At 42.8% G+C, this 269047-nt stretch overlaps 6 protein-coding genes and 1 non-coding gene across 22 annotated transcripts; 4 read left to right on the top strand and 3 right to left on the bottom strand.

Moving 5' to 3' along the window:
* The first annotated feature begins 33373 nt into the window (after positions 1 to 33373).
* On the top strand, positions 33374 to 43798 carry MSMB (microseminoprotein beta). 2 transcript variants are annotated; one of them, NM_001434814.1, is made up of 4 exons: positions 33374 to 33411; positions 37351 to 37447; positions 38867 to 38972; positions 43541 to 43798. In NM_001434814.1, the coding sequence occupies exons 1-4, from the start codon at positions 33409 to 33411 to the stop codon at positions 43668 to 43670; spliced, it is 336 nt and encodes a 111-aa protein (NP_001421743.1). In that variant the 5' UTR covers positions 33374 to 33408; the 3' UTR covers positions 43671 to 43798.
* LOC132344155 (uncharacterized) lies at positions 39885 to 57778 on the bottom strand. The gene is made up of 5 exons (XM_059882732.1): positions 57773 to 57778; positions 53544 to 54004; positions 49918 to 49953; positions 45757 to 46576; positions 39885 to 40412 (listed from the first exon to the last, which is right to left on the bottom strand). Exons 1-4 carry the CDS (start codon positions 57776 to 57778, stop codon positions 45838 to 45840), a joined length of 1242 nt encoding a protein of 413 aa, XP_059738715.1. The 3' UTR covers positions 39885 to 40412; positions 45757 to 45837.
* On the top strand, positions 46022 to 68377 carry NCOA4 (nuclear receptor coactivator 4). 11 transcript variants are annotated; one of them, XM_059882531.1, is made up of 11 exons: positions 53964 to 54303; positions 54850 to 54960; positions 60476 to 60630; positions 61846 to 61986; positions 62166 to 62254; positions 62536 to 62644; positions 63199 to 63288; positions 63816 to 63962; positions 64932 to 65951; positions 66351 to 66491; positions 66834 to 68377. In XM_059882531.1, the coding sequence occupies exons 3-11, from the start codon at positions 60490 to 60492 to the stop codon at positions 66837 to 66839; spliced, it is 1884 nt and encodes a 627-aa protein (XP_059738514.1). In that variant the 5' UTR covers positions 53964 to 54303; positions 54850 to 54960; positions 60476 to 60489; the 3' UTR covers positions 66840 to 68377.
* A 751-nt stretch (positions 68378 to 69128) lies between these two features.
* TIMM23 (translocase of inner mitochondrial membrane 23 homolog (yeast)) lies at positions 69129 to 89875 on the bottom strand. The gene is made up of 7 exons (NM_001083658.1): positions 89670 to 89875; positions 86959 to 87017; positions 79455 to 79548; positions 79150 to 79234; positions 76652 to 76710; positions 74850 to 74960; positions 69129 to 69643 (listed from the first exon to the last, which is right to left on the bottom strand). The coding sequence occupies exons 1-7, from the start codon at positions 89773 to 89775 to the stop codon at positions 69528 to 69530; spliced, it is 630 nt and encodes a 209-aa protein (NP_001077127.1). The 5' UTR covers positions 89776 to 89875; the 3' UTR covers positions 69129 to 69527.
* On the bottom strand, positions 77241 to 77440 carry LOC112444797 (small nucleolar RNA SNORA74). The gene has a single exon (XR_003033165.1). It is a non-coding gene; the product is annotated as a small nucleolar RNA SNORA74 (small nucleolar RNA).
* A 102-nt stretch (positions 89876 to 89977) lies between the features above and the next one.
* Positions 89978 to 204701, top strand: PARG (poly(ADP-ribose) glycohydrolase). Of its 3 annotated transcripts, none has more exons than XM_010820699.4 (18): positions 89978 to 90040; positions 94667 to 94733; positions 95316 to 96302; positions 97159 to 97342; positions 102674 to 102796; positions 102932 to 103015; positions 107900 to 107974; positions 136847 to 136939; positions 140574 to 140731; positions 151971 to 152050; positions 155739 to 155799; positions 161289 to 161364; positions 169068 to 169215; positions 179172 to 179250; positions 180644 to 180752; positions 190507 to 190612; positions 202858 to 202986; positions 203668 to 204701. In XM_010820699.4, exons 2-18 carry the CDS (start codon positions 94696 to 94698, stop codon positions 203820 to 203822), a joined length of 2685 nt encoding a protein of 894 aa, XP_010819001.2. In that variant the 5' UTR covers positions 89978 to 90040; positions 94667 to 94695; the 3' UTR covers positions 203823 to 204701.
* Positions 204702 to 236134: 31433 nt separating this feature from the next.
* OGDHL (oxoglutarate dehydrogenase L) lies at positions 236135 to 263176 on the top strand. 3 transcript variants are annotated; one of them, XM_005226582.5, is made up of 23 exons: positions 236135 to 236226; positions 239452 to 239656; positions 241421 to 241591; positions 245200 to 245302; positions 245730 to 245845; positions 245993 to 246147; positions 246845 to 246991; positions 248706 to 248796; positions 251284 to 251463; positions 251612 to 251740; positions 252617 to 252796; positions 253067 to 253219; positions 253938 to 254040; positions 254168 to 254296; positions 255321 to 255471; positions 257037 to 257164; positions 258041 to 258219; positions 259575 to 259646; positions 259766 to 259891; positions 259999 to 260071; positions 261298 to 261461; positions 261646 to 261800; positions 262439 to 263176. In XM_005226582.5, exons 2-23 carry the CDS (start codon positions 239453 to 239455, stop codon positions 262560 to 262562), a joined length of 3033 nt encoding a protein of 1010 aa, XP_005226639.2. In that variant the 5' UTR covers positions 236135 to 236226; position 239452; the 3' UTR covers positions 262563 to 263176. The 3 variants fall into 3 exon arrangements, with proteins under 3 accessions (XP_005226639.2, XP_010819017.2, NP_001179635.2); XM_010820715.2 differs by lacking the exon at positions 236135 to 236226 and adding an exon at positions 236233 to 236318 and having other exon boundaries at positions 253139 to 253219; NM_001192706.2 differs by lacking the exon at positions 236135 to 236226 and adding an exon at positions 236272 to 236318 and having other exon boundaries at positions 262439 to 263175.
* The last annotated feature ends 5871 nt before the right edge of the window (positions 263177 to 269047 follow it).

The following is a 269047-nucleotide window of genomic DNA, read 5'->3' as shown; positions in this document are numbered from 1 at the left end:
GAGAGTATCAGACGTCGGCTCAAAGTAGGTACGTGGCTTTGTGAGTGTGTGTGTGTTCACATGCCCATGCTGTGACATTTTAACGTGAAATGATGTTTTAGGGTCAGTACACTAAATAATTCAATTTAGTTTATGTAAGTCAATCTGAATCTCCTGTTTTTAAAAAAAGGAGGGTTAATATCTATGAGGAATACTTTAAAGGAGTAACGGATAAATAATTCCAAATCTCATGGTAATATAATCTACTTGTTTTTCTTGTGAATACTGTTGCTCAATACAATAAAATAAAATTTGTAGAGCCGGTTCAGGTAGCTGTGTCCTTGCCTCTCATTACAATCTGCAACAACGGTGAGGACTCTCCTTTGAGGTTTGGACTTAATGCTTCACCTCCGGGCACATGCGGTGGAAGATAGCCTCTGGGCCTTGCCTGTAAATCTTGAGTCCTCTGGCAAAAAGCCACAGGGTGGTAACATGATGCTTTGAAACGAGATGTACTTCCTTATAAACTGGGACTCACTGACTGCAGTTTCTCTTCAAATAAATTTTTCTTTATTGAATATAGGAAAAGATTTTAGGGATTTTTCTCTGTTGAATATAAGAAATAAAGGTGATCTTATGAATGTCTGTGCGTCTAAGCTTTGGAGAAGAGTGTTTTTTAAAGAATTTTTGAGATATAATCAACGTATATTTAGTTTTGGGTGTACGGCATAATGATTTGATGTTTGTGTATTTTGCAAAATGATCACCACAGTAGGTCTACTTAATCGGCATCACCATACATAGTTACAGAGTTTTTTCCTTGTGATGAGTACTTTTATGATAAGATTTACTCTTGGAAACTTTCAAATATAAAATAAGTATTATTAATTATAGTCACCATGCTGTAAATTACATTTCCATGACTTATTTATTTTATAACTGGAAGTTTGTACCTTTTGACGTCCTTCACCCACTTCTCACACCCCTCCACCCTCCACCCTGGAACCACCAATGTGTTCTTTATAGGTACGAGTTCATTTTGAGGAGGAAGTTAGTCTGCTTGTTTGGATTTGTTTTTGTTTTCCTATTCCACATTTAAGAGACATTATATTTTATTTGTCTTCCTGGAGAGGAATCTTTATGACCTATTTGGACCCTAGGGAGATTAAAAACATCTGTTTAAATAACTTTTATTGTTATTTCTTGCTTCCTTGATCTGTGAATACTATGCCATCTTCATCTTCTTTTTCTCATCTTCTCTTTTGCCATCTGGGCCCAAGTTCCCATCTTTCTGGTCTTTGTTTCTTCTTCTTTTTTGACCATATGTGAACCAGAAAAAATATATATATATAAATGATTGGTTGTTTTAGCTAATATAAACATATTATCCGTGTTTTCACTGCCAAGCCAGTAAATAAGATTTTTTTTTATCATTTCTTTACTGTAAAAACAAAAAACACTGTGCCAAAACTAACAGAATTATTTGGATTATAATATACCTATAGAAAAGCACACCTATTGTAGCTATAGAGCTCAACTAATTTTCACAGATGGAACAAAGCCATAGAACCGGTACTTAGATCAAGAAACAGACCATTGCAAACACCCCAGGAGCCCCTCTTCTGTCCCCATCCAGCTCCCCTCAGACCTCTACTGTCATTGATTAATTCCAGCTATCATTGTGCTTTGTATCGATGGAAAGAAATATCCTGGCTTCAGTCCCCTTAGAAGCTGACCTTGAGAGAAGGACTTTGGAGCAGATAGTTTATTGCAAAGTAGAGTGAACTCTAGGCAGGGAGTGAGCAAACAGAGGTTGGAAGGCAGCTGCCAACGAAGGGAAGGTTAAAAGTCAAGCTATCATGGTGAGTGGCTGGAGCCTGCTCCTGCAGGGAATCTTTAAAAGACCCTTCAAACACATGAGCGCCGAAGAATCGATGCTTTTGAACTGTGGTGTTGGAGAAGACTCTTGAGAGTCCCTTGGACTGCAAGGAGATCCAACCAGTCCATTCTGAAGGAGATCAGCCCTGGGATTTCTTTGGAAGGAATGATGCTGAAGCTGAAACTCCAGTACTTTGGCCACCTCATGCGAAGAGTTGACTCATTGGAAAAGACTCTGATGCTGGGAGGGATTGGGGGCAGGAGGAGAAGGGGACGACAGAGGATGAGATGGCTGGATGGCATCACTGACTGATGGATGTGAGTCTGAGTGAACTCTGGGAGTTGGTGATGGACAGGGAGGCCTGGCGTGCTGCAATTCATGGGGTCGCAAAAAGTTGGACACGACTGAGTGACTGAACTGATCTGATCAAACACATGCCTCAGAATTCTCTCCAGGGGGAGGAGGAAGTTGTTATATTCATATAGCCAATTATTATTTGTCCCTGCGATGCCTTTTCCTGCCCCAGCATCCCACCCAGAACCTCACGTTGCGTTCAGTTGTATGTCTCTTAGGCTCCCTCAATCTGGAATGGTGCCTCAGTCTGGCTTTCTTTGGTTTCCTTTCGTGGCCTTGGCTTTTCTGGAGAGTGCTGGCCAGCCCTTTGTAGAGTGTCCCCGGTCTGTGGAGTGTAGGCTTGTCTGCATCACTCCTCATTTTAGGGTGAAGAAACAGAGACACAGAAAAGAGAAATAATTGTTTCAAGGTCACACAGCTCACGAGTAATAGAGTCTGTACTTGAATCCAGACCATATGGCTCCAAGTAACTGGTTCTTAACAGCTAAGCAATGATGAATTCTTGGACTATTTAACTGAACTATTGTATGTTACAAAGTGGTAATGCTGTTCTTACCTGGAAAAAAATTTTTTATCATTTTTACACATATTAGGAATTAATAATTGGAAAAGACTCTGATGCTGGGAGGGATTAGGGGCAGGAGGAGAAGGGGATGACAGAGGATGAGATGGCTGGATGGCATCACCGACTCGATGGACATGAGTTGAGTGAACTCTGGGAGTTGGTGATGGACAGGGAGGCCTGGTGTGCTGCGATTCATGGGGTTGCAAAGAGTTGGACACGACTGAGCGACTAAACTGAACTGAACTGAGGAATTAATAAATATTGATAAATCAATAAGTATTTAAGGATCCAAGCAGTTTACAATTGGGTACTAAGTACTCAGAGTACAGAGTAATCATGAGCCTACTCCTGGACTGCAGTAAGTCACCATCTAATAAATGAATGAGTGATCTAAATTCACAATACAGTGTGATTCATTATGCCACAAAGTTTGTTTTAGAATTAATGCTTAATATATCCTAATAATTCACCGTTTTCCTAAAAATACAATGTAGTATGTGTGAAGCAAAAACTACATGCAAAAACTTCACTTATGGAGAGAATAAATTTGGGGGGTCTGTTTTCTTATTTGAAGGCAAGGGCACCCCACTCCAGTACTTTTGCCTAGAAAATCCCATGGACAGAGGAGCCTGGTAGACTGCAGTCCATGGGATCGCTAAGAGTCGGACACGACTGAGCGACTTCACTTTCACTTTTCACTGTCATGCATTGGAGAAGGCAATGGCAACCCACTCCAGTGTTCTTGCCTGGAGAATCCCAGGGACGGGGGAGCCTGGTGGGCTGCCGTCTCTGGGGTCGCACAGAGTCGGACACGACTGAAGCGACGCAGCAGCAATCCCTATTTCACAGGGTTATACGCAATTAAGCAGATAGTACATGAAGAGCACTTAGAAATGCTTGGTGCGTAGAAAACATTCGAGAGAAGTGTGTGTCCTTAACATAATAAAAGTCATACAGGAAAAAACCCACAGCTAAAATCACGCTCAATGAAAGACTGAGAGCTTTCCCTCAAGATCAGGAACAAGACAAGGATGTCCGCTCTTGCCATTTCTGTTCATCACAGTAACAGAAGTTCTAGACAGAGTAATTAGACAATAAAAGAAATAAAACGCCTCTGAAATGTAAAGGAAGGTGCAAAACTATCCCTGCAGATGACATGATATTATATATAGTGATGAGGCTCAGGATATGCTACCCTAAAATATGGCACCGTGGGAAATGGAAGCTACAGAATTTTGAGAAAACAGCAGAAGCAACATCACACTGATCTTTCCCCACTTCTCCCCTGAAACAGATAATAAAACTCTCATATGTGCCCTCTCTATACCCGGCAAAAAGGAACATCCTAATCTCTGATGACCAAAGGATGCCAAGAGGAGTACTGATGACAAGGTCCGGCTAAGTCTCCTCCAGCGTACTACAACCACCTCCTATTACGTAAGCCTCCAGTGTACTACAACCACCTCCTACTACGTAAGCTATCGTTTCCCTCCATGACTACCAACTTCATTAAACCGAGTACCAGTCAATTCAGTCGCTCAGTCATGTCCCACTCTTTGTGACCCCGTGGACTGCAGCACGCCAGGCCTCCCTGTCCTTCACCAACTCCTGGAGTTTACTCAAACTCATGTCCATCGCGTCGGTGATGCCATCCAGCCATCTCATCCTCTGTCGTCTCCTTATCCTCCTGCCTTCAGTCTTTCCCACCATCAGTGTCTTTTTCAATGAGGCGGTTCTTCACATCAGGTGGCCAAAGTATCGGAGTTTCAGCTTCAGCATCAGTCCTTCCAATGAATATTGAGGACTGATTTCCTTTAGGATGGACTGGTTGGATCTCCTTGCAGTCCAAGGGACTCTCAAGAGTCTTCTCCAACACTACAGTTCAAAGCATCAATTCTTTGGTGCTCAGCTTTCTTTATAGTCCAAACTCTCACATCCATACATTACCACTGGAAAAACCACAGCCTTGACTAGACGGATCTTTGTTGGCAAAGTAATGTCTCTGCTTTTTAATATGCTGTCTAGGTTGGTCATAACTTTTCTTCCAAGGAGCGAACGTCTTTTAATTTCATGGCAGCAGTCACCATCTACAGTGATTTTGGATCCCCAAAAAATAAAGTCTGTCACTGTTTCCACTCTTTCCTAGTACAAATATACTTAATTCTATTTCTTTGATTGTTTGTTTCCTTATAAAGTCTCTTGTATCATAAAACTTACACTAAATGAATTTTTATACACCTTTCTCTGGTTAATCTGTTTTTGTTAGTTTATTTCAAACCCAGCAAGGAACTTTAAGAGAGTTAAGGGAAAATTTTTTCCTTCTCTAAAGTAGAAATCCCTAAGTATTGCACAAAATATCTGTTAGAGATAATAAAAAAATTCAGCAAAGTGTCAGGATAGAAGATGAACTCATGTAAACTAATTGCATTTTTATATACCAACAATGGGCAATACCAAAGAAATTAATAAAACAATTCCATTTATAATAATATCAAATAGAATAAAATACTTCAAAATAAATTTAAAGTCTTGTATGCAAAAAAATGGCAAAAGACTTCTACACTAAAAACTACACAAAACTGTTGAAAGAAATTACAGAAGACACAAATAAATGGAAACATATCCTATGTTATCGATTGAAGGACTAATATTATCTTAATATTTAAGATAACAATGCTGCCCAAAGCAATCTACAGACTCAATGCAACACCTATGAAAACTGCAAAGACTTTTTTGCAATTTGCAATTTAGAAATAGAAAAACCCATCCTAAGATTCGTATGGACTCTCAAGGGACCCCACAAAGGCAAAGCAATCTTGAAAAAGAACGAAGTTGAAGGATTCACACCTGTTTATTTCATAACTTCCTACAAGTCTATGAGGTAATGAAGGTAGTGTGATGTTAGCACAGGACAAACGTATAGACCAACAGAACAGAGAGCCTGGGAATGGATCCTCATATACACGGCCAGGTGATCTTTAACAAGACTGTTCACGCAATTCAATGAGGAAAGAGCAGTCTTTTGGCATTGGGAAAACTACCATTTGGTATTGGGAAAACCGAACATCCATATGCAAAGAATGAAGTGGAACTTTATACTATATACAAAAATCAACCCATCTGGCTGTACAATGATTAAGACTCTGTGCCTCCACCGCAAGGGACAAGGGTCCAATCCCTGGTCAGGGAGCTAAGATCCTGCATGCCTCATGGAACAGCCAAAAAAAAACAAAAAACAAAAAAACTAACTCAAAACAGACCAGAGACTTTAAATTATAACCTTGGCTCCTTCCCTGCCTTAGCTGTATTCCTTTAGAAAAGGCTTCTTTTGGGGTCCGTCTCCCATGGATACGGCTTCTGGTAATGGTTCCCACCCCTAGGGGTTAGAAAGCCGCCCTGTTACTGGCAGCCTCTGGGAGCACCACCTCCTGTACCCACCTATATGTGCAGTCCTTTTCCCAGCAGAAGTCTAACTGATACATCAGCGGGGGGAAGAAGGAACGAGGAAGAGGACATGCTGACGCAAGGAAAGTAAACAGCCTCTCATATGCCAGATACTGTTCATTTTGCATTGTATTTTATGTTATCCTCACAACAAAATTGTAATAAAGATTCCATCATCTCTGTTTTCTGAGAGATTAAACAATTTCTCTGGATCCCCCAAATAGTGAACAGAGTTGGGGGGATTTAAAAGCACGTCTTCCTAAAACTAAAACCCATATTCTTTCCCCTATAAGATCTGCAGGTATTATACAAGATTCACTTCTGTGCTGCAAAAACTGTTATACAAATGAAATCAATTAGAATCTGCCATGTAAAGCCTTCCCAGGTGGCGTGAGTGGTAAAGAGTCCACCTGCTAAGGCAGGAGATGCGAGAGAGGAGGGTTCCCTGGGTTGGACACATCCCTGGAGGAGGGTGTGGTAGCCCACTGCAGCATTCTTGCCTGGAAAATTCCACGGGCAGAGGTGCCTGGCAGGCTATAGTCCATGAGGCTGTAGAGTTGGATATGACGGACCACCATAAAGTTCCACATGAGATATTTATTTTATAAATTTTTTAAGGGATTTCAAGGAGTTTTTAAAAAAAACACTTTTTATTTACTTTTCTATTATTTGGGGTTGTACTGGGTCTTTGCTGATGTACTGCCTTTTCTCTAGTTGCGGCAAGCGGGGCTGCTCTCTCGTGTGCAGTCTCCTTGTCGCAGTGGCCTCTCGAGCAGCACAAGCTTAGGCCGCGCAGGCTTCGGTAGCTGTGGCCTCTCGAGCAGCACAAGCTTAGGCCGCGCAGGCTTCGGTAGCTGTGGCCTCTCGTGCAGCACAAGCTTAGGCCGCCCAGGCCTCGGTAGCTGTGGCCTCTCGTGCAGCACAAGCTTAGGCCGCGCAGGCTTCGGTAGCTGTGGCCTCTCGTGCAGCACAAGCTTAGGCCGCCCAGGCCTCGGTAGCTGTGGCCTCTCGTGCAGCACAAGCTTAGGCCGCGCAGGCTTCGGTAGCTGTGGCCTCTCGTGCAGCACAAGCTTAGGCTGCAAAGGCTTCGGTAGCTGTGACGCACGAGCTTAGTTGCTCCACAGCACGTGTGATCTTCCCAGACCAGAGACAAACCCTTGTCTCCTGTATTCACAGACGGGCTCTTTACCACTGAGCCACCAGGGAAGCCCCTATTTTATAAAATTAAAACCTTCAAAAAATTTTTTGTTATTTAAAAATTTTAGAAATCCAGGATGGAAACTGTTAAGAATCTGGAATGCTTCTCCCTTTCTGAGAAGAATTATGTAACTTCTTTTTTTTTTTTTTTTTTGCCTCCCTGGAAACCAGGAACCTCCTCCTGCCCAAGTTCTAATTGTTGCTACAATGGCCCTTTTACACCCATGAATTCTTCTGCCTTATTTCCTTATCTTGATTTGCTAATTCTATTCAATCAGCTTAATTGTATGACTCTCCTTTAAGCTTTGTTTAGAATCCCTTTTGGGATAAGCATGAAACTGATCATGTATTTCACTTAGCTTTGTCCGGTTTTTAGTTGAAGACCCTGGCCTAACATCTTAAGGATGACACTGAAAGGGTCAGAGTTGGGTGTAGGTCTCTGTGGGGCCTTAACCAGTAGCAGGGTAACTTGCCCTATAGCAGGAAACCAGCAGAGCTGTTTTTCTTTACAAAGCAACTCTTTGCATTGTTAATCTGAACTTTGACAACAGTGAGCTGATGATTAAGGAAGAATCAATATGTACATGCCATAATTTAAAGCTAAAATATAAACATCCAATACATCTAAAGAAGTTCCTTCTTCTTTCATCAAATACTGTTTGCCCATGTATTTCATGGGTAATTCAATAAGAAGTAACTTTCTCAGATTTCTATCCTAAGAAGCCCCAAAGCTAACACTGCGACTGAAAAACTGGGAACATGCCAGCCCCTATGTGTCACCATCCAGATAGGTTATAACTATAAGATAATGGAATTTTCACAAGAAACTTTCACAAGAAATTCACAAGAAACGCAGGTACAAATTCTTCTCTCGAATGAGTCAGTTTCTTTCAACAATGCCAGTCCATTCCTTGAATTCAAAGCTCTGTGGCAAATTCTGGCCTCCAAATTTCTCAGAATCTGACATCTGAAAACACACTTTTCTTTCATGTGGTGTGTGTGTGTGTGTGTGTGTGTGTGTGTTGTCTGTAGCTGAGAGTGAACTGACCCTAACAGCCAAGAGTAGAAGCTATGAGCCTGCACAGGAAGAATCCCCCAGGGCTACAGATGAACTCAAGCGTGGGCTGAAGGGATGTGGAACAAGCATTGATAGCATCTGCAGCAATGACATTTAAGAAAAAGTCACTGACCACAGACTCCCCACCCCCATAAAGGAAGAACCTGCTGCCCAGCTTCAGGGAGTGTGGTCGATGGCCTCCAGCTGTCAGCTGCTTCGAGGTCCCTGGTCTTTCAGAGTGACCTGGGATCACCCCGGGCTGCTGCCTTCCTGGGGCAGCCTCATCCAGCAGTGAGGTGAAGTAGAGTCCAAAGCCCTGAGCATTCTGGTTTGAAGTGGACGCTGATGGCGCAGTTGCTCTGTGGCACCCCCAGGTAGGTGGAGGCTTTGCAGTCTCTGCCCGTCTGCTTTAGTCTCCTTCTCTTCACAGGTGCTGAACTCTACTAAATATCACACACCTCAAACTCCATCTATGCGGCTGCTCTTGGAGAGCTGAACTCTCAGCAAAGCCCACCAGATACCTCTCCCTGTCTTTATTCAGAGTACAAGGAAGGGCAGCTTTTCCCCAGAAAGACCTGCCCGCCCACAATCACTTGTCTCCTCCAAGATCAGGCAGTTGGCGAAATCACATTCTAAGTTAGCCGGTACCCCTGGTCATTGTTTATTCCAATAATAGACTCAGTCGTCGACTGCTCCTCACTGGTCATGGGCCAGTCCCTCAGTGTATTAACCACACAACCATTGAAAGGTTGTTGTTGAATCACGCGAATACACCGGGATTCTTGGCCCCTGGAGGAGAAGAATTCAATCCGGGGCCAGAGACGAGGCTTGATTGCTCGGAGCTTTTGTGTAATAAAGTTTTATTAAAGATTAAAGGAGATAGAGAAAGCTTCTGACATAGGCATCAGAAGGGGGTAGAAAGAGTACCCACTTGCTAGTGTTGACAATGAAGTTATATACTCTCCAATGAATCCAAAGAATGTCTGGAGGTTGTAAAGACCTCATCAGACCTACTCCCATAATTTACATTTTAAGGTAACACTGTCCTCAGGCAAGATACATCCTTGTAAAGACCAGGTCTACTCCCATAATTTACATTTTAAGATAACAGAAGGTTTAATCCAAAGACTGTCCTTAGGCAGGATACATTATTGTTATATAATCCTAAGGAATGTGGAGAAAGAAAAAAAGTTTGTCCTTTCTTCCTCCTTGAGAATTCCAGACCCCTCTCTCCTTGGGGACCCCTAGACTCCCTATCAACCTGCCTAGGAACTGACTCTCTCACCATCAAGAGCTATTCTGCCTAGAAATACCCCAGAAATACTCTCTCCTGGAAACCTGGTGCTCGATGGGTAGGTATCCCAGGAACCTCTGTGATAATTAGACTATTCTCCAGTTATTGATGGAAACCTAGCTCCAGTTCAAGAATGTTTCTGGTATGCATTGCTGACAGAGATCCCATGAGGTACCAGCATGGAATATAAACACAGTCAAGCTTTCCTGGTCTGACTCTGAACTAATTGCACAAAATAAAACCAAGATCTAAAGCGTTTGCCAGGTGTCTCTTACGCTCTAAAACCACACATTCAAACGAATTGCAACACGATTCTGATTAGGTAAGCACCAGGGCCGTCACATGTTTTTGTTTCTGGATGGTAGAGCTCAGCGGTTAAGTCTGCCGCCTCACTAGCTGCATCACCGTGAACCAGCTACCTGATCTTTTTGAGAATTTGTTTCTTCACCTGTAACATAAGGATCATGATATCTGGTTTATAGATCTGTTGTGAGGTTGACACGATGTATTGGAATGACTCCAATACGCTGTGGGCACTTTGCTCAGGCTAGTTGTCCTGACCCTGATAGTTACCTTACTAGGACACCTTCTTAGCAGTCACCATCTTTTAAGGTCTTCAGTAACTAAGGCAATATCAGAATATTAGGCTCACAAAGGCTTGGAAAGTATCACTGGCCTCGTAAAGACCACTAACTTCACGGTGAAGCAGAAGCAGGTCATAGGAATAAACACTTGTGACATTAGAATATCTCCCTATCTTAACGTCTTTCTTGCTCTGACTTAGGAGGCTTTCAGCATCCTGACTGCCCACATCCCATATAAGTAGTTGGGACTCTTATTAAGAGAGACAGAGAAAAGGAGCGTGATGCTTTCTTCTTGGCTCTTCTCTGCATCTCGCAGATGCTTGTCATTCCATGGTTTTCAGAACTTGCCAGTTAGTTTTCTAAAAGTTTCAAGAGGTTCCAAGTGTTTAAGACTCCGAGTTTTTTTAAATCCCATTTAAATCTATTCTTATTCTTTTTCAGAATTATTTGAACTACTGTTGCTTGTTTCTTTTCCTAAATGAACATTACAATCATCCAGTACCAAAAATATCCTGTGAATATTTTAAAAATAGATTTATAAGTCAACAGGAAGAATTGACATCTTCTCTGTTTCTAGTCAAGAACACAGCATGCATTTCCATTTAATCATGTTGTCTTATTATTCCTTGGTAGAATTAATTCTTAGTAAAAACTTTATTGAGATATAGTTCAAAAATGACAAAATTCACCATTTTAAACTGTACAATTTACTGGGTTTTAGTATATGCACAGAGTTGTCCAACTATTACCAAAATCAATTTCAGAACTATGTAGAATTTTAGAATACTCCAAGACAAACCCCATACCCCTTAGCTATCATTCCACTGTCCTCTGATCTCCCACCCCCTAGAAACCATTAATCTGCTTTCTGTCCCTGTGATTTTGCTTGCTTTAGATATCTCATGTAAATGGAATTATGTAATACACGGCCTTTTGCAACTGGCTCCTTCTAAGGAGCAGTGTTCTGAGAGGCGGCCTTGTTACATGAATCCGCACTGTTCCTCGTCATTGCCTGTTTATATTTTACTGGATGGACAAGCCACGTCTTTTTCACCCATTCAACAGCTGATGCACATTGTTTCTGCTTTCTGACTATCGAGAACAACACTGCTATGAGCATGTGTGTAGAAGCATTTGCTTGAGTATCTATTTTCAATTGTGATGGGGGTATACCTAGGAGCAGTATTTCTGCCTCATATAATGGCTCTATACTGAAGACTTGGAGGAACTGTTTTCCAAAAAAGCTATACCATTTTACTTTCCCACAGGCTACGTGTGAGGGTGTCAGTCTTTCCACATTCTTAACAATACGTGTTAACTTCCATCTTTTTGATTTACCCATCCTACTAGATAAGAAATGATATCTCATTGTGGTTTTGATTAGTTATTATTCCCTAATGACTAACGATGGTGAACATCTTTTCATGTGCTTATTGATGATGAAGACGACATCTTTAAAAACTTTTCGTTTTGACATAGTTTCACACTTACAGAAAAGTTATAGCAGAGCTTTCCTGAAAAGTCCTGACTACCCTTCACCTGTACTCACCCTAACTGTAAGCGCTTCATCCCATTTGTGTTATCATTTCTTCTCTCTGTCTCTGTCTGTTTCTACACACACACACACAGTTTTTTAGTAATCTGAGAGGAATTTGCATATCGTGACCCTTTATCTATGAATGCTTGTGTGAATTTCCTGAGAACAAGGGCAATTTTATTAAGTATAACTTCAGTACATTTATCAAAATCAGGAAATTAACATTGGCAAATTAATGTTATCTAATCCACAGTCCATATTTGAACTTTAGTACTTATCTCAATAGTCCCGATTCAAGCCCAGGATCAAATATTGTACTCTGTTTCTTATTTCTTTAGTTGCCTTTAATCTGAAACAACTCCTCGGCCTTTCTTCATCTTTCATGGCCTTGATACTTGAAGAGGGGCCAGTTATTTTGTAGAATAGATTTGTCTCATATTTCCTTGTGATTAAATTACATTATGCATTTTTCACAGGGATTCCACAAAAGAATGTCCTAGGGCATTGCGGCAGGAAGCTTACTTACCCCATCACCGGCAATTAACTTTGAATATTTGGTTAAAAAGGTATCACTTAGTATGCATTGAAAAATTACTATTTTCCCTTTGGTAATTAATAAGCCATGTTGAGATGGTGTAGCACTCTGTCCTTCACTGGCTCTCGTTCACTGGCCTCAGCATATTGTGTCTTTTTCTTGGACACAAAAGCACAAAGTCCTAACCACGGGAAGCGGGAAAATGTCCAACATCCTGTGTCTTTTTTAAAATAAGTTTTGGGGTATAATTTACATACAACGAAAATTTTCTATTTTGCATTTCTAATGGGGTTAGTTTTGACAACTGTGCAGAGTCATGCAGCCATCACCATCATAAAAACATACATTTCCCTTCCTCTACAAAGACTGAAAGGAGAAGGCGATGGCACCCCACTCCAGCACTTCTGCCGGGAAAATCCCATGGACGGAGGAGCCTGGTGGGCTGCATTCCATGGGGTCGCTAAGAGTCGGACACGACTGAGCGACTTCACTTTCACTTTTCACTTTCTTGCATTGGAGAAGGAAATGGCAACCCACTCCAGTGTTCTTGCCTGGAGAATCCCAGGGACGGGGGAGCCTGGTGGGCTGCCGTCTATGGGGTCGCACAGAGTCGGACACAACTGAAGCGACTCAGCAGCAGCAGCAGCAGCAGCAGCAGCAGCAGCACAAAGACTGAAAAGGAGACCTTCTTAACTATGTGAGGCAACAGACACAAGCTAGACACATTCTACTCTAATCTTAAGAAACTCAGTCTCTCTGACGCAGGCCTGGTCTTCAAGATCATTGTCTTGGTAGGAACCCAAAGCAGAAGCCAGCGTTGAGGCCCAAAGCAGAACAACAACCCCTTTGTCCCAGGTGGTACCCACCTCTTCCCTGACTCAGTGAGTGAAAGGACTCCAGGCAACAGGACTCACGGAACAGGAAAACCTATCTGGAAATGTTCCCACAAGTATTTCTGTGCACACTCAGAGTTCTGCTTGTCCTCAGCACAAGGCTCACGCCTGCCCAGTGGCCTCTCAGCGGGGGACGGGGCACTCTGCCTGCCCGGTGGCCTCTAGGGGGTAGACGGGACGCTCTGAGACGTGCGCCTCCCCCGCTCTGGAGCCCAGCAGGCAGCACACTCGAGCTGGGCCTCGGTGCTGTCACCATGTGCCACCCCATGGGGATGCTCCGAGACCTCCTCTGTTCTCCCTGGACCCCTGGAGCAGTGAGCAAAGCTCTCCTTTCCCCACTCCAGGACCCTTCCAGGAGGGTCTCTGTTTTGGGGTCTCCGTTGGTTTCCCAAGTGGCTCAGTGGTGAAGACTCCACCTGCCAATTCCAGGAGATGCAAGAAATCTTCCTTGGGTTGGGAGGATCCCCCTGGAGGAGGGCATGGCAACCCACTCCTGTATTCTTGCCTGGGAAATCCCATGGACAGAGGAGCCTGGGGGATGTAGCCCACAGGGTCACAAAGAGTTGGATACAACTGAGTGGCTAAGCACACACGCACGCCATTGCCTGTGCCATTTCCTCTGCTGCCCACCCTAGGTAGTGTAACGAGTAGAATACAGAGGTCCCATTCAAGGACTCATATGGATCCGTATCCACATATTCTTATCAGGGAGCCATGACTCACTGTATTGTTCCCCTGTCCAACTCTCTCTTTTCCCCAGGCCTGTGGGGTCTTCATCAGTCTGTGTGGCTGTTAGGTATTTTCTATGCTTAGTGTTCAGGCTCGGAGAAGGCGATGGCGCCCACTCCAGTACTCTTGCCTGGAAAACCCCATGGATGGAGGAGCCTGGTGGGCTGCAGTCCATGGGGTCACTCAGAGTCACACACAACTGAGCGACTTCACTTTCAGTTTTCACTTTCATGCATTGAAGAAGGAGATGGTAACCCACTCCAGTGTTCTTGCCTGGAGAATCCCAGGGATGGGGGAGCCTGGTGGGCTGCCGTCTATGGGGTTACACAGAGTCGGACTCGACTGAAGCGACTTAGCAGCAGCAACAGCAGTGTTCAGGCTAATAATTGAATGTGTTGATGCCCCCAAAGCCTTTTTCTCCTAAAGCTGTTGGCTCTGCCATGGGTTATGAAAATCTGTTTTGAAACTAAAAGTTGAACGCTAAAGTTGAGTCACTTTTTTCTGAATTACCACAAGAAACATCCCCCTCTCAATGGAGGGATACCAGAAAGTAGAGTAGGGTGGGAAGAAAGGGCAAGTCATTGCCTAATATTTGTCAATACCATCCCATCATTGTTCAGCTGATTTGGGAGAAATAAACACATGACTTCATGTTTACCTACCTTAAATACTATCATTATTTATCTACATCAGTCTCTACTTTTGACCTCTGAGTAAACTAAATAAGAAAATATCTTTATTTACTTTTTATTTTTCTTTTCCAGTAGTGTAGCAAGTGGGAAGGGACATAAAGGCAAACAAAGATGACTGCCACTGCTGAGTCGCTCAGTCGTGTCCGACTCTGTGTGACCCCCTAGACGGCAGCCCACCAGGCTCCCCATCCCCGGGATTCTCCAGGCAAGAGCACTGGAGTGGGTTGCCATTTCCTTCTCCAATGCGTGAAAGTGAAAAGTGAAAGTGAAGTCGCTCAGTCGTGTCCGACTCTTAGCGACCCCATGGACTGCAGCCTACCAGGCTCCTCCATCCATGGGATTTTCCAGGCAAGAGTCCTGGAGTGGGGTGCCACTGCCTTCTCCCCCAAAGATGACTAGGAAAGCAATAAAGGATTAGATCTTGTGATGGGGTGTGAGTTCGGGCTTGGTAGAACAGTGCCTGGGCCTGAGGGAAAGAAAGGGAGCTTACCAAGCAGTGAGGAGGATGGTGTGTGAGCTGATCAAACAGAGTAAGGGTAACTGGAGGGAAAAGAAGACCCTGTCCTCAAGTTCATCTCAACCTAGGTATGTTCATTGTACAATAAATACATTTATAAAGACGTAATGAATCTAATACCGCTTTCGCTTCTCCTGGGATGTTACGAATGGTTTCTCAGTGTCCGTCCCAGACCTCAGGAGTGGGGGCTCAATTCTAGTGATTCCAGTGACTGCGACATCTTCCGTCCTGTATGGGATCTGTGTGGGATCTGGGGCATTGCTTTAATCAGTATGAGGGAATCAAAACCACAGGAAGCTGTCACCTCCCACCTGTCAGAATGGCCGTTATATAAAGCATACAAATAACCGACTGTGGACCTGGATGTGGAGAAAAGGGATCCCTCCTGTATTGCTGGTAGAGATGTACACTGGTGCTTTCACAGTGCAGACAGTGCAGAGGTTCCTCAGAAAGCTAAAAACGGGGTTATCATATGAAACAGAGTTATCACGTGCTATGGCAATTCCACTCCTAGGAACATATTTAAAAAATGAAAACACTAATTTGAAAAAAAATACGTGCACCCCAATGTTCGAGCAACACCATTTACAATAGCCAACATATGGAAGCAACCCAAATGCCCTTCAGCAGATGAATGGATAAAGAACATGTGGTGTATACATACATAATGAAGTAATACTCAGCCAGAAACAGAATGAAATTCTTCCATTTGCAGTAACATGAATGGATCTAGAGAATACTATGCTTAGTGAAGCAAATCAAAGACAAATACTTCATGATATCATTTATGTGAATCTCAAAAATAATACAAAGAAAGGTGTATGCAAACAGAAACAGACTCACTTCAGTTCAGTTCAGTCTCTCAGTCGTGTCCCACTTTTTGTGACCCCATGAATCACAGCACGCCAGGCCTCCCTGTCCATCACCAACTCCCAGAGTTCACTCAGACTCACTCCATCAAGTCAGTGATGCCATCCAGCCACCTCATACTCTTTCGTCCCCTTCTCCTTCTGCCCCCAATCCCTCCCAGCATCAGAGTTTTTTCCAGTGAGTCAACTCTTCGCATGAGGTGGCCAAAGTACTGGAGTTTCAGCTTCAGCATCATTCCTTCCAAAGAAATCCCAGGGCTGATCTTCAGAATGGACTGGTTGGATCTCCTTGCAGTCCAAGGGACTCTCAAGAGTCTTCTCCAACACCACAGTTCAAAAGCATCAATTCTTCAGCTCTCAGACTTCTTCACAGTCCAACTCTCACATCCATACATGACCACTGGAAAAACCATAGCCTTGACTACAAGGACTTTGTTGGCAAAGTAATGTCTCTGCTTTTGAATATGTTATCTAGGTTGGTCATAATTTTGCTTCCAAGGAGTAAGCGTCTTTTAATTTCATGGCTGCAGTCACCATCTGCAGTGATTTTGGAGCCCAAAAAAATAAAGTCTGACACTGTTTCCACCGTTTCCCCGTCTATTTGCCATGAAGTGATGGGACCGGATGCCATGATCTTAGTTTTCTAAATGTTGAGCTTTAAGCCAACTTAAACTTTCGTCAAGAGGCTTTTTAGTTCCTCTTCACTTTCTGCCATAAGGGTGGTGTCATCTGCATATCTGAGATTATTGATATTTCTCCTGGTAATCTTGATTCCAGCTTGTGTTTCTTCCAGTCCAGCGTTTCTCATGATGTACTCTGTATATAAGTTAAATAAGCAGGGTGACAATATACAGCCTTGACATACTCCTTTTCCTATTTGGAACCAGTCTGTTGTTCCATGTCCAATTCGAACTATTGCTTCCTGACCTGCATACAAATTTCTCAAGAGGCAGGTCAGGTGGTCTGGTATTCCCATCTCTCAAAGAATTTTCCACAGTTTATTGTGACCCACACATTCAAAGGCTTTGGCATAGTCAATAAAGCAGAAATAGAGGTTTTTCTGGAATTCTCTTGCTTTTTCGATGATCCAGCGGATGTTGGCAATTTGATCTCTGGTTCCCCTGCCTTTTCTAAAACCAGCTTGAACATCAGGAAGTTCACAGTTCACATATTGCAGAAGCCTGGCTTGGAGAATTTTGACCATTACTTTACTAGCATGTGAGATGAGTGCAATTGTGCGGTAGTTTGAGCATTCTTTGGCATTGCCTTTCTTTGGGATTGGAATGAAAACTGACCTTTTCCAGTCCTGTGGCCACTGCTGAGTTTTCCAAATTTGCTGGCATATTGAATGCAGCACTTGCACAGCATCATTTTTCAGGATTTGACATAGCTCAACTGGAATTCCATCACCTCCACTAGCTTTGTTCGTAGTGATGCTTTCTAAGGCCCACTTGACTTCACATTCCAGGATGTCTGGCTCTAGGTCAGTGATCACACCATCGTGATTATCTGGGTCGTGAAGATCTTTTTTGTACAGTTCTTCTGTGTATTCTTGCCACCTCTTCTTAATATCTTCTGCTTCTGTTAGGTCCATACCATTTCTGTCTTTTATCGAGCCCATCTTTGCATGAAATGTTCCCTTGGTATCTCTAATTTTCTTGAAGAGATCTCGAGTCTTTCCCATTCTGTTGTTTTCCTCTATTTCTTTGCACTGATTGCTGAGGAAGGCTTTCTTATCTCTCCTTGCTATTCTTCGGAACTCTGCATTCAGATGCTTATATCTTTCCTTTTCTCCTTTGCTTTTCGCTTCTCTTCTTTTCACAGCTATTTGTAAGGCCTCCCCAGACAGCCATTTTGCTTTTTTGCATTTCTTTTCCATGGGGATGGTCTTGATCCCTGTCTCCTGTACAATGTCATGAACCTCATTCCATAGTTCATCAGGCACTCTATCTATCAGATCTAGGCCCTTAAATCTATTTCTCACTTCCACTGTATAATCATAAGGAATTTGATTTAGGTCATACCTGAACAGTCTAGTGGTTTGAGAGGAGATCTACTTTTGGAAAAATTTAGAATTGGATTTGAGACCCTAATAGCCTAGGCACATTTTTTTTCCTTTTTTGTGGGGCCCATGTTGCTGGCCATACAGGATCTTAGTTTGCTGCCCAGAGAACTCTCTCTGTGTTGGAAGCATGGAGTCTTAACCACTAGACCCCCAGGGAAGTCCTAGGTACCTTTAAAGGTCACTCAGCATGACCACCTGCAGATTAAGTATAATTGGACTACAGAGCTAAAACAAAAAGGCAATGTAAAGGAAACCATAAGCACTGTATAAATTTAACTACTATTGCTATTTAAGCCAGCCAATCGCTTCACAAGCTTGAAAATTGTCTCCCAAGTTCCCTTGCTACTGTCAAAATTCCGCCTTAGGTTGCTTAAGACTTAGGAGCCTCCACCTGAATCTCCGTGTGTGCTCTTGCCTAAACAAAGATGCACATCCTTGATTTTATGTGTGTGTCCATTTGCTTTTATGCCATCGTTAAAGGCACTTGGTGTTAAAAATTTCCCAGCCATTGGCATACACAAGCTTGCAGTTAGTGGAACCCGCCAGGTATATCCTTAAGAGAGGATCACAGTGGTGGGGTAGGGCGTCAACATACGCTGGGGGGAGGCACAGACGTTCAGTCTGTAATACCTGTCTAGAATTAGTCCTGTTTGTTTTCTGATAATGTATTTGACCAATATTTCCAAAGAGTAAATATATGCACTTTAAGTTTGTACGGTTATGGCCTATGTCTTCATTTATAAATAATAATAGGCGCTTCCCAGGTGGCTCAGTGCTAAAGAATCTGCCTGCCAAGGCAGGAGATCCTGGTTCGATCCTGATCCGGAAGATCCCACGTGCCTTGGAGCAACAGACTGCGTGCCACAAACACTGAGCCTGTGCTCTGGAGCCCAAGAGCCGCAACTGCTGCGGCTGCGCGCTCCAGCACTTGCTGCACAGCAGAGAGGCCGCCACAGGGAGAAGCCCACGCGCCACAGCTAGAGAGCAGACCCTGCGCCCTGCAGCTAGAGAAAAGTCCATGCAGGACAAAGACCCAGCACAGCCGTAGATGAATAAATAAAACTATTAAAAAACTAACTAATAGTAGTTTCAGAAAATATCAGAAATCAAAGCTAAACCTGAGGCCTTAAAACAGCTGGCTGATGCATAGTTGTGCGGGCCCTTTGGTCACGGGTTTCTGACACTCCCTGGGCAGCGCGAAGGCTGCCACTCCTATGGTCTTCTCAAGCTGGGTGTCAGCAGCCCCTTATCACACTGGCCCAGTTCCCTGCTACCTTTTACACACATGTCTGCATCAAAACTGAGATAAAGCAAGACAAACTGGAAGTGATAACACATTTCACGAGAAACAGAATGCAAATTGACTCAGAGAAGTGAAGGCTCTTCCTAACCTGTGTTTAACATCTAAACACCACACCCACTTCAGTCATGTTTCCTAACTTGCCACTGAAGCATCTGAGCTTGTCACCTCCAGAGTCCTCTTGAGGACTCTCCTTCAGTCGCCAAAGAGGAACCTGAGACCTGGGAGAGTGATCCATTTGCTCAAGGTCACATAGTGAATTAGCTTTTCAGTCAGTTAACCATGGTTAGTTAACAAAGTCTCAGAGGCACGCATTCCCCTAGGAATGCCTATAAGGAAGGGTGGATTTGAAAAATAAAAGCATGTGGGTTGTTAACCTTGGCCAAAATTGTTAGGCTGATTAGCATCTATTGGAATTTCCTGATGCCAAAAGCCATGGGAGGCTCAGACCCATTGTCAAGGGAGCGGGAAGGGAAAGGAAGAGGGCAGTGAATTTCCCTGGCCTGAAAACCCCATCCAGGTAGCAGCTGCCATCCTGGTGCTCTGGCTCCATGATGCTTATTTCTTTTTGCTTGAATCCAGCGGCTTCAGGGCCCTTCAGGCAGGTGTGGGAAGAAGACCATAAAAGGAGGACAGTTATATCAATATATGAATCTTTAAAAATTATACAAATGAACTTATTTACAAAACAGAAAGAAACTCACAGACATAGAAAACAAGCTTATGGTTACCAAAGGGGAATGAAGAGAGGAATAAGTTAGGCGTTTGGGACTAAAATGTACATGCTGCTATGTATAAAATAGTACACGACAAGGGCCCTACTGTATAGCACAAGGACTTGCTCTTGTAATAATATACAATGGAAAAGAATCTGAAAAATAAATATATACACATACATGTCTATATATGAATCGCTTTGCTCTACACCAGAAATTAACACATTGTAAATTAACTATATTTCAATGTAAAAATAAAAGGTTTATAAAAAAAAGACCACAGGCTTTGAGTCAGCAGACCTGAGTTCAGATCTTGCCTCCTTCTCACCACCTGAAAACCCCAGATAGATTTCTCCATCCCTCTAAACCTCAATTGTCCTATTAGTAAAATGGGAGTGAGCACTCAATGAGGTGACACATATCAGCAGTTATGAGGGGCCTGCTGCGTTGGCTCCTGTTCTATTCCTACCTCTTAGCCCTCAATTCTTACGTGGTTCTGGGAGGTTCTGCTCATAGCAAGACTGGGAAGGTTGCTGACTGTCTTCTCTGGTTCTGGGGGGTGCTTTACTTTGCAGGTGCTCTGTAGGAGAACGTCAAGGCTGGTGATGCTGGCCGGCACCAGTTCAGGTGTCCTGGCAAATCAGTGATTATGGCCTCGAAACCCCGGAGTGCCTCCATTCAGCTAAGAACCTGACCCCTCCACCCCACCAGGCACAGAAATCGAAGCTGTAACACCTGCTACAGTAGGGTGCCCCAGACACACTGCCAGCTGTACTGGCGGGTCAGTGCTTGAGTCCTATTGGTGGCTCAGTGTTTTGAATACTATTCCAGAAAGAAGGAACAAGCTATCTGTCCACAGAGCCTCACTGTCACCGCCTTATCTGCAAAAGAAGGCAAGCATCAGCTTCACAAAGGGTGCAGTCTTTGGACAGCCCTGGTCAAGGTCAGGGAGGCGGTGGTTCCCGGGTTCTTTTTTGCACAGTCACTCTAAGCTGTAAACACATGATCCTTGACCAAATAGCCCTTAATCCACTTGACAGAAGAGACTCCTGAGCTCCTTGGGGATGCCTGGGTCTCTGGTTTCCCCGGAACAGAACTTGTTTTTGTTTCTCAGGTTCTGGGAGTTAATCCCAGGTACGTTTGCTTTGGCTCCATTTCTTTCTCTCAGTGTTTCATTTGTGTCTGTTATTTTTCACTCCTCCAGATAAGGGTTCCAATTGCCTTACAGGAAAAAAACCAACAACTAATTCACCAGAAATCTTCCTGGTCCGTGGCTTGTCAGCTTCGAGCACATTCAACACCTATTCAAGGCGGACATAGCTCATGGCATTTACATTGCCCTTGGATGGTTCAGGAAACACACACCTGTGACATTCCTGCTGTTCTATTGGTTTTTAAGGCTCCTCTGCTGCATCTTTTGGCAAATGGCAGTGAATTCATCTTATTGTATTAAAATAGATGGAAATACTCATTTGGCATAAATTAATATATGGACTATCATCGGCCTCCATCTTTTTGATTTCTGGAGAGTAAAACTTTTTCTTTCCTTTGTTTGCTTTGACCAGGCCATGCAGCATGTGGGATCTTAGTTCCCTGCCCAGGGATTAAACCCGTGCCCCCTGCAGTGGAGGCAGGGAGTCTTAACCCCTGGACAGCCAGTGAAGTCCCTGGAGAGTGACAGTTCATGTCACAAGGCCTGACAAGGTCTGATCCCCTAAACCCAGAAGCTAGTTTACCCCTGGTCTGAACGGGCGAACCCAAAATATGGCCTACGTTCATTTGAGTTCGTTTTTCTAATGGACGGCATCCTGGCTAACGCAGAAACTGGTCCTCCCAAGGGTGGTGGCGGTGGGGGTGTTCAGCCGCCCTGTGGTGTCCGACTCTGCGATCCCATGGACTGCAGCATGCTAGGCCTCCCGGTTCCCAGCTGTGGGGTATCAGGCTCTAAAGGGGAAAACTGACAGGGGGCTGGGTGGGCCCTTAGGGAGGATGGTTCTTTGGTGAGGATCACACTTTCCCTGGCTGGCAGCTCGGCAACTCCCGGGTGCTGGGTGCTTTCCATCTGCACCTTCACGACCACCTGTCACCAGGGAGGCTGGAGGAAGTCCCTGGGAAGGGGTGTGTGTGTGGGGTGGGGGTGGGGTGGGATACCGACGACAGTAATACAGAAAAGTGATACAGAAAAGGGGCCTGGAGGGAAAGGAAAGGACTAGAAGGTGCAGGTCTCGGTGTAGGGGCAGGCGGGCAGTTCTCATTTCTGTTACCTGTGCGATTATCTTCTGGATGTGAAGGAAGCTTCACAGCTGGGTGGGAGGTTTAAGAGAAGTGAAAACAATCTGGACAGGCTCTGGAAGGAATGCAGAGTGACAGATGGGAGATAAGTGATCACCTTGAAAACTAGCGAATGGGGGCCGCCCTGATCCTGGGTGCCCACCTTGTAGCAGCCTCCACTGTGGGCTGTGTGATTCTATGGACCCTGAGCAGCTCATGGGGCAGAGCTGAGGCTTGGGACTTGTAAAGCTGCTCCCCAGGTTTGGCTCCGGTGGGTGCAGCGGAAGGTGAGGTGCTGAGGACCTCACTCTGGCTGACGTCTCCCTGGAATCCACCCTCGCTTGTGTGACAAACGGCAAGTCAGAGGAAGTCACACCTCTAACCACAGTAGCCCATATTCCCGGAAACAGCAACTTAGAAGACACAAGAATGTGGCTGAGACTGAGTGGGAAATGTGCCTTGATCACTCTTGTCTGGCTCCAGAGGCTCTGTGAAAAACTACCTACAAGAACAATGTCTATTATGGAGACTGCATTTCAAAGTCTGGTTTCCCAAGGCCATCTTAGAGAATGGCATATTCTCTCCCATCATCATCTGCTTAATCCCAAGTGTCAGCAGGACTGAATTCCTGCTGGCAATACAGTATTTTCCATTTCAAAGATGGCTCACCCCAAAACTAAAAATTAGACCAATAGCTGTTCACCAGGAACTCCTGAACACTCTTTGCTGTGATTGTAGCAAGAAAAGCTTAGTTTGTCTTAAAGTGTTGTATGTTTATTCTTTGCCGTCTATCAGTTTCCTCGGATGGGAGATCACCGTGGGAGAGAAGCAGGTTGGTCCTATTATTTCTACACTTCGGATGGACCTGACGTGACCCACTTTCGTTCTTTATCGCCTTTGCTCCCCTTCCTGAGACTACAGTCATTTCCCTCGACAGTGCGTGAAACTCTGCAATTTACCAGCTATTCACTGGGTTCTCCCAATCTCAGTCCTTGTCCATAAAGTCAGAGCACACAGTGCTTGGAGGGTCCCTCTAGTTCTGAGATGCTGCTGATTACAACAGTTTCTGTTTAACCAATATAATACAGTTTGTTACAGTAAAACATTTTAAAGGCTCACTTGTAAAATCAACTTGGCAAAAACAATACATAAACATAAAGAGCCAGCAGTGTTTTTTGGCAACATCTTTCTCCCATTGGAAGCAGGAATCTATGTTAATTTTATTAAAAGACAGGCCATCTATCAGTTTAGCAAACACGACTCCCCTGGGGTTAAGTGAAGGAAAGTTGTATCTCTGAAAATAAGATGATACTGGATTGAGACTTAGAAGGTTTCTGTAAGATCAGAAAACTGTAAACAGTCACTCGGCCAATATTTATCACATAAATGCATCAGAACTCTTCTTACACGTGCCAGTATTTCACCCACCTTTTCTTAAAGGCCTATCTGTGAAGTTACAGAAAAGAACCAAACTGTAGGGAAGTAAGGTTTTGAGATCATCAGAAAAAGTGTTTACCTAGCAAATATAATGGGATTTCACAAGTCTCATAAAATGTGACATTGAGGCTACCTCTGAGAGGAAATTAGCAAATAAAAGCCTACTTGTACAGAGATCACCCACCTGTAGAAGGAAGCTGCTTCTATTTTCTCTCTTCTCTAGAACCACGAGCTATAGACCACAAGTTGGGGAGGGCGCATTCCCAGTAAGGTGTGTTTTCATGCTTGTGGCTTATGGAACCGTCCCCAGTGTGAAAGCAGATGGGATATTATAGAGACAGAACTCAACAGGGCATCACCGGCACTTCCCAGAGAAGAGGAGGCCTTGGCCACCAGATTCCCAGGGGAGGAGAAGGCAACAAACTGCTGTTACTTGGTGGCAACAGTCATTATCAAAAAGCATAAGATGTGCCTGTTGGCCACCTGTATGTCTTCTTTGGAAAAATGCCTACTCAGGTCCTCTGCCCATTTGGTATGATTATTTGGGATTTGGGAACTGAGTTGCTTGAGATATGTACACGTTTTGAAAATCAACCCTTGCAGGATATATAGTTTGCAAATATCTTCTCCCATTCAGTAGGCTGCCTTTTGGTTTTGTTGATGGTTTCCTTCGCTGTGCAAAAGCTTCCAGAGAATTCATACAGATGGCCAACAGTCATATGGAAAGAGGCTAATCTTTAGGGAAAAGCAAATCAAAACAGTAATGAGACACCACCTCACACCTGTCAGAGTGGTCGTCATCATAAAGAAAGCAAATCAGCGGCACTGGTGAGGAGGAGCGGAAGAGGAAGGCTTCGTGCACTGTGGGTGGGAGCGTGAGCTGGTGCAGCACCATGGAAAACAGCACAGAGGTTCTTCAAAAAGTTAAAATAGAGCTATAATGCAGGCAGCATAATGCAGTCCAGCAATTCCATTCCTGAGTATTTACCTGAAGAAAATGAAGCACTAACTCAAAAAGATACGTGCATCCCTGTGTTCATTGCAGCATTATTGACAATAGTCAAGACATGGAACCAACCTAAGTGTCTATCGAGAGAAGAATGGATAAAGAAGATGTGGTATACAATGGGTTACTACTCACCCATAAAAAAGAATGAAATCTTGCCATTTGCAACAAAATGGATGGATCTAGAGGGTATTATGTGAAATGAAATAAGTCAGAGAAAGACCAATACTGTATTATTTCACTTACAAGTGAAACGTATGGAAAAGCAAAACAAATGAACAAAGGAAAAGTCAACAGACTCACGGATACAGATGAAAGACCAGTGGTCACCAGAGGGCAGGGCGTGGGGGCTCGAGTGAGGCAGGTGAAAGCGAGTAAGTATAAACGTTCAGTTATGAAATAAATAAATCAGAGGGGGATAACACACAACACAAAGAATATGGTCAATAAAACTGCCAAGAACTGTATGAAGACAGATGGCTACTAGACTATCGCGGTGATCATTTTGTAATGTATTTAAATGTTGAAATACTATATTGTACACCTGAGACCAACATAATATTATACATTAAATATACGTCTATACAGCAAAAGACACACTGATGTATAGATCAGTCTTATGGACTCTGCGGGAGAGGGAGAGGGTCGGGAGATTCGGGAGAATGGCATTGAAACATGTATAATATCAGGTATGAAACGAGTCGCCAGTCCAGGTTCGATGCACGATACTGGATGCTTGGGGCTGGGGCACTGGGACGACCCAGAGGGAGGGCATGGGGAGGGAGAGGGAGGAGGGTTCAGGATGGGGAACACAGGTATACCTGTGGCGGATTCATTTCGATATTTGGCAAAACTAATACAATATTGTTAAGTTTAAAAATAAAATAAAATTAATTAAAATAATAACAATAATAATAATAAATATACGTCTATAGTTAAAAAAAGATGACATCACCCTTTACTTGGCACTGGGTGGAACACTTTAGACACATTTCTCATTATTTTTTCAGGCCCATTCTTTGGGATGGAGATCATCATCTCTACTTAATAAATGATAAAAATAAGGATCAGAAATGTTAAGAAATTTGTCCCAGGTTTGAGGAGGGGCAGAACTTGAGGAGATTAGAACTTACTTCTGTTTTAGCCTCTAGTCTAAATCTCCCTCTAATTCTGCACTCACCCAGCTGCTCAGGTGGCATTTTCTAAAAGAAGAGACTGGCCCACAGATGCAGTGAGACACAGGAGACAGTGGAGTTTGCAGACGGCATGTCTGAGTTCCAATCAGGTGCTCTTTTTCATGGGCTTTTGGATAGTGAGAGGGTCTTCTGTCCGCGTCTGCAGAGTGGGAGGACTCAGAGATCTTGCCAGGAATCCCCTCACTGGACCACTGGAGCGCTGCCACAGGGCAGCCTCCTGACACACGCAGCTCCTTTTCCATTCCGTGTTACCCAGTATGATAACGGGGCCTCGTTAGGTCGACATTCATATATGGGCTTCTGGGGAGTTTGGTGCAACCCTATGGGTTCACAGACCAGAACATGCGAGGCTTTCATCCGTAGACCCAGCTTTCTCTGCAGAGCATTACAGCCTAGAACACAGCAACCCCACCAGGACACTGTTCCCCTTAAAGACCTGGCTGCCACACAAGCCAGCTTCCCCCAGAGAGTGTCTTCACATTGTCCTTTTTAATTACAGCAAGATTAAATACTGGCACAACACTCATTGCCTAGAAAGTCAATTTCAAAGGAGAGTGATGGAAAATTTTATCTCCAGATAGTTGGAGCCTGGGATGGCATGGCAAATGCCCCCCAGATTTCAGTAGTGACTTGGGTGGAGCAAGAGACTGGCACACATTTCTGGAACAAGGTGGAGAGCATGTGTGCCCCCTCGCCAAGCATTTATCCTGGCAGGTTGTGCCGACAGAACATGGAGCAGTAAGCTTTGCACCCTGGTGGGGACAAATGAACCTGCCTGTCATGATTATTCTGTGACAGGCTGTGATCTGTTGAGACCCAAGGATCAGCCCAAACAATCAATGAAGGTTCTAATGAGTAGAAAGCTTACCAATAAACAACCTTGTAATAAGAACTGCTGCTGCTGCTGAGTCACTTTAGTCATGTCCGACTCTGTGCGACCCCATAGATGGCAGCCCACCAGGCTCCCCGAGTCCCTGGGATTCTCCAGGCAAGAACACTGGAGTGGGTTGCCATTTCCTTCTCCAATGCAAGAAAGTGAAAAGTGAAAGTGAAGTCGCTCAGTCGTGTCCGACCCTCAGCGACCCCATGGACTGCAGCCCACCAGGCTCCTCCGTCCATGGGATTTTCCAGGCAAGAGTACTGGAGTGGGGTGCCACTGCCTTCTCCGTGTAATAAGAACACTCCTCCCCTGTTTGCATAGCACTTCACAGAGTCTACAACCCTTCCAACGTACATGGTTCAGTTTAAATCTCACGGCAGGCCTGCTGGGGGTTACCATTATCCTCAGTTCATGCAGCAGCAGCAGCGCAGCTGTGGCTCCATGTACAGAGCAGGATCTGGGTGTTAGGAACTGGGCAAGCACTTTTTTGTTTTTGAATCCTTCAGCACATGTTGTTGAGCCCCTACTCTGTGCCAGGCACTTTCCTGAGGGTTGGGAATAAAGACAGACAACAGAGTAAGAGCGCCAGCCCTGAAGGAGCTGATGCTCTAGCTGGGGGAGGAGCAACAATGAGAATCAGGGTTGAGATGGTCAGTGCCTGGCAGAGAAATGAGGTGGGAAGGGGACGAGATGGTCAGTGCCCGGCAGAGAAATGAGGTGGGAAGGGGACGAGATGGTCAGTGCCCCGCAGAGAAATGAAGTGGGGAGGGGACGAGATGGTCAGTGCCCGGCAGAGAAACGAAGTGGGGAGGGGCAGGAGGCAGGGATGAGGGCGGGCCTGTGGGCAGATGGTCTGTAGCTGCTCAGGAGAGGACCTCCAGAGAAGGTGACATTTGGGTAAAGATCTAGAGGCGTCTGCGGGTCTGCAAGGAGGGCGAGGCCAGTAGGCATGGATCCTGTGACTGCCCTGCAGGGAAGACGAGGTCGGAGGGGCCAGGGGGCCAGGGGTCAGGGAGGAGCTGACGGCCCTGAAGGACTCCAGCCCGACTCTGAGCAGGATGAGAAACCGCTGAACGTGATCTGGCTTTACTTTTAGTACTTTTCCCCCCTTTAATTTTCAGAACAGCTCGCCAGACTAGGTGCTATTATAGTCCCCCTTTAGGTGAATAGTTAAACACAGAGGTTAAGCGACTCGCTGGAGAACACACAGTAAACATGGGAATCAGGAGTCCAGCTCGGGTCCGTCTGCCTGCGGAGCGCATGATCCTACGCCTTCCTTAGCCATGTTGACTTTTCAGCCCTAGGAAACTTGGGCCGCCCCTTCAAGCGTGTTGCCCAGGATCACACACCCGGGCAGCTGTGGAGTCACTGGACTAGTTGAAATCATTTTTCCCTTGCACCAATATGTTATATTTGTTTATAATTTATCATGTCCATCTTTATGGAAAAAAGTAGGGTACAAATTTGTGAAATATCTTTAAAGTGGTATGAATCCTAGACTTTCCCCGCTATACCAGGCTCTCTCTTTCTCTCTCTCACACACGCACACCCAGAGATAAATAGAAAATGAATCAAGGACCTTTATAAAAACCATCTGGTAGAGATTATCGATCGTGAAAAGGTTAGGCAATGTCCAGTGTTACTCGGGCAAGGACAAAGCTGTTGTAAGATGTCACATGTGTTGGGGCACCTGCACTTGTCCCCGCCCTGCTTTGAAAATAACACGAGTAGAAAAGGCCCAGAAAGGCAGGTGGGAAGTGCTGTTAAGTGGCAGTTGGACACACGAAATTGCCATAAAGTGCATATGAAAACTGATAAAATCAGAATAAAGTTATAGTTTAGTTTTACTATGTTACCAGTGTACCAAGGTCGATCTCTGGTTGGTTTGAAAATGTTCCATGGTTATTTAAGATGTTATCATTGGCAAAAGCTGGCTGATGATACACAGGAACTCTCTGTACTGTTTTCTCAAATTCTTGTGAATCTTAAATTATTTAAAGATAGAAAGCTTTTTATTTTTTAAGGGGAATGGGGTTCAAAGGCATGTTTGTAGCAGCATGGTAAGTAAGAGTAAAACCTGGAAGCAACGTAAATAGCGATTTCATCAATAAGAGACTTGTTACCCTACAGCCAGATGGTTTAGGATATTATTATTATTTAGTTGCAGATTTGTGTCCAACTCCTTTGTGACCCCGTGGGCTCATTTGTAGCCCACCAGCATCCTCTGTCCATGGGATTTCCCAGGCAAGAATATTGTAGTGGGTTGCCATTTTCTTCTCCAGGGGATCTTCCTGACTCAGGGATCAAACTCGAATCTCTATTGCTGCTGCTGCTGCTGCTAAGTCGTTTCAGTCGTGTCCAACTCTGTGTGACCCCATAGCAGCCTACCAGGCTTCTCTGTCCATTGGATTCTCCAGGCAAGAACACTGGAGTGGGTTGCCATTTCCTTCTCCAAGGCATGAAAGTGGAAAGTGAAAGTGAAGTCGCTCAGTCGTGTCTGACTCTTAGCGACCCCATGGACTGCAGCCTACCAGGCTCCTCCATCCATGGGATTTTCCGGGCAAGAGTACTGGAGTGGGGTGCCATTGCCTTCTCCCCAAATCTCTATTAGGCAAGTATTAAAGAGAACAGAGCACTAAGAGGAAAAGAGGAAAAAGCAAAATGCAGAACGTGTGCAACATGCTATGAATGGTGTTTCAAAAGGCGAGTGCACACAAATATGTCTGTGTAAACCGTCTCCAGGAAGGAATTTAATATCTAGGATATTTAAGGAATCAGTACTAGCCAGCAGTTCTAACTAGAGAAACTGAGAGTCTGGGAGACAAGTGGAAGAGAGGCTTTTTCTTAAAAGAAAGAGCTTTTTTTTTTTTTTTTAATCAGATATGTGCGATTACCTATTTGAAAGCAAAATGTTCTGAAATGCGGTGCACCACCAAAAGGGAACCTCATGACCTTTCCGGTTGTTAATCATGCGTAAATAAAAGCAGGGACTGCATAGTAAATACCTGATGGATCTAAGAAAAAGCTTAAAATCTCTGTATGTCAAAATACCACATTAAAGGTAAAAATAGAGATGAGGAAAAGTACTCATTCCTCAGTTCAGTCTCCAGAGCCAGTGTCCTAACTGAAAAAAAGTGAGGAACAAATTTTAACATTTGTGACAGCTGAATATTAATATCTTTAATATATTAAAAGCCTGTTTACTTATCCAAAAGAAAAATATAAATACCATCAAAATAGAAAAGTAGGTAAAAGAACAAGGCAATGGGCTACCCACAAAAGGAGAAATGCAGTTGGCAAATAAACATACCAAAAATATCCAATCTTGCCAATTATCAGAAAAAAGTAAATTAAAACCAAGTAACATTTCCCACCTTTCATGTTAGCAAATAATGAAATAATACTACTTCCAACCCAGAATTTCTACCTCTATGAATATATCCTAAGGAAAGTGGTCTAAGTGTGGGGAAATGTTTATCTAAAAAACAAAATTCCTAAGTTGGTGTTCCTAATTCTTAAAAAAAAAGTCAGAAACAGCCTCAGTGTTCAACAAGAGGAGGCTGATTACATAAATGAGAGCCCAGCCATTCTATGGAGTAAAATGTAGGCATTAAAACAGTTACTATGAAAGATGGTCCGAGTATTGCTACATGAGAAAAGCAGATTCTGTAATGACATTCGATAGCCTATGTATAGTATTATGTACATGTTCTATCTTGGGGAAAAGTGCTTATGATTTTTGCCTTTCCTTAAGGAAAATATACCTGGGGCTTCCCCGGTGGCTCAAACAGTAAAGAATCTGTCTGCAATGCAGGAGACCCAGGCTCGATCCTTGGGTCAGAAAGATCCCTTGGAGAAGGGAATGGCTACCCATTCCAGTATTCTTGCCTGGAGAATTCCATGGACAGAGGAGACTGGCGGGTTACAATCCATGGTATATAGATAGATAGATAGATATACCTAGAGAGTTCTTAAAGGAAATCTTCCAAAATGCTGACAATAGTTCTCTTCAGACAGGACAACCACAGAATTTTTTTTTTTTTAATTTCACAGAATTTATTTTGCTTATCTCCATGTTCTCTTTGTTTCTACCACTGTATTGCATGTATGTGTAAAAAAAACCTAAATTAAATAAGTAAATAAAGTCCCTTTAGTCTATGAAATTGAAATACAATCAAACAGTGAACATTTGTCAGGCAGGTTTGGACAGAGCCGGCTGCAGTGCCGTCTGAGGACTGCTGTTTTCGTGCTCCCTCCTCCCGGCTCCCTGTGGACAGCCCCCATACTTGCTCACAAAGCCCCTTCCACATCGGAAGCCCCAGCTCAGCTCCTCTGGACACAGACAGGCACCGCCTTCCTCGTAGCACCCAGCGAATAGCCGGTGAGCGCTTTCCAGCTGCGGCACTGGTTAACAGCGTCAGGGGCTTTTTCCTTCGATGGAACACCCGGAGTCACCTAGTGCGATTCTATCCTGCGTGACTGCTCTGTGCCAGGCATCGGGTCAGTCACTGGGAGGAACATGGACAGGAGTAAGTTATGGTCACTAATCAGTCACAGAGCTCTTAGTGGCAAGCAGCACACGTGCTGCAGTCTGTGTGTAGGAAAGAAATCTATCAAAGAGGTCAGGCAGCTCACAGGCTTTGTGGGAGGCCAGAGGCACAGGCTTGGTTGCCACGAGGCCACGTGGACTCCTAAATCTCGCTGCTCCAGCAAGACGCCTCTGCCTTTCTTCACAGTCGCTGCCGCTCGTGCCATGGACGCTGCCCTCGGGACACCTCGCCCTAGGAGCGGCATCCGCCACTGCCGTCTTTCCCGGGGGACTCTGTGAAGTGGCAGTTACCCTGTGTCCTTTAAAGGGGGTCCTGCTCAGCGTGTCTGATTGTGGAACTGAAGTCACACACCTGTGATAAGGATTCTAGGATGCCAAGTCCTAGAGGCTACTTAGGTGTGATGGGACTCACATTGTGTGAGATTCTTCAAACTTGTTTAAAAAGAAACCAAAGGGCCACGAACCATGACAAATGTGCCCCTGGCTTTCAGGAACTCCGAGGCAGCAGCGGGCAGTTTAAACACATGAGGAGAAAGCAGAAATGTGCAGGGGCCTGTGGGGTCCCTGGTGAGAAGGGAGGTCGCCCCTCAAGGGAAAAGGAGAGCTCCCCCAAGTCAAGACTTATTTTAGGGGAGGTAGAGGCAGGCACTGGAAAAGATCACCATGGCCAGCTCTGAAGAGCTCTAAGAGCCAATCAAGTAAGAGGTGAACCTCTGTGGGCAGAGGAAAAGCCAGGGTGAAATTTTAGGCACTGAGGCAGACTGCAGGGGGACATTTGGGGATACAGTGGTGCTTTGGGTTGAATCGTGTTACCCCCAAATTCATATGTTGAAATCCTAAGCCCTAGTACCTCAGGAAATGACTATATTCAAGATGGGGCCTTTAAAGAGGTAAAGTAAGGTCGTTATTAGACTGTACCATAATCCAATATGACTGGTATCCTTGTAAGAAAAGGAGGTTAGGACACAGAAGGAAGACCACAGTGAGGAGACGGCCATCTACAAGCCCAGGAGAGAGACTTCAGTAGAAATCAACCCTGCTAACAGCCTTGATCTTGGACTTCTAGCCTCCAGAATTGTGGGAAAATAAATGTCTGTTGTTTAAGCCACCCAGTCTAAAGTATTTTGTTATGGCAGCCTGAGCAAACTAGTAAAATGCTAAGTTCCTCAAATATACCAGAAGGTTCTGTTTGATGCCGCTCCCCAAAGGCCATCCTGGGCATGCAGGGCTTTTCAGAAGATCATGGTTGAACACAGAGAAGGAAAGCTTGCCTGATGTAGTCAGGACTGACGGCTTCAGATTGAAGAGGGGTTTTAGAAAGTCTGGGTTGTCCAGGGAACCCTGGCTGCAAGGGTGCTGTATTCTCAAGCTGTGGAGAATGGCTTGGGGCATTTCTGTTGTCTCACAATATACCCTCAGGAAGCCTGCTGGGCTGACCACTAAACTATTCTTATGTTCCTTCTTGAAGCCCATCTTCTACACCTGACTTTGTAAATCTTCATTTCTTTGTGTGTGAAATCAAAAAAGACACATGCCCTGTGCCTAGCCACCCACTCAGCACAAGGGAAGGCTCAGGAAAGGAGAGTTCTCTTCCTCTGCTCTTTCACAGCAGAGGCAAGTGCATATTGGGGTGGGAACAGTAAGTGCAAACACATGATTGGGGTGGAGACCTGATCTATGAACAGCTCATAAATCATCTGAAACCATACTTTCCTGTTGATAGTCAAGCCTCTGTAAACACTGAATGTGACCTTGGCGTGTTATCTTTTCTAATGATGCCAAACATGCGGTCTCCGTCTCCGATATAAGTCCAGTGTGACTTTCCCGGGACGCACATGCCTGCAAGGACTCCTGCTCATCACAATGGTGGGTAACTGGGTTTCATACAGAAAAGAAAGATATGTATAGCCTTTATTTTCATAAACTGTGATGGATGTTTCTACTGGGTGCTATTCAGGGTAAATGTGACCTGGTCATGAATCTTCTATACTTGAAATGCAGTGTGTAGGAGGATGAGCATCTGGGAGCTTGGGAACATCTTTGTGAATTTAGCATTATTTCTGTTCTCTGTTATTTCTTCCAGCAATTTTGGGATTAAATTGGGTTTCATATATGTCTCTAATTCTTTAATTCCTTGGCTTTGAGTGAGTGATTTGTGAAATTAAATATAACTTCAGAGCTACAGCACTGTGTCATTTTACAGGAAACCGAACCTGGGGAAGGCCAGAAGCTGCCTCAGGGATCTCACCAGGAGCCTGTGGGGCAGCTGAGCCCTCTCTCTAGGCCAGTGGTCCCTAAACCTGCCTGTGCAGTGGAATCACCTGGGGGTCAGTGAAAACTACTGATACCTGACTCTCATCCCAGATATTCTGGTTTAATTGGTCTGCAGCGAGGCCTGCCGGAGTTCCAGGGTTTTTAAGCTGCCCAGGTGATTTTTATGCTCTGCGAAATTTGGGGACAACACCCTAGGCCCTTTTCATTGTTTCATGTTGTATTAAGAAGGAAATGTGCATCAAAATCTGTAAAGACTCATCCAGACCCTTCTCTGTCTTTAATTTAAACTTGAATTAAACTAATTCTTCTTTTTCGAAGTATCCTTTTGTAGAATGAGTAAAAGGGAAAGGAGTGGGCTGCTCTTAGGGTGCAAGGGAAGTAGAAGGAAGTGCCCCCCGCCCCGGCAGGAGTAGAAAGTGAGGCTGGAGAGGATCGTCCGTCCTTCAGAAACAGTCTTGAGACAGAGCTGGAAATAGTATAAAAATGGTGGGATCCTCCCAATTCCACTCAGACCCCCCCCTCCTCCAGCTTCAGAGTGAACTTAACCCTACACTACAGCCCTGGCAGGGCCCCTGCCCAGCCTAAGACTCCCTCTGAAGTCACCTGACTCTTGCTCGTACAGGACAAGGCTCTTCAAGGCGCAGCGACTTAGCTCAAAGGACACAATTTCTAGGAGCACCACCAGCCTGCTTCATCTCAAGGCTGGGCACCAAGCCCCACCATCTAGAAACTATAACAGATGCCAACTTTATCGCTGCCCCGTCTCCTGTGCCTGCAGGTGCCAGGGGCCGTGTTCACTGAGGACAAGAGAGGAAGCGGAGAAAGGAGGGAGCGGCTATGGAGACTAGAGTATGGGAGCAGGAAGGGAGTTTACTGTTTCTCTGCTTAGAAGTGGTCCTTGGACCAGCTGTATTGGCATTGTCAGGGAGCTTGCTAGAATGAGGACTCTTTAAATTCCACTGAATCAGAATCTGCTTTTTATTTAGTAAGATCTCCCAGGGATTCATATGCACACTGAAGCAGCATTGGTTTTGATCATTTCTCTTGTGCTTCTCACCTGGGGCGTTTGGTAAATATTCAAAAGCCCAGACCCTACCCTTCAGTGAGCTTGAGACTGGGGGTTCCTTATTAGTAACCCAGGTGATGGCCACCCAAGTAGGGGAACCTCTCTTTTCACGAAGGGAGAGAGAGGGAGAGGAAGAGAGAGAGAGAGAGAGAGAAAATGCATGCCAGTGGCAAGCTATTTTTGAGACGGTGTCAGTTGGTTAACTGAACAATTGGTTCTCCCCATGTCACCACGTTCGGATTCCATCTTCCAGTCCCTGAATCACAGGCCTCTGCTCAGAGCCGCAGGAGTCATGGGAATCCTGCTCTCCTCACTCACCCTGGTCCACAGCCCTGGCTCCTGTCCATCGACACCTGTGTTCTGAGAGTTGGTGAAACAAGACCTTCAGGATTTCTGTGGTCATTTCCCCCCTTCCAGTAGCCCCCTTTTTGGGTGAAGAGAGCAGAAATTTTGCTAATGAGTCTGGCTTTTTTTTTTTTTTTTTTTGAGAAAACATTCAGGTTTCCACAGTGATCTTAAGCTGAAGATTATTCAAAAGAAGAAAACAGGGAGAGCAGGTGCAGCCTCAAGTCCTGGTGTGAGCTAAACGTACAGAGGGTTTGTTGTGGGAATTCATTTATTTCTTTGGTTATAAAATCAAGGCATTTCATTGTGGACAATTTAGCAAATAAGAGTCCAAAGAAGAAGTAGTCATAATCCCTCAGCTCAAAAATGACTTGCTAAAATGTGCCACAAACCGTCAGTCTCTCTCGGTATCTTTTTACACTGTAGGAATCACACCAAGCAAACTGCTTTGTAAACTGTATTTCACTTAACGATATACAGTGATCATTTACTCACGTCACTTCATTTTCTCTTACTTCCTCAGTTGACTGGTGTCTTTTCTGAATCTCCATCTTGTAAACCAGTCCTGTTCTTGAGCATCAGTGATTTCTGTTTTCCCACAGCAGTGAACATCCCGGAGGAGCAGCTGATAGCCTCTGTGCTGCTCTCTTTAGGACCAAGGCTTAGAAGTGAAAAGACTAGAAGTGATGAAGGCAAAGGCTGTAAATAGTCTGAAGACTTTGAATGCGTATACACCCCTTAAAAATTGTTCTAATACAAACCGCCCTCGTGCATTTTACTTCCCATCTATGTCTCTATTTCCCTCTGGTGTTAGAAATTGACTCATTATTTTTGTCATCCCATTATGACTCTACTGTCTCTACGGTCGCATTTCTTGTGTTATATGTCAGTGGAATTTCTCATGTGTTTATTCATCATTTCTATCAGCATCTGTGCCTGTCTGTGTGAAACGTCACCTTGTCTTCTCTATCATTTTTCAGCTATGTTTCCCTTTTTTCCATGGATATATAGAAACTCTTAATATATTGATGTTCTCCAAATTTGGTAACTGTTTTTTTAATTTTATGAGTTACAACTTTTACATATTTAAACCTATTTATTTTCTTTTCCTTTTCTGCTTAGAATATTTGCCTGTATTTCTGTGATTAGTTTATGGTCTTATTGTAAACATGTAACCTTTGAATCCTTTTAGAAAGTATTTTATTGTGAGAACTAAAGTAGAAAATGAACTTTTTTCTTCCTCAAATAGTTCACCATTTGTTCTAATACCACTTATTGAATAATCATTCTCTACAGATTTCAAAGACTAAATTTATTTTAATAATACATATTTATATTTACTCATAAATAAGTATATTTTTTCTGGGTTTTTTTATTTTGTTCCATTTATTTGTCTCTATATCAGCAACACACTACTTCAAGTAGCATCAGCTCATAATTAATTTTAGACACTTACAGAATAAGTACCCTCATCCCATCTTCCTTTTTAAAAGGTTTCTGGAAATTCCCACCTTAAAGTTTGTTTAGTTTGCTCACCTCAAAATGATGACAAGAGCAACCTGATGCCTTCCTTTGTTCTACAGATCAAATACCAGCCTAGATGAGCTGATATGTTCATCAGCCATCAGCAATGCCTTTATCATCTGGAAAATGAAGTTCTTAACCTTGTGGTCTAAGAACTCTAACTATCCCAATTAGCTCCGGCAAGTCTCCAATTGTGGTTTATTTGTCTTCATATCTTTGTCGTGTTTTATTATCTTTGTCATTGTTCTATTATCTTCTTGAAACTCTCTTCAATCCCTTATTTCTGTCGTTTAAATTATACATGCCCTGCAAAGCAGCTAAAAATCTCCTATCCACAAGGGTTTCCTGAACTCCTCTGTAGTAATATAGCACACTAACATTATTGCTCTATGACTTTTCACTCACATTTTGCTTCTTCCCCAGTTAATTTTAGTAACTTTATAGATCTTGTTTCTTTGTTACATTATCTGAAGATAGAAGCTCTACCTTCAAACCACCTGTCAGAGCCCAGTAGGGCCCTCCCTACAGGACACTCAGTCAATAATTACCAACTGAATTCATTCATTTTTCTTCCCTGGCCCTTCTTTACTTTACAGAATGCTCTTCTGTTCAGCTTTGTGGTTTTAGCCACCTTTGTGACTTTATGCAATGCCCAGTGTTATTTCATACCTAATGAGAGCTCCGCATCTAATGGTAAGTCTTGACTTTTCAATGTTTTGTTATTTGATTGCATCTCAGTAAATATAAACTATTGGCAGATGAATAACCTTAAATCTGCATGAGATAGAGGGTTAGGGCAGATGTATAAATGGAGTAAAATGAGGTATTTCAACATTCCATTTATATGAGAAAGTGGTTCTCAATCCTAGCTGTATGAGAATTGCCTGGAGAATTTTTGAAGCTTACTCAGCCTACCAGGCTCCTCCGTCCACGGGATTTTCCAGGCAAGAGTACTGGAGTGGGGTGCCACTGCTTTCTCCGAATGTTCAGGCCCATTCAAAACCAGGTAAATCAGAATCTCAAGGATAGGATCTACAATTTAGAAGCTTCTTGATTGACTCTTACATGCAGTTAGGGTTGAGAGTCCTTGATTATTCCAGCACTTCTCAAACGCTAAATGTGTGTGCAAACTCTCTGGGACTCTTACTAAAGTACAGATTCTGATTCTGTGGGCCTGGAGTCGAGTGAGAGTCTTCACGTCTCATGACCTCAGGTGGTCCTAATGTTGCTGGTCCCTCAAGCATACCCGAGATCCACGGACCACCGCGTATCTACAGCAGTGGTTCTCATTCATGATTGAACATTTGAACCAACTAAAGGAGATGTCCAAAAATACGGCAGCCTGGGCCTCATGCCCAGAGATTCTGATTTCTTTGTTCTGCGTTGGTACCCAGGCACAGGTTTTTTGTTTTTTTGTTTTTTTTTTGTAAAGTGTCCAAGATGTTTCATATGTGCTTTTAGGGTTGAAAACCAAATAAAAGAGGAGAAAAGAGGCATTTATCCAGAGATAATATAGCAGGAAAAAGTCGCCCTAAGTACTCGTAGGCTCATAATTTGTTGTTGCTTGGTTGCTGAGTCAAGTCCAGCTCTTTTGTGACCCCATGGACTGCAGCCCGCCAGGGTCCTCTGTCCATGGGATTTCCCAGGCGAGCGTATTGGAGTGGGCTGCCATTTCCTTCTCCAGGGGATCTTCCTGACCCAGGGATTGAAGCCAGGTCTCCTGCATTGGCAGGTGGGCTCTTTTCTTCTTTTTTCTCTACCTCAGGTTTGGCAGGTGTGTTCTTCCCCGCTGAGCTATCAGGGAATTTTGGCTCATAGTAGCCATCTAATTAAAGAGGGAGGAGCTCACATTGTCTTGAAATGTCTGTTCTGAAATGAACTCTGGATAGACTTAATCTTGTTGTAAGGAAAATATGATAAGTAGTATGAGTTAGAAAGTGCTGAATTTAGCCATGAATGAATATATGAGTACTTTTCTGAGATGCTTGTAAAATCACCAAGAGTCTCTCTATGAGTAGGGTGAAGTACAGACGGTACCATCTAGCCCCAGTGTCCTTCTCCTGGTTGTGTGACCTTAGGACTCTGCTGATGATGCCACATGCATTATTTTAGGATGCAAGGATCTCAGTGGAGTCACACACGAGCTGAAATCAGACTGGAAGACTGAGAACTGTGAAAGCTGTCATTGTTCCAATGATGGAATTGAATGTTGCAACACGTAAGTCTCAAGCCAGCTGGGCTGAGAGGGGCAGGCGGCCACTGTTGGGGTGCTGTCTGAGGAACAGCTGCTCCCTCTTTCAAAACCCCATCCTGGGGCTTCCCTGGTGGTCCAGTGGTTGAGACTTGTTGCTTCCAATGCAAGGGGCTCAGACTTGATTCCTGGTTGGGGGACTAAGATCCCACATGCTGAACAGCCACGCCAAAAAATTTAAAAAACAAACAAAAAGCCCCAAATCCCCAAATCCCATCTTGAAGGAAGTTTAGTTTTCAATCCTATTTCTTTCTTTTCTTTTTTTAAATCGTGGTAAAATATACATAACATAAAATTTACCATTTTAGCCATTTTACAAAGTAACTTTTAGTGGCATTAAGTATATTTGCGATTTTGTGCAACCATCTCCACCATCCATCTCCAGAAATCTTTCTTCTTCCCAAACTAAAATCCCAGACCTATTGAACAACAACTCCCCACCTCCTACTCTCCCTAGTTCCTGGCAACCACCGTTCTACGCTGTATCTATGAATTTGACAACCCTAGGTGGAGGTGTCCCCACTCCAGTGCTCTTGTCTGGAGAATCGCATGGACGGAGGAGCCTGGTGGGCTGCAGTCCATGGGGTCGCAAAGAGTCGGGCACGACTGAACGACTTCAGTTTCACTTTTCACTTTCACGCATTGGAGAAGGAAATGGCAACCCACTCCAGTGTTCTTGCCTGGAGAATCCCAGGGACGGGGGAGCCTGGTGGGCTGCAGTCCATGGGGTCGCACAGAGTCGGACACGACTGAAGCGACTCAGCAGCAGCAGCAGGTGGAGGCGTCCAGTATTTGTTCTTTTACGACTGGTATTGGGAAGGAAGAAAACTCCTCCCACCTAGGTTCTTCTGGCTAAGAACTAAATTTACATGAGACTGATTAACAGGAAAAAATCAAATTTATTTTCATATGTATGGCAATCCCACAAACATGAGAGGTTTAGAGACAGAAGCACAAGGGCAGGTAGAATGAGGTACATATGCCGTCCTGTGCTAAGGAAAGAGATAGGAGCTGGGGCTTTGCACGGACAGAGCGTCATTCACAGGATGAAAAGAGTAAGAGTATCCGTTTCATAACTAGATGTTCCCATCAGTTCAGTCCCCCAGATGTTTACCCTGACATATAACCGGGGTCACTTAAATACAATTGTCTCTGGCAATAGCTCTTCTGTGGGCAGACTCCTCCATTTAAATGCTTCCTAGGGACTTGGGGGTGGCGACAGTAGTTTCTTTGAGGCTGCAATTTGACTATTGCTTTCAGCTCAAAAGAAGCTTCATGAAAAAGCGGCACATATTGGGGTGGCTCATCCTGAACACCCACACTGGCTTACGGCAGTGTAAGGTCCTCAAGAATCATTCCTGTTGGAGCATGTCTCAGAACTGCATATATACAGTAAACATGTTTCAGCTTTAAAAAGGAAAAAATTGCATTCAATATATTATATCACATATATATTAGACAGATCAGTATATTAAATTTAAATATATAATAATACATATTATCTATAAATTTAAATGTATTGAATTATGTCTATATTATATATAGATATATAGATATCTATAGAAAATCTGTATGATACATAGATATCTATAGATAATATTATATATGTATATACACACATATATAATCACATTTTGTTTATCCATGTATCTGTTAATGGGTTCCTTCTACCTCAGACTTATTTCCTTTAGGTCATTTTTGAATTTTGATAATAACTTTTATTATTAAATATCTATATCCATATGGGTTGCTAAAAACAGGAAAGGGTACCCAATAGTCTGAAGCTGTTCTAGAAGGGATCTGGCTTTCCTGCAGCCTTGCCTGGCCTGTGGCAATTTGCAGGAACAGGAATGGCTCTGAACACAGGCAGAGGATGTGGATGTGAGGAGCAAAGGATGCTCTGTAGTGATCCTTGTACTCTAAACCCGAAGTTGCTTCACTGCTCAAGTTTAACTCAAGTCACTCGAAAGCTTGTGCAGATGTTTTCTTCTGGATGCCAAAGTCCTAGTACTCGGGCCAATAAAGCAGAGAGTACCTGCAAACTGGTCCTAATTCTCCTCTTTCCTCAGCAGTTGCGTCCAAATCAGCCGTCCCACCTCCTCTCCTCCCCATCCCCACCCATCTGTTGCCTTGACATCAGTCTTGGCCCTACAGTGTTTCGCAAGGACAAGATGGCTTTGATGACAGAAGCGTTAGTGTGAAGAAGTGCTCCCCAGACTTGCCCGATCACAGACTCATCTGAGAAGCTTAATGAAATACAGATTCCTGGGGCCCACGTCTGAAACCTACTAAGTCAGGATCTACTGGAGGCCATGCAATTTGGATTTTAATAGGTGCCTCAGAGAGTCTTGTGATACCTATCACCAAGGAGTAGAAGCACAAACACTCGACTTAACTCCAAACACCCGAGTGCTACTGAAGTTTAAGTACCTGGGAAGTTCTGAATCCATTTGTTGAGCATGCCCCGTGCCAAGTGCTAAGTGGGACAAGAGGAGTATTGGATCCAGAGACTGTATGTCTGGCTACCCGAAGCAGGTTTGCAGGTACTGCCTTGAGTGAGTCACATATTACAACTGAACCTTGATTCTGTGCTCCTGAAACCTGATTTTTGTCTTTTTATCAAGTGTCAATGTGACTCGGGAGTGTGATAGCATCAGCAAGATTAAGCCCAGTGAGCCTTTCCTCTCTGACATCACAGTACCCCTCCACGGTGGCCAAAGCATCCTCGTCCACTAGATTTGACCCTCCCCACCCCACTCTGGGATGCCTCATCACAGCCATGTCAATGTGATCCTTTTCTAGGGGTCTCATGGACCTAGTGTGGAAAACAGTGAAGTGAAAAGAGCCTTGATGCTGGGGCCGGAGTAACTGAGTCTGAATCTCCATTCCCTTGTATAGCAGCTGTGTGACTCTGTATAAGTTTCTTAACCTCTCTGAGACTCAGTTTCCTCACCATAAAATAGGGATAATCAAGTGAATATGAGAATTAAATGAGGGAGTTCCCTGGTGGTTCAATGTTTAGGACTTGGCATTTTTGCTGCTATGGGCCTGGGTTCAATTTCTGGTTGGCGAACAAAGATCCTGCAAGACAAGAAGTAAGGCCCCCAAAATTAATTAATTAAATGAGATTCTTCATATAAATTCAGGCTACTCTCATGGCTCAGTCAGTAAAGAACCCTCCTGCCATGCAGGAAACATAAGAGAAATGGGTTGGATCCCTGGGTCGGGAAGACCCCCGGGAGAAAGGAACGGCAAACCACTCCAGGATTCTTGCCAGGAGAATCCCATGGACAGAGGAGCCTCGGGCAACAGTCCACGGGTCACAAAGAGCTGAACACTACTGAGTGACTAACACACACAGAGATTCATTTAAACTCATTAACTTAAAACACATTTAATGTCTTCTCTAGACCAGTTATGTCCCTCGATCCTGGGATAGAAACTGGTTTCAGGTCAGAGCCCACAGAGCCCCTTCCCTGCTTCCTGACCCCTTGCCTGTCTCACTCAGCACAGAGCTTCACATGGAGGAGACTGGCACATTTTCTCTTCTGCTCAGAGTCTTCAGCCCCTTTCTCCTACAATCATATCACCGCCTACGAAGTTTCTCTTGTGAATTTTTTTTTTTTTTTTGGTGATAAATGTTTTGATAAGATTTTCTCTAGGGGAATTTCTTCACTCACTACACTCTTTAAGGGACATTGTCTGGATTTGAAGCTGCCCAGAAGCAATTGAGCTTGAGGTTGGTGGCCCAGGCCCAGGCTGCTCTGGACTCCCCACTTCCTGGGTCATCCACCCTTGGGAAAAGCTTCTTCCAGTGTTCCCTTTGGTTTCCATATTACCCTTTGGGCATAGGATTGAAATGTCCTCTTTTGTTAAAATAAGTCAAAGGTCACTTTGTGGAAGGAAGCGTTGTCACAAAGGCCATGTAGATGGCTATTTTGTATGCACTTTGAAGATGGGCAATTTAAATCTGGAGTTTACAGGTGGATTTCAAGAGGGCAATGAGCCCTAAAATTGTTTGCACCCTTGAATGTGTGGGTGGATTCTCCCCAGGGAGGTCTTTTCCAGTTTTCATCAGCTTCTCCGTGGGCTCCACGGTCCCTGACTGAAGTGATCCATTGTTCGCGTTGGCTGAGATAGCTCCTGACATAACAGGCCCCCTTGCCAGCGCTGGGACGACTAACCCTAACCCTCCCCACATTCAGGCAGCAGCACTGCTGACTGCTTCCTGAGCAGCAAGGACAAGAAGAGTCAGGCTGGAGCAGGCTGCCTGGCCTCAGGGGAGTCCAGACCTCTGGGCCTGTTGGAACTCGCTGCTGTCCAGTATGTGCAGGATGGAATTTAGCCATGACGTCAGGGGTGGTCTGTGCTCATAGTTCAGGCCCTGTGTATTGGGGTGCAGATTTCTGAGAGTGACATGTTAAGATTCCCTTATGTAGGTGAGGGGCACTCCAGACGCTTCCAGCTCAGTTAGCCCCCAGGGAGGCTGGGCATCCTGTTCCTTCTAACACGTGTTGTTCTTCTGTCAATGCCAGTGCAGCTATACCTATGGGTTATGACAGAGACAAGTGCCAGGCGGTCTTCAACAAGGAGACCTGCACCTACACAGTGCTGGAGAAGAAGGACCCACTGAAGAACTGCACGGTCACGGCGTGGGTCTTATAACGTGCTTTCATGGGCCCAGAGCTCCCCACCTGGGGGCCCAGCTTCTCCCAGGTCAGGCTTCATTCTCCTATGGCCTCTAACAGTCTGATTGTATAACCCTACCTATTAGTAAAAAATGTTTTAAGCAAGCACTTTAGTATGTGTGTACTTTTAATTGATAAATTATGTATGCATTGATATAACACACATTATGAAGCATGCAAACAGATAAAGGAGGAAACAAAAATAAATGCTGATAAAAGTTATAATATTTTCCCTCCACTGCAACAGATCATTGTGTGTCCCTCACTCAGAGGAGCGCTGCTGCTTTTCTTGCTTTTGGTAATCTGTGCCCTGCTGTCCCAGTGCCCCACTGTCTGGTGGATGAAATCCTCTTTTCTCTGAGGTTTCCATGCTCATTGTTCCTTCCTGTTCTTCAGAGAGCATCTGCTGAGTCCTTCATACGCGTCCGTGTTTGCCTGAGGTTAACCTGGGAGAAGTGCCTCCAAGGCCACACGCAGCCCAGTGGGTGTGAAAAAGCCAGGAGTCCTGACTTGCCATCGGGGAATGGCCTGGGTACAGGGCTCCAGTATCAGTTGTCAAAACCGAGGAACTTAAAACGGTGACAGTGTTGATCGTCTCTTGCTGTTTCTGTGAACAGAACATTTGTTCAGTCAACAGGTCCTTACTGGGTGCCCGGCAGTACTCTGGGCCTGGGGATACAGTAGTGAGCCAGGCCCCTGCTCTCTTGGGGCTTAGAGTTGGGCGTGTGTGTATGTGACAAATCACAAGCAAGCAAACAGTCCTCTGTTGACAATCCATGGACAGTTGGTAAAGAGCTTTATTTCACCTCTGGCCCCTCACCCCATCTGTACAAACACACTCTTGGTAGGTCCTGGATCTTGTCACCAGAAGATAATTTTTAAAAAAGTCCCTTGGTAGCTTTTAGTTGCAAAAAAAAAAAAAAAAAGCCTTAATCCAGAATCTTCCTCTGAATCGAAAAAGAATGAGGGACTGGAACATTAAGAGTATGATGCCATTTTGGCTTCATCTGCCTGACAGTGTTCAAGACGATTTACTTCTTCATGGGGTTTTCATGGGCTTCTTAGACATTCCCTCCTGCTCCTCTTTCTCCGTAGCTCCCTTTCCAGTCTGGTTTCTCTGGTAACTCAGATGATAAAGAATCTGTCTGCAACGCAGGAGACCTGGGTTCAAGCCCTGGGCTGGGAAGATCCCCTGGGAAAAAAATGGCAACCCAGTCCAGTATTCTTGCCTGGGAAATCCAATGGACAAAGAGGCCTGGCCGCCTACAGTCCGTGGGGTCACAAAGAGTTGGACACAATTTAGTGACAGCAACAGCATCCCCTTCTGATCCCCTCCCATGACAGCCCTTTTAGCTTCTGCCTTTGTTTCCTGTTGCCTTCTGCTGAGGTAGCCTCGCCCCTTGTCATTCTTGGGTGAGTTGCATAAGGCTCTATCAAAATCATTTCCCTTGCAAATCCTACTCAGATGGTCTTCCATCTTCCTGGGAAATCTGAGGAGCAGGTTAGCAGCTATTAATAGTACTGGGGACTTCTTCAAAAGGAAGACAAAGATCCTTATTTTAACATCTGGTAATAAACAAAATTCCAATGTGGATAATGTCAAATTGTGAGGGGAGGTGTGTGGTGGTGGTGCAAACAGAGTGGTGGAATGCGGAGTGTAGAAAATTGTGTGGTGTGTGATATGGTACAAACAAATGCTTTGCAGTCGGATAGTGTAGTTTGGAATAGGGCCTCTGACATTTATTTTTTGAATTTTTAAAAATTGTGGCAAAATACACGTAACTTAAAATGTATCATTTTAGCCATTTTTGGGTACAGTTGTGTGGTATTAAGCACATTCACATGGCCGTGCAATCATCATCACACCGCATATCCAGAATTTCCCATTGTCCCAAACAGAAACTCTGTATCCACGAACACTAATTCCCGTTCCCCAAGTCTGGCAAACCATTATTCTATTTTTCTGTAGGTATCTCATGTAAATGGAACCATATTCCATTCGTCCTTTTGTGTCTTCTGACATTTATTTTTGCATCTGTGCGTTAAAGCTAAATAATATGTACCTTGTGAGGACATCCGGTATGAGAAAATCACTTAGGATAGTCGTCCTTTCAGAGCTTGCCTTCGACAAACGTTTCTTTCATTTAACCGTATCTGTTAAACTGGCAAAGACTCTGACCTGGGGCGCAGGAAAACTTGTGCACCTGCACTCTGATCCCTCTGGGGGGCAGGCGAGAACCTTGGGCTGACCCCGACTTGAGATCTCGCGAGACTGTCAAACGTGTGGTGTGAGGCGTGGGAGGAAGGTTGTGTTCTCGCGAGAACTCTACCTTTGGGCCCTTGGCGTGTGTCTGGCCGGCGGCGGCTCGGGGAAGGTCTCTTCTGAACGTCCAGGGCGACACACGGAGGTGGTAAGAATCGGAGTGGCCAGCGGGGCGGGCGTGCCTCCTTCCGCTCTCACGCCGCGGGAGGGCCTGGGGCGTCGTGGCCGTTTCTCGGCCCGACGCGGGCTTGTCTGGGCCTGCTTTTGGAGGCCAGCCTCTCCCTCGACTTGCCTGCTCAGAGGGCGACCTTCCACCTGCCCGCCGGCGTGGGCTTGCCCTCCCTTCTCTGGCCCTCGACTCTCGGCCTGAGGGGTCACCTCTTCCTTCCTGCCCAGCCTGTCCTCCTTTCTCCGTCCTTGGACGCACTTGGCCCGGAACCACCAACGCCAGCCTGCCCTTCCGCCTTGCCCCCGGCCCCGGGAGTGACAGCTCCGAGTTTTTGCTCGCTCTCGCCGAAGTCTCTTGGCGCGAGGAGGGGCCTGTTTTCCCGAACGGTCCCAGAGTATATACATTCCTAGCCTGTTGGGTGGAAACAGACAGATTGTGGTTTTTTTCCGCCCTTTATCCGCCAACCCACCGTGATTTACGGTACAGTGCTTGTAATTCTCTCCAAAATCCTGAGAGGTAGCTCCCTTATCTCCTTTTTACATATGAGAAAAGCGAGGCTTGCTAGTCCGTTGCTTCACTCCACCAACAGTTGTTTAATTCAGCACCTGTATGTTCAGGGTGTTGAGGATATGACCCTGAAAAAAAATACGGGCATAGTCCTTATTTTCATGGAACTAAATAATTGGGGCAGGAACAACAATCGTGTGAAGAGGCTTACGTGCCACGTGGTGTAACATGGGGTGGTGAGATCAAGAATGGCAGAAGGCACAGAGTAATACTCGACCCCAGAGGCAGAGCTTTTTTCACCATACTGTTCTGTGTTCTCTAATCAGGGTGAGGTGCGCTGCACCGTAACTGTTTCCACTACCCACTTGGTGATGTTTATGGTTGTAGGGACTGTTGAGTTACTTCTGGATGGGGGTGGGGCAGGCACTCATCGGCGCCGCATTTCGGCGCTGGGGTACTAGCGTGACAGCCCTGAACTTCAGAGAACCTCGAGTCTTTGAGGAAGACTCACTCAAATGCTGCAGTGGAGTTGGGCGTGTGGTGCATGTACCTTGAGGCAAGTCCCTTGGTTTGCTCTTTGAAGGTTTGCTAGTTTGCAGATTTGTTAAGTGAGATGATATATGTAAAGTCTAGCAGGGTAACATATCTTACATTTTATTTCTTCCTCCTTTTCTATTGTTCTTGGGTCCCTAGGGAAAATCCTCAAGTTTTATGATAATGTGTTTGTATTAAAATTAACTTCTCCAATTACTTTATTTTGGGCAAATAGGTATTTTAAAAGTAGAGAAGCATGGTGAGCCATGTAGGGAAAGGAAGATGTGATTCTCAAAGAGTGAGGAGATATCTTAAGAATTAGATCGGACTCCCTACCCCACCGCCATTTTATTTAAAGTCAGTTTAGCTGTGCCAGAACCTCAGGAGCCTCTGTAGGGGTTTCATAAAACTGCACAGGTGATTCTGATACAGATTCCTCTCCCACTAGCTTCTTGGCTAGAATTTTATGATAATTTCCCTCTCAGAGTAAGTGTTAGCATACTTGAAGGCATTCAGAGCAGTCATTGCTGTGACTGCTGAACTTCTAAATCTCAATCTCTGATTTCAAAGTTTTCTTATTTTCTTAGTTTTTGGTGACTCAGTGTCACAAATTTTCCTCTAGATGCCAAGTTTGCCATTGTGTCCCTAGGGAATATCACAGTATGTGTCAGTGTAGACAGTAAATATTTGTAGAATGAGTAAGAAAAATAACTTAAATGATCCGTTCAGCATCCATTGTGTGGTTAGAGAACACAGGCTCAGATCTTGGATTAAATCTTGGTTCTTTTACTTGGAAGCCTGTGACTGTAGGTAATACATCTAAACTTGTCAAGCCTTAGTTTCCCTGTTTTAAAAATTGTATTTGTAATATGTAGGTACCTTAAAGTTTTCTGAGGACTAAATGAGACGATGTGTTAAAAAAAAAAGTCTTGCTTCATAGATATATTAAATACTTCCTGAATCCATTCCTCCAGCAACTGTTTACTGAGCACCTCTGTGTAACAGTGAACAGAAAGACAGCCTCTGTCTGTGGGGAATGTACCTTCTAGTGTGTTTTCTGAAGTGGGATCAGAAAATACATGGTTTCTCCATGTCAGATTGTGATAAATACTATGGCGATAATGTTAAAATATATGAAGGGGAAGCGTGTGGAAGGAAGACTTATTTTATATAGGATAATAAGGAAGATGACACCAGGAAGAGGAGCAGGCACAGATATCTGGAGGAAAATGCAAGTGCCCTGAGGCATTCCTGGTATGCTGGAGGAGCAGCAAAGAGGCCATTGTGGCAGGGCTGAGTGGGCTACGAGCAGGGGAGTAGTGGGCAGCAGTAATGAGGTTTCTGCAGGAATGCTGGAGACTGAGGAGGGTAACTTATTTAACTGATGAACTACCAAAAATGTCTTCCTTTATTAGCATAGCCATTCTCTTATCAGAAGTAATCAGAAACTATTCTAAATTCTGTATCATATATTAATTACATGTATTAATGTGTTACTTTATAATAATGTATTACATGTATACCATACACATATTAATGATTACATGTATTAATCTCTGACTCTTTCCAAAAAATTATCCCCAGTCTCAGAGAATCAAGACGTGTTTCTGTGAAGGATACACAGTGGCATGTGCTGCCAGATCAGAGCGCATGTTCTGAGTGTTACTGAAATCAGTGAATTCAGTGTCTCTGTGTATGTACCAGTTAGCTTGCCAGTCTTAAGCGATTGTTAAAAGGGACCAACCAGTATGTAAGTACGGGATTAAGTTCAGTTTCCTGAAGGAACTGTAGATTGCTGTGGCAGTCTCATTACTCTTTTTGCTGCACTTTGGCCCTCTTAAGATTTTGCTATCAGGTTTTAGTTTGGCTTTGTTTTCAATATAGGTGTGTCTAAGCACATTGTTGCACGTAGAAGACGCGAGCAGTGCAGACGGCCCGAGCTGGTGAGGCGCCAGGCTGGCCACTTCTGCTGAACTGTTTTAGTAGTGTTTCTGCGCTTATCAGGTAGAGGAGCAGCCATATGGTCCTTCTCAGCTTGTCTTCTCTGCTTGCTAAATCCTACATTACAGTCATAATTTGTGAACTTCCCACCTAGTCTACCATTACCTGAAATCCTGGCATGTCGTCCTTACTCTTTGAATTAGATAGATTCACTGGCAAGTCAACAAAAGGTTATCTTGAGGGTCCCTTTAAAACAACAACAACAACAGACTTGTGGCGTGAATGCTTCATCTGACTCTCTGAGCCATCCCTGATTCTCTTGTCATCCCTGATTTTACTTGGCTTGATGATGCAATGAAATCAAGATTCTCTGTTTTGAGGCTGAGGGTATGTTTGGGGCTAAATATTCCTTTTAGCTAGCGTTGTCTTGAGTCCTCTAGAAACATGACAGCTTGGTTCAGTGAAGGAATGGATAACTGGCAAAGTAGGTTACAAAGTTTTTGCTTGTCAGTTGGTCATAGACAGGAAGTTAAGTCTTTTAATACTTGAACAATTATAGATTTGATAAAATGATCTTGGGTATCTTTTGAGTTTTAATTTGGCATTATTTCTAGACCTCTAGGCTTCAGAGGAGGGAAAATATTTTATCATTTGCTTGTCTCTGTCAGGAAAACCACAAGATACTTACCATATAAAATTAGGGATAAATTATATTATTACTGTGATGATAGATAAATAACATCTTTTCCTATATTATGGCAAGAAGTTTCAAGTTGAAGATAGGGGACAGCCCTAGTTCTGAAAGCTTACCAAACTTCTGTGACGTAGGCTGGAATTTCTGTGGTACTGTAAAATCAGAGAGAAAAAAAAAACCCAGAGATGGCTGTAAACACAGTTACTGCTTCCCCTTTAACTCACACATCAGCTCGTGCTTGTGAATCTGTATAGTTGGGCTTTGATGGTTCTGGCATTAGGAAAGGCACTTTATATCAGAGCCTAGCATAAAATCATAGTTTCAGTAGCAATATCCTTGCCAGTTTTGTCTTGTTTGAAAGAAAACAGAAAGTAACAGTTATGGTAGAAACATTTCCACTTCTGAAAAACCTTTCTGAATGGGACATCAAGTTGACTACTTACGTTTAAAGCAGAACTGTACCATACTTCCTGTGGCTGGTCTGAAATTGAGCATTCATTTCTCATGTAGTCATCCATCCATTTATCAAATATGTATTAAGCCTCTGTCGAGTTGAGGGTTAAAGCACTGCACAGCTCCAGGGACACCATTCTCTGTAGGTCAGTTCAGTAGAGCACGTGGAATATGAAGGGGGTTGGTAACGCTATGGTACTGATACCAGGCCAACAGTACATGGCCCCTGCTCTCAGGACCTCTCAGACCAAGGAGGCAGACATGCGACAGTAAGGACAACATGTGTTATAGGTGTCATACTGGAAAGTTACACGTTACACCGGGCTGACTCTATGTGTATGTCAGTGCTTCACTCGTGTCTGACTCTTTGCGACCCCATGGACTCCTCTGTCCATGGAATTCTCCAGGCAGGAATACTGGACTGGGTTGCCATTCCCTTCTCCAAGGGATCTTCCCAACCCAGAGATTGAACCTGGGTCTGCTGCATTGCAGGCGGTTCTTTACCGTCTGAGCCACCAGGGAAGCCTCTATAGGTTAAAACTATTGAGAAATGGGATGCTTGGTCAGAAAAGGCTTAATAGTGGTGACTATGCTTTTCTGACTTAAGTATAGTCAGAAAAGCAGACAGGTAGGGAGAAGGGAGGGGTCTGGCATTGCTGGCAGAGAGAGCTGGGAGAGCCAGACTGGACAAGATGAACCAGCCAGGTCTACGCATGAGAAACCGCTGTCCAGAAGATCACCGTGTGGGGGCTGCTCTGGGGAGACAGCAGGAGAGTCAGGCTGAAGTCAGAAGACTCAGAACTTTATTAGAGAAATTTGGACTTTATCCTGTAGGCAGGAGGGGAGCCATTGGACAGTTGTAGTTTATGCTCTTTAAATGAGACGATCTACTAATCTACTAGGAAATAGATGGTTCTCTTGTTGGGAGACAGTGAAGAAGTCTTGAAACAGAAGAGAGGTAAAATGTCTATGACTTTTTCCCCTTTAGAACCTAAACATTTCATAAATATGAAAGGGCAAATAACAAAGTTTAAGGGAGTAAAAAAGCTACCTGCAGTGTCTGAATGTGGAATTTGTTTAGATTTTTATGATTTTTTTCTCCCTCCAGTTTTTATATTTGTATACTCTTTAGTCACTTCATTATAGTAACAAGTAAAGCTGTCATAAACAGAATAATACTGACTCTCAGTAACTGTGCAGCTCAGTTCAAGTGAAGGAGAGCAGGCATTGGTCAGGATCTGGTAGAGAGGGCATAGAGACCACTGGTTATGTAGGTGGTGGTCAACAAATTTCCTGTTGTATTCACATTGTAACTATTTTAGGGGCATATAAGAGAGATGAAAGTTCTTGACATTAGTCGTATTTTTACAGAGAATTGCTTCTTTCTAGCCATTGACTTAAAGTACACAGGGCTGTCAAATTTTAACTTTCATCATTCAGAGGTATGTCTGGCTTTATTTGTATCTTCACAAAATATGCTATGCAATGAAGATATTTTGAATTAAGAGAGAAATTGTTTTCTCACTAATTTTGGTAGTGAATGACATGGGACTCCAGAAACTGTGCATCACAGATGAAGCAGGCACATCCATAGGTTCTGTTCATCTGAAATCTGAGGGATGCTTAATTGAGGTTCCTAGTCTTCAGTGTCCACTGGCCTTTGCTTTTTGTCAAGTGGTTTCACTTTACTCTTAACTGTTAAGAAAGTAGCTTCATATGCATAGATGAGTCAGTCAGTTCAGTTGCTCACTCCTGTCTGACTCTTTGCGACCCCATGGACTGCAGCATGCCAGGCTCCCCTGTCCATCACCAACTCCCGGAGCTTGCTCAGACTCATGTCCGTCGAGTTGGTGATGCCATTCAACCATCTCATCCTCTGTCGTCCCCTTCTCCTCCAGCCTTCAATCTTTCGCAGCATCAGGGTCTTTTCCAGTGAGTTAGTTCTTCACATCAGGTGACCAAAGTATTGGAGTTTCAGCTTCAGCATCAGTCCTTCCAATGAATATTCAGCACTGATTTCCTTTAGGATGGACTGGTTGGATCTCTTCTCCAACCCCACAGTTCAAAAGCATCAGTTATTCAGCGCTCAGCTTTCTTTATAGTCCAACTCTCACATCCATACATGACTGTTGGAAAAACCATAGCTTTGACTATAGACGGACCTTTGTTGGCAAAGTAATGTCTCTGCTTTTTAATATGCTGTCTAGGTTGGTCATAGCTGTTCTTCCAAGGAGCAAGCGTCTTTTAATTTCATGGCTGCAGTCACCATCTGCAGTGATTTTGGAGCCCAAGAAAATAAAGTCTGTCACTGTTTCCATTGTTTCCCCATCTATTTGCCATGAAATGATGGGACCGGATGCCATGATGTTAGTTTTTTGAATATTGAGTTTTAAGGCAACTTCTTCACTCCTCTTTCACTTTCATCAAAAGGCTCTTCAGTTCCTCTACACTTTCTGCCATAAGGGTGGTGTCATCTGAATATCTGAGGTTATTGATATTTCTCCCCGCAGTCTTGATTCCAGCTTGTGCTTCATCCAGCCTGGCATTTTGCATGATATACCCTGGATATAAGTTATACAGCCTGATGAGAATTAGTATTTTACAGTAAAAAAAAAGTTGATTTAAAAGAATCTGTATAGAATTTTGTCTTTGGCCTGATTATGCAGGCTATAAGGATTATTTTCAGAGAAAAGGGCATCAAAGTAGAGTACCATGAGCATGATAGTCATCAGGCAAGTACTCATTGTGTGCCAGGTACTGTCCTAAGCATTTTTTATATACCAATTCATATAATTCTCATTGAGTTGACCCATTATTATTGTCCTCATTTTACAGATGGGGAAACTGAGGCATAGATTGGTTAAGTGACTTGCCTAAGGTTACACAACATCTAATGACAGGGCCAGGTTTTGTACCCAAATGGTGTAGCTCCAGAGTTCATTCTCTTAACTACTCCATGTCACTGTCTCTCCAGGTAGGGCTTTTATTTCACTACTGGATTCCCAGCACCTAGAATAGAGCTTGGCATCTGGTTGGTGCTCAGTCAGTTTGTTGAATGAAAAGCATCCATGAGCATTACATGCATAACTGGACTGAGGCCATGTGGGAGTGTGTTTGAGAGTCAGAGGGACACCGGGGTACAGGTAGAGAGGTGTGTCACAGATGTGAGGAAATGTCAGAGCCTGAAACAAAAGCCGAGACCTGAACCTCAGCTAGGCTGCCGGTGGTGATCTCAGAGGGAGTCACGAACCTCTGCCAGGAATTCTAGTAACAACTTCGGAAACCTTACTGACCCACTTTTGTTATTTCTTTGTAGTGATTAGCAGCAAAATCCTTAAAGACGTCTTGACGATTTGGGGGGTGGATCAGGGGGGACACAGAGGCTAAACGCAGGAGCAGGTGGGCCGCGGAAAGGCTGGAGAGGAGCCCCTGGTGTCCTCGAGGCTCTGCGGGCCGGCTTCGCCCGGAGTGGCCAGTGGCGGTGGCGCCCAAGCGACTCGGAACCAAGAGTCTTGAGGCAGACGGGGTGGGGGTGGGGCGTCCTCGGGCAGCGGGGGGACCTCGGGGGCCTCCCGAGTGGGCGGAGCCTCGGGTCCCGCCCCGCCAGCGCGTCTGGCAGCGCCCTGCGGGCGGGCGGGAGCGCGCACGTCGGTCGCGGGGCGGGGCGCTCTCCGCGGGCCCAGGGACCTTTCTCACCCCGGTCCCGGATAAAGCAGCGTCCTGCTTGCTGGGCAGCTCGCGCGCCGGGGCCTAGATTGAGAGGAGGTATGTCCAGCAGCCCAGGGCCGCGGCGGGAGCCCCCCGGATGGGCTCCCCTGGGTGGGCTGGGAATGGGCCCTGCTGTGCGCATGCGTACTGAGCGGTACCGGTACCTGCTCTGAAACAGAGTGAACGCGCGGCTGCGGCTTCCCGGGAGGACCAGACGCAGGCTGCTTCGGACAACTGTGCTCCTAGAAAGTGTTGGGGAGCCTGGAAAGTCGCATGTGTCACTGTTGCTTTTGAACTAGAAGTGCCGTACTTGGCATTAGATGGTGATGACTAATATTGTGGTTCGTTTTCAGTTATTGCTTCTGAAAGTTGATGTGCTGGGGTTGGTTGCTTATAGTTACATGTATAAAGGTAGATCTGAGTGCAGTAAGGTCTGAAGTGTTAAACGATCTTAAAATATGCTGTGAATTTAGTATTCCCTTATTTTGTGCGTTTCTTTAGGCGTTAACCTTTGCTTACATGCTTTAAAAAATTAACAGAATCATCCTGAATTTCAGAAACTGTGGGCTAGGATGAGATACGTATATATAACCTTTGAGTTAATGATTTGTGATTAAAAAAAAAAAAACTCTAGTTTTAAAAACTGACGGAAGAGAGAACCCATTAAGAAATGTGTCAGGGTAAAATTGTATGTGGACTGTTAGTGTAATGTTTTTCTTGAAAATTTGTACAAATATTCTGATATATGCTGTCTCATCAGAGGTAACCAAATGGACCATTAGTATTCTAATTTAGCAATTCACAGAAGATAATAAGTACGTTATGGGTCTTTTAGCAATGATTTAGATGCTAGGAATATAAATGAAAAATGGACATTTTTTTTGGAGAGGAGAGCGATTTGGGAAGGAGTCAAACAGTGAGACCTGGAAGGCGCAGTTAGAAATGATACAAGCGTTCGTGGAGACAGAGGATGCAGAGTGATTGTGATAAGATGTGAGGTAAGATCCCAGGGCTCTTGCTCCTGTCTTTCATGCTTGGAAGTGTTTTGGTTATTCTGAGCCTGTCATGACATGCTGTTTATTTTTGTTAGCATTATCTAAGGAAGAAGATTAAGAAAAATTGGTTTTTTTGAGGATTATGAATGGACTGAGATTCTTAATGGAAGGTGTTCCAGTAGTAACCCGTTGGAATGTTGATTTTAACCTCCTGTTGGCAAATAAGAAGAATATATGGGTGATGCCCTAAAGGAAGAACAAACTGGTCAGGAGAGACTTCAGGACTTGACCCTAGGAACCCTAGTTCTAAACCCAAATCTTCATGTTACGGCTGTGGTGGCCCTTTAGATGGGTCATTTAAACTCTCTGGGTCTTTGTGGCATCATCAGTGTAATGAGACTAGTCCATCACAGAGACGCCTAAGGTTTTTCTAACTTTAAATTGTGGTTAGTGTTGGTCACAAGAGGGTTATAGCTCTTTGGAAATTTTATGGTTAAACCATATGACTAGGACTTAGCTCATTTGCGGTTTAGTTGCTCAATTATTGTTCCCTGACCTTTGGATTTCATAACTAGATTTGTGCAGAGTATTGTGCAAATATGGCATATATAGTTTGTGGAACTCTTCTTTGAGGAAAGAAAATGAAAGTTGCTCAGTCGTGTCTGACCCTTTGCGACCCCACAGACTATACAGTCCATGGAATTCTCCAGGCCGAATACTGGAGTGGGTGGCCTTTCCCTTCTCCAGGGGATCTTCCCAACCCAGGGATGGAACCCAGGTCTCCCGCATTGCGCAGATTCTTTACCAGCTGAGCCACACGGGAAGCCCTTGAGGGAGTCTTCAGGGAGAAGGGGTGGGGTGGGGGCGGTTCTCTGGCAGTGGGAGGACCTAGTGGGCTGCCCGAGTGGGCGGAGCCTACTTTGAGGAAAGTCTGTTTTTCCTGGAGCTTTATTTATGTGAGGAACGTATGTATTTCTCCCTTGATGTCTCTCCTTCCCCAAAACCTTGAACAGAAATCCTAGAGGCAGGGACGTTTTAGAAAGCATTTAAACTTTTAACTTGTCTCAAACAAAAACACCCCACACATTTAAGGCAATACTTTTTTTTAAAAAGTCAATCCTCTTTTGAAGGTAGTAGGGCAGAAACGTGTGTGTAGACTTAGTATATTAATATATTAGAGGGTTTAGACCACTGAGTTTTTGCCATAAAAACAACTTACGTTTTGCTCTGTTATATAGTGAGAGAGTAGATGAGAGCTATATTTATTAAACAAGTACCACACCCTGACCACTAAGTCTCTGAGGTAGATATTGTTATCTTCACTTGTTAATTAGAACATTAGGTTCAAAAAGGGCAAACAGTTCAAGGTCATAACATTAATTGATGGCTAATTGATTCTGAGTCTGAGCTTTGTCACTTCAGAGCCTTTTCTAGTTTCGGTGCTTCTTTGTATAGTCCAAAGGTGGAGATTCTGTTGGAGAAGGCAATGGCACCCCACTCCAGTACTCTTGCTTGGAAAATCCCATGGACGGAGGAGCCTGATGGGCGACAGTCCCTGGGGTCGCTAAGAGTCGGACACGACTGAACGACTTCACTTTCACTTTTCAATTTTCATGTATTGGAGAAGGAAATGGCAACCCACTCCAGTGTTCTTGCCCGGAGAATCCCAGGGACAAGGGAGCCTGGTGGGCTGCCGTCTATGGGGTCACACAGAGTCGGACACGACTGAAGTGACTTAGCAGCAGCAGCAGCGATTCCGAAGGTCCCTATAACTCAGCTAAACCTAATTACAGAAGCAACCAAACGTTAAAAAGTGCAGTGTGCAGGGCTTGGGTTAAGTGCTTATAGGCAGGTATTATCTGTTTATCTTTATTGCAGCACTTTGTATTAATAGCTACTGTTGTCTCCGTTTTTCTAGAGGAAATTGTGGCCCAGAGAAGTTAAGTAACTAGCTCATGGGTCTCAAGGTTGCAGATGTAACTGGAATTCCGGTTTCTCAGGCCTCAGAGTAATCTCTTCAACATCACACTTGCTACACTGGCTCTCCAACCTGAAACAAATAAGTTGTTGAAATTGACCGTATGGACTTAGAGAACTCATACAAGTGTCTTTGAATGAGACAGTTCAGGACTGGCTTCACCTTCTGTGGTTTGAATTCACCTGTGTGGTAGAGTTCCTGATTTCAGCTCTGAGGGTTTCCGCCTCACTGCAGTACAAGAGGACAAACTTGCACAGCTTCTTTCTTGGGATCTAGGCTATGGCAGCTGACCACCCCATGACTGTGCCACAGGAAGGAAGGAGGGTCAGAGCCAAGGGCAGCAGAGGGACAGACATCCCTGGACTGGGTGTAAGGGAATGAAACAGGCTTGTAAAGACTCTTACTCTAACCAGGTGACTGTCTTAAAGGATAACTCTCGTTTTATTTTGGAAACAAGGTGGGTTAATATGTGGCGGAGAATCAGTTTTGTAACTTTGAAATCTCATCCTAATTTGTATCCATAGCTTATAAGGGGAAAATCCAATTTGTGTGTTTTTACTATATTCTATTCTTATTAGGCAGAGTGTAGTATTGTGATTGCTTTGAGAAGACCTACTTTTCTACACTGTATGCATTTGAATTTGTTTCCCACATGATGTAGAGCTGTGGGGTTTTTTAACATTGTGAAGCAACTAAGAGTGGGAAATTAGGCACAGGTGAAAGTTGTTTAATATATTTGAAAGCTGAACATGCTTTGCATGTAACTTATGTGCAAAGTGAAGCAACTTGTGGTAATGAGGTGACATTCTGCTCTCCGAATATGAGCCAGCATTTTACCCGCATTTTGCAGGTTCCTACTGTGTGCTCTGAGCGTACACTAATGGGTGTGTTTAAAACAGGGCAGCTTACAGTGAGAATGAAGGTAGCAAAGTAGCTACAGCTGGTGTTTTAAGGGGTAAAAAAATCTCCAAGGGGATTCCTGTTGAATCCAGTTAATGAAGCCCTTCTGTTTTCAGAGATGATTATAGGGAACCAGACTGTGGCAACAAAATAGCAGGGGGAAGTTAGAAAATTTCCTGAATCTTTGTTATTTTTAGTAAATCTAGTTCCTGAAACGTGAATCTCTTTTGCTGAGGTGGTCAGAAGTCAGCCTACTGAATTTCTTCCTCCCGTTGCCTTGTTTCTGAGGATGGGGAATCTCACTGCATTTGGCTCTTCTTAGGTTCCAGCTAGCTAGCCACCTGGCCCTAAACTTCAGCCTGAAGATGCAGCGTAGGCCAAGGTCCTTGTGTCTCACATGAATCGTCAGCCATTTGCAGGACTCTGCACTGGGTAGACTGCTGTTCCCCTGAAAGCTGGCCTGCTTCTCTGCAAAGGCCATTTCCTTCAGGATTGTTAGGAAATTTCTTTATATGTTGCCTCAAATATCTGCTATTAATCCTTCTCTACTCCTTTTGGGTCATTCTGAACAAGTCTAATTCTATTTGACAGTCTCCAAATATTCCAGATAGTAATCATGTTGTCCCAGAGACTTCTCTTATCTAAACAGCCTCTCTTCCTGGAGAAATTTTTCATGGTTTTGAGGCCCCTTTCTTTTTTTTTTTTTCCCTAAATGCTTGTTTCTGAAGTTTGTTATTCAGAGAGAAATTTCAAAATTAGTCTAATAAACGTGGAACAGATTAGTCCTGTGGCGAATGTTATGCTTTCGGTTAAATGTAGTCATACAGTAAGTAATTTTTTCCTTGAGATCCAGTGTACTGCTAACTCATATAAAGCTTGCTTTCAATTAAAATATCCATTCTTTTATAAATACTGTATCCTAATGCATATATGAAATTAAAAGACGCTTACTCCTTGGAAGGAAAGTTATGACCAACCTAGATAGCATATTGAAAAGCAGAGACATTACTTTGCCAAAAAAGGTTCGTCTAGTCAAGGCTATGGTTTTTCCTGTGGTCATGTATGGATGTGAGAGTTGGACTGTGAAGAAGGCTGAGCGCTGAAGAATTGATGCTTTTGAACTGTGGTGTTGAGAGACTGCAAGGAGATCCAACCAGTCCATTCTGAAGGAGATCAGCCCTGGGATTTCTTTGGAAGGAATGATGCTAAAGCTGAAACTCCAGTACTCTGGCCACCTCATGCGAAGAGTTGACTCGTTGGAAAAGACTCTGATGCTGGGAGGGATTGGGGGCAAGAGGAGAAGGGGACGACAGAGGATGAGATGGCTGGATGGCATCACTGACTCGATGGACATGAGTCTGAGTGAACTCCGGGAGTTGGTGATAGACAGGGAGGCCTGGCATGCTACGATTCATGGGGTCGCAAAGAGTGGGACACAACTGAGCGACTGATCTGATCTGATCTGATCTGAATGCATATATATGGAAATCTAGAAAAATGGTCCTGAAGAATTTATTTACAGGGCAACAGGGGAGAAACAGACGTAGAGAATAGACTTACGGACATGGGGAGAGGGGAGGAGAGGGGAGATGTATGGAAAGAGTAACATGGAAACTTACATTACTATATGTAAAATAGATAGCCAACGGAAATTTGCTGTATGGCTCAGGAAATTCAAACAGGGTCTCTGTATCAACCTAGAGGAGTGGGATGGGGAAGGAAATGAGAGGGAGTTTCAGAAGGGAGGGGATATATGTATACCTGTGGCTGATTAATGTTGAGGTTTGACAGAAAAAATTCTGTAAAGCAATTGTCCTTCAAAAAAAATTTTTTTTAAATCTCCATTTTTTGAAAAACATTGTTTTCCATTTTGTCCTCCCCCATTCAAGTAAAAACAAAAGCTGCATTTTGTTTTACAAGATTTAACAGCTCTGTAGGGATTGTCTTGAAATCTGTTTTTGTCACAGCCCCATGTTATCTCCAGCTTTAATGTCTTCTGTGTTTTCATCCAGGCAATTAGAGAAAACTGTTGAGTAATTGGGGAAAACAGGGGCATACCTCTAAAAACTTAACAGACTGGTTTTAATCCATAATCCTTGAGTACTTTGTAAAACATAATTTTATGATTCAGTTGAGTTGTCCTGTTTCGCCCATGCTTACTTTGTCCACAAAGGTAGTATACAGCCTTGTCACAGGTCTTACTGTTGTCCAGATACATCATGTTTACAGCATTGCCTTGACGGGCCAGTTTAATAAAACTACCCAGGAAGGAAATAACTTTGGATTCTAAGTAAAAAAATTACTTGGAATCCATCTAAGCCCATGGATTCCCCGGGCTTAGTGAATCCATACTGGGCTACTGTGATCACTTCTTTTTCTCAATATTTAGAAACCATCTCTGATTTTAGATTTATCCAGGATAGATAGGGCAGGATGACAGTAGTGGTGGGGGGGGGGGTGTTGCGGCGGATAGACAAGTTATATTTATTAAGGGTATACTGAGTGCCAGGTCCTATGCTGGAAGTAATGTTAAGTAGTCATGAATAGTAACTGGGAGTTGGTTGGATAATCATTTGGGGGAATGATTGCAAGGTGTTTGGTTGTAATTATAGTGCAATTTGGATTTTTTTTCTTTTAAAGGAACAAGGTGCAGAATGAGTACCTCACAGGACCAGAGTGGCTGCTCCACTAGCAGAGAACCCCTTTTGAGGTGTTGCGATGCACGGAGGGACTTGGAGCTTGCTATTGGTGGAGTTCTCCGGGCTGAGCAGCAAATTAAAGACAACTTGCGAGAGGTGTGATGTATGCTTTTCTTTTCCCTTGTCTGAACTCTTAGCACAGGTCTAGTTAGAGCATAGCCAAGGGACTGGCTTCTCCAAACCAGAAAGTTTTTATCCCATGCCTTGCATCATCTGCCTGAAATGTTGGTGCCTTTGATTCCAAAGGGAAAATGGAGCAGATGTTAGAAGAATCTAGAAATTCTTATGCCACCTCACAGAATTCAGTTTAGCTTGCATTTTTGCTTGCTTCTCTGTGTGGTGGCTGTGCCGAGCACTGCCATCAACTTAAAGTAGCAAATGGATGAGCTCAGCTCACTGAACTGGTCAGTTGTGCTCCTGATGCACAAAGGATGGCATTCCCACATCCCCTGCTGTCTCTTAATTTGGTATTGGCGTGGCATGGTTCTGTAAGTGAGGTGTTGTTAAGAGCAAGCCAAGACAAAATCTGTTCTTTCTGTTGGCCTAATAGCATTCTGTTGGTGAGTTGGTAGACCAAGTATTACATGACTGAAATACTATTTTACTATACAGAAAATGGCGTTTTGAAATGTAGTTCCTTATATGGATTCTCGTGGATAATTTATAGCCATTAAGATTTTCTTCTGTAGGATTTTTATATTTATCCCCTTTTGCATCACTGTTTATACTTCCAGAAACATTTAGCTAATAATTTTACGTAAACTGTCTACCTTCATAGTCCTCTGGCTGCTGACACGTAGTGGTTCATCTCTTCATTAAATTGGCCTGCTGTAAATGTGTTGCTTATTCGTAGGGTGAGAAAAGGGATAAGGGCTAGTTAGTTACATTCTTGTCTTATTCCACTGATGAATTTGTAAAACTATAGGTTTTCAAATTATGTGGAAAACATAGGGGAATCAGTATTACATGACATATCCTTGGATTTTCTTTTGACTTCTTTAGGACACCCAAAATAAACCTTATCCTCTTAGAAGGAGGGGTTTTGAGGGTTTTAGAGCTTAAAGATGCTTTTATGACTGAAAATCTTAAACTGGATCCATGGGGCTTTGATTGTTCCATGGGTGGGCTTTGGGACACTCAACCCTGAAATTATAGGCAAAATTTCAAGTGCATGCATTTTTCTGGGGAGATACTCCATACATGTCATCAGTGGATAATCAGAAGGATTTGTGACCCCCAGAAATTTAAGAACTGTACCATTCTGTGGGAAACACTGTTCTTTGGTGAAGCTAACATATTTATGTTTCCTAGGTCAAAGCCCAGATTCACAGCTGCATAAGTCGCCACCTGGAATGCCTTCGAAGCCGTGAGGTGTGGCTGTATGAACAGGTAGATCTCATCTATCAGCTTAAAGAGGAGACGCTTCAGCAGCAGGTCCAACAGCTCTACTGGGTAAGACGACTGCAAGGCCATAATATGCTTTCTGGTTTCCAGAGACTGTCTTTTCGGTAATGAAGCATTAATATAGACCAAATCAAGATCTAATCTCAAGTGTTATTTGCTGTTTGTTAACTTGGATGCACTTGGTGCTTTCGTATCATCGTGGCTCTGTGATTTCGTTTTTCTTCTAGTTACTGGGCCAGTTCAATTGTCTTATTCATCAGCTGGAGTGCACCCAAAACAAAGACCTAGCCAATCAAGTCTCAGCTTGCCTGGAGAGGTAAAGACTCTTTTTGTGTGTTTTGATTTTAGCTCTTTGACTTTGGTGTATTAAAAAGTCACTTTGTAACTCTTTGCATGACTTGGATTTAACTTAGTGTTAAACTTAATGTTCGTTTGATAATATCATCTTGCTTTAAATATTTACCTGGTTAAGTCATCTATCTTTGGTTGAGTTACTCAACCAAACTTCAAATAACTCACAATTTGGTTTTTATTTTGGATGAATTTGAAATAGGTATTTCTTTAAAATAGCCAGGTTTTGTTTACTTTTTTCTCCAGATTGGGCAGTCTGACCCTCAAACCTGAAGATTCAACTGCGTTACTCTTTGAAGCCGACATAACTGCCCTGCGGCAGGCAATCACCACATTTGGGTCTCTCAAGACCATTGTGAGTAATGTTCATCTCAGAGGGTTCATAGTGAGCTTCTCAGGTCTGTGGCCTGACACATGGTCTTAAAAATAGCACATTTTCACTATGAAAAGGGACTTTCTTGAGACTTTGGTAAGCTTTAGAAACTTAATGTTCTGATTGAATTTATAGAGCATTAGGCTGGTAGTGCTTGGAATGTATTAATTGACTGATTGATTGTCTCTGAATTCATCTTTGTACCTCTTTAAATACCTTTGACTTATTTCTTAAGAAACTTATGGCTTGAGTGGTCTATATAGAGTCAAGTATCGTCTCATTTGGGTCTTGTTAATAGTTGTAATACTACCAGTTCTGGTGAAGGTTTCTTCTGTGAAGATAGTTATGTAGTAGATAGAGAATTCTCAGATTTTATAACTACTTCATAGGTCACTGAATTTAGTGTGAAGAATATTTATTCTAGTGAACTGTAACACTTTGCTTAGTACTTTTGAAATTTAGAGATTACAAGTTCACTTTTTTGGTATGAAAGCATAACATTAGTAAACACAACTAATTTGCTTTTTATCTTATAGCAAATTCCTGAGCACTTGATGGCTCATGCTAGTTCATCAAATATTGGGTCCTTCTTAGAGAAGAGAGGCTATATCCCATTGCCAGAGCAGGTAAAATGTCATTTTGTTTCTGGTAACTGAGTTTTTATTTGGCTTGTATTTCTTTGGGGTTTTGATTATATCACTTTTTTTTTTTTTTTGGCTATCATTTATATGTAAAAAGGCACAATGGTAATAAATGAGTTTATACAATTAAATGCTTCCCTTGAGACAATGTCAGAAATTCAGAGGTTTTAGAGGTGTTCAATTAGAAAGTAATTGTTATCAGTTAGTTCGTAAGAAATTATCATTAGCTCCATGATGGGGTTGGTTCTCTTAGGGATCCTTCTCTTTATCATTTACTTCTGAAGGCAGTGCGGGAAGTGTGAATACAGGACCCTAAAAGTTTTGAGTTGAGAAGCTGATTTCCAGCTGTACTCTTTGTTTTGTAATTGTGGAAATGGAGGCTTAGGGAAATCATTTGACTTGTGCAGGGTCAGCACCGAGCCAAGATTAAAGAGCTTGGGTCTCCTGTTTTTCTGGCACTTTCTGCTGCATTTGACATTGCCTTGTTAAGCAGCAAAGTATTATGTGATTAGCAGAAGTCAGCGTCCAGCACCACAGCTGCCCCTCTCAGTGAGTGGCTCCTTGGAAGTAAACCTGCCGTTGGTCACCAGGCTCCTTACCTACCCAGCACCAATCTCCAGGACTGGCTCAACCACAAGCAGACCTTGGAGAACAGTCAGGTGTGTTGCTGCCTCTACTGTTTCTGAGATAGATGACGTAATAGATGGGTTAGTTATTAACTGGTAGCATGTCTTTGGTTTGTAGCTCTAGTCTGGGAAACATGTATTTTAAGAATAACATTCTATTACAGTAGTGACACCTTTTCACTAGATGAAAAGCTTAGGAAACCACATAGAGAGACACAAGCTCACAGTCCCACACGCAGAAACTACCACTGTAACACTTTGTGCGCACATATACTGGCACGAATGTACTTCTGTCATTTAATTTCTTCCATAAAATCCCTCATAATATATACTATTTCATTGATTGGCTATAAACTTCACAGTTTTTCTGAATATAAATAAATTTCCTTTGCATGTCCAGGAGATAATTATTTATATGCATTCTTGATTAGTTCTTTAGGAACAAATTGTTAGAAATTGCGTTCCTAGATTATAGATCTGGAGACCCTTTAAGGCTTTCAATACATATTGTCAATTTGGGTTTCCAGAAAGTCCATACCAGTTTATATACCTTCTTCCCTAAACATCTCTAACAGTGGTAATCATTTACAAGTTTCTTTCTCTGAATTTAACACAAAAGAACAATTTTACTTTTTGAGTTTCTTAGGTTACTAAGGAGATTGAGTATTTTTCATGTTTATTAGCCAACTTTGATGACTTCTCTAATCATATCTATGACTCATTTTTGTCTTAATTCATAAATGCACATGTAGAAACTACTTGTCTCTTTTCTACAAGATATGGTATAAATGCTTTCTCCTAGTTTGCCTTTTTTTAACTGCAAAAAATTGTTTTAATATAATTATGTATTTTAATATCTCAGAGAAATCCCATGTCTTTTGGCCATGTATACTTAAACTTAGGAACATTTTGTAGTGTGGTAAATATAAGTAGAACTCTTATCATTGAATTTCAAGGAAGTCATAATATTCTAGCAAGTAATAATGTGTATTTCTTGTGTAGACCTCTGCTAGAGCCTGCAGTTTCTTGAATAAAGTCTGGGGCAACCTAAAGGGTTTGGAAAACTGGCTCCACAAGAGTCAGCAACAAGAAGTTTCTGAAAAACCAAGTTTCCAAAAGTCTAACAGCTATTCTACTACCAGTTCTTACTCCATGGAAATTGAAAAGGTTGGAGATCTAGAGCCTCTTGATCAAGATGAGATGGATCTTTCTGACTGGCTGGTAACTCCCCAGGAATCCCATAAGCTTGAGAAGCCTGAGAATGGCGGCTGTGAAACCACCAGTGAGAAGTTTAAGCTCTTATTCCAGGTGTTCCACGAGTCCTACAATGTGAATGATTGGCTTGTCAAGTCTGATTCTTGTACCTATTGTCAGGGTAACCAGCCCAAAGGTGTGGAGATTGAGAACCTGGGCAATCTGAAATGCCTGAACGACCACTTGGAGGCCAAGAAACCCTTGTCCACTCCCAGCCTGACTACTGAGGATTGGCTTGTCCAGAACCATCAAGACCCATATAAAGTAGAGGAGGTCTGCAAAGCCAATGAGCCCTGTACAAGTTTTGCAGAGTGTGTATGTGATGAAAATTGTGAGAAGGAAGCTCTGTGTAAATGGCTTCTGAAGAAAGAAGGAAAGGATAAAAATGGTATGCCTGTGGATCCAAAACCTGAACCTGGGAAACACAAGGATTCCCTGAACACGTGGCTCTCTCCGTCCGGAAGAGAGGCAGCAGAGCAAGCTCGGGCACCACAGGCGACGGCTGCTGGAGTTGCTGATTCCTTCCAAGTCATAAGGAGCAGTCCCTTGTCAGAGTGGCTCATGACCCCCTCACACAAAGAAGGATGTCCCAACAAGGAAGCGCCTCTTACAGAGGACAGGGCCGGCAAACAAAAGCTCACAAGCCCCTTGGCCACTGCCTGGTGTCCCTTTAACACAGCTGACTGGGTCTTGCCAGCAAAGAAGACAGGAAATCTTAGCCAGTTATCCTCAGGAGAGGACAAGTGGCTACTTCGAAAGAAGGCCAAGGTGAGCCAAGACATTAAAAAAGCACCATTTGAAGTATATTCAATAGATTTCTTAATCCCAAACCTTGCAAATAAATAGATCAGATCCTTAACTATCTTAACTGTTAAGTACAGCCTAAGTATTAATTTTGGTGCCATGTTAGCAACGGAATGGAACAGTTATGATTATTCATACTGAAGTTTGTGTGCATATTCTATACCCCAAATCCCCATCTGGCCTATTTTATTGCGATTTATGGGAATGATTAGCGGTAGAGAAAATAGTTGTCGCATTTGCTCTGTTACCAGAGTGCCCAACGTGCGCATCACTCTTTACAGACACTAGACTGTTTGGAAGATGAACTGTTGGTATCCGGCCTCCCAGCTGCCATGTAGCGACCCACGCTTTGTCTTGTTGCAGGGAGTATTGCTTGATTCGCCCCTACAGGAGGAACACAGCTTTCCCCCAGACCGTTATGGCCTCCCAGCAGTTTGTGATCTCTTTGCCTGTATGCAGCTTAAAGTTGATAAAGAAAAGTGGTTGTATCGAACTCCTCTACAGGTTGGTATACGTCACTAGTGCAAATATTACAATTTTAGCTGCTTATGATTTGTCTTATGTATGAATTCAGTTTGCTCACCGAACTGTATTTCTGTTAATGGTTTGTGTATTAGGTGAGGTGGGAAAAGAGAGATCATAGAAACTTCATGTTTCACATGAACTTGCTCCATGAAATAACTAGGACATACTTGAAAGTAACCTTTGCAGATGATGCAGCTGTCAGAATTTTTGGAGCCCGTATGGTCTCTAATAGCTTATTGAGAAATGAGACCTTTAAAGTGGGAAGACATTTGCTTTTAATTGTACAGTGAAGTGACTTTTTATGTGGACTTTTCTTTACAGATGTGAAGGAATCAAGTACTAGTCAAGCAAATTTTCTGCAGATTATCACAAATCCATGAGCTGAGTGACTGTGGCTTGCAAAATCATTGTCTCTGGGTCTGATGTAGTTCCTTTCCTCCCCAATTTCGAACTAGTGAAGAGAAATTAGTCATCAAACTATGAATTACGGTGTAAAAGAAAAAGGTGATTTGTTGATGCTGAGGTGATTCAGGTTCTTGCTTACAGAAGTATTAATTCACCCCTGTGCTAGAAATGCATCTTAGTGGGTAGGTCTTTCTCATAAGCCTCCATGGCTCCTTAGATTGGGTGGTTATTAGAAGTACATTAAAACAATGTAGTTTTAAAAGTGAAATAGTTCTATAATCAAAGTGTGTTGATGTATTCTAAAGCTAGTAAAATTACCTTTTGACTGGCAGTCTTTGGATGCTTCCCTTATTGTGGGTTTTCTTCGATTAATGGTGAATTCTTCTATTTAATTAATATACTATTGTATTTTACATTATACCCTTGCCAAGATAGTGGTTTTTCTTACCAAAACACATATTGAAAGTCTTGGCAGTTTTTGACATTTATCACAAAACATTTTAGCTTAGGTGCCAGATTCTACATTATTTTTCTTCTTTTGAAAGACATTCAGATTTTGCAAGATCTGTCTTTATTTCCTTCTCTAAATATTATGAAAGAACATCTCTTTCAGAAGGGCTCCATATTGCTTGAAGACTATATTCAGAGTAGTTCTAGCCTCTTCCAAAATATTCTGAAGAACTGCAGGCAGCGGAGCCCCAGTGCCGACTAATCAAAAAGCAAAGTATGTTGGAAATGTAGTACTTGAACTGTTCACTATCCTAAGTGTTACTGGTGCATCCTGTGTAAATGGAAGCTGACCTTGACACCTGGTGCTTTTAACTAGGCATAAATTAAACGTCCGCTCACTGCAAGACAGCATACCTATACCTCTAATAAGTGTAATGCAGTGACATTTTAGTGAATAGGAAGTTTTGAACACTTGTGCCTTGGGGTGTTTATTGAAGCTTTATGAAAACTATCGATGTTTCCTTAGTATCCTTAAAGTTATGTCCGTGCTTTAAAGTTTCTCTGTAGGAGAGAGGTGGTATTTATACCACATTTTAAAATTCTCTAAAATGAGACATCTTAGCTGCTTTCCACTTTTAAACTATGAAGCCACTCAACTTGCCTGTTACTGGAAATACCTTTACAGTTTGTGATGTGGTAATCTAGACAGCCCCTTTGGGGAAACTTCAGTCCCAGTGTCGTTGCCATACAGCTTCACTAGAGTTCTTAACCACAGCTGAAAGGAGCCTATTTTTAGTTCTTCCAGATAGCATTTAGAACTTTAAAAGGTGGTGAGTAAAAACTTAAGCAGCTTTTCTATTATCCTAGGTTGCAGGAAACTTTGTAGTTGAGGTTTAACACGTTGTGTATCCCTAAATTAACATTAATCACTATGCTAATGAGTATGTAAACCATTCTTTTTCATTGATGCATTTTGTATCTCCCTCCATTCATTAAAAGCATAACAGCCATATAGTTGTCCTGTGTATTTGTAAAATACCTTGTCACAAAATTATATGAATGTGGTATCCTTGGGTTACAAGTACAGCTGAGAAACACTTGAACATAAAAAGTTCTTATATTCACTTAAAATAAAATGCTGTTTTATTACTCCTGAATTAGCAAATAGGTATGTTATTACTATCCGCTGTTGTCCACTGCTTTTCTGCCAAATTCCTAACCAGATGCGTTCAAAAAGGCCCTACTTTACTTTCTCTGTAATCATAATAACCACCAGTTATTTATTATGTATATATGTAACCTAGAGTGCATTATTTGATTAATTTCATTTCATAATGAGAAAACAAACTCAGAAATCAAGTAACTTGTCCTTCCTTTAGCTTTCCCAGGGCTTCCTCAGAAACTCTCAGCTTGTGTCTGTGCCGTCTCTCCTGGCGTCCCCGCGAGGCTGAGTTAATCCTTCCTTCCCTTAGCTTTCCCAGGGCTTCCGCAGAAACTCTCAGCTTGAGTCTGTGCCGTCTCTCCCGGCGTCCCCGCGAGGCTGAGTCAATGCTGCTCTGGCACAGGACACTAGTGGTGTAATAGCCCGAAACACCTGGAGGTGGTTTAGTGTGAACTCTGTTGGAGAAAAATTTTAACCTAGTTGCTAATGCTGCCAGTAGCCCTTCACTTCATCACAAACATGAAACATCCTTTGCCCTGTGGGAGCAGAGATAAGTCAAGAGCGACTTTGGAGAAACACCCATTATGTTAATGTTGGAGTAAGGACTTCAGTTCTATTTTCACCCTTTATTGGGAATACAGAGCAATATTACAGTCTTGGATCATTAAATGAACAAATGTGGCCGATACACTATTGACAAGCAGACCTGAATTCTGGGATTAGGTGGTTTTCCAGAAGTGGGTAGGAGCAAAAACAGGTGCGAGATCTTCTTAAGAGAACCACATTACTCAGCCGCCAAAGGGTGTTTTGTCTTCAACTCAGTAATGGCTGGAAGGAGTGCCAGTCCTGGTCAACCATCCATGATCTTCATCACAGCAAGCTGGAATCTCTAGTTTTTCAAATGAGTTGTAGATAAAAGAGTAAATGCCTTCAGACTGACTTATAAATTGATCAGGGTGACTACTAAAGTGTCCTCCGTTTGTAAACTAGCAGAATCTTCAGAGTGACTGTTGGAGCACAGAGCCTTTCATGTGCTCCCAGTTATTATATAGAGCATAGAGGCCTGTAAGCGTCAGTCCTGCTAGACCACCTCGTGCTGCCCCTCGAAGACCACCTGGGAGAGGAAAGAGAAAATACCGTTACAGACTTGTGCTGCACACTGTCCCATCAGAGGGCGACAGAGGTTCGTAAAGCTGAGACGCACTCTTCGTATTTATGAAGATTTCGTCCCAAGCAGGAGAATAAGGTCTGAAAATAATAAACCAAGACTGAAATTCAGTAGAAACAGATTCCCCCTAAATCACCTGCTTATATGTAAACTATGTATCCATAGTAACAACCTTTTTTCACTTTTAATTTCACAGTTATCAGCAAGGTTTTTTGACTTTTCTCAATCTGACTTGATCCCAGGACATTTTTGGACAAGACCTTATGCTTCTTATTGAAATCCCAAGCAGATCAGTAATTCCCTGCTAGTCCTAATTTTTAGAACTTCACCGGCACGGTCACCTGACTCAGGGCGGTATGTAAACAAGGCGATACCCTCTTTGGAAACAGTATTAACAGGCTTCAGACTCTGCACAGGTCCTCTACATATTAACTTGGAAGACTCAGGACAGTGGTGGGAGATAAGATGGCTGTGATCAAGTTCTGAGTTGGGTGCTGATGAAGCACCAACTCTCCCATTACCTGTCCCTATTCTGATGCTTCAGAAAATCTCCCACTAACGAGCAAAGACGTAACTTAGCACGAGCATGTTATCGTTCAGTCACTCAGTCGTGTCTGACTCTGCTGCGACCACAAGGACTGCAGCCCGCCAGGCTCCTCTGTCCATGGGATTCTCCAGGCAAGAATACTGGAGTGGGTTGTCGTTTCCTTCTCCAGGGGCTCTTCCTGACCCACGGATAAACCCGTGCCTCCTGCTTGGCAGGCAGATTCTTTACCACTGAGCCACCTGGGAAGCTCCAGGCATCGTCGTACTAGTTGAAAAACATTCCAGGATTAGGATTAGACTGAACTATTTTTGCTTAACAAAAGAATTTTTTCACGTGGAAAAAGATTATGGAATAGGTATTTCATTTGAAATGCAAAAACAATGTTTCAACCAGTTACCTAAAAATAGTCACCAAATCTAGTAAAAGAAGCTTTTAAGAAATACTTGATGTTCTCTTAACAGTTTCACAAATAAGTAGGGATAACAAACTTCAGGTAGTCTGTATTTATCTATGGAGTATTTGCTGCAAGTCATGTGTTAGGAAAGCAGAGGTCCAATGGTTAAGATATACCTTATTAGAAGCCCTTTAGCTACACTCCAATGCATTCCATGAAATTCAATGATGCTGCTGAGTTAGAACACTTCAGACCAACCATTTCTGCAATGCACGTCCTGCCAGATGGCTTCAGGTGATAGACTAAAGGGTTCCTCCCTCTAGGAGACTCTCTAGCCTGAAGACTTTAGATAGCTGACTGGCTTAGGCTTCAACTCTGAAGTACCCTAATTATCTCTCTCAAACAGAAACTGCAGGCATCACCTATAAACAGCCATCAAATATGTAGGAAGGGGGATGAAAAATGTAAAAATTAATCACAGAAAATGGGAGATATCTCCTTCAAGTCTATCTTCTCTCTCTGTATTTTGCCACACTTAAGATTAGGCATGATAGTTGAATTTGCAACTGTATTCAATGTGGCTGAAAAATGGGCTGACAATGAACTTTAGACCAAATTTCTAGAAATGGAAAAAATAAGCTGTGAAACCCAGGAAAAATAAATGCCATCTGGAACAGCATCACTATGGTTCAGTTATTAGAGCTAAACTTTTTGAGTGTAATGAATGTTCTTTAAGCAGGTTACAAAAACAGAAGACTCTCCAGTGTAAACTGTAAACGATAAAGATTTAAGAACTTTGGGACATCAGTGGCATGTTAAGTGTCTCAACAATTTATCCCCTAGAATGCCTTCTACTTTCATACCAAAATGAAACAACTTTAGTACAAAATATCATCGTTTTGCACTAGCCTTTTGTACTAGCCTTCTCTGAAGGCTAAGAAAAAATTGTTTCTAGCACAACTGAGCAACCGTTTCTAGCAAGAAGATACCAAACAGGCAGTGTATGATTTACTAATAATCACAGTAATCCTGACTCAGGGAAAGTGAAAGTTGCTCAGTCATGTCCAACTCTTTGCGACCCGGTGGACTATAAGTCCATGGAATTCTCCAGGCCAGAATACTGGAGTGGATAGCCTTTCCCTTCTCCAGGGGATCTTCCCAACCCAGGGATTGAACCTAGGTCTCCTGCGCTGCAGGAGAATTCTTTACCAGCTGAGCCACCAGGGAAGCCTGACTCAAGGGTAGCCTTTTATTACGTTTTAGTTTTAACTCTTTCCAATAATGTCAGGGTTTTCCAGCTGGTTGATCTGTTAAAGAGTTTAAAAGCCTTGGCTTTAGGCTTTCTGTAACAAAACCACCTTTGGCCAACTAAGTACAGGAAGTTGATTAGCAAATACACTTGCTCTGAGCACAGTGAACCAAACGAGGCCAATGGGTAATCTCTATTAAGCAAAACAAACACGAGGCTTATGTGTCACAATTTTATCTTCTATCTTTTGGATCCGTATACAATTCTTCCAAAAAGGGCAAATGTCATCTCTTCTAAACCTGGGAAATGAGGCCCAGGATATTTAAGTGCCTAGTTTATTTGGTATAGAGCTGATTACTGGCAGAGCTAACACACTGAACTGACAATTACTTTAGCACAGGGGTCGGCACATTTTTCTTGAAATGGCTAGAAAATAACTCCACTTTTTACCTGCATGTTTCTAAAGAATGTTTATCTTGCTGTTTCGATCCTACATATTGTAGATACTTATATAACCATGTAAAATGTTAACTATTTTAAAATGTAAAATACATTCTTAGTCTGCAAACTGTGAAGAGACAGGCATCTGGCCAGCAGGAGTCTGTTGCCCTTGTTTTAGAGGAACGGCCTTACCTACACACTGAGACAGCTTACAAATTCAACAGATTTCTGCACTATTTAACTTGTTTTTAAAAAATTCTCTTTAAAAATGTGATAAAATACACATACCATAAAATTTACCATTATTAAGTGTACACTTCAGTAGCATTAAGTATACTGACACATCATCCATCTTCTTTCCTTAATGGTTTAGGCTGACTCTAGACTAAAGAAGTACCTAAACTGTTTTCCAAATCCTTGAATCTGGGAGTTTTTAAATAAATTCCTGCCACACAAAATTCTGTGCTTTGTCTTAAGTGGAGTCTAAACCAGAAATCAATGCAAGACACTGCTTTGCCTCTGTCAGCAATTTTGATGTGCTGAGTTAAACTAGGCAGCCAGGAACTAGGAACCAATGTTGGGATTCTGGGTCAGCAGATTACTTACCTCTCCTGTGTTCCACATTGCAATGGAAACTGAAATCTGAAAAAACGAAACCTACTTGTCACCTGACAAAGAATTAATATTTTTGCTTTTTCTCTTCTGAGCCATGAGCATTCTTTTCCATAATTTATGTTGGAGATGTCCCAGGCTGGGTTAAAGATGCTATTCCTGCAAGGAAGTCCTGGACACAGAAAACTAGGTTCTCATTTTTTTTCCTGTGATAATCCCAAGTATTCAGCCTTCCCCTTTGTATCTTTAAAATATGTGTAATGTGTCTTAAACGAGGTGGTAATTCAGTCCATTCTTATACTTAAGGCTGCCCCCAACACAGGAAATGCTGTAATGGCTGACGCTGAGTAAGAAAACAGGGACTGGTGAGCACTGAGCTGGAGCTTCAGTGTCCACCCACTGGGGTAGCAGCTCCCCAACTCAGCTCCTGCCGTTTGCGACCATATACAACGTGAGGCCTGTGTCTTCCATTTTTGCAAAAGAAGCTAAAATTTCCAGATTTTTGTGCGAAATCTCCTGTTCCTTAAATTTTACTTTGATCTTTCATAAACACAGTTTGGGCTGATTAAACACTTGCTGGCTGAGTGCCACCCCTGTGGTGCCAATTAAGGTTTTAAACTCCTTTGTCTGACCCCAAAGATTTTCAGTGTGAAAGTATTTTCAGGTTTTTAACAAGGTTTTTCTATGCCCATGTTTTCATGTATATAAAAGATGTTTCCTGTCTTACTGTACCCAGGAGCTCTGTTGATGTGTGTAAGAACACGCACGTGTTGCAAGTCTTATGAGTTCTTAGGGATGTAATTCCAAATGTTATCCATTTTCAATATTAAAAAAGCCTCTTGCTCTCAGATATACCATGAAATTTTAGATTTTATAATCCTGTAAGAGAGACTTCTCTCTCATTTCTAGTAAAAATGAGGCAAAAAAATGCTACTTGATGTTTGTGATGGAGGAATTACGTAAGAACAAAAATTACTTAGTGTCTGAAGCATAATAAAGCAATCAAACAAAAGGACTTTCCAGAGGCTTGAGTACAGAACGCAAACAGGCAGGTATGGCGTACAGTTATGGTGTAAATGCAGGCGAAAGCAGGAATGTGAGAGAGACCCGGGGCTGTCACTAGCTTTATGATCTTCCGAAAAAGAACATCTCAACAATGTGCTCATCTGTGAACTGGGGTGTGTGATTATCACTTCACAGTTTAACAAGTTATATATTAAGTGGTTACTACTGAGAATAGAACCATAACTCAGCACATGTTCATCTCTTTTCCATCTTAAGGGACAATCTGATATTTGATCTTCATCCAAGTAATTTTGATTCAACTCTTAGGATTTACTCCTCCCCTGTTCATAACAGCATCATGCACCGTAGCCAAAGGCAGAAGCAGCCCAAGTGTCCACTGACAGATGAATGACAATGTGGTGTACATGTAGGATGGAGTTATTCAGCCTTAAAAAGGAAGGACATTCTGATACATGCTGTACTGTTGAGAACGTTATGCTAAATGAAATAAGCCAGTCACTAAAAGAAAAACACTCCACTTCTATGAGGGACCTCAAGGAATCAAATTCACAGACAGAAGTAGACTGGTGGTTGCCAGGGGCTGCAGAAGGGGGAAAGACAGAGTTGTTGTTTAGTGGGCAGAGTTTCAGTTTTATAAGACGAAGAGAAGTTCTGGAGTTGCATAATAATGCTAACAGACTTAACATAATTGAACTGTACATTTAAATAGTTTGGATGGTCAATTTTATGTGTATTTTACGAAAATTAAAAAATAAAATCACAAACCGTGAGATATCAAAGAACACTATACTACCAAAAAAAAATTCTTTTAAAAACTACAGTATGGCCAAAAAGCATACTTCAACTATATTGAGAGACGATTTCACCATTTAGTGGTACCTACCTGTACATTTATACAACATGCCTGTCATGGTTCCAGCTGCTACTGTGTTAAGGTCATCTTCTGCGCCTCTTGTTTTCTCAATGATGACACCAAATGCACTATAAAGCAAAGCTACAAGGGAAATGGAGCTGATCAGGAATAAAAAGTGAACTGAAAGTCAGTATGGCAATCGTATTCAGATAAACGCATTCTCCAGACATCATGAGACATGTAAACAGTGATCACTGGAGCGCTGTTTGTAATAACGAACGCCTAGCAACAAATCAAATGACTTTCAAAAGGAGACTGATTCAGAGAGACTGTCCACATAACAGAATACTATGCACTCAAAATGCAGGAAGAGCTCGTTCACTAACATGTAGAGCAGGCACATGATAGGCAAAGAAAATGTTTGGGAAGAAAAGAAATTTATTAGCTATTTATGCCAAGTAACACTGCGGAGACCCAGGAAGAATATCTTTTTCACTTCCATTTATTTGTTAACAGCTGTACTTAGAATTTAGAAACAAAAGCAAAACACATGCATTTCTAAGAAAAATACGACTTCAAGACAATTGAGATTTAGTTTCTGCACATGTGAAAACTCTAACAATAGCACTATTTAGTTTAACAAGCGTTTCCCCTAAATCGCCATTCTGTTACGCCTCTAAAGACCAAATAGCCATGAATGCATTACCTCTTCTCCTGCCCTTTCTCAATATTACAGCAAACTTGTTGGCCTCACAACTCCTCTGCTGTAAGTTTTTATACTTCTACAAAAGCTCTTTTTCCAGTTTCAATTTATTTAACTGAAACTAAACTTGAGCAAAACATCATAACTGATCACATTATAAGGAAAGCATCCGGGGTAACTGACCATTCCAGCTTGCTCAGAATCGATTTCTGCAGCGTTACCTAAACTGAGCACGTCCAGGGGCTCACTCAAGGTATGCAAGCAGTCTCCCAAGCACCGGCACAAAGGAGGGTGGCTGCGAGGCGGGGGCTTTGGGGGCACAAGCAGCACATGGAAGTAGCCATTTACTAGGATCCCAAATGCAAACTGCTTCCAAAGCCTGTGACAAGGCTAGGACCTCTGTCACACAAGAGGCTTTTCTTATCGTTTGATAAGCTACCTACATTCTCTTACTTAATCTGCCACCAGTTAAAAGACTTTCAGATACAGAAAACTTTGGTTGAGGGCATAAGTGCCATAAGTGAGCTTCTTATATGAGTCACGAATAATCAAAAGAGTCAATCATTCATAAACACTACAGTATGAAAGCATTTGTTCCTAAGTGCTACTAAATTACAGCTTCCTTAGAACTGCAAGTATTTCCAATATCTACAAAGGCCCTGTTGCAACTCAGGCAATTAGTCTGAGAAATCTCATTAGGTAAACAGGATGATGAATGGGCTATTAGGAAAACATATCAGGAGGGCTGGATTCCTCCTCATATCTACGATAGAACCTTGAACTTTTCCTAACACACAAAAATATTTGCCTTGGCGCTAAACTATCTGGATTTCACTGAGTTAAAATATGATTTTATTTGGTGTCTTGATGGGATAGGAGAGTATGTAGTGTTTAAAATATTTAGCAAAGAGTATATTCAGAATGGTATTAGTACATGGCAGTATTTTGCTATATATCAATAGTTTATGATCTTTTCCTAAGTAGTATTTACACTACTCACCAGAGTGGATTTAAACATAATTATGAACATCCCAGCACCAGAATTTTAGTTCATCAAATTGTTCATGATACATGTACATTCTTTCTTTGTAATGATGATGATTTATTATAAAGTGAGCTATCTACTTACCCAGAGAACCTAGGGTATTAGCCCAAAGTGCCCCTTGCCTAGTCACCATGTTCAAGATCCTACCAGGGCAGAAAGAGAAAGAATCTGTGTTTAGAACCAGTTATTTCTTTAGTATTTAGAAAAACCATATAGCATCAATTTTAAATATATGAACACAATATCCAAAGTTTTCTTAATTTTACTTTTTTAATTTTAAAACTTAACACCTCCTTAGAATTCAATAAGGATTGCTTTTACTTTACATAAATGAAGGTTAGGTTAAAAACTCCCAATGTTTTAGGGCAATGTGTAAAGAAAATTCTAATTACTAAATACATAAAATTATTAAATATATAAAAGGTCTGAATGATATCCCGGAATGTATTTTACAAAAAAGTTTACAGAAACCGATCTATGTTAAAAAGAAAAAGACATTATAACAGACGAGCTAGCTTATAATTAGTTTCTTAGGGTTTGTGTGGCGGGTAGTACATTCTTAGAATATTAAGAAGAATCAAAGTGTGGAATACTATGGAATACAAAGCAAAATAAAAGACAGATACTCAGAGAAGGAAAAAGCCACCTCATTAGAAACCTGAAGAAAGCGCTCTGTGTCTGCTCCCACACCAGCACTAAGCAGCCAGGGTGCGCGCTTAGCACACTCTCAGGGGAGCACAGCCCTGCCCTCACCAGCACCGGACGCCACCAGAACAGCGGCGAAGGCAACTGGAGGAGAGGGCAGAGCGTTCCTCTCCCAGCAGTGTAACGCTGTCACAGGAATGGCTGTCCCGGCAGCTGACTACTGCTGGGAACCACGGAATTACAGTAACAAGCAGTAAAGAACCCATTTACATTAATGCTCAATAATAACAAAACTTTGTATTACTTCTAAAGGATTATTTAAAAAATTAGTAATGATTACAAATATTGTTAGTTAATTGCTACATATTTACTAATATGTTAAGTTTAGCACTTAATTTTCATTTGTGATAAGCTTCTAAACTATGAATTTTCATTACTGTATTGCTGGTGGCACTGCAAAGTGGCCAAGTTCTTTGGAACATGATTGGGCAACATACTTTCATTTACTGGGTCCTTACTTACTTCTCATTGTAATCATCTCTCAATAGGTTAAAGGCAGAAAGAGGGAAACTTACCCAAGATCCCAATAAGTAATGAATCTGGGCTTTGAAACTATATAGATCTTTTCTGGCCTGAAACCTGATTATCTTTCCATGTTTTAAATGCTATCTCTGTCTAAAAAAATCAGAATGAGTATATAAAAGAAAATGATGTATAAGATTTTAAAAATCTGACTTTAAAAAAGCAAACTAATTCAACTCTCTCAAAAATTTAATAACTATGATGGTTTTAAGAAACAAAGGTTATCTTTTCTAAGAGACCTTCCAATTGTTATTTAATAATATGATGCTGGGGATTTGTTTCAAAATAATATGGGAGGGAAGAAAGAGATGGGACACAATTGGTCCTGCTGGTTAATGGCTGTTGAACTTGGGTTATGGTTCATAGCTGTTCACTGTACTATTTTGCCTTACTTTTGTATATATTCAAAACTATCCATAATACAAAAAGTAAAAACAAAACAAAACTGGAGTAAAGACTGAATATTACGAATATAAATACAAAAATATTCAAGGATCTGAGCTTGTAAAGCAAGGGCAGTGATCCACACAGTAACAGGAAGGTGAAAAGTTTGACAGGCCTTCAGGTTCCCAAGACCTAATTCTAACACACATGCTGCCATCTGCTGGCTAAGGAACATGGAGCTTAAAGAAAGACACAGAAAAACACATACTGTGTCCTTCCGCTCATATGAAGCATAAAATACGCTTTTTTAAAAAAGCTAAATAACATATTATTTAAGGAACAGCAAAAGGAACTGGTCATGTTTATTTCTTAAGCAGGGTGAAGATACACATTATGTACACTTTCTGACTTTTTTATTTGCACTTTCCCTTCTCTACAAACTTCAGTTTCCTAAGATAAGACTATCTTACTCCTTTCAGAACCATCTGTAAGTTCTAGGAATTTCATGGAAATTTTCTGCACCTTTGCATTTCAGAAATGGAGGATGAAGTCAATGAGAAATTCAATCAAATGACAGTAGATTTAGTAATTACTCTTATGTGCTTCTTATTTCTTCACTTACCACGTCCTATGGTTTTGCACAGCCCTGAACAATCCAAATAATGTACTAGTAATTCAACAATTTGAAAAGCATGTAATATAGGCCTGCGAAATAGAACAGGTGTAGCTGAGAAGTTAGGTTGGAATAGCCCCAGCTGATGGACACGGATTCAAAAATCACTCCTAAAAGCTTAGACACAGCAACTTGATTCCTAAATTCCTTTTATAATGAATAAAGGGAAAACACCAGCAAAAAAATTGACCAAAAATTATACAGTACTCTAAATATTGTAATCTCAAGGTTGTGCTCATCAAGCCAACAAAGTAGAGATTAATACTCAAGCATCAGTGTGTCGTTACATGAGACTTACTGTACGTTTCTTGGTTTGGACCAGGCCATGTTCTGGGTTTCCTTCAATCCTAGCCGTAGACCATTCATTGCCCCAAATGCAGCCCCTGGCAAATCACAGTAATAATTCATTCAAATAATCAGCTTTATATTAAAGAGCAATTATACTTGGTTCTTTTTCATTTTTATTTAATAAGAAAAAATGTAAATAATGATTTTTTTTAAAAAACCACCCTGAAGCTATTATTTTAATTGCCTTGGATTTTAAGCACTTTTGACTACCTGGATTTAGGACACTTCACTTAAAAACCACATATAAATACCAACCTGTCATACAACATCCTCCAATGGTAAAGAAGGCCAGTTCAAATCTGCCCCGGGTTTTATTAGCTCCAGTTGGTAAAATAAACTCATCTGTATCCTACAGGGATAATAATGAAAATCAAGTTCAGCTCCCCTCAACACACGTATTATACTTGCAAAGTGTTTAATTTTTCAAAGGAGTTTTTCACAGAACGTAAAACGTAAATTAAGTAAAACTCCACTATACTTCGTCAAACAAAGATAAAACTTTCTGCAACAAAAGCAACATATAAACCAAAGTGAAATGAAATACATAACATATACAGTTATGCTCATTAGTTCTTAGGAGAAATTCTTGCTCAGAATTTAGCTTCTCAATGTAAGTTTGATAGATTATACGTAATTTGCCTTCATGATAAATTTGACAATTTAAGAGTGCCATCTCTATAGAAAGGCAAACTGAAAGCTATGAGAGGTAACAAAAAACCAGTCTGGAAGGAGAAAATAACTCATTCTGCAGCTATGAATACTATTTATCAACCACCATTTTACTATATGTAAGACCAAATGATCATAAAAAATGAGCAGAAACTAGAGAAGTACAATAGACTGGATCACTTACACAAGGGAAAAACACCACTTTAACAGTTCTTAACTGTTTGGAGCGCATATATTCCTTTATAATCTCGGAAAGCTACTAGAAGGAAAGCTACCCTACTTCAGGTAAATGCATACACAAAACTTGGTATGAGCTCCCTGCCCTGAAGATCACGCAAGAATCCTAGGTTGAGAAGCATCACTGTAAGAGCACAACAGGATTGATTCTGCAATTAATACTTTTATGAAGAACAAATACATTTACATTTCTGCCAAGCTTTTCATATAAAAATAGCTAAAATAAGCTTCTGAACCATAGCACACACCCTTAACAAAAAATGCTAACAAATAAACATCGCTTTGGCAAACACTGGCCTTTGCTAAATGCGTTCACGGTGAGGAAAACTGCCTCTGCACTAGCTCTGATGGCTTGTGCATAAATTCTTACCAGAAATTGTACAAATAAATAAGTGCATATCCTCTCATCACACAGAAATGGTCTGCTGAGAAAGGATAAGCAAACCTGAATAGATTCTATGTCTAAATATATTAAACATATATTTGTAAATTCTGAGTGCTTCCTGACTTTTCAAGTAATGACTTAGTTTTAAATTGTGCTTCTTGTTTAAGGTTTTTAGGAATGCTATATTTAACATGATGAGGTAAACAATATGATAATTATTTATGATCCAGAAATGGATCCTAATACAAATGGGGGAAAAAAAAGATGGTCATAAACGACATCAGCAGGTGCAAGTGCACGGCGTGACTGACTCACTCTTCAGGTAATGCGTCAACCCTGCATTCCTGACACACCTAACAATCACTCTTTGATGCTGTGTGTGTGCGCGTTAAGTAGCTCAGTCATGTCTGACTCTCTGCGACCCATGGACTGTAGCCAGCCAGGCTCCTCTGTCTGTGGCATTCTCCAGGCAAGAATACTGGAGTCGGTTGCCATGCCCTCCTCCAGGGGATCTTCCTAACCCTCTGGCGTGTCCTGAATTGGCAGGTGGGTTCTTTACCCTTAGTGCCACCTGGGAAGCCCTTTTAATGTTGTAAACTGAGTTTTTCTTTTTTTGCAACTTTATTTGTATTGAATCAGCAACTTCTCCAAAAGAAAAAAAAAAAAAACCCAAACAAAAAATCAAAACCCCACAAAAACAAACAACAAAAAACTGAGGCTAATGTAAACCTTAAAATATATAATCCCTAATTTCAAATGTTTGTATTCATCGGACCACTCTTATTTCCATAGGCTTTTGAATAACAATAACCTGATCTAATAAAATAAACTCAGGTAGTAAAGAATTTTTTTTCAGATGTACTGATTTGATTTAAGATTAAAAAGATTCCCACGTTAATGATCTCTTATAATTTTGTAACTTCTCACACAATATTTTATGGGGTTCAAAAGCTAATTACTTGCTGCTTTACATGTAAATCTTAATCGGTGCTCTGGTCTCTGGTCCTGGTCGCGAAGTACATACACGAAGCAAGCAGTCACTGCTGATGTACCCTCCCGACCCCTCTTACTCCCAGGGTTTTGAGGAAAAGCTGGGAGCTGCTCCTCTTACTGTTTCCTCCTTCATGAACTAGACGTTAAAGACTAGAACATTCAAAAGCAATTTTATCCAAAGGAAAAATCAGAAAGAGACAACACACGTCCAGGAAAAAAGTGAAGGCTCTGAAAAGGACTGAGAAGAGCTTAAGCTTATACTCCAGGCTGGCCCTCAACACAAAGGCAGCCTGTATGATTAAAACCCAAACAATAACCAAATAAAGGCAACCCTCAGGGAAGGCAGGAGAGTCTGATCTCCAGACTTAACCACATTATTAGAAATGTCTGGTTTTCAACAACAACAAAAAATCACAAGGCATACAAAGCAATAGGAAAGTACGGGCCATTCAATGGAAAAAAAAAAAAAAAAATCAACAGAAATGTCCCTAAAAAACACCTGAGAGTAGACTGAGCAGGCTTTAAAAGGAAAGCCAGATCTAAGTGACTCTAAAATGATCGTCATAAAGATGCTCCAAGACCTAAGGCAGATGTGGAGAAAGTCAAGACAATGTATGAACAAAAGGGAAACAGAAAGAAAACCTAGAAAGAAACCCAAAGTAAGTTCTGAAACTGAAAAGTACAGCAGCTGGTAAATTCACTAAATGGATTCAAAGATTTGAGCAGGTAGAATAGACAATCCCCAACTATAAAACAATAGAAATTATTGAGTCTTAGGATCAGGAGGAAATATAACTGGATAGAAGTGAAGAGAGCCTAAAGGATCTGTGTGATATCACAAAGCAGACGAAAATACAGACTGTGAGAGTCACAGAAGGAGAATGTTTGAAGAAACAATGGCCAAAAACTTCCAAATTTGATAAAAGAGATGCAAGTGAACATTCAAGAAACTCAATAAACACCAAGTAAGATACATCCAAAGAGACCCGTACTGGGATGTATTAAAATCAAAAGTTTTGAAAGCTACAGAGAGAGATTCTTGAATGTAGCAGGAGAGAAGCAACTTACATATAAGGATCCTCAATAAGATGATCAGTCAGTTTCTCAAGAGAAACTTTGGAGGCCACTAGCAAGTGGGCTGATATATAAACCTGTCCTTCAAAAATAAAGGAGATATTAAAAATTCCCAGAAAAATAAAAGCTGAGCGAGTTTGTGACCACTGGACCTGCCCTGCAAGACACGATGAAGGGAGTCCAGCCAAGTACGACGAGAGGACGCAGGCAGGAGCTCAGGGCCCGATGAAGGGCAGAGTGTGATACAGCAAAGAGACGGACAGTTAGAAAGCACTACTGTAGGCGTGCTCTGGACTCCACCTTTGTATTTCTGCATAACTTAAAACTGTAAAGGATTTAAAAGAGTTATTAGACCATGTTTTTAAGCACATGATGTATAAAGATACGATTCTGTGACATCAACGATTGAGGGGCAGGGACAGTTGGTAAAGGAGCAGTGTTTCTGTGTGTTAGTGAAGTTAAACTGGTATAAGTTCTAATTAGTGCTATAACTTTAGAAAACTGCTATAGAGTATACTAAAAAAAAGGTTATGAGACAGGAATTTAAACAATTCCCTACAAAAAAATCAAACACAAAAGAAGTTATTAATGTAAGAAAGGAGAGACAAAAAAGTTAGGTTACAGAAAATGAAGAGCAAAACACCAAAAATCTCTCCTTAGCAGTAACCACTTTAAAGTGTATTCAACTCTCTAGACAAAAGACAGAGATTAGCGCAATGCACTCAGAAATGTGATCCATTTATACATATGGCGCCTACAACAGATTCACTTTACTTCCAAAGACACAAAAAGATTGAAAGTGAAAGGATGGAAAAAGATATTCCTTGCAAATAACAACCAAAAGAGCAGGGTGGCTGTATTACAATTAGAAAATAAAAAGTTTGTAAGAAACAAAGAATGATATTACATCAATAAAGTTTCAACACAGCAAGAAAGTACAATTATAAACATTTACTTATCTAGTAACAGACCATCAAAATACATTAAGCAAAGTGTCAGTCACTCAGTCACGTCCGAACCTTTGTGATCCTATGGACTTTGGCCCACCAGGCTCCTCTGTCCTTGGATTTCCCAGGCAAGAATACTGGAGTGGATTGCCATTTCCTTCTCCAGGGGATCTTCCTAACCCAGGGATTGGACTCGCATCTCTTGCACTGCCAGGCAGATTCTCTACTGCTGAGCCATCAGGGAAGACCCCATAATAAAAGATTAGAGCAGAGATAAATGAAATAAATTACTGAAATCAGAAATGAATGTGAGGATATCACTACTGATTCTAAAGAATTTAAAAGGATTATAAGAAACTGTCATTAACAACTGTATGCCAACAAACTGAATGTCCTTGATGAAATGTACAAATTCCTAGAAATACAAAACTCACCAAGAAACAGAAAAAAACGAGACGAGTAAGAAGACTGAATCACTAATTTAAAAAAAAAATCTCACAACAAAGAAAAACCCTGGACCTGATGGCTTCACTGGTTATGTTTTATCAAACATTTAAAGAACTAACCCCCAATCCAGGGGTTCCCTGGTGGCCTAGTGGTTAGGATTCCAGACTTTCACTGCCACGGGCTGGGTTCAATCTCTGGACGGGGAAGCCGTGGAGTGCAGATGGAAAAAAACAAAAAACTCCAAAACCCTAACACCAATCCTCAAACTTTTCCAAAAACCTGAAGTGCAGGAAATACTTGGAACATTTCATGACTCTGTGTGTGAGGCAAGTATGATCATACCAAAGCCAGACAAAGACACTACAAAAAACTACAGACCAAAATCGCCTATGAACACTGATGCAAAATCTTAAAACTAAATTCTAGGAAACCAAAGCTAGCAGCATATTCAAAGGGCTACACATCATGACCACGTGGCACTTATTCCTGGGATGCAGGATGTCCTAACAAATGAAAACTCATCAGTGTAATAAACCACATTAACAGAATGAAGGGGGAAAGCCCACGACCATCTCAACTGATGCAGAAATAATACTCCACAAAATCCAACATACTTTCAGGACAAAACCTCAACAAACTAGGAATAAAAGGAAACTACCCCAACATAATAAAAGGCATACATGAAAAACTCACAGCAAATGCCACACCCAACGGTGACAGACTGAAAGGTCTTCCTCTAATGCACGGGAACAAGGCAAAGATGCTCTTTTTTTTTTTGGTCACTTCTATTCAACACAGTATTAGGATTTCTAGCCAGAGCAATTAGGAAAGAAGAATGAAAAGGCACCCAAATTAGAAAGAAAGAAGTAAAAGTTTTTTTCATAGATGATCTTATATGTTAGAAAATTCTAAAGACTGCACAAAACCCTGTTATAACTAATAAATAAATTCAGCAAAGTAACAGGATACAAAGTCAACAAAAGAGCAGATGCGTGTCTACAAACAATAAACCACCCGAGAAGGAGATCATGAAAACACTTCCACTTACAACAGAATCAAAAACAATAAAAACACTTAGGAATTAATTTAACCAAGGAGGTAAAAGTCTTGTACAAGGAAAGCTGTAAAACTTGCTGGAAGTAATTTAAAAAGACAGAAAGAAATGAAAACATATCCCATATTTATGAATCAGCCTTAATATTGCTAAGATGTCAATATTACCCAAAACAATCTACAAATTCAATAATTCCTATCAAAACAGGAACTGACATTTTTGCAGAAACAGAGGAACCCATTTCAAAGGTCATACGGAATTTGAACCAAACTCCAAAGAATCAAAACAATCTTGAAAAATGAATAACAATCCTGAAGGAACTCACACCTGCTGATTTCAAAACTTACCAAAGCTGCAATCATCAATAAGCTTGAATGTATGCTGGTGCGGTACTAGCATACATACGGACATGCAGATCAAAGAACAGAATAGAGAGTCCAGAAATCAACCTTTGCACATATGGTCAAATGATTTTTGGCTAGAATGTTAAGGCCATTACATGGGGAAAAGACAGTCTTTTGAGCAAACGGTACTGTAAAAACTGGATAGCCATATGAAAAAGAGTGAAGTTGGATCTTTACCTAACACCACATACAAAAATTAACTCAAAATGGATCAAAGACTTAAATGGAAGACCCAAAACTGTAAAACTCTTAGAAGAAAACACTGGGGAAAAAGCTTTGTAATAACACATTTAGCCATGATTTCTTGGATATGACACCAAAGGCAACAAGTGATAAAACACAAATATTGGCCTTCGTAATTTTTACGCACCAAAAGACAACATCAAGAGGAAAAAGGCAACCCACAGAATGGGAGAAAATATTTGCAAGTTATATATCTATAAGGGGTTAATACTCAGAATATACAGAGAACGCCTAAATACAACCTAAATCAAATGAACTGATTCAAAGTTGGTCAAAGAAGTTGAACAGAGATTCTTCCAAAGACACACAATCGGCCAGTAAGTGCATGAAAAGTTGCTCAACATCCCTAATCATCAGGGAGACGCAAAAATCAAACTACAGGAAGTCACCACTCCACAGTCATTTAGTAATGATTCTCAAAAAATTCCAGATACTAAAACTGTTGGTGAGATGTGGAGAAACTGGAGCCCTTGTGCACTGTTGGTAGGAATGTAAACGATACAGCTGCAGTGGAGAACAGTGTAGCCGTTTCTCAAAAGATTTAAAATATGACTGCCATGTGACAGGACAGTTCTACTTCTGGATACATAATCAAAAGAACTGAAATGAGGATCTAGAAAAGGTATTTATACACCGAAATTCACAGTGGCACGATTCCCCACAACTAAAACATGGAAGCAATGCAAGTGTCCATAGGACACGTGAATGGATAAGCAAAGTGGGTATTATGCAGCCTTGAAAAGGAAGGAGATTCTGACACATGCTACAATACATATGAGCCTTGAGGGCATTATGCTAAATGAACTAAATCAGTCACACAAAAATAAATACTGTATGATTCCACTTATTTGAGGTACTCAGAGTATTCAAAAATCATAAGACAGAAAGCAGAAGGGTGGTTGTCAGGAACTGGGAGGAGGATGGAAAAAGGAGTTACTGTTTAATGGGTACAGAGTTTCAGCTTTACAACATGAAAAGCATGGAACTGGTAGGTGGTACTAGCTATACAGTATCAGGAATGCAACCACTCAACAGTACAGTGAGAGACGGTAAATTCTGTTAATTTTATCACAACCTTAAAAAAAAAAAGAAAAACCAAAACAAAAACCCAAGCAAACCCCCAATCCTTTAATCAGCTAATGTCAGGAAGAGATGCAAGGCAAATCCGGAGTTTGTGGGGGTAAAAAGGGTGAATGAGAGCTAGAGACTTGACGCCTCTAGAAGCACAGATCACAGATTAAGTCAAGGTATCTGCGGTTGTTTTTTTAAATGCTAACGTAGAGCACCAGACTAAGAAAATTCTTACCTGTACGAGATACCGTGGATCCACATTTAAATAAGGAGACAGAGGGTTCATACCAGTTACTAGAGAGAAAACAAAGCAATATATTGCAATAAAAATTTAGTTATTTCATTTAGCATTAATTTTGCTCTTGACTCTTCAATGTGTTCTGCAATTCTGATCTACAATGCACGCAAATTTTTCTCCCACTTTCCTTGTCTTCTCCTTCCGTCTGGCAGTTTAGGGGCTGACTCCTCCTGGCGCCCTCAATCCTGCACTGGTGTTTCAGGCTCTCACATCAGGACAGGCAGTAACAGGGACCAAATAACTGAAGTAGCAGGAAGCACAGCCCAGTTCATCTAGAGAGCTGATTTCCTTCTGCTGCTGCTTAGTCGCTTCAGTCGTGTGCGACTCTGCAACCCCATAGATGGCAGCCCATCAGGCTCCACCGTCCCTGGGACTTCCTTCGACTTTACTACAAAAATACCTGATAATTGTGTGTGTGTGTGTGTTAGTTGCTCAGTCGTGTCCGTCTATTTGTTATACAATGGACTGTAGCCCGCCAGGCTCCTCTGTCCATGAATTCTCCAGGCAAGAATACTGGAGGGAGGTGCCATTCCCTTCTCCAGGGGATCTTCCTGACCCAGGGATCAAACCTGGGTCTCCTGCATTGCACGCAGATTCTTCACTGTCTGAGCCACCAGGGACTATACACATTGCAAAGAATGACAAGAGACAAATCAATTCATGAAGGGAAAAAAAAAATCACTGGGGTTATGTGTTGTGTATAAATATTTTAAGGCAATTCCTTCAGATCTAAGTGTTAACAGTTGCTGACAAAGTTGATTTACATAATAGAGAATTCTGTCATCACCAGAAGGATGGGGGTCAGGGCAAAGGAAAATGGGGGCTCTCCGAGGGCCAGACTTGAATTCCACTACCTTTGAAGACAGAAAAATCTATCAAGGAAAAATCAACTTCCTCACATTTTAAATTTAATCTTTGGATCCTCTGTATCTCAGATGATTGTTCTCAAATCTATCCATTACCCAGGACTCTGGTCTTTTCATCAATTCAAAGTCCTATTAGTTCTATATCCAGTATCTATCTTGAATTGTTACTCACCATCTTTATTGCTACCATCCTAGTTCAATCACTACCTAATTGGACTCCTTACTTGCTCCAGTCTTTCCAATTCATTTTCTAAAGGGTAATTAAAGTGATTTTTTTTCAGAAAAGGAAATCAATCTAAATGGCTTCCATTTACACTTGTAACTAAGTCCAAACTCATTATAAAACACTTCATTAGCTGCCATTCCTTCCCCTCTAATCTCAGTATCTCCAGCCTCACCACCTCCCCTGTAGATTGTAGACACAATGGCCTAACAGCTGTTCCTTAAACACTTACCTCCCCTCAGACATCTGAATGGTATTCAAGTCACAGCTCAAATGTCAACAACCCTGAGTAGTTTTTCCTAGGCCATTTTTAAAGGGCTTCAGCTCCCATCTGGGGAAGGAAATGGCAACCCACTCCAGTGTTTTTGCCTGGAGAATCCCAGTGACAGGGGAGCTTGGTGGGCTGCCATCTATGGGGTCGCACAGAATCGGACACGACTGAAGCAACTTAGCAGCAGCTCCCATCACCAATCTTAAAATCCTATTTGTCTTTACACACTTAACACTAACTGAAACACTTTCTTACTTGGCCCACAATTTACTTGGCTCACTTCAATGGAATGGAAGCTCTGTGAAAACATCAGTCATTTAAAAAAATATAACTGCTGCAGTCCTGCACCCAGAAAACTCCATCTCAAGTACTCAATGAATAGTGTTTAGTCCTTGGTCTCTTAATTCGCCTTCAAGTCCTAACGTAAGAATGCCTTTCACATCAAGGCAGGGCCCTTTGCGCTCTGAAGCGCGTGAACTAGCCATGTCCTATACCTTATTACATGCAGACTATGTTCTAGATTCAGTTTTAACACAGGTGACACTAGGAACTTTAAAAGCCGTTTTGTTTTTGAGCATAAAAGACCTAAAGAAAAGTAGAAAGAGTCTCAAGATAAAAGTTTTATAAAGCTCTTAGCCTTCACCAACTTCCCACTATCTTTAAGTCCACGTTTTACTCATCCAGGTGAATACCCACAGTTAGAAAGTTCCAAAGATCTGGAATACACATTCGTGGTATTTAGGAGAGGGCGCAGGCAGGGTGTTCGTGCCTCGGCACCCTGTAACTCCAATGTTTCCCTTCCCCAGATTCCTTCTTGGCTTCTTTTTCATATCTATAAAAAAGTTCAGTTCTCCTCCAAGTTTCTCCACTTGTCTCGACGCATATTTCTTTCTGCCCTGTATGCATTATTATAGAGTGTTTTGCTCTGAAGGCTACTACTTCGTGGTTTAGAATATGTGACTTTGTGTTAAAAAGTTACCTATGGCCTCGATATGTGGGAGGAAAGGTAAGGCAAGAAGCCTGAATATAAAAGGAAAAAACATGCAGTATCTCCTGGATCCAAGTCAGCCACAGAGAGCTTCTCCGGATCCACGGCTCCAAACACTCGTTCAGTGTTGGAAAATGCGGCCGTGCAGACACACTAGCCCCACTACTGGTACTGAAGCTTGCGGCCGCAGCAATAGTAATAATAATAAGAGAGAGAGAGAGAGAGAACAGGACACACCGCACATGTGGGGTGGTGGCAAGAACCAGTGAGAAATGCTCGCAGACCAGGCCTGATACTTACGCGGGACTCCAGCCAAATCCGCGTGCGAGTAGCCTGCTCCGCCGGCTCCGAAAAAGCCGGCCAACCCCCCAGTGGTTTTGTTGCCACTACCCCCGCCGCCCTCCATGGTGTCGCAGCAAACTGCCCGTCTGCTTCTCCCCGCCGCCTCAGGCCGAGATAGTCTGCTCGGCCGTCGCCCCTCGGTAACAGCGGGGAGACCCGCGTAGCACCGGCTCCTTCACACACTGACCTTCCGGGCGCCGGTGCTCGCTAAACCTCACACTTCCGGTTTGCGACAGCGTACGTCCCGGAAGCCGGAAGCACCTGACGGCAGCTTTCCGGTGGTGGGAAAGTGAACGAAGCCCGAATCAGAACGGCTCATCCTGAGGCTGGTAGGGTGCCGGTGGAAGAGGGAAGGCAGGCGTCTGGATAGGGCCTGGTTCGGGAGGCTGTCAGAGCAGGAGCTGCAGAAGCAGTCAGCGGCAGAGGGGGCATGGTGCCGGGAGGCACCGAGGAGGGGGCGCAGTCCGTCCCTCCCAGGGTTAGTGAATGAGGCTCTACGCCCGGGCTGGCCCGGAGACTCAGTGCTGCGGGTCCCAGCATGAGTGCGGGCCCCGGCTGTGAGCCCTGCACCAAGCGACCCCGCTGGGACGCCGCTGCAACTTCTCCGCCGGCCGCCTCGGACGCCCGGAGCTTCCCCGGCAGGCAGAGGCGCGTCCTCGATTCCAAGGACGCTCCGGTGCAGTTCAGGGTCCCGCCGTCCTCGTCAGGCTGCGCCCTGGGCCGGGCGGGACAGCACCGAGGCAGCGCCACCTCTCTTGGTACGTGGGGAAATAAAGCTCTTTGTACTCCTCGGCCCAAACCTCTTTTTGGTCCATCTCAAGAGCCGGGGACGCCAGCACCTTCCTCCCCCTTTTCTAGTCTTGTGTACACCACTCTGAATTCTGAGGTCCCCTTGCTGAGCCCCCAAGGCCACTACTGGGAGAATAGGGTCGCATTTTTCCCACGGCGATTGGTGGTGTGAGAAACCTTGATGAACAGTCACTTACCGGGCGGGAAGTGGTAAGATACTCCACCTGTTTTCTTTTTTCGGGTTTGAGTAATTGCCTTAGTCGTGGCTGCTGCTGTTAAGGAAGTTTAATTGTGGATGTGAAGCTTCAGCCTCTAGATGAAAAGAAAGCTACAAAAAAATATTGTAGCTTATCTCAGTTTAGATTCTTAGTCCCTGGATGCAGAGCCGTTAGTCTTAGCTGGCATTAAACTTGGCTCTGGCATACAATGTTGAATAAAAGTTACTTGGTCTCTGTGTTCAGACCCTAAAGTCTACCAGGAGAAATGGACGATTACGGAAGTCAACATAATAAAGCGTAATGGATGTTCCAGTTCATAAGGGAACGGAACTAATGGTAGAGTCAGGTGTACCTAATCCAGTTTCTGGGCTCAAGGATCATCTCCCAGCCAGAAGATAAGAATTTTATTCTTATAAAGAAGAGTAGACTGAAGAGTAATGAGGGGTTAGCTAGATGAAGAGAAGTTAATGAAGTGATCCCAGAGTGCAGCTGATGAATATTGTGGACAGGGGAGAGTAGTGAGAGATGGGGTTGCAGAGAGAGAGGCAAAGATCAGGTCATATTGGGTATGCTGAGGATTTTGAGCTTTATTTCTAAGGGCAGTAAGAAACTATGCGACCCCATGGACTGCAGCCTTCCAGGCTCCTCCGTCCATGGGGTTTTCCAGGCAAGAGTACTGGAGTGGGGTGCCAACGCCTTCTCCGAAGAAACTATTAAAAGGCTTCAATAGGGGAGTGACTTGATTGGATATATATTTTTTAAATATATATTTACTAAAATATACATATTTTAAAGATCTTTGTTGCTAGTGTGTGGAAAATGAAAAATGGATTGAAAGGGAGCAGAAGTGCAGGCCCAAGACTAGTTAAGGAGTTAGTCTAGATGGGAAATAATGATTTATACTTGGTTGCAGGCAGTAGTTGGAGAAGGAAATGGCAACCCACTCCAGTACTCTTGCTTAAAGAGTTCCGTGGACAGAGGAGCCTGGTGGGCTGCTGTCTATGGGGCTGCATAGAGTCAGACACGACTGAAGCGACTTAGCATGCATACGTGGATTGGAGAAGGAAATGGCAGCCCGCTCCAGTGTTCTTGCCTGGAGAATCCCAGGGACAGAGGAGCCTGGTGGGCTGCCATCTATGGGGTCACACAGAGTCGGACACGACTGAAGTGACTTAGCAGCAGCAGCAGCAGCAGCAGCCTCTTGCTTCTCCTCCTTCACCCTGTTCTCAGGCTTCAGGAATTATAGCAGGAAGCCTGGAGCCAGAGAGAGAACACATTCTCAGCGTCAGAACAGCAGGAGACGCCCTCCCCTCCAGCTGCACTGTCACACTCTTCATAGTTTTTTACGAAATGTTGCCTGCACTCTTTAGGCTCAGTTGCCTTGTCATCAGAGTGCCGTGCTCTGTGTGTGCTATAGGAACCTAGTCATATCATACCATCAAATCTTTACAGTTATGGAGAAAGGTATTTTAAATTCTGACTCAAAAAGTGGATGTTTTTGCCCATTGCTGGTTTGTACTTTGAGGGTTTTCTATATTTGCTGTGTTTGATATAATGAAATTAAATAGAGAAGATGGAACTGTAGAAAAAGTTTCAGAATCAACTGGTTCATTCTCTCTTTTGTGACTGGAATTAATTTTTTCTCTGAAGTCTAATTTGCTGTAGAAGTATTAACTTCATAAAATCACTAAAGTCGTGGTGTTTAATAAGAAATATCAAATATATATGTACAGTTTTTGTGACAGAAACGATTTTCAAAGTGCTGATAAAAGATTTTGACTAGTTAGAATGTTAGTATTTAGTATAAAATGTGAATTATATGGCACTCAAATACAGTGATAAATAAATGATTGATTTTCCTGTATCTGGGATGGCGTCTCATGTTACGGTGTTTGAAGGGACTTGGGTAGATAAGAAGGGCTTGTGACCTAAGTTGCCTACATTCTTACATTGCAATTTAGACAGTAGTTGAGAATGTTCAAGATTTTATGTTTTCTTATATGAAAGAGCTTCTCTGGTGGCTCAGATGGAAAAAAATCTGCCTGCAGTGCAGGAGACCTGGGTTCGATTGCTAGGTCAGGAAGATCCCCTGGAGAAGGGAATGGCAACCCACTCTAGTACTCTTGCCTGGAGAATTCCTTGGACAGAAGAGCTTGGTGGCTATAGACCATGGGGTCACAAAGAGTCAGATACAACTGAGCAACTCACACTTGCACTGTCATACTAAAATGTTATATACATGTAATCCATATGCAATACATTAAATTTTAAAAGCATGCTTAAATGTCTAATGTTTATATAAATTTGGCTTGCATTTATTTATGGTATATGTACCTTGCTGAACCATTAATTCTTTTGCTACTATCTGCTGGTCATCTGTCTAGTTATCTCTTTGGCATTTCAAATTTAGTGTGTTCATATTGACCCAACCATATTTCCCCCCTACATCCAGTTCTCTTATCGTCTGCATTTCCATTTAATGTTCTGACCATCCTTCAAGTCTCAAGCTTAAAGTTTAGTGTCACTTTTAATCTCTGTCATTTTGAAATCTGTCATAACTCTCACTTCTCAGCTTTTATTCTCTAGTCTTACAAAGACAAGACTAGTTTTGGATCTTGACCAACAGTTCTTCAACTTTGCTGATCATCAGAACCACTTTTTAGGGAAAAAAAAATACAGAATCCACCTCCCCTCATACCTCCATCATCACATACAGATTTTCATTCAGAAGGTCTAGATATGGCCCTTGGATCCGTTTGTTGTCAGCCTTCTGATGATTCAGTAGGTTTGGGAACCGCTGACCTAGACCAGTACCTTCCTCATCGCTTCTTACGATAGACTCTTGCTTCTTGCCCCTTCACACCAGCAGTCTAGGCTGTGTATCCTGCCTGACTGGGAGCCTCCTATATTTGAATTCTGGCATTACAGCTCTGAATGTGACTTTTGACATGATTTTGTACCTCTCTTTATGCGTTTTTTAGGAATCTCTGTGGTTCCTTGCTGACCTTTCAGCCATATTTTCTTTTAATATTTCTCTACCATTGGTTCTGTTGCTTCTGATTTTTTCCCTTAATGTGACTGCATGTTTATTCTTCAAGAACTGTTTATCAGATGATCCCACTTTCTTCAATTCCCTAAAGTAGTCCTTTCCTCAGAAATATCTTAATTTCTTATCAGGGTCTTTTTGACTTCATTTTACTTTTAAAATCTATTATTATTATTATTTTGGCCTGGGCCAGGTCAGTGAAAGTGCCGAATCCTAAACACTAGACCACCAGGGACCTCCCTTAGGATCTCTTTTAATACCACTACTAACTAATAAGTAACATGTACTGAGCATATGGTAAGCAGTTTGCAATGGCTGTTGCTTAATTTAAGCCTCACAATAACCCAAGAGAGACACTATTAATTTGCATGTCTACTGATGAGGAGTCTGAGACACAGAGAAGCGGCCCTTCACGAAACACACAGGAAGTCAGAGGAGAGCCAGGGTTTGGACCTAGCTGAAGAGTCCGCCTGCAGTGCAGGAGACACAGAGGTGTGGGTTCGATCCCTAGGTCCAGAAGATCCCCTGGAGAAGGAAGTGGCAACCCACTCCCGTTCTCTTGCCTGAAAAATCCCATGGACAGAGGAGCCTGGCAGGCTGTTTAGTCCAAAGGGTCCCAGAGAGTCAGACAATGAGCGACTAAGCACACAAGCTGATTTCAGCATCTGTAGTCTCATCCGCTAGACCATACCAGTTCTTTAAGGTCTGGTCACTTTCTCTTCTCTGCCAAATGTATTTATATTTATGTTCCTGTATTTTCTCCCGTTGCTTGCACGAGGAAGGAATGATTAATCTTTTTTTAATCCACAGAATCTAGCTTAATGCCTTCCATGTGTATCTGCTGCTATAGGTGTTTTCTCTTCGAAGGTATGCATGCACACAGATTTTTCTTTTCTTTACAGTTTTCAAACAGAAGACTATAACCAGTTGGATGGACACTAAAGGAATCAAGACAGTTGAATCAGAAAGGTACAGAAACGTGCTTATCTAGAGGGATGAGTAACGTGATGTATGGATGCTGTGTCGTGTTTCATGCTGTTTCTCTCCTTTCTGCTTTCACAACTTTGTTGGCATTTCCGTTGATGCTGTGCACCAGGCATGGTTTAGTATGCTTGAGATGCAGAGATGAAAACGCAGTAGTCTCTGTCTTTAAGAGGCTTACAGTGTAGTGGTGCTGACAGACACCAAAAGCACATGCTTCTTACGTGTGTGATCAACGCGACAGTAAAGATATAAACGAGGCACAGTGGTAGTTAGCGTGTAGAACAGACAGTCAGCTTTACCTTTGCAAGAAAGGCTGCGCAGGAGGTGAACGAAGTATAACACTGCATTCTGTCTGGTGTTTGCCAGGCACACAGTTGGGAAAAGGGCTTTATAGGCAACTGTGCACAGGTGTGGAGTCATGAAAGGGCATGCTGTATGCTCAGGTAATCACAGGTTTCATTATTGCTATGATATTGTAGGAATGTGTTTGGGTAAGTGACTTTTTTGTGTTGTAAATTCTTTCTATTGTGTCATAAGTTCTGTTGTATCATTCTTTCTGTTTTACAGTTTGCATAGTAAAGAAAACAACAATACAAGAGAAGAATCCATGATGAGTTCTGTACAAAAAGATAACTTTTATCAACATAACATGGAAAAATTAGAAAATGTTTCTCAGCTAGGTTTTGATAAGTCACCAGTTGAAAAAGGTACACAGTATTTGAAGCAGCATCAGACTGCGGCTATGTGTAAGTGGCAGAATGAAGGGCCACACTCAGAACGGCTTTTGGAAAGTGAACCTCCAGCGGTAACTCTGGTACCAGAGCAGTTCAGTAATGCTAATGTCGATCAGTCGTCCCCAAAGGATGATCACAGTGACACAAATAGTGAGGAGAGTAGAGATAATCAGCAGTTTTTGACACATGTAAAGCTTGCGAATGCAAAGCAGACGATGGAAGATGAACAGGGCAGAGAAGCCAGAAGCCACCAGAAGTGTGGCAAGGCTTGCCATCCTGCAGAAGCCTGTGCAGGGTGTCAGCAGGAGGAGACAGACGTGGTGTCCGAGAGCCCCTTGTCGGACACTGGCTCTGAGGATGTTGGTACTGGACTGAAAAATGCCAACAGATTGAATAGACAAGAAAGTAGTCTAGGAAATTCTCCTCCAGTTGAGAAAGAAAGTGAACCTGAGTCACCAATGGATGTAGATAATTCCAAAAATAGTTGTCAGGATTCAGAAGCAGATGAAGAGACAAGTCCAGGTTTTGATGAACAGGAAGATAGCAGTTCTGCTCAAACAGCAAATAAACCTTCAAGGTTCCAACCAAGAGAAGCTGACACTGAGTTGAGGAAGCGGTCCTCTGCTAAGGGAGGTGAGATTCGATTACATTTCCAATTTGAAGGAGGAGAGAGTCGAGCTGGAATGAATGATGTGAATGCCAAACGACCTGGAAGTACTTCTAGCCTGAATGTAGAGTGCAGAAATTCTAAGCAACATGGGAGAAAGGATTCTAAAATCACAGATCATTTCATGAGAGTGCCCAAAGCAGAGGACAAAAGGTAATTTTTACCATCAAGAGTGTCTTCAATAGGGTAATGTGTTATATAATTTTGTGAGGGGGAGTTTCACAAAGTTATGGTTTGCACTGAAGGCAAGAAATAATTGTCTTTCTTATTAATTAATAATGCATAATTTAAACTTAGACTCAAATGTTAAATTCTAAAAATCACAGAAACAGAAAAGAAGTAAATAATCAGATTTTAGTTTCATGAACTTCCTTCTGAGATTTATGGGAATTACTCGACCATAAATACGATAGTAACTACTGTTATCTTAGGCTACTGTATATGCATTTTCTCTAACGCTCTGACAGCAGGCAGGTGGTATTGCACTCACTTCACAAATGAGAAAACTGAAATTGGTTAGACAATTCACTGAAATTATGTAACTTGTGGGGAGTAAAGCTGGGATTTAAATCCCAGCTTGTATGATTACAAAAAAATGTAAGTATAAAAATTATCTTAAAGCCCACTCCATAATTTTTGTGATCTCTTATGGCAAGCATGCCATAGTAAGTTCACTTCATTGAAAATTCTTGTCTAGAGTCCTAAGGAGTAGCTGATACTCTGAACCATGACCCGTTTGGCAGTGTACCTGTTTTACAAGGCCGCTTTTTCAGAAGGTGATTTACATGTGTTTGGAAATTCCTTCCACAGACTAGTGAAAATAAGCTCTGGGGTTTTACTGTAAGCCTTATAAGGTTTTTTGTTGTTTTGTTTTTTCTAAATACCAAGGAGAAAGAGCAAGTTTGGCACATTTTAAACAATAACTTCTGGGTAAGTGTTTTTACTTGTGTATCTAAGTGAATTTAAACAGTGAGTGGTTTGTGATTGAATATATATGTTTTGATCTTAGAAAAGAACAATGTGAAATGAAACATCAAAGAACAGAAAGGAAGATCCCTAAATACATTCCACCTCACCTTTCTCCAGATAAGAAATGGCTTGGAACTCCTATTGAGGAGATGAGGAGAATGCCAAGGTGTGGGATCCGGCTGCCTCCCTTGAGACCATCTGCCAATCACACAGTGACTATTCGGGTAGATATTACCTCTTACCTATAAAGAGAGACGGTGCTAAGTTTCAGTTTATTGTGATACTTGTGAAAAACAGACCAATGCATAAAAAGTCTTGCTCTTTTCTGCGTATATAAAGTACTGAGAAGTTTATAGAAAAGAGAAATATAATGATAGGTTACTTAACACGGTACTTAACAAATCCGTAAGATGAATCACTGTTAACTGCTGAGGGTATTGAATATTCTGTAGCGTTAAGAAAGTTTATTGAATTAAAAAATTCAATTGACAGTATTTATTGAGTACCCACTGCATGTTAGATACTACAACTCAAAATTGTGTGTTGTTTAGTATTCTCAAATTATTCTCCAGTTTTGTCCTCTTTCTGAGCTCTAGATTCTTCTAGACATCCCCATCACTGTCCCTTAGGTATCTCAAACTCAGCATTTCTAAAACCAACCTCATCTTAAAAATACCTGTGGTTAACTGTACGTGATGTGAAGTTGGCCAACGTAATCATTTTTACGTGTACATTTCAGCGGCAGTGTTTACAGCCGTTACCACGTTCATCTCCGGGAATTGTTCATCTTCCTGCACATAAGCTCTGCCTACTAAATAGTAACATCTCATTCCTCACTCACCCTGGTAACCTCTTTCATACTTTTCGTGGGTTCTTTAAAAAAAAAAACAACAAAAACTTTATTGAGCATTTTAAGTGTTTAGTTATATTTAGTTAGTTTACTGAGTTAGGCAACCATTACCGTAATCCAATCTTAAAATATGTCTGTCACTCTTAGAGTAGTTTTAAATATTCATATTTTAGGAATTCTCTGGCTCGCCAGTGGTGAGGACTCAGCGCTTTCACTGCCGTGGGCCTGGGTTTGATGCCTGGTCAGGAAATTAACATCCCACAAGCCATGTGGCATGGCCAACAAAAACAACAAAAAAAAGAACCCATGCAGGATTAAATATTCATCTCATTTATTAGATTCTATACTAGATTTCCCAGGGGCTACTTAAAAAAAAATCTCTGTTCTTATACAACTTAGCCTGCTGCTGCTGCTGCTAAGTCGCTTCAGTCGTGTCCAACTCTGTGCGACCCCATAGAGGGCAGCCCGCCAGGTTCCCCTGTCCCTGGGATTCTCCAGGCAAGAACACTGGAGTGGGGTGCCACTGCCTTCTCCAGTGCGTGAAAGTGAAAAGTGAAAGGGAAGTCGCTCGGTTGTGTCCCACTCGTAGCGACCCCATGGACTGCAGCGCACCAGGCTCCTCCGCCCATGGGATTCTCCAGGCAAGAGGACTGCAGTGGGGTGCCATCGCCTTCATGTGATTAAATATTCTGAAGTACAGAATTCATTAGTGTGGTTAGGTAAAAGTGACATTGAGCAGGGTGGTGGAGTTTGAGCTGAGTTCTTAAAGATGAGAGGAAATTTCTGAAATGGAGTTAGTAAGGCAAGGGAATTCCAGATAGATATATAACCTTTATAGGAAAAGGCTGTGGAGTTTAAAACTTTTACAAATGGAAAACAGTTGATTTGCTGGAACTGAGTATTTGGATGGAAAATGGTGGAAGAGAAGACTTGAAAAGTAGTTTGGGTCCATTTGTAGAGGGCTTTAGGTATCAGAATCTGAGTCTATAAGAAATTGAATCTATAAGAATTGGAAATCATGGAAATGTCTGTGCAGACAATAGTTGTACTACATACATGGCAAGGTTGATCAGACGGCTATATGTAAGGATTACTGAAGAGAGGATACATTGGAAACAGGAAAAAGAGCTCGGTTAAGAGATGAAGAGGAAGCAAACAGTGATGATCAAATTGTGCTTCATGAGAGTGGCTCAGGGCTTCTTTTGATATTGACTCAAATTTCTTTTCTAAACTGTATATTTAACTATGAAAAACGTCTTGTGAAAGAATTAATGTGTGTTTACTTTTAAAAATGCTGAATACCGTTTTTTTGGGGTTTTTTTTTGTTTTTTTGCTTAATACCATATTTTAACCAGCAGGTTTTACCAAGAGAACTCATTTTTGTGCAGGTCATAGAATCAGTGTTCTCTTGCTACTGCTGTTTGAAGCATTTCCTTAAACATCAAAATAACAGTGTAAAAAAGTTACCATCTGCCAGCTGTTTAGGTGTGCGGATAGGATTTTCTTACTATTGGATGAGAGAATAAATAGATTGATGAAAGCTTTAGCTGTCATCTCTCTCAATTACATAGTTCTTCAGTTGGTCTCTTTGCTATTGATAGAATAAAGTCACTCTAAAAATTATATTTATTAAAATAGCTTTTATTTAAATATAATGATTTTGTATTAGAATTCGTAGGGAGAAAAGAGTTCTGCTCTTTGAAAAAGTTTGGAAATAACTGAGACAGGGTAGTAATTGTGGGCATATAAAAGAATAAATGCAAATTGTTTTGAGATTATATTGATAGGACTCTGTGAATTCTCTAGTATGGGTGATAGGGGAAAAGGAGGCATTGATCATGTGTGTGAAATTAAGAAAAGGCTTGAGTGACGGACAAGATGTTAATGGGTAAGATTTGGAAAAAAGATTGATCAGAAGGAATAAGTGATATTTTGACTTTTCCTGCTTTCTCCCTCCCACTGCCCACAAAGAAAACCTGAAGCATCTTATACCGTCATTAATTAATCTCTGTAATTACTGTTTGTCAAATATCCAATGAATTTATAAAAGTTTTATTACAAAAGTAATACAGGGTCAATGAAAAAAGCTTAAGAATTTGGTGTGTTTTCTTCTAGATTCTTTTTCCTGAATATGGTGGTAGTATGCTACATGTATAATTAATCGTTGTTAAATAGAAGTCCTTAGTTACATTTCTAAGATGCCAGATATTAATAGTTACAGCATTGAAGTCATAATACAAAGCTGACACTTAGTGTTAGAAATGGAAGATAATCTGAAATTGCATGGACACGATAATGCTTATCTGTAAATGCACTCATGCATACAACACACACTCACACGCAAACATGTACACACATACAGGCAAACACATGTATAGGCATGTGCTATACACATGCGTACACGTATTTAAACTACAGACACCCAAAGATCCGTATATTCTTACATATTATGTTCCCCTGTGTGTGGAGCTCTACTGGTACCTGTTTTTGTCACCTTAGATCACATGGACGATCTTTACCGAGTCACCTTTGGGGTCCCCGTATGGATTGATGGATTGGGGGGTTGATGTCACCTTAGATCACATGGACGATCTTTACCGAGTCACCTTTGGGGTCCCCGTATGGACTGATGGATTGGGGGGGTTGATGTCACCTTAGATCACATGGACGATCTTTACAGAGTCACCTTTGGGGTCCCCGTATGGACTGATGGATTGGGGGGATTGATGTCACCTTAGATCACATGGACGATCTTTACAGAGTCACCTTTGCGGTCCCCGTATGGACTGATGGATTGGAGGGTTGATGTCACCTTAGATCACATGGACGATCTTTACCGAGTCACCTTTGGGGTCCCCGTATGGACTGATGGATTGGGGGGATTGATGTCACCTTAGATCACATGGACGATCTTTACAGAGTCACCTTTGGGGTCCCCGTATGGACTGATGGATTGGGGGGTTGATGTCTCGGCCTCTTTTGACTCTTGAACGTCCCTTATTGTCTCCTCCTTGGAGTATTCTCACCCTTTGGCTTCTTTGACACCATATATTCCTGATTTTCTTCCTGCCTCCTGAAACCCTTGCTTTATTCCTTTTCGCTTTTTTTCTACATGTGGCGCTTCAACGTTAGAGTTCCCCAGGACTTTTTCATAGGTCCTCTTATTTTTTCCTCTCTTGGAGTAGTCTTAAACACACTTGTGGTTTTAATGGTTACCTGTATAAAAGGCCTACAAGTTTATTTCTCTTGGGTTGCAGGATTTTAAGGAAGCTGCCTATTTAACAGTCTTTCCTTCCATAGGCAGTTCCCTTTTTTTTGTCTTTCACCTTTTCCTACTTCTTTTTCACCTTTGGAGTTGAGCTCAATTGCTACTTCCTCAAAGAAGGATTCCCTAAGCTCACCATGTAAGTTAAAATTGTCTAGAAAGATTCTTGTGGCATTATGAACCTCTCATTCATAGCATCTTACAGTTGAAATTTTATATTTATTTGTGTAATTATTTGATGATCTTCAGTGAAGTTCTGATTCATGTTATAGTATGGATGAACCTTGAATATATATATATATATGTATATATTTATCCACGTGCATATATACACATTTCAGGCAAAAGGAGAAGGGGGCAGCAGAGGATGAGATGATTAGATAGCATCACCAACTCTGGACATGAATTTGCACAAACTCCAGGAGATAGTTGGAGGACAGAGAAACCTGGTGTGCTGCAGGCCACAGGGTCACCAAGAGTCGGATACGACTTAACAACTGAACAGCAGCAACAGTGTGTGTGTGTGTATAGTTGAGCCTTGAATAGTCTGAAGGTTAGGGTGCCAGCCTTCTGGGTATCAAAAATCCGAGTATAACTTACAGTTGGCCCTCCGTATCTGAGGCTCCACATTCAGCAATTCAGTCAACTGCTGATTGTGCGGTGCTGTGGTATGTATTTATTGAAAAAGATAATTGTGTAAGTGGACCTGCGCAGTTCAAACCCATGTTGTTCAAAGATCAACTGTACATATATAAACACTTAACACATGTTAAAAACATACATGTTTGGCTCAGTGTGAATACTCAAAATACAAAGTTAATATAGTTATTATTCTTAAGTTTAGAGTCCAGTGCAGGAGGGGAAAAAGTGTGCTCTAGTATGATGATGAGCCAATAAAATGAGAGAAGAAGCTTACTGCCTATTAGAAAGTTTTTAAAGACTTCTTATAGGAAATGAAAATTGAGCTGAGTATTGAAGGTTGATGTTTAAATAGATGGTGTTTTGGGTAAAAGAGGATGTTAAAAATTGGAATCATTTAGAATCTATATAGGCAGAAGGGAGCCATTATAGGATTAGAAGGTTGGGGATACTTTAGAAAGATAATATAATTCCCAAGTGGGGAGAAGGGTTTTATGTGGGATGAATGTATCTGGGAGCAGTTGGGAGTTAGGGAGAGGGATAGAAAGCTGTTACCAGAAATTCAGTCAAGGATTAACAAGGCCCGGGGAACTGGATGGGATGAAGGTAGAGTGCCCAGGACATGATGATTTGGAAACTAACTAAAGGTAAGGAGTAGGAAAAGCTGAAAAAGACTTAACGAGATTTCTTGCCTAGGAGCTGGTCTGTATTTTTATAGCATTTACTTCAGCTGATTTCTTTGGATTATTTTACAGAAGATATGCCTAGTTTTTATGCACTTACAGTTTTCTTGCATTTCAGGTAGATCTTTTGCGAATAGGAGAAGTTCCTAAACCTTTCCCAACACATTTTAAAGATTTGTGGGACAACAAGCATGTTAAGATGCCTTGTTCAGAACAAAACTTGTACCCTGTGGAAGATGAGGTGAGAACAAAACTGAGCAGAACTCATGTTCTTTTAGTCTCTGAAAGACATTTTGATGCTTGCTGTTTGGCTTCTGATTCCGCCACGTTACAGAGAACTTGGAATAGTCTCTTCATGTTTTTCTTTTCCTTAAAGAATGGTGAGCGAGCTGCAGGCAGCCGGTGGGAACTCATTCAGACTGCACTTCTCAACAGGCTCACTCGGCCCCAGAACCTGAAGGTGCGTTCTTCTGTAATTTTCGTCTCTTACCTGTAGTTCTTAGAGATGAGCCCTGGTTCGACCCCAAAACCTGAAGGTGTGTTCTTTTGTAATTTTTGTGTCTTACATGTAGTTCTTAGAGATGAGCCCTGTCTTTTCCTTCAGAGATGTTGTTTGATCTTTAACAGACTTAGGTAACAGCATTATTTATATGCAAAGTGCTTGCTTCCTGAGGAACTCTTTTTAGAGACATTCTTGGTTTCTCCTCCATCTCTAGGCAATGAGTAGAAGAATTGAGAGTTGTAAATGACTTGCCTGGAGCCACACGGAATAATTTGGAGAACCAGAAATAAGACCTGTTTCTTGATTCCCCATCCAATTTCTTTTGATCCTGGGCTTTGCTTTTCTTTTTGTTTTAGAATTACCCTGCTTCTGAAATGTCTTTGAAAGTAAATCAGGGAAGAATTACGACTTCAGCATTGTTTGCCCGAAGGGAAGCTGAGTTTGCTAATGATTAAACATTGTACTTTTTATTGCTTTTAATAACAGCTTCTAGCAGTTTCATAATTTATTAATCTTACATTTTGGCAATAATTTATTTTTTTGATTTAAAAAATATTTCGTTTAAGTCCATAAGGGCAACCATTAGATTGTTTTGAGTATATGTTTATTTTTGGCACTATAGCCTTATATAAGCTTTTAAAAGTTTTTACAACTATAAACAGATTTTTTATACTTCTGTAAAACTGGCTTTGTTCTCTTTGAGAAATTAATTTGTTATGTACTGTTTCTTAGATTTTATACTGATTTTTCATTTATACTTACAAGTTATTCTTAACTTTCTGTACCTTTTCCATCGCTCCCTTTTTTTTTTCCTTAGCTCTTATTTTCCCTTCAAATGAAAAACTGTGATACATTGTACCATAATATATTTTGAAAATTTCATTTCTTAGGGATAGTGTTTCTCAGACTTATAATTACTTTTTTTAAATGGGAGAAATTCTCAGGGTCTGCCAGAGCTTACTTATTGTTAATATGTTAATTACACGTACACAAACATAAACATATATTAATTACATATGTACAAACATAAAACTAAATAAATCTCTTTATACTTATATCCAGTTATATCAATTTGATTTTTTCCATTTTAAACATTTTGACCCATCATTTGAGTTGTGTTCATTATCACTGTGAAGACAATTTGTAATCAATATTTGCTTTTCACACAGATTTGTAAACACATCTGAGCCCCAGAATAGTATACTGATAAACTTAAAAATTATACTGTATAAAGGAAAAATTCTTTGTGTTTACTACTTTTTAACTTATCAGAGTTGGTGAATGTTGGTAGAGGGAAAGATGGGGGTCTCTATGCAGAATATCAGCTTGCAAATAAATACGTTAGGTCCAGGTTTTTAAGAATTTGACATTCCTGTACTGCAGTGCATCTTAGGTACTTCTTTATTTAAAATACCAGCTTTCATTTCTACAGTGTGTTGTTTTTCTGGCCTTTGTATTCATTCCAAAGTGAATGAATTAAATTCACTGCAGCCATGTAATTAAAAGACACTTGCTCCTTGGAAGAAAAGCAATGACAAACCTAGAGAGCATATTAAAAAGCAGAGACATTACTTTGCCAACAAAGATTTGTCTAGTCAAGGCTATGGTTTTTCTAGTAGTTACGTATGGATGTGAGAGTTGGACTATAAAGAAAGCTGAGCACTGAAGAATTGATGCTTTTGACCTGTGGTGTTGGAGAAGACTCGAGAGTCCCTTGGACTGCAAGGGGATCAAATCAGTCAATCCTAAAGGAAATCAGTCCTGAATAGTCATTGGAAGGACTGATGCTGAAGCTGAATCTCCAATACTTTGGCCACCTGATGCTGGGAAAGATTGAAGGCAGGAGGAGAAGGGCTCAACAGAGTATAGATGGTTGGATGGCATCACTGATTCGATGGACATGAATTTGGGCAAGCTCTGGGAGTTGGTGATGGGCAGGGAACCTGGCATGCTGCAGTCCATGGGTTCACAGAATCAGACATGACTGAGTGACTGAACTGAGCTGATTCATTCCAAAACCACATTTATAAACTCTCAAATACAAGCAGACCAATCAGGAATACTGTCCAGACTCTATATGAAAAACACTAATTTAGGGCCTTTAATAGCCTTACCAACAGGATTATTTAAGAATTTACATATTTTTCCTTTAAACACAAATACATAATAATCATAGTGTCCTAAATTACATTGCTGCTCACCTCTTTTAGCAATTCCTTAGTGTGCCATGATTATTTTAAAAAGGGGTAATTAATCTGAATTTCCCTTTCTTGTTTATTTTACGGTAGATTCAGCGTAACAGAGTAATCTATCGAGATTTTCTTCTCTCTACTTAACGGTAATTGTTTCCTTTGCTGAAGAAGCACGATGAGAGGGAGGGAAAACATTAAATCCTTCTTATAGAATATAATAATATTTTCGCTATTTTTTTTAATGCTATTTGATGTCAAATTAAGAGGGATTAGAGATGTTAGATGGCAACCCACTCCAGTGTTCTTGCCTGGAGAATCCCAGGGGCGGGGAAGTCTGGTGGGCTGCCGTCTCTGGGGTCACACTGGACATGACTGGACATGACTGAAGCGACTTAGCAGCAGCAGAGATGTTATAAGTTTATAAAAGCAACAGTGTCCTCAAAAGTTGGTTTACACTGTAATATTTCTATGGATAATATGTCTGATAATTTGCAAAGAATGGACTTCTTTGTGCTTTAAGTTGTATTTATTGTGAATTACGAACTGAAAAAAAAAACAAACCACTCATCTAAGAGTACTGTATGGAGTAGCACCCAGGCTTCCCAGGTGGGGCTAGTAGTAAACAACCCGCCTGGCAATGCAGGAGGCATAAGAGACATGGGCTCCATTCTTGGGTCAGGAGGATCCCCTGGAAGAGAGCATGGCAAGCCACTGCATTATTCATGCCTGGAGAATCCCTGTGGACAGAGGGGCCAGGTGGACTGCAGTCATAGGGTTGCATGAAGTTGGACACGACTGAAGCGACTTAGCCTGCACACGGTTTTCCTGGGGATTAGGAGGCCTCCTGGTGGACGACTTTTGAGACTTGAAGACTGAAGTAAAGTCAATATGAGTTAGGAGTTAATGCTAATTATACAACTCCATTAAAGAATTAGAGTATAAATGCTATTTAGAATGTTTTTCCTTACCAACTTTGAGGAATAATTTACATATAAGATAGTACATCCTTTTAGAGGATGTAACTTGATTAAGTTTGCCATTTGCTTATACACTTGAAGCTCTCACTGCAGCCAAGATACAGAGTGTTGCTGTCACCCTGCAGAGATTTTTCTTACCCTCTGTGATCCGTTTCCTCTTTCTGCACTGGCTGCGGGCAACTGTTGAACTGCCTTTAAAAAAAAAAAAAAAACAACAGCGAAATATCGGCTGCATTTTCTTTGAATGGAATCGTGTGTGAGGCGTGCTCGTGTGTCTGGCTTCTCGCACTTAGGTGCAGGTCTTTGCAGTTCATCTGTGGTGTTGAGTGTATCAGGAGCTTGTTCCACTATATGCGTTGTCTGTCTGTGTGCTGTTCCAGACATTGCTATTTAATGTTTTGTTTGAGGTCCTGAAATCAAATACCAGTAATTTTGGGGAAAAAATTCTTAGAATCTTTTCCTTCTTAATGGAAAATGTATTATAGCTGTGAGAGTAAATTAAACTGTTTATCTTGTCACGGTATTTCATGGTTGACGACTTTTCCTTTTTCAAGGAACTTGGATATCTTCTTATTTGAAGTAGATTATATACTTTTTTATTGGCTCATTTCTTTTAGCCGAGATGCTTGGTGATAATTGATGTGACATGAAGTATTTTTCAGGAAGCTCTTTGGCAGAATGTTGACTTTTAAAACCTTTCTTCAGTGATGAGGAAGTTTAGGTTTATAGTAATAATCTAGCACGATGTTTTTCATACTTCATATAACTTCAGTAAAAATTCTTGAGGTGTATATTGCGATTATAAATGGTTTTTTATAAATTCTCTATTATTTTAATATGTATTATAAAATATAATCAAATAGAAATTTAGAAGCAGGCGATACAATAGTTCTTTGTGTGTAACTAATGGGTTGTCTTATGCCTACCCCACAGGTAAAGTGCTGCCTATTCAGGCAGTTAGGGTTAGGGAAAAGAAGGAAATGGCAGCCCACTCCAGGATTCTTGCCTGGAGAATCCTATGGACAGAGGAGCCTTGCAGGCTCCAATCCACAGGGCCACAGAGTCCGACAGGACTGAAGCGGTGCAGCGAGTAGCATTCAGACAGTGAGGATCACACCAGTAGAGGGCACACTAGCTTGACCTCAGTCTCTTTTCTTTATTGCTCTCTTCCCCAGGGAGCCTTTTTGGATTTCCCCTGATTTATTATTATTTTTTATTAATCTCTACCGTTAAGTAGAGAGAAGAAAATCTCAAAATAATAATTATTTATTATTCCCCTGATGGAATCTCAGTGCTAGCACACTGCATGTCTGTGTATGCAGTGTGACCCTAGTAAAGACCAAAGTCACTGCTATTACTATTTCCTTTGTTTTAACCCCCAAGATCCAATTTTTGTCCATTTGGATTATATTGCTTCTGTTTCGAGTACATGTTTTAGAGTAATTATATTTCCCCTCTATTACTTGACCTTTCTAATCTCAGTTTTCTTAAGTGAATACTAAAAATTAGTATGCATTCTGTTCATTCATAACTGCTGATACGGAGTAGCTAATGGTGGAAGAAACTTGTCGAACATTAAGAAATATACTGGAAATAATTCATAAAGGAGACAGGCTATTCCTAGATAATTCACTTTACTGTATCATGACTTTTTATTTATGCTTTTTCCATAGGATGCTATTCTGAAGTACAATGTGGCATATTCTAAGAAATGGGACTTTACAGCTTTGATTGATTTCTGGGATAAGGTAAAAGTATGCTTATTTCTTAAACTTATGAAACTAATATAATATCTCTAATGGAGAAGTTTGAGAAAAATGCACATAGTTCTGTCATACTAACACCATTATCATCTTTTATTTTTATCAGAAATATTTCCTGTTACTTTTGTGTGGCTAATTTTTAATTGTGCTTTAGTCTCTCATTATATGCATTTCCTATTGTATTATTGTACCATTTTCAGTATTATCAAATGATTGCATAATATTTCATGCCTAGATTTTGAGAATTTAATGATTCCCATATCAAACACCTAAAGTTGCATCAATTTTACTTGGTTTTACTGTAGTAATATCTTTATATGTGTATGTATATAAATGTATATATATGTTTTCCCAAATCTGATGTTGTTTCTTTAGGTGATTCCCAGAAATTAAATGGCTAGGTCAAAAGCCACAACTTTTATGGCCTGGGATTTATGCTATAGAATCATATTCGCCAAAGGAGTCTGTAGCAATTTAGTCTTCTCTCAGCACGGTGAAGAATACCACTGTGATAGTATTGTTAGAAGAATGGATTTTATCCACTTTGAATGAATGGCAGTATATTTGTGTGTCGTGTGTATATATATATATTTTTTTAACATTTTGTTTTGATATGATAGATTCACAGGAAATTGTAAATAAATACACAGGGAAGGTCTCACTTACTCTTTATTCTGTCTTCCCCAGTGTTGATTGCTTAAGTAAGTATAATTCAGCATCAAAACCAGGACACTGACACAAGACCTTATTTAGAGTGTACTAGTTATACTCACTTGTGTATGTAGTTACGCCTTAAACTGGATACAGTTGTTAGTTTTGACAGGAAGTAATGCTTATATTTGATGCCTTGTGATGGCAATAAAGCATGCCATGGATTAATATACCTCTGTCACCTCGCTATGAGGTAAGGAAGTAATTTTTCCTCTCTTCTGAATCAGTCTGCTCAGACAGGACGTTGTTTCTCTTTTATCTGGTGACCTTGCCCAGAAGCAGCCCTGTAAGAGTGGTATGTGGCAAGTTTTGGTGTGTTTAGTGTAGATCATAAAATGAGGCGATTGCTAGGTGCTGATGATAGTTTTATAGTTGTCGAGAGAGAGGAGTTATTACATTTTTGACCTTCTAGGTTTTATTTACTTTGTAAACCTGTGGGAGGGTTGGGGGAGTCCTCACAGTTGTACCAAATATTCATTTCTGCTTTATTTAAGTTTTTCTATTTTTGTAGTTATATGTAGATATAAAAGCATATTTAAAATATTAATAACATAAAGCTATGTTGCACAAGTTCGTCATTTTTAGTCTTAATGGTTACATAATATTCCATCAAATGATGTATCATTTGCTTAGCCATTCCAATATTAGAGATGTAAGGAATTCTCTTTGTGTAAATCATGTCTAGATATTAAGGCTCTTCTCTATGGCTGTTATTCTGTCATTGTCAGTGTGCTTAACAGTAGACCTTGGATGTTTAAACGGTTGCGTGTTTTTCTGTCCTTCAAATCTCCAGATGTAGTAATATAGAACTTCACCATGCCACAGCTCACAGGGGTAACATTGCTCGGGATTGCAGGGCTTAGTGAGAAGTAAGTATTAGACAGTTAGACATATATGTGCGTGGAATTGCAGTAAAAGGAGGTCTTGAGTGGAAGGGAAACAGGTGTTTGGCTAGGTTTTAAATTATAAATGAATTATATTTGCTTTTCATTAACAGTATTTAGGAATTCTTTACTTAAATATCACATTCCACTCTGAAAGGCTTATTTTGCTAAGAAAAAAAATGAAGTTTAAATTTAAGATCATATCAGTTTTAATATTTTACACTTAAGTTTATTTGGGGGCTGTTAACATTTATCTTGTTAAACCTTGCTTTGGCTAGTTCTATAAGGAATAGGTTTTTTAAGCTCATATACCTTAGAACAGGAGGTGTTAATATAAACAGTCATTAGTGTGATTCCATGCTATAGTTATTACGTAAATGCTGGTATTTAGTGTAAGAAATAAGAGACCCAGAATCATGGTAATCCTGCTGTGTGAGCGCCCTTATTTAGGATGAAAGTGAGAAGTATTGACTAAGCTTTCTTTTATTTTGTCAGAGACCAGGGAGGATTACAGAAATCAATCTGTTATTTTGTAATTTATAATTAAGTATCTAGATGCTACCGACTTGCAATGGCCGTTATTTAGTATTTTTTTGCATCTTGAATGCTAATATTGGTCTTCCTCCCTGCCAGCTGTTGGAAATGCTGGGAAAAAATAATCTGTGTTTTATGGCCCTCCTGTGTGGTGTTCCACAAAATTAAATTCAAACACTTCTATAATTTGTGTTCTAAATGGATCGATACACTTATTGCTGGCATTTTTCACAGCAAAGTATAGCAAAATGTCCTATATATTAGGAAAGTTTCTCTGTTAATGCATTTTGTGCTGTGCTTAGTCGCTCAGTCATGTCCGATTCTTTTGTGACCCCATGGACACAGCCGCCAGGCTCCTCTGTCCATGGGATTCTCCAGGCGAGAATACTGGAGTGGGGTGCCATGGCCTGCCCCAGGGGATCTTCCCAGCCCAGGGATTGAACCCAGGTCTCCCGCACTGCAGGCAGCTTCTTTACCGTCTGAGCTACCAGAGAGCCCATTAATGCATTTTCGAGGTGCTTTAAATACTTCCACCTCACATAAGCTGTGGCCCGTTTCTTTTTGTTCTCAGTGAATTGGCTTGTGAAGCTCACACAGCATGCTAAGGTAGTAGTGACTGAGGAGGGCGTGCAGGTGGGGTCTTTGCTTCTGCTCCTGTGGTCCTGGTTTCAATTTCTGGACTTGGACAGTACTTAAAAATGTATGTTTGCCTTATCATCATTCATCAGGCCGTCCATATTTGATATATTCTGTGTACTTTTTGAACATATATTTCACAGTAAATGTAAATGTCAATTCAAAATAAAGAACTTTAATTCTAAAATTGGTTTGTGTAGTAAATTTTTTCAGTAAATGGAATAGTTGTTGAAGGAACCCTAAGGTTTTAGCGACTATTTCATCTTCTTTTCCGGTTTTAGTTTTATGTCTGCAGTAGAAAAGATAGGAATGAATAGGCCTCTGATTTTCTCACTTGTATTCAGTTCAGTTCAGTCGCTCAGTCGTGTCCAGCTCTTTGCGACCCATGAACTGCAGCACGCCAGGCCCCCCTGTCCATCACCAACTCCCAGAGTCCACCCAAACCCGTGTCCATCGAATTGGTGATGCCACCCAACCATCTCATCCTGTGTCGTCCCCTTCTCCTCCTGCCCTCAATCTTTCCCCAAATCAGGGTCTTTTCAAATGAGTCAGCTCTTCACATCAGGTGGCCAAAGTATTGGAGTTTCAGCTTCAACGTCAGCCCTTCTAATGAACACCCAGGACCGATCTCCTTTAGGATGGACTGGTTGGATCTCCTTGCAGTCCAAGGGACTCTGAAGAGTCTTCTCCAACACCACAGTTCAAAAGCATCAATTCTTTGGCACTCAGCTTTCTTTATAGTCCAACTCCCACATCCATACATGACCACTGGAAAAACCATAGCCTTGACTATACGGACCTTTGTTGACAAAGTAATGTCTCTGCTTTTTAATATGCTGTTTAGGTTGGTCATAACTTTCCTTCCAAGGAGTAAACGTCTTTTAATTTCATTGCTGCAGTCACCATCTGCAGTGATTTTGAAGCCCAGGAAAATAAAGTCAGCCACTGTTCCCATTGTTTCCCCATCTATTTCCCATGAAGTGATGGGACCGGATGCCATGATCTTAGTTTTCTGAATGTTGAGCTTTAAGCCAGCTTCTTCACTCTCTTCTTTCACTTTCATCAAGAGGCTCTTTAGTTCCTCTTCACTTTCTGGCATAAGGGTGGTGTCATCTGCATCAGATCAGATCAGATCAGATCAGTCGCTCAGTCGTGTCCGACTCTTTGCGACCCCATAAATCGCAGCACGCCAGGCCTCCCTGTCCATCACCAACTCCCAGAGTTCACTGAGACTCACGTCCATCAAGTCAGTGATGCCATCCAGCCATCTCATCCTCTGTCGTCCCCTGCTCCTCTTGCCCCCAGTCCCTCCCAGCATCAGAGTCTTTTCCAATGAGTCAACTCTTCGCACGAGGTGGCCAAAGTACTGGAGTTTCAGCTTCAGCATCATTCCTTCCAAAGAAATCCCAGGGCTGATGCCTTCCAAATGGATTGGTTGGATCTCCTTGCAGTCCAAGGGACTCTCAAGAGTCTTCTCCAACACCACAGTTCAAAAGCATCAATTCTTCAGTTCTCAGCCTTCTTCACAGTCCAACTCTCACATCCATACATGACCACTGGAAAAACCATAGCCTTGAGTAGATGAACCTTTGTTGGCAAAGTAATGTCTCTGCTTTTGAATATGCTATCTAGGTTGGTCATAACTTTCCTTCCAAGGAGGAAGCATCTTTTAATTTCATGGCTACAGTCACCATCTGCAGTGACTTTGGAGCCCAGAAAAATAAAGTCTGGCACTGTTCCCACTGTTTCCCCATCTATTTGGCATGAAGTGATGGGACCGGATGCCATGATCTTCGTTTTCTGAATGTTGAGCTTTAAGCCAACTTTTTCACTCTCCTCTTTCACTTTCATCAAGAGGCTTTTGAGTTCCTCTTCACTTTCTGCCATAAGGGTGGTGTCATCTGCATATCTGAGTTTATTGATATTTCTCCCAGCAATCTTGATTCCAGCTTGTGCTTCTTTCAGCCCAGCATTTCTCATGATGTACTCTGCACAGAAGTTAAATAAGCAGGGTGACAATATACAGCCTTGATGTACTCCTTTTCCTATTTGGAACCAGTTTGTTGTTCCATGTCCAGTTCTAACGGTTGCTTCCTGACCTGCATATAGATTTCTCAAGAGGCAGGTCAGGTGGTTTGGTATTCCCATCTCTTTCAGAATTTTCCACAGTTTACTGTGATCCACACAGTCAAAGGCTTTGGAATAGTCAGTAAAGCAGAAATAGATGTTTTTCTGGAACTCTCTTGCTTTTTCCATGATCCAGCGGATGTTGGCAATTTGATCTCTGGTTCCTCTGCCTTTGCTAAAACCAGCTTGAACATCTGAAAGTTCACGGTTCACATGTTGCTGAAGTGTTAGTTCATAAAGGTTGCCATAAATAACCAAGTCAGGTTGGGGTGGGGTGCTGCTGTTTTTGTCTTTTTACATATGTGGCTGCTGAAAGTGGAGAGTGAGAGGGTAAGAGTTTCGGAATGAGAGGACATTTAAAAGTCATATAATGGAAAAAATTAAAGTTGAAAGGTTTTGTTGTGATTAGGCTGGTAATGTATTCCTCTTTGGAAGCTACCGTTTTTTTCCTTACTAAATACAGCATGAAGTCTGTATCTTAAGTAATATCTACACAGTAAATTCTCTGTGTCAGCTTAGTGACTGTGTGAGTCTTGCCTTTGCTGTAGGTATTCGGATGCTGAGTTTGTGTTGTCCTGTCTGCTGGTGTCCTCTGACTGGTCAGACAGATTGTGTAAAACCTCGTTCCTGTAAATGAGGGTGTTTAAGTCTATCAGTAATGAACATAAGCAGTCTTGCTTATGTGTTATTTAATGTGAAAAGGTAAATGGAAAAAAAAAAAAAAGGTAAATGGATGTAATGTTGAGTTTTGAAGGATACACGTGAGTGTGCCTAAGTCACCTTTTCCTTCAGAGTTATGTGTAGTTTTACATTTAAAAAACAAGTACATCAGAATTCTTCGTCCCAAAAATTGAGACGTGTGCTGTTTAACTAAAATGACATCTTTGACCTAGATCTTAAAAATTATTATTGACAGAACAACAATAGAGACTCAGAGAAAACAAATACAAGCTTGTGTTAAAATGGATTACCAAAAAAGTCATCTCACATTTATAAAGTAGTGGCTAGAAGGAATTGTTTTGACTCATCTTTTTTATGGGATAAAAAAGTTAAAATATAATATATTGAAAACATTAGACAGAACTCTTAGTGTGAGTCACCTGTCATTTAACAGGATAAAGCACAGCTGTTGTATTTTATGCATCGCTCGGGCATTGTGTGCATTCATATGTAAGTGGTGTCTTCAGACTTCTTGGCCTTCTGGTGCACGCCATACTATTATGGACAGCTTACCTAGTAACAGGTTTATCGAATGTACTTAGTACTTACTTGTATATTAAAACTTGTAGAGCAAGAATATTAGACGATTTTTTTGTTTTGTTTTTTCTCTCTCCATTCCCTCACTCCTACCCAGTCCCCCCACCACAATCTCTATAAACATCTATAAACATTTCATGGAACATTATTAATTTTTAGGCTAGTTTTGGAAAAGCTGAGGTAAGGCACCAGGTTGTTAACCACTATTTCAAATCAGAACAAGTTTCTTTAACCAAGAGCCAGTGAAAATTGTGGCCTTTCACAATAGCCTTTTTTTTTTTTTAAAGTAATGTAGAAGTAAGTTTTTGAATGTATATAATAAACATATTACTCCTTAGCTTTCAGTTCCAAATGGAATTCTTCTTCGCTAATTTATTTTTGGGCCTTTCTTCAAAGCTTAAAAGATTTAAAGTGTCCTTGTTATATTTGTCATAAAGAGCCCTTAGCAAATTCCTAATCAAATGAAAGCAGCCTTGAATATTTCACAAGACTACAGCTAATGTCTTTATTCGTCTAGCTTTTGAACCTCTGCTTTGGAGTTCAGTGGAAACTTAACCTGCTTGGACTTCTTCTCTTAGTGACTCACAGTCTCTAAAATCAATAAAGTCTGCATCGCTTTACAGCTTGACTTGATTTGATTCATGAGGACTGTAGGAGCCAAAAGAGAACTAAACAGGTCAACAAAATATTAGATTTTAGATTATTATGAAATATGTGGACTTTCCCCTTGGTGTGGTTATTGTATGTTTTTGGGTTGGAGTATATGTTGAGGGTCTCATTCGTGATTTATTTTAAATAGTACACATCTCATGAAACTAATTGCTGCAGTTGGAACTAGGCACCTTGCTGAGTTATGGATAATCAGTCTTGGTTGAGCCTTCTGTGCCCTGGATCCTTGAAACAGTGATCACAGTGTTTTTGAAACATTGTTGTATTTATGTGTGTGGAGAGGAGGAGGATGGAAATTATAGGCATCTAAAAGTGAAAATTCATTCAGGCAGAATTCCTCCTGTATTCTAATGGAATTAATCTAGCACATTAATGTCCTGTAACTCCAACCTTACCTGCTTTGTTCAAATAGCTATGGAAGCCGTTGCTTTTAAATGTTGCTGTGTCATTGATTTCATGATCCAGAAATCTACTCTGTTGGAGGAGTGAGGATAATTTCATGTTCTAATCTCTTCCATGATTTATATCTCTCTATCTACTAGCTCTGAGGTAGGTTTTTGTTTTTTATCAATTTGGCATAATACTTTGATCTATAATCATAGCCATCTTCCTGTTAGATGGCTTCTCAGATTGTTTACTCATCTTATGCTTCTGCTCATTAAAAAATTCTGTATTCATTTTGGTTAAGCTCTTGATAACACATATAAGATCTCATATTTAACACTAAAAGGATTTTTGTAGTATATATTATCTGAAGATAAAAACAGTAAAAAGAAATAAAAGCAGTGTGAATCTGGCTTTCAGATTTATGCCCTGTTCCCACGTGGAGCCTGTACAGACAGTGCAGTAGAGTGGGCAGCGAAGGACGGGGCAGGCCCGCCGTCCCTGGGTGCAGTGGCGCAGCGCCCTCGGTGCCCTGGTAGCTGTGTGGTGGTTGCATCTCCAGAGGACGGGGCCAGTGATTCCTTCTGTATTTTACTTGTGGTACTAATTGTGAAAAGTACTTACCCATCATGTATTGCTATGGTACTGACAAGTAGTGATTAACTTTATGGGGCAGTCAGATTCTAAGCTATTTGAGCAATTATTCTTTACAGTGTTAAAGAAATTTTTAGTAAACTGAGTGGCATAGTACCTTGTTGCCTCAGTTGCTCTTTGATTACATGGAAAGCACTAGAAAAAGACATTTCTGCAAGAACCATTTCCACCACAGTGAAATATGGAATATTTTCAAATGGATTACCAAGCTGTGCTATTGGTCTAATCCATCTTAGCCCTGGGATGCCCAACTCAGAAATAAACAGAGTGTCTTAATCCTTTCAGATTGTTGTAACAGAATAGACTGGGTGGATGATTTATTTCTCACAGTTCTGGAGGCTGGTGAGTGCAAGATCAAGGCGCTGGCAGATTCGGTGTCTGGTGAGGACCTGTTCCCTGATTCACTGATGGCCGTCTTCTTGCTGTGTCCTCACAAGGCTTCCCTGGTGGCTCAGACGGTAAAGCGTCTGCCCGCAATGCGGGAGACTGGAGTTCGATCCCTGGGCCAGGAAGATTCCCTGGAGAAGATGGCAACCCACTCCAGTACTCTCCCCTGGAAAATCCCATGGACAGAGGAGCCTGGTAGGCTACAGTCCATGGGATCCCAAAGAGTTGGACATGACTGAGCAACTTCACACACACACAGGGTGTAGAAGGAATAAGAGAGCTCCCTGGGGTCTCTTTTTACTAGGGCACTAAAACTCTTTTAAGATGGCTTCACCATCATGATCTAATCACCCAAGGCCTCAGCTCCCAGTTACTACCACATTGGAGGAACAGATTTCAACATACGCATTTTGGGTGGACAAAACATTCTAACTATAGAACCAGGGCATCTTCTTCCATTAGAAGTGGAATGTTAAAACAGCTTACTGGGTTAAGCAGCCGTATGCTGCTGCTGCTGCTGCTAAGTTGCTTCAGTCATGTCCGACTCTCTGCGACCTCATAGATGGCAGCCCACCAGGCTCCCCCGTCCCTGGGATTCTCCAGGCAAGAACACTGGAGTGGGTTGCCATTTCCTTCTCCAATGCATGAAAGTGAAAAGTGAAAGTGAAGTTGCTTGGTCGTGTCCAACTCTTAGCGACCCCATGGACTGCAGCCCACCAGGCTCCTCCGTCCATGGGATTTTCCAGGCGAGAGTCCTGGAGTGGGGTGCCATTGCCTTCTCCAAGCAGCCATATACACAGCCCCTTTTCCTCATAGTTGACTTTTGTCTCCCTTTTTAACCCTTTCCTTTTTCCTGGCCTGCTGCTTAAACTGCAGACCATTTCAGCTTCACTTCACATGCAAACTCTTATCCATTCCAGGCTTAGCCTTGTCTCCTCCTAGAATTAACCCTTCCGCAAGGTTCGCCTTGTAGATAATCTCCTCTGTTTTACTCAATATCCTACTAGGTTATCTGCAGTCAAGACAGTGGTGCTGCTTGTTTTTAAGAGCTTTACTGTGTACCAAGTGCAGTATAAGCAATATGTTTTATTTCATTTGATTTTCACAAATGCCCCATTATATAGACACTGTATTTTACAAATGAACGACTGAAGACCAAGGACTAGAGAGTGTAAGTCCTTTGTTCGAGCGCTGAAGCCAGGATTCCCACCTGGGCGCCGCTCACTCCAGACCTGTGTGTGCTCCAGTCTGTGCAGCCGCTACAGTTGTGGTGGTGCCCACCTGTGAGTGATCTGCTTCCTGGGGGACCTCTGGCCAGGTCTGGAGACATTTTTGGTTCTCACAACTGAGGGGAGGTTCTACTGGCTTCTGGTGGGTAGAGGGCATAGATGCCACTAAACATCCTGCAGTAAACATGATGCCCCCAAACAGAGAATTGTCTCAGCCAGAGGCCAGCAGTGCCAAGACCAAGAACCCTGCTCTGCCGTGGCCCTCAAGGTGTGAGCCCTGAATCAGCAGCAACAACACCACTTGGGAACTTGATTGAGACAGAAATTCTCCTTCCTTACCCTGAACTTTCTGAATTAGAAATTCTGAAGGTGAGGCCCACTCGTCTCTGCTTTGACAGCCCGCAGCTCATCTGATGTGAAGGTTTGAGAGCTACTGCTCTACTCCAGCAGCATTCTCAAACCTCTCTCCTTGCGTCGTGCCTGTTCTTTAACTCAACTCTTTACCTTGGCTGAAGGAGCTTTTCTTATTGGTAGTTTTTCCTTCTTACGTGGAACTTGCTGGAATGAAGAGAAAGAGTTGTTTTTCCCCTCACCCCCATTGCTGATTCTTATCCATTGTTGAATTGTCAACTCTTCGCATGAGGTGGCCAAAGTATTGGAGTTTCAGCTTCAGCATCAGTCCTTCCAGTGAACACCCAGGACTGATTTCCTTTAGGATGGACTGGTTGGATCTCCTTGCAGTCCAAGGGACTCTCAAGAGTCTTCTCCAACACCACAGCTCAAAAGCATCAATTCTTCGGCACTCAGCTTTCCTTATAGTCCAACTCCCACATCCATACATGACCACTGGAAAAACCATAGCCTAGACTAGACGGACCTTTGTTGGCAATGCTGTCTAGGTTGGTCAAAACCTTTCTTACAAGGAGCAAGTGTCTTTTAATTTCATGGCTCAGTCACCATCTGCAGTGATTTTGGAGCCCCAAAAAATAAAAAAATAAAGTCTGTCACTGTTTCCATTGTTTCCCCATCTATTTGCCATGAAGTGATGGGACCAGATGCCATGATCTTAAGTTTTCTGAATGTTGAATTTTAAGCCAACTTTTTCACTCTTCTCTTGCACTTTCATCAAGAGCCTGTCTAGTTTTTCTTCATTTTCTGCCATAAGGGTGGTGTCATTGCATATCTGAGGTTATTGATATTTCTCCCGGCAATCTTGATTCCAGCTGGTGCTTCTTCCAGCCCAGCGTTTCTCATGATGTACTCTGCATATAAGTTAAACAAGCAGAGTGACAATATACAGCCTTGACGTACTCCTTTCCCGATTTGGAACCAGTCTGTTGTTCCATGTCCAGTTCTAACTGTTGCTTCTTGACCTGTAAACAGATTTCTTAGGAGGCAGGTCAGGTGGTCTGGTATCCCCTTCTCTTTTTCTGATAGCTCAGTTGGATACGCAGCGCCAAGTATAAATTATATGCAGGTTTTCGACTGTGCAGAGGGTTGGCAGTCCTAACTCCTGCGTTGTTCAAGGGTCAGCTGCAGCGTCCTTTTAAAATCTAGCTCCTCCTTCACCTTTGGTTTCTGCTAGTTCCCAACTCCGGTGGCATCTGCTTGCCTGTTTCCTTTGCTCTTGACAAATAGAGGGTTTTACTTTGAAGAAGTAAAGGAGGGAAGGAGAAATGCAGGAAATAAATCATAAATCTTATTAATGGGCCTTACTGAGACTTTACATTATGGCATCTTAACTTGGGCTTTGGTTCTTTGTACCATCTTTTATGTATTTCCTCTTTATTCTGTGGTTCTGAATATTTTTGTTTTCTGATCTTGACCCATATGCTACTATCTACCTGCTCCTACTTCACACCTCACTGAGAGATCTGAGTCTATCTAAAAGGTAGAATCTTTCATTTTTTCATTTTGGGTTTTCAGAATTCTTCATTCATTGTTTTACTTGATATTGAAAGGAAAAGCCAGTCTTATTCCATTCCTTAAACTTAGCAGGTCCAGAACAGAATTAGGCTTTAGAAACACTTGTCACCATTCTGTTCTGGCCTCATCCTTTTATGCTTGGTTAACACTTGCTTGTCTCTTAGTGTTCAGGGTAGCTGTCACTTCTGTTACTGACTTTTTACTTGTCGGTCTCCCCTACCCTTCCTTGAAGGAGGCTGGGATTTGTTCTTTGTTATGCCCCAGTCACTTAACACAGTGCCAAGAGCTTTAAATACCACTTAATGCTTAGCACACTCAAAGCTTTTTTATCTTAAGTTCCTTCTCTCTGTCCACTCCTTCTATTAAGACATAATTTATCTACTAAATACCCCTTGAGACGCAGCTCTCTTTCTGTTACGCTGTCTGACCCATGCTGTCATCATGACTCAGATGGTGTACTGCAGCAGCCATCCGGCTGACCCCTCTCTGTCCAGTGGTGTTCCCTTTACGTCCGTCCTTTACGCTGCTCACACATGGTGAGCTCCCTGAAGCGTGTATCTTCAAAGCCTGTGTGGCACCTCATCTGTTCTCAGTTCTGTTGGATGATATTTATGATGTTCCGTGGCCTTGCCTCTCCCCATTTCTCCAGCGTCATTTCTTGCTACTTTCCTGCCCCAAACCTGGCATTCTAATGACTCCTACTTGCTTATAGTTCTCTGGCATACAGTTGTTTTGCTCTTAATCCATGCTTCCAGACAGAGCTCAGTCTTCACCTCCTCTGGAAACTCTTTTCTGTGCTCCCAGCCTCTCCTAAAACCCTGTTCTGTGCTCAGTAGTACCTGTGCCTGCCCCCATGCCCTTGCCCTGTAATACACGATCTGTCTATGAAATGTGTGCATCCTTCATGAAGCTGACATTTTCCAGGGCATCTTAGTGTTTTCTAACTTACGGCTGATGCTCGGTTAATGTTTCTTAAACTTAACTTCAGTGTATTTAAGGAAAACACACAGATGTGGATCCTAAGCCATGGTCTTTTATTGAAAAGATTTAGAAACTACTTGTGTAAAGTGATAGTTGACCGTTTGAGATTGGCAGTTGGTAGAGAGAAAAGGTGAGGCATGTACATATAGCCCTTATTTCTGTTTATATGGGATTTTCACCCTAAAATGTAGTAAGTTTCTAGAGGACACAGACCTTGAATTGCATTGTCTACCTTTGTGTTTATTCCTCACAGTGCACAATATGATGTCTTGGGTAAAGTGGACACTCGATATATGCTTGAACTAAATGTCAACATACTGCTAACAGTGTAAGTTCACTTTAGCTAACTGTAAAGTAGAGGCTGGATCGCCTGGGCTCTGCTCTTTGTTGGATTCCTGAGCGCAGCTAATCCACAGTTCAGGATTCTCTGTATATAAGAAAAGAATGAGTGTCCTAGATAACATTCATTAGATTGAGTCTAGATTAAGACTTAAGCTAGAGTCTAGCTTGAGTTGAGCCTGAGCTCGTAATCTATTTCATTTGTTGTAACTAAATGCTATATCAGTTGTCAAATTTCTTCAGTTTTTATAGGCTATAAAGCCAAAAGTTATTTCAAAAAGAATATTTTACCATTTTCAAATTCATCTGTATTTTCAAATGAATTGCAGTTACCAAAAGTAACCCAATGTAATGGATTAAAATTAGGAGCATTTAAAATCCCGCAAACAAAGAGGTGCAGGTTTCGTCGTGTGAATTTTCACCACCAGCTGTACACGTGTTTGGGAACTTTGACTCTTCCTTGCATTGCTCTGGTGACTGTTTCATTGGAGTGGAGTAGCAAGTAGGACTAGACCTGTGCTGTGTAAACAACAGCCAATAGCTGTTAAGACTATAGTACGTGACTGTTGAAGTGAAAACTAATTACAGTGAAAGAGAATTTGAAGTGCGGCTGCTCAGTCACGCCAGGCGCACTTCACATGCTCAGTCAACGCGTGTGGCTGGCGGCTGCCGCCTTGGACAGTGCTCTGTTCTGCCTGGACTAGACTATCCTGAAGGTTTCTTCTGCCTCTGACTTCTTACTAGTCCTGCTAGCTGTATGCCACCACTGGTAAGACCTCCTTATAGGAAGCTCCAGAGATTACCCAACATTCTTTGATCACATTTTGAATTTTTTCTAGATTGGATGTTACTGAAATAATTGAGTTGTTGAGTAGCACTTGGTCAGTTTCTTAAAAGGATGTTTTCTTTGTAATGGCGTTTGTGCCTTTTTTTTCCTCCCCAAAGTCTGCCACCAGGGGGCGCCCTCAAGCCTTTCGGGAAATGTGTTTCAGCCTTATTAGAAAGAGTGAAGTTTGAAGTAGAACCTGTGTGTGCTTAGTTGTTGAGTCGTGTCCGACTCTCTGTGACCCTTTGGACTGTAACCCACCAGGCTCCTTTGACCATGCGGTTTTTCAGGCAAGGATACTGGAGTAGGTTGCCGTTTCCTCCTGCAGCTCCTGCATTGCAGATGGATTCTTTACCACTAAACTATGGGGGATTCCCTTGGACTATAATATTGGCTATTAATTCATACTGGATAACTTAAGAGCTAAATTAAGGATTAAGCACATTACTTATGTGTATGTATGCACATTACTTGATTGGTATGGCAAATTTATTTCCTACTGTGAGTGTGAGAACCTATCATTGAACTATCTTGAAAATTAGAAGTAAAAATAAGTAACTTTAAAGTATTTCTTAATATTTCAAAAATATTTTTATTACATTTAAAACTGTTGAATGTAGTAAAAGAACTAAACTATTGTTCACTTATATTTCTTAGACAAATTAAGTTCATTTTGCTTTCAGGACTAGAAAAATTATATTAACCATCAGTTATTTCTCTGAAATCTTGTCATGCTGAGTGTGATTGCCTGTCTATAAAAGATGGATAATAGTGTGACTGTATGGTATTGAAAGTATCTGTTGGTGTGTGTGTAATAGCCTTGTGGTTTGGTGGTGTTTGCTAAAATGATGGATGGTTATGGCCATGTAGTCGTACAGGAGCAGGAGTGAGAGATGGGAAAGACCTACCGGAGCATCTTCTGTTAGTTTAGATCCCTCCCTAAGGACCAATCATTTACCGTAACAGTCTCGAGAAGTAAATTCTTCTAGGAGGCAGAGGATAATGAGGATGTGTTATTATGTTTTATCCTATGACAAGAACACTTTGTGCATTTTATTATTAGCATGAAAAAAGAGGTAACTGTTTAGAGAAGTTCCTTTATGTGTCATAAACCTACACAATTTTATTCTTAATGTTTAATCTAATGAAATTTGTGTAGGAAATGGTGTGACTGGTTTTGATCAGAGGTATATTTTGTTTCAAGAACTGGATGACAGTATTCTTCCTGAAGTTATTGTGTTCCCAAATTAGTTGTTGATTATCTGGGTTTTGGAATTTTCCATACCCATCTATAAAAGCCTGTGAATTTTAAGCTACTGATGGCTAGTTTCCTGAAATGAGAAACTAGTGCACAGTTCTATCCTGAGAAACAGAACAGAGATTGGGAGAGTAGAAGCAGAGTTGAGGCGAAGACCTGCAGAAGAGCTCATTCTCACTTCACCCTCACTTTCCCATTTACTGCCTGATGAGCGTTTGGTGATGGGATTGGAGATTAGGAATAAAAAGAGACTATAGAGACACTGCTTTGGGAAAGACCCTGATAGTCTCCTTACTTGCTGCAAGTAATAATAAACCCCTCCTTCCCGTGGGGAAAGAGAAAGAATGAGAGGGGGCTCTCATGCTGAGCACTCTTTTTCTCCTGCTGCCAGCCATTAATGGGGAGGAAAAAAGTGTACAGCAGCCTGATTTGTCCCATACTAAACAACTGCAGGTTAAGGACAGATGCAGGTTATTTCCAGTGTAAGTTACATGATAAATACTTTAAAGACTCTTCTGTATTATCTTTAAAGCCAACCTTTTCACATACTGGTAATGAGCTGTGATTTTTATCGGTGCTTCTCAGATTTGAGTCCATAGCATTTTGAAAATTACTTAGGAAGCTCTTAATAGCTGTTTGAAGAGGAAGCCAAAGCAAAGGGCGATCAAGAGACAGGATGCTTCTCACAGTCCTCTCCCCGGAGTGGCCGCTGCTGGCCCTTGCTAGCACTCAGCCTTTTGGGTCACCTGGCCCTCTGCCACCACGTTCATTTCGTACCTCTTTTGTTGCCATAAGATAAAAATTCTGGAAGTCTTATTTATAAGTCCATAAATTAGCTCACTAATTTGTGAAGTATGCCTTCTTAAATATAAAAATATTGGACTGGCTATTTCCTGAAAACCAATTGGGCTTTATTAAAATTTGGAGAACATTTTTATTGAAGCCATAATTGTCATGGGTGATACACATGAGAGATCACCCTGTGGTTGGCCTGTCAGACTTGCATGAGCTTTCAGAAATTAAGGGGAATGAGTGAGTTTGTTTTCTTGTAAGCTGTCACAGTCTTCTCTTCAAAATGTCAGCCTGAATCGCACACAAATAAATGTTGGAAATATTCACCTTCTCCAGTCGATTTTTTATCCTTACATATTTTAGTGCTATAATTATTTTTTTCTCTAACGTTTAATTTTTGTATTCTAAAGCCATGCCTAAGGAATAGGTGGATCTGCATGATCTTAAGAATTCTGACTTATGTTCTTTCTTTTTTTTTTTTTTTCTTGGAAGTGTGGAAACTGGCTGGATATGATAAAGGTTATCCCCAGTGGCTGCTACAATTGTTTATCTTCATGAGACAGAAGCTTGAAAGCAAGGTTTAAATCCAGCATGGAAGTGTAGACAGGTGGGCCCTTTATAGACTAGTGTACCAGTACAAAGGATTAATCTGTTCCTGATAGCTCAGTTGGTAAAGAATCCTCCTGCAATACAGGAAACCACAGTTCGATTCCCCGGTTGGGAAGATCTTCTGGAGAAGAGATAGGCTATCCTCTCCCATATTCTTGGGCTTCCCTGGTGGCTCAGCTGGTAAAGAATCTGCCTACAATATGGGAGACCTGGGTTCAGTACCTGGGTTGGGAAGATCCCCTGGAGAAGGGAAAAGCTACCCACTCTAGGATTCTGGCCTGGAGAATTCCACGGACTGTATAGTCCATGGGGTCACAAAGAGTCAGGCACGACTGAGTGACTTTCACTTTCACTTAGGTTAATTTGGCTCATTATTTTATGATGGGTGAATAATCGTCTCTCCTGGTCCCTGACATTATTCCCCAGGAAGTTCTCTATTGCTTATTCTTATTCCCTGGCCATGTCTAAACCATGACTCCATGGTTATGGAGAGGATGCTATTCTCAAGACTGCACATCTCTCATATCCCACATCCTGCTTGGATAGATTAGAGCTCTGGGTGGCTTTCAGCACTGCAATTTCCATCAAAACCAAATCAACTTCAGACTTTGCTTCTGACCCCTATCAAGTACCAGCAAGAACAGCCAATTACAGTTTCTTTTTTTTTTTTTTTTGATAAATTTAACGCCTTTTATTGCCATACCTCATTTTACTGTGCTTTGCTTTAGTGCACTTTATAGATACATGTTTTTTTTTTTTTTCCTTGTTAATTTTCTGTTTAGTTGATCTATCCATAGGTGTGAGTGGGGTATTAAAGTCTCCCACTATTATTGTGTTATTGTTAATTTCTCCTTTCATACTTGTTAGCTTTTGTCTTACATACTGCGATGCTCCCATGTTGGGTGGATGTATATTTATAATTGTTATATCTTCTTCTTGGATTGATCCTTTGATCATTATGTAGTGACCTTCTTTGTCTCTTTTCACAGCCTTTGTTTTAAAGTCTAATTTATCTGATACGAGTATTGCTACTCCTGCTTTCTTTTGGTCCCTATTTGCATGGAAAATCTTTTTCCAGCCCTTCACTTTCAGTCTGTATGTGTCCCCTGTTTTGAGGTGGGTCTCTTGTAGACAACATATGTAGGGGTCTTGTTTTTGTATCCATTCAGCCAGTCTTTGTCTTTTGGTTGGGGCATTCAACCCATTTACGTTTAAGGTAATTACTGATAAGTATGATCCCGTTGCCATTTACTTTATTGTTTTGGGTTCGAGTTTATACAGTGTTTTTGTGTTTCCTGTCTCGAGAATATCCTTTAGTATTTGTTGGAGAGCTGGTTTGGTGGTGCAGAATTCTCTCAGCTTTTGCTTGTCTGAAAAGCTTTTGATTTCTCCTTCATACTTGAATGAGATCCTTGCTGGGTACAATAATCTGGGCTGTAGGTTATTTTCTTTCATCATTTTAAGTATGTCTTGCCATTCCCTCCTGGCTTGAAGAGTTTCTATTGAAAGATCAGCTGTTATCCTTATGGGAATTCCCTTGTGTGTTATTTGTTGTTTTTCCCTTGCTGCTTTTAATATTTGTTCTTTGTGTTTGATCTTTGTTAATTTGATTAATATGTGTCTTGGGGTGTTTCTCCTTGGGTTTATCCTGTTTGGGACTCTCTGGGTTTCTTGGACTTGGGTGATTATTTCCTTCCCCATTTTAGGGAAGTTTTCCACTATTATCTCCTCAAGTATTTTCTCATGGTCTTTCTTTTTGTCTTCTTCTTCTGGAACCCCTATGATTCTAATGTTGTAGCGTTTAATATTGTCCTGGAGGTCTCTGAGATTGTCCTCATTTCTTTTAATTCGTTTTTCTTTTATCCTCTCTGATTCATTTATTTCTACCATTCTATCTTCTAATTCACTAATCCTATCTTCTGCCTCTGTTATTCTACTATTTGTTGCCTCCAGAGTGTTTTTAATTTCATTTATTGCATTATTCATTATATATTGACTCTTTTTTATTTCTTCTAGGTCCTTGTTAAACCTTTCTTGCATCTTCTCAATCCTTGTCTCCAGGCTATTTATCTGTGATTCCATTTTAATTTCAAGATTTTGGATCAATTTCACTATCATTATTTGGAATTCTTTATCAGGTAGATTCCCTATCTCTTCCTCTTTTGTTTGGTTTGGTGGGCATTTATCCTGTTCCTTTATCTGCTGGGTATTCCTCTGTCTCTTCATCTTGTTTAAATTGCTGAGTTTGGGAGTCCTTTCTGTATTCTGGCAGTTTGTGGAGTTCTGTTTATTGTGGCGTTTCCTCGCTGTGTGTGGGTTTGTACAGGTGGCTTGTCAAGGTTTCCTGGTTAGGGAAGCTTGTGTCGGTGTTCTGGTGGGTGGAGCTGTATTTCTTCTCTTTGTTCAGTCTCGCTGTGGGGAGGGAGGGAGGGATGCTGCAAACAAATAACACTGGTGTGCGCTCACAGTGCCTCAGCCACACTGGGTCTGCCCCCGCTCACGGCGGTGTAGCCTCCCTGCCCACACTGCTCGGGCTCTAGGTTGTTCCGCCGGGAACAATCCGAGGCTGGGCCTGGGTTGCACGCACCTCCCAGGTCCAAGCCGCTCAGGTTCAGGCACTCAGGTAGTCCTCAGAGGCGCAGACTCAGTTGGGCCTGTGTTCTGTGCTCTTCCCAGGTCCGAGCAGCTCAGGTGATGAGGTGTTTGGCGAGCGCCAATGCTGCGACTTATCGCCTCCCCGCCACTCGGTTATCTGGGTGTAAAACCCGCGCACCTTCTCAGGCAGATGTTGACCATCCAGACCCCCAATAAGGTTTAGTTAGCAAAGAAGCCAGTTTTATAGATAATGTCTCTCTGGGGCTGCGATTGCCCCCTTCTGGCTCTGGCTGCCTGTCACCGGAGGGGGAAGGTCTGCAGCCGGCTATCTCTGTTTAGTCCTTTGTTCCGTGCGCGGGCTGGCGGTGTCTTAGGTTAGGGCTGGCTTTTCGCATGGTAGATATCCCACAGTCTGGTTTGCTAGCCCAAATTATTTCGCTCAGATAGTGCTCAGGGTATTCAGGCCAGATTCTTACTCTCAGCGATGCAGCCCGTGCCGCGCCTCCCTGCCCAGCCCCCGCTTGCTAATGGCGGATGCAGGCGTCTGCGCTGCTTCTCCGCTGGAGGAGTTACCGTAGGGCTCGCAATCTGCGAGTTTTAATTGTTTATTTATTTTTTCTCCCTGTTATGTTGCCCTCTGTACTTCCAAAGCTTGGCACGGATTCGGCAGTGAGAAGGTTTCCTGGTGTTTGGAAACTTCTCTCTTTTTAAGACTCCCTTCCCGGGACGGAACTCCGTCCCTCCCTCTTTTGTCTCTTTTATTATCTTTAATATTTTTTCCTACCTCCTTTCAAGGAGTTGGGTTGCTTTTCTGGGTGCCTGATGTCCTCTGCCGGCATTCAGAAGTTGTTTTGTGGAATTTACTCGACGTTTAAATGCTCTTTTGATGAATTTGTGGGGGAGAAAGTGTTTTCCCCGTCCTACTCCTCCGCCATCTTGGCGCCTTCCCCCATGTTCTTTCTTTTTAATTATTGAAATATGAACCTCTCAGACTTGGGAAGCTCTTGATTAGTTCCAGTAAGTTTTTTGAGGCATATTATAGAAAACCCAGTTCATATGCAGTTTAATTTACTTAAGGAAAAAAGAGGACCTTGTCCTAAGCGAGGGAGATTCTTATGGGCAGTAGAGAGAACGAAGAGGAAAAGCTTTGCAAAATTACCTAGCTGTGATAGAAAGTGTCAGTTAATTTAACAAAAATTTTTATCAAGAACTTACATGTGAATGTGTTCTAGCATAGTGAATTAGTGTCAGTCTTGTGTGAAAGGAACTTTGATACAAGCACTGGAACACATGTCCATAAGTATAAAATAAAGCAGGGAGTCTTAAGGGTCTTGTGAAAACACATAGAATTAAATTACAAGAGGGAGAGTTACCTTGTAGCTGGTGCGTCAGTTTGGATAGATGCTGAAGCAGGGCGCTGTTTGAGCAAGACATTAAAAAAGTTAGGTAAGGTCTAGAGTAGAAAGGGTATTCTAGGCAGAGCACAGATTATATTTGTGGAAGCACACGTAGGTGCTAGAGAAGAGTAAATTGCAGAAGTGGCTAGTATGTAAAATGCACAGAAGGTTTTGTTGTGAGAGAGGGAGAGTGTGTGTGTCTAAGACTAGATGAGGATCTAGGGCCAGAGAGCTTGATTATTAATTCAGGGATATACTGTACTGAAAAGGCAAGGAAAAGCCATTGAAAGCTTTCCAGTGGAACAGGGACACACTGGGGTGTACTTGGGCTGAAACTGAAGGTGGGCTAGCAGCAGGATGGCAGTTAGATTACTGTAGTAATCTTGGTGAGACTGGATGAGGGGCTGAGTCAGGGTAGTTTAGTAGTGATTAAAAGGAGGCGATGAATATATGAGGCCCTGCTGGATCAATCAGCAGGACTTGGCAGTTAATTGATGTGGGGGTGTTGAAAGAAAGAGGAGGCTCCAGAAAGGTTGTAAATTACTGGCCCATTAGATAATAATACTTTGCATTTATATATGAGTCTTTAGAATTTGTTAAACACTGTTATATCTGAGCCTTCATAACTCTGTAAGTTAAACAGAGTTCGAATTATCCTTATTAGGGATGAGGAAATAAAGGATTTGAGGATTTTTCTATGTTCATACAAAAAGTAAATGCAGACCCGGCCTGTAACTGTAGTCTTCTGTTCCGGTTTCTTGGCTGAGTGCTCTGTTCTCTAGAATACCCTCTCCTGTGAGCCTGGGAAGAAGCGCTCTGTCCTCCGGTCCCAGTGTATGCCCCTAAGTTTGAACGTGGAAAAATTAGCTTGACCTTCTTTGAGCTTCAGTCTCGCCAGATATCTTTATGCTTTATATTTTGCATTGATATTTACAGGATAAAATGTAATTTTAAAATTTTCCTCAGCTCTATTCAACAAATAATGAGTACTGAATTTTATGCATGGTACTAGAATACACAGTGTATAAAATGCAATCCTTCCATTTGCAGTGTCACAGATTAGAGAAGGAGAGGAGCAAAACGTGTAAATGAATAATTTCAATAAACCAGAATAAGTGCTATGCTCTAGGTATGTGCGTGCTTCCCTGGTGGCTCAGCTGGTGAAGAATCTGCCTGCCATGCAGGGGACCCCTGTTCGATTCCTGGGTCAGGAAGATCCCCGGGAGAAGGGATAGCTTCCCTGGTGGCTCAGATGGTAAAGAATCGCCTGCAATGCAGGAGACCTGGGTTCGATCCCTGGGTTGGGAAGATCCTCTGGAGGAGGGCATGGCAACGCACTCCATATTTTTGCCTGGAGAATCCCCATGGACAGAGGAGCCTGGCGGGCTGTAGTCCATGGGGTTGCAAAGAGTCGGACACGACTGAGCACAGAAGCACAGTGTGCAGTTATTTTAGCTTTGCTGTATGTTTTATATTTTTCATAATGCTGGAAAAGCAATTATCACCAATTGGGAATGGCTAAGAAAATTGTATATCTATACTGTGGAAAATACTGCGTAGCATTTATCATTCTATTACATGGAAAGGTGACTTTATTTTAAGGTAAGAAACAAGTTGCAAAAATTTATAGTATACCATTTAGTTTAAAAGTTCATGTAACGTCTTAATTTCTGTGTGCACATATGTAGAAATGCTTCAAAGTTTGGGAAGAAGACAAGCGTCTGTTTATGTCTTCGGACAGTCAGCAGGAATAGGAATTGGGGATTTGACTTCATCTGCATTGTTTGACATTTGTAAGCTAGAATGCATTCACATATTACTTAAAAAATTAATGGGAAAGAAGGGTTAAGGCTCGTCACAGGGGTTTGTATCCATGGGGATAAAAAGTACAACAGCATTAATAATCAAAGAAACATAAAATAATGGTGGTGTCAGTTTAGTCTATCAGATTGCAAATAAAACAAGAATGTGAGAATTCACAGTAAGATATGGAGTTGAGTACTTTCTTATACAGCACCAGAATATAAATTGGTAGCATGTATCAAAAAACTTAAAAAAAAAAGCCTATGCTTTTCAATATAGCATTTTCTCTTATAGAGATATTCAAATAGTTGGCAGAAAGATGTGTGTACAGGGATATTCATTACAATAGTAATTATAAGAGTGGAAAATTGGCAACAACCTGTAAATCTGTCATAAGAGACTTAGGGAAATAAGTTGTGGTATGTCTGAATTATATAATAATATTCAGCTATTGAAAATAGTGATGTAGGATTATAGTTATTTATACAAGAAAATGTTCACAATATAAATGAAAACAGAATACAAATTAGAAAGATATATGCCAAAATGTTAGCAGTATATTTCTTGATATTGGGCTTGTGGGTTGTATTTGTTTTCTTTTTGTTTATATTCATTTTCTACAGTGAAAGTACATGATTTTTCAAACAAACGTGTTGTTTCTGGTGATGTTTATGAAGACTCTACAGCAAAGTGGAAAGTTCTTTTGTCTAATGAAAAAATTATACAATTGTTAGAATAATGTGCTTTTAAGTGATTTTTTCTGTGTGAGAAGGTAGATAAGTACCTAAGCATAACAAAAACTTAAATGGTTGTATTAACTTTAGGATTGTAGGGCTATGAGTTTTTTCCTGTTCTCTATTTAGATTTTGGGATGAAAAACTTTTTATATTAAAAATTATTAATAAAATTTCATGTTCTGGACTTCTTATATAAACTTCTTTGAAATTGTTTATTAAAGCATGTTAGTAATTTAACATTTTTACTAGGATCTACTTGGGTACACATCAATAGATAAAATGGTGTGACTTGAAGTGTTTATTATATTTGTTGATTTGTGACTGATTAAAAAGCTGTTTCCTATGAACTGAAGAAGCAGATCTATGGAAAATTTCCCCTTCTTTAAAATAACACTATGTTTCTGATTTTACTGGCTACAATTTTCACTTACTCATTCAAAATTCTATAGTGTTATTTATGTAGTACTTTCTGTGTACCAGGTTCTGTACTTAATCGCATATGAATATGTCTTTAGTATTAGAGCACAGTTCACAGATTTAATTTTAGTTGATCAAGCATTCTGAGGAAGAAGAAATAAGTAAAAATTTATTGTCTATATGTATGCTGCTAGGTTTAAATCATTCATCATGTTTTGACATTTGACAAATTCAGTTACTCTATTTGAGTAGTTTGTCCATGTTTCCATCTGCTAAGGAAGAAAGATAGCTTCTTCACGGTCACTATGATGAAATTGCAGTAATTACTATCCTTCAAGGTGAGGGCTGATGCATTGAGGGATCACAGAAAGAGCACAGGACTTCCTGCTTCGAGATTCATGAGGCCAGTGATCACGCCCATCGTCGTTTCCACTTCTCTTGTCAGTGCCGGCACAGTGTCTGGCATATAATAGACACTTACATGTTTACTGTCCAGCTGGGTGGATGAACAGATCTATAAAAGGAGGAAATGGGTGAATAGCGTTATAATTTTGAAAATCTTTGTATCAACTCTGAATGACGCATGTACATAATCAGCTTTGGGGATGAGGATAAAATGGCAGCATGCACACACGGGCACGCACACACAGAAACAGTTGCCACGTGTGCTTATCTGTGCGGCTGTCCAGTAGAGGGCAGGGGATTTAATGATGCTTTCCATTGATCATCATGGAAATGCTTGATTTCTTTATAATCATCTTCATCATTGTTATAAGTAATACAATATATGATATAAATAAATATTTACATTTAAGCCTCTTACTTCCCTTGAAGTTAGGCAATGATTTAAATTTTTAAAGCTTTTTGTTACTTATATCTTGGTTTGCATTGTATAGATTAATAAATTATGTGGATTAATAAATATCAATTTGTAAAAGTTAAGATCTGTGTGAAGATGCTAATAATATATGGGAGGGCATAAGATCACACTAGTTTTTTAAATTATGCATTGCATCTCAAATGCTAGTTGGGTTGGTTATGTTCTCACGTGACATTTTTTATGATCTCATTTGTATTTTCAAAGCCACATTAGACATAGGTCTGAAGTGTTGACAGTTGTGAGGAAGTCCTGTGCAATGATGCTTCATCACATAAATAAGTGATATTTTAAAGCTTGTGATGGTCAGCAAAGCGTGGCTGCAGCTACTCGTGTGTCAGTTTTAAAAGACAAGGACAGGTACCCAAAGGAGAAGAAGCTGTCAGCCTCTTGAGTCACTTAAGGTTAAATGTCTTTAGGTTAAGAATGTTTGGATAGACACTTCTCTTTATCCCTCCTACTAAATATAGCTGAAAGGCGGAGTTAGACTGACCAGCTAGAGTCTGTGGGGCTGTTGGCACCAGAGTGGTATCGACAGAGGTCTGGTGGGGAGCCAGAACTCTCACCCTCTGCAGCGATCCCCCTGAGAGGTAACAAGATGCATCTTCCCTCCCTGTCCTGGAAATTACCAAGGGCAGTAGAGTTTTCACTCCTGACTGATGCTAGTGAGCTGGCTCCTCCTTCCTGTGTCACAGAAGACCTGCTAAAACAGATTTGAAAAGATCCAAAGTCTCAAAACAATACCCCAGATATCCAGGTTTCAATAAAAATCACTCCACCAAGAAGCAGGAAAACCTCAACTAAAATGTGAAGACAATCAACAGGCACCAACCCTGAGACAACACAGATCCTGGAATCATCTAACAAGGACTTTAATGCAGCCTTCAGTAAGCAATTACAAACCTGCTTGAAACAAAAAAATAGCAGCCCTAGCAAAGAAATAGAAGCTATATAGAAGAACCAAATGGGAGTTTTAGAACCGAAAAATAATAATACCTGATTTTTTTTTTAAAACAAATGCAGTGGAATGGCCTCAGTGGAGAATGGAGATGACTGAGGAAGGAATAGGAGAGCTTGAAAAAGAGCAAAAGAATTACTCAGTCTAAACAACATAAAAAAAAAATAGACTGAAAAAGCAGTTTAAGGATCTTTGGAACTGTTTAAAAAGATCTAACAGTCATGCCTTTTAGTACTGAAAGGGAGAAGAAAAAAGCAACAGGGCTGAGAAAATAACAATAATGAAAAATAGCAACTGAAAACTAGAAGTAATAGCTGAAAATTTCCCCAATTTAATAAAAGGCATCAAGAAGCTGAGCAAACCTCTTACATGAAACCCAAAGAAATCCATGCCAAGATATATCATAGTCAAACTTATTCCAACTAAAGGCAAAGAAAAGAATTTTGAAAGCATTCAGTAAGAAATGGCACATTGCCTGTAGGGCAAAAACTGAATGACAGTGAATTTCTCATCAGATAACATGGAGGCCAGAGAGAAATGACACAATATTTTTGAAGGAGTAAGAGAAACGAACTGTCAGCAGAGAAGTGTATATCCGTTGAAAACATGCTTCAGGACTAAAGAACAAACAGTGACATTCTAAGACGAAGGAGAGGAAGATAATTTGTCATTAATAGATCTGTCCTAAAAGAATGTGAAGAGGAATTTCTTGAAAGAGAAAGGAAATGATACAAGATGGAATCTTGTTATATCAAGAAGGAAGATAGAATAGTAGTAGAAAGAGTAAAAATATGGTAAATATAGTAGCCTTTTCTTCTTGAGTTTTCTAAATAGTGTTTGACATTTTCTGTTTTGCTGTTTTCAAAATTTTTAACACTATCAAATGTGGTTCTCAGTGTATGTAAAGAAATATTAAAGTTATAATGGGGCCAGGTAAAGGGCCTTAAAGGTAATACTTCTGTACTGCAGCATGTGAAGTGTTGACACCAAGGTGAGAAGTGATAAATCGTATATAATGAAATACTTAGAGCAGCAAGTTAAAAAAAATCTGTTCAAAGAGATGTGCTCAAATACATTTTAGATAAATAAAAATGGAATTCTAAAATATACTTGGGTAACCCATAGGAATAAAGGAAAAGAAAGCAGGTAAAATAAAAAGAAAATTAAAAATTAATAAGTGCTAACATGGCAGTGATTAAATGTAAATGATCGAAGTTCACCAATTAAAAGACAGAGATTTACAGAGTGGATTAAAAAAATGACACACTATATGCTGCTTACAAGAAATTATTCCAGACATAACAGTGTATGTAGGCAGGTTGAGAGTAAAAGGCACTTTTGTTTGTAATAGCCAGAACCTGAAAACCACCGAAATGCCCCTCAGTAGGTAACGTGGTTAAGCAAGTGGTGGTGTAGTCATACTCTAACACTGCTCGGCAGCAGGAATTAACTCCTGGTGCATGCGTGAGCTTGAACAGATCTCAAGAATGTTAAACTGGGTGAATGGAAAAGTCAGTCTTAAAGAACACATACATATGATCCGCTTTGTATAACAACAGAGTTGCAGAGATGGAAAGCAGGGTGCTGCTTCCTGGGGTGTAGGGATGGTTGGACGGAGGGTGTGGCTGTAAACTAGTAGCCCGAGGGAGACGTCTGCTGTAGTGGGACACTTCCTCACTTGATGTTGATAGTGGTTAAGCAAATGTACGTGTGATAAAATAGCAGAGAACACTATACATACACTGTACCAGTATCAGTTTCCTGGCTTTATGTTGTGTTATAGTTAATCCAAAATGTAGCCATTAAGGGAGACTGGGTGAAGAGTAAACTGGACCTCTCTGTGTCATTTGTACAACTTTCTGTGAGTCTCTGATTATTTCAAAATGTTTTCAGAGATAAATTATGAATAAGAAGAATTTGAATATCTTAAATGCATTAATATATTTTATGCATCTTCAGGTATAGGAAAGCAAGTATCTTTAATGCTTATGTTTAAATTCTAAAATAGTAGAATGCTTCCTATTGTATGACTTTTTAAAATTTAATTTTCCTTTTTATTGGCATTGTTTGTGCTCAGTCATTTCAGTTGTGTCCAACTCTTTGCCACCCTGTGGACTGTGGCCTGCCAGGCTCCTCTGTCCATGGGATTTCCCAGGCAAGAATACTGGAATGGGTTGCCATGCCCTTCTCCAGGGCATCTTCCTGATCCAGGAATGGAACCCTTGTCTCCTGCATTGCAAGTGGATTCTTTAGCCACTGAGCCATCTGGGAAGCCGTTTATTGGCATTAAAGAGGCTTATCATGAAGAGGCTTTGAACCCTCTTTAGCCTTTATTTTATGCTTTTTAGTGTGTTTACTTCCTGTTAGAGATCTGTTGGATTTATCTGTTGTTACTTAACCATGTCACCTCCAACACAGCCTTATTTCTGTTTCCCATTTCTCCACTATACGTAAAATATTCATTTCAATTAGATCAGTATTCTGGTTTTTTAGTATGATGGTAAAAACTATTCGTATCTGAGATATGATTCCTTTTCTACTCTTGTACAACTTTGTGTTTTAGCCAGAATGAATAATTGTCTTGTGTTCTTAACTTGCTTAGTTTTTTTAATATACCTGTGATTAATTGAATCCTACACTCTCTGAATTGTAAATATCTTTCTGTTCATTTTGAGTATCAGTTTCCCATTATCCTAATTTAAAGAAGGAGTTGCACAGAGGTTTGAGTTTTAAAGCTTTGGTATAAAGAAAATTCTCAATAGTAAAACTTCCTTGTAAAACCAAGGTGAATGTAAATCTTTGCTACTTTTTCTGTTTACACACATACAGTGTGTAGCTGTTAGGTAGACAAATGCATATTTATTTCAGTTTAGCTCCTCATAGCTAGGGGAATCTTTAGATATTTTTAAAGAGTCTATATCCTCATCAGTCGCAAACATGGTAACATAGAGAAGTGGGGGAGAGCCATGGCATATAGGCCAGAACACTTGGGTTCTAGTTCTGATTTAGTTGCTAATTCACATATCCAGTCTAGGATAATGAGGGTGACCTCCTTGGCCTCAGTTTTCTTTTCTCTTTAATAATGACAGGATCAGACTGGATTATAACTGAGACCTCATCTATCTAGTTCAGATGTGATTTCAGATAGACACATGGTTTAATCCTGACTGTATATATAGAATATCTAAATTAAGAGGGTTTTCATTTTCACTATTTTGAAAGAATTACTCTGATGTTTTGAGAGAAATTGGATTAAATAGGCTAAAGTAATTTCTAAAGCATTGAAGAGATGGGAAATTATAAGACAAAAATGGGCCATAAATATATTTTTCTTGTACTTCAAATTGATATGGAAATTGTGGTTTTAAATCCCTAAGGCCCTGTGAGGGGAGAATTCTGAGTCACCTGGGACTTTTTGTTTACTATCAGTAGATCAGATTTGACACGTAAAAGTTGCTCTGAAACAATGTGCGGCTTTTATGGTGAGTTATTTAAATTATAGGCTATAGAGGCTTGAGGGCTTCTGAAGAGTTCTTGGTGGGCTAATAGTTTTTAGTTGATGTAACCAAGGGCAGAATGTACTGCTTTTCACTTGCAAATATTTTATTTAGTTGTGAATGTGATATGAGAGAGATTTCATATGTGGGATACTTCATTCCTTTTCAGAGGACATTAAGGTGAATTACATACATTTGGAAATCAATTTATAAGTTCCTTACTGTACCTGTTGTTATACTTTTGTGTGTATTCCATGATGATAATATGCCTTTTTATGGGATCCTCTGAAAAGCAGATATGTAGTTTAATTTTAAAAACAGGTATTTGTTCATTGGTTATTATTCACTGGTAAGGTATTTTATTGGTTTTCAGGTACTAGAAGAAGCAGAAGCTCAACACTTGTATCAGTCCATCTTGCCTGATATGGTGAAAATTGCACTCTGTCTGCCAAATATTTGTACCCAGGTTGGTGGAAATGACTTCTTCCTCAGTAGCTTTCTTGAGACTCACAATTGAATCTTGTTTAAACTCGAATTATCAAGGTCAAAGAGAGAAGAGAGAGATGGAAACAGTTTTTGCCAGAGTCTGATGATTTTGCTCTACTAAGGAAAAGGTTAGAGGTTATAGAGAACGCTGCGAGAGGACATTAAAAATGCAGCATTCAATTTCTGAGCTTCCGTTCACAGTGTTGATGTTTGCTTACTCACACTTCTGTTTCTGTCTTTAAAACAGTCTTTAACTTTCAAAAAAGGATCGGCAGTATTTCAGAACACACTAGTCGATTTAGAACATTTTATCTGCAGAATGGTGTAATACCTACTCCTTCCTCTTCTCTCCCCCATTGTAAAGCAAATGAATTCACCGTATTCTTTTTTTTCCTTTTTTATGTATGTGTTTTTTAAATGTTTTTTTATTGTGATAGAAGTCACATAACATAACACATGCTGTTGTAACCATATTTAACTGTACAGTTCAGTGGCACTAAGTACATTCACATTGTTATGCAACTCTCACCATCGTCCGTCTCCCGAATTTTTCACCTTGTAGACTGAAACTGTTCCTGTTAACCGTGATACATTCTTAACTTTTAAAATGAAAGAATCTGAGTTGTTTTGTTTTATTTATTGCTACATAACAAACTACCTCAAAATTTAGTGGTTTAAAGCAAGAAAATTTTATTATCTCAGATTCTGTTGGGAATTTGGGAGCAGCTTAACTGACTGGTTCTAACTTGGGCTCTCCCCTGGTTGCAGTCAAGGTAATGGCCAGCACTGCAGTCATCCTAAGGTTTGAGGCTGGAGGAGCCACTTCTCAGTTGGCTCACTCGCATGGCTGCTGGCAGAAGGCCTTACTTCCTTGCCATGGGACTCGAGGTTGATTGGGTGTCCTCATGACATGGTTGCTAACTTTCCCAGAAAAAGCCACCAAAAAGAGAGAGAGAGGAAGGGTCAGTGCCTTTTTTGACCTTGTATCTGAAGGCACACACTGTCACTTTATTTTTTCCTCTTTATTAGAATTTTGTCACTACATCTAGCTCACACTCTGCCTCTCAAGGAAGGGGATGATCAGAGAATTTGTAGACTGCATTTTCAGATAGTTATAAGAGATTGTTGGTTTATTATTCATAATTGTCCTCCTGTATTTCTCGCAACAGTAGCTTGAGTTTGCCTCTGTCTTTCATTTCTAGGGCCAGCCCCTTGGCTGCACAGATGCTAGCCAGGTTTCTAACACTGGTGATCCACAGGAGCCCTAGGGACAATTTGGGTGGAGCAGTTCCTGAAGGTGTAGGATGGTCCCACACATTGCAATCTGTCATTGGAACACCCCAGAAAACACAAACATAATCTTTGGGGTAACCAAAAGCCATGTCCAAATACCTGATTCCAAATGTTGAGTGTTTTTCAGTGTGCCGTTATGTGTTAGCATTATACTGTGAATTTCCAATTTTACATAGCAATAATTTCACCTCATTAGTTCATTTTACAACTCTTCTTGTTTATATTGGAAGTTATTTGCTTGCTTATATTTCATGTTCGTTCTTTTCTCTTTTTCTCCTTGGTTTTTCCCCTAGGTCATAAAATTTCTCACTACCTCTTGGAGTCCGCCCCTTGTGAAGACTTTCCTACCTCTCCCAGCCAAAGTTAATCATTCCTGTATCACTCAAATCATCCTTAGCACATTATTGTGTAATTTATGTCTTTATATATCTCCTTCCCTACATTATATTCTTCCTGAAGGGAGATCATCTTTGTCTCCCAAGGTCTAACATAAAGATAGCGCTAAGTCATGTCCGACTCTTGTGACCTATGGATTGTAGCCTGCCAGGCTCCTCTGTCCATGGGATTATCCAAGCAAGAATACTGGAGTGGGTTGTCATTTCCTTCTCCATAGTGCCTAACTAAATGCTTCTTTAATTCACTGCAGTTCATAATTGACAGAATATAATCTGTTTTGGGGGCTTCCCTGGTAGCTCAGCTGGTAAAGAATCCACCTGCAATGCAGGAGACCCTGGTTCAATCCCTGGGTTGGGAGGATCCCCTGAGGAAGGGATAGGCTACCCACTCCAGTATTCTTGGGCTTCCCTGGTGGCTCAGATGGTAAAGAATCTGCCTGCAGAGCGGGAGACCTGGGTTTGATCCCTGGGTTGGGAAGATCCCCTGGAGGAGGGCATGGCAACCCGCTCCAGTACTCTTGCCTGGAGAATCCCCATGGACAGAGGAGCCTTGTGGGCTATAGTCCATGGGGTCACAAAGAGTCTGACACAACTGAGTGACTCAGCACAGCACAGCCTGTTGATAGGAGTCACTTTCTCCTCTGCTCCTTCCTTCATGCTTTAGAGAGAAGGTGTATTTGATGGGATATGTATTCAAGAGCACCCAAGTTGTAATCTATAACAACTCAGGTGGTGGAACCAAAATCCGATTCATGGCTGTCATCTTCTTTCCTGGCTTAGAACTGTTTGTCCTTCCGTTAGTGTGCTAACGGGGAGAACGTTTTAGTCTTGTCCTCTGTCCTCGACTACAAAGTAAACCTCTGCTGTAAAAGTTAACATTTCAGTTTGTTATCCAAATATATCTTTGGCAAGTTAAATTGTGTATGTTGTTAATGAGTTATCATATTAGCATTCAAAATAATGTACATATTAATGTTGATTCCTGTAATATGATCAGGACAATTCTCTCTGCCTGTTGTTTTGAGATTAATGCAGATATCCACGATTCTTTCTGGATCTTATTGAAGGGAGAAGGAAAAGCACCTCTAAATATCATATTGGAGCATTTTGAAATTTAACAGCTGATATGTAAATTGGCTTTCCCAACATGTCTTTAAAACCATACAGTTTAAACATTTAAAATAAAACCCACTGAACACAATACTCATGTAGAATATGCTAAAAATAAAAGGTAAGTTAACTTGGATTTGGTACAACTTGAAGACATATCAGACAAAAAACTTGAGGGAAAAATGTCCTGCATCTTCCTTAACTTGGTTATGTAGGAAATGCCTATGTTGTTACAAGTTATATGTAAATAAGTCTGTATACGCATTTTCCATTAATTGCTTTAATAAAATTAGGTTTGGGTCTTTTAAATTGTCAATGTGAAGTGTGATTCAGAATTAGAAGGAAAGTACTTATTTATTGATTTATTTTCCATAGATCATTTTATTTTGGACTGAAATAGAAAAATTAGTCTGTCCAATAATGTTTAAATGAGAACAAAATTTAGCATATGCAATAATAGCCAACCTCAGCATTACATTTTTCTCTTCCATCCTGTAATTTTTCATTACAAGGTAATGTGTTTTTACTTCTTACTTGCTAAAGGAATCTTGTTTGTCACTAATACAAGTAATGTTTGTGTTCTCTTCACTGTCGTTATTATTGATTAGAAATCTGCACTTTGTCAAACAAATACATTTTCCTAATCATCCTTAATGAACTGCCCTTGACTTCAACAGTATTGCTGATTTAGGGATTCAGGAGTGTCCTGAAATTATTTCTACCTTAATTTAGCAAATGCAATTTGGTGCCTCTGCTTTTGAAATTGCTAAACTAATTATTGCTCTTCTTGTCTGTATTTCTTGTTTCCTCTATCAGCCAATACCACTCCTGAAACAGAAGATGAATCATTCCATCACAATGTCACAGGAACAGATTGCCAGTCTTTTAGCTAATGCTTTCTTCTGCACGTTTCCACGACGCAATGCCAAGATGAAATCAGAGTATTCCAGTTATCCAGATATTAACTTCAATCGGTATGTTTTCAGAGAGCACCTTTTTAACAGTAAAATACAAAAGGTTGGCATTGAGTGATTTGCCACACATTTTATGTACAATTATATAATTTAATCTTTATAGTACGATGAATTAAGTGATACTTTTGGCACTTTGCAAGCAAAATGATTAAAATCCATCGTTACAAAACGTGCTTAGGGTCCAGGAGCCAGAAAGTGACAGAGATAACGTTTGATCTCAGGTCTGTCTTACTCCAAGGCCCTTGTTCTTTCTACCCTGTCAGGTTGTCCTTCCCCTCTAAGGGCCCTGGATTCTTCATGCCTGTTTGATGTGATTATTTATTCACCGGGTGTTTGTTGTACATTATATTTCTTGTATGCTGAAATAATTTAAGGCTGCACCTTTCTGTAAAGTGAAAGTGAAGTGAAGTAAAAGTCGCTCAATTGTGTCCAACTGTTTGTGACCCCATGGTCTGTAGCCTGCCAGGCTGCTCTGTCCATGGGATTCTCCAGGCCAAAATACTGGAGTGGGTAGCCATTCCCTTCTCCAGGGGATCTTCCCAACCCAGGGATTGAATCCAGGTCTCCTGCATTGCAGGCAGATTCTTTACTGTCTGAGCTACCAGGGAAGACTCTGTAAAGTGTGAGTTAAAGTTGACTTTCACTTTTTACAGATGTGATTAATTTATTAATGTAATGTTTTTAAAAGAAAGACAAAATAATGTTTAAATTTTTATTAAAGTAGTATATTGTGAAGATATTGATAAAATTTCAGATTGTAGCCATTTCCCCAAATTATCACTTTCTCCATGATTTACACAAAAACATTGTAAACTCTTCTTGGCAAATGAATGTAATTGTTTTTCTTCCTACACCCTCCCCTCCCCCACCCCTCCAATCTCTGTTTTTCACGTGAGAATTATCTTCATGGGGTCTGTGAGTAGAATGGGAAGTTTCCCCCAGTGTCAGGAGCGGGCCTTCAGAAAATCGTTACAGTATATGCTCCTCTTTCCCAGACGACTGTGTGTAATCCCCTCATCTCCTGCCCCTGAGGGGTGGGGCAGAAAGGACAGGGAGCAGAGGAGATGCAGTCAGGGAGCAAAGTTACACGACTTTGCTCAAAGTTGACAGAGTTGTTTGCTGTTCTGTGTTTGTGTTCAAAGTTCGTTGGCATGGTAATGCAACTTCTTTTAGTTTACCTTTTTGATGTTGTCTCATTAAAAACTTTATTTCAAATTAATTTAGACATGTAAAAATGTTGCAGAAATAGTACTGAGAATTCCTGTATATAACTCACCTAACTTCCCTTTATTGTAATGTTATTATGTAACCATAGGAAAATTATCAAAGCCAGGAAATTAATATTGGTAAAATACTGTTAACTGACCTTATTTTAATTCCAGCTGTTTTTCTGTTCCAGAATCTTCCCACTATCCCTCGTGGCATTTACAGTAGTCCCCTCTTATCTGTGGCTTGCTTTCTATAGTTTTAGTTACCTGTAGTCAACTGCAGTCTGGAAATATTAAATGGAAAATTCCAGAAATAAAAAATTCATTAAGTTTTAAATTGCACATCATTCTGAGTAGCATGCTGGAATCTTGTACCGTCCCACTCCCTCCCGTCTGGGACTTGGATCATGCCCTTGTCCAGGATATCCCACCTCTTAGTCGCTTAGTAGACTGTCTTGGTTATCAGATCAACTCTTGAGGTATTGCTTTGCCTGTGTTAAAGTAACCCTTTTTCTAATTAATAATGGCTCCCAAGCACATGAGTAGTGATGATGGCAATTTGAATGTGACAAAGAAGAGTTGTAAAGTGCTTCTTTGCATGGACTTGTGAAGGTGAAAGAAATTCATGCTAGTTTTGCTGTTAGAGTCACAAGTTATGGCCACTCTGCCTGAAAGTGCTTAGTTAAGATGGAAAAGGCATTAAATATGCACAAGAGGATATTTTGAAAGCAAGAGACCACATTCACGTACCTTACTATATTGTTATAATTGTTCTACTTTTTATTAGTTATTATCATTAATGTCTAACTGTGCCTAATTTGTAAATTAAACTTTATCATTCGGTGTGTAAGTATAGGAAAAAAATACGGTATACACAGGGCTCCATACTGCCCCGTGCTTTAGGCAGCTCCTGGGGAGTCTGGGATTCCCGGCAGGTAAGTGCTGTAGTTTTCCACGTCTCCTCTACCCTGTTCTTCAGTTTTTCCTTTTCTTTCCTGATGTTGACACTTTGAAAGACAGCTCATCAGTTATTGTGTACTGTGTTCTTCAACCTGGGTTTGACTGACGTTGTTTTCGCAAGTGGAGTGAGGTCGTTGCATTTTTGACAGAAATTCAGGAGAACTGATGTTGTTCCTTTTCTGTGCATCGTGCCAGTGGGCTCTTGATGTTGGTCTGTCTCACTGCTGGCGATCAGTGACCTCACTAAGGTGGTGTCTGCTGGGCTCTGGCACTCACTGCACAGTTACAGACTCTTTCTTTGGGATTAATAAGTATCTTGGGGTGGGGGTAGGATTTGTTGACTATGCAAACGTTTCATTGTGTTTCCCCCACTATCTGTAGCGTCCATTGGTGGCTCTCGTCTCGAACAGTTATTACTGCAGTGTTTGCCTGGTGTGGCTCTTTTACTTCTCTCTTTCCTTCTGCATTCATTGAAATTCTATTGTAAAGATGAGCTATCCCTTCTTACCCAGTTTTACTATCAGAATGGATTTACATATATTTTATTCTGTGAGTTAATATTCCATTTGGCCATTAGGGCTCCTTCAGGTTGGCATCTGTGTTCTTTTAAAAAGCCCCCAACCTATTTTTTTTATTAAAGTGTTTTTTTTTACTTTCTGGCCTCATAAGGTACCAGGCTCATCCTATATTTTCTATTACCCCACTGTAAAGTCGATCATTTTCTCAAGGAACCCTGGTTCTCCTTGTATTGGAGAATGGTACTTAGAGACGCAGATCTAGTTTATAGGTGTGCTCAGTGTTACTAGAACGTCACTGCTTCTTCTTCTTCTTCTTCCTTTTTTTTCTTTTTTCTGGTCAAGCTGCACAGCTTGTGGGATCTGAGTTCCCCAACCAGGGATCAAACCCAGTGAAAGCACCAAGTACTAACCGCTGAACCCACAGGGAATTCCCATAGGGTGTCATTGTTTCCAATGCCACTTACTTTATATAGACAGCATTTCTGACAGCTCCACAAGGCAGTGGAGAAATGGGGTCACAATTCTTTGCAATGACATAGAAAGTTATCCCAAATGCTTCTCTCTCTTATGATGAAAAAAATTCTAAAATTTATCTTATTAGTACTTAATATAAATTTTTATTAAAAGTAACACACTTTGGTATGTTTATTCTATTTTACTTTATTTCTTTGGCAAATGAAAGTAAAACATTTGAATACAGGAATACTTATTATACTGTAATAATTCTTAGACAATATTTGTAATGCTTTCAGACATTAAAATATCAATGAAAATCTCTGTTTTTGCATACAGTTTTTTCACAGCAGTGCTAAGGAAGAGTGAGACAATAAATAATGAAAGATTTGAATAAGAGAGTTTCTTTAAAATATCAATAAGATTGTATTCATTTTATATCCTGTCTTCTTTGGTTGTGTAAATGCCAGTTGTGAAGGGCACGTTTTTAGCCTGACTTCCCAAATTGCTGTTTGGCTAATCTTGAGAGGATGGTGTTTCGTCCTTTAGCTGAGCTCATGTATACAGTGAGCGCTTGCGGTGCGCTCCGGTGTGCTGAGTGCCCCTAGGGCGCGAGGAGAGGGACGGCCAGTGGCTGATCGCTGGGCCTCCTGTCCTTCACACGGCTTTCACTCCTCTTTGAAACCTTACCTGACACGTGCCTGTTTCTGATAGTTCTTGTCCTGCCAGGATAGATGTGCTTCTACTCTGGCTTCCTATAGTAGCCTGTGTGTACTTATGTAGTATAGCGGGCGTCCCCACCCCACTGGGCCTCGGACCGGTTCCGGTGCATGGCCCGTTAGAAAGCGGGCTGCAGAGGAGGTGAGCGGCAGGCAGGTGAGCAAGGGCAGCTTCGTCTATTGCAGCCGGTCCCCATCACGCGCGTCACTGCACTCTACCTCCTGTTAGGTCTGCGGTGGTGTTAGGTTTTCATGGGAGTGAAACCTGCTGTGAACTGCCTGTGTGAGGGGTTTAGGTTGCGTGCTCCTGATGAGAGTCATCCCGAAACCATCCCCCTGACCAGGTCCGTGGAAAAGCTGTCTTCCACAAAACTGGTCCCTGGTGCCAAGAAGGCTGGGGACCCCTGCTATAAAGAATAGGAGCACAGCATTATGACACTGTACTAGAGAAGAATGTAATCGAATAAGGAAAACCTTCCTTGAGGAAATAACTTTTGAACTAAGTATGAAAGAGTGAGCAGGAGTATTTTTACCAAGGGAGAAAGGAAAGTTGATTGCGTTCTGGGCAGAGTGACACAGCATGAACAGGAGCTGTGGAGGCTGGACGGGGGCTGGACGCAGCCTGCCCAGGGGCTGAGAACGCCAGTGTGGCCGCAGCCTGCAGGGAGAGGAGAGGCCGCAGAAGTAAGCTGAGGCCAGGAGGCTGTGCTGGGGAGGCCGTCCTGAGGCAACGGGAAGCCGTTAAAGGGCTCGATATAGGGGAGAGGGGGGCCGGTGCACCTGATTCGATTTAAATTTTGCAAAGTTTGTTTTGACTACAAAGGGGAACTGAGTGGAGAGGGGCCAGACAGTGGAGGAGACTACTGCAATGCCGCAGGAAGGAGAAGACGGTAGCCGGACTAGGGTAGTGGTGGAGGTGAAGCTAGGGAGGCTTTCGGAAAAGAAGCCAGCGTGGTGGTGGTGGGTCGGGTTGGCGGGTGTCTGCGGGGAGGCCCTGGGGCGCTTCCTGGGTTTGTGCGGGCAGGCGTGTGCCTTCAGAGTTGCCTTCGTTTCCTGCTGCACCACCCACCTGACCCTGTTATCATTGCTTCCTTAATCCTTTCAGTGGGACAGAGAGCTTATCTGCTGTTCTTTGTTGTTTTCACAAAATCTTATGCACTGTAGTCCTTCAGTGAACCCCTGTTGAATAACTGACGGTAGACTTTATAGGTGAGACACTGAGAGATCGAGTGACTGGTTAGGGGCAGTGTGCTGTGACTGTAGCTTCGTCGGCCTGATCTCAGCCTGTGGCCTTTTACTTTTCAAACTGCATTGTATTCTTAGCAATTATGAGATGTTTTATCTTTAAGCCACGTATAATTGAACGTTTTTTACCTTTGATTTCTTTAGTATTTGGGATAGGATTAGGAGAAAACAAAGAACCTTGGTATCTGCAATTGTGGTTGTATAAAGAACCTGTTTATTAAATATAGCTTTTGTGCCTGTTTGAAAAATTATTAAAGAATTTTTCTTTACAAGTAGACTCACTGTTAGTTCTGAGCTATTTATCTCTCACAGATTTTCTTTTTTAATATAGAAAAGGAAATGGTCAAATTTTGTATGTAAGTAAAGAAGTGGAGATTTAATTTTGTCCGAATATAATTATCTATCTCCATGAAGAGTATTCTAGTAATAAGGGTTCTCCAAGGAGTAAGTAGCCTGTTTATTTGGAATAAATGTTTGGTCAGCTCTAGGATCTGTCAGAGATGCTCTGCATTATGAAATTTCTATCTGGAATAGACAATCCCAGTGATTTTGGAGTTGTTATTCTGAGTTTTGGTAAGAAGTAGCTCTAATAATGGTTTAGAATTAGCGTTTCAGTGACCACTTAGAGTTTGTTTCTGTAGAATGAATAGTCAGCTAGTAATATATGTTGATGAGTCCTAAGATAAACCTTTGATGTCTTAGTTATAAACTTTCAGTTATAAATCTTCTCAGAAGATTCTTTGATTTAAACAGATTTAAATTTTTTGATAAGAATTGTGAATCAGTTCAGAAAGCCTCTTTTCTCGATAAGTTATTTTTAAACTGTATTATGGGTATTTTTAAAGATAACCCAACTTCAGTACTTAACAGTATCTGGTTTTTCTCTTTTTTTCCCCTGTTTAACCAACTTTGTTTTTCCCTAGAATATTTTAAAGCAAATTCCAGACATTAAATTTTACTCATTAAGAATTCAGTATTTAAACTTGTCACAGGTAACTTCAGTACTATATCTTGGTTAAATGTTTGTAGCCCTTTTCTCAGAAAAGCTTAAGGTTCTCTGTTGGTAACTATAAATATACATTCCACATTAGGTAAAACAAGAAAAAGCATAAGAAAGGGAACAGATGTTATGTGTGGTTAGAATCAGTAATTGTAGGTTTTTAAAAGAAATAAAAAACTGTATATAAACTGCGATGTCAATTACGTTAAAATATCTATCTCTTAACATACTTTGTGTTTATACCTATACATAATAAATGTATGTGCATAGAAAATGGACTGACAAGAAAATGAGTCAAAATATGATTACCATTGGGTGGTGAGATAAACACGTTTGTACACATCTGTATGTTTTCAGGTTGCTTTTATAATGATCATATATTAATTTTTTAATCAGAAGAAAAATCAGTTAAATACAAGGAACAAGTCAATTCTCAGAAATGGTTAATAAAAGAGTAGACAGTTTTTGTAATTTGATTTCGAGAGTAGAATCCCACAGAGATTTTGAGCCTTTCCAAAATAGCTAGTGTGGGTAACTTCTTCCTTCCTGATTGTAGCCCTGTAAACACAGGATCGTTGCCTCCCCTCACTCTCGGTTGACCATTCAGCATGTAGAGGAGACGCAAGAATGCAGGGCCCTCTGATGGCTGCAACGCTGACAGCCTTCCGTCCTCAGCAGTAACATGGACTGTAGGTTTGGGATGACTGACAGGTAGAAGTCAGGAGGTCTTGGGAAGCCTTGACTTCTGTGACTTCTCATTTCCTGCTGCCATAACCAGAATTTATATTAATTTTAATATATGCTTTATTTTTAAAGCATCTTTGTTTGTCATCAGACTTTTGACAGGAGAATGCTGGTCTTGGCACCATCCTGTTGTCTCTTTTCATTGTGCATGGTGATTTATCCTGAAGACTGAGCTTGTTGGCTCTGAGTGTCAGCATGTTAGGCTTGATGGGAAAAGAGGCTGAGCCATTTTTCTTAATGAAGAGAATATGGATTAGAACAGTGTGTTTTATGTAAATAAGTGTTGATTTTTTTTTAAGCTGGGCATTATGTAATGACTTATTCTATCCTCTGCTTAGCATTATCTGAAGTTTTTGCATAAAAATGTCAAATAACTAGTATTTATTAAGTGCCTGCCATGTACCAGTGACTGTACTATTATTTTTTAATCTTCATGTCAGTCGCTATAAATTCAATATTGTTTTCTTATTTTTCAGATGAGGAGTTGGAGGCTTAGAGAGGGTAGTTCACGTCACCAAGTTAACTGGTATAATTGGAGTTCAAAACTCAGGGCATGGTTGGCCGTTTTTACCTCACAGCTAGTCAGAAATTCACCTCATAGCTAGTCAGAACTATCCTCAGACATAATCCTTGATCTGTAAGAATTCTTTCCAATCTAGAATGACCACGAAGGAAATAAGCTTACAGCATCCCAGTCGCATTTTTATCAAATAAGAGTTTAAGTAGCAGAAGTGGGACTTGAACACTGTCTTCTGTTCAGACTTAGTGCTGTTTCATTATGTCTCACCTCCTCCCAAGAGCAGATGCTCTGAGTGTGCTCCAGAAATGAAAACAACCAATAGTTCCCCCTTTTTCTTGTGGCTTATGGATAATCAAGCACCTAATTTGATGAGCCATTTGGTGAGCAGATTATGGAGCATTTTGTTGTTGGCATGATTTCTTTTTTGCCATAGTTGCTATTTATGATTATAGTTTCTGCCAGTTGGGAGCTGTGTATGTGTGTATTTTGTCTTAAAAGGCTGGCTAGTTAATTGAATAAGAAAAATGGTAAGAGTATGTGATAGAAGGCTGACGTCAATAAATTGAATAAGTCTTCCCTTTTTTATTTATTGTTGTGTTTTTCCAGCCCTGTTTAGTTATGTTAAACACCCCTGACCTTTTCCCCTGCTTGCCTTTCAGGGCCTAAACATTCTTATAAAGGCTTCCAATGTGATTAGCATTGATGCTTCTGAAATTGCTTAGAAACTGATGGTCAGAGATTAATTGTAGGTTGCAGCAGTGGTCAGCCCAGGAGGCTTTTACATCTGTCTCTTCCCTGGATTGAAAATGCTGCCGGGGCCATATGGCACACTGCTTCACAGCAAAGCCAAGAATGACTTTCTGGCTGGGTTCCGGATTATCATTTGCTTCCACTTTAAAGTGGAGGTTGTAGTGCTTTGGGTTTGATTTATTGTATACTAATAGGATTAATCCTTAACTTGAAATCACATGGGAGTGTGTGTGTGTGTGTATCTAGAATCCAATTCCAGTAATGTTATCAGTATTCCATTCAGGGAAAGATTTCATTAAACTATGTTTTTCTTTATATGTATGGAAAGAAAAACAGTTAATACGTAGCTGACCCTTGATTGACTTACTGAAAATAAGAAGTTTTGTTACGAAAGGTCTAAGTGGCCTTCTCCATTTGTTTCCTTTGATAGTCTGTAGTTATTACTCGGTTAAATGCTGAAATGTCTTCCCTCCATGAGGAGGGGTGGTATGGCCTAGTTTGCGTGCATTCTCACATGTACGCCTGTTGGCTCAGAGTGTGACTTTAAATATGTATATATCCAGGGACTTCTCTGGCAGTCCAGCGGTTAAAACTCTGCTTCTGCTGCAGGGGATGCGGGTTCAAGCCATGGTCTGAAACTAAGATCCTACATGCCGTGTGGCAGAGCCAAAAAACCAAAAACGCCTTGGGCTTGAAAATCTAAAGTAAAAAAAAAAATGGTATCGAGGAATTAAAAACATCTGGGTGGTGCTTGATGATTACGAGAAGATCTCCGTCTCTGAATCTCTGTTGCTTTCTGTGTTTGTCGCTCTGAGTGTGTTTTTCTGTGAGTTTCTGTCTCTCACGCCCTCCCTCCGTCTCCAGCCCAGTCTCTGCTCTTTCTATTCGCTCCGTCTTGCCAGCCCCATCTTTCTGTCTCTTCCTTCCTCAGGCTCTTTGCTTGGTACTTTTGTCTCTTCCTCCCCCTGCAAGCGCTGTCCTTCAGATAGTACGTTGCTTTGGTAGCTTTCAGTTCTGTAGAGTGCCTGTGTTTTTACGTTATTTTTACTTGCTGCCTCATTTATTTAGGTGGCTATGCACAAATCTACAAATCACAATCTGAGAATTGATGCAAGAGCTTTAAACCCGCCTCATCTTTGCCGTTCTGCCTCCTCGTTCTGTCCCAGACCTCAATCTCCACACACTCCCCCATCAGAAAGCTGGGAAAGCATATTTGGTTACACAGTGATTTGAAATTAGAGCAGTGAAGGAAAAGAATGTGTTGAGATTCTGTTTGATTTGTGCCTGTAAGATTTGGACCTGAGAAATAAGCAGTAGTGCTCATTTGTAGTGGGTGATAATAACAGCCATACAATCCTTCCAGGAACGTCCATATTGCTCGGGTAATAAATCTGTAGTCCCAAGAGTCTCTTAAAGTTAATAATTTGTCATCATGGTTATGAAATATGTCAACTTTTATGTAATTTTATAAACAACTGACCACATACTGAAGCTCGGGATGCCTTTTATGTTTGGGGGAATTATTTCTTAAGGGCAGTAGTCATTTTCACTCACTATGCAACAGTTCTGTGGAAGAGGAGCTTTTTCCTCTTAATTGAATTGAATACTACATCAATTCATCTCTTAAAAAAAAAAGGTGAAAGCTGCCTTTATAGTGATATTTATCCTGCTTCCCTCTACTAAGTGATAAACCTTGCAAAGGGATTTTGCAATGGATCCCAAGGTATTCATTTAGTAAATCATATTTATTTGATACAGGATGTTTAATTAAACTGCCAAGTGGCTCCTTCATTTTGACTATCATTTTGATTTAAACAAACTCTATTCTGGCTGACATATTGCAGAAGAAACCAAACTGAAACCTGTGTTCTCATGGATTCTTCCAGCAGGCAGCTAGATTTAAGAGTATTTTTAATAAATATTTTGGAAAATACCTTCTTTTAGAAGAATAAAAATTATCACATAGACACTCAAACTATTATTTAACGTTACTTAGATTTCAGATTTGGTTAAAATGCTCTCTGATATTTAGCATTCTTTTCAGGAAATAAGGGTTTATATAAATTGTTTTCTCAGAAATTGACCCTGAATAAAGAATTTCAGATCATTGAAAACAGGATTATTTGACATCTGCATTTCCTTCCCTTTTCCTAATTCATTTCATTTGCTCAATAGGATTTTCTCATAGAATTAACTTTTCCCTCTCTGCATAGTTACATAAGCTTGTTTTTCTAACCATGGAAAATTTTACCCATTTCGGCACTTATTAAAGTGAACTTTTACTTGAAGGGTTTCTGGTTTTAAAGCAAGAGTATGTGACTAGAGGCAGATGACTAATACTTCATCATTTATAGCCAGAGAATTTCTTTATGATTTTTAAATACCTTTGTGAAGCTAGCTGTTGTGCCTGAAAGCATGCATCTGTGTTGGAAATCTTTTGGTGAACTACTTACTCAGGTCATATACTTCCAAAGCCTTGCTTTTCTTTCCTCAGGATAAATTGCATTATGTGTTACCAATAACAGTGCCACATCATTTCAAAGAAAACTAAATTAAGTTGTGCAAGTCCAGGTTGCTGGAAGCCGGATGACATGGGGTGGCCAGTGTTTCGGTTACCATACAAAGGGCATATCTGTTTAATCACCACGGATCGATCAGTCTGCCAGTATCCTGTCATACCTGCTTGCTGTTGTCATAGCTGCCCCCCACCGCCAAGCAGTCTTTTGGATTTTTTTTCCTGATACCATTTTGTTCAATCATGTAATGACCTAGTAATATTATGGCCAATAATATTTGCCGTGGGGGAAATGAGCATTAACTCCTTGGCCTGATTGTCTTTAGGGGACAGATGGTGCTTTCTCCCCGCAGGAAGACAGACTGGAGGAACGTGGTTGTTACAGAGTGCCATCTGATTTGAACGACTTTGAGGAAGCCTGCTTCTCATCGCTTTCAGGCCTCTCCAGATGCTGTTTGAGTCCAGACAATTTCCCAGTTTTCTGTCGTTCCAGAATCGTCTTCTGGAATAATTACTTCGTTTTGGTAGAAATATAGATTTAGTTTTTTGTGAATCATTAAGGCATTTAAAATCATCTTTACCCTCTTTTATTTCTGGTCTCTTTCAGGTTGTTTGAAGGACGTTCATCAAGGAAACCAGAGAAGCTTAAAACGCTCTTCTGCTACTTTAGAAGAGTCACAGAGAAAAGTACATCCCTTTCATTCTTGTAATTTTTATCACTGATGGGGACAGTTCAGGCAGGTCAAAAACATCGTGTTCAAAGTACACTTTACTGCCCAAACCACATTAAAACTAGTAATGCAATATTATAACCTAAATTTTATGCATATGTTGTGTGTATACGTAAATGTGTACTGTAAACGTGTGGGTTTTACATACTCGGAAATTAGACCAGCATAACATAAGGTAATGGATGTTCATGAATTAGTACTTTCAAAAGAAAGTATATTGACTGGGAGATACATTTGGGTATTCTTTATTTAAAGAAACACTGACTGGTATAATTAGTTTATTTGCAGAGGCTACCGGTTCATTGCCTTCCTGCAGCCCTCTCGTTTGTGCCTCCTTTGTGCCCTTATAAGGTTCTTGTAAAACAGTGTTTGTACTTCGAGTTCACGTCTTGTCTTCCTCTGTAGGACCTTGAGCATCTTGTTTTCCCGGAGGCTAATCATAGCACTTGAGATCGCAGTGGTGAATGTCTAGGCAACACTGGTAGTGACCAGCTCATAGCGGATTGGTGTTGCCACTCTTACCCTAGGAGCTGGGGTGACCACAGACAAGTCTTTTTTAACATCTCTAAACGGCTGTTTCCTCATCCGTAAAATAAAAGAATAATGATAACTTACTTCATAGGGTAGTTAAGTATTAATGAGAAGTTACATGCTTAATAAATGTCAGCTATTATCGTGGGTACCCTTTCCTGCAAATAATTAGAAGTTTGCTATTGTTAAGTAGAGCAGGTTAACTCTGTTCCAGTGAAATGAGTTCTTTTTAGTTCTGGTCTTCCCAGTTGTGTGATTGTCTTAAAGTATTATGAATTATTAATGTCACTGAATAATGTAATAATAATAATATTACTGAATTATTTTAAGGTCATTTTTCTCATACCCTTCCCTTAGTAAGTTATCTCACATCATAGTGTACCTAGGATTTTTTTCCTTTTGAATGTATTGCTGTTGGGCATGGTTCAGAGTTGAGGAAAAGAAATCAGTGATGAGGATTTTGATATTTTGGGGACAAATTCACAGGCTCCTCTTGATAGCGGGCTGTTTATTTCTTAGCTTATCACTTTTACTTTTGTGCCCTGTACTGAATGAAATAGTCAGGAAAGAAAGTGAAGCTTCACTAGGGCTTATGAGACATAAAACTGAGTTAAAATTTATACTAACTTGTTAGAAAAGTAAGTATATTTTTTGCTATTGTAAATCTAAACAGAATGAATACCATTACTATATCTTAATAATTTGAAGTTTATTTTTCTGTCCCTGAAGTCAAATCATGCATGTCTGCTCTAAAAACCAACTTGCCTTTCCAAATTTTAGGATTTTAAGTATTTGAGGGAAAAAGCTAAAATTTTGTTTTTTCAGCTAGAAATTTATAAATCATTATAAATATTGGGAATTAGGCTGAAAAAATAAATGATAATTAGACATTTTATTTTCTGACTTTTTCACTGTACATGGTAATTTGGTTCTTTGTAGAAATATGGTATGATATGCTACAGGTTTTTAGGATGTGAAGCTACAGACTTAAGAAGGAAATACTAGGTAGAAAAGTTCTGGAGTTCTACTGAATAGAACCTATAGAAACCTATTTAAAGTGCCATATTTCATCAACTCTAGGACATGATCTATGACAAGAAGTTTCAGTATATTGTATACCACTAAGAATGAAAAACACTCAGGCTGAGGAAGTTGCAGGAGATCTCTTCCAAAGCTGGGACACCAGAGATCTGTACCTTTAGCCTAAGGATAAGTGAGAGATTCACTTTGCCATGCAGAAAGGTGACAGCCAAGAAACTGCAGGTGTCAGCCTAGGTGGAGAGGGCACCCGAAAACTCTTCCCGAGAATACGAACCTTGAGCTTCAAGTCTGGGACCTGAGGTCTTATTACCAGGGTGATCCGTAGAAGCCTACAACAGAAGGTTTAATTCAGACCAGTCTCAAGTTGGTGGTGTTCCCAGAAGATGGCAGAAGCAGATGTTCATCTTCTTTGGAAAAATTCAGCTTTGATACAGACCAGTAGCAGTGGCTAGATACCTTTGACTATGTGAGGTATATTCGTAGTTTCAGAAACTTAATATATGAAAATATGCTTTTTAGAATTGATAAAATGCAGTTCCATCAAGACCAATGTTTTAGGGTTGTCAGTCTATATAATTATAGTGAGGCTCTTGAGACTGAATGATTTTAAACAGCTTTCTGAATTATTTTCAATATAATTTTAGATAAAACTAGCTTATAAATGGAGTATTTATACAAAGTGATGACTCGTATGTAGTATATACTGTGAGTTTATTAAGAGAAATATTTGATTAACCAAAATAATGTATTCTGGTATAAAAGATGCCTTTTTATGAAGGAAAGGTAATAGGCATGTTCTCAAGGGTTTTTGGGGGGAGGTTATTAATATATATCTAAAGAGTCATATTCTTGTGCCTTTTCTCTTGCTTTGTCAGAAATGTTCATTTTTTAAAATTCTCTTGGTCTCTCCTAGTATACATGAGGGCCATTTAATGTTCTTATTTTTCTGCTAAATTACTGAATGATGATACAGACTTTAGTCTCCTATTACTAGAGTCCCTGCTCTAGTGTTTGAATTATGTGACTTGTAGATTTTAACCATGCTAGCCATTTGTCTTAGAGGAACTTAGACATCTAGAGAATATTTTGTAGCTCGTGTTAACAAAGTTCCGTTTTCTACTATAACTGCCCCATGTGGTTTTTGAGGTGTTGCTGGTTGTGGCTGAGAGCACAGAAAATGTGGAGTCGCCCAGAGGAGTGAGAGGACGGCTGGCCTTTGCCTGGGGCCCCACCGGCATTGTCACTGACAGTTCCTGACATCTCTCTCTCTGCTTAAGAGCATTCTTTTTTTAAACAGAAATGGCCTGGCCTTCTTAGTTTGTTCTTTGATTTGAATCAAACAAATTACTTCTGGCCAGCTGATTTATTTGTTGCTTTTGCCACTAGTTAAAAAAAAAAGTAAACCTACCAAAGAAGGATCTTACCCTCTAAAATTTACTGCATTTGATCCTCTCATGTCTATTGCTCCTTGAAAACCATGTCATCACTCTTCTGTAACCTCTTAGAATACAGTAATTCTTCCTTCTGGCTAAGACGCCTTATAAATAGAGCAACTGCATACCGTCTAAGCCCTGAATTTAGCTGTGTCACCTCAAAGTACGTGCCAACAATTTTCTTTTTTAATCTTAGACATATTTATTATAAAACGCATAAATGTATTGACATTCACCAGTCCATAGGTTTAGGGTTAAGACTTTTTTTAAAGGACACTACAGATTAAAATTCAGTTTGTCTTTGTTTATAAACTGTATCCAGTATGGTGTGCCCCCCACCGGTTTTTTTAAAGTATGTGCAGTTTGGAAAACTTAACCGAAAAGCTCCAGCACTCACATCCTACCCTTGTGCTGTTATGTGTGTAGTTTGTGCCTTAGGGAGGGCTTACTATTTTGTAGAAAGAATTCCTACTGTAAGGATATTATTTTAAATCAACCTTCTCTTGTATTCCAACACTAGGCTTAGTATTTCCTGACTAGTTTTACAGCCTTTGTTAGACCCATTCTTTTACTAAATACATAGTCTCTTCAAACTCAAAACTTATTTTGGATGTGTTTCTCTTTTTATTGCTTTTGTAGAACCCACTGGGTTGGTGACATTCACAAGACAGAGTCTTGAAGATTTTCCAGAGTGGGAAAGGTAATAATAATGTAAATCTCTGTAATCTTAGCATTAGGACTCTTTCACCATGAGAGGATTCAGTTTTATAGCCCCTGAAAAGATAGTCTTCCAGCCTCTTGATTGCCCTAGGACCAGGGAGTTTCTTCTTAAAAGATGACAGCTCTCATCGTTAGAAAGGTCATGCCTTTTGAATCAGTCTGCAGCCCTTTCATTTCTACTCTTTTGCCTTAGTTTTGTCTTCTGAAACAAAGTCCTATTTAGAATTAGGAGTTTTCTGTGAAAGACACTAATATTAAACACCAGTATTTAATATTCCTCCTTACCCTCGGTTTTATAGCTAGTGTTGGTATTTTATGGCTTTTCTTTCTGGAGGACAAGATTAGTGCATTTTTAAAATTAAAATAAAGTGTAAATTGTACTTATTTAGAATTTGTCTGAGTGACAAAGAATCTTGGAGTTTGGCTGTCCACCCGTGTGTTTGTGTTTGTCGCTCAGTTGTGTCCGACTCTTTACTACCCTATGGACTGTAGCCCACCAGGCTCTCCTCTGTCCATGGGATTCTCCAGGTAGGAATAGTGAAGAGGGTAGCTATTCCCTTCTCCAGGGGATCTTCCTGACCCAGGGAAAGAACCCGAGTCTCCTGCATTGCAGGCAGATCCTTTACCATCCAAAGAATTTACCATCAGAGAATTGGCAATTTTGTAGAAGTTTCTAATTGCCTAGGGTTTTTTTCCTTATATGTGCTAAGGATAATAGTAACCAACGTGAGTTGATTCAGATTTGTAAGTTCCTTAGTGCCCCGAAATAGTTGTAACCTGGAACAAATCCCCAGAGCACTTAAAGCAGAATGGGCCTACTTTCTCAGTGCATGTGAGGACATGATCTGACATACTAAAGGCATAGTTCGGATGTGCATTCATGTTAACCAGTGCCTCTTCATTTTCACTTTCTAATGATTTTTATCATAGTTTGTAATTGTTTTGTTTGGAATTAATGATGAAAGGCAATTAGTTATTGTTCAAGGAATTAAGTTGAAAAGGTATACATGCTTAGATGACTTGCCTGTGTTTTCATCCATCAAAGATGTTTATTTGTGAGGTGAAAGAAAAACAGACTTAATTTAGGAGGCTGACTGCATGGCTGAGATGATATTATTATAGCAGAGGGAAATGGAAAAGATTAAGCAACCAAAAGAAAGACAAAAACAAGAACAAAATTGAGTCAGAAAGGAAGAGCCATGTACCGCATTTTGGAATCATAGCATATTAGAGATAAAAGGGACCCAGGAAGTCATCTGATCCCGCTGCCTACTGAAAACAGTCCACTCTGTAATACCTATAGCAGACAGAGACTAGGCAGCCTGGGGATGGGAAATCCACTGCTGGACTGCACCTGTCCCACTGTGGGCTGCTTGTGTTATTATCCGATACTTTAAGTCATTGAAAAAGTCTGTCTTCCAGAAATCCCCTACCATGCCAAATCCCATTCCTGGTTCTTCTTTCTGGAGCTACAGTAAATCTGATTTTCTTTCACATTTGACCCTCCTTCATGTATCTTAATGTTTTCTTGATCCACCCCCCACCTCTAACAATGCACATAAGTACATATTAAACTACTCATTTCACATGTAATATGGATTGTAAACCCTTTAAACTCTGCTCTTAACATACCCTAAGCAATTGGCCCTTAAAATATGGTGCCTAGAACTAAAAGTAATAATCTGCTGTGTTATCTGCCCAGAGTAGAGTACAGAAGGTTGCTTTTCTTAGCTCTTTTATTAGTCTCTAATAGGAATACATGTTTTATTCATGTCGCTTTGGTGTAGGTTTTATAGATCTTTCAGAGGAGTTGTTTTTAATTTAGCTCAGAATCTCTCCTCTGCCTCTTGGTTTGTTTGGCACTAATGTCAAAGGGCACCTGTTTGTACACCATCTGGGAGTGAAGGGATTGGTGAGGTTGCTGTGTCCATAAGATAATTCTGCCCCTTAAGGAAGATCCAGACAGTCCCCTTAACCTAGATAGGCAGAATTTAACTTGATACTTTTCAAACTTTTTTTTTTTTTTTTCATTTCATTGATCTCTTGTTTTAGTTGCTTCATAAGTGAGTTGGAGAATGTAATTAAAATCCATCTCCGAGATTCCACAGAACCAGAAACATGCATTCACTTGAAGAGAGAGGATGAGGAAGAGATAAGGACTGTTTGGTTTTCCCAAGAGTACAGGGCTAAATGGGTGCCAGGAAGCTAGAGGCTTTTCTGAGTTCCAAACTTCTGGCATTATAGTTAACCCTGTGATTATCAATAAATGTCTTAGTGCTGCTGCTAAGTCGCTTCAGTCGTGTCTGACTCTGTGCAACCCCATAGACGGCAGCCCACCAGGCTCCCTCATCCCTGGGATTCTCCAGGCAAGAACACTGGAGTAGGTTGCCATTTCCTTCTCCAATGCATGAAAGTGAAAAGTGAAAGTGAAGTCGCTCAGTCGTGTCCGACTCTTCGCAACCCCATGGCCTGCAGCCCACCAGGCTCCTCCGTCCATGGGATTCTCCAGGCAAGAGTACTGGAGTGGGGTGCCATTGCCTTCTCCGAAATATCTTAGTAGGCTTAATTAATCACAGAGAACCAGAATAATATTCCTGGGGCAGTGGTGTGAAGAATTTGCTGGGGACAGAAGGGGAAACCTATTAGGAAGTTGAAGGATGCTTATTAAAAAAAACTAGTTTCTAGCAATTTCGTAATTTTATTGAGAATCACAGAGAATAGTTGACAACAGATGAGATTTCTGGATCATGCTTCTTTACCTTTTCCATAGTATCCTCAGAGATGATCTCCCTTGGAATAAAATAGCTAGGAAAGGAGGATTTCTCCCCCCTTCCAAAAGGAAACTAAAAAGAATCAAACTTATGGTACTAACTTTCTCCAAGAGATTTGGGAAGTAATTTTTCTAAACATATAGTTGACCTTAGGCTTTCTGGATTCAGATCTTTGTTGCTTCATTTACTAGTATTAGGTTACTTAAATGCTTATTGTACTTTTGTTTCCTCATCTGTAGAAGGGAGATAGTAATAGGGATGTTGTGAAGATTAAATGAGTACAGATGAAGCTTTTAGAACTACACTGAATAACCCAGATTGGAGCCTTACTAGAAAGATATTTGGACTCATTGATACCAGGATGAAAGCAAATCCCAATAAATAAATAGAGCTTCCCAGCTGAATTGTTTTATTTTTTTTTTAATGTAATTGTTCTAAAAATATGCAAGTCCCCTCCAAAAAGTTTATGCCGTGCTATGAAAGGGGTTTATATCTGTTACATTCTGTTGAATTCTATTATGGTTTATTTATTTTTATTCAGTAAATAATCAGGAGAAAAAAAATCTAAGAAAAATGTCATCATCAACTGCTATTAGTAAAAAGGAATTTTTAATATTAGTTTTATGTGACACAGGAACCTTTATGAGGAAATGAAGACCCAAAGAAACAGATCTATGTCTTTTTATGCTAGGTTTGGTGAAGAGTAGACAGTCATGCAGGAATATGGTGTGTAAACAGATCTATGTCTTTTTATGCTAGGTTTGGTGAAGAGTAGACAGCCATGCAGGAATACGGTGTGTGAACAGATCTATGTGTTTTTATGCTAGGTTTGGTGAAGAGTAGACAGTCATGCAGGAATACGGTGTGTGAAAAAGCATGGGGTGACTATAGCACACTGCAGGGAACAGCGCGGTCTGCTTGTTAGAATTCTTCTTGGCATTTCTTTGTCTTCAGAGATAAGAATGCTCCTCTCTTCCAGGCACAGGTAGTGTCCCTCACGTGAGAGTTTTATGGCTTGTTTCGCACAAGAAGGATGCGAGGGGTAGGAAGTCAGAGTGACCTTTCTGCTTCTGCCATTTTCTCAAACTTCTTCAGCTTAAAATATTCAATATGCCAGGGTGCCAAATTTGGGGGTAGTTTATCTGAACCCTATATTCACCTTAGTGACCATGGTTTATGAAAAGGAAAGAAAATAATTGTGACTTACAGGTACTATGCTTACCTTATCAGTTTCAAAAAATACCATAGATCAGGATTTCTGTAGGAGTTCTGTAGCATGTCATTAAGACACCTCCCCCCCCCCCCCCCCCACCCCACACACACACAATTTCCAAACTAGTGAAAATACAGCCCCTCTGAGCATCGTATATAATTTTTGGGGTCACTTTTTTCTGTATTTTTCCTTAGGTTGCCAACTCTAGCATAATAATAACATTTCTTAGATCCTGAGTTTTAAAAACATTTTGAGAAATTTTTCAACTTTTAAAAAAGGAGAAACTTAAACTGGTACAGCCACTGTGGAAAATAGTATGGTGGTTTCTCAAAAAACTAAAAATAGAACTACTGTATCACCCAGTAATTCCACTCCTGGGTATATATCCAAAAGAAGCCAAAAGCTTATTTGAAAAGACACATGCACCCTCATGTTCATAGCATGTTCACAGTTGCCAGGATACAGAAACAACCCAGTGTCCATCAGGAAATGATGGGTAAAGAAGCTGTGATACGCACATGCACGCACACACAATGGAATACTACTCAGTCATAACAAAGAACAAAATCTGGCCCTTGGAAGCAGCATGGATGGATTTGGAGGGCATTATGTTGAGAAGTGAAATAAGTCAGACAAAGACAAATACTGTATCATATCAGTTATATGTGGAATCTAAAAAATACAATAAACTCCTGGATATAACAAAGAAGAAGCTGACTCACAGATACAGAGAATAAACTCGTGGTGACCAGTGATGGCAGGGGTAGGGTGGGGAGTTGAACATACAAACTGTTGGATGTTAGATAGGCCCAAGGATGTTACAACGTGGGAAATATAGTCAATATTTTTTAATAACTGTAAATAGAAAGTAACCTTTAAAAATTGTATAAAAATATTTTTTAAAAAATAAAAGGGGAGAAACTGGTATTTTGTAGGGGCAAACCAGTTTCCAAAACAGTATATGATCCCATTTTAATTTAGATATGTATATTTATGTACTGAATAAGAAAAATTGGGGGAGACTATCCCAGGAATGTGAAGAGAAAGCATCTATTTCTGACTTTTGAGATTTGGAATAGTTTCAGTTTTCTTTTCTAGTTAACCTGTATTGTCAGACTTTTCTGTAGTGAAATACTTACCATTAAAAAAATAAATGAGGGGGAGAGGGTAGAGAGATTTGGGAGAATGGCATTGAAACATGTATAATATCATGTATGAAACGAGTCGCCAGTCCAGGTTCGATGCACGGTACTGGATGCTTGGGGCACTGGATGCTTGGGGCGGGTGCACTGGGACGACCCAGAGGGAGGGTAGGGGAGGGAGGAGGGAGGAGGGTTCAGGATGGGGAACGCGGGTATACCTGTGGCGGATTCAGTTCGATATTTGGCAAAACTAATACCATATTGTAAAGTTTAAAAATAAAATTAAAAAAAAAAGATTAAAAAAATAAATAAATAAATGAGGAGATATCTTTTTCAATCATAGATGTGAAAAACTCCTGACTCGACTGCATGTCACTTACGAAGGTACCATAGAAGGAAACGGCCAGGGCATGCTACAGGTAGGCGAATCGCCGTGGTGGGGGCGGGAGGAGACTCTTGTCAGGCTTCTGCCCGCGAAGGGAATTTGAAAAGCTGTTTATTTTCTTCTAAGTTGATTTAATGCAAACAAGCATAATAGCAGAATGGAGAAAACCACCGACCAGATCACCTTGACAGCCGTGGTAATGCTGTTATCCGTGGATGTTCCTTCTCTGTATCTTACGTGTGCCTCTTTAAAAAGCCTTTGACAGAAAATCCCAAGATCTGGACAACATCAGGCCTCTTGGTTCAGACACAGATTGTAAATTGACAGTGGAGGAAGTTCCCAGGGTATAGTCTTGACAAGCTGTCACCAGACAGTTTTGTTCTTTTTTCTTTAAAGGCTCTTGCTCTGCCCTAAATAATGACCAGCTTGAGATGTTTTTCTGCCACCAGCCTTGTTTGGGTCTAGGAGGCAGACATCTAAAGCTGATGGATAAGAAAGTCCTCTCCCATATGTGATAGTTTCAGGTATGTGAGCCAAACACGCTTGCTGTCTCACTTGCTGACTCTTGAGGTCCTGTTTCAGAGCAGGTAATTTTGTCCATCTCTCAGTTTTTATTATTCTATGTCACTGCCATTACTTAAAAATATATTTTTGGAAAAAGGAGTTAACAAATAAAACGTTTTGTGTATCTAGCTTTAAATTGTTGTAACAGCTAACCCAAACATGTGCTTTCCTTTTGCTTTATAGTGATCTTTAAAAAAAAAAAAATCACTAATCAGAGATGAAATGTTTGTGTTTTATCTTATTTATGAGAGCATTGTAATCCTGATTTTCTTTGAAAGAAACTTGTACACCATTTCATTTATACTGAGAAGAGCTGATTTTTCTTCAGAGCCTTACGTTTATATAGGGTTAGAAGTTAAATAACGCAGTTATTAAATAATGGACACTTTGTTTGAATGTGGACTATTTTTTAAAATATTTATTATAAAATGACCTGACTGATTTCCATTTGGCTAGTTATTTCATGCATATGCTTTAGGTAGGTGCCTACATTCTTTTTAGAATGACCTTTTATTTAGACATATTTGTATTTAATATTTTCAAAGAGGCAGACTATATTTTGTTTTAAATCACCTTCATCCAGTGATGAAGATTATAGACTAAAATACTTAGGATAACTGAATTAATTTTTGTCCGGTACTTAAGTTTTTCTAGAATTTGTATTTAATAAGTCCCTTTGCTTCTATATAATAAAGCAATAATTCTGAAATAGGGCTAAAATTTGTTTTGAATGACTCGCTTTTTCCCCCACATTTCCATCTTGACGAGGTTCTTACCTACATTAACATCTTGGATTAACTGAGGGAGGCTTAATACACATGGAATAAACAAAGCTACTGCTTGTTAGCACCACAGGAATGCTGACCTTTCCTTCCAGTACAATTCAGCAAGGAGTTATTCAGCAACATTCAAGGCTGAGATTCTCCCCACTTCCTTGGAATGTATTATAGATGAAATGTGAAACCTTGGTGATTAAAAGAATACCATAAAGGTTTCTATTTATTTTTCTCCCTACCAATGCCATGTATCCCCAGGAGATCAGGGAATATTGTATTGCCGTGCTCTAAAGCTCCTGGTGTAGCGTATAAATTACATTATGCTGAATGGCAACAACAACAAAACCTCTCTAAGGAGTGTTATCATTTCTCTCTTTTCATCAAGTTATAATTCAGAAACTAAGTAAGCTGAACAAGTAGCTTTAAAGTAAAGTGAGTTGGAAAAAGGCTAAAAATAAAGAAACACTCATGTGCTTGTTTTCATGTACTGGAACAGGTTTCTCACCTATAATAGAGAGCCGTTAATTAAGAACTTTTTTAAGTAGTAGAAACTTTGATTTTCTAAAAGATTCCTGCTTTCAGAGGCATACTGAGTTTAGTGTATTTGTTTCTGTGCATCCCTTTTAAGTAATAAATGTTGGCCTTTTATTCAAAGAATGAACAATAGCATGCGCATTAACTATATTTCGTTTATCATTTTCAAGTACGGTATAGATTGAATAGAGTTTATCTTTTAAATTTAGTTATGCATCTTGTTCCAGTAACATTTAAGTTTAGCTGATCTCAGACCTTCTTTGTTTCTCATTTCTATTCTGAGTACCATGATATTTAGCCAATCTCTCAGTTTTCAAGAGCTGTTCATTTTATTTTTTTGCTGGGTCTCATTTCCCTCCCACTGACCTGTTCGAGGGCCTAGGAGTGCTTGTCTAAACTATTCAGTATTTACCTAACCAGTCTTTCTGCTCTTACTTTTCCAGTTCATTCCTTAAACTCTGGTCTAAATTATCTTCCTAAAACACAGATACAGTTGTTCTTTTTCTTAGAATCTTTCTCAGAATCTTCAGAATTCGGTGTAAATTTCTTGGCCCCCAGACCAGCTCATTACCAACTTGAACTCTCCACATACTGCACTTTGCAGAAAGCGAAGGACTCTGCTTACCACTCTATTCACACAGCTCTTTGCACGTGGTTTCCCCATGTCCTTGTGCAGTGATTCCTTCAGCCTAAACGCCAGGACATTCTCAATGGAGTGCTGCATCCTTTGTAACGCTCCCCTGTTCTCCCCATGCTCCACTTTGAGTTAATTGTATTATTTCGGAAGTAAAAATACATCCTAATAGGTTCTTTGATAATCATCTTATCATTCTAACTATGTGCCTGACTTCCATCTAGACTATGCTGCTATGAAATCAGGAACCACGTCTTATTCATCTTTGTATTCCATAGTTCTCAGCATGTTTCATTAATATTTGAATTGAACAGTTTAAGCAATGAGTGACCCAATGTATAAAGACTTTATGTGTAGTAGGTAACTATTTCTAATCAGTAGACTAGTTTAATGAAAATTATTTTTCTATATCAGCTAAGGTTTTAATTTCGATTCATTATGCCAGAATATAAACCCAAATCTATATGATTCACTGTGGTGACTTATTTCAAAAATTTGTCCAGTCATATTTTTCAGTATTTTCTAAGTTCTTGTGTAATGAAAGAAGACTACTTTATCTTCTGATTTCTCTCTTTTCACATGTATTTCTACACGTCAGAAGATTCATATTCTTGGGAATTGCCTGGTGGTCCTGTGGCTTCCACACTCCCAATGCAGGAGACCTGGGTTTGATCCCAGGTCAGGGAGCTGAATTCCACATGCTGTAGCTAAGACCCAGTGCAGCAAAATAAATAAATAATAAATATTTTAAAATTCATATTCTTGTTTCACTTTTGTAAGATAGGCCTCACAGTACCGTTTCATATAATTGCTTTAAAGAATACAAGTTTTAAGAAATCTTACACGATAGTCTGAAAGTATATGTGAAATCATAGGAAATCTTTGTATTCATCTTTGCACCCTGTTTTTGGCACCGACCTCCTAAAACCCTGTGATCTCCTGAGAGGTGAGAGCACTGGGAATCCCTTTCGTTCTAATATTTGGTCTCTGACCCCAGTTCCTAACTAAGAGTGTCTGAATCCCTTGAAATTGCCCAGTATGTCTTTTGTTCTAATAACACACCTCTTGGTGGGCTCCTGGGTACCTTCAGTATGCAGTCTGGGCACCAGAAAGACTAAGCCATGATTATAAGTTTGGGACTTCCTGCCCCACCTCCCATCCTCTGGGAAATCGAGAGGAACTAGAGACTCAGTTAATGATTGGTCATGCGAATGTGTTGAAGGCTTCCATGAAAATTTTCGAAGTACAGGATTTGGAGAGCGTTGGCATTGGTGAATGCGGAAGTGCTGGGAGAAGACGTGCCTGGAAAGGGTGTGGGATCTCTGTGCCCTCCCGCGTGCCTTGCCCTGGCATCTACATCCGGCTGTTCATCTGTGTGTGTGCCCCTCCCGTGTGCCTTGCCCTGGTATCTACATCCGGCTGTTCATCTGTGTGTGTGCCCCTTCCCGTGTGCCTTGCCCTGGCATCTACATCCGGCTGTTCATCTGTGGAAAGGGTGTGGAATCTCTGTGCCCCTTCCGTGTGCCTTGCCCTGGTATCTACATCCGGCTGTTCATCTGTGTGTGTGCCCCTTCCCGTGTGCCTTGCCCTGGTGTCTATATCCGGCTGTTCATCTGTGTGTGTGCTTAGTGGCTCAGTCATGTCTGACTCTTTGCAACCCCATGGCCTGTAGCCTGCCAGATTCCTCTGTCCATGGGGATTCTCCAGGCAAGAATACTGGAGTGGGTTGCCATGCCCTCCTCCAGGGGAGGAGGGATCCACCCAGGGATCAAACTCTGTTCTCCCATGTTGCAGGCAGATTCTTTTCCATCTTAGCTACCATGGAAGCCCTGTTCATCTGTATCCTTTACAATAAATCAGTAAGTGAAAGTGTTACCCTGAATTCTGTGAGCTATTCTAGCAAGTCATCAAACCTTGGAAGGGGGTAATGGGAACTCTAATTAATAGCTGGTGAATTAGAAGTACTGGTGTCAGTCTGTGGCTTGAAATTGGCATCTAAACTGGGGAAGTCTTGTAGGACTGAATCCTTAGCCTGTGGGATCATTCACTGACTCCTGGTAGAGAGTGTCAGAACTGAATTGGATTGTAGGACATCCAGCTGGTTGTTGCAGAATTGTGGGAAATCCATGCATCTGGTGTCAGAAGTGTCGTGAGTGTGGTAGTAGGGTGACAGTAAAGAAGAGACCCAGGAGGGAGTTCTTCCTATACAGTATAGAAGTCTCTGTTACATTACTTACTAAATTCTGGATTTTTCATTGTATATGACTGTGTATGTACACAAGTTTGGTGTGTATGTGTAATCTCAGTTCAGTTCAGTCACTCAGTCATGTCCGACTCTTTGTGACCCCATGGACTGCAGCACACCAGGCTTCCCTGTCCACCAACTCCCGGAGTTTACTCAAACTCATGTCCATTGAGTTGGTGATGCCATCCAACAATCTCATCCTCTGTCGTCCCTTCTCCTCCCATCTTCGATCTTTCCCAGCATCAGGGTCTTTTCCAATGAGTCAGTTCTTTGCATCAGTTGGCCAAAGTACTGGAGTTTCAGCTTTAGCATCAGTCCTTCCAGTGAATATTCAGGACTGATTTCCTTTAAGATTGACTGGTTAGATCTTCTTGCAGTCCAAGGGACTCTCAAGAGTCTTCTCCAACCCCACAGTTCAGAAGCACCAATTCTTCGGTGCTCAGCTTTCTTTATAGTCCAACTCTCACATCCATACATGACCACTGGAAAAACCATAGCTTTGACTAGATGGACCTTTGTTGGTAATGTCTCTGCTTTTTAATATGCTGTCTAGGTTGGTCAAAGCTTTTCTTCCAAGGAGCAAGCGTCTTTTAATTTCATGGCTGCAGTCACCATCTGCAGTGATTTTGGAGCCCCCAAAAATAAAGTCTGACACTGTTTCCCCATCTATTTCCCATGAAGTGATGGGACCAGATGCCATGATCTTCGTTTTCTGATTGTTGAGTTTTAAGCCAACTTTTTCACTTTCCTCTTTGACTTTCATCGAGAGGCTCTTTAGTTCTTCTTCGCTTTCTGCCATAAGGGTGGTGTCATCTGCATATCTGAGGTTATTGATATTTCTCCCAGCAGTCTTGATTCCAGCTTGTGCTTTCTCCAGCCCAGCGTATCTCATGATGTACTCTGCATATAAGTTAAATAAGGGTGACAATATACAGCCTTGACGTACTCCTTTCCTGATTTGGAACCAGCCTGTTGTTCCATGTCCAGTTCTAACTGTTGCTTCCTGACCTGCACACAGAACTCCTCAAACAGAATAAGACAGAGTTAGAAGCCGTTTCTTACATGTTGCCCCATAGAGCCTGGCATACTGTTGGGGACAATAGTAAATTTAAGACAAATAATCCTGGCAGGCTGAGTTTGCTTTCTCTCATTGTTGTTCAGTTGCCAAGTCATATCCAACTCTTCGCAACCCCGTGGACTGCAGCAAGCCGGGCTTCCCTGTCCTTCTCTATCTCCTGGAGTTCACCTTCTCTTGAGGATTGTCTAGCCCACCCACCTTTATTAGTAGGAACCTGGGGATCCCATCATAGTGCTTCATAGAAAACTTACATGTAATTTTAAACTAAATTTCAAGTATTAATTTCTGGTTAAACTAAATTTTTTTATCTTCATTTTTCCTCCCTTAGGTGTATTAAAGGAAAAAGTTTGTAATATTTATGCAGTTTGGGGCTTGTGATTAAATTTAGAAGGAAGAAATCTTTGTCCCTTAAAAAGTTATTATACTGTGTATAATAGAGTATAATAGGTTCATCCTAGAGCCTATTATACCGGGTGAACTAAGTCAGAAAAAGAAAAACAAGTGTCATACACTAACACATATATATGGAATTTAGAAAGATGGTCCTGATGAAATTATTTGCGGGGCACCAGTGGAAATGTCCTCTGTCCATGGGATTTTCCAGGCAAGAGTACTGGAGCGGGGTGCCATCGCCTTCTCCGAGTGGAAATGCAGACATAGAGAACAGACTTATGGACGCGGGTGGAGGGTGGGCGGGAAGGAGAGGGTGGGATATATGGAGAAAGTAACATGGAAGCTTATATTACCATATGTAAAATAGATAGCCAATGGGAATTTGCTGTGTGGCTCAGGGAATTCAAACCAGGGCTCTGTAGCCTAGAGGGGTGGGGTGGGGAGGGAGGTGAGAGGGCAGTTCAAGAGGGAGGGGCCATATGTATACCTATGGCTGATTCGTGTTAAGGTTTGGCAGAATCCAACATAAGTCTGTAAAGCAGCTATCTTCAATTTAAAAGTAAATTAAGTTTTTAAAAAGAAAAAAAAAAAGAAATTACTCACAAAAGGTTACTTCCTAAACTTTTCAAATCTTTAAGGACAAGGGTTTGATTGCCATTTTATATAAAACAAGTACAGGCTATGCACCTTGAAGACATCATGGGTTCAGTTCCAGACTATCACAATAAAGCAAGTCTCATGAATTTTTTTGTTTCCAATGTTTATAAAAGTTATGTTTACACTATACTGTGGTCTTCTAAGTGTCCAGTAGCACTGATGTCTAAGGAAATGTACATGCCTTCATTAAAAAGTACTTCTTGCTAAAAAAAGTCCAACCATCATCTGAGTCTTCAGCAAGTCATAATCTTTTTGCTGGTTGAGGGTTTGAAATATTGCAGGGATTACCAAAATATGACACAAAGTGAGCAAATGCTATTGGATAAATGGCACCAAGAGCCTTCCTTGGCGCAGGGTTGATACAAACATTCAGTTTGTTTTAAAAAAAAAAAAATTGCAATATCTGTGAAGTACTATAAAGCAAAGCACAATAAGATGAGACATGTTTGTGTAATTATGTCATATGAAGTACATAAACAGAAATTGAGTAGTGAATGGTAGAGAAATGACCTTAAAACCTTTCCAGATAAAACCTCCCTTGATTTGTAGCCCTTGGAGCACAAATAAGGTTTCTAAACAAGAGCCCATATGATTACATTGAGGCTTTTGCCTAAAAGCTCTGTATTCTAAGTTCATTCTAAGGTTTTGGAATCCAAAGAAATATTCAGAGATGCTAACTGCAGTGAAGTGGAAAGAGTGCAGTCAACCATAATCCAGTATCCCTGGGAAGATTGATAATTTGGGGATTGATTTATATGGGGAAGGAAAGGAAGGGCAGAGCTTAGAGGGAGTACTTCTTAATCATAAATGTGGGTATTTTAAAGCAGCATTTAACATGTCACATTTTCCCAAATAGGTGGATTTTGCAAACCGTTTCGTTGGAGGTGGTGTAACCAGTGCAGGACTTGTGCAAGAAGAAATCCGCTTTTTAATCAACCCTGAGTTGATTGTTTCACGGCTCTTCACTGAGGTGCTGGATCACAATGAATGTCTTATCATCACAGGTTAGTTCTGAGACATCTGGACAATGGGATGGTTCTCCGTCTATGACGATCATGAAGACCAGAGGCCACTCAGTTACAGCTTTTCTTTTCCGTGGGCATTAGTCCCAATATTTTTCTTAAAAAAAACTTTTTATTTTGTATTGGGGTATAGCCAATTAACAATGTTGTGATAGTTTCTGGTGAACAACAAAGGAATTAGTCTTAATATTTTATTTCATTAATTTATACTTGTTTTTTTTTAATTGTTTCATTTTCATAATCTTGAGTGAGATATTTTATCCCCGCATTTTCTTTCTTGGTTTCTGTATCTGAAGAACAAGGGTAAAAATGGTTCAGTTACTCTCTAGTTTGAAATTTTTATGATATAGTACCCTCAAAAAAAAGATAGTGATTTGTCTTTGAGCAGGAATCCTATTACTGTCCTTTTATTACACCTCCAGAGTGACTCATTGTGCTTCAGTATGAACACACTAAGTAGGAAAACAGGTGCAGTTTGAAGAGGGTCAGTACAACAGTGAGCTTTATAGAAGGGAATAAATCAGTGACCTTATGTTTATTCTGATTTCTAATCTGAAGAGAAAAAGTATGATTATCATAGTGCCTATTTGACTTATGTTAACATGGGAGGAGAAAAGATGGAAACACAGTCAAATTTATACTTACAGGCCTATTACCAGGATTTACAGCATTTTCCTTAAGTTTCTCTAGATTGTAATATTGCTGTGTCAGAGTATTTGCTTGTGTATAAGCTATCAAAAAAAATGATGGTTAACTCATAACTCTTAAGAAACTCTTGATCAGCCACTGTAGGGAAGTTAAGGCTTTTTTATTCAGGTCCCTAAAAGCGTGTACTTTGTCGCGTCCAACTGTTTGCAACCCTGTGGACTGTGGCCCACCAGGCTCCTCTGTCCATGGAATTTTCCAGGCAAGAATACTGGAGTGGGTTGCCGTTTCCTTCTCCAGGGGATCTTCCTGACCCGGGGATTGAACCCGCGTTTCTTGTGTCTCTTGCATTGGCAGCAAGATTCTTTACCACTGTACCGCCTAGGAAGCCCACCTAACAGAACACTCCCATGTAAAAGCCATAACCAGCCATCAGTTGCTGATGCCTTTTTTCTTTCTGCAGAAGAAGATTCATTTCCTCTTTCAGTCTATTCCCACTTTGAGATTAGTGCAGCAGACTAACAGACTAAGTGTAGAAGAATTTGGTTGATTGTCATTCTCAAAGATTACAGTGGGATGAAAACCGTCTCCTGTTAGTTCTATCAAATGTATAACTCAGCTAGTCCCTCTACTAAGAGGTATGTGACGGGACTAAGACTCTGGGGCCACACTGTTTACCTCAGATACATTTGTAGGCAGCCTACAGGGATGTACCTAAATTTTGTCCCTTATGTTCTCCTTTCAGGATTTCCTCTTTGTCTTGCAGCTGTTCCATGATGTGTGTATCTCTTTGACTTTATCCTATTTGGATTCATTGAATGTCTTCAATGTTTATATAAATTTGGTACATTTTTGGCCATTATATCTTTAAGTATTTTTTGTGTCCCTTTCTCTCCTCTCTCTTTCTAGGACTCCTATTATGCACGTGTTGGTTCAGTTCAGTTCAGTCGCTCAGTCGTGTCCGACTCTGCGACCCCGTGGACTGCAGCACGCCAGGCTTTCCTGTCCATCACCAACTCTCGGAGCTTGCTCAAACTCAGGTCCATCGAGTTGGTGATGCCACCCAGCCATCTCATCCTCTGTCGTCCCTGCTCCTCCTGCCTTCAGTCTTTCCCAGCGTCAGGGTCTTTTCCAGTCAGTCATCTCTTCACATCAGGTGGCCAGAGTTGGACTTTAGTTGCCACCTTTGGTGATAGCCCATTGGTCTCTGAACTCTGTTCATTTTTCTTCATTCTTTTTGTTTCTGAAACTGGATAGTTTTAATTGACTATCTTTGAGTTCACTGACTCCTCCTTCTGCCATCTCTAATCTGTTTTTTAATCCTTTCAGTGAAATGTTTATTCCAGGTATTATACTCTTCAACTATAGAATTTCTATTTGATTCTTATCTCTATTGAGAGTCTCTATTTGTGACGCATTGTTCTCATATTTTCATTTAGTTATTTAGACATAATTTTCTCTAGGTTGTTTTTTTTTTTTTTTTTTTAACATATTTAAAACATTGGACTTAAAGTTTCTGTTTAGTAGGTCCAGCATCTGAGCTTCTCAGGGACAGTTACTCATGAATACTTTTGTTCCCTGAATATGGACCCAACTTTCTTGTTTATTTGCATGTCTCAATTTTTTTGAAAACTGCACGTTTTAAATGTGGCCACTCTTGGAATCAGATTTTCTCTTTTCCTCATGGTTTGTTTTTGTTGCTGTTTGTTTAGTGACTTTCCTAATACTGTGAAATCTGTATTTCATGTGTGGTCACTAAAGTCTCTGGATGGTTAGATTAGCGGTTAGCTAATGATTAGACGGAGACTTCTTTAAATGCCTAGAACCTATAAGTCACTCATTCTTTGCCAGAGGGCTCTATGGTTTTGTTGGGGCTCACCTTCACCACTCTACCAGGCAGTTGACACTTCTTCCTGCTTGCATGGAGCTTCAAGATCAGAGTGAGGCTTGTTATCAAGATAAACACAACTTACTGTGTTTACCAATATTCAGTCAATTTGTCTTTAATAAACTTCTCAGACTGCTGCAAGCCTTTGGTTAATTCCTACAGTTCAGAAAAAGATGATTCTCACAAGTTCACCAGTGTTCTTATTATTTTTATGGATAAGGAATTCTGTGAGGTTTTTATGTTGTCATTTTCGCTGATGTGTCCTGATCTTTTAGAAGTGCTTGTAGGTGAAAGGGCTTTCAACAAGTTATTCCACACCTTTTAGGTAATGCTATATTATTTTTTATAATATCCTTGTGATTCTGCTGTTTTGGTGAGGTAAGGCAAAAAATAAAAATTGTTGATTGAGTTTGTAGAAAGTTTAGAATGAAACTTCAGCAAAGAAATTTCTTCTTTGACAGAAACACAGCTATAACCTGAAGTTAATAACCTGAAGCATTTCATCCAGTATTCTGAGGTTGATCCAAAATGCACTAAAAGAGAAAGATAAAACCCTTTTATTCTCAGCACTGTCTCAACTCACACACTGGTTGTCTGTCTGCATTTGTTGTGTATTATGTATGCAGAGAAGAAGGATGCAGTTAGAAGTTATTAGGGGACAAAGTGTAAGGAAGTACAGAACAAAAAAAATTAAGCTGTCGTAAATTCATTGTTGGGCTTATGAATACTTTGAATATTGGTCTCAGACTGTTTTAGAGGGTGCTGAAGGTCTGGAATGTGATTGTCTCCAGTATTTGAGTGTATCAAATAATACTCTTAAAAGATTTTTAATTTTTAGCTGTTAAGCTAGGTTTGAACTGAAGACTCAGAACAAAATATTCCATCCATATTTAAAGATGAATTTGTGAAAGATCTGTTAGAGTGCAGGGCATTTAAGCTCAGAGCTGATTGTTTCATTTCCTTCACTTCTGTCATATTAGAGAAGTAGTCTCTTGTCATTTCCCATTAATGTTCCTCTAAATAAAAGATGTAATTTCCCTGGGACTAGTAAAACATTAGATTTTTTTTCTTTTTTGAGGATAGTTTCTCTCCAGTCTAAAAAAGCTTCATCACTCTGGAGTTATATCTGGTCTAATTTACCTGCAGCCATTGTAAAATTGATGGAAAATCGCAGATCCATGACTCACCTTCACATCTGTAATTACCTCAGGCTAAGGACACCCAGGGTGACTTCAACTCAGCATTTTCCCCATATCCACTTAACTCTATTTTAGTGCCTTCTAATTAATATCTGTGATGTGATGTTCCCTTAATGGAAATGGCCATTTCATCATCTATTTGATGTTGGATTTCTGCCATCTCCCTTCTTTGGAGACTCTTAACCATGTACTGCAATCTATCTGCCTGATCAATTCCATTCCTTCAATGATTCATCCAGGCTCAGTGAGCTAATGGCTGTGACTGTGCTGCCTGAATCTGTAGAAGAGTTTGAGAAATTGGAAATAAATTAAATTTATCATCATTGTGGGGCATCTGGTTGGTATCAGACTTTTAAATGAATATGAAACAGGTCATGCAAACAGGCAAATACTTTTATCCAGACAGTGTTATTCCTCTACTTGCTGTAATTCTCCCTGGAGCAGTCATGAGTTAAAACCTTTCAATAAGTATGGATAGAGGGAAGGAATTTAAAACTCTGATCTTCCCCCTGCTTTGCTTTTCCCCTAATGTTCCCCCAGAACATCCAGTAAATAGCTTTGGTACTAAAAGGTTTTACTGTGGTGCTGTGATATTGTTTTGATATTTCTGTGAGAACATAAAGAAGATGCCTAGACATCTTACACTGACCAGAATGTTGGTATGCTTAATATAAAACCTGCCCTCTAGTGAATCACATTGTCGTAAACATCACAGGTCCCTGTATCTTTGTGAGTATCAGCAGAACTGATAGAAGGACAAAGGTGGACCCATTGTTCATAGTACTGGTACTTCTCATTGAGCAACACTAGAGGTGCCCATTGCCACAAAACGGCCCTCAGTTCAGTTCAGTTCAGTCGCTCAGTCGTGTCTGACTCTGCGACCCCATGAATCGCAGCACGCCAGGCCTCCTTGTTCAACACCAACTCCCGGAGTTCAGTCAAACTCACGTCCATTGAGTCGGTGATGCCATCCAGCCATCTCACCCTCTGTCGTCCCCTTCTCCTCCTGCCCCCAATCCCTCCCAGCATCAGAGTCTTTTCCAGTGAGTCAACTCTTCGCATGAGGTGGCCAAAGTACTGGAGTTTCAGCTTTACCATCATTCCTTCCAAAGAACACCCAGGACCAATCCCCTTTAGAATGGACTGGTTGGATCTCCTTGCAGTCCAAGGGACTCTCAAGAGTCTTCTCCAACACCACAGTTCAAAAGCATCAATTCTTTGGCACTCAGCTTTCTTCACAGTCCAACTCTCACATCCATACATGATTACTGGAAAAACCATACCCTTGACTAGACGGACCTTTGCTGGCAAAGTAATGTCTCTGCTTTTGAATATGCTATCTAGGTTGGTCAGCCCTACATCATTACTAATGACACCAGCTCATTGGGAAAGATCCAAATTCATTTGGAGTTTGGCTTTTCTTAATTTTTGTTAGTCATGGGAATGAAAGGCAAGAGTGTTCTTTCTGCTGCATAATCACCACTGTTTTAATGATACTAATAAAATTGGGGTAGATGGTTTTTGAATAAACCTTCTTGCTAGGGGCATAACCCATTAGTAAGTAGAATTTCTTTAATCTCCAATTATTTTTTGCTGTTCTCATCATAAATTTTCATTACTAGTAAAAGAAAATAAGAATTTTTTTACTACTAAATCTAAAACTCATAAAGTTGTAATAAGCTCTTGAAAAGATTTAAATGGGTTCCTTAAGTTTTTAACTTAGGTGAAGATTTATCTTTGAGCATGAAGTCTTAAGGCTATCCCTAGGGAGAGCTATCACAAAGGTCATTCAGACTTTTGTCTCTTCTTTGCTGTTATCACTGTTTACCTTTGCATTTTCAGAAAAGTTTATCAATAAATTTAAATTTTAAACAAGCTAAGGGCAGTTGTCTTTCAGAACAAACAACATAGTTGTGAAAGGTGTTTACTTAGAAAACTCAGGATTTAATTTGTTGAGAGCAAAAGCATCTGTATGTATATTTTTGATTTCCCAAACCTGAAGGAAATAAAGTTAACTTTTGTTTCTCTTAGGAAAGAAGACAGAAACCATTCTAAAATGCAATAGAAATTGATCATTGGTACTTTATATTTTTCAACCACTTTTAAAAAGACAGGTGTTTGTTTTCTGTAATTAAGAGGTCAGAGTAGGCATTATTATTATTATTATTATTATTGCTAAGAATAATGAACAGATTTGTGCACTGCAGGGCCAAAGACAGAAGGAGGTTGTTCTCGTCTCTCGATTTCCAGTCAGGCCAGTAGACCGGGCTTCTCCCAGCCTTGCGTGAATGGAGTCAGATGTCTCGGCGTCTCTAGCACGTGTGTCTGCGTGCTCAGTCGTGTCCAGCGCTCTGTGACTGCCAGGCTCCTCTGTCCGTAGAATTTTCCAGGCAAGAATACTGGAGCAGGTTGCCGTTTCCGTCTCTGGGGGATCTTCCCAATCCAGGGATCAAACCCATGTCTCTTATGTCTTCCGCGTTGGCAGGCAGGTTCTGCACCATCTGAGCCACCAGGGAGTCCCTTGGTTTCTCTACTCTCTTACAAAGTTAAGTCTGATGACACCAAATACCAGCTGAAGGTATTGAAGGGTTTTTAATTTGTTTTATTTGGTTTTCCAAGCAATTCTATGAGATAAACAATATAAAAATTATTGGCAGGCTTGATTTTTTGATGTCGAAATGACGTCCAGTGAGATTAGGCTACTTAAGGATTCACTTTGGGTGATTCCTCATAGCTCTTACCATGTCATGCTCTTGGTAAATGAATTTTTAAATATATGTCAATTACATAATACTTAGTCCAGATTAAGTATTTCTGGATTCATTTTAACCTCAATGTACTTCCTGTTTTGCTCATTAATTATGTTTATGCAGCAAGTACTTACTCAACTGCTTCTGTATTCTTACATTGTGTGTGCGTGATAAGTCACTTCAGTCCTGTCCAACTCTTTGAGACCCCGGGGACTGAGCCCACCAGGCTCCTCTGTCCATGGGATTCTCCAGGCAAGAATACTGGAGAGTATTCTCCAGTATACTGGAGAGTGGGTTGCTATGCCCTCCTCCAGGGGAAGATGCTAATGTAGGCACAAACATTAATAATTTATAATTCCTGCCCTTGAGAAGCTGTCAGTCTAGTGAAGAAGACAGATTACATTTTTAATGGTTTTATTGAAGTATAATTGGCATATAACAAATTATATATATTTAAAGTGTACAATTAGGTAAGTTTTGACATATGGCTACACACATGAAGTCATCTTTTTGCCTGTGTTTTAATTGGGGTATTTTTTTCTTTTAAATTAATTTCTTTATTTTAGTTGGAGGCTGATCACTTTACAATATTGTGGTGGTTTTTGCCATACATCAACGTGAGCCAACCCCTGGTATAGTTGTTTACCTTGAGTTTTGGAAGTGCTTTATATATTTTAGATAAGTCTTTTATCAGGTACAAGAAATAAATCTTTTCATTATCTTCAATGACTTTTGAAAAACAAAAGTTTCTAATTTTGAAGTCCAGTTTATTAATTCGGGGTTTTGGGTTTTGTTTTGTTTTGGAGGGTTTTTTAAAAAATTCTTTCTGATTTGATTACTGTAGTTTTATAATAATTTGTGAAATCAGTGTGAGCCCTCCAGCTTTGTTCTTCTTCGGAGTTGTTTGTTGAATTTATCTACAAAAAAGGTTCTTAGAATTTTTAAAAATAATTTTATTTATTTACTTCTGTGTTGTGGCTGCGCTGGGTGCTCGTTGCTTTGCGCGTGAATTTATTTAGAATTTTAAAAGTACTTTTATTTATTTTCTTCCGTGTTGCGGCTGCGCTGGGTGCTCGTGGCTTTGCGCATGCTTTCTCCAGCTGTGGAGTGTGGGGGCCTCGCGTCGGTGGCGGTGCCTGGGCTTCTCACTGTGGCAGCTTCTCTCATGGTGGAGCAGGGCTTCTAGGCGCACAGGCTTCAGTAGTTGCGACTCACCGGCTTAGCTGCTCCACAGCCTGTGGAAATCTTCTTGGACCAGGGATCAAACCTGTGTCCCCTGTATTGGCAGGCGGATTCATACCCACTGCACCACCAGGGCAGTCCTAGAATTTTAATTAAGACTGTTTTGAATCTACAGATCAATTTGGGAAGATTTGACTTTTTAAAAAAAATTTATTGAATAGTTTTAACATGGTGTTAATTTCCTTTGTAAGCACAGTGACTAAGTGGTGTGTATGTATAAAGTCTCTTCATATCCTTTTCCATTATGGTTTGTCACGGGATATTGAATATAGTTCCCTCTGCTCTACAGAAGGACCTTGTTGTTCCTCCACACTTTATAAATGGTTTTCCTTTCCTGTTCCCAAACTTCAGTCCTTCTCACCCCTACTCCCACTCCCCCTTGGCAACCACAGCCTGTCCTCTGTGTCTGCGTCTGTTTATGTTTTGTGAAAGTGTTCATTTGTGCCGCGTTTTATATTCCACGTATAAGTGGTATCGTGTGGTGTCTTTCTCTTCTGTCTTGCTGTGCTTGGTGTGATAATCTCTAGGCCCATTCGTGTTACTGCAAGTGACATCACTTCACTCTTTTGATGGCTCAGTCATGTTTCAGTGTGTGTGTGCTGGGGGAGGGGCGTCTTCTTTTCTCAGTTCATCTGTCAGTGAGCACTGCGGTTGTGTCCGCGTCTTGGCTGTTGTAATCAGTGCTGCTGTGAACGTAAGGGTGCATGTATCTCTTCTTTGAATACGCTTGTCACATATTCTTTAAACTGGGACACTTTCTCAACCTTGTGTTTGTTCACCTTGATATTTTTAAAATATATAAGCCAGTTACTTGGTAGAATCTCTCTTTATGGGGGTTGCCCAGTGTTTTTTCATAACTAGATTCAGTTTATTCATTTTGGTAGGAACTGCATGGAAGTATGGCTTCCCTGATAGCTCAGTTGGTAAAGAATTCACCTGCAGTGCAGGAGACCCCAGTTTGATTCCTGAGTCAGGAAGATCTGCTCAAGAAGGGATAGGCTACCCACTCCTGTATTCTTGGGCTTCCCTTAAGGCTCAGCTGGTAAAGAATCTGCCTGCAATGCAGGAGACCTGGGTTCAATCCCTGGGTTGGGAAGATCCCCTGGAGGAGGGCATGAGAACCTACTCCAGTAGGTTCTGGAGAATCCTGGAGAATTCCATGGACTGTGTAGTCCATGGGGTCGCAAAGAGTTAGATACAACTGAGTGACTTTCACTTTGCCACTGAAGTATATCTTTTGAAGAGAAAAGTAACACCGTAAAATCCACATACAACTTACATGTGTAGGTAACTTACAAGTTAGCCCTTCAAATACATGTTTCCTTCACTTAAGGGGACCACATCTATGGATTCAGTCAACTGCAGATTGTGTAGTACTGTAACATTTACCATTGAAAAAAATCTACAGTGTAAGGGCACCCATGCAGCTCACACTCACGTTGTTCAGGAGTCAAGTGTACTAAGAGTACCATTAGTCTTAGTTCTCAATGTTGTCTTGTTTCTCTTCTTTTTTATATGTAAAAAGTATTGTCTTGCTCAAGGTTTTCAGCTTTTAATTTTACTGTTTGTTGATTCTTATCAGTTATTGAGTTGACCATAGAAGTTGGAGTGAGCTTACTTAGTTAACTAGTAGAACACTGTAGACACCATCCTTGCTGATACGTTCAGGTCCCATAAATTAGAAGCCTGGGTTAAATGCCAAGCTTGGTACCTGTTATTATCAGATGTTAATTATGCTTTTCTCCCTTCCTGTCTTCTCATGCATAATATCCTGGTTTTACAAAGCCCTTTGAAGTATTTTGCCTATTGATAGGCAAATCCTAAATTTAATCTTATTGGTACTTTTCTTAGGGAATGTTTTTATATAAAATTTATTTTCTCAACAATGCAAATTAAATATTACCATCAGATTGCAGACACTGAAGACAGTGGTCTTTTGTAAAACACTATCTTTATATACTCATAAAAGGAAAAATGAATATGACAGACTATTTTATTTTCTTTGTTGATTGGACCATTCATTCACTGTATGTTAAATATTGTGGTTGCTTCTGGAAGCATCATTTTTTTCTTCATGTGAAATAATAAGTCGTTAAGACTTGTGGAGTTTTTTATCTGTTTGTTTGTGTGTTTCTTAACAGAGACCCTTTAGAAGGTGTAGTTTTTAAGAAATATTTTTTCTGAAAAATAATAGTGGCAGATTATTTGTTTCAGGTACTGAGCAGTACAGTGAATACACAGGCTATGCCGAAACATACCGCTGGGCCCGGAGCCATGAAGACAGGAGCGAAAGGTGAGTTCGTTTTACTTTATATCACATGGCCAAAAGCTAAGGAATGTGGGCTTGACCCTGGTACATTCTGTCTTCCATCTACTCTTACTTGAGAAATAAAACTTTCTTCTTAGATTCAATAGTACAGGTTCACTAGTAGTTAAAACAGATTCACCATCTCTGTATACTCAGAGAAGAACAGAGAAAGAAAAGCCAAATATCTAAACCAAGACCAGGAAAGGCACAACTCTCTACAGGTGTCTCTGCAGCTAATTGTAAGCGTCCACTGAAGGTTAACTTCCAACAACACACTTATTTCGAGTGGATTCTAATGGCAACTTACAGCCTTTGAACAGCCTTTTTAGTTGTCCTTAACTTCTGTGAGATTAGGTAAGTGGGGGAAACCTACGCTGGGACAGTTTGCCTGATGCCACAGAACGGTTGCGAGCAGAACCCGTGGAGAACTTTGCTGCTGCTGTCTCTGGTTTCTTATTGCAATACGTTCTTAGACTTTGACATTTTTGCTTCCCCAGGGGCAAATTTTTATTGAAAACGTGTGTGTGGCAAATGTGTGTGTATTTCAGTGGGAAGAGCCATTGTAGCAGAAAGAATCAGCCACCGGCCTTGTAGCCATACAGCCTTACTCTTTGTAATGTCCCAAGTCCAGTTGCTAGTCTTTCTTTGTTTTGGGTAAAATATATGGCTGCAACAGTCACTAAGGTGGATTTTTAATTCTTTATAATTATTTACAGACTAGCATGAAGGCTTCTGTTGCTGTTGTTCAGTGTGAAGCATTGATGGGAATATCATTACATGCATGTTCATAAAGAGATGCATATTTAGAATTTCATGTTTCCAAAATCACCATCTCATCCAACCTTTCTTGTCTCCACAGGCAAATTGTTATTGTTCTTTGCCTTTTTAAAACTAATTTTGCGCTCTCAGCAGTTGAAGGTAGCAGGTGGAATTCTGTTCTGAAGTGTCACACTTTTCCCGCAGCACCCGACTCCTTGGGCCTGGTGCTTGGACAGTGCATGGCGAGGTTACAAACCCAGTGATGTAGAGCAGTTCTCCAGAACAGACGAAAGAGCTCTTGTCCAGACAAAGGCCAGGTCTTTAGTGATGGGGGAAACAAAGAACTAAATCCCTTTGGTTTGACCACCAAATCTTTTAACCGCGAAGACTCACTGTGAATGATGTATCATTTACAGTATGGTCTGTCTTTTCATTTTACCGCGTAATGCTTGGTACTCCACAATACGTGTGCCTTGGACTTCCTGATTTGCTGAGACATAAAGCCATTGGTTGGTTGGTTTGTAACGTATTAGCCCTTGGAGGTCTCCGACCCTGCCCTGGCGGGCTTGTCTGCTGAGTGCCTTTGCCCGCTCCTCCCCACCCCCGTGTCCTGCCCCAGGGACGACTGGCAGAGGCGCAGCACTGAGATCGTCGCCATCGACGCCCTCCACTTCAGACGCTACCTCGACCAGTTTGTGCCCGAGAAGATCAGACGGGAGCTTAACAAGGCCAGTGACCTTATTTCTTTGTTCATCTGGCAGCGGTGTCTGTCTGCTGCCATTTTATTAATGCTGAAATTAATGCTTTGTGGTAATTCCTGCAGTGTCAGGGCGTCTGCCCACAGCGCTCCCGATTTAATGGGTCTGTCAGCTTGGACAGGATGTACTTTCCATTTTGTAATTGTTTGATTACTGATGCCAGATAGACTGTTGCTTGATATTAAGCCCCACACATGCATTTATCTCATCAAGTACATTTAGCTGCTTTGGAACATTATCATTTTAAAACGATATAGAAATGAATGAACCTTGAAAGTTTTTTCAGACCTACCCAGTGACACTTCTCTGCAAGTTATGCTGTCAGGATTAGAGCAGATAGACCATGAAAGTCAAGTCATTGTTGTTCTTATATTGGTAAGAGTCATGCAAATTATTTATTTGGTAATTTGACATATTTATGACGGAATATATGGCTTTCTGTGCTTGGTTTTATCTCCTGTAATCATTTTATTTTTTTATGTTACAGAAATATAAAAGTGAGCTAGACCTATTGTTAGTTCAAGTTTTTACTAGTTAACCATAATAAATAAACTAACATACAATAGCATTCTAATTCTGTTCTCTAGGTAGATAGGGCCTTACCAAAACTGTTGCTTTTTTCTTTAGTTCCTCAAATTACTCTCACAGCCAAGACTGAGCCAATTCTGAAAACCATTGTTTAACTTGCATGAATAGGATTTGGTCATGAAGCTCATTATTAAGATAAGGTTTGTGGTTTTGCATGGCTCCCACGTGCCAGTCCCTACACAGACTTTGGTAATGAGAGCCGACTGGGCGTACCATGGGAGGGAGTTGGGAGTGCTGTTGGACTGGCGTGTGGGCCTCAGAATATCATCTTCGCATCTTTTCCCTGGGTCTGACCACAGGAATGGCCTCTGTGTGGTGCTCTGCTAATCCCAGCTCAAGTACCTGGTAATTTCATATTGTTGTCAGTAAAATAACCAAATAATCTAGAAAGGCGTTTACTATGCTTAAGACTTAGGGGACATTTCCAATATAATTACATTTGCTATCTTATATCCTAGTGTACTTGAGAATCTAATTTGCTGTTGAACATATTTTTAAAATATACAATTAGGTTATTTTAACATTTGAAGTTCTCAAAGGAATCCCATAAAAAGTTTGAAGAGTAAATGCATTATTTTCCAAAATTGAACTTACATACAGATTCCATTTTACTTTAATTCCTCAGAAAAGCTGTCCAAAAAGACTGTTCTTTGATATGTCAACAGTTATAATTTCTCTTTTATATGACTCATGATACTAAGGAATATCTTTTAGGTACCTTTTAAACGTGAGCCTGCTTTCACTGTCTAAACCCTTGCCTTAAAGCAGTTGTTTCCAAGCACATGGTGTTTTTATTACATAGCATATCAAGTAGAATGAGATTTATATTCAGCTTTTCATCAAAAGTGTTTGTGACTGTGTCACATGGTCATTGATAGTAGAAGACATTTATAATCAGTGGGTGTGGGGGTCCTAGGATACCAGGGAGCCCTAATGCAATCTAGTATCCTTATAAGAAGAGATTAGGTCATACAAAAAAAAAAATTAGGAGTGCATGCGCACAGAATGAATCCCATGTATGGGTCTACATGCAGGTGACCGTCTGCACGCCGAGGAGAGGGGTCTCAAAAGAAACCAAGCATGTTAACACCCTGACCTTGAACTTCTAGTCTCCTAAACTGAGAAAAGTAATGTCTGTTGTTTTACTCGCATAGTCTGTGTGGTACTTTGTTATGGCAAGAAATATATGGAAAGTTTAGAGAGACGTGTATGAAAAGGAAATGTATTTAACCATTATTGTACATTAACACACATTTCAAGGTTCTTTTTTTTATGGATAATATTTATATTCCCACAAATACTTTCCTGCAGGAGCTGGATCATTCACTTTTACAAATATAACCCTGGACATAAATAAATATTCTCATTTTTAATTCCCTATGGCTAACCGATGACACCACGACTTGGAGAGCATAGTAAATTAAATGTTTTACATCTCACTGTGTTTTGTAAACTTAGGTTTAAAGCAGAACTCTATATTAAATCACTTCAGAGATAACTTGTACAGTGCTTTTTTTTTTTTTGTATGCCAGAAAGAAACTAGACAGAATCAGAAAAACTCCATTTCTCCAAATGAAGCAATAGACCAGTTTTCCCGTCAGAAGTCAGTGTGGGTCCCTGAACTCTGGGGGCTTGCTGAAGTCAGTGTGGGTCCCTGAACTCTGGGGCTTGCTGAAGTCAGTGTGGGTCCCTGAACTCTGGGGGCTTGCTGAAGTCAGTGTGGGTCCCTGAACTCTGGGGGCTTGCTGAAGTCAGTGTGGGTCTCTGAACTCTGAGGGCTTGCTACTTTTAGGCAGTACTCAGCTTCCTGGGTGGTGCAGTGGTGATGAGTCTGCCTGCCAGGGTAGGAGACGTGGGTTGAGTCCCTGGGTTGGGAAGATTCCCCTGAAGGAGGAAATGGCAATCTGCTCCTATATTCTTGCCTGGAAAATTCCATGGACAGAGGAGCCTAGTGGACTATAGGCCATGGGGTTGCAGAGAATCAGACTAAACTGAGCGACTGAGGACATACACACACAACAGATAACAATTGAAGGGCAGTCCCACAAAGCGCTTTATCATCCCTGGAAACAACTGACTCTACCCAGGCTCCTCCCAGCCTGTTGGACCCACATCATGACTGACGAGAAGAGTCGGTTTTTAAAGCGACGAGTCAGACTCCTTGCATCTGACTAATACTGTGAAGCGTGCTTTAAAATTGTGAAAGGTCAGCTAGGTAACATTCTCCAGGAGAACTGTCTTTGGATTGGAAAGATTTATGACTCCAGGTTGTAAAAGTGGCACATAGCTCAGCAAAGGAAGAAAGAAATCATCTGTGGAAAGTTGTGTTTAGCCGTGTTAGATTCAATCCAATAAGATTAAGTAACGAATATATTCTATGGAGTCATCTGGATCAGAAATTTAACAAAGTGAGGAGACCATCTGGGCAGGAAATCACCATTTACCTTTTAAAAACTAATGTATTGATTTTGTTGTTTTTGTTATTATCACCAAATTCAGGAGAGGATTGTTACAGTGCTTGGTTAACAAAACCGAGCAGTCCTTGCTGTTGCTAGTTCAAAGAAGTTCAACATCTGATCATTTATAATTTTTTCTTGAAGTCTGTGTTACTTTACTTTTCAGGAATATTGGTTCAAAATGTATCATTTTTAGTGAGTTTTCCCTTCAGTTTCTCAATGTATAGAATCAGAATAACCATAGAAATATAAAATCTAATCTCTGACTTCACACATGGGAAATCTAAGGTCTAAATGATGTTTTCATTTTATATTGCAACTTGAAAAGGCAATATCTATTTACTGAGGTTACAGTTATTTTAAAGACAAGAAAATCATCTATAATTTTACCTTTCAAATAATTGTTTTCACTTTTGTAGGACTTTCCACACAAATGTTAAGTTTCATATAAATGTGTTCAAAAGTGATATAAATATTGTATTTATTTAATTTATCCATAATTTTATTTTTCAAACTTTCTAATGATCTTCATAATAATATGTTTAATGGCCATAAAATTAGTTGGGTTGAATATGAGGACTTAGCTGATACACTAAGACTTAGCTATTAGTTTCTTAACTAAACTAATAGGTGGTCCCAGGGTTCTCTATTATATGCAGGGTAGTAAACATCTTTGAGGAGCTGCCCTGCTGGCTCAGATGGTAAAGAATCTGCCTGCAGTGCAGGAGACCTGCATTCAGTCCCTGGGTTGGGAAAATCCCTTGGAGAAGAGAATGGCTACCCACTCCAGTATCGTTGCCTGGAGAATCCCACGGACAGAGGAGCCTGGCAAGCTACAGTCCATGGGGTCGCAAAGAATCAGACATGAATGAGCAACTAACGCTTTCACTTTAAACATCTTTGTACAGTTGTTATTTAATCAAATAAAAGAAATGTACAAAGAAGAAATTTATAAAATTGTTACTGAATCTAAGGATAATTTTAAGACTTAGTATTACTTTATTCTCTTCTAAAAGGTTCTTTAGTTCAGTTCAGTTGCTCAGTCGTGTCTGGCTCTTCGACCCCTTGGACTGCAGCATGCCAGGCCTCCCTGTCCTTCACCAACTCCCAGAGTTTACTCAAACTCATGTCCATTGAGTTGGTGATGCCATCCAACCATCTCATCCTCTGTCATCCCCTTTTCCTCCCGCTTTCAATCTTTCCCAGCATCAGGGTCTTTCCAGTGAGTCAGATCTTTACATCAAGTGGTCAAAGTATTAGAGTTTCAGCTTCAGCATCAGTCCTTCCAGTGAATACTCAGGACTGATTTCCTTTAGGATGGACTGGTTGGATCTCCTTGCAGTCCAAGGGACTCTCAAGAGTCTTCTCCAACACCACAGTTCAGAAGCATCAATTCTTCGGTGCTCAGCTTTCTTTATAGTCCAGATATCACATCCATACATGACTACTGGAAAAACCATAGCTTTGACTAGACGAACCTTTGTTGGCAAAGTAATGTCCCTGCTTTTTAGTATGCTGTCTAGGTTGGTCCTAACTTTCCTTCCAAGGAGCAAGCATCTTTTAATTTCATGGCTGCAGTCACCATCTGCAGTGATTTTGGAGCCCCCAAAAGTAAAGTCTGTCATTGTTTCCATTGTTTCCCCATCTATTGCCGTGAAGTGATGGGACCAGATGCCATGATCTTCGTTTTCTGATTGTTAAGTTTTAAGCAACTTTTTCACTCTCCTCTTCCACTTTCATAAGAGGCTCTTTAGTTCTTCTTCGCTTTCTGCCCTAAGGGTGGTGTCATCTGCATATCTGAGGTTATTGATATTTCTCTTGGCAATCTTGATTCCAGCTTGTGCTTCATCCAGCCCAGCATTTCTCATGATGTACTCTGCATATAAGTTAAATAAGCAGGGTGACAATATACAGCCTTGACATACTCCTTTCCTGATTTGGAACCAGTCTGTTGTTCCATGTCCAGTTCTAACTGTTGCTTCTTGACCTGCATACAGATTTCTCAGGAGGCAGGTCGGGTGGTCTGATATTTCCATCTCTTGAAGAATTTTCCAGAGCTTATTGTGATCCACACAGTCAAAGGCTTTGGCATAGTCAATAAATCAGAAATAGATGTTTTTCTGGAACTCTCGCTTTTTTGATGATCCAGCACATATTGGCAATTTGATCTCTGGTTCCTCTGCCTTTTCTAAATCCATCTTGAACATCTGGAAGTTCACGGTTCACATACTGTTGTAGCCTGGCTTGGAGAATTTTGAGCATTACTTTGCTAGTGTGTGAGATGAGTGCAATTGTGTGGTAGTTTGAACAATCTTTGTCATTGCCTTTCTTTGGGATTGGAATGAAAACTGACCTTTTCCAGTCTCTGTGGCCATTGCTGAGTTTTCCAAATTTGCTGGCATATTGAGTGCAGCACTTTCACAGCATCATCTTTCAGGATTTGAAATAGCTCAACTGGAATTCCATCACCTCCACTAGCTTTGTTTGTAGTGATGCTCCCTAAGGCCCACTTGACTTCAAACTCCAGGATGTCTGGCTCTAGGTGAGTGATCACACCATCGTGATTATCTGGGTCGTGAAGGTCTTTTTTGTGCAGTTCTTCTATGTATTGTTGCCACCTCTTCTTAATATCTCTGCCTCTCAGGTTCATACCGTTTCTGTCCTTTAAAAGACTCTAAAGGCACTTAAAACACCGTGCTGCAGCCATGGGGTTGCAGACTTGGACGCCACTGAGCGACCGAGCACCTGGGCCTTGCTTGTGGCGCGTGGGGTCAGGTCCCTGACCAGGGATCACCCCCAAGCCTTCTGCATTGGGAGCGTGGAGTCTTAGGCACTGGGCCACCAGGGACTTCCCTTTAGGCGCTTTTTATATTTGTTTTTAAGAAATCACTGTATTCTAAAACATAAAATCATTATCAGTATGAACTATGTATTAGTTTGTTAGACAAATATGTTATATTGACTTAATATACAACTCCTTAGGACAGTAATTAAATTATTAATCTAGAAAACAGTATAATGTATTACACTATAATGAAGGGCATAATTTAGTGACATTGTCTTAGGCTAAAATTGGCTTTGCAGCCCGAGTTCTTCAGTTTGTGTCTGCTCGTGCATGTGTGTGGCAGGGATGTTTGCACAGAATATTCACCTGAATACCATCTATTTCCTGGGCCCAGTTCTGGGCCTGTAGGTTTTGAAAATTGTTTTCTGTTTCCTTTTTCAATTTCTTGGCTTCCTTCCCATATCTCTTTTTACCACTTCCCAGCTGGGCTCTAGTTTTTAATTGTAGATACCAGTATTTTCCTCCTGCCACTTGCTTCTCAAGGCTCCCCTCGGCAACCTTCAGGATTCCAAAATTCCCTCTCTTTTTACCTTCCCATCAAAACTCATTTCACTCAGTCATGTCCAAGTCTTTGCAACCCCGTGGACTATATAGTCCATGGAACTCTCTAGGCCAAAATATTGGAGTGGGTAGCATCTCCCTTCTCCAGGGATCTTCCCAAACCAGAGACTGAACCCAGGTCTTCCACATTGTGGGCGGATTCTTTATGAACTGAACCACCAGGGAAGCCCAAGAACACTGGAGTGGGTAGCATACCCCTTCTCCAGCAGATCTTCCCGACCCGGGAATTGAATCGGGGTCTCCTGCATTTCAGGCAGATTCTTTACCAACTGAGCTATCAGTGAAGCCCCATTCTGAGCAAGGAATATTTATTGGTATCTTCTACTTACTGAGGTTTGAATGCTTCTTCTTTTTCCCACTTTTAAGTAGTTTATTAGTAAAAAATAAATAGCTCTGTTATGGTGAATGTCAGGCTGCGATGAGAGTTTAATAAGCAAGGTTTCTTTTACTGCTCTGATTAATCTTCTCAAGTGCTCTGGCTCATGTGGAGAAATATTTGCTGCCAGTGTGGAGCTCTTGAGAACTCCTAGCACATTCCCCTATGAAGAAAGAACTTGACAATTCTTTTGCCATCTCTGTCATTACCTGATCTTTGTTTCTTACCAAAGAAGCTCAGTTATTATCCTGATTAGTGGCCCCATCCTGGTCTCTGACATGTGAGGGATCTCTCTCCTTACTGGGGAATGGAGAGAAGCAAGGGTTGTCCCTCTAAAGGGGACTCAGAGGAGTTTGCTGCTCCTCTCTGATTTCTGACCTTGGAAGTGGTCGGTTTAAACACAATAAAAGAATTTTGTAACAACAGCCAAGATATGGAAGCAACCCAAGTGCCATGCCCATCATCAGATAAATGGATAATGTATACAATGAAATATTACTCAACCATTAAAAAGAATGAAATTCTACCTTTTACAGCAATGTGGATGGGCCTAGAGAGTATTTATGCTTGATGAAATAAGAGAAAGACAAATACTATATGATATCACTTATATGTGGGCTTCCCTGGTGGCTCAGATGGTAAAGAATCCGCCGGCAATGCAGGAGACCTGGGTTTGATCCCTGGGTTGGAAAGACCCCTGGAGGAGGGCATGGCAACCCACTCCAGTATTCTTGCCTGGAGAATCCCCATGGACAGAGGAGCCTGGTTGGCTACAGTTCATGGGGTTACAAAGAGTCGGATATGACTGAGTGACTAAGCACAGCACAGCATCATTTACGTGTGGAATCTAAAAAGCAATACAGGTGATGTATATGCAAAACAGACTCACAGATATAAACTAGTGGTTCTGTAAGGGGGTGGGGGGGAGCACGTTAGGGCTATGGATTGAGAGATACACACTACATAAAATAGGAAAGCACAGGGAATTATAGCCATTATCTTGTAATAACTTTTAATAGAGTATAATCTGAAAATACTGAATCGCTTTGCTGTATACCTGAAACTAATATAATAAATCAATTAGACCTCTATAAAAAGGAACTTTGTATTTAATCATTAGTTACTCTTTTACCTATTTTACATCATTTAATTTCTATCTGATTACCTTTTTAAAGTTTTATTTGATCAAAACAAATGCAGGATAACTTCAGTTTTATAGTTTGTTTCTGTTGTGGCCATTTTTCAAGTTTTTTTTTTTAGTAAAATTGGTTAGGTTTTGCTTCTGATAATCTAAATATTTCAAATTCTCTGTTTTTTGGCTTTAGTTTTACTGAGCTATTTTTGCTTGTTAAAGACAGTTTAGCCCAGATATGTAGAGATAGCAGTATTGGAAGAGACTAAAGTCGTTCTGATGGCATAAAGCAGAAAACATTAACTAGGAGGCTAACAAGTTTCCCTCCTCACCGGGGCATGTTTGCAGACTTGGGCAGGAAAGCAATGGCAAAGTTGTGTCTCTTCTGACGGAAAGTCTACTCCCTTTGTTGGCATGAAGGCAGAGAATCTGTCTCTTTCAAGAAGAACCTGCTCAGAAAAATTGAGCTCTTTGATAGTTTTGACCTGAAAGAGATTTTCAAAAGCTCTATGCATCTGATTATACAGGTAATTTGTGAGCTCTAGTGTAAGCTCTGTACCACAGCATTGAATAATGGTCTGGTACCAACTTATAATTAATATCTGCCAGGATTTACAGCCTTTGAGGAGGTGGAAGAAATAGCCTTGTTAATCCATCCAGACAGTGTGTCAAATAAATTTTTATACCTTTGTAGCAACTTCAGAGTGCGATTTACAGTATTACGTGTGGGTTTCGTAGAAGCATCTTTCTTTATCCTTGGTTTTTCTCTGGGAACATCTGTCACACATGGTTCTTTTTATTTTATTTACTATTATACATAAGATATATTTCAGGCTTTGCTTGGTACTTGAGAAAGCCCAGGGGATATTTGCTTTGCTATTATATTAAACCTCTTAACATAGTCTGATAGTTTCAGAAAACTAAGAACCCTTAGGAGGCAGAAAGACCAACTAGCCTGACAGCAAAGAAATGGAAATCAGAAACTCTAGGACCTTAAACTGCAATCTTCTCATATATAAAATGAGCTGTTCATTTAATTAATATGCAGCCAGCATCCTCAGGATATACTGTACTTTTTGCAGGTAACTGGCAAATTTTAAAATAATCTAGCTTAAAATACAGCTGTGAAACTAGAGTCTTGGAGCTGGAAGGGATTTTAAAGGTTATCTTATAGCCAGGCATAGGAGTCCCTTTTATATATAGGGACTCATTTTAAATATAGTCGCTTAAGTGTTTCAGTGGCAAGAAGCACATTTAAAAGCTAACCACAGTTATTAATCTAGCCCCAATAATTCAGAGAGTGCTGAGGAAGCATAATAGTAATAACTCTTTACTGTAATGAAAAATAGTAATCAAAAGTTTTCAAATAAAACACTGTCTTAAATGCCTTTCTGTCCATTAGCCCCTCATAGTTCGTAACTGGAATCCCATTAATTCTTGAAATATCTCTGATACTTTCATTTATATTTGTTTGAACTGGGGAAGGGGGAAAACTGAGACCCCCTTAAGGGGGTATTGGCTTTAGGGCTTTGATTTGCCCAGCATCAGAGCAAATCAGTAATTAGAGCCGATCGTTTCTTACTCTCTTCCTTCTGTTATCCCAGGATTTTTTCTTTTTTCCCCTCTCCTTTGGCCCCCAGGGAAAAAAGGAGAGAGAGAGAGAGATAACATAAGCTTGATAATGGATACTGATCCTAGACCATCAGTCAGAAATACTGCTAGTGTCTAGTCACTCACATTGCTTTGATGTTTCTTTCATCCTTCAGGCTTACTGTGGATTTCTTCGTCCTGGAGTTTCTTCAGAGAACCTGTCTGCAGTGGCTACAGGAAACTGGGGCTGTGGTGCCTTTGGGGGTGATGCTAGACTAAAAGGTGAGTGAGTCAGTTGTTATAAGAAGGATAATAGTTTTTTGATTAAGGATTAGAGTTAGTCCTTCTAACCAGATTTCTATTGGTCTATCATAATAAGGGACCACAAAAATCTAAAAGAAAAGAAAAAGAATATTTGATACAATCGTTTTTTTATTATGTATGCAGGAATCTGTATTTTTATTTTTAAATCTGTATTTTTATTCCCTGCAGAGGTCACTTATGTCTTTGATCTATCAGACACAGCATTTAGTTGAATAAAGAGGCCAAAATGACTGTGAAGTTTCAACCCAAACCACCCACACAAGCACATCCCTTTACGGTAGTGAGTTTTATGGACAGAGCTGTTCCACTGAGTGACTCGTTCATTCACCAGACTTACGGCAGGTCTGCCACTCTCTAGGCACTGTGGTAGGTTCTGAGAATACAAAGGTGAATAAGATGTGGTCCCTGCTTTGGAATTCACGGTCTAGCATATGAGAGGGAGGCATGGACAAATGCAACATACAGAAAGGAGCGCTTTAATAGAGGTGCGTGACGTGCGGGCATGCAGCCCGGGAGAGCTGCGTGAGGAGGCATTTGGTGCTCCAGAAGGATGAACATTTCTTGCACTTCAGGTTTGTACCTATCAACGGAGCTGTTGGTTATTTTTCATATTATGACATTTTTTTTCCTCTCAAGAGTATCAGTTATAGAAAACAGTATTATATTATTACTTAGGATGGCTACTATTCTGGGTCAACCCAGCTGGTCTGACACAAGCTGAGGGTGCTGCAGTACAGCCCCGACACTCCTTGGAGTCAGTGCAGACCCCACAAGGCACGGGCATGCCTCCTCTGCTAGACCACCCCTACTTCAGGCTCCAGCTGCAAGTCTGAGGCTGGGCTGTCCTGCGAGGGCCACCTGCACCTCTGATCAGCCAGCTACCAGTGGGGAGGTTCCCTCAAGCCCCTAAGGAACTCACAGAACCCAGGAAGGTGCTGTGACAATTGTGTTACAAAGGATATACATAGGGTGAGATGGGGAGGGAATACAGAGCTTCCGTGCCCCGCCCCTGTGGTGTCAAAACATATAACTTTCCCAGCACATGAATGTGTTTGTTAGGCAGCTCCACCAACCTTTGGTGTCCAGAGTTTGTATGTGGGCTTCATTACATGGGTGCCATTGGCCATCACTGGCCATGCTCCAGCTCTCCCTCTCCCTAGAGTTCAGTGACTGAAAGCACAATCCTCAAGCAGTTAGAGGCCCACTGGCAGTCACTGTCACCAGCGTAACAAATACCCTGTCACTCAGGTCAGTTCAGTTCAGTCACTCAGTTCTGTCCGACTCTTTGTGACCCATGGACTGCAGCACGCCAGGCCTCCCTGTCCATCACCAACTCCCAGAGTTCACTCAAACCCATGTCCATTGAGTCGTGATGACATCCAACCATTGCATCCTCTGTCGTCGTCCTGTTCTTCTGCCCTCAATCTTTCCCAGTATTGTGTCTTTTCAAATGAGTCAGTTCTTCGCATCAGGTGGCCAAAGTATTGGAGTTTCAGCTTCAAAATCAGTCCTTCCAATGAAAACCCAGGACTGATTTCCTTTAGGATGGACTGGTTGGATCTCCTTGCAGTTCAAGGGACTCTCAAGAGTCTTCTCCAACACCATAGTTCAAAAGCATCAATTCTTTGGCGCTCAGCTTTCTTTATAGTCCAACTCTCACATCCATACATGACCACTGGAAAAACCATAGCTTTGACTCAGGAAATGGCAAAGGTTTTAAAGCTCCTGCCAGGAACCCAGGACAAAAATCTGACAGATTTTTTGTTTATACTACAGTTGACAAAGTAACAAGAAAACAAAGCAAATATAAAACAGCCAACTGGCCTTGATAGCTAAACTATGGATAGTTTAGCTAGACAGATACAGATGAAATCCTTCTCAAATCCTTCTCCTTGGGAATTTCTCTGTACCAGTTCGTGTAATCATTTCACGTTAGTGGAATCACACTGTGTATGCTATGCTCTGACCTCCTCTTTTAGAAAGCCCTATAGTCTCATGATGGCTTGCAACACCAAAAAGTGTCCGCAGTTTTTAATAGCTACGTAGTATTCTGTTGTATGTACCTCATATGCCATTGTTTATTTCACCAATTCTCCATTCATAGTTTTTTTATTTTATATAAGCAATACTATAATATATAATTATATATGTTATACATAATTATTTTCTTAGGGTTAATTCCTAGAAGTGAAATTAATGACTCAAAGGACAGGGATACAACATATTTTAATATTTACCACAAACTGTTCTTCTGAAAGGCAGTATCAATTTACAGTGTCTTCTTTGCAAAGGCGATCTCACCACTGTAGGGTTTTTTCAATCTTCTTAATTTCTCTGAGGTTCAGTAGTTTTCATATGTTTTATTGGTCATTTTTGTTTTGCGAATTGCTTGTTCATGTCATCTGCCCATTTAGCTTTTAGTCAGCAGATTTGGTTTTCATTGGCTTGTAATAACTCTTTGTATATTAAGAAATATTAATTATCTGTCATCCAACTTAGCAACTGAATAACGTATGTTACAGGTATTTTTCTCTGTTTTTTCATTTATTTCAGCCTGTTGAGTTGTGATCAGCCTGTTGTCCTATAGGGTTAATTTTTATGTGTTTACATTTTTGTGACACGCTTAAAAAAATTTCTTCTATTCCTTATTCTAAAGACTTTCACAGACATTTTCTTCATATTCAAAAATAAAAACCACATTATTAGTTTCAGTGTTTTGAATGTCTATAGGAGAAAGAATTTCTGGTTTTTATTTTATGAAATTCTTTATCATCCTGAATTTGTTTGAGGAAACCTGTTTTTCACTCTGGACTTATTGATCTTATGACAGACACTTTTTTCTGTTTTTCTCTTAAGTAAAATAAATGAGTAGATTCACATCATCAATCCAGAAGCCAGGTCTGCCACAAGCCTTGGTCATTTGTGATGGACAATTTGAGAAGCTTTATAAATGTGTTCATTTTGTTTCTTTTGTTTATGGTGTAAAAAAAGCCTTTCAGACTGCAGTTTTGCTTGCTCTGGTGACTGTTGAGGGTAGTATTCCAAGATTTTCATTGTGTAATTTATTTTCACAATTATCAACAATTTCTGTTGTGAGCATGTTTTTTCCAGTTTTATTAAAAAATAATTGACATACAGAACTATAAAGTTGAAGATGTCCAACATAATGATTTGACTTACATCGTGAAATTAGTATCAAGTAGGTTTAGTGAATATCCATCATCTTTTATACAGAGGCAACATTAAAGAAGTAGAACAATTTTTTTTCCTTGTGATGAGAATTCTCAGGATTTATTCTCCCTTGCAACTTTCATTTATGATGTACAGCAGTGTTAATTATCTTTATCATGTTGTACATCACATTCCTAGTACTTATTTATCTTGTAACTGAAGTCTGTACCTTTTGGCTACCTTCATTTAATTCGCTCTCCCCCCACCTCCTACCTTTGGTAGCCAGAAATCTGATCATATTTCCCTGTGCTTTTATTTGTCTTTAAAGTATGATTGGCCTACAGCTCTGCTAGTTCTTGGTACACAACAGTGATTCTATGTTTCTATACATTTCAAAACGATCTCCATGATAAGTCTGGTTGTCTTCTGTCACCATGCGAAGACCTTACATAACGGCCAACTGTTTTCCCTACACTGTACGTTCATACCCATGACCCCCTCCCGCCTCCCTTCTGGCAGCCGCCTGTCTGTTCTCTCTATTTGTTACTGTTTCTGTTTGATTAGGTTTGTTCATATGTTTTGTTTTTAGATTCAGCCCATAAGTGAAATCGTACAGTATTTGTCTTTGGTTTATTTCACTTAGGATAATACACTGTGCTGCTTCTGCTAAGTTGCTTCAGTTATGTCCGACTCTGTGTGACCCCATAGACGGCAGCCCACCAGGCTCCCCCGTCCCTGGGATTCTCCAGGCAAGAACCCTGGAGTGGGTTGCCATTTCCTTCTCCAATGCATGAAAGTGAACAGTGAAAGTGAAGTCGCTCAGTCGTGGCTGACTCCCAGCGACCCCATGGCCTGCAGCCCAGCAGGCTCCTCCGTCCGTGGGACTTTCCAGGCAAGAGGACTGGTCTGGGTCCATCCATGTTGTTGCGTGGGGCAAGGTTTCATTGTTCTTTTATGGCCAAGTAGCAGTTCCCTGTATATATATATACACCACGTCTTTATCCACTCATCTACTGAGGAGCACTTGGGTTGCCTCCATGTTTGTGAACAATGCTGCACTGAACGCAGGGTACATACATCTTACAAGTTGCATTCAAGTTGTCTGCAGAGAGTGGAATGGCTATTATTGGACTTCAGAGATACCACTGAGTTAATGGATCTGGGAAATGGCTCTGGGAACTTTTTTTAACTCTCTGGGAGTTGCCGATAACCAGCCAGGTTTAAGAAATACTGCGTTCTCTGCTTTAGTGTTGCATAGTCACCCTTCAATCTGTGGCCTCATTTCTAAGATGAGGAAACCAAGGTTTTATGCAGAGGCTAATAAAACTGCCCAAAGAAACACAGCTAACAATCAGAACCAGCATGCATATTTGGCCTATTTTCCTCAAAAACCAGTACTGTGGTTGTGGTTGTGATTAGACAACATGCTGAAAGCATTCTGTGTTGTACTAAGTGCTTTCCTTAGATGTATTAGTTCATCACAGCCTACTAGGTATGAGGTATTTTTGTCTTTGTGACGTAACTGAGGCAACGAGGTCAATAGCCTCAGGTCACAAGGGTAGCAAGTGGCAGGACTAGGATTCAAACCAGGATTGACACCCAAGAGTTCAGTGTCTGTGCTTTTACAATCTCATCTGTATTGGCCACAAACTCTGTATCTAGATTTAGATTTGGAAATTGCCACTGTAGAAATGGTGGCTGAATTCTTGATGTGAGTACTATTAAGGCACCAAAGATTGAGGCTTTCATAATATCCACTGGAGGATTGGGAGTGGTTGGGAGGGTCACATGGTGAAGTCGCTCAGTCGTGTCCGACTCTTTGTGACCCCATGGACTATAGCCTACCAGGCTCCTCTGTCCATGGGATTTTCCAGGCAATAGTACTGGAGTGGGTTGCCATTTCCTTCTCCAGGGGATCTTCCGACCCAGGGATCAAACCCGGGTCTCCCACATTGTAGACAGACGCTTAACCATCTGAGCCACCAGGGTCACAGGTACCAAGGTTAGAAACAGTAGCCAGGGCCTCCCTAGTGGGCCAGCAGTTATGAGTCCACCTTGCAGTGTAGGGCACACAAGTGTGATCCCTGGTCCAGGAAGATCCCATGTGCCACCGGGCAGCTAAGCCTCTGCGCCATAACTACTGAGCCTGTGCTCTAGAGCCTGCGAGCCCCAGCTGCTGAAGTCCAAGCACTCTAGAGCCCATGCTCTGCAACAAGAAAAGCCACCTCAGTGAGAAACCTGTGGGCTGCAGCTGTAGCCCCCGCTTGCCACAACCAGAGAAAGCCCACATGCAGGAACAAAGACCCAGTGCAGCCAAAAATAAACAATAATACTTTATTTTATATATATATTTAAAATCGGAGGAGGCAATGGCACCCCACTCCAGTACTCTTGCCTGGAAAATCCCATGGACGGAGGAGCCTGGTAGGGCTGCAGTCCATGGGGTCGCTAAGAGTTGGACACGACTGAGCGACTTCACTTTCACTGTTCACTTTCATGCATTGGAGGAGGCAATGGCAACCCACTCCAGTGTTCTTGCCTGGAGAATCCCAGGGACAGCAGAGCCTGGTGGGCTGCCGTCTATGGGGTCACACAGAGTCGGACACGACTGAAGTGACTTAGCATAGCGTAGCGTACATTTAAAATAAAAACAGTAGCCAGAGTGCAAGACCAATTAGAAAATAAGAGTTGGCCTAGAAGAGTGAGCAAAATGCTCCAGGGCTGGTAAACATGTTTGAGCTTTCACAGTAATCAAGACATGACCTCACAAAACAACTTGGGTTTCATGAGAAGGACATGAGTAACACTTTCAAATCTATACTAGCTTCCTGCTAGTGTGTATTTAAATAATGTAAATAAACAATTTGAGGAAATTCCTCTAACAGACATGTGGTAGGTTGGCTTGGAGCGTAGCAGGATGCCGTGGCATGGCAGCTTTCCAACAGAGTGGGTGAGGGAGAGCCCTGGGTCAGGCACCCCGTTCAGATCGCAGCTCCACCACTTTCTGGCTGTGTGACCTTAGACAAGTTGCTTAATCTTTTGATGCCCTTACTTCCTGATTTTCAAAATGGAGATAATGCTAATATTTACTCAGTTTTTGTAAGGATTGAGTTAATCTTTGTGAATCTTGAGCTTATCCTTGAAAAGCTGCTAGAACATTCCACATGCTACAGTACAGAGCTGTGTTAGCAGCTGTTACTGATGTTACCTGTTGATGGCCTCAGACAATACCTGTGTACAGGTGTCCATGCTTTTACTCATTTTTTGTTCGGTTCATTTGTTTTGAGATGACACTGTGACCGGTTTTTGATATTAGTGTAGTGTGTGTGAGTCGCTGAGTCGTGTCCGACGCTTTGCGACCCCATGGAATGCAACCCGACAGAATCCTCTGTCCATGGAATCCTCCAGGCAAGAATACTGGAGTGAGTTGCCATTCCCTTCTCCAGGGTATCTTCCTGACCCAGGGATCAAACCTGGGCCTTCTGCATTGCAGGTGGATTCTTTACCATCTGAACTACCAGGGAAGCCTTTTTTGATTATTCATACTTATTTGAAAATTTTATTGCTTAAGATTGATGCCAAAAAGAAAATTAAAACCAAACTCCCTGCAGGTTAGTTTAAGTGATTATTTTGGCACCTAGTTGTGCTTGAATTTGGGATTTGATGCTTTTGCATCGTTCTTGGAATCAGTCCACACATCCTATTAGGTCTGTGATTTATTCTCATCTAACTTGTGATGCAGGCGAGTTCACTTAAATCGTGAGACATAATTGTCTAGATGCGCAAAGACCTTGGCGATATAGTCAGGTCTGAAGACAGTTTTGTTTAAAATGATCTCTTGTTAGTGATTACTGATGGGTTTAAGGTCAAGATTGTTATATTTCTGAAAATTTACTCTGTATTTATAGTCTAATATCCAATGCAAGAAGAAAAGCTGTAATAGAGGCTATGGAATTCCATACCCTGAAAGAGTCTTTAGGGACGATCTGATTTGACTTCCTCTTTGCATAGATGGGGAAAATGCAGGCAAGAGAGTTAAGTGACTTGGCCAAAGTCCTAGAGCTTAGGTAGCTAGCAGAAAGGTGAGGCCTAAGCTCAGGTCTTCAGTCTCCAGTCCGAGCTTGTCTGCCACATGCTTTTGTTATCATCTGACCCAAACAGAAACGGATGGGAAATAAGAATGTAATGTAAATTGGTTCTCTTATTAGGATTCAGCCTCTTTTTGGTAGGTCTGTGAAACTTAACTCTGTGAGCCTATCCACAGGGACAGAATGGCCTGTGAAGCATTTAGAAAATAAACTCTATAGGGAGAAAAAAATAAATAAATAAACACTATAGGGAGATACATTTTAAATGTTCTTATTAATATTTTATTTTCATAAATGACAAATGACCAGTGATCTAGTATTTCTGTATGTAAGGGGAGAACAAGACTAGAAGGACTTTTCTTTGGGTCTTTCTCTCCTCTTAATAGAAAATACAGATAAATTTCATTCAAACCAAAAGATAAGAAATACCTCTTGGTAGAAGAAGATTACAATATATTGGTTTTCATTTTTATATGTAGTTTAGGTTAATTAGGAACCTTTTAAAATTGAGTGTACTGAAGCTTTAATGTTTGCGTAAGTTGGTTGAGCAATTTTAATTAAAATGTATCTGTATTTTGGGATCAGTTACTCCAAGATTAATGAGGCCTAGTCGTGGTGCCTCACATGTTATGCACACTCAATAAATATTAGTTTGGAAATTAGGAAATACTTTTGTATTCAGAGTCTTGTATGTATTATAACATCTTAGATTCTTTCTCAAATCTGGGGATACTCAGCCATATCAAATATACTAGTTCAAAGTTTTTTATTTTAGTTTGATCTCCTTGCTGTCCAGGGGACTCCCAAGAGTCTTCTCCAACACCACAGTTCAAACGTATCAATTCTTTGGCCTTCAGCTTTCTTTATGGTCCAACTCTCACATCCATACATGACTACTGGAGAAACCAAAGCTATGACTAGACGGACCTTTGTCAGTAAAGTAACATCTCTGCTTTTTAATATGCTATCTAGCTTCGTCATAGCTTTTCTTCCAAGGAGCAAGTGTCTTTTAATTTCATGGCTGCAGTGATTTTGGAGCTCAAGAAAATAGTCTTTCACTGTTTCCCCATCTATTTGCCATGAAGTGATGGGACCAGATGCCATGATCTTAGTTTTCTGATTGTTGAGTTTTAAGCCAACTTTTTCACTCTGCTCTTTCACTTTCATCAAGAGGCTCTTTCTTTAGTTCTTCTTCGCTTTCTGCCATAAGGGTGGTGTCATCTGCATATATGAGGTTATTGATATTTCTCCCGGCAATCTTGATTCCAGTTTGTGCTTCATCCAGTCCAGCATTTCACATGATGTACTCTGCATAGAAGTTAAATAAGCAGGGTGACAATATACAACCTTGACATTCTCCTTTTCCTATTTGGAACCAGTCTGTTGTTCCATGTCAGGTTCTAACTGTTGCTTCTTGGCCTGCATACAGATTTCTCAGGAGGCAGGTAAAGTGGTCTGATATTCCCATCTCTTTAAGAATTTTCCACAATTTGTTGTGATCCACACAAAGGCTTTAGCATAGTCAATGAATAAGAAGCAAATGTTTTTCTGGAATACTCTAGCTTTTTCTATGATCCAACAGATGTTGGCAACTTGATCTCTGGTTCCTCTGCCTTTTCTAAATCCAGCTTGAACATCTGGGTTCTCGGTTCCCATACTGTTGAAGCCTGGCTTGGAGAATTTTTCGTATTACCTTGCTAGCGTGTGAGATGAGTCAATTGCGCAGTACTTTGAGCATTCTTTGGCATTGCCTTTCTTTGGGATTGCAATGAAAACTGACCTTTTCCAGTTCTGTGGCCATCGCTGAGTTCTCCAAATTTGCTGGCACATTGAGTGAAGCACTTTCATGGCATCATCTTTTAGGATTTGAAATTCCAGCTCAGCTGGAATTCCATCACCTCCACTAGCTTTGATTGCAGTGATGCTTCCTAAGGCCCACTTGACTTTGAACTCCAGGATGTTTGGCTCTAGGTGAGTGATCACACCGTCCTGGTCATCTGGGTCATGAGGATCTTTTTTGTATAGTTCTTCTGTGTATTCTTGCCACTGTCTTTCATTGTGCCCATCTTTGCTTGAAATGTTCCCTTGGTATCTCTAATTTTCTTGAAGAGATCTCTAGGTTTTCCCATTTTATTGTTTTCCTCTATTTCTTTGCATTGATCACTTAGGAGGGTTTTCTTATCTCTCCTTGCTATTCTTTGGAGCTCTGCATTCAGATGCATATATCTTTCCTTTTCTCCTTTGCCTTTTGCTTCTCTTCTCAGCTATTTGTCAGGCCTTCTCAGGCAACCAGTTTGCCTTTTGCATTTCTTCTTCTTGGGGAGAGTTTTGGTCCCCACCTCCTGTACAGTGTTTCACATCTCCGCCCACAGTTCCTCAGGCCGCCTGTCAGATCTAATACTTTGAATCTGTTTCTCACTTCCACTGTACAAGCGTAAGGGATTTGATTTAGGTCCTACCTGACTGGTCTAGTGGTTTTCCCTACTTTCTTCAATTTAAGTCTGAATTTGGCAATAAGGAGTTCATCATCTGAGCCACAGTCAGCTCCCAGTCTTGTTTTTGCTGACTGTATAGAGCTTCTCCATCTTCAGCTGCAAAGAATATAATCAATCTGATTTCAGTATTGACCATCTGGTGATGTCCATGTGTAGAGTCATCTCTTGTGTTGTTGGAAGAGGGTGTTTGAGATGAACAGTGCGTTCTCTTGGCAGAACTCTGTTAGCCTTTGCCCTGCTTCATTTTGTACTCAAAAGCTAAACTTCTCTGTTACTCCAGGTGTTTCTTGACTTCCTACTTTTGCATTCTAACCCCCTATGATGAAAATGACACATGTTTGAAGAACACAGCATTCGTTGCCTTTGTCTGCTCTTCCCTCATAATTAGGGTGAGGTGTGCATTCTGAATCAGAGTAGCGCACAGGTGACTGTCTAGAGGCACTTGGTGGTCATCCGACTCCACTGGCGGCATTAACTTTGGTCACCTAGTCATGGTGTTATCTGATTTTTCTACTGTAGTGATATACTGATATTTTTTCCTTCCTTGTAGTTAATAAGTGGTCTGTGGGAAGACGCTTTGAGACAAAATTTCCCTTAGGTTTAGCATCCTTTATTGATCTTTGCCTGATCCGGTCTTTGCCATGATGAATGCAGAAAAGGGTTATCTTGTTCTAATATCTAACACTCCCTCTAGACTTACCAGTTAGGCTGTAGCTTTCTCACGTGAGCAGGAGCCCTTCCTCTCCATTTATTTATTATGTATTATCATTGTGGACTCAGTATTTTTTCAATGATTTGTAACTTACTACTATACATAATATTTTGCTGCTTCCCTCGCCCAGATTTGGCTAATAGATGCTCCTTCAAACTGGCTTCTATATCCTTAGGACAAGCACTCCTCAATTTCTCCGCATCTGGTTTGCAGTACTTCTTCACTTCCTGGTATAAAACATTCTGGGTTTATCTTGTACCGACCCTGTCCCAACCATGGAATCTAGTGTTCCTTGAGGAATCCAGCTCCTTTCAGGGGGAATGGCATTAGACCACTGTCTGGGCACTAGGGGTGCTAACTGCTGCTGGGATGTCTTCTTTTCGGCCCTTTCAGCAGACAAAACTAAGAAATACACATAGACACACACACGGATGTTCATAGTTAAAAGTCATGAGTACATACCGTGCCTTTCATTTCAATTGATAACCACAGAGTTACTTTTTTGTCTTTCCCATTCCATGTTTGCATGTCCCCTCTTCCATTCTGAGAACTATAACTCCCAGCAGCATCAACAAATCAACTCATTTTTTCAATCCTGAAATAAATTGTATTAATAGTCTCAGAATTGTTTCACCTATACTGCTATGGTAAGCACATCTAACAAAGAAAGTCTGGGATTTGTTTGCAGTTCTTTCCTCCTTGTCCAAGACTGAGGGCATCTCAGTCACATACTGTGTTCGTAAGTTACTTGGGCCAGTTCTTACGTTCGTTCTTCCCTTTTCCTTTCCCGGTAGTGCTTTTCCTTTGAAATAAAATTAGGCTCGTTTATTTCCATTTGCTTTCAGTTATAAGCTCCTCCCCATTCCCATTCTTAGCTTTTATGTTTTGAAGATGCTCTCAAAAATCAAAATTATATTTTGATTATATTTATCCTCCATAGTGTTTTAATTCGATTCCCACCTCCCCTTTTATGAAGGAAAAGATGTTACTAGCAACAGGGCATTTATTGTACCTGTGTTCATTTTTGATATTTAAAATAAATTTTGTCTTTTGAAATTAAGATTATAAAGGAATTTAGTTTTTGGAAATGTACTCTAGGCTCAGTGATTTGTACCTCTGATTCCTGGGGACAGGGCTTCTCCATGATTTTCCTATGCTAGCACACTGGAGTTTATGTCCAGTGTTATCAGTAACGTTCACTCCATGCTCTAGTGATTGGGTGGAGGTTGGAGTGTGGAAGGGACGGGGGTGTCTTCTGGAACCCATTTGGAGAACACCTGCTTGCTGTAGAGTTCACAAAAGCAGAACCTCCCAAGTACGTTGGTCGGGGAAAATCACAGACCTTTGGTACAAAAAACCAGTGACTATGTAGTAAGATAAATCAAGCAAGCAAACACAAATTTTAGTTCCAGATTAATGTAAGTGGGGGAAAACCACTTGACCGCCTTAAGGGTGCTGCTTCAGATGCACCTTCCTCTGTTGTTTTCCCACAAAGGTGCTTATGTGGGAATTCTGTGGCTTAATGAGATTCTCAGTAGCATGTCTGGAAAGTCACACAACCAGATGATTTATATTCATCCTCTATTTGCCATTTCTAATAACGTGTATATTAGGCTTATAAATCTTTAATCCAGGATATAGCTATGGCATGCCAGCTATAATTTAGCTGGCTGAAAGAACTAAAGGTATCCTGATGGGAAGTGTCATAATATAGCTGTGTTTTCCTCTGTGCTTCAGCCTTAATACAGATCCTGGCAGCTGCTGTAGCTGAGCGAGACGTGGTTTATTTCACCTTTGGGGACTCAGAACTGATGAGAGACATTTACAGCATGCATACATTCCTCACTGAGAGGAAACTGACTGTTGGTAAGTAGGGATGGTTGGTGTATAGATGGATTGTACACCATCCAGGAGGAGCACTTGCTAACTCTGGATGGATCCTAGTGGATAAGTAAGAATGGAAATGTGACTTCGGTGGGGGTGGGGGACAAGGTCTCAGAGGGACAATGCTTGCAGACCTTATTTTTCTGGCAAAATTTCATCCTCAATATTCAATGAGTATGTCAGCTTATTAAATTAAGGCCAAGATGTTGGAGTTGGTGTCCATTTTTACTTTTGTGTGTGTCAAAAACTGAATGAGGGGATGGTATTGAAAGGTACGTTAAAACCTGAGAGGCCGTACTCTGAGGCATGTTTATCAGACAGCCCAGCAGACGCTCCTTCTACTGTGTTTCAGCTGGACCTGGGAGGCCTTCCTGTCATGGAGCTAAATGTAAAATTAAAGTCGCCACGAACTCTGAAAAGGATGCATGGACGATGTACCATGTATAGCCTGCTGTAATTATGAACTAATAAGTAGTTTCTTTAAGGTATTTAAAATGTTTAGCTTTATATCAGGAAAGCCTTCCAGGCTTATGGACCTCATGCTCTATTTTCAAAAGCCAAATTTGAGCAAATGTTATTTAGGATAGAACTGGCGTGTTCTGTAGTCGATTTATCTATCTACGTATCCTAATGTGCAAACTGGTCTGGCTTTCTGCTCTTCAGGAGAAGTATATAAGCTGCTGCTACGATATTACAATGAAGAATGCAGAAACTGCTCCACCCCCGGACCAGACATCAAGCTTTATCCATTCATATACCATGCAGTTGAGTCCTGTACACAGACCACCAACCAGCCGGGACAAAGGACGGGGGCCTGAGGAGCCAAGTGACTAGACGCTCCCCACTTGTGTAACAAGAAGGTGTGACGTGTGAACTGACATGATATCCATGTGTATATAATCCGCGTTTGTAGGCAAGGATGCAGTCCCTTCCGCCCATGCAGCTGTCAGTACATCTGCGCCTCCTCCATCCCGACTTACATAGACTGAGACATACTTTGTTTCTTTTTTTTTCTATTTCAGCCCTGATTCTTTTATTTTTCTTTCTTTTGCCCATCAGACTTCTTGTGAAATTTCATCAGAGTTTGTGCTCAGCCTGGCAGGTGTCTTTTTTGATGCCTAAATATACAAATCACCTCTGCAGCTAGCAGATGCCACGGAAGGTGGTGGAACCCTAGGAGCTGTAACTGAGTCTGCTGCAGATCTCCCTCTGAGCCTCTCACCCCTACCCTGTTATCATTGTGGTGGTGGAGGTTTTTTGATTTTTGAAATAAGAGTTGGGTTTGTTAAATAATACAGATCTCCTAGGTTAAGAGTTTTATATTTAAGAATACTTTTCAAAAAGTTATTTTGAGATATCACCTTTATTTGTAATGGTAATTTGCCTGTCCCTTTTCCCCTGATCAATTTGTATTGACTGTTTTTGGAAATTGACCCAAATGAAAGGAAATATGAGAATAAGAGTTTCCCAAATGGTGTTTAAAAACAAACAGGTTCAAGACACGCGAAGGACCTCGTTTCCTGGGATTTTTTTTCTTTTTCTTTTTTTGAATTAGGATTATTGTTTGTTCCTTGGTGCTTGAGACATATTCATATAACCAAAGTTTAGGAACTGGGAACTTCGTGGTGATTTGTACATATTGAAGTTTCTCTGGTACTCAAAGGTTATGTAGTTAATAAATTTTCATTAACAAGTCATTTGTCAAACTCTTACATCATCTAATATATATATATACATATGTGTTCTTTTCTTTAAGTGTATCTACATGCAAGCACATAAAATATAAATAAAACTGTAATTGTGGAAATGATTAGATTTAGGCTTTATTAGGGGCTCTGTTTAAAATCTTTTATTTAAAATTGTGTCCATTTAAAACAGGCAACAAGCATAAATAATAATGTCTCTCAGAAGTTAAAAAGCCAATGCCAGTTCTGTGCTAATTGAGAGCAGAGTTTAATCGCAAAAGCACTTATTATTTCTAAAGAAATTCTAAACCATACTATTGAAGTTCTAGCTTACAGTCAACTGTCAGGAAAAGCTGCTGCTAAGCTGCTAAGTCACTTCAGTCGTGTCCGACTCTGTGTAACCCCATAGACGGCAGCCCACCAGGTTCCCCCGTCCCTGGGATTCTCCAGGCAAGAACACTGGAGTGGGTTGCCATTTCCTTGTCCAGTTCAGGAAAAGCTATTGGTGGTCAAATCCTATTAATAAGGAGTTTTAAGTAGATGGTCCTACACCTGGTATTAATATTGGCAGGGTAAAAAGGGGCCTTGGCCAGCATCTGCAGCTCTTTTTATTTATATACAGATGCTAATGGAATTTGGCACTGAAGTGCCTGAAGACCATCACTTGTCATTAATGAAGTTCTTTAAGATTTTTCATCATCTCTGAGTCCAAGATATCTGGCTTTTTTTCTACTGGTACTAAAATCCTTCACATTCTATGCTTTGGTTAAGCATTCATGGTATATTTCATTTCTTTTTATCTATCTCCATATTCTTTTCCTCTTATCCAGCCCCAAGACTAAGTGAACCGTTCTTTAAAATGTTACATGAACAGTTTAGGAGGTTCATGTGGTAGAGATATCATTAAATCCAGGTAAGACAACCCCCCCACCCCGAGCCTAATATCACAGCACACACATTCTACGACTCAGCTCTTAATGCTGAACAGGTTGGTGACCAGGCCATCTGACTGCCTTTCTCCTCTTGAGGGGTTTTCAAGAATAAAACCTGCCTACTTCTTTGTCTCAGTACATTCTTGAATTGTGACTGTGTGATCAAATGGAATGTACAGATAGAACTAATGTCCATTTTTTTGAGGTGGAGAGGGAGGTGGAAAGAACTGATTACTTTGTTCCTAAAGCATTAGTCGCTCAGTCATTTCCGACTCCGCTACCCCTTGGACTGTAGCCCACCAGGCTCCTATGTCCGTGTGATTCTCCAGGCAAGAATACTGGAGTGGGTTGCCATTCCATTCTTCTGGGGATCTTCCCAACCCAGAGATTGAGCCCAGGTCTCCCCCATTGCAGGCAGATTCTTTATCATCTGAGCCACCAGAGAAGCCCTTGTTCCCAAAGGCCTTCTATAAAAAGGAAAAAATCAGACATCTAATTAACATACCTATTTTAAGACATTTAGCAGCACCTTTTTGTTCTCTTTCATTAGGGATTATTGTTTTATTTCATGTTGTTTGCCCTTCTCATCTTTAATCTATTGAGGCACGAAAGGATGTCTTTAGTGTAGAATTCTTAGGTTTTTACTATAATTCACTCACTTTTCACTTTCTGTCTGGCTCACTCGAATGTATAATAGTGGTTTAAGGACACAGCGTGGAGTCATGGAAAAGGCGTGAGGTTTAAAATCAAGCAAGCTGGGTTCAAATGCTGACTGTATCCCTGGCTAACATTGTAACCTTCTCTAAATAAAGTGAAGGCTCTACTTAACTCATTTAGAAAATGGGCTATAAGTACCTATTGAGAGATCAGATCAGATCAGTCACTCAGTCGTGTCCGACTCTTTGCGACCCCATGAATCGCAGCACGCCAGGCCTCCCTGTCCATCACCAACTCCCGGAGTTCACGCAGACTCAGGTCCATCGAGTCAGTGATGCCATCCAGCCATCTCATCCTCTGTCGTCCCCTTCTCCTCCTGCCCCCAATCCCTCCCAGCATCAGAGTCTTTTCCAATGAGTCAACTCTTCGCATGAGGTGGCCAAAGTACTGGAGTTTCAGCTTTAGCATCATTCCTTCCAAAGAAATCCCAGGGCTGATCTCCTTCAGAATGGACTGGTTGGATCTCCTTGAAGTCCAAGGGACTCTCAAGAGTCTTCTCCAACACCACAGTTCAAAAGCATCAATTCTTCGGCACTCAGCCTTCTTCACAGTCCAACTCTTACATCCATACATGACCACAGGAAAAACCATAGCCTTGACTAGATGAACCTTTGTTGGCAAAGTAATGTCTCTGCTTTTGAATATGCTATCTAGGTTGGTCATTACTGTCCTTCCGGGGAGTAAGCATCTTTTAATTTCATGGCTGCAGTCACCATCTGCAGTGATTTTGGAGCCCAGAAAAATAAAGTCTGGCACTGTTCCCACTGTTTCCCCATCTATTTGGCATGAAGTGATGGGACCGGATGCCATGATCTTCGTTTTCTGAATGTTGAGCTTTAAGCCAACTTTTTCACTCTCCACTTTCACTTTCATCTAGAGGCTTTTGAGTTCTTCACTTTCTGCCATAAGGGTGGTGTCATCTGCATATATGAGGTTATTGATATTTCTCCCAGCAATCTTGATTCCAGCTTGTGTTTCTTCCAGTCCAGCGTTTCTCATGATGTACTCTGCATATAAGTTAAATAAACAGGGTGACAATATACAGCCTTGACGAACTCCTTTTCCTATTTGGAACCAGTCTGTTGTTCCATGTCCAGTTCTAACTGTTGCTTCCTGACCTGCATACAAATTTCTCAAGAGGCAGATCAGGTGGTCTGGTATTCCCATCTCTTGAAGAATTTTCCACAGTTTATTGTGATCCACACAGTCAAAGGCTTTGGCATAGTCAATAAAGCAGAAATAGATGTTTTTCTGGAACTCTCTTGCTTTTTCTATGATCCAGCGGATGTTGGCAGTTTGATCTCTGGTTCCTCTGCCTTTTCTAAAACCAGCTTGAACATCAGGAAGTTCATGGTTCACATATTGCTGAAGCCTGGCTTGGAGAATTTTGAGCATTACTTTAGTGTGAGATGAGTGTAATTGTGCGGTAGTTTGAGCATGCTTTGGCATTGCCTTTCTTTGGGGTTGGAATGAAAACTGACCTTTTCCAGTCCTGTGGCCACTGCTGAGTTTTCCAAATGTGCTGGCATATTGAGTGCAGCTCTTTCACAGCATCATCTTTCAGGATTTGGAATAGCTTAACTATTGAGAAATACTATACATAAAATGAACACAGGTCTGGCATATGGTTAGTTCTTAATAAATGCCAACTATTATAGTTGACCAGGAAACATTTATGGGGCACCTGTTGTATATTAGGGAGTGTGCTCATTGCTCTGTATATTTCAGCCCATTTTCCCACGGGCTAATAGATGCCCAGATTAGGGAATTACCATCTCAGCTCCAGGAATTCATTCTGAAAGGAGACTTACCTTGTCATATGATAGAGCAAAAGCTTTGACACTCGTGATCTCTACCAGGTTCTCAATGTAGCATACTCTTCATCATGAATGCCTAGTTATCAGTGGGGTATATTAAATAGTCTCAGAGAATTAACTCTTTTCTTGATGGTTGAAGTGAATTTAAAGGCAGGGAGAATCAGTATTTAAAAGGGAGATTGTAAAGATCTAACCAAGCTCCAGGATCGCTGTGTCGAATATATTCCAAAGCAGTATACAGTGCTTTGGATTCCAAACGTTAAGTTGCCCCACTCCAAGAATACGACGGTACAAGACTTCACTGGATTAGACTCTTAAACACTTCAACAGGAAGAGAGGTAGCTCCATAGATTCTCACCTGTTTTCTTCCGTCTTCTCCAATCTGTGTGTTCATGGTTCATGTGTTTTTTGATCAAAGGAAGAAGTGAGTCCTGGGATGTCTGCTTCAAAGACAAGCAGAGATTTAGAAGGCTTGTATGTCCTCCTCTCAACCCTGTGGATCTGACCCAGTCCTTTGGAGGGAAGGGAAAGACCAGCCATTCCTGGAACTTGAGTTCAGGATATTTAATCCTGTTCTTTGGGGGCAGGAAGTGTGTCCTAATGTGATACCCATTAGAACAAACTGCCCAAATCCACTGACCCACTACTCGTCTCTGTGCTCACTGGGGTTCCCGTAGTCCCTTCTTCCCAGATTCACACAGATCTACAGAGCCTTTAGAGCGGAAGGTTTCTCAAACAAGACACCAAAACTGTTGATATGACAACTGTTTTTACTTTTCCTGACTATATTAAAGATAAGGCTAACAGGTCATGATGATTTTGAACTTGAGGATAAGGAGTGATAGTGAAAGTTGCTCAGTCGTGTCCGACTCATAGTCCGTGGAATCCTCCAGGCCAGAATACTGGAGTGGGTAGCCTTTCTCTTCTCCAGGGGATCTTCTGAACCCAGGGATCAAACCCGGGTCTCCCGCACTGCAGGCAAATTCTTCACCAGCTGAGCCACACAAGGGAAGCCCAAGAACACTAGAGTGGGTAGCCGATCCCTTCTCCAGGAGATCCTCCCAACCCAGGAATTGAACCAGGGTCTCCTGCATTGCAGGTGGATTCCTTACCAACTGAGCTATTCGGGAAGCCCCAGGATAAGGAGAGATCTGTGCTAATGTTTACATGATTTTTCTAGGAAGAGAATAAAGAAATTCTGGCCCCCTTGTCAACACCTCTTTAACATACATGCTCTCATTTTTAAAATATACTCTGTGTCTGAGGCATTTGTTTAAAATTTTCACATGTAGATTTGTTAGTCCACATTCAGTATTAGGCATGTAGAAATACTGGCCTAAGGAGTCTTCCAAAGGTAAAGAATGCTGGCTGCACTAGTTTATCTTCCTTGCCAGGTTCCTGAGGTCATGTTTCCTTTCATTCCCTTTTCCTAGTTCCCATCTTCCCTCAAAAGAGCTCAAATCAGGGAAGATGTCTTGAATTCATTCATTCCCATATTCGTGGACACTGACTTAGGAGTGCTTACTCGGGGCAGCCACTGAGCTCTGTCCAGGGATGCAAAGGTGAATATTTGCCTGTGCACTCAGATCTAAACCGAGGCACAGAGAGGGTGAGTGGGATAAAACCCCACAGATAGCGTTTTCTTTTCACTACTTCGTTTCAGGTCAAACCTGGAAAAACCAACTGAAGTTTCATGTTAACAGTTACAGAAACGTGAACAGGCCCGTGGGTAATGTCAGATCACCAGTGTTGAGCGCTCTTGCACAGCTTTCTCTGTTGGAGAGGTGTATAAACAAATGGCTAACTTAGAACATTAAGACAGGCTGCCTAACTGGCCTTTGCCGACCTAATGTGGGCTCTGTCACTCAGCTCCTTGTCGTCTCAAGTGCCTGCCGTCTCTGGTTCTTGGATTCTGAGAAAGAGACACTGGAGGCTAAAAAGTAGATTTCCTAATAGAAATGTTACTTTTCCCTGTGATGAGTCCATACAAGGTCAGTAGAAGGTCAGCTTTCTTCTTTTTTAGCTGGAATTATTAATACATTGCCTCAGTTTGAATATGCATATTTAATAGATGAAAAATGAAAATTAGCTTTTACTTGATATCAAGTAAAAAAAGGATTTTTACATGGTATCAAAATATTTCAAAGTATGGGAATCTTGGGGATAAAATAATAAAAGGGTCCTTGGTGGTAAAAAGATGGGGGAGACCATGTCAGAATGTTGCTTTTTCTATTAAGATTTGTCACATATAAGGTTGGGCTTAAAATTTCAGTATTTAGGAAGAAATATACTCATTGTAGAATTTATAATATTCTCAAAATTATATCCTGATCTGCTCTTGAACATGTATGAAGCCTCTTCATCAGAATCTTGACCTCAGAGTATTCATTTACTCCACAGATACTGTATTTTATTAATTCTAAAATAAACATTTTTCACATTGTAGCATCTGAAATCCAAGTACTTTTAAAACAGTATATTATAATTTACCTTGCAGCATTTTTTAATGATACATAAAAGTATTTTTGTAACATTAAAGTATTTTGACAGGCTTCCCTGGTGGCTCAGATGGTAAAGAATCTGCCTACAGTGCAGGAGACCTGGGTTCAATCCCTGGATCAGGAAGATCTAGAGAAGGGAATGGCAACCCACTCCAGTATTCTTGGCCTGGAGAATCCCATGGACAAAGGAGCCTGGTGGGCTGCAGTCCACGGGGTCACAAAGCGGTGGACACGACTGAAGAATTAGCACACAGAAAGTACTTTATATCTGTGGCATCTTATATGTGAGGAAGCACGATAATTAGGGTGCCAACCATATACCAGTGAGTTTCAAGCGTTCGGGCTGTAACTGTGACCAGCATAGACGAGATTGTTTTTGTCAAGTTTATATTGTAGACAAGAGACTGTAATATAACTCAGGCTGGGTAGTCAGGAAATGCTTTTCTTTTTAAGAAGAATTTCAGACATATAAAAATAAAGGAGAGTAATAAACCTCTGCTGCTGCTAAGTCACTTCAGTCGTGTCCGACTCTGTGCGACCCTATAGACAGCAGCCCACCAGGCTCCCCCATCCCTGGGATTCTCCAGGCAAGAACACTGGAGCAGGTTGCCATTTCCTTCTCCAATGCATGAAAGTGAAAAGTGAAAGTGAAGTCGCTCAGTCGTGTCCGACCCTCAGCAACCCCATGGAATGCAGCCTACCAGACTCCTCCATCCATGGGACTCTCCAGGCAGAAGTACTGGGGTGGGATGCCAACCTCTACATATTTATTATTGCTCATCTTCAACATTTATCAACTCATAGCTAATCTCACTTGCTCCATGTTCCTATTACCCACTCCAATTTTTTGAAGTGTCGTGTTTTTTTTTTTTTTTTAACACAGGATTTAATGAGATCCAGAGCAATAGGAAGGGATGCAAAATATGTAAAGCAAAAACTGACAGAAATGAAATAGACAAATATAAAATTTTAATTAATCACTTCGTAATCCCTCTCTCCACAATTTATTAAACAACTTGATAGAAAATCAGCAAAGGGAATTCCCTCATGGTCCAAACACTTATAAAACACTCGATAATGACAAAATGCACGAATTTTTCAAGTACCTGGGGAATATATGCAAAGATAGCCCATACCTAGGCTGTAGATTTACCTGTCTGCAGCAGAGTTCCAAAGAATAGTAAGGAGAGATGAAAAAGCCTTCTTAAGTGAACAATACAAAGAAATAGAGGAAAACAACAGAATGGGAAAGACTAGAGATCTCGTCAGGAAGATTAAAGATACCAAGGGAACATTTCGAGCAAAGTGGGCACAATGAAGGACAGAAACGGTACGGACCTAATAGAAGCAGAGGATATTAAGAAGAGGTGGCAACAATACACAGAAGAACTATACGAAAAAGATCTTCATGACCCAGATGACTAGGATGGTGTGATCACTCACCTAGAGCCAGACATCCAGGAGTTCAAAGTCAAGTGGGCCTTAGGAAGCATTACTATGAACAAAGCTAGTGGAGGTGATGGAATTCCAGCTGAGCTATTTCAAATCCTAAAAGATGCTGCTATTTAAAGCGCTCACTCAATATGCCAGCAAATTTGGAGAACTCAGCAATGGCCACAGGACTGGAAAAGGTCAATTTTCATTTCAATCCCAAAGAAGGGCAGTGCCAAAGAATGTTCAAAGTACCATACAATTGCACTCATTTCACATGCTAGCAAGATAATGCTCAAAATCCTTCAAGCCAGGCTTCAACAGTACCTGAACTGAGAACTTCCAGGTGTACAAGCTGGATTTAGAAAAGGCAGAGGAACCAGAGATCAAATTAGCAACACTCACTGGATCATAGAAAAAGGTATTCCAGAAAAACATCTGCTTCATTGACTACACTAAAGCCCCTGACTGTGTGGATCACAACAAACTGTGGAAAATTCTTCAAGAGATGGGACCACCTTACCTGCCTCCTGAGAGACCTGTATGCAGATCAAGAAGCAACAATTAGAACTGGACGTGGAACGATGAACTGGTTCCAAATTGGGAAAGGAGCACATCAAGGCTGTATATTGTCACCCTGCTTATTCAGCTTATATGCAAAGTACATCATGTGAAATGCTAGACTGGATGAAACTCAAGCTGGAATCAAGACTGCCAGGAGAAGTATCAGTAACCTCAGATATGCAGATGACACCACCCTAATGGCAGAAAGCAAAGAGAAACTAAAGAGCTTCTTGATGAAGTTGAAAGAGGAGAGTGAAAAAACTGGTTTAGAACTCAACTTTCAAAAAACAAAGATCATGGCATCCAGTCCCATCACTTCGTGGCAAACAGATGGGGGGAAAATGGAAACAATGACAGACTTTACTTTCTTGGGCTCCAGAATCACTGAAGGTGGTAACTGCAGCCATGAAATTAAAATATGCTTACTCCTTGGAAGAAATGCTATAACTAACTTTGACAGCATATTAAAAAGCAGAGACATCACTTTGCTGACAAAGGTCCATATAGTGAAAGCTATGGTTTTTCCAGTAGGGCTGTGAGAATTGGACCATAAAGAAGACTGAGTGCCAAAGAATGGGTGTTTTTGAACTGTGGTGCTGGAGAACATTCTTTAGAGTCCCTTGGACCACAAAGAGATCAAACCAGTGAATCCTAAAGGAAATCAATCCTGAATATTCACTGGGAGGACTGATGCTAAAGCTGAAGCTCTAATAATTTGGCCACGTGATGCAAAGAGCCGGCTTATTGGAAAAGACCCTGATGCTGGGAAAGATTGAAGGCAGGAGGAGAAGAGGGAACAGAGGATGAGATGCTTGGATGGCACCACTGACTGGGAGACAGTGAAGGAGAGGGAAGCCTGGTGTGCTGCAGTCTATGGGGTCACAAAGAGCTGGTCATGGCTGAGTGACTGAACAAGGCTGAAAACAAACCTCAACAAATTTAAAAGAATTGCAATTATATAAAATGTGTCCTCTGGCCACAAGCAAATCAATTAGAAATCAAAAACAGAAAGCTAAAATTTCTAAACAGAAACTAAACAGCACACTTCCAAATAATTAATGGGTTAAGTCTCAAGGAAAATTTTAAGATAAATGTTTAACAGAATGAAAATGAAAAATATATACACACTACTATATAAAATAGATAACCAACAAGGACCTACTGTATAGCAGAGGGAACTATACTCAATATTGTGTAGTAATAAAGGAAGATAACCTGAAAAAAAAAAATATATATGCCTGAATCACTGCTATACACCTGGAATCAACTATACTTCAATTAAACAAAAGATGTAAAATCAATCTAAGCTACTACGTCATGAAACTAAGGACAAAAAGCAAATAAACTCAAGAAGAATGCAAAAATTAATAAAAAGGTGAAATGAATAGGATAAAAAAAAACTGAGAAGCACAAAAGAAGCAAGAAGCTGTTCTTTGAAACGGTTGATCATATTGACAAACTTCTCATAAGACTGAAAGAAAATATTCAAATTGCTAATATCAAGAATGAAATAAGAAATATTACTACAGATCCTGCAGACATTTAAAATACTAATGTAATACCACCTACAACTCTATACATGTATTTGACAACTCTGACTAAATGGAGCAATTCCTCAAAAAGTACAAACTTCTACAACTCACCAAATAGAAAATGTATAATTTGGTAGCCATATAAATATTACAGAAATTGAATCTGTACTTTTATAACTCTCACAAAGCAATCTTCACACCTATATCATTTCACTGGAGAATTCTACTAGCCGTTTAAAGAAGAATTAACATGTCTATACAATATCTTCCTGAAACAGAAGAGGAGGGAAAACTTCCTAATTTGTTTTATTATGTTGATGCCAAAGATGTTAAAAACACAAACAACTACAGACCAGTATTTCTCATGATTTAAGATAGAAAAATTCTTAACAAGTATTAGCAAATAGAATTCACCAATATGTCAATAGTGAAAAATCATACACCATGACTGAGTGGGATTCATCTCAGGGATGCGAGGCTGTTTCAATTAATGTAGTCCTATCAAGGCTAAAGAAGTCATATGACCATATCAGTAGATATGGTCTTGACAAAATCTAAAATATATTTGTGATAAACGCTCTCAGTAAAGTAATGATACAAGGGAACTTCTTTAACCTGACACACACAGAAAACCTACAAAACTCTCCAGTTAGCATTGTGCTTCGTGTTTAGAAACTAGATGCTCTCTTGTTAAGGTCAGGAATAAGGCAAGATCTCGTACCACGTCTATTCTATGTTATACTGAAAGTACGCATTCTAGCTAATGCAATACGACAGTAAAAATATATAGATAGGTTGAGAAGGAAGAAATAAAACTGATTTTGTTCCCAGTTACATGATTATTAATGCATAAAATCCCAAAGATGAACAAAAATATTCCTGGATATTTTTATAATATCTGGGAATTATTTTATATATATTATATATTAATATATTATAAACATATTTTATAATAAGCTATTAAGGTTTCAGAATACAAAGTTAATATACAAAAGTCAATTGCATTGCTATATACCAGCAACAAACAGTTGGAATGTGAAATTTAAACTATAGCAACGTTTACATTGGCACTCCAAAAATAAAGTATTAATAGTATGAGTCATAAAACATGTACAAGATCTGAGGAAGACTACAAAACCGATTAAACAAACCACAGGCGATAAACGAATGGAGGCATAACCCACGTTCACGGAGAGGAAGACTCAGGACTGTTAGGGCGGCACAGTACACACGCATAGACTCATGATCCGTCAGATAACTTCACGAGAGAAGACTCAGGACTGTCAGGGTGCACAGTACACACGCATAGACTCATGATCCGTAGACTCAATGTCATCTTGGTCAAGGCATAACCCACGTTCACGGAGAGGAAGACTCAGGACTGTTAGGGCGGCACAGTACACACGCATAGACTCATGATCCGTAGACTCAATGTCATCTGGTCTAAGAGATCAGGACGTAGCACAGTACAGGGTTATTTTTTGGTATACAGACAGAAACGGATTCTAAAGTTTGTATGGGAAGGCCAAAGACCCAGAATACGCCTAACCAATCACACAACACAAAACAAGCAGAGCGTCATTGGCAGGCTTGCAGGAGCTGACTTCCAGTCTGAAAGTACAGTGATCAAGACGGTGTGACTGACCTAAGCACAGACGGACAGACTATAATGGACAGAATAAAGAGCCCAGAGACAGAACCCCATAAATACAGACGCTTGACCTTTGGCAAAAGAACAAAGGCAATTCAGTGGAGAAAGGACAGCCTTTTCAGTGAGTGTTCAAACTGGACATTCATATGCAAAAAAATTAACCTAGACCTTACCCGGGTTCGACCCCTTGGGGGAGAAGATCCCCTGGAGAAGGGAATGGCAACCTACTCCAGTATTCTTGCCTGGAGAATTCCATGGGCAAGGAGCCTGGAAGGTTACAGTCCATGGGGCTGCAAAAGTTGCACACAGCTAAGCAATTAACACTTACACAAACATTAAGTAGGCCATAGGCTACATGTAAAACACAAAACTAAAATTTCTTGATGCTAACACATGCCAAAGTCTAGGCGACTTGACTGGTTATGAGTTTTTAGATACAACACCGAAAGCATCATCCATAAAAAAAAATAGATTGGTTAAAACGAATAACTTCTCCTTTGCCAAAGATACAAGAAAGGAAGCAAAAAGACAAGCCAGACTGGCAGAAAATATCTGTGAAACGCACACTTGATAAAAGACCTATACATTCCAAAATGTATGAAAAACACTTAAAACTCAACAATAACAATCCAACTTAAAAAACAGAGTTACTATGCAAGTATTACAATGGTTAAAATCCACGGCACTAACAATATCAGATGCTGGCAAGGATGTGGAAATAAAAGAACTCTCACTCATTTCGAGCAGGAATGGAAAATAGTACAGCCACTTTGGAAGACCATTCGGCCGTTTCTTACAAAGGTAAACAGTCTTAGCATATGATCTAGCAGTCACATTCCTATTTACTCAAATGAGACGAAAACTTATGTCCACAGAAAATTTTGCACATGAATGTATATAGCAGCTTCATTTATGACTGTCAAAACGGGAAGCAATCAAGAGGTCCTTCAGTTGGAGTAGACTGTGGTCCATCCATACAGTAGAATATTATTCAGTGGTAAAAACAAATGAAATATCAAACTACAAAAAGAAATAGAAGAATGTCAGATTCACACTGCCAAGTCAAGGAAGGCAGTCTGAAAAGGCCACGTACTGTTCGGTTCTAACTATACGACTTTTGGAAAAGGTGAAACTATAGAGATAGTAAAAGCAGCGGTGGCTGCCAGGAGTTTGGAGTAGGGAAGAGAGATGGGAAGATAAGCAGCGAGAAGCTGGAACAGGGAATTTTCAGGGTGATCGGACTATATGATAATGCAATGTTAGATACATAACATTATGCCCTTGTAAAAACCCATAGAACCGGAAAACACAAACAGTGAACACTAAAGTGAACTGGGGACTTTAATAATAGTATCACCATTGACTTACCAGTTACAAATGTGCCACACTAATACCAGGAGTTAAGAGGGGAAACTCTGGGGAAGAGGGAGTGCCTGTGTGTGTATATATACCCAAGTTTTCATAAACCCAAAACTGCTCTAAAAAATAAAGTCTCTTTTAAAAGAGGGAGAGAGGGAAGGGAAAGAGACAGAGAGAGAGAGAATGAAAGTATGAGTTGATTGTGGAGCCAGACTGCACAGCTCTGAGCTGCCTCTAAGATTTCACTAAGAACAGCGGGGCTACTGACAGCACTCAGTGCCCGGAGTCAAGGTTTGGGGCTAAACACCTACTGCTTCTGGGCCTCTTGATGATGGAGGTCTTGAGGCTTTTTCACTGACTACTGAAATGTAATTCTCTGTACCTTCATGTATCTACGAACATACTAAAACTCTCCCTTTTTCAAACAGTAAAACTAAATCCAAAAAACATTTGCTCCATATTCTGGAGTTTTAGAGTTTGCCGTCTTTGAGGATATAAAGGGGCCCAGAGAATTCTACATCTAGCAGTAAACGATTTTAAGAAAACAACTATACTCTAGATATAACATACTTTTAAGGACTTTTTTGTTCTTGAGAATTCCCACATCCCTTCGGCCTTCCTCCAAGTGAGTTAAAATTCAATCTAGGAATAGTAAATGCTAAGCAAATGGGAACGAAAGGGCTGTCTTGAGGGCAAGTGCCAATAATTGCACTGTATGTATTACTGTACTTTGGCCCAGCACAGACGAGGGAAGGACTAGGCAGATTAGAAAAAGAATCAACTAAAACCAAAACAGAAAAAGAAAATGAAATCGATTAGTTAAACAATGGATTAGACACAGTAGAAGAGCTTAGCGCAGAACTATTCTTCTAGGCTCTGATCATCCTTCAGTGTTCTGTGAAGCCTCAGCCTCCAAAGTACCTCTTTGCCAACCCATTCCTCCAAGATCAGCTAACACTGGATTTTGTGGCCAGTACCCTGTCTCCAACAAGAGCTCTCAGAGCCTTCAGAATTATTCAAATAAGGCCATTCACGAGCCACTGGCCAACCTGTATTTGTGAACTTCTAACACCTGACCCTCTCTGGGCTATTTTAATTGCAACAATGTGGCTCTCTAAAGGATCCATGCCACTTCTGGAAGCTGGTGAGGCAGAAACACAAGGGCACCAAATGCCTCCTTGCAATTCCAGTGTAGTGACAGTCTCTTACAGACTTCTGAATGGTAGTACAGCCCACTCCAGGAAGCGGGGAGTCATGGGCTGTGATCAACAACAAGCCTGATCTGGACTCGAATCCAAGCTCTGAACACCTGGCTGTGGGGTCCTATCAACCAACCACCACTGAGTCCCAGGTTCCTGCTCCGAAACTGAGGCCGAGGACCGCTATCTGGTATGGCTATCAAACGAACTAGAAGGGAGCAGCTGTAAAGCATTCATCCCGGTGCCAGCATCTACTGGGTACTGGTACTAGAAGCCTGTATTTATTTATTTGTTTTTTTTGTCACTTCTGTACTTTGCAGCATGACTTAGTCCTCTCTGCTAATGCTGTTCTTTTTACTTCTCACACTTAACCCTCCAGTTAATGGTCTCAGTGGCTCAGGGACTTTGCTCCAATAAGGCAAGTTCAGATGCCAGGACATGAAGTGGGAGGTGCCTGAATTATCCACGGTGGGTCAAATGCACTGTCTTACTTTGCACCCTTAAGAAATCGACTATCATTATAATAGCTGAGTAGAACAAATGCTTTCTGCCGCTTTTAAAATCCCTATGGGTTTCTCTGGCTCATTATTGAAAGGATCCAGCCAGTTAGAAGACAAAGGAAGGCTTAGGCCTGCACCAGGATGGTAATAACACCCAGAGCCAGGACTCTGGGCAGATTCAACATCCGGTTGGTCTGATCAACAGTTGTTAATCAGAACACCAGATTGTTGATCCTGAGCTAGCACTGAGTTTCAATCAAAGTATGGCATGTATTCTCTATCTGCTTTGGCTTTTCACGGGGTTGTTTAGAAGATTAAACAGTTGCTACTTTGCCTCTAAGAAAAATTTCCAGTCCCTCCGTAATATGTTTTGGTTTAATACCATTTACAGGAATTGATCATTCCCTTGCATTTACTGCCTTCAGGGGGAAAAAGGAGGGCCTTTAGATAGAAATTTTCTTTTCTGCTTCCTGTCAAATTCATGGAAACTGCCACCCTCTGTGAGTACACCTGGAGGGTACTAGTCTGCCCTAAACATTCCCACACTGAACAAGGCAGCCGCTCTAATTGCATGGAACACCCTGACGCTGATTAAACATCAGCACGGCGGCGGGAGAATGTTCTCCCTCCTTCCTTGATTTCCATCCTTAGGAAACAAAGAAACCTACGTTCCTTAATACAGCAGATAGACACTGTCAAAATCAGATTCCAGCCTATGTTTCCAGCTCAGCTTCCCCTCAGTCAGCTACTTTTTCGTTCTACCCCTTCTTCTACTAGGAATTTCCGTCCTTCCTTCTCTTTTCAAACGAGTAAGTTCTACTCATCTTAGAAGATCCGGCACAAATGTGACTTCCTCCAGGAAGCCTTCCCTGACCTTTCTCAGCCAGTCTTTCTCCTCCCAACCCCATGCTATCCACAGCCCCTCACCATATAGATCAGTGCTTCTAAAACTTCGGGGTTTCTGATAAAATGCAGGTGCTGATTCTGAAGCCAGGGTGCATTTCTAACAAAATCCCAGATAATACTGATGCTGCTGCTCTATGGCAACACTCCAAGTGGTAAGAATACAGAGCTCATAGCACAGGCTTTGGTTCTTTAATTAATTTATCTTTGGCTGTGCCGGGTCTGCGTTGCTGTGAAAGCTTTTCTCCGGTCGCCGAGAGCGGGGGCTGCTCTAGGTGTGGCGTGCGGGCTGCAGGGCGCGGGGGTCAGTGCTTGAGGCTCCCGAGCTCTAGGCCACTGGGTCAAAGTTGTGGTGCGTGGGCTTAGTTGTTCCGCGACATGTAGGGTGTTCCCAGAACAGGGATCAAACCTGCGCCTCCTGCATTGGCGGGTGGATTCTTTACCCCTGAGCCACCAGGGAAGCCAAGGGTTTGGTTCTTGTTTGTGGATCTCTGGCTCCTCCTGCTTCAGCAGGACAGCGACTGAGTGCCCAGCAGTGAGTGAGCGCAGCGCTGACTGTGAAACTGAGCGTTTGCAGAATGAGGATTCCTCCCAGTCACCCTCACTGACATCAGCTTCCCCGCCTCCATTTATACAAACACTTCATAGATTTTTATGCTACTTTCTTTTTGGCACATCTTTCTTTGTTGGTATTCTCTTTATTTTTAAGACAGACGCAGGCTGTGGGTTGCTTTTTAACTCAAGAAACAAAACAGAAAAACAATGCACACACTGCCAACCCCCACCTGGTCTGGCCGACTTTATTAAGCTGATGAGGCTGGCAGCTTCTTTCGCTGAAAGCCTGCAGGATCACACTGCCACAATGCCTTGTTTACACACTCGGTCCTCACTCCCTATGCTTTGTGTCTTGTGTCGTTGCTTAGTTAGTATAACTCAGATCAAATGGAAGTGGGACTTGGATGTCATCCTCGTCAGACTCCAGTTAACTAATGCGCGTCCTTGCTTTAGATAAGGATGATGGAGGAGGTATAATGCTTGTGAAGTATGAGGGGCCCTCATTGATCTCATCCCAGGACAGTATTGGGTAGTCCTGGCATGATAAGCCTTCAAGATGTGAAATGAGATATTTCCTGCTATATCTGGAAACAAGAATATCACAGCCATCAGGGATTCCAGCCTTTCAAAGGTAAATTTCTGAACTCAATAAATACTGGCTATCTGATAGCCATCAGCCACTTCCCCAATAAGCAGGTGGGGGGAACAAAGAAATCTCAGAGAGGCAGCCAACCGCCACCCTACAGGTAAAGGAGGAATTAGGGGTACACTAGGAATTAGGCTACCGTCTATGGGGTTGCACAGAGTCGGACTCGACTGAAGCAACTTAGCAGCAGCAGCAGCAGGAATTAGGAATTTAACTCAGATGACCATTATATCTACTACTGTGGGCAGGAATCCCTTAGAAGAAATGGAGTAGCCATTATGGTCAACAAAAGACTCTGAAATGCAGTACTTGGATGCAATCTCAAAAACGACAGAATGATTTCTGTTCGTTTCCAAGGCAAACCATTCAATATCACGGTAATCCAAGTCTATGCCCCAGCAAGTAACGCTGAAGAAGCTGAAGTTGAACGGTTCTATGAAGACCTACAAGATCTTTTAGAACTAACACCCAAAAAAGATGTCCTTTTCATTATACGGGACTGGAATGCAAAAGTAGGAAGTCAAGAGACACCTGGAGTAACAGGCAAATTTGGCCTTGGAATATGGAATGAAGCAGGGCAAAGGCTAACAGAGTTTTGCCAAAAGAACGCACTGGTCATAGCAAACACCCTCTTCCAACCACACAAGAGAAGACTCTACACATGGACATCACCAGATGGTCAACACTGAAATCAGATTGATTATATTCTTTGCAGCCAAAGATGGAGAAGCTCTATACAGTCAGCAAAAACAAGACCAGGAGCTGACTGTGGCTCAGATCATGAACTCCTTATTGCCAAATTCAGACTTAAATTGAAGAAAGTAGGGAAAACCACTAGACCATTCAGGTATGACCTAAATCAAATGCCTTATGATTATACAGTGGAAGTGAGAAATAGATTTAAGGGACTAGATCTAATAGACAGAGGGCCTGATGAACTATGGACGGAGGTTCATGACATTGTACAGGAGACAGGGATCAAGACCATTCCCATAGAAAAGAAATGCAAAAAAGCAAAATGGCTGTCTGGGGAGGCCTTACAAATGGCTGTGTAAAGAAGAGAAGGGAAAAGCAAAGGAGAAAAGGAAAGATATAAGCATCTGAATGCAGAGTTCCAAAGAATAGCAAGGAGAGATAAGAAAGCCTTCCTCAGCAATCAATGCAAAGAAATAGAGGAAAACAACAGAATGGGAAAGACTCGAGATCTCTTCAAGAAAATCAGAGATACCAAAGGAACATTTCATGCAAAGATGGGCTCGATAAAGGACAGAAATGGTATGGACCTAACAGAAGCAGAAGATATTAAGAAGAGATGGCAAGAATACACAGAAGAACTGTACAAAAAAGATCTTCATGACCAAGATAAGCACGATGGTGTGATCACTGACCTAGAGCCAGACATCCTGGAATGTGAAGTCAAGTGGGCCTTAGAAGCATCACTATGAACAAAGCTAGTGGAGGTGATGGAATTCCAGTTGAGCTATTTCAAATCCTGGAAGACGATGCTGTGAAAGTGCTGCACTCAATATGCCAGCAAATTTGGGAAACTCTGCAGTGGCAACAGGATTGGAAAAGGTCAGTTTTCATTCCAATCCCAAAGAAAGGCAATACCAAAGAATGCTCAAACTACCGCACAATTGCTCTCATCTCACATGCTAGTAAAGTAATGCTCAAAATTCTCCAAACTAGGCTTCAGCAATACATGAACTGTGAACTTCCAGATGTTTAGGCTGGTTTTAGAAAAGGCAGAGGAACCAGAGATCAAATTGCCAACATCTGCTGGATCATCGAAAAAGCAAGAGAGTTCCAGAAAAACCTTTATTTCTGCTTTATTGACTATGCCAAAGTCTTTGACTGTGTGGATCACAATAAACTGTGGAACATTATGAAAGAGGTGGGGATACCAGACCACCTGATCTGCCTCTTGAGAAACCTATATGCAGGTCAGGAAGCAACAGTTAGAATTGGACATGGAACAACAGACTGGTTCCAAATAGGAAAAGGAGTACATAACAGCTGTATATTGTCACCCTGCTCCTTTAACTTCTATGCAGAGTACATCATGAGAAATGATGGGCTGGAAGAAGCACAAGCTGGAATCAAGATTGCCAGGAGAAATATCAATAACCTCAGATATGGAGATGACACCACCCTCATGGCAGAAAGTGAAGAGGAACTAAAAAGCCTCTTGATGAAAGTGAAAGTGGAGAGTGAAAAAGTTGGCTTAAAGTTCAACATTCAGAAAACATCTGGTCCCACCACCTCATGGGAAATAGATGGGGAAACAGTGGAAACAGTGTCAGACTTAATTTTTCTGGGGCTCCAAAATCACTACGGATGGTGACTGCAGCCATGAAATTGAAAGACGCTTACTCCTTGGAAGGAAAGTTATGACCAACCTAGATAGCATATTGAAAAGCAGAGACATTACTTTGCCAACAAAGGTCCATCTAGTCAAGGCTATGGTTTTTCCAGTGGTCATGTATGGATGTGATAGTTGGACTGTGAAGAAAGCTGAGCACTGAAGAATTGATGCTTTTGAACTGTAGTGTTGGAGAAGACTCTTGAGAGTCCCTTGGACTGCAAAGAGATCCAACCAGTCCATTCTAAAGGAGATCAGTCCTGTGTGTTCATTGAAAGGACTGATGTTGAAGCTGAAACTCCAATACTTCGGCCACCTCATGGGAAGAGTTGACTCATTGGAAAAGACTCTGATGCTGGGAGGGATTGGAGGCAGGAGGAGAAGGGGACGACAGAGGATGAGATGGCTGGATGGCATCACTGACTCGATGGACGTGAGTCTGAGTGAACTCCGGGAGTTGGTGATGGACAGGGAGGCCTGGCGTGCTGCGATTCATGGGGTCGCAAAGAGCCGGAGAGGACTGAGCGACTGAACTGAACTGAGGAATTAGGAAAGTCATCTTGATTGTTCAAGCAGGATTTGGCCCCAGGCAGCTGAGATGCACATGAAAGGAATGTCTTCGGAGAGCCCAGATGCTTGCATCTTCCCATACAAAGAAGAGCAGTAAACTCCTCAGATACCTGGTTTTCCTTAATTAACAGACTGCCTGCCTCCACCCCTCCTTGTTACAAACTTCCGTATGTCTTGACTCCTTTTCCCATCTCTGTGGAGCAATCTCTCTGGGTCACTTGAGATGCTGTCTCCCGGGCCTGAAGTCCTCACAATTCCCAAAGAATACATCTAACTCTCAACCTGCGGGTTATGACTATGTTTTTAGTCAACAAGAGTTAAAAAGAGTGTCAAAAGAACCCATTCCCTTTTTCTTTTTCTCTTTGGCTTGCCTTAGGCTCAATGGGTAACAAACAAAACTAAATTGTATCATAAAGTGATCCAGCAACATACAAGGGGGATGACTTGCAGTGCACATCTGAGTGACACAGTTCACCGCCTCTTTCAAATACCAAGCAGCCACAGACGTCCCACCCCGAACGAAGCTTGCAGAGGTCATCTGTTCTAAACCTATTTTCAGATAGGGAAACCCGAGTTTCTGAGAAAATAGGCAGATAGCATTCAAGCCAAGACCAGAAACCAGGACTCCTACTCACTCCTCTCTTGCATCTGGAAGCCCTTGCTCCTGACCTGGTAGTGAGGGCCAGTCCCCTGCAAAACACTTCAGGTGTCCAGGGGACTCTGAGGCCCCTTTAGGCCACTGTGAGATAATTTTTCTTTTTTCCTTTTTAGGATCCAGGTACTTCACCCTATACTCTGGATTTCCATTGCTCTTCTTCCACTCGACTCACCTTATGGCAGCTCTAACTCCAGCGTTAACTTCTCTCTTCTCAGCCCTGGGCCCAGCACTTAGATGTGCCTTGTAAGATGCTCGATCAGTAGCTTGTTGTTTGCTTCTGCGTCTCCGCTGCACAGACTGTGAGCCTCTTGAGGTCAGAGATCGTGTCAGGCTCACTGCCCTTAGCACACTATCCGGCATACAGCAGACGCTCAGTGAAGCGAGTGTCTCCTTGTCAGGAAGAGGAGGACGTTCGTGCACTCAGAGGGCATTCACATTTTGCATGCAGGCCTCTGACAATCACTGACTAATATCTGGCTGAGGCTTGGCTTTACCCTTTGGATAAGGATGCTGAGAGGAGCTCTTCCATGATGACTCATGTATCTTATAAATTGGTATTAGTGTTCAGACACAGGTAAGCTACAACATTCTGAGAAACAGAAAACCATAATTCATCAAAGCAAAAGCCATCATACATCTACCACCCATTCATAGCAGAAGTGATCAGATCTTAATGACTAAAAATAGTATCTTGTAAGACCAGTGCACACCTTTATCCTGCTCCCTAGGTGAAACAAATACTTCACACTGGGTTATTTCATCCACAGTTTATATCCTAGACATTGTGACTAGACCAGGTTGACTCAGTGATAGTTCTGGGACTCAGATTAAGTCCTCAGTCTCCTCCTTTATCACAGCTTTTCTCCTATGATGAAGCAATAAGGCACTGATGAATTGTGGTGAAGGGCTGGGCTCCCAAAAGTTTGGAGGTGATGAGTTTACCTTTAAGCACCAAGGAACTAAGAGCACAGCTCCTCAGCCTCCCCAGAGATTTGTTTCTTTAACCATGCCCTGAACCAGGGAACTGTCTACCTCCAATCACAGCTTGGCCCCTCCCTCTGAGTTACGGTCTGGTTCATGTTATCATCTTAAAAAGATGAAAAGCCAAAGAAAAGAAACAGAGCCAGCTGTAAATGCTTATCAATAATTAAAATTTTTAAAAAGATGTATACTAAAAATACGATGCAAACTTTCCTAAGGAGACATGGCTGGCCTGTAAATCACACTCAGCTAAGCCCTCCTTTTATATTCATGCAAAATTCCAGAAAAGTCATAGTAGAGAACACTCCCCAGCAGCACTTGGGAGAAAAATAACTGCCTTTTGGAAAGAAAAAAAGGGAGATATTCCCAAAGATTGGGATTGCTGAACATATAGTCACGGTGAAGTTTTTCATCTGCTTAATAATCAAATGTCAAATCACAGCTTCCTGGACAAGACGGTGGAGTGGAATGACCTTGAGCTCACCTCCTCTCATTACACTAAAGTCTCAACTAACTGCTGAAGAACCATCGATTAAAAAGACTGGAATCTAACAACAAAAAAAGACAGTCAACATCCAAAGACATAAAGAAGAACCCACAACGAGATGGCAGCAGGTGTGTGCTCCAATATAATCACATCCCTGACACCCAGGGAGGGGGCCATAAACTGGAGAATAATACATTGCAGAAGTTCTCCTCCAGGAGTCAGAATTCAGAGCCCCATGTCAGGCTCCACAGCCTGGGGGGTCTGGCACCAGGAAGAAGAGCCCCCAGAGCGTTTGCCTTTGAGAGCCAGCAGGGCTTGATTGCAAGCACTCCACAGAACTGGGAAACCAGAGACTCCGCACTCGAGGGCACACTCGGGTCTGTGCACGAGATCCAGGAAAAGAGCAGGGACTTCATGGGAGCATGGGCCAGACACGCCTGCTGGCCTGGGAGGGCCTCAGTGGGGAAGCACAGCAGATGGCCGACTCGCTCTGAGGGCAAGGACCCGGGGTGGAGACATCAGGGGGCTCGCTGGGACACGCTCTCTGGGAGGCCACATCTGACACCAGGACCTGACTCCACTCAACAGCCTGTGGCTCCAGCGCTGGGACCCTCAGGCCAGCAGCCAGCAGGGAGGGAGCTCAGCCCCACGCGGCGGCAGACAGCCTGAGCCACAGTCGACTCTAGACACAGCACTCGACACAGCCACATGTTCATCTCAATATAAGCAGAAAATGCTTTTGATAAAATTCACCATCAATTAATGATAAAAACTCTCCAGCAGACACAGAGGGAACATACCTGAACATAATAAAGGCCATATATGACAAACTCACTGCTATCATGCTCTGGCAAAAAGCTGGAAGCATTTCCTCAAGATTAGGAACAAGAAAAGGATGTCCACTCTCGCCATTTTTATTCAACATAGTTTGGAAGTTTAGCCATAGCAATCAGAGAAGAAAAAAATAAAACGAATCCAAATTGGAAAGGAAGAAGTAAAACTGTCACTGTCGGCAGATGATATGATACTAAACAGAAAATCCTAAAGATGTCACCAGAAAACCACTAGGTCTCATTGATGAATTCAGTAAAGAGGCAGGATATAAAATTAACACACAGAAATCTGTTGCATTTCTATACACTGACAACAAAAGAAAACCAAATTAAGGAAATAATCATTTATCAGTGCATCAGAAGGAATAAAGCTACCTAACGAGGCAAAAACCTGTACTCTGAAAACTATAAGACATTAAGGAAAAATTTAAAAATGACATAATATAGAAAGAAATACTATGTTCTTGTACTGGAAGAATTAATTCTGTTAAAATAACTATACTACCCAAGGCAATCCACAGATTCAATGCAATCCCTATAAAATTATCAATAGTATTTTTCACAGAAGTAGAATGTAAAATATTAAGATTTATAGGGTAACACAAAAGACCCTGAATAGCCAAAGCGATCTTGGAAAAGAGAAATGGCACTGGAGAAATAAGGCTTCCTGACTTCAGAATACACTACAAAGCTACAGTTGTCAAAATACCCTGAACCGGCACAAAAACAGATACATAAATCAATCAAACAGAAAAGCCCAGAATAAACCCCTGCTGCTGCTGCTGCTAAGTCACTCAGTTGTGTCTGACTCTGTGCAACCCCATAGATGGCAGCCCACCAGGCTCCCCCGTCCCTGGGATTCTCCAGGCACGAACACTGGAGTGGGTTGCCATTTCCTTCTCCAGTGCATGAAAGTGAAAAGTGAAAGTGAAGTCGCTCAGTCGTGTCTGACTGTTCACGACCCCATGGACTGCAGCCCACCAGGCTCCTCCATCCATGGGGTTTTCCAGGCAAGAGGACTGGAGTGGGCACCATCGCCTTCTCCAAAACCCATGCATCTGTGGTCAATTAATCACAGCTAAGGAGGCAAAAACATACGATGGAGAAAAGACAGTCTCGTCAATAAGCGGTGCTGGTAAACTGGGCGACTACATGTGAAAGAATGGGATTAGAACATTCCCTAATGCCATACACAAAAACGAACTCGAAATGGATTAAAACCTAAATGTAAGATTGGATACTATAAAATTCCCAGAGGATAACATAGGCAGAACACTCTTTGACATAAACTGCAGCAATGTTTTTCTGGATCCATCTCTTACAGCAACAGAAATAAGCCCCAAAATAAGCAAATGGCACTTAATTAAACATAAAAACCTGTGTACAGCAAAGGAAACCATGAACAAAATGGAAAAAGACAACATATGGAATGGGAGAAAATACCTGCAAATGATGCAACCAACAAAGGATTAATTTCCAAAATATACAAACAGTTCTTAAAGCTCAATATCAAGAAAACAAACAACCCAATCAAAAAATGGGCAGAAGATCTAAATAGACATTTCTCCAGAGAAGATGTACAGATGGGCAAAAGACACATGAAAAGATGCTCAACATCACTAATTATTAGAGTAATGCAAATCCAAACCACAATAAAGTATCACCTCACAGCAATCAGAAAGGCCATCATAAAAAAGTCTAAAAATAATAAATGCTGCAGAGAGTATGGAAAAAAGGGAACCCTCGTATGCTGTTGGTGGTAATGTAAGTTGGTGCAGTCACTATGGAGAACAGTATGGAGGTTCCTTAAGAAACTAAAAATAGAGCTATCATATGATCCTGCAATCCCACTCCTGGTCATATATCCAGAGAAAACCGTAATTCGAAAAGGTACATGTGCTCTAACGTTCACTGCAGCACTATTGACAATAGCCAAGACACGGGAGCCTAAATGTCCATCAACAGATGAAGGGATAAAGAATAGGTGGTGTATAACCACAGTGGAATATTAGCCATCAAACAGAATGAAATAAGGCCATCTGCAGCAACATGGATGATCCCAGAGATCATCATAATAAGTGAAATAAGCTAGACAGAGAAAGACAAATATCGTATGACATCATTATATGTGGACTCTAAGAAAAATTATACAAATAAACCTATAAACAAAACAGAAATAGACCCACAGATATAGAAAATACACTCACAGTTACTAAGGGGGAATGGGGCGGTGGGGGGGAGAGGACTGGGGAGTGAGAAATTAGGAGTATGGGATTAATAGATACACACTGCTGCTGCTAAGTTGCTTCAGTCGTGTCCTGACTCTGTGCGATCCCATAGACGGCAGCCCACCAGGCTCCTCTGTCCATGGGATTGTCCAGGCAAGAGTGCTGGAGTGGGGTGCCATTGCCTTCTCCGAGACACACTCTATATGAAATAGATAAACAACACGGAGCTCCTGTATAGCACAGGGAAGTATATTCAGCATTTTACAATTTATAAAAGAACTTGAAAAATAGGTATGTACCATATATACAACCGAATCACTTTCCTGTACATGTGAAACTAGCACAATATTGTACATCAACTATACTTCAATTTTTTAAAAAAGTCAAGCCCCAAAGTTGGTCCCCTTTAAACATCACTTTTGCGGACAGCCTTACCCAGGGTCTAATTTTTCTGAAGGAAAAAAGCTGGAGGATCTGCATGTGACAGAGAGCAGTGCTTCTCAAATTGAATATGCGTATCACCTGGGGATTCTTTAAATAGGAATTTTGATTAAGCGGATCTGGATAGGGCCTGCTAACAAGCTCCCAGGTGAAGCCAATGCTTCTGGTTTGTAGACCCCACCCTGAAGAACACGGACATTGACAACAACGGAGCCCAGTTCCTAGAAGATGTTGAACACTTGCGCTCCCGGGTCTCTGAGCTTAAAACATAAGGCCTGTTCCTAAGGTTTCCTTAAAGGTCAGCAGAGCCCCTCTTTCTGAATAATGACAAATCCTCCTTCCCTCTACTAGTCAACCAGTGAGAATATGCTGCAAACTTTTTCTTTTTCAGTGGAGTTTAAATAATAAGACAAAGTCTGTATCCAACTATGTGTCTATTCACTGGAAGAACTGATGCTGAAGCTCCAATACTTTGGCCACCTGATGCAAAGAGCCAGCTCATTTGAAAAGACCCTGATGTTGGGAAAGATTGAAGGCAAAGCAAGAGGAGCACCGCAGAGGATGAGTTGGTTAGATAGCATCACTCAATGGACATGAGTTTGAGCAAACTCCAGGAAAGCCTGGCATGCTGCAGTTCACCGGGTCACAGAGACACGGCTTAAAGACTGAACAACAGCAGCCATGTATCAACAGCTCAGTTGTTTCTTATTAAATCAATAATGGCACTGATTATTCCCTAGAGCCATCATCTCTACAGCCACACGGTTCATATCATACAAGGACACTACCCCAATTTTATTAACTAACCTCAGCCCACACTTCATCCTTGCTTCCACTGGAAGTTAATTATACTGCTGCAGTTTCTAAGTCACGTCACTTAGGGTTGCCCAAATCTTTTTCCAGGAAAAAAAGATTAATGAGAGTTGTGGAAGCTAGGTTTCTTAACTTGTTATAATGCAAAAGGCCAGTAAACCAAGTGGCCCTGCATTCATAATTTGTAGATACACTGGAGTTTAGGGGTCATGGATTAAACTGAACCTGCCAGGCCAAGATTGGGGTGACCTGTTCAACACGGCGACATTTAAGGTGAACTGGGAGAGTCTGTTACATCATGGGAAATGCCTATATTCTTAAGAAGTGACTCTGCAAGTTGTGAAGACAATCTAGCCACGACTGTATTAGAAGTTTGAAAACTACACAAGGAAGATAGAAAAACTCTACATGATAAACTCAACTGAGTGGGTAAGTTGGAGTAAAAGGATAGGATATGAATATTTTCTTATAATTTTCTGTGCTTTCAAACATTTCTGTAAAGAGTATTTATCGACATTGCAATTGAAAAAAAAAATCTTGACTCTAAAAATCAACTCAGTTAAGAATGCCTGTCTTCTGACTCCCTAACACTTCAGTGTTATTTCTTTTTCTTCCCTTCCTTTGGTTTCTGTTTTGTCTTTCCTGCATATACAGGGTTGAGGACTCTGTGAACCTGCTGACAGCCAGCTATGTATTCTGAAACCGCCATGAAAGCAGGGACTGCTTGGGTCTCTCCCTCCATTAAGCTCGTTAGTTTTCCAAGGGTAATGAGGAAATATTCTCTTGGCCTCAAAGAATAGTGTGGCCCAGCCCTGCATGAGGGCTTCTTCTCGTGCCAGTAACCATCTCACAGAGAGACATGAGGGGTCTTGGGCACCCTCCAGGATCCTGGGATGCACACCTGACTCCTCTTCCTCAGGACTCAATGCCCTGGCGCAACTGATCACTCTGGCATAATACTCCGTCACAGGTGGCTCTTCCCCAGACCCCACAGGTACAACTGCAGTTCACACAGGTTTTTACTATTCTTTCCTTGATTGGGCTGCTTCCTCCTTGCCTCAGCCTTGTTTCCTCCACCACCTTCCAGAACAACATATTTTTATTAAAACAAAATATGACCATGTCCCCTACTTAAACAAAGCTTTGAGGATGCAAATGTCAGCTAGAACATTAGAGGCGCTTTCCTTGGGCCTGTCTGATATCTCCATTCTGACCTCTGCTCTGGAGCACTAGACGCCCGGCCAAGGAGAACCACCCTCCAATTATCTCCGCAGACCTGCCCGACCCATGCTTGCCCCCAAGCCTTTGCTCCTTCAGTCCACCAGTCTTTTCTTCTTTTCCAGGAAGCCCTCCCTCATATATCTGTACTCATCCTGATTCCCTAAGAGGGCAAGCTTGATGGGCTGTTTGGCTCTGCTTGGGTGAGAGCCCCCCATATCTAAGTGCTCACCTGTTGTGTGGGATTTCAAGCTGATTGCCTCCATTTTACAGGAGACAGGCCCCTCTTGAGAGAGTCACAGCTTTCTCACAGAGTTGGCCGAGTCTCTCCACATCAGAGGCCTGGACTGGATTTCCCAGGATACTCCTTGACAAAGCTCACCAGGAGTGGGCGCAGGCCTGTCTCCCAGGTACCCATCTCAAAAAAGGGACTGGCTCCTTCCTGTCCCCTCCTCCAAACACCTCCAGGACCTACAACGCATCCTGAGCCTGGAGTGGGGCCGGCTCTAGCAGAGACGTGAGACTGATTAGCCGAGAGTCTGTTGCAATGCCAGGTCCGGGTTCAGAGCCTCCTTAGAGGGGTTTACCGGCTGGGCGCGCTTGGTGGGTGCAGAGTAAGGGCCGGAAGAGGCAATGAGGAAGGGGTATTTTTCAGCCCAGACGTCGGGTAGTCGCTGGAGCGCACTGCGGGGCGTCACCCCCAGGGGTAGCCCGAGGCCCGCCCCAAACAGTGCCCCAGCGATCTTGCGGGGCTGTCTCAGGTCCTCGCTGCTGGGTTCTTGTGCAGCTTTGTCCTAGGATCGTGTCCCTCCACACACGTGGGGGAAGGGATGTCTGGCCCTAACGTGCCACTGCAGCCTCCCCTCCCTTCTCTACAGTCTCCAAAACCCGCGATCCAGGAAGCGACTCTGTATCCCCTAAGCAGTCAGGCAAGGTCTCAGCCCTAGCTCTTTCCCTCTTGCTACTTCCGCTTGCTCGCCAAGTCATCTGTTAAACTCCACCTTCTGTAAAACTCTTACTGGTAGTTCAGGACTCCAGCCCAAAGGCTTTCTTACCTCCCTCCCCACCATCCCCACCCCATCCTGCGAGGGACACCCCGAGCTCCCAGTCCCACCGATTAATATCAACTGGCCCACGCGAGGCCAGCACGCAAGCGGCGTCCATGAGCTCATCTGGGAAGACAGTGGTTCACCCGCCGGATGTCTACCATCCTGCTGGCGCGGTGGTGGCGATTAATGAGTGGGCTGGGAGATCAGCTGCAAGCACAGGCCGGCCACGCCCTCTGGACCCCTACAATGAATACAGCATACCCATTAAGAAATAGGAAGTGATCCTACGAACTGAAATTAAAATAAAGATCCTCAAGACCAGTAGGAAAAGGAAGCAAATTGCAGAACTGTCATTTAGTGGGTGCATCTTATGTTTTTAAAAGTGTGTATCCGTACGAGTAGACTTGGATAAATGCATAGACAGTTTTGTAATGATGTTTACCCAGTTGAGGCCAGTAATTATCTCCAGAGGGGGACAAAGGTGAAGCTGAGGCAGGTGGAAAGGAGATTTTCACATTTTGCTCTGAATCCTTCTGTATCATTTAAATTCTATAAGCAGAATAAATAGACAACCAGAAAAAAATACAACCAGAATATATACCAGAATAAATGCAAACTTGCACACAAGTTCTATCAGAAGGGGGATGGGGAGGTTTCTGTTCCTGAAGATCTTTGCAGAGCCCACAGCCAGGCCTGGGACCTTCTCAGTCTTCTGAGAATGGCAACCATCCTCCTGGGAGCCTTAATTGCCCCAAATGTTTTCTTTAATCAGTACAATTAGCAGAGCATCCATTAGGCTGAAAGGCTCCTGCAGCAGCTGCTTCCATCTTTTGCTGACCCTCAGCTCTTTCAGTGACTCAACTCCCCTCCATGGCTCTGTATTTCCTCTTGTGACTCTGAGGATAACTGTGGGCAAATGGGAGGCTCTAGAGCCTACTGATTTGCTAGGGTTTGGTTCTTGCCTGCTGTTTCATCTTTTTTTTGAAACTTTGTATTTTATATTGGGGTATGGCCAATTAACAATGTTGTGATGGTTTCAGGTGAACAGCAAGGGACTCGGCCACACATATACAGGGTACACATGCATGTATCCATTCTCCCCCCAACTCCCCTCCCATCCAGCCTGCCGCATAACCTTAAGCAGAGGTCCATGTGTGTGCTTGTTAGTTACCCATTTTAAATCTTTCTTCTTTCTTCAGTGGCTCATTGGAGGCTCCAACTTGTATTCTGCTCTTTCTCCTGAATCTGTATCTCCTGTTTTGCAGTTCATTGACAGATTCCACTGTCCACCTAGTCACTAAAGCCAGAAAAGCCATTGGTTATCTTTGCCCCCAACACTCACACCCAGTCAACCATTAAACCCGTTAGAACTGACTCCTGAATGCCTCTCAAATCCATCCCTCTTTCTCTAACTCTGCTGCCAGCCAGTGCATTATTGCGCCTTCCCTGGATTTTTGCTCTCACCTTTTACTACTCCATTCACCCTCCAAATGCCACGGAAATCTTTCTAAAAAACAAATCTGACCATGTCCCTCACAGCTTAAAATCTTACTGGTATCCAGTACCCTACTGAATAGAGTCCAAGCCCCTTAACGTGGCAGACAAAGCCCAGTGTCACCTGGCCTAGGCCATGAGTTCTCTGCACACATCCAGGCAGTTACCATTCCCCTAGTGCCTCATCACTCTGCCTTTGCATACTGAACTTTCCCGCTGGAAGTCTTCTTGTTGATTTTTTTCCTTTCCCTGTATCCACTGCTATTTCTTGTGCTACCTGCAACCCATGAACCATCTGCATGGCTTCTCAATCCAGGTATATTTCATATGGCTGACTCCAGGTCCCCTCTTCCTCACTTAAGGCAAAGCCAGATCATTTAATATCTCTCTTCTTGGAATTTGAATTTTAAACATCATAAGATCCTTGAAGAGTTAGTCCATTTCTGACTCAGTCCTGCTTCCTGAGACTAATTCTCCAGTTTTCCTGTGATTCTAGTTGTTCTTTAGACAAGTTTCCCATAAGTTCCTTTTTCCTAAGCTAGCCAGATAATTTTCTGGTGCTTTTAATCAAAGAACTCCAAATGAACCCAGCCCTTCTGCATCAGAGAAACTCTTACTTATCCTTTAGAATCCAAACTAAATATCCATTTACTCATTCAACAAGTATTTACTGAAAATGTGCTATGAATTGGGCACTATGCTAACTGCTGGAGATATAATATTAAACAGTGTGGTCCTTGGCCATATAGACCTTAAAATATCTCCAACTGAACAACTTTTTTTGGAAAAGGAACTTTAGGTGCAGGATAGAGTTAATTATATGACTCCATTCTGACATCCTACCAGTACTGGTATGGGCAATCGCTTAATTACCTCATATCTGCATCCCTCAATCATCCCACAGGGAAACTCTACTGTGTTGAGATTAAAATTCAGAGGTGCAAGTGTGGAAGCAAGGAGACCAGTTTGGGGGCTGTTGCAATAATCCAGGAGGAAGTTAATGGTGGTTTGAACCATAGATGAATATGTTCCTCTACCAGGAACTCTTATGTATAAACAAGATCAAAGCCCAAGAGAAGTACAGCAGGAGCTCCCCAAACTAACAAACAAGTCATTGATAATGGGATACAAGTCACTGATAATCAGAGAAAAGTGGATTAAAACAATTATGTGACACTGTGTCTGTTTTTCTGGCAAAAATTATGGCCAGACACTGCCAAGTTTTGGCTGGGATATGCAGATTTAAAAATTCTCTTGCACTGTTTATGGGAATGTAGAATTGAGAAGTGATGTAACACTGCCAAATCAAGTTAAGTATACACATAACCTGGACTTCCCAGGTGGTACTAGTTATAAAGAACCCACCTGCCAATGCAGGAGACAGAGGAGATGTGGGTTTGATCCCTGGGCTCAGATGTGGGTTTGATACCCTGGAGAAGGAAATGGCAACCCACTCCAGTATTGTTGCCTGGTAAATTCCATGGAGAGAGGAGCTTGGTGGGCTACAGTCCATGGGGTCGCAAAGAATCGGACACGACTGAGCATAGCACAGTTATACACATACTCATGACCCAGCAATTCAGCACCCTGTTAAATATTCCAGAAAAATTTCCACACAGGTTCTTAAGGGAATGGATAGGAAAGTGTTCACTGAGGCAGCAAGGAGGTGAAAGCAGAGTAGGTCTCCGTAATTTGGATAGTGGATGGGTAAAATTTGTATAAGGCTTTGTGATAAGCACTTAATATGCCTTATCTCATCTTTTCTTCAAAATAACCCTAAGACTGGGACTTTTAAAAGTATCGTTTTACAAACGACAAAACGGAAACTATCCTTCCATACGCAAACCGTCGTTTATCTTCTGGTTCACTCTCCTTAGTGTTCGAACGAAGACATTGGGGTTCAGGGGCTCAGCAGAGTGCCAAGTTTCCCAGACCAATGGGATCCTCTCTTCCTGGCCCCGGCAGCTTTCCTGTCTGGGCCTTCAGCACCGCGGACAGCGCCGGCGGGGCAGGGCTGGGCGGGGCGTCCTCAAATACGTCAAGACGCGTGGAGTCTCCCAGGCGCTCAGCCCACGTCGCCGCGTCTCGTGACCCAGGTAATTGGTACCTTGCGCTACGCATCATCTGCTCGCAGCCCCCTGACCCGCAGCCTCTGGATCGCGCTGCCGCGCCGACCCCCACCGGCCGGGTGAGCGCGGCGGCCCCTCCCTTCCAGGTCCCTGCGCCTCCTCTCCTCTTGCTGTCTCTCGGGCCTCCCCTCCGGTCCTCTCTCTCGGGTCCTGGGGCGCCGCAGCCCGGAGCCGGGGCCCCGTGAGGCGGGAGGAGTGAGCGTGACCTTGGCTCCGTCTTTGGCTGGCTGCGGCCTCCCCAAGGACACCCCCCAGTCCTTCGCGTTCATCCAACCCTGCGAGTGCAGTTCTTGTGAAACGTTTTGCGTAAAGGAGCGAAACTCTACCGGTGGGGTTTTAGACATCAGCATTTGGTCTCTAGCCCAAGACTGCAGACTGTCCACGCCTTTCGTGGCCTGGGGAGGGGCCTACTGCCCTTCCCTTCCTGAAGGAACCTGGGCTGCGGAGAACATCGCTGGGGATAGGGATGGTATAGCGTCATGTGCTTGGTGGGACAGGCAGGCAGCTTCGAAGTCTCAGGACCTCGTGGGGGGAGGCGGGAGGTGGGCAGGGCCCTTATATACGGCTTTAAGCGCGGTTTCTGCTCACAAATGGGGCAACTGAGGCCCTGAGAGAGGCAAGACTGGCCTCAGGTCAGGCCCTGAGAGAGGCAGCCAGCCTGAGAACTGCTTCTCCATCTCTCAGGGAAATGTGGGGGATGAGACGAGGTCCCAGCAGGGTACCATGATGCCCATCCCTGCATCCCCTCCCCACATATCCTGTAGCATGTTAGGACAGGCCCCTTTTACCTTTGTCCTTTTCCCTCCCCTGGGCTTTCATTCAGGCCCTCCAGCTCTGCCAAGGAAATAAGCACACCCCCTTTCTGCCCTGCTTCCTACCACAGGGTCTGCCTCCTTGACCTTCTCTTGGGTTCAGTAAACTAAGGTTGGGACTTGTTCCTGAGAAAAGGCCACCCAGCTCCCAGAACAGGGTGCCATAGTAGGCCGACAGGAGGGTGAGTCTAGGCTCTGCTGCTGCCCAGCTTCCCCAGGTCTGGGGAAGGATCTGTTAACTGATCTCTACAATGGGCATATTGCAGAGCAGTCCTCAGCGAGGCAGCCCAGATAGGGGCTTATGTGAAAGAGGCTTGGTAACCAGGGATTCTGCAGTTGTTCTGGGAGTGGGGAAGGGGATGGTACTGACTTTGTCCTTAGGGAGGAGACCACCAAGACCGGTCCAGAGCAACCTGCCTGTTAGTCCACTGGAGGCTGAGCTGGGCTCTTCCCTTTCACCTGAGTGGGCAGGGCAGGCTGGGACTTTGACTGCAGATACTGAGGTTGACTCTGTGCCCAGAACCTCCAGGGCTCCTGTATCCCCAAGCCCCGCTGGGGTTGGGGCAGGGGTGGTTGGCTGGTTGCCCTCCTGTCAGGCTGGGTGAAGGCCGCAGCAATGTGCCGTGGCTTTCCTGATTACTCAGTATTTGTAAAACACAGTGTTCCTGCGCTGGGCTGGGCAGGACACAGGCAGGCTCATCCCTGCCCCTGCCCCCCTCACCCCCCGCCCCAGGCCATCCCATCTCCCAGTGGGAGTGGTTGCTGGCAGGAGCAGCTCTGTGTTTACACATGACTGGGCAGTGAGGGGGGCACGGGCTCCGGAACCACAGGGCCCCACCGCTCGCCAGCTTAGCCTTGCTGAACCTCTGTTTCTGTATTTGTAAAATGGGACGATAGAGTGCCCACCTCTTGAGACTGTTGAAAGGGATGGAGGAGCCCAGTGCCTGCCCCCAGGTCAGTGCTCGCTCACTCTGCTCTTATTCTCATTCCCACATGGGTATCTTGCCGTCAGGCTTTCTTGCCTTAGGGTGCAGATGTTAGAGTTTCCGCATTGGGTTGTTTAGCGTTTTCTGATGTTCCGGGCCGGTAGCACCTAGGCCCTATGGCCGTCTGGGCAGGGGCAGCACCCCTGTATTTGCCCAGGTCTCAGGGGCTATTAGAGATTGAGAAGGGGTTGGCACCCTGACCCTCTGACCGCAGATCTCAGACCTTGAGGCCCCACCCAACACCTGGAGGGTGCCACTCCAGGAAGAGCCAGCCCCTGGCAACCCTCGCTAAAGCCTAGTGCCACTGGGCTGGTGGGGCGGGACAGGCCGCTGAGCGTGTGGAAAGGGAGCTTCCGGCGCCTGGGACTCAGGTTCCGGCTGAACCCATCTCCTTCCTCCCTGCAGTGCAGTGCATTTTTGCTTTTAAATTTTCCTTTGTTTGGACTTGCCCTGAGGAGCCCACTGTCCCTCACTCAAGGAGACCGCCCTCCCCTTCCCTTGCCTCCTGTAAGTTTGGAGGGAAAAGCGGAGGAGATGGGCTAGGAGGGCTGTGCCCTGCCCTGCCTTGGAACATGACTCCTTGTAAAATAGAAGGTCCAGCCAGCTGTTTCTGGAGACTTGGTTGAACTGGTGGGAAGGGGAGTGCCCTGTGGGCTGGGCACACCTGGCCCCAGGGGCATTGACTTCCGGCCAAGCCAGGCAGGGAGGTACACTTTCTGAGATTGAGATGCCTGCATGGCCCCTGGTGGTGTGGCTCTGGTGCTACCCCCCACTCACAGGCTGGGATTCTCTGGTCAGAAGGGCATCAGCAAGTATTCAGAGGGAGCTGTTCTGTGTTCGGGCAGTGCTGGGAAAGAGAAGGGAGCTCTGCTTACAGTTGTTTTGGAGGGCATTATGAAGGAACAGAGGTTCTAAGAGGAGGCTCTTCTCTTAGAATCTCTGTCTTCTGGGCTGGGGGGAAGGAAGGCCCCCCACCCCACCCCGCCATATAGACATAGACTCCTGAAAGCCTATTGTTCATGCATTTTTCCTGGGGAAGAGCGGGTGGCTTAGTGGGGTCAAGGGAAGTCACTCGTCACTTTTGGTCACAATGACCAGAGATCCAGCAGTGCCATGGGCCTTGAGATAGTACAGCTCGCCAGACCCCTTTCTTCTGGCGTTTTCCTGACCAGGCATGGTGCACCGAGTCCTTGAAGGACTTCCCTGCCTGGGTTCCAGGGTGGCTAGGGGGCCTGGCCAATTGTCTCTCTCACCAGGGACTTGTCTTGTACTACCTAGCCCAGGGTCACCTGCCCGGTAAGCCCACTAAATGCCGTGTGAATGGACACGTGGCTGCCAGAGCCTCCTTCCATCCTGGTCCTGTGGCTTGTTTCTCTCTTATTGCCTGTGTCCAGGATGAGTCAGCTGAGGCTGCTGCCATCCCGGCTTGGGACACAGGCCTCAAGGCTCCTGGCCCCACATGGAGTCCAGAGGTTCAGCTGGTGCAGCAGGTCATCTGGGCCACCAGCTCCCTTCGCAAGCAGCAGAGCTGGAGGTGGTTCCAGTTATATGGAGGAGATGTACTTCGCCTGGTTGGAAAACCCCCAGAGTGTTCACAAGGTTGGTACCCCTCTATGTGGGGGAGAAGGTCCTGAGGGCTGTGGAGGGGGCAGTGGGGAGAAGCAACTTGCCTGCTGAGTGACCCTGGGTAAGTTTCTTTGCCTCTGAGGTCCACCATGTCTTCGTTTGTGAAAGAGTTGGTCCTCATATTAGGAGAGGAAAGCTCATTGCTCTGCTGTTGCGGAACCAGCCAGTGGTCGGGGGTCTGGCTTGAGACGCCCAGATGATGCCCTGCTCAGACACCCTGTTTCTGAGAGCTGCCCTTCCCCTCTGTCATGCTGCACTGTGTCCAGGTAGCCCCTGTCGTGTTGTTAGGAGTGTGAGTGTTTATATGTATATATTGAGCCGGTGGAATAAGTACACACTGACGGTAAAAAAATAATAATAATGAAAATGAAAAAGTAAAATCAACTGCCAGGGCAAAAGTAGAAAGTGAAGCTGCTCTCTGTCCATTCACAGTCCTCAAAGGAAAGTCATACATTCACATGACTCAAGACAAAAAGTATTAAGTTCTACAGTGAAAAGCCTTCCTCCCATTCCATCTGCTCAACTCCTACCTGTCTGGTCCCCAGTCTATTCTTAATTTCTTCTGTATCTATTCAGATTTTCTTTAGATAAACTTACTGCAAACATAATTCTGGATTTCCCTCACCTTTACACAAATAAATGACGTGCAGTGTCCACCGTTTTACCGCAGGCTTTTTCCATTCAGCATGCATCTCTAAGACTTTCAGTGTCAGCACCTTAAGAGCCTCGTTTTTTCCCCAGCTGCGTAGTATTCCACTGTTTGGATGGATGGGCCACACGCATCCCCAAGGACGGGCATCTGGCTCACCTCCAGCCTTGGCTGCCACGCCTGGCGCTGTACTGCGTCATCTTGTGTGTTCATCACCTCAGGAGTGTGCAGCTCACCATGGGATAAATTCCACAAAGTGGAGTTGCTGGGTCAGAGGGCGTCTGGACACATAATTTTGATGGATGCTGCCCAGTTGCTTCCCACAGGGTGTGTGCCATCTTATTCTCCCACCAGTACCGTGTGAGAGGATGCCAAGGAAAGCTCTTCCACGTGTGTTCTGCTGCGACACAGAGGTGCTGGTGCATTTGTCCATCTGCTTTTGGTTTCTGCATAAAGAGTAGCAAACCATGCATCCTCTTCTGTTTTGTTCCTTTACAACATATCTTGTCAATATTCCACAGCCATAATAATAGATGCATCTTTTTTTAAAAATACTACATAATTTTCCAGAATCTAAATTTACCATTTATTTAAATGGTTTCATATTGATCACCACTTAGATTGTTTTTATGCTGCCATTTTTATAAACTCTCCTGCGGGGAACGTCCTTGTACCTGTAGGCACACACCGGTCCAAGTACATCTGTAGAATCAATTGCTGGCAGTGGAATTTCTGGTTCAGAAGATACATACATTGAAAGTGTTGAGGACCTGCCTGCCAGATTGTCCTCTACAAAGGCTGCCTCTAACCCCAGTGTGTGAGGGCATGTTTCCCCCAGGGATAGAAGTCTCTTTCATGCCTGAAGCCCCTTGATCACAACTTATAACTCCCCTGCCAGCCCTCTACCAAGCTGGGTCCTGGAGAGATCTGAGCTCTGGATGGGGGCCTGGGCTGGTTGAGAGGGATCTCTGGACAGGGTCTTAGGAAGGTCCTGAGAGCTATGGTGATGAAGGAAGACCATGTCCCCTGGGGTCCCAACTACTCTCAGTCCCTAACTGGGCTGTTTTCTTGTTTCTGCCCCCGTCCAGTCCTGGGACAGCTTCTTCCGGAAAGCCAGTGAGGAAGCCTCTTACAGCCTGGCTCAGCCCCAGCCCCTTTCTGTCGTCTCTGAAAAGAGACTGGCAGCATCCAGCCGGACCAAGACCAGTAAACTGGTGGAAGACCACCTGGCTGTGCAGTCCCTGATCCGGGCCTACCAGGTGAGTGACTGGGAGGGTGCAGGCTCCTGGGTGGGGCAGGCGCTGATAACAAGAAGACTGGCTCAGCTCCGCGCCACCTCGGAGCCCTTCTCCGAGCCCTCTGTGGGTGGCTCTGACTCCCCCTCCTGCTCTTTGCCACATTACCATTCACATCACTTGCCATCTCCGTTCATTTTTTGTGCGGACTGGTTTGTTTGTTTGTGGTCTTTCTCATGGAGTGTTATCTATCTCCCACAGCACTGTGCCCAGTACCTGGGGGGGTACTTAGTGAGTGATCAGTTTCAGTGAGTGTTGAATGAAAGATGAATACACTGATCCTTGTTAATGTCCGTTTTCTCCTCTTGACTGGGCATTCCAAGAGGACAAGGCTGATGTCCAGCATGTGCTTAACTAGTGTGTGTGGAACGAATGAATGAATAAATGAATAGTTCATTAAGCAGCTCTCCCACCCATCAGTTGCTCTGTCCTGGAGACTTAGGCTCCCTGTGGCTGGGTTCCCAGGCTCGGCCCCCGCTATGTCAGAGTCCTGATGATATTCCCTATTCTTGGTCTTGACTCAACAGTACTAATTGGAGGGCTGTTCTGGGTGTTCACTCCATAAAAATGTAATCATTTAGGATCTCTCTGGGAATTGGCAGCCGAAGGTATTTCATAAGAGAAACTTGTCTTGAAGACATGCAGAAGGAAGGGTAAGGGCATCCTGGCAGAGACTTGGTGGGAGGGTGTCGCACAAGCTGCTGCAGGAACTCGGGGGGAGAGGGAGGCCTTAGCAAATGGAAAGGGCACCTTGCCCCTGAATGAGGCACTCTGTGTGGGTTGGCAGCTGCCCACCCAGGGCGTGCCAGCTGTGCTGGGGCGGAAGAGGGACAGTGCACAGGATCAGGCTCCCCTATTGGCCTCAGGACCCGTGGATCGTGGGCCACTTGGGAGCAAACAGCATTGGTTGTAATGATGTTTGTCTTGGCTGGGTAAGAGGCAGGAAGCTCTCTAACTGTTGACTTTGAAAAAGAAGAACAAGCAACATAAAACTTTGTATGAAATATAAGGTATCATTCACAGTGTGGCCTGAGGGCCTTATCTTCCAAGCATAGTCTCAGTTCTGCAGCAGGTCTGTGGTCTTTCGTTGTCTGAGATCACAGCACCAGGGTCCTTCCAGCAGGTTGGTCTCTGGATTCAGGAAGGTTACCTTGTACTGGCTTGATAAAAATCTGCCTGATGGTGAGTACTTACTTATGGGGTGGGCTGCAGCACCTCACAGGCCAGCTTGGGGCTGAGCTCTGGTTTGACTCACCTGCATACAGCACTGAAAAAAAAACCCAAGCTGCTGCTTATTTGCAAACATATAGAATGTAGAAGAATCATGTCTCAAACCCTCAAGCCCATCATTACAGTGCCGCTCTTGATTCATCTTACCCACCTCCGGCTCCACCCCCAGGCCACTGATTATTTTGAAGCAAATCCCAGATGTCATTTCATTTCATTCATTGAACGTTTCAGCATGTATTTCCAGAGATAAAGTCTCCTTTAAAACTTTACAAATATACATAATGGCATTATCACTGCTAAAAATAGTAATAATCTTTAATGTCATCAGATACCCAATTGGTATTCATTTGTGCCTGTTTGTCTTAGGATGTCTTTTTTTTGCTTATTTGAATTGAGATTCAGATAAAGCCACCGGTTGTGATGTTGACATGGCTCTTAAGCTCTTGTTCTCCGCTCCGCAGGTCCTTCTGCGTTTCTTTTGTGCTCCTTGTTTGTCCTGTAGAGTTTTCTCAAGTCTGGATGTTGCTGATTGCATCCGCATGGTATCACTTTGTCTGATCCTTTGCCCCATGTAATTTCTGTAAAGTGGTGGTTATATCTAGGTGCTTGACCCAACATAGATTTGATTTCTTTGTTGCAAATCAGCTTCCTGGTGGTGATGGCACTTCATCAGTTAGTAGCTAAGGACGATAATTTCCTGGATGCATTAAGTCATTAGGAGCCGTAAAAGTGGTGATAGTCTAATTCTGTCTTTGTTTGGTACCTGGAATATTTCCGTGGGGAGAAATTTTCCTTTGTTAGCTCCATTTGGCCTCAAGTACAAATTGTATAGGGAAGGTAGGATCAGTGCTTGATTTTTTTCCCTTTTATTGATGGATTTTCAAAATTATGATTTGGTTCCCTAGCATCTTCCAAATATGGCAAATAAGGGTTTTTCTTCTTTTTCTTAGTATGATATGAATGCATGGATTTAAACACATTTGATGAGTTTCAGTCTGCTACAGATATTCTCCTTGTTGTTGCTCAAAATGTGTCCTTATTCCCAGCCTCAGTGGTGTTTGGTAGGATAAGATGATTTGAGTTCATCTTGTATATTTCTAATAAGCCAGTTCTCCAGGGGGTGAGGGAGTATTTGCTGTTATTGGTCTGGTCATGACTTTTGGGTTCTTTTGATGGTTAGAGACAGGAAATACGTAGTTTTTTTTAAAGATACCATACTTTATAGGTTTGTACTGATGCTTCTATACACGTCAAATATAGGACTTAAGGTTTGTCTTTGGCCTCATCAATCTTATATCACCATCTCCTTTTAAAAATATCAAAAGTAGAGGTTCTCAAAGATGCAATACAATGACTTATTTGATTTTTCTCATAATCCACACATGGCAAGGTACGGATACAATCCTAGTACTACCACTGCTGGTTGGTAACATAGATGGATTTATGATCTTTTATTTCTGCAGTCCTGTTTGCCTTTGGGGAGCATTCTGTTAGTCAATTGAAATAGTTCCTCTCTATATAGTTATGCCACAAAATGGATGCATTAATTCATTTATCTTACTTTCAATTTTTAAAACTTAATTTTGTTTTTAAAAAATTTATTTATTGTTTAATTGAAGGATAATTGCTTTACAGAATTCTTAATTTTGTTTTATAGTGATATAAAATATTTATAAGATTCCAAAAGCAAGATATAGTCTTAAAAGTCTAGCTTCTAGCCCTGACACTCTGCCCTATTTTGTCCTTTCTCTGTAGGTAGTAATTTTTCTTATTTTTTGGTTTTATTATTTTACTACATATTGTTCTAATGCACACATTTATTTGTAGACATTCAAATAGATACAAATATATGCAAGTGCATATATTTACTTTTGTCTTTCCTTTCTTAGATGATAGGTAGTTTATCACAAGCATTTTTATGTAATTTGCTTTTTTGTTTAAGAATATTTTGTGGAGACAATCTCATTGTAGCGGTTAGGAATTTTCCTCATTCCTTTGAGCAACTCTGTGCCCGCGTGAATTTCCCATATCCATTTGTCGGTGTCCTGCTGATGGACATTTGGGAAGTTTTAGAACTTTGCAATTACTAATAGTGCCATGGTAATTATTTTTGTGTACGCGTTCTTTCCTGTTTCTGAAAACTGCACCGTGTACTTTTAAACCGAGTTGAGCTCCTGCCACCTCAGTTGCTGTGCTGGGGTTTCACAGGCCTGCTAAGGCCTGGGTGCTGGGAGTGTGGAAACTTGAAATTCTGAAGCCAGAAGTGAGGGGCCCAGAGTCTCGGTCTTGGTGGGGTCTGCCCGGCTGTGCCCCACTCTGCCTGGGCCTTTCCTCCTCTCCAGATCCGGGGCCACCATGTGGCCCAGCTGGACCCCCTGGGCATCCTGGATGCGGACCTGGACTCCTTCGTGCCCTCAGACTTAATCACCACCGTCGATAAACTCGGTGAGAATCAACACCCTCTCCTGTTGCCCTGGCAACGCGAGCCAGCTGATGCCTGTGCCTAGTGAGGGCACTGAGCCTGCGGTGCCCCTGGGTCTCGGGTCTCAGCCATCAGCCTGAGAGGCTTTCTTCTGACCCTCGCCCATCTATGCGTCGGGTCCCTGCAAGGGAGGGCTCTCCATCCTCCCCAGCTGGTGCACGCACTCAGCAAGTTTGAGACACCTGTCCAGGCCCATCCTTGTGACGGCAAGCTCGGTTCTGACTCTCACGCCCTGTGCGCTGTGGACAGAGGGCCCTTGACCTTTAGGCTGGACATGGTGGGAGGGTGCTGGAGCACTGTTAGGAGGTCTAGGGATGCAGCTAGGCTCACCTGCGCCTCACCTCCCTTTCTCCTGTCTGCCGCCCTGACTCTGCCCCACCGGCCTCCCAGCCTTCTACGACCTGCAGGAGGCTGACCTGGATAAGGAGTTCCAGCTGCCCACAACCACTTTTATTGGAGGCTCCGAAAACACCCTTTCTCTGCGGGAGATCATAAGGCGCCTGGAGGTGAGCACGGGCAGGCGTGTCGGGCACACCTGATGAAGCTCTCCAGCGTGCCTTAGAGGGAGGGAGGGCACTGCCTTTCCTGTTCCAGACCCCGAGGCTGTCCGTCGTCTTCCTGGCTCCTCATGGAGTGCTCCCCTGTCCCCACAGAGCACATACTGCCAGCACATTGGTCTGGAGTTCATGTTCATCAACGATGTTGAGCAGTGCCAGTGGATCCGGCAGAAGTTCGAGAGCCCGGGCGTGATGCAGTTCTCCAGCGAGGAGAAGCGGACCCTGCTAGCCCGGCTAGTGCGCTCCATGAGGTCGGGCCCCCAGCACCTCCCTGGAAGCCCCAGTGGCTGGGGGGCCTGCTCCAGCGCTGTCTGAGACATCCCAAGCCCTAGCTGATAAGGAGGTACCTGGCAAGTGAAGGCAGGACTGGGTGGGGCTCCAGGAGATCATGACACTGAACGAGGATGGAAGTGACATAAGGATGTCCCTGCGTGGAGTGAGTGTAGCAGGGGCTTCCTGCAGGTAGGGCAGAGCTGGACTTCTGTGAAGCTGGGTCTGCCTAGGACCGTGGGGCCCTGGAGGAGCCCCTGACCCAGCTGCTGGGAATAAAGTGGCTCCCTGAGAAGTGACATGTGGGCTGGAATTTGAATTGAGCCAGAAGGAGGTCTTTGGAACATGATGAGAGGGCTCCAGGGCACCTGTGTGCTGGAGGGCAGCGAGCCGAGAAGAGTGGAATGGCTAGTGGCAGGAGTTTGACTGGAAGGGAAGAGAAGGTGGTTACTGGGAATGGATGCAGCCAGAGGCCTCCAGTTAACTGGGAGGAGCCTCAGCCTCCCCCAGACCTATGCTCCTTGCTGGTGGGGCATCATGGTGTCTGTGCCAGGCCCTGGACTGTGCAGAGAGATGTGACTTCGTAGCTTCCTCTGTCCTGGCACCCTATTCCAAGCCCTCAGGAATAGCCCCCACGAGCCCCTGCCTCACCACCCCTTTCTTCCCCTCCCCAAGCAGGTTTGAAGACTTCCTGGCCAGGAAGTGGTCTTCTGAGAAGCGGTTTGGCCTGGAGGGCTGTGAGGTCATGATTCCGGCCCTGAAGACTATCATCGACAAATCCAGTGAGATGGGGATCGAGAACGTCATCCTGGGGATGCCCCACAGGTGGGTCCTCCCTGCCTCAGCCTTGTGCTTCTGAGATAGATGTGAGGCTTTGAAAGTCAGAGTAGGGGTGGTGTTGGGACCTGGGGGTAGAGGCAAAGGGGTCTGGAAAGTTCTGAGTCCCTGGGCCCTGGCTTGCTCATCACAGGAAGAGCCGAGCGTGTGGCCAAAGCCTCTGGAACCGGGTTCTCTTGGGCTCAGTTTCTCTCTCACCACACTGCCGCCATCCCCAGCAATACTGAGATGACAGAAGGGGCTATGTCATGCTACTTGAGGTTCCTGTGGAGTGGCACAGCCCAGGAAAGTGAGGGCAGAGCCTGGACATGTGGGCCTGGGTTGGCCTCACCTGGTAGGAGGTCTCTGGAGGTCAGCTGAACGTCTCTTTCCCTGGCTGCTAGCTGACCACTCATTTCCCTGGGACCGTGATAAAGACTTGGAAGGTTGGCCTGGCCACTGGGCAGTTACCTCTGAGCTGGAGCCTGTGGGATAATGAGGAATACAGCCAAGGCGGCCAGGGGTCCTGCTGAATGGGCAGGGACAGGACATGCTGTCTGTCTGAGGGGCAAAGCCTCGGTATTTCCCATGCCCATTTCCAGCCGCTCACAGGGGGCCAGTACCCTACTGCTTCAGCACTGGGGCATCACGATGAAGTGTGAGGAGGGTCCCCATCCGTGGGCTGGCCTGCCAGAAGTCCAGGCTTTGTCTCACAGGCTCTGTGCCCTGGAGGGAGCAGAGAGGACCCCGTGGTTTCAGGACGGCATGGCTTCAGTAGAACTGTGGGGGGTGGGGAGAGAATGGTGCTGGGCCGTCGGGCAGCTCTGAGGCTTTGTGATGGCACTGCACGGGCTCCTGGCCTGAGGAGGCTTCTCGGAGCGGAGGACTGCCCTTGGCCAAGCCTCCATGGTTGAGAAAGGGCCTCTGAGACTTGAGGGCTTTCCCCAAAGGGGCTGAGGGGTGTCATCTGGTTCCTGTGTCCACACAGCCCTCCCTCCACAGAACAAGAGAGAAGCCCACTGGAAGAGGGCTGCCCTTCTGTCACAGGGCCCTGTGGGGCTGGAGGTCACACCAGAGTATGTGCAGACCTAGGGCTGGCATCTGCTGCTGGGCTGTGGGAAGCGAGTTCTGAGTCACGCCTTGTGCCTGCCTCAGGCTGGTGTCCACCCTTGATTATATTGCCCCATGGTGGGAAGTTCAGGCTGGACTGGAGAATCCCTGGACCTAGCTGCTTCCCCACAGCCCCCCTGGACGCCCCCTCCCACCCACCAGACCTAAGCTCGTCTGGACAGGTCCTCTGGTGACTCCTAAGGGCAGAAATGTCACCTCTTCTGTATCCTGCTCCAAGATGCTGCTAGGCTGGGCTGGGGAGCCATGTGGGAGTGGTTGCGTTGCGTTAGCAGGTTGGGGTCAAGATTCTGGGTTGGGCTCAGCTTTGGGGTCAGGGAGGGGGTGAGTGGACACTCGGCCATGAGGCTGGGTGGCTCCCTGCTCGTGAAGGCCTCCTGAGTCTGAGGGGTGTGGGTGTCTGCTGGCCAGGGAGAGCTGGCCAGCCAGAGCTGCTCACATGCCTTGCAGATTGAGACAGGGTCAGAGGGCTGGGGTCCCAGTGCCCACGCTGTTCCTGCTGGGTCCTAGGTGGGCAGGGAGCATGGTTATGCTGGGGTGTGTGGAGGGAGGTGGCCTCTGTGCCAGGTGAGAGCACTGTCCCCTCTGGCCCCAGGGGCAGGCTGAATGTGCTGGCCAACGTTATTCGCAAGGACCTGGAGCAGATCTTCTGCCAGTTTGATCCCAAGCTGGAGGCGGCGGACGAGGTGGGTGCCAAGTGTGGGCGCCAGAGCCCCTGGAGAGCTGGGTATGTGGGAGATGGGTAGCCATGCAGAAGAGTGGGAGAAGGGCCGGGGTGTCAGTGTGAGGCTCCTCAGGTGCTTTGGAGCCAAGTGCTCTGATCTCGGATAACTAGGAGAATCCCTGGATGATCTGGGCCAACCTGCTCTCTCCAGCCAGGGAAACAGGCCCAGAGAGGTGCAGGGGAGTGCCTGAAGTTACTCAGTTCAGCCCCAGTGGCTGTGTCTCTGTGCCTAGAGTCCTGCCTGCCTGCCCGTAAGGACTCCTCACTCGCTTGTTTGCCCAGCACAGTGTTGGGAGGTCAGGACAGTTTCCTGTGCCCACTGATGAGCAGAGGGTACAGCTTTCCACCCTCACCCACTTCCTAGTATGTTTTCGTGTCATGTAGGCTGCGTATCCCATGATTTTGTGCGTGCTGGGCCCTCAGTCACGTTGCCGTCATCTCTTCCTCTCGCTGTCTCTTTCACGTCCTGCCCATCGCCCCGTCTGATGGCTCTCCTGGTCCTCCAGGCAGGACAGCTGTCTGTGCCTCCTGTGTGCTCCCTTTGCCTGAAGAACCATGTCTGCTCTGGCCTTTTCCGTTTTGTGTGTGTGTGTATGTGTGTGTGTCTCTTTTCCCATCCAGGCTGGTAGCAAGGTGAGGGCAGGGACTTTACCCCGAAGCCTCAGCACCCAGCACTGGAGGATGCTTTGTTAAAATGAGCCACGTTAAATGACTGCTCTAGAGCCATCCAGCACGTTAGACCAGAGCGGGACTAGAATCCACGTCTGCTGGCTCCCAACTCGCGATCTTCCCACCATCCATCCAGCACGTTAGACCAGAGCGGGACCAGAATCCACGTCTGCTGGCTCCCAACTCGCGACCTTCCCACCATCCATCCAGCACGTTAGACCAGAGCAGGACCAGAATCCACGTCTGCTGGCTCCCAACTCGCGCTCTTCCCACCATCGTGTTCACTTTGCTCAGGCACCTTTGTTCTCTGAGCCTCACTTTGCTTTCCTGTAAAATGGGGATAAAAATTCCTGGTCCCAGAATAGGTTGTGAGCAATTACAGATGACGTGAGTGAACTGTAAAACCTGGCCAAAGAGCTCTTTAAACAAGTTTACTTTTTTCTTAATTGAAAAAACAATGTGAGCATCATTTGAAGAAAAGATTCATAGTGAGAGTAAGTTTCCCTTCTGAGGCTGCTTTCCTGCTCCCCGGAGGCTGTGCTGTGGTCAGTTTTCATGTTAAGGTGGAACATTCCAGAAATGTGCCACGCAATGCAAACGCATGTAGGCGTCCAGCACAGCCTTGTTTGTAAGAGGCCAGGGGAGCAGCTCGAGACGCCGCTGGGCGCCTTGCCGTTTTCCCTTAGTGAGCCGCCACAACACGCCAAACTCCCGGGCTTCTAATGCCCCTCTGGTTTCCACTGTCTCTTGTTGACGAGCATTAGGTGGTGGAATGAGTGTTTTTGCACACATGTGTGTGCATTTCTAGATAGTGTCTGAGAAATGTCGTGGCTGAAGCTGAGGAGGCAGGACTGAATTGCCCTCCAAACAGCTTGCAGACAGCGGCGAGTCTGCCTGCTGCGAGTCCCAGGCCACGCCCCGCTTCCCTTACTCCATCCAGCCTTTCCATCTTTGCCAATGTGATAGGTCCAGAAGTGACTGCATTTGAACAGATTTCTCTGCTGTGAATGTGAGTGTCTTCTCACGTGTTTTAAACCATGTATGCCTTTTCCTGTAAATTCCTTTTCCTGCCTTGTGCTTATTTTTCCCTGGGGTCTTGGTGAAAAGTGCTTTACGTATTGAAGGAGTTTGCCCTTTGCTTGCATTTGTGTGATAAATATTTTCCCAGCTTGATTTTCTTGCCCCCTAATACTGTGCGTGGATCTTCTTCCCCCTTGACAAATATATTAGATTTTGGCCGTCTTATCCTTTGTGGCTTCTGAGGTTTGTATGTTGTTTGGAAAGCCTCCTCGCTCTAAGACCATAAAGTGTGTCATGTTTCCCTGCTACTGTGCTTTTGTCTGTTGTGTGAACATTCTTGCTTGCTTTGGTGAAAGGACTTTAGTAGGGGTCCTGCTCCAGTGTTTTCCCAGAGGCCCGGCCCATGGTCTTAACTCCAGTTAAGAGCTGTCCTTCGTTTCTTGGCCTTCACTGTCGCTGGCCCCGTCCTAAGGCTGCCTTACCCGTCCCCAACTCTGCCATCATTCACGCGGAGAGTATGGTTGCTGATAATGTACAGGGGCTCTGATGAGGGATCACGACCCAGGGAACCTGCCGGCCGTTCTTAGAGCAGCTAGAGGACAAGCAGGGCGTGTGCCAGGGTTGGGGGAGGAATGCAGGGGTGAGTCAGGGACAGCACGACTTTCCCAGGGAGCAGACTCCAGGGGATGTCCCAGCCCCACTGTGGACTTGCATGTCTGGGATGGTGGGGACCTTCATCACAGGCCACCTCAACCTTCAGGGCTCCGGAGATGTCAAATATCACCTCGGCATGTACCACGAGCGGATCAATCGTGTCACGAACAGGAATATCACTCTGTCGCTCGTGGCCAACCCCTCCCACCTGGAAGCTGTGGACCCCGTGGTGCAGGGGAAGACGAAGGCGGAGCAGTTCTACCGCGGGGACGCCCAGGGCAAGAAGGTGAGCTCCTGGGCCCCGAGGACCTGGGTTCTGTGGGCCGGGCTCCTGAGGGGTGAGCTCCGAGGGGTAGACTCCAAGGTTCAGGGTTAGGGCTGGGCGACACAGGCTGGAGCATGGGGGCCCTCCTGACTGATACCCTGTCCTGCAGGTCATGTCCATCCTGGTCCACGGGGACGCCGCCTTTGCTGGCCAGGGCGTGGTCTATGAGACCTTCCACCTGAGCGATCTGCCCTCTTACACCACCAACGGTACCGTGCATGTTGTCGTCAACAACCAGGTGAGGGCCAGGGCTGCGTGCCGGCCTCGGCAGCGGTACCTGTTCCTGGTCCAGGCAGCACTCTGAGGAGAAGACAGGGATAGTCCTGCTTCTAAGCCCACTGCTCTGCCACTTAGCAGAGCGTGCCTTCAGCGAGGTGCCTGACCTCTCAGCCTTGGTTTCCTGGTCTGTGGAATGGGAGGAGTGTACATCTGTGTGTGTGTCTCTGTGTGTATCTATCTCTCTGTCCTTCTCTCCCCCATCCCCATGTATGTGTGCACACACACACATATATATGATAAAGCTGTAGGGATAGAGGAAGACGGGTACAACCATCACCTACCCCAGAGGCTGCACATATAAAATTAGATGCTGCCTTTAGCTCCATGTGACCCAGTCTTAGAACACGGCTCTCACAGCTTTTGCTTTTAAGGCAGCTGTGGTTAATGACAGCTCTTCTTCTGAACCTGTAAAGCCCTGGGTTAACGACTTTATTTGCATAGTCATTTAAGTCATTTAATCTTCACAGTATAACCCTGTGAGGTAGGAATTTAATGAGCCCTTTTAATCAATGAGGAGACCGAGGCTTTGGGAGTTTAAGTGCCTGGCCCAAGGTTGTATAGTTAGTAATTGGTGAGACTGGGTTTTATCCCAACTTGGGCTCCCTGCTCCCACTGTATACAAACGATTGCAGGAGAAAGAGCGGGTGTGATTCGCCTGGTGGTGCTGCTGTCCCCGTGATTTCAAGGTCACCCACTGTTACCTGGTCATGTCCCCATCACCTCCTGGCCATGCCTGATGGACCTCAAGGCAAAGGCACCCCTTCCCCAGCTGCCAGACCCCCGGCCTTCTAGGCAGCTGTAGCTGTCCAGCTCTCAGTGCCTCCTGCTTCTGCAGATTGGCTTCACCACGGACCCCCGGATGGCCCGCTCCTCCCCGTACCCCACCGACGTGGCCCGCGTGGTCAATGCACCCATCTTCCATGTGAACGCAGACGACCCAGAGGCTGTGATATATGTGTGCAGCGTGGCAGCCGAGTGGAGGAACACCTTCAATAAAGACGTCGTGGTAGACCTGGTGGGTGAGGGGGGCCCCGGCTGCGTGGGCTCAGCTGTCCCTGCTGTGCCAAGCTCGCCAGGGCTGCAGCATCTTCAGTGGTCAGAGCTGGGCAGCAGGTTGGGTGCCACTGGGCGCAGTCTCTGCAGAGGCCTGGGGGTGGGCATTTGGTGGCGGGTGACCATGAGAGCTGCTGAGGTTTGAAGGGTGTGGCCGGCCAGGTGTGCCCCAGTGGCAGTGACTGTGTCAGCCACGCTGCCTGGGCGTGGGGACCCACCCTCTGCCCCGCAGGTCTGTTACCGCCGGCGTGGCCACAACGAGATGGACGAGCCCATGTTCACGCAGCCTCTCATGTACAAGCAGATCCACAGACAGGTGCCCGTGCTGAAGAAGTACGCGGACAAGCTCATCGCTGAGGGCACGGTCACCCTGCAGGAGTTTGAGGTGGGCCCCGTCAGCACCGTGCTGGAGCCGAGACTCTGAGGGGCTGCTGATGTTACCAGCCCAGGGCTGGGGGCTGGCGATAGCCCCAGTTATCCAGGGGGACAGAGGACCAAAGACACTTGGTGGGATTCAGTCAGTGTGGTGATGCAGGGAAGCCCACCCGAGGCAGGAGTCCAGGAAGGCTTCCTGTGGGAGGCGGCCCTGAGCCGGGTTGTCCCCAGTGTTCTCTGTGGATATGCTGGCCCTCCCTCTTTCAGGCGCTCCGAGAGCAAAGACCGTGAGTCTTTCCTGGGCTCCCACAAGTCCTTGCTGACTGCGATCCCATGGACTCTTTCCAGGATCCCCTGAACTCTGGGACTTTAAACTCTGGCCATAAGGTCCCTCTTGGGCTTCCTGGTAGCTCAGTTGGTAAAGGATCTGCCTGCAATGCAGGAGACCCGGGTACGATTCCTGGGTTGGGAAGATCCCCTGGAGAAGGGAATGGCAACCCACTCCAGTATTCTTGCCTGGAGAATCCCATGAACAGAGGAATCTGGCGGACTACTGTCCATGGGGTCGCAAGAGTCGGACATGACTTATTGACTAAATCAAATCAATCAAGGTCCCTCTGGGTTAGGGGAAGACCATTCCTCTAGAATACGGTCAGAAGGACCAATCACTCAGCCTGTGACTGCCCAGGGCATCATTGCCTCAATCCAGGCCTTCACTCTTATTTCAGGAAGAAATCGCCAAATATGATCGGATCTGTGAGGAGGCGTATGGCAAGTCCAAGGATAAAAAAATCCTGCACATAAAGCACTGGCTTGACTCTCCCTGGCCTGGTGAGTGAGCGGCGTGTGGCTGAGAGCCCCCTGGGGCTGTGGGAGAGGCAGGCCTAGGGAGATGGGCTGGTCAGGGGAACTGAGGCCCCACCGCCTCCCCAAAGTCACAGAGTCTCTGCCCTCTCAGGCTTCTTCAACATGGATGGGGAGCCCAAGAGCATGACGTGCCCAGCCACAGGTGTTCCTGAGGACACGCTGACCCACATTGGTGAAGTGGCCAGCTCTGTGCCCCTGGAGGACTTTAAGATCCACGTGGGTGAGGTTTCTGTCTGGCATGGGCCACTGTCTCAGACATCAGGCCCCAAGGAAGTGGTGTCAGGAGTCAGGGAGGCCCAGCCTCATCCCTGCTTGGCTGTGGGCAGACCAGCTGAGCTCTCTGTGCTTCCCTCATGCCCATGAGGGATCTGTGATAATAACCCTTCAGGTGAACAGATGTGGGTGCCATGCTCCCCAGTGAGTGCCGCTCACAGGCCTCCACGGACACCTTGGGCTTCCCCAGTGCCTTTGTTAGGGGTACCCCTGGGTTAGACAGGAGGAGAGTAGGGGAAAAAAAGGCTTCCCGTGGAGGGGGCAGTTGGGTCTAGAATTCCGGGGGGCAAGTGGACAGATGATAGAGGGTGACCCTGGTCTAGTAGCTGGCCACTGGCTGTGCTTCTTGGCTGTAGCTGTTGTGGCCTCCACTCAGGCAGCCTGAAGAGCCCCTGTGGTGGTAGTGGGGCCCCCGTGCACCCTCTGAGCAGGCTGTGAGTGTTCCAAGAGGATTCCACCACTTCTGGGGCAAGCCCAGGTGTCCTGGGGCACCGGCTCTGTGTGCAGTCACGGCAGGTCTGTGTGGGTGTGGGGCCAACGGCAGGCCAGCCTGGGCCAGGAGCCTGGGCTCAGATCCAAGCACCTTCTGTATGAGGGAGAGTGAGTGACTTTCCTCTCCTGAGCCTGTCTTCTCATCTGAAAGGCAGTGAAAGTCAGTACCTGCGTTTCATTGGAGAAATGTGCCCTGCTCAGCGTGTGTGGCACGCGCGCGTGGCTGACGCTCACCTAGTGGCACCTCCTCCTTCCCGCGGGGACAGAGGCAGAGGGGACATACGTGCAGGCCAGCCTAGTGCATTGGCTGGGGTGGTGGGGCTGGAGGAGGGTCCCCTGTGCCCTGCCAGGCCCCTGGCTTGTGTGGGGGGGTACACAGTGAATATGCACACACCTGGTGTGGGGCCTGGGGACCATAGCTGTCCCAGGCGAGGTGGCCAAGCTCCTGCGCCCCTCAGGCTGGCCCTTCCCTCCCCCAGGCCTCTCTCGAATCCTGCGGGGCCGTGCAGACATGACCAGGAAGAGGACGGTGGACTGGGCGCTGGCAGAGTACATGGCCTTCGGCTCCCTGCTCAAGGAGGGCATCCACGTGCGGCTCAGTGGGCAGGACGTGGAGAGGGGCACGTTCAGGTGAGGCTAGGGGGCGGAGGAGCCCAAGCCCCGTGGGCATTAGCCTTGCCGCTGGGGAGAGCTGAGAGTTCGGCTGTGCTGGGGGTCTCTCAGTTGGCCCAGGGACTTTGGATGATCATTTCAATGAGGGCTAAGAGGAAAGCTTCTTAGAACTGATTTTTTTTTTTCAATCCCTGGCTGAGTGTTATGGTCTGGAGGAAAAACAGAAACCACCGGCCACCGTGCAGGAAAGACCCACTTTTGTTTTCCCGACACCCACTGGCAGGACAGCTGCCTCCACACGGCTCCAGTAACTTGTGGCAAATCAAGGACAGGTCCAGGGCCACTGGAAATTGGCACACATTGATCTATACATACTCCGTTAAATTCACTGGTGTCCTAATCACTGTTTCCTCATCAGCCTCCCAGGCTTGAAGGCTGGATATGTTTCAGGAATGACAGGTTAATAACTTGGCAATTCGAGTGATTGTTAACTCCAGTGTCCACAGATTGATTTGCTCATTGTGTGTTTTGCTGAACTTCCTCAAAGGATTTTCCTTGTCGGACCAGGTGCTACAATGAGCTGCATCCGTGCCTCACTGAGGAGACGCACATGGTATTTCTAGGCTCTGCCCTCATGGTCCACCATTCAAAACTAAGGAAGGAAAATCTCAGAGTCAGAAGGGATTAAAACAGTTGATTGGCTGTTTGAGCCCTTTGAATAGATCTGGAACACCTATGGTTCAGCAAATGGAGAACAGCTCAAAGAAATACTTATCAGATAGCCAGGCCATCTGAAAGCTCCTGGCCTCCTCTCTGCCCCATGGGGCCAGCATGCAGAGCTGACTGCTCTGCGTAAGCTCTTGGTTGATGTCAAGTCTTCTGGTCATCAATGGTCCTCAAGATCTTTGTTTCCCTTTGAACTACTGTCAAGCCCACTCCCCACTGCCGTCTTTCTTGTTTGCAGTTTAGAGTTCAGATGAGGACTTTACACTTGTTGGCTGTCCCCATCACATTCCCTCTGTTTGAGACCCCGGATGTTTGGGATCTCAACTCAGTCTCTGCCATGTTAGTGAGTCCTGGAGATGTGGCTTCCAGAATTCAGTAGACTGTCCGTGCCTCCCTTGTCCCTCATCACCGCTGGCCCTGTTCAGCCAGGGCTCAGGGGGCCGCTCCCCTGCACCCTGCGTTGCACGTCAGTCCTCGTGAGGCTTGGCGTTCAGCCAGGGGCCCCTCCTTATGTGCTGCAGTTCCTGTCTCCTGTGATCCTGGGAGCTAGCAGGGTGGGCAGGGGGACAATGCCCCTGGAGTATGGCTTCCTAGGGCCTCAGGTTCTTTCTACCCAGGGCCTGGGAGGTTGGCATGGCTGGTCTCATGGGACCCTCCTTATGTAGGAAGCTGAGACTCTTCTGTCTGTGCTCCAAGACCCTCGGGGCGTGTGTGAGGCGGGTGCTGCTGGGAGGGGAGGCTGCCCAGAGGAGGGGCCGGATGGCCCTGGCTCTCCGCGGCGGCCGCCAGCCGGTGGGGCGCTGCAGGTGTCTTGGCCAGTCCGCCGCCTCCCACCGTTTCTTGGTCTGTCTCTCCAGCCACCGGCACCACGTTCTCCACGATCAGGACATCGACCGGAGGACGTGTGTCCCGATGAACCACCTGTGGCCTGACCAGGCCCCCTACACCGTGTGCAACAGCTCCCTCTCGGAGTATGGAGTCCTGGGTGGGTCAGAACTGCCTGCAGCTCAGAGAGGGTCTGGCCCCTCAGGGCATTTTGTCTTTGTTGTTTTGACCACGGTCTGGAGCTGGGAGGGGCTGAAGGAGCTTGGAGGCCCCCGGGGGGACCTGGCTCATGGGACGGCCCTGAGGGGCAGTGGTTGGGCGGCCTCCACCTGAGGCCACATCAGAAATGTGGTCCTGTCCCATCTGGCCCTCAGAGGGCCAGTTGAGGGTCAGTCTTGCCTGGATGGGGACTCTGGATACCAGAGCCTGTCCCTGGGTGGCATCAGTGGGCCCAGACAAAAACCCCATTGAATCCACTAGGGGCCACTGCTGCTGGCTGGCCCTGAGCCTCCTGGCCTGGCCACCTCCACATTCCTCACCTGCCTCGTCTTCTGCGCCACCGCACCCAGGGGCCCTGTCCTCAGGCTAGGCTCTTCCTAGGCTCTGGCTCCCCAGACTATACCCTCAACTCTCCCTTGGCTCAGCCTTTAGCTGCCCTGCTTCCTCTGAACCTGCCTCCTCCCGGAAGCAGGAACCCCCGATACTGGCCACTCCTGGGGAGCAGCCTCTGGGGCTGGCCCTGCGCCCCTGCTCATTTTGCAGGGCCTCCTCGGCAGGCGGCCCCTTCGGCCTCTGCGGGGATCTTTGGACTTGGCTGCTGGTCTAGCTAAGGCTGAAGCCAGCTGTATGCGAGGTCAGGGCTGAGGTTGGCATCTCTGGGCCTGTGGTCAGCTGCCCCATGGAGTCCCCGGATCTTCCGGCCTCCAGGGAAGGATGGGCAGGGCAGGCACGGTGGGTGAGGACGGGCTGGGCTGGCCGGAGCCCCAGCCCTTGGTGAGAGCGTGCGGCAGGCTCTACCGCTGTGTCTTCTGTTTAGGTTTCGAGCTGGGCTACGCCATGGCCAGCCCCAATGCCTTGGTCCTCTGGGAGGCTCAGTTTGGTGACTTCCACAACACGGCCCAGTGCATCATCGACCAGTTCATCAGCACGGGTCAGGCCAAGTGGGTGCGACACAATGGCATCGTGCTGCTGCTGCCCCATGGCATGGAGGGCATGGTGAGGGCCGCCGCAGGAGGGCGTGGCTGGCCTGGAAGAGGGTGGCTGGACCCTTGGCCACTTGCAGATTGAGGGGGTCGTGTGCCTTCCAGCCCCTGGGAACCACAGGACGCAGGGTGGGGCCTGCGTGGGTCTGTGTCAGCACCGCTGAGGATGACACTACTGCTCTCGGTCAGAGACGGAACGGACGTGTCCGTGTGCGTGCTGTGTGCCAGCTCTCTTTAAAACCTCTGTGTAGCAACTCCTCCAATCCTTACAACAGCCTAAAGAGGCAGGTCCTGTTCCCACTTGCCAGATAAGGAAGCTGAGACACAGAGAGGTAGAATAGCCTGCCTGAGGTCACATGGCCAGCCGCTGAGATTTGAACCTCTGTTGTTGGGGAGCCACATGTGGGGGAGAAGGAGGATATGCAGGTCATCAGGGGAGGGGAGGGAGGCGCATCGTGAGGTCCCACCCTGGTGGCTGTGTGGCCTGACCAGGTAGAGAATGGCCGGGGCTTGGTCACTGTCTGGCTGGAATGGATGTCCTGCTCAGCTTGGACTGGTCACACATTCAGGGGTTGATCAGCACTGCTCAGAGCTAGGTCTCATGGTGCTGGGCACTTCCCATGCCATGTATTGTCGTGTGGCATCCTCACCAGATTGGTTCTGTTCCCGTTTCACATGCGAGGAGAGAAGTCCTGTGACTGCCTAAGGTCCCCCAGTTGTAGAGGAAGCTGGCTTCTCACCTTAGCCAGGCTGGATGAGGAGCCGAGCTGGCCTGGCTGGTACCTGTGGCTGTGGGTCCATGGGGCTTTGCCCCTTAAGGGAGGGGCAGCCACCCCTGTCCCACGGGGAGCCAGCTTGGAGGACAGTGGGGTGTCCTGCTGTCTTATGGAGCGGAGCAGCCGCGTGGCTGAGGGGAGGAGGAGGAGGCAGACCTGGGTGTGCAGTGCCCCTTCTGACTGAGTAACCTTGAGGTTGCTTCTTAAAGTCTTCGCCCTTCACCTTCATCTACGTCACAGAGCTGCTTTCAGGGCAGAGAATGATGTGTGTGAGGCCTGTAGAACCATGTCCGGCACACAGGGAGCACTCAGCAAATGGTCACTGCTGCAAGGCAGAACGTTCTAGAGAAAGAGCGTCTTGGCCTTTTCACTCTTCCTTCTGCCCTGTGTGCTCACACGGTTTGGCTCTGGCTGGACCCTCCTTCCTGCTCTTCCCACATTCCTTGCTTTTCCTATGGTTCAGATTCTGGAGTTAGGCATCTCCTCCAGAAGCGCTCTAGACCCTGCCCTGAGCCCCAGGTCCCCGTCTCTTGTGACAGACCCCTAATCCCCCGGAACTCTGGCCAGCCTGGCCATCTGGCATTTGTTCCAGGGCCCAGAGCACTCTTCAGCCAGGCCTGAGAGGTTCCTGCAGATGAGCAATGACGACTCAGATGCCTACCCTGTGAGTACTGCCCGCTCCCCGCCCCTCCCCAGGACAGGGCCACACGCTGCTACTCCTGGCAAGGCCAGGATATGGGTACCACAGGCAGGTCCCCTCCCAGCTGCACCCTGTCCCTCCAGGCATTCACCCAGGACTTTGAGGTGAGACAGCTCTACGACTGCAACTGGATCGTGGTTAACTGCTCCACGCCGGCCAGTTACTTCCACGTGCTGCGCCGGCAGATCCTGCTGCCCTTCCGCAAGCCGGTGAGCCACCCACCCTGGTCATCGCTGGGATAACGCAGGGGTCAAGGGCAGGGTGCCCTGGCTGAGTGGGGGCAGGCCGGCAGCCAGCCACCGTGTTTCCCTTCCAGCTGATCATCTTCACACCCAAATCTCTGCTGAGGCACCCAGAGGCCAAGTCCAGCTTTGACCAGATGGTATCTGGTATGTGCCTGGGCAGGTTGGGGAGGTGGCTGATGGGGGCCCATGGGGCAGCCTCTGTTTCTGTGGCTCTGTTGGCCCTGTAGCTTCTGACACAGTCCCTGCCAGCAGCTGGATTGGGAGGTTGGTGCAGCGGCCAGATGTCTGGGCCTGCCTAGGTCACTTGGGCTGAGAACCAGGCTCAGGAGCGTGCACTAGCTCCCTGTGGCTGCTCAGGAGGGCCGGCCTGGCTGCGCTGGAAGAGCTCAGAGGCTGGAGGTCTGCTGCAGCTCTGCTTGGTTCATGGGATGCTGAGTGTCAGTCATTCATCCATCATTCATGAGCCCAACAGGCATCACTCATGAGCCCAACAGGCATCACTGACCCTGGGCACCTGGCACCCCCTCCAAGAGCTCTCAGCCCTGGTGTTGGAACTGAGATGTGACCCAATAGAGGATGAAGGGGGCAAGTTTAGGGCCTTGAAGCTGGTCATAGCAGAGCTGTCTGGGAAAACGGTCCTGGGCTGTAGGGGAGGGGCGGGAGCTGGTCCGGGGACCTCAGTGGCGTGGGCAGGCGCTTGTTCTCACTTGCGCGTGTGAAGGCATCTCCTCAGATGCGGCCGGTGGCTGAGCCAGCAGTGCAGAGCCCTGGTGTTGGGCTGGACCGTGTGGGCTGAACCCTCAGTGCTGGTGAACCCTCTGCCTCAGGGTCCTCACCTGGGATGCAGTGACCTCACAATAGCTTCCCTGCCACCTGGCATGAGATCAGGAAGGAAAAACCTGTGGGACTCTGCTGGGAGCTGGGCTCTGGGGCTGAGGGAGGAAGAACCATGCCAGGGTTTACTTTCCAGTTTGATGACTGGGGGAATTGAGTGTGCGCGGAAGGTGGGCATGACTGGCTGGAGAGCAGGTCTGGGACAGACAACACTTCTGTAGATGGGAATGTGATGTCACCTTCTCTGTCCTCCCCAGGGGCTCTGCCCATCAGCCCCCATCACTTTAAACTTGGTGCTCCCAGGGCTTTGCCCGTGGCTGCAGCTGCTGTCTCCACTCCTGTCCCCAGGACGTCTCAGGGTGTCCACTGTCTCCTGTTCTGTTGTTTGGCTCAGGAGGTTCATGTTGCAGATCTAAATCTGGGGCTTGACTCGGTGGCCAAGGAGAGCCTGGAGGAGCCAGGAGTGTGGGCTGGATTCCCAGGCTGCTCTGGCCCCTCTGGGGGCCGACGCCCATCCATGTCCTCTTGGTCCCCAGGCACCAGTTTCCAGCGGGTGATTCCTGAGGATGGGGCTGCGGCGCGGGCTCCTGGGCAGGTGCGGCGGCTCATCTTCTGCACGGGCAAGGTGTTCTATGACCTGGTGAAGGAGCGGAGCAGCCAGGGCCTGGACGAGCTCGTGGCCATCACACGCCTGGAGCAGGTGCGCCTGGGCCCCTCGGCTGCTCAGCGTGGTGGGCGAGGCCCAATTGCCAGTCCCCTGGCTCTGGGCAGCGTGCCAGGGCTGGAGCCAGTGAGGAGGGTGGTGGCTGCTCTCTGGGGGGCCTGTCTGTGGGCAGACCCCCCTTCCCCTGGCTGTGACCTTCGTTCTTCCTGCCCTGCCCCAGATCTCTCCGTTTCCTTTCGACCTGATCCAGCGAGAGGCAGAGAAGTACCCGGGCGTGCAGCTGGTGTGGTGTCAGGAGGAGCACAAGAACATGGGCTACTACGACTACATCAGCCCCCGCTTCAGGACCGTCCTGGGCCGGGCGCGGCCCGTATGGTACAAGGCAGGGTGCAGGGGCTGCCCGCCACCCAGCCCTCGTGTCTGCCAGGGCCCCATCCTGGCCTGCCCTGGGTGCAGGGGCTGCCCGCCACCCAGCCCTCGTGTCTGCCAGGGCCCCATCCTGGCCTGCCCTGGGTGCAGGGGCTGCCCGCCACCCAGCGCTCGTGTCTGCCACGGCCCCATCCTGGCCTGCCCTGGGTGCAGGGGCTGCCCGCCACCCAGCCCTCGTGTCTGCCACGGCCCCATCCTGGCCTGCCCTGCCCCATTTGCTGTGTGACCTGGCACTGGCCACTGCCCTTCTCCGGGCTGTATTGAAACCCGAGGAGTTGGGCCCCCTAGTCCCTGCTGGCTCTGTGACTGTCAGTGACAGAGCATCTTCCCCATTAGGGATCCTCTTCAATATGGCCGTATGGAGAGCAAACCTTTGTGTTTGTTCTGAGGCCAGAACTCAACTAGAGAACCTCCTGCATGTCTCACATCTCCTACCTTTGATCTTAGGCCACTGACTTAGCCCCTTGGAGCCTCAGGCTCTTCATTCCTGCAGCTGGGTGACGATAAGCATAGACCCCATGCGGTCCTAGGGTAGCCGCGAAGCCAGCCCAGCCCTTCCCCTGAGCTTCTCTCTCCTCCTCCAGGTATGTTGGCCGAGACCCAGCGGCTGCACCAGCCACGGGGAACAGGAACACTCATCTGGTGTCTCTGAAGAAGTTTCTGGATACTGCCTTCAATCTCCAGGCCTTTGAAGGCAAAACATTTTAGAGCCTGAGTCTTGCTGTGGGGTTTCCTGGGGACATGGGGGATGTTAGGGGTTGGCTGGCTGTGCTGCCCAGGAGAGAGACTGTCAGGAGCCCCAAGATAAAACCTGCCCATATGGTGATTGAGGCCAAAATGCAGGTACCACCAGCTTCAGTATTAAGCCATCTTGGGCTTTGTGTTTATTTCAGAATCTCTTAGGGCTGAGAAGCCAGAGGTGTCTGATAGATGGGCTGTAGCTGTGGAGTGTTTCTCCAGCTGCCCTGGTCTCCAGGGTTTCATGTGGCTTGTCTGTCTGTGTCATTCACGTCTCTGCAGACAGCCAGCCAGCTACCGAGGAGCCCATGTCTTTGGTTTCTCTCCAGCCCGGCAGACTTGGCTGCTGCTCACGCTGTCCTTGTTCATCTGTAGATTGAACCACCGTTCTTGCTCTTAGAAATAGAGATTTTAGCAATGACAGCCGGGTGAAGCCAAACCATGGCAGGTGATTTATATGGGCTCTGTTTTATGGGGCTTGTCATAATGAGGTGTGTCAGCTTCTGTGTGAAATATGGTTATATTTACCGTGTACCAAAGTAGAAAACCAAATAACAGAGAAATTAAAAACTGCTTAACAGAGACTTCCTGTTGTCACTTCTTGTTGTAAAGTTGGGGGTGGGGCAGATGGATTAGGGAGGGTAGAGGATGGGAAGAAAGGAAGACTAAGCACGAAGGGACAGATTCACCCTCCTCTGGGCAGATTTTCCTCTGAGCATCGGCAACGTTTACAGGTCTGTTGGCATCTCCACTCTTTAGCCTTTTGTTGGTTTTGCATCCCTGCAAAGATGCCAAGGAAGAAGCAGCACAGGAAGGATGTTTTACTTTCTACAAATCATTTATCCACTTATCCCTTCTCAGAGCACTTCTGTCTAGGCGCTGGGATCCAGGCTGAAACAAACACGTGTCTTGGAGCACAGCAGGAAAGACGTTATAGACAGTTCACAGTTGGCTCTCCATACCCATGGGTTCCACGTGGATCCAAGAATGGATCACAAATACTTGGGGAAAAAAATTCCAGAAAGTTCCTAAAAGCAAAATTGGGATTTGTCATGTGCCAGCTACTGTGTTACAGTGCATTTACATTGTATTTACAATGATTTCTTGGCATTTACACCTTACTGGGTATTGTAAGTAATCTAGAGATGATCTAAAGTATATGGGAGGATGTGTGTAAGTTACATGCAAACACTACACCATTTCATATGAAGGACTTGAGCATGTGTGAAGTTTGGTACCTTCAGGGAGATCCTGGAACCAATCCCCCATGAATACTGATGGGCAACTGTAATTCCCTGAGTTATGGGTTATGTTGGAGGTAAGTGCAGAGGACTGTGGGAGTCAGGGAAGGCTCCCTGGAGGAGATGGTGTTGAAAGGAAATGTCCTCCAGGAAAGCTGGAAGAGAGGATCTTCTTATGGAGCAGGCCCAGAAATACTGGCCATGGGTTGCAGTAGGGAAGCCTGAAGAGAAAGAGCAGTCTGAAGTTGGAGGACAGAGTGGTAAAATTCCATCTGCTCGAATACAGCTTCTTGGAGTACATACTGAATCACACTAAAGGAGCATTCTAAGTGACACAAAATAAAAATTAGAGCTGCTGTTGATAGTATGTGTGTCCTGGGCCCTCTGCTGGGGGTTCTACATATTCACTAGATATTCTTTAACCTTTACCATGGCTTTGCCTGCTGGGAATGTGCCCATTTTACAGATGAGGAATATTCACGAACCTTGACGTTGAAGGTCATTCGCCAAGTCTACTTGGCCTCTGTGTGTAAGGCTACACTACTTCTCTTGGAAAATAGCCTCTTATTCCTGACCCTGTGGAGATCTAGTGGTCTGGGGTCTTTCCCTGCGGTTGGGCTGTGGCAGTGGGTGGGATGTATCCTGTGAGGCCCCTGGCCTGGGACAGGAACCCTCATGCTCTGGAGCTGGGTTATTGGCATGTCCTCCTCGCTCTCGGTACAGGGAGGCTGCACACGGCTGGCGGGGACCAATGGCTGAGATTGCTAAGCTGAGGAAAACCAAACACGTGAAATGAGGCTCCAGACTTTACGAAGATAATAACTAATGCTAGGAAGTAAACGGAGCTCACAGAGCAAAGGCTTTGTGTGAACTGTAATAACTTCAGAGAGCATGGATGATCTCGCTCCTATGAAGCTATAACAGACTATTAAATCATCAGATGTTTAGAAAATACCAAATATTGCCAACACAGAAACATCAAGAGATGGGCTGAGTGATTTCCTTCATTGTAAGCCATGTCAGTTTTGTTGATACCCTTCGGAGTTCAATTCCAGGAAAGAATATCTGATTGGCATTTCTTGGGTCATCTATATCTTTCTTGGAGGAATTTGATTGACAACTTGTCCAAGACTCTGCTCAATAAATGGAAGAGGAACTAGAAAATAAAATTGGGGTATGGCTTCTAGAAGAGGGGAATATGGATGTTGAACCGAAGAAGCGATAGACGGGCATCTGCTCTCGCTGCCACAAGGCAGGTGTGAGAACAGCAACAGTTAATGTTTATCAAGGACTTTCTCTGCGCCAGCCACTGTCTAGACTCTAGACTCTCCAGACTCTAGACTCTCACTGTGTGCCTTGAGATGTATGTTACTTTCACGCTGCCTGTTAGAATGCTGAGGATCAGGGAGGTTGAGTAATGGTCCTTAGGTCACTAGCTGGAGTTCCCATCCAGTGGATGGGGTCTGGTGCCCTTGCCCTGTGCCATGAGCCACACTGCTACCTGGACTCGGGCTTCTTCCTAAGGGTGAGTGAGAGTTAAGTGAGGCAGTATAGCCAAGCACCTGCCACAGTGATCCATCCACAATGGTTGCTCGGTGTCTAACTAGGTGGCTCAGAGCAGGTCTAGGTGAGCTTGTTGGGTTTTCTTCGTATGTGGGAAGTGATAGGAGGTGATGTGAGTTATTGTTTCTTTGAAAACCCAAGGAGACTTTCATACTAAGATAGCATTCTCAAGAATTGGAGGACAGAGTTGAGTTCTATTACAAATAATCTGTCTCCCATGCTGTTTATCACCTCTCTTTTCCAGCTGAAGTGCAAAGTGAAAAATACTCATTTCCTTCTCAGAACTGCTGGACCCAAAATAAAGGGCAAAGAAACAGATGCCCTGCTTTTCTGCAGAGGAACTTAAAAACCAAACTTCATCTTTTTCTGATGGGAAAAGTAATGTATGTCCTTTGAGTAACAGTGAGATACTCCAGATAATAATAAAGCATAATAATCCTGAATGTTTCCAGACAGATCCACGGTGTGCTGGGATCTTGGCTCTGCTCCTTATTTTCTTTCATTTTGATCCTCATAATAGCAACACGAGGAAGCTGTTATTACCACCCCCATTTTGTAGATGGAAACACTGAGAACTGCAGGACTGAGGAATTTCTCAGCCACACAAATCCTAAGGAGGGAGTTAGTGTTCACACTCTGAATTTCCACCCTGAACCATGCTTACTGAGTTGGTGACAAAACAGCCTTTTTTTTTTTTTTCTGTGTCCCCATTTCAGTAAGTGACACACGCGTTTCTGTCTGGCCAACCTTCAGAGCATTTTCTCAAACATATGTGTGCCCAAGTTCATTGTGTTCAGTAAAGGAATTGGGGAGCATTTTTTTGTTGAGACATTACAGCCCGTAGGAGTGTGCTTTGACCACCAAGGGCACATTCCAGGCTGCATCTCTGGACACCAGGGTGGGCACCCCTCACTTTACTAGCAAATCAAGCTCCCTGGGAAACAGCAACAATCACTGTGACAAACTGAACAAGCTGGGAGAGGGAGTGATTTCCCCAAACATATCACCATTACATCATTTTCCTCAGGCAAAACTCCACAACACATATTCCTGTTTCTTTGCCGAAAGCCCTAATGTGTTCTGACAGCTTTTCCGTGTCTGATGGAGTGAGTCCTGGTGTTCCCAGTCACCTCGGCAGCCTCTCCCCGTCCCCACCGGCACACGGCTTGGCCATGCTGTTCTCTGAGCTTCTTCTGGGTCACGAAGGCAGACTGGGCTTGAGTCCTGACTGCCCAGCAGCCTTGTGGCAACAGGCAAGTTGCTTTACTCTCTACAACAGTGTTTTGTTTTTTCCAGTGGCTTAGTTTAAGATGTTTAACTTAATCTCTCCAGAATCTGTTTTTATTTTAAAATTTATTTTAACTGGAGGATAATCACTTTAGAATATTGTGATGGTTTTTGCCATTTATCAGTATGAATCGACCATAGGCATACATGTGTCCCCTCCATCCTGAACCCCTCTCCTGCCTCCCTCCCCACCCTATCCCTCCAGGTTGTCACAGAGCACCGAGTTTGAGGTCAACAGTGTTTTTAAGGCTCCAGCTAGCAGGCTTGGTCTCTGGCAGGTTGTTGAGAACTCATTAACATACATGAAGAACTAGGCAGAGTTTCCTAGCCCAGAACGGCTAACCCAGGGAAGCCCGGCAGCCTGCAGCCCATTTTTGGCCTGGAATTGAGACAAGGAGGAGGAGTTTGCTGTCTGAGGATAAAACAGGAAAGTGCTTCTGCCAGAAGGGTGGAGGCAGAGACCCTGAGGAGACAGAGAGATGGTGGGGGGAGGGGGGTTGTTGTTGAGGGCCGTGTAGCCAAACATGAAGACTGAAAACCCAAAATCCCTTGCTGGGGGCGACAGAAGCCTTTTCCTTTCTCCCTAAGGAAACGTCCATAAATGTGACTTTGTGCACGGCTACCTCTAGGCACGTGGCTTATTTGGGGGTGGCTAAAAGGAAGATGGAGAATTCAATGGACAGAGGAGCCCGGTGGAGTACAGTCCATGGGGTGACAAGGAGTCGGACATGACTGAGCAACTCACACACACAAGAGGAGGATGAGCTGAGTGTCAACAGTCAGCTCCTGTCGCGGTAGGGAGTTGATTCAGGCCTCAGGCTGGGCCGGGGGTCCCTGAGGTTTCAGGGAGCTGCCCCCGCTCCCACAGGCCCCGCAGCTGCTCTGAGCCGTGCTCGTTCAATCTTGCCCAGCATCGTGTTGTGCTTGGTGGCTGGCATTTTGGTTCCAGGTGATAGGAAACCTAACTCACACTGACCTAAGAAAGCCCATCACTCACCTGAGGATGTCATGCTCTGAGTAGCCGATATGAGTTTCAGCTGCCGCAGAGCAGAGCTTGGGATCCCAGTCAAACCGAGAGTAGGGGAGAGGTAACGCCCTAACCACAGGGCTGCTCCTGGAAGAAGGTGGAGGGGAGGCGGCAGAAGTGGACAGCCACTGCCCACCACAGCGGCCAAAGGGGAGCCAGGCCTCCTCTTCTCCATGGACCCAGAGGTGTTCCAGCTCCCGAGACTGCCCACCACAGTGGCCAAAGGGGAGCCAGGCCTCCTCTTCTCCATGGACCCAGAGGTGTTCCAGCTCCCGAGAACCCAGGAGATACTTTTCTCCAGCAAGTCAACTGATTCCCCAAAGGGAGATGCTAAGAAATTGTCAGGAACAGTTTGTACTAAGCACATTTCTCCGAGGCATTTAAATACTTTCCCAACATGCTTTATTAAGCGAGAATGCCACACTGCCCCTTCAGCAAGGGCTGACCGCTGATAGCTGAGCTGTCTGTTTCGACCAATGTGTTATTGGGAGCTGGCTTCCTGGGTGACACTCACTGTGCCAGGCTCTGGGGCAGGAGGCACAGAGACATGGAAGATGACAGGGCTGCCACTTTGAGGAGCTCTATGACCCTCTTGGCGCTAGTCGTAAAGAACCATCTGTCAGTGCAGGAGACATAAGAGATACGGGATTGATGTCTGGGTCTGGAAGATGCCCTGGAGTAGGAAGCGGCAACCCACTCCAGTATTCTTGCCTGCAGAATCCCATAGACAGAGGAGCCTGGCGGGCTACAGTACGTGGAGTCACAATGAGTTGGACAGGACTGAAGCGGCGGAGCACTCACACATACATGACCCTCTCAGGAGTCAGACACACACAGACACAAGATGCTGGGCATTCGTTCAGAGGCTGTGGAGAATGAAGGCTGAGGGAGACCGCAGGAGGGAGCCCACCAGGCTGCTGGGGAGATGTGGTGCGGAAAGATGATGATAAGAGGAGCTGTTTGAGTCAGCAGCATCTACCAGATGAAGTAGGCCCCAACAGGAGGGCAAAGGCCTACGGACCTGGAGGGCCTGGTCTGGTCGCTGAGCGCTGTGGAGTGGATAGCAGCCAAGTGGAGAGGGGAGTGAGGCCCGCGTCATGAAGGACTCTGATGCCCGGCTGAAGAGTTTAGGCTTTATCTTAAAGCCATGCAGGGGTGTCTCAGTCCTGGTTCCCAGCTGTGAGCCACAGAGCTGACTCTGGCTGAGACAGATTCAAAAGGAAATGTGTGAGGGGAAGCCAGAGAGCTCACAGAATTGCCAGAAAGGCTGAGAAAGCTGGCTGGCTTTAAAAAAAAAAAAAAGGGACAAGACTCCAAGCCAGAGGAAGAGCTCAAGT

Source organism: Bos taurus, chromosome 28 (assembly GCF_002263795.3).
Source record: "Bos taurus isolate L1 Dominette 01449 registration number 42190680 breed Hereford chromosome 28, ARS-UCD2.0, whole genome shotgun sequence".
Taxonomy (NCBI): Eukaryota; Metazoa; Chordata; class Mammalia; order Artiodactyla; family Bovidae; genus Bos; species Bos taurus.
Note: the sequence above shows the minus strand (reverse complement) of the source record. Positions and strands in the feature narration are given on the sequence as shown.

What these genes read in the sequence shown, in the direction of transcription:
- MSMB (NM_001434814.1), top strand. An exon ending in TGAGAGCTCCGCATCTAATG is followed by an intron (nt 37,448 to 38,866) that starts GTAAGTCTTGAC and finishes GCATTATTTTAG; the next exon opens with GATGCAAGGATCTCAGTGGA. An exon ending in GGAATTGAATGTTGCAACAC is followed by an intron (nt 38,973 to 43,540) that starts GTAAGTCTCAAG and finishes TGTCAATGCCAG; the next exon opens with TGCAGCTATACCTATGGGTT.
- LOC132344155 (XM_059882732.1), bottom strand. An exon ending in GAAATAACAAAAGTGGGTCA is followed by an intron (nt 49,954 to 53,543) that starts GTAAGGTTTCCG and finishes CTGATTTTACAG; the next exon opens with TACCACAGAAATTCCAGCCT. An exon ending in GCCTACGTCACAGAAGTTTG is followed by an intron (nt 46,577 to 49,917) that starts GTAAGCTTTCAG and finishes TGGCGGATAAAG; the next exon opens with GGCGGAAAAAAACCACAATC.
- NCOA4 (XM_005226578.5), top strand. Translation starts at nt 60,490, where the DNA reads ATGAGTACCTCACAGGACCAGAGTGGCTGCTCCACTAGCAGAGAACCC. An exon ending in GTCTCAGCTTGCCTGGAGAG is followed by an intron (nt 62,255 to 62,535) that starts GTAAAGACTCTT and finishes TTTTTTCTCCAG; the next exon opens with ATTGGGCAGTCTGACCCTCA. An exon ending in AGACCTTGGAGAACAGTCAG is followed by an intron (nt 63,963 to 64,931) that starts GTGTGTTGCTGC and finishes TTTCTTGTGTAG; the next exon opens with ACCTCTGCTAGAGCCTGCAG.
- TIMM23 (NM_001083658.1), bottom strand. Translation starts at nt 89,775, where the DNA reads ATGGAGGGCGGCGGGGGTAGTGGCAACAAAACCACTGGGGGGTTGGCC. An exon ending in ATCCACGGTATCTCGTACAG is followed by an intron (nt 79,549 to 86,958) that starts GTAAGAATTTTC and finishes TTATCCCTGTAG; the next exon opens with GATACAGATGAGTTTATTTT. An exon ending in TCCAAACCAAGAAACGTACA is followed by an intron (nt 76,711 to 79,149) that starts GTAAGTCTCATG and finishes CTGCCCTGGTAG; the next exon opens with GATCTTGAACATGGTGACTA.
- PARG (XM_010820699.4), top strand. Translation starts at nt 94,696, where the DNA reads ATGGACACTAAAGGAATCAAGACAGTTGAATCAGAAAG. An exon ending in TGCCAAATATTTGTACCCAG is followed by an intron (nt 136,940 to 140,573) that starts GTTGGTGGAAAT and finishes TTCCTCTATCAG; the next exon opens with CCAATACCACTCCTGAAACA. An exon ending in ACGGCCAGGGCATGCTACAG is followed by an intron (nt 161,365 to 169,067) that starts GTAGGCGAATCG and finishes TTTCCCAAATAG; the next exon opens with GTGGATTTTGCAAACCGTTT.
- OGDHL (XM_005226582.5), top strand. Translation starts at nt 239,453, where the DNA reads ATGAGTCAGCTGAGGCTGCTGCCATCCCGGCTTGGGACACAGGCCTCA. An exon ending in GGACTTTAAGATCCACGTGG is followed by an intron (nt 254,297 to 255,320) that starts GTGAGGTTTCTG and finishes TCCCTCCCCCAG; the next exon opens with GCCTCTCTCGAATCCTGCGG. An exon ending in CTTTGACCAGATGGTATCTG is followed by an intron (nt 260,072 to 261,297) that starts GTATGTGCCTGG and finishes CTTGGTCCCCAG; the next exon opens with GCACCAGTTTCCAGCGGGTG.